Source organism: Balaenoptera ricei, chromosome 9 (assembly GCF_028023285.1).
Source record: "Balaenoptera ricei isolate mBalRic1 chromosome 9, mBalRic1.hap2, whole genome shotgun sequence".
In the NCBI taxonomy this organism is placed as follows: domain Eukaryota; kingdom Metazoa; phylum Chordata; class Mammalia; order Artiodactyla; family Balaenopteridae; genus Balaenoptera; species Balaenoptera ricei.
Window position 1 is genome coordinate 27,984,804 of NC_082647.1, and position 258,528 is coordinate 28,243,331.

The window sequence follows — 258,528 nt, forward strand, 5'->3', positions numbered from 1 at the left end:
AACATTCTTTATTTTAAAGTCTATTTTATCTGTTATGAGTATTGCTACTCCAGCTTTCTTTTGATTTCCATTTGCATGGAATATCGTTTTCCAACCCCTCATTTTCAGTCTTTATGTGTCCCTGGGTCTGAAGTGGGTCTCTTGTAGACAAAATATATACGGGTCTTGTTTTTGTATCCATTCAGTGAGCCTGTGTCTTTTGGTTGGAGCATTTAATCCATTCACATTTAAGGTAATTATCGATATATATGTTCCTATTACCATTTTCTTAATTGCTTTGGGTTTGTTTTTGTAGGTCCTTTTCTTCTCTTGTGTTTCCCACTTAGAGAAGTTCCTTTAGCATTTTTTGTAGAGCTGGTTTGGTGGTGCTGAATTCTCTTACTTTTTGCTTGTCTATAAAGCTTTTGATTTCTCTGTCATATTTGAATGAGATCCTTGCTGGGTAGAGTAATCTTGGTTGTAGGTTCTTCCCTTTCATCACTTTAAATATGTCATGCCACTCCCTTCTGGCTTGTAGAGTTTCTGCTGAGAAATCAGCTGTTAACCTTATGGGAGTTTCCTTGTATGTTATTTGTTGTTCTTCCATTGTTGCTTTTAACAAGTTTTCTTTGTCTTTAATTCTTGTCAATTTGGTTACTATGTGTCTTGGCATATTTCTCCTTGGGTTTATTTTGTCTGGGACTCTGCGCTTCCTGGACTTGGGTGGCTATTTCCTTTCCCATGTTAGGGAAGTTTTCGAGTAGAATCTCTTCAAATATTTTCTCAGGTCCTTTCTGTCTCTCTTCTCCTTCTGGTACTCTTATAATGCAAATGTTGGTGCATTTTATGTTGTTCCAGAGGTCTCTTAGGCTGTCTTCATTCTTTTCTCTTTATTCTGTTCCAGGGCAGTGATTTCCACCATTCTGTCTTCCAGGTCACTTATCTGTTCTCTGCCTCAGTTATTCTGCTATTGATTCCTTCTAGTATATTTTTCACTTCAGTTATTGTATTGCTCACCTCTGTTTGTTTGTTCTTTAATTCTTCTAGGTCTTTGTTAAACGTTTCTTGCATCTTCTCGATCTTTGCCTCCATTCTTTTTCTGAGGTCCTGGATCATCTTCACTATCATTATTCTGAATTCTTTTTCTGGAAGGTTGCCTATCTCCACTTCATTTAGTTGTTTTTCTGGGGTTTTATCTTGTTCCTTAATCTGGTACATAGCCATCTGCCTTTTCATTTCATCTTTCTTTCTGTGAATGTGGTTTTCTTTCTACAGGCTGCAGGATTGTAGTTCTTCTTGCTTCTGCTGTCTGCCCTTTGGTGGATGAGGCTATCTAAGAGGCTTGTGCAAGTTTCCTGATTGGAGGGACTGGTGGTGGGTAGAACTGGTGTTGTTCTGGTGGGCAGAGCTCAGTAAAACTTTAATCCTCTTGTCAGCTGATGGGTGGCGCTGAGTTCCCTCCCTGTTGGTTGTTTGGCCTGAGGCGACCCAGCATTGGAGATTACAGGCTCTTTGGTGGGGCTAATGGCGGACTATGGAAGTGGAGGGCTCATGCCAAGGAGTACTTCCCAGAGCTTCCACTGCCAGGGTCCCCATCCCTGCCATGAGCCACAGCCACCTCACGCCTCTGCTGGAGACCCTCCCAACACCAGTAGGTAGGTCTGGTTCAGTCTCCTTTGGGGTCACTGCTCCTTCCCCCTGGGTCCTGATGTGCACACTACTTTGTGTGTACCCTCCAAGAGTGGAGTCTCTGTTTCCCCCAGTCCTGTCGAAATCCTGCAATCAAATCCTGGTGGCCTTCAAAGTCTGATTCTCTGGGAATTCCTCCTCCCGTTGCTGGACGCCCCAGGTTGGGAAGCCTGACGTGGGGGCTCAGAACCTTCACTCCAGTGGGTGGACTTCTGTGGTATAAGTGTTCTCCAATTTGTAAGTCACCCACCCAGCAGTTATGGGATTTGATTTTATTGTGATTGCGCCCCTCCTACCATCTCATTGCGGCTTCTCCTTTGTCTTTGGATGTGGGGTATCTTTTTTGGTGAGTTCCAGTGTCTTCCTGTCAATATTTGCTCAGCAGTTAGTTGTGATTCTGGTGCTCTCGCAGGAGGGAGTGAGCGCACATCCTTCTATTCTACCATCTTGAACCAATCTCTGAAAATAGGTTCTTAATTGTATTACTTTATTGTATGCTTTAATTTTCCCAAGTTTAAATGATATTGCATTAAATTTGCATCTGCAGGTCTTATTTGTTGTAATTAGATTGATGTGGTACTTCTTATTCTTCTTTGGTTGTTTAGGGGTACTTTTTATTCCACCTAATCACTTATTCTGTGGATGAATACTGAGAAAAATGGAAAAACAATGCTCACACTTAAGTAAAAAAAAAAATCCATTTTCAGCCTTTATATTTTCTTTCATATTGTTGATTTGCTTTGCTTGCACCTTCTTTAGTAACTAATTCTTTGATAATGGTTTAAGGATGGAGGAGTTAAAGTTGTTAAAGGAAAATCATCACTCTGAGTGACCACGTTCTACAATATATTTGATTTTAGATCATCTTAACAAATACCCAGTTTCTTCTTACTTTCGTCAAATTGATATAAGACACAGGAAGACAGGAAGCTTTTATTAAGATAGGTTTGATCTACTTTGATTACTCATTACATGAGGTTCCCCAGGATAGTATTTGCAATGGTCCCTTAGTTTGTCACCTTGGAAGTTGTTACCCCTTGGAACAATGTACCATAGTGAGACTCCTAATGGCCAAGGGTATGACTTATGGTAGCAGATGGGATATTGTGAAAAGGGAGATGGAAAATAGAATTTACCTGATGTTAAGAAAGAGTGCAAATGAATGTTGAGAAATTAATTCCTTTAAAACTATGGGTGGCTTTACATCCCTTAAAAGCCTTCCTGTGCCCTCCTTGCCCCAGGGCCACTCACTCTTTAGGTTGAAAATTGCTAACTTTGCCTTCCTTTTTCACACTATTGCTGGCTTTTAGCTCCCCTGGTGCAAAAGTTCTGGGGGCATCACTGGCCTAACTTCTGTAGACATTCGAGCGTGTAAATCTATAGTATGGTCAGAGGAAGTAGGAGAAAAAGATAAAAGGAGAGAAAGGGATTAAAGAAGAGGAAACTAGAAAGAGGAAAGGTGCAAATATCAGTCTATCTATAGAGAGAAGGAGATTATACACACACACGCACACACACACACACACACACACACACACACTCACAAGGATGAAGAAGATGCATCAACTAAAAGAAAACAGATATAATGCTTAGTATTTTGAAAAGTACTTGGTCAAGATAACTGTTTTGCATTTTGATGTGAATGTTAGAGTGAGTTATATCTTCTCTTTGAAATATCTGTTAATCCAGTTGTTCCTAAGTAGAGAGTCCATTGAAATCACCAAGGGAGCTTTAAAAAACTCTGGAGCCCAATTCTTTTTTAGACTTAGTGAGTCAGAATTTCTGGGGTAAAATCCTGGAGTATCTGGAGGCACTTGAACAACCTATTGTTTACGTGTATTATTGCATCCTCACAAGACACCTTCAAGATCTAGGAAACTTGAAACACAATGCGAGGACATTGAGGGAGGATGACAGAGAAGGGAAGAAATAAAATCCGCAGGAGTTAGAAATTGCGAAAATAATGATAGAGCTTGCTTTTGTGGGCATATTTAAGGAAAAGAACAAGAAGAGATCCATATGAATGCAGACCTCCCTCAATTTCTGAGTTTTAGAGGATAGAGAAAAGAAAGGATTAAATGGGCATGCTAGGGTGCTAGAGGGACTGGCTGACCAGGGGACAGGGCACAAGGGTCTGGAAATGTTAGAATGAGAGAGGGACTGCGAGGTGAACTGTGCTAGCAAAACTTTGTCCATTTCATAAACATGTCTGGACCTACATGGCCCTAAAGATTCTTCCTCTCATCTTTCTAAGTCTCATCCTGGAGAGAAGTAGGGTGGTCATCTGTCTCCACCCCTCCCTCTGCCCCACCCAAGTCCCTGCTTCTAGTGTGTCTCTCTCTTCTGCCCACTGCTCACTCCCAGACACTACTTCTCATCTCACAGTTTTCCCCTTTCATTTCAGACGTCTTTCCAATAACACTCACCATCTATGTCTGCTTAGCTTTCTATTTCCATGGTGAGTCTTGTTCTTTCCATAATCAATGGAGGTGAACTCTTGTGACCTGTCCCTTAACTGGGGAATGAGTTAGTTACTGGGAAGAGCACTGGAAATAGGCTAGTGATCAAGTGCATTTTGCTATTACCCTCCCCTCCCCAAAAAGGAAGTAACAAATGTAAGCGTGAATATGGATTCCAAAATGCTTTCACTAATGAAACCCAGCACTTTCACTTGTTAACCATTCCACAGTCTGAAAGTCCGCCCTGCTGGGAAATTCCTATTACCTAACCAATCTTTTTCATGTCACAGACCAGGCCTATGTCCTCTGTTCCATTGCCAACAAAGATGGAGAACCATTTTTACCATTTTTAAAATAACAATCTCTCATTTGATACCTAGAAATATCGCAGTTAACTTCTTTACCCAATATTTCTTCATGTCCCCAGATATTATCATAAATTTTGAAATTCCTTATTTAGGGACACACTATAGAAATCTTTTTTCACCCCATTTCCTTTAACTCCAGCTTTACTGTCTAGGAGGTGCCACAAGGCAGTTTTTCTCAAGGCCATTCCTGATTTCAGGTGACAAAACACAGGCTACCCTCTGTAGGTGTATTGACTCATGCCTCCTATTTCTTCTTGAGTCCAAGTCTGTAATCGGTTCCTCTGTAAGTCTCCTTCTTTGAAACTAAATGTTCAGAAAGGATATCTAAACTGATATGCGGCTGAGTTTTTTCAGCACAAGTAATCTCTCAGACCTCTATTTTACTATTCTTCATTCCAGCTATTAAAATTCATAGCAGCAAACTCTGTGAAGACTGGATCTATGTGGGCTGGAGATAAATTTAGGCCTTCATGGAGCATGTCGCTCACAAGGCAAGAAAATTTCAGGATGGTCTCTTTGCATTTGAATTTTAAAGCACTACAGCAGGAAGAAAGGACTGTTGCCAGTGTAAATTTATGTATGGATATGGCTTTTGAAAAGTATCTTTAGAATCAGCATATGGATCACGAGATCCTATAATAAGCTTGGATAATGAAAGATCGCTTATTTTTATTTCACTTTATTTTTAAAGATGAATTTATACATTTTAATATCCACAAGAGCCAAAACTATATTTCTACAGGAGAAAGAAATGGATGGTAATACAAAAGCTTAAAGCCAATTATCTCCTACCAAACAAAGTTATATGATGATCTCGTTTGATCCTTGGGAAGACAATATGAAGTAGATGAAGTCTAAACAGTGGCCATGATCTGTAAAACTAGTCTTTTTATTCTAGTGGCATACTCTTTCCCAGATAAGATGGAAGTAATACTATAATGTTAATTTTGACACAGATAGGCATAGAAAAAACATTAATAAACAGCAAAGTGTTAAGATCATTTATCATGGTATTATATGACTATGTAAAAACTCACAGAAGTGTCCACCACGAAGAGAGAATTTTACTGTATGTAAATAAAAAGAAAAGTTTGACTATGATGTGGAAGGAACTAAAGATGGAAGATAGACTGTGACAAATTATTTTAACTGTAGTTTAAAGGAACGGCATAACTGCACTGAAGAGGGTGGGAATGAAAGGAACTGACTTAAGTAACTTTGAAAAGCAGAGTTTTGACTGGATAATGTAAGACTAAAGACAAAATTACTAAACATAGTCACTGAACACTGGTTGGTAAATGTGTTTCCTGCAGCAGTATGGGCTAACAATACTGAAACTATATATAAGCTAGAATTGAACAAACAAGTTAATGTGTTGTACATAATGTCAGAAAGGGTTTCTCACTGTTGGAAAAAGACATTACAAATAAGGGAAGGGGAGAAGGCTAGAACTGAACCCTGTGGCACTAAATTAGATTCAGAGGTATCAATGTAAACTCATGTTTTAAAATATGCAAAGAAATAGATACAGAAATAAATATGTATTTGTGCATATGTGTAGGTAAGTGTACATACACACATTTCTTAGTTCTGTCCACTGAGAGGTCCTACAAGCTTTGATACCCCAGTAGCAGTGAGCACACTCAGTGCCTAGATCTTTGTTTCTAAATATCTTTCTCCATAAAAACAACAACGTTCCTTGGAGAAGTGGTTGGTTCCAGGGCTGGGACAGGTAAAATACAAGATGAGCCTGAAATATGTCATAGTTCCAGAAAGTATAAAAGTACAAAAGGGTAGAAGCTTGTCAAGAGAACATAGGAGTCAACCTGAAGGAACTCCTAATGGGTAAAGTTGGAAAAATTTGAGAAAGAAAATAAATAATGGTCATTTGGATTATAACCTGAGATGGTTAATTTTATGTGTCAACTTGACTCCACCATGGTGCCCAGATATTTGGTCAAACATTATTCTGGACGTTTCTGTTAAGGTGTTTTTTAGATGAGATTAAGCAGATTACTTTCCATAATGTGGATGGACTTCATCCAATCAGCTGAAATCCTGAATATAGAACAAAAACTGACTTCCCCTGAGCAAGAAGGAATTATGCAAGCTGACTGCCTTTGGATTCAGACTACAACTTTTCCCTGGGTCTCCAGCCTGTTGGCCTCCCCTGTATATTTTAGAGTTGCACTTCCACATTAGTGTGAGTTCATTCTTAAAACCCCTCTCTTACTTTCTCTTCATGTATACACACACACACACACACACACACAACCTGTATATATGTATATACATGTCCTGTTCATTCTGTCTCTCTGGAGAACTCTTGACTAATAACCTAAAGAATCAGATAAATATCCATGAGTCCATGCTAATATAAATAACTAAATAAATAAATGGGGGAGAAGGGGTAAGTATTCATTACAAACGAATTCCAATTAATAAATGAAGAAGGGATAAGGGAAATAGAAAATCACTTTAGAACATCAGAGTAATTGTGGGCAAGACCTGTCCATGGATACTCAACAAGTGAAATAGGCTATTTAAGTAGTCTCAAAGTGTCTACCTCAAAGTATATATTTATTAATTACAATTTAAGTCTAGTAACTTTAAGCTGACAGCCGACAAATACCACCTTAACCAAATGATGAAGGGTAACATCACCAGTAATAAAGACACGTTGATATCATGTAGCCCCTCATGTGATGCAATGAGAAGGGCACATCATCTCTGTGGAATTCTCCCACAAATCCATGACCGCTGTCTTACCATGAGAAAACATCAGACCAACCCAAATTGAGGGACATTTTATTTTATTATTATTATTTTTAAAGATTTAATTTTATCTATTTTTGGCTGCGTTGGGTCTTTGTTGCTGTGCGCCGGCTTTCTCTAGTTGCGGTTAGCGGGGGCCACTCTTCATCGCGGTGCGCGGGCTTTTCATGTCGGTGGCTTCTCTTGTTGCAGAGCACGGGCTCTAGGCGCACGGGCTTCAGTAGTTGTGGCTCGTGGGCTCAGTAGTTGTGGCTCGTGGGCTCAGTAGTTGTGGCTCGCAGGCTCTAGAGAGCAGGCTCAGTAGTTGTGGCAGACGAGCTTAGTTGTTCCGTGGCATGTGGGATCTTCCTGGACCAGGGCTCGAACCTGTGTCCCCTGCATTGGCAGGCAGATTCTTAACCACTGTGCCACCAGGGAAGTCCCACGAAGGACATTTTATAAAATACCTGACCAGTACTCCCCAAAAGTGTCAAGATGCTGAAAGATAAGGAAAGACCAAGGAACTGTCACAGATTGGAGGAGCTAAGGGGACATGACAATTAAATACAATGTGGTACCCTGGATAGAACCCTAGAATAGAAAAGGGATATTAGTGGGAAAACTGGGGCAATCCAAATAAGTCTGTCATTATTAGTATTGGTTAATAGTTTTTTTAGCAATGTTAATTTTTTAGTTTTGATAATTATATCACACTTATGTAAGATATAAACATTAGGAGAAGTTGGGGGAAGGGCACAGAGAGCTCTCTGTACTATCTTTGAGTCTTTTCTTAAAGTCTAAAATTTCAGTATAAAATGCTGAATATATACAATCATATTTAGAGTCCATCAGGTGCCTTTAAAGGAATGATATGAGTTTTATTTAAAACTTAGTACTTACATTATGCTAGAAATTATATCATTTCAACTGTTAAACCATATGACAGAATTTTTTAGATTTCAACATAAAAATGTACAAGAGGTACAAAGGTTTCAGAGTTCCTTTAGGAGGTATTTGAGCAAAGACATTCGAAGTCTGTGGGTCTAGGTGATTTGTCTTAAGTCATTTTAGCTCACCAAGCTCACCAGTTCTTTACTTACATGTTTTGTTTAGTTGGGTAGCTTGGGGTTGCTGTTAGAGATTATTTTGGAGGTTTAGTGCAGCCACACCTGGACCCCCCTGCTGTGCCAGGCAGGTGACATGAATGAGTGAAGCTGACCAGGTCTAAGAATGAAAACAGTGCAAGTGCATTGAATCACGGCGACCGACACTAAGCCTCAAAGTCTGGTAGATGGTAGGGGCTGAACTGGAATGCGTATGCCCCATGTAATAAGGGCAACTGCTACTCAAGGCTTGGAGGGCCTGAAGTTCGAATTTGTGCAGAGGAGCCAGAACTGTGTATATTTATGTGAACTCTCCCAGTCTTTAAGTGTTGGAAAATAACTTAAAACATTTTAAGGTACCATGCAGTCCAAACCAAGCATATTGGCCTGACTTTGTCTTTCTTTCTTCCATCTTCCCCTATTCCTTTTCCTTTCCCATACCTCCCAGTTAGCCAATATAGAACTGAAATGTAGTTCTATAATATTTTTTTAATATTTATGTAATAATTTTATATACCCTTTGTTCTTACTTTCAAGAGCAATTCCTAAAGTTAAAAACACAATAAAACAAAATCAAAATATGGAAACTTGCTTGAATTTTTCTTGTAAATAATCCTCGGTAAATTAATTGCATCAATTGATTAAAAATTCACCATCCCTTAATAATAATAATGATAATAATAAAAGTTAATTAAGTATCTTCTATGTGTGAAACACCATTCTGTGTGGTATTACATGGACTGAATTATTTAATTCTCAAAACAATTCTATGAGGTACGTTCTATTATTAACTCATTCTGCATTTGAAGAAGCAAAGACTTAATGAGGTTAAACTGTTTACTAAGATAACAGAGCTGTAGGTCTCCAAGCCATGCTCTTAATCGTGACACAGAATAAGACAAGAGCCTTACAGGGCAGTGTTGCCAGGTAAAACACAGAATGCCCAGTTAAATTTGAATGTTTATTTGCTATATTTTTGTTGTGTTAAATCTGGCAAGTCTGCTATAGCAGTAATTCTCTGGCTTTCTGTGCCCCTATTCATTTGGCAAAAGGCAGAGAATTGAAGAGAACTTTCACTAAACCAGAAAAATTGTTAATTACGCATCTATTCTAGTAAATTTTCTTCATCCTTATCAACATGCTTTTTCCTTCTCAAAAGCTTTAAAGTGCAGCAAAACAAAACAGAACAGAACATGGTGAAATTCATTAATGGTGTTTTAATTTCACTTTTATCTGTGCTCATCTATATAAATAATTTACGTCATTATAATGATTATAGCAAGGTAAGCTGTTTGTATTGTGTTTCAGCCGACTTACAAAGCCCTACTGGGGCATCAGGAGGTATCCTGCTTCCCAGTCTAGATTCCCTGATGTCCTCTGTTCAGTGGTTCAGTGTCTTACATTTTGAATAAATTTAGAAAATCTCTGTGCTAGTGCTCCAGTTAACTAAGCAGGGAGGAAAACCAACTTCTTAGGTCAAGGAGGAGCTTCAGGGCCTTGCTTGACATTTATGTGGAATTTACATCTTTTTCTTGGCAAGGCACCAAGGAAAACAAGCCCTGGTTCCGAGGTCAGGGAGACAGTGGAAGAGAATGAGAGAGTGTCCGGCGAGGACTTGGGAGGAGCGATACATAAGGTGTCAAGTGGGAGAGGTTCTTTGCGAAAGAGAAAGGCAGAGCCCTCTCCAACCCTCTCAGTATAGCTGGGGAGCAGCTTTTTGAGTGGTGCTGTTTGTCAGGCTGACTTGGATTTCAAGCTCTTTTCCCTTTCTGGTGTTAATTTTACTTGCCATGTCATCATTCTAATTTTAATCTCCCGCCACCACCCACCCCTCACTCCCCACTCCATTTTTTTCTTTGGAACTGATCACTTCTCACTACATGTATCTCCAAGAGATTTCCCTGCAATTATTGTGGGAGACAGTGATTGGGAAGGGAGGCTGGGCAGGGGATTTATTACAAGTTAGTCATTCAACCAGAGTTCTGTGATATTTTTATCTTTCCGTAATTTATTCTGGCTACAGTGCTTAGAAGCAAATAACTCCCCCGTTTTGTTTTTTTTTTTTTTAGGCTAAAGTTTGAAGTGAGACTATGCAGAGTTTCCCCCTTGAAAGTCTCCTAAGTATAGCAAAAGCATTTCCTATTGAATCTAAAAGCCACAGTGATTTGCCAAAGGGCCAATGCTAGGCAAAATTCGGAACCTGAAAAAACTGATTGGGGCTCCCTTTCCCATGTATTCACCCATCTTGGTGGCACTTCTTTGACCTCAATCAAATACAAGGCCTGATTCCCTCATACTACGTTCTGTTTTCCCACCAGGGTGATCTGTCCAGGTCTTCACCCTTTTTCCTACTCGTCGATTCATTTGTTCATTCAGTTATGTATTAGTTCATTTTGCAAGTGATTGTTGATTATCTGCCACGTATGTACTTGGCTGTTCTAGGTGCTGACGTACAGCACAGCAGTGAATAAAGCAATGTCCTTGTCCCCATGTGTGTGGGGGGGAGGAGACAAATAATGTATAAGTGATATATAATGCCAATCCATATGTACATAATGTACAAGTATATAAGTATGTATAAGTACAGTCGTCCTTTAGCATCCATCAGGGAATTGTTCTAGGACCCCCATGGATACCAAAATCTGCAGATGCTTAAGTCTCTTACATAAAATAACTAGTATAGTTGGCCCTGACTGTATTTAATATAAAAGTATAAATATATAATGTCAGCTAGAGATAAATGCCATTAAGAAAAGTTAATCAAGGTTAGAAGAGAGAAGATTTATTAGTAACAGAGGTCAGGAAAGGCTCTTTGATGAGGTGTATTCGAGCAGCAAGCCAATTGAGGCAAAGGAGTAAGCCAGGCAGATACCTGGAGGTGGAGAATTCTGGGCAGAGGGAACAGCAAGAGCCAAGACCTTGAGGTTGGAACAGCAGGAAAGCCAATGTGGGAGGAACTGAAGTCCAAGTGGTAGCCAGGGGGCGGATCACACAGGGCCTTGTAAAGACTTTGGGATTCTTTTTGGTGTGAAGGAGGCCGCTGGAGGGTTTGAGATACAGAAAAGTAACAAGGTGAAATTGATATTGTGAAACTGTTCAATAGCACTTCCCAAACGCATCAAAATTTTTTCATGCATCTGTAGCTTTGCATATACTATTTCTTCTGCCCTCTAATGTTCTCTCTCACTCCATCACTATGCCTCCATTGTATTTTGTACATACATCTGTTACAGTATGCTGTAATTATTTATTGGCAGACTATCTCAATTGTGCAGGTGCAGATAAAGCCACGGGTGTTCTCGTGCACCATCCACAGAAGTTAGAACAATGCATGTAGTCCATCTCAGACTCTTGTGTGTCAGCTTCTTGTTTCACTACGAAGTAAAGTTTCACATTAGAAAATCTCTTTAACTTTGAAGATTGGCTTAATGGTATTCCACATGAACTTGGCTTTTATTTATTTTTCTAGTAAGCAGAGTTTAAAAGCTAGCTAGAGTTAATAGCCTGTTTTGTTATGTATTATTCTCTAAGAAAAAATTTTTTTCTTGAAACTATGTACAGTTCTTTTAATGGGCATTTTTTAAAACTGGTAAGAACTGTAAAGATAGAAGCCTGTTTTAATGGCATCATTTCTACCTCGTTATTTTCTTCTTAAAATCTCGAAGTGTACCAGGTACTGTCTGCCAGCACTCAATCACAGCCCCTCTTTTCCATACATTCTTCTGTTTCCAGAAAGACTGGAGCCATTTTCTTAGAATCCTTTGGGGGTTGGGTTTCAGATAGGTGTTGCCAATAGGAGGAATGCAAGCAAAATGAGAAGGCAGTAGGAAGGCGGGCACTCTTCTCCTCGGGTCTCTGGGAGTGGCAGGCAAGTTCACGTTCCTCAGCGGTGGCCTTGGGTCCAGCAGCCTCAGTGACAGCTGCTCCACAGACTTAGCATGGGGGACCCAGGTAAAGGTAGCAGGGACATGTCCTTCTCCACTGCAGTGGCTGAATCTCCAGCAGGGTCAGTGATGAGTCTAGGGTCCTGGCTCTGGCCCCTCAGCGGTAGCTGCTTCCTGGTCTTTGGGTAACACCCTATCTGTTTTGCTCAGCCAGACCTTCTAACACACCAGTTCCCTGAATTAAAGTGCTTTTTGTTGGAAATACCTAGAGCAGTTTCTGTTTTCTTCACTGGATACTGACTGATAAGGAAAGGAGTAGAACACATTTCTGCATTCTCAGATAGGTACCAAAACCTAGCCTGCAAGTCACATTTTTTCTCCTTAGTCTAGTTTCTAGATATATACTTCTATCCAGTATTATTCAAAATGATGCATTTTCAAGGTAAACAACATTCCTGCTTTCTTCAGGTTTTTTTTGTTTGTTTTTTTTTAACTTATAAAGGGACGCAATCTTCCATTACCCCACAGAACCCAGCATGGTTCTGAGTTAGAATCACGTGTCCAAAAATATACTTGTTGAAATGAAGCTAAATTAAAATACAAAAAAAGCTATGAGCCACAAAGCTAATAAAATATGGATAAATACTCTGAAGTGTGTCTTCATGATCAATACAGAAAGTCGGGGCCTAAAAAAGAGTGGTGGTAACTTTGACTTTTCCTGCTTTACTGTTATCTGTTGTCTATTAGAAGGGCACAAAATGTCATGCAGACTTTCCCTATATAGATGTTCTGCTTCTGGGTGAGTGACTACTCTACCAGCTCCATGTCCACGGAGTCTGAAGTGACCCACCACCTCTTTAATGAGTGCAATTCTGAAGATAAAACCACTGGCTGGGAGTGAGTGGGTTGGTATAGAACTCAAGGAGTATTTGGGTTCTTTGGGAAATACTCAATTACTTTGGCAACGTGCAAAAGCTAATTCCCTTATTGCTGTGGAAATAATAAAGCAGGACTTAGTGAAGCAGGCATACTTCCAGGCCAAGTGATTTTATATGTAATGGGATACAGGATTAAGAGAGAGAGAAGCGGTAAAAGCCTTGAGTGTAATGAAAAGGACTTTGGACTTGAACATAATGAAAGCAGTATTTAATGTGTGGCCTGAGTTGAGGGGGCTTTAAATGTGACCCGCTGACTCTGGGTTCTACCCGCTTGGGTTTTTTCTTTTCACTTTTTTATTCTTTTCTTTTTCTCTCTTCCTTTCTTTTAAAAGTAAATAATCCAAATAGGTAACATATACCCACTGGGAGGACATAGCCAGTAAGTAATTTGAGGAATTCGGTGTAAATATGAAAAGGTTGAATTCAGTGCCAAAAACAGGGACACTTTCAAAAAAGCCGGGGAGCCAGGATTGCCAACGTCAACCAAGATTTTCAAATTGAAAGAAAAAGTTGGCGTGCCCAGTTTCCTTTACGTCATTCTCTGGGGGGTGTGTACTGTGAACTTTGCAGATGAGTCAACATCTGATTTGATGGAAAAGGTGATCATCATTGTAACTTTTCTTCTTATCTTCAACCAGCTATAATTTATGGGATATCTGGGAGAAGAAGGAGAGTATCGGCTCAGAATGGGATTAGAGCAGTGCTAAACAGAAATGGAGGGATGGGTTTAGGAGACAGCGTGAGCCAGTAAGACCAGTTGATCTACCTGTTGTGGAGAGAGCAAGGGGAGGAGTCAAAGATGAGCTTAAACATTCAAACCTAAGAACCTGGATTTATTATTTTTTTTTTTTTTGCAAATTCATCACCTTTATTCACAAACTTACTCCTTTTCCTGGATCCTTTCATCCCGGAGAAGGTCGCTATTCATTTAATCTGTCACTGAATCTTGAAAAAACTTGATGACATACTTGCTTCCTTCCTTTTTCCCTTTTTTTTTTTTTTTTTTTTGAATTTTATTTTATTTATTTTTTTATACAGCAGGTTCTTATTAGTTAGAACCTGGATTTATTTAATGGAGTGGAATTTATAGACTTGTCAGGGTGCAGGAAGGAGGACTGGGACGTCCAAGTGCCTGAAATGCCTTGCGATTTTCAAGTTTCTGTGAATTCTAACAATTCTCTCTCCTGTAAGAGAGCAATCTGCTATTGGATTGGTTAGTCATGATCTTCCATGCTTATTCAAGCTCACTTCACTTACTGTCAGGAGTCTACTGCACACACTTGCAGGGAGATTTCCCACCTGCCAAAGCTCAAAGCAAGGATGATAGATTTTATGAAATTCAAAAAGAGGTAATAAGGAGGATTTACTTCAAAAGAGTAGAAAAGTCTGCTGAAATGCTGAGAGTTTCTCCTAGTGTCTGAATCGTCTATATCCTCTAAATTCAAGGTTAAGCAGTTCTAATGTTAACAAATTACAGTTCTAAGTAGGAAGACAACAGCAGGTTTATATTAGGCTGGAAAATTTATAAGTTCAAGGAGTTCAGCATGATGGCTTCATTTACATATATTGTGAAATGATTACCACAGTAGATTCAACTAACATCCATCTTCTCTTATAGAAACAATAAATAGAAAAGAAAGAAGAATAAAGGAAAAATATTCTCCTTGTGATGAGGACTCTTAGAATTTCTCTTAACAACTTTCCTATGTATCATACAGCAGTGTTAACTATAGTCATCATGTTGTACATTACATTCCTAGTATTTATTTATCTTATAACTGGAAGTTTGTACCTTTTGACCACTGTCACCCATTTCTCCCACGTTTTACCCCATGCCTCCAGTAACCAGGAATCTGTTCTCTCTATGAGTTCAAGGTTTGGGCTGTTGTTGTTTTTAGATTCCACATATAAGTGAAATCATATGGTATTTGTTTTCTCTGACTTATTTCACATAGCGTAGTGCCCTCAGGGTCTATCCATGTCACAAATGGCGAAATTTTCTTCTTTTTTATGGATGAATAATATTCCATTCTGTAGATATATACCACATCTTTATCCATTCATCTATCGATGGACATTAAGGTTGCTTCCATGTCTTGGCTGTTATAAAATAATGCGGCAATGAACATGGGGGTGCATGTATCTTTTTGAAATAGCGTTTTTGTTTCTTTCAGATAAATATCCAAAAGTGGAATTTCCGGGTCATATGGTAGTTCTATTTTTAGTTTTTTGAGGAACCTGCATAATGTTTTCTATAGTGATTGCACCAATTTATAGTCCCACCAACAGTGCATGAGGATTCCTTTTTCTCCACATTCTTGCCAACACTAGTTATTTCTTGTCTTTTTGATAATAGCTATTCTAACAGGTGTGAGGTGATATCTCATTGTGGTTTTAATTTGCATTTCTCTGATGATGAGTGATGTTGAGCATCTTTTCATGTACCTGTTGGCCATCTGTATGTCTTCTTTGGAAAAATGTCTATTCATATTCTCTATTTCTTTAATCAAATTGTTTGGTGTTTTTTGCTATTGAGTTGTATGAGTTGTTTATATATTTTTGATATTAACCCCTTATCAGATATATGATTTGCAAATATATTCTCCCATTCAGTAAGTTGTCTGTTTAATTGGGTTTTTAAAATGGAGTTTGAATTTTGTCAAATTTTCATTAAAAATCACGATTTTTCTCCTTACTTCTTTTAATGTGATGAATATATTACCAGATTCCCAACACTGAATCACCTTAGATTTCTGTAATAAACTCTAGTTGGTCATGATGCATTGTTTTTTAATGTGTTTTGCAAGTGTCCTCACTAATCATTTAAGATTGTTGTGCTGATTTTCTAAAAGGAGATGTCTACAATTTTTGTGCAATTTTTAATATATTTTGACATAAATGTTAATCTGCTTCATAAAAATAATTTATAAGTTCTTCTTTTATTCTAGGGTTTAGAATAGTTTAAATAGCTTTAGGATTACTTGATCTTTTTTTTTTTTTTTTTTTTTTTGGCTGTGTTGGGTCATTGTTTCTGTGCGAGGGCTTTCTCTAGTTGCGGCGAGCGGGGGCCACTCTTCATCGTGGTGCGCGGGCCTTTCACTGTCGCGGCCTCTCTTGTTGCGGAGCACAGGCTCCGTAGTTGTGGCTCACGGGCCCAATTGCTCCGCGGCATGTGGGATCTTCCCAGACCAGGGCTCGAACCCGTGTCCCCTGCATTGGCAGGCAGATTCTCAACCACTGCGCCACCAGGGAAGCCCGATTACTTGATCTTGAAAAATCCAATAAATTCCCTTGTGAAAACAGTTGGACCTGGTACATTTTAGCCCGAAAGTTATTTTACAATTTTCTTAATCCTTTTATGGTAAATGGTCTATTTGGACTTTTTAATCTCAACTGGGCCAATTCTGCTAAATTAATTGTCCTAGAAGGTCAACAATTTCTACTAGAATTTCAAATTTTGTTCCATAGAATTATATGAAGTTACCCAGTCAATCTGATAGCCTTTTGTTTCTTAATCATACTTTCAATATATCTTTACTTTAAAAATTCATTTTAAGCTAACATTTTATAGTCAGTATTCAAGTCTTGTGTGGTGTCTAAATGTTTTATTATTTTTTTCTGATTCTCTCTCACACTGGCTTATTTGCTTACATGTTTGATACTTTATTATTTTGAACTTATACTTTGATGAACTTAATCTAATAGGCATGAATCAGGAAAAATTCTTCCCAGAAAGTATTTTCTACTGCTAGGACCCAGAGGGCACCATCAATTTGAAACTATGTGGCAGACACAGAAATGCAGCATCTAGATCCCTCTTCAAGAAAGAACTTGCTGGCCTTCCCTGGTGGCGCAGTCGTTAAGAATCCTCCTGCCAATGCAGGGGACATGGGTTCGAGTCCTGGTCTGGGAAGATCCCACATGCCATGGAGCAACTAAGCTCATGCACCACAACTACTGAGCCAGCGCTCTAGAGCCCGAGAGCCACAACTACTGAGCCCGCATGCTGCAACTACTGAAGCCCGTGCACCTAGAGCCCATGGTCTGCAACAAGAGAAGCCACCACAATGAGAAGCCTGCACACCGTAATGAAGAGTAGCCCCCACTCGTCGCAACTAGAGAAAGCCTGCACGCAGCAACGAAGACCCAACGCAGCCAAAAATACATAAATAAAATAAATAAATTTATTTAAAAAAAAAAAGAAAGAACTTGCTGACCCACTGCAGAGAGTGTGCTAAACAGACAATCTCTAATTTTTAGCCACTTGGGTTCTGCTCAGCTGTAGGAAACCACAGCACCTGAGATCATGAAGCAGGTTTAACAGCCTGGCTATACCTGCCCCATTCAGGATACGCTGATGGGCAATACTCACTCCATATAACCTCACTGGGTTGGCTGAGGCTTTGTCATGCATCACTATTCATTTTCTCCCTCTGCCCCATCCTGCTCCCTCTTCCTTCCCTTCCCAGGCATTCATCCCTAATAAACAACTCCCTCAATCTCTTACCTCAGCCCTGATTCTGGAGAACCCAACCTGCAGTAGACCAGTTGAATTCAATTTATTGACATAGGCTTCTCATGACCTTGCAAATAACTTACACATGAATCTTGGGTCCAAAAGTCAGCAGTTCTATAGTTAGAAACTCCAAGAAGAGACTTTCAGATGACAGATTTATAGCTCAGAGAGGCTAGGTGGTTGGCATAAGATCGCAAAGGATTGTGGTGCTGTCTTGTGGCTGCTTTGCTATAATAAGCAAACCGAGGAACAATACAGGTTAAATCAAAGCAGGTTGCTTTTTTTTTTCCAGTGCATTTTTTAAGAGACAATAGGCCCAGCTGATTTCAGATAGAAATTATTAACATGTAAGATTTAACGGTAACCAAAGACATACAGATCATGCATGGTGCTTGGAGTGGAGCTGCCAGTGTGTGCAAACACTGAGCACCTTATTTTGTATATGTTGTCCTGATTTATATGATCTTCAAACACAGGTATGACAGCTTCTGGACAGAGTTTATTTCAAGAGATTTATGTTATAAAAACAACTAACATATCTTCTGTTTTGCAAACATTCTTGCCTCTCGGATTCCATTCTGGGTAAACTCTGGGTTAACAATGAGAACCAATCTTGGCTCTGCTCTTTTCTCACTTTTTCCAGTGCTAGCCTGCTCCTCACTCTTCTTCCCATATGTCTCAGCAAATGCTGTAATGGGGTCGATGGCGATGTGCATGTGATAGCTTGCCTAAAATGAAAGCCTAAAATATATTCTGAAAAAAGCTACAGTAACAACACTTTGGGCACAGCAAAGGTGACAGATGTTGCTAGGAGGAGGGCCATACTTTTCATGGCTCTGGAGCACCTATCCCTGGGGCCAACATTATGTTTCTTCCCAACACACCATGTGTCAGTGACTCCAAATGCTCCTTCTGTGACAGAATAACAGAAGCACTGATCCTTGAGGCTGTAATCTCTCTCGCTGTAATTGCTCTTGTTATGGTACACTCAGTACCATATACAGTGTTTTCCTTCCTGATGGGAAAGAGCTTTCCCCGGCATGTAGAGGTTTTGCTCTGTGTTGCTTCCAGAGTCTCATGTTTACATGGCAAGTCCCTAATCTCCCACTCCAAGATGCTAGGCTGAACAGTGAAGGGACTGGGGGATGCAGGTCCTGACTTGGCCCTGACACAAAACCTCTGAATTGGACCAATGTCCATTGTTGCTGCCTTTCTTTAAGGAGGAGAGAGCATTTCTGATTAATTCAGAATCATTTTTCCAATCTCACTGATTTTCTTGGAAGGATTTAATTTCCCTTCTATTTTTTTCTGCTTATTTCCCATATATTTTAATTTTTAAAGGAAACTTGATCTGTGAATTCAGACTCTGTCCATTTGGCCACACTCAACAGGGGTCCCTTTAAAATACACTCTGGAGAGATCCACCCTAGAGGACAAGGCTTGCTGCCCTCAGGGTCTGTTCCTTGAGGCTGAGACCAGTAGCTAGTCCACCAAGTAAGGAGAGTCCTCTGAGAATTCCAAACAACACAGTCCACTAGGAGTTTGAGGACTTATATAATAGACCCATTCTAGCAAGCCCACTCCTCTGAGCCTATGATCCTTTTTCATACTCTGCCAGGACAGTTCTGGTATTGCTACCCATTTAATGGGAGCTAACACTTTCCTAAGTGTGTAAGAGCCTTCCTCGCAGTGCTTTAGGACTGGGGCTCTTACCAGGACATTAAAATCCGTCTAATGTGGAGAGGCCCGCATATTGATAAACTCTGCTTTATCCAGTCTTACATTTTGCCAGCCTTGGTCCAGCACCCTTAGCATCCTCCCCAGGCATACTTTCCTGGTTCCAGCTGATAAAGCTCAGGGTTTGTAGCTGCTTCAGGGTAAAATCTGAGGGGTGGGAACAATATAGAGGAGAAGAAGCTGTGGAAGAATCCAATCCCTGGTAGTTTTAGGAAGAGTCATTATCATGATATAGTGGGGAATTCTGGAATGTAAATTGCACCATAAGGACTGTCCCACCTTGAGACAGGAAGAGAGGCTTTTAGACTCCTGTCTGGTCAATAATTGGCCATTGGCAATGGGGCAAATGGCGTCAAGATAGCTTCAGTCAAGACTGTGATTAAGAATCTCCCAACAAACAAAAACCCAGGACCAGATGGCTTCAGAGGCGAATTCTATCAAACATTTAGAGAAGAGCTAACACCTTTCTTTTTCAAACTCTTCCAAAATATAGCAGAGGGAGGAACACTCCCAAACTCATTCTACAAGGCCACCATCACCCTGATACCAAAACAAGACAAAGATGTCACAAAAAAGAAAACTGCAGGCCAATATCACTGATGAACATAGATGCATAAATCCTCAACAAAATACTAGCAAACAGAATCCAACAGCACATTAAAAGGATCATACACCATGATCAAGTGGGGTTTATCCCAGGAATGCAAGGATCCTTCAATATATGCAAATCAATCAATGTGATAAACCATATTAACAAATTGAAGGAGAAAAACCATATGATCATCTCAATAGATGCAGAAAAAGCTTTCGACAGAATTCAACACCCATTTATGATAAAAACCCTCCAGAAAGTAGGCATAGAGAGAACTTACCTCAACATAATAAAGACCATATATGACAAACCCACAGCCAACATCGTTCTCAATGGTGAAAAACTGAAACCATTTCCTCTAAGATCAAGAACAAGACAAGGTTGTCCACTCTCACCACTATTATTCAACATAGTTTTGGAAGTTTTAGCTACAGCAATCAGAGAAGAAAAGGAAATAAAAGGAATCCAAATCAGAAAAGAAGAAGTAAAGCTGTTACTGTTTGCAGATGACATGATACTATACATAGAGAATCCTAAAGATGCTACCAGAAAACTACTAGAGCTAATCAATGAATTTGGTAAAGTAGCAGGATACAAAATTAATGCACAGAAATCTCTTGCATTCCTATACACTAATGATGAAAAATCTGAAAGAGAAATTAAGGAAACATTCCCATTTACCATTGCAACAAAAAGAATAAAATACCTAGGAATAAACCTACCTAAGGAGACAAAAGACCTGTATGCAGAAAACTATAAGACACTGATGAAAGAAATTAAAGATGATACCAACAGATGGAGAGATATACCATGTTCTTGTATCAGAAAAATCAACATTGTGAAAATGACTATGCTACCCAAAGCAATCTACAGATTCAATGCAATCCCTATCAAACTACCAATGGCATTTTTCACAGAACTAGAACAAAAAATTTCACAATTTGTATGGAAACACAAAAGACCCTGAATAGCCAAAGCAATCTTGAGAAAGAAAAACAGAGCTGGAGGAATCAGGCTCCCAGACTTCAGACTATACTACAGAGCTACAGTAATCAGGACAGTATGGTACTGGCACAAAAACAGAAATATAGATCAATGGAACAGGATAGAAAGCCCAGAGATAAACCCACACACATATGGTCACCTTATTTTTGATAAAGGAGCCAAGAATATACAGTGGAGAAAAGACAGCCTCTTCAATAAATGGTGCTGGGAAAACTGGACAGCTCCATGTAAAAGAATGAAATTAGAACACTCCCTAACACCAAACACAAAAATAAACTCAAAATGGATTAAAGACCTAAATGTAAGGCCAGACACTATAAAACTCTTAGAGGAAAACATAGGCAGAACACTCTATAACATAAATCACAGCAAGATCCTTTTTGACCCACCTCCTAGAGAAATGGAAATAAAAACAAAAATAAACAAATGGGACCTAACGAAACTTAAAAGCTTTTGCACAGCAAAGGAAACCATAAACAAGATGAAAAGACAACCCTCAGAATGGGAGATAATATTTGCAAATGAAGCAACTGACAAAGGATTAATCTCCAAAATATACAAGCAGCTCATGCAGCTCAACATCAAAAGAACAAACAACACAATCCAAAAATGGGCAGAAGACCTAAGTAGACATTTCTCCAAAGAAGATATGCAGATTACCATCAAACACATGAGAAGATGCTCAACATCACTAATCATTAGAGAAATGCAAATCAAAACTACAATGAGGTATCACCTCACACTGGTCAGAATGGCCATCATCAAAAAATCTACAAACAGTAAATGCTGGAGAGGGTGTGGAGAAAAGGGAACCCTCTTTCACTGTTGGTGGGAATGTAAATTGATACAGCCACTATGGAGAACAGTATGGAGGTTCCTTAAAAAACTAAAACTGGAACTACCATACGACCCAGCAATCCCACTACTGGGCATATACCCTGAGAAAACCATAATTCAAAAAGAGTCATGTACCACAATGTTCATTGCAGCTCTATTTACAATACATGGAAGCAACCTAAGAGTCCATCTACAGATGAATGGATAAAGCAGATGCGGCACATATATACAATGGAATATTACTGAGCCATAAAAAGAAACAAAATTGAGTTATTTGTAGTGAGGTGGATGGACCTAGAGACTGTCATACAGAGTGAAGTAAGTCAGAGAAAAATAAATACTGTATGCTAACACATACATATGGAATCTAAAAAAAAAATGTGGTTCTGAAGAACCTAGGGGCAGGACAGGAATAATGACGCAGATGTAGAGAATGGACTTGAGGACATGGGGAGGGGGAAGAGTAAGCTCTGACGAAGTGAGAGAGTGGCATGGACATCTTTACACTATGAAATGTAAAATAGATAGCTAGTGGGAAGCAACCACATAGCACAGGGTGATCAGCTCTGGCTTTGTGGGATAGGGAGGGTGGGAGGGAGATGCAAGAGGGAGGAGATATGGGGATATGTGTATATGTATATGTGTAGTTGATTCACTTTGTTATACAGCAGAAACTAACACACCACTGTAAAGCAATTATACTCCAATAAAGATGTTAAAATAAAATAAAATAAAACAAACAAAAAAAGATAGCTTCAGTCATCCACAGGCAAGCCTCCACGGAGGACTGGCGGTGTGAACTGTTAGCTGAAGCACCCTACAGCGACTAGGGTTTGGGTACATTAACCAAGCCAGTAAAAGGGGTGGTAGGAGGCCACCAAGACAGTCTGTTGCACCAGTTTATCAAAATGTTTCTGATATGTTAATGCTTATGATATGATAATTACCAAATCTTCACTAATATTTCAATCAGAATGTATTATTCTCTTTTTTCCACATTTATAATATGTTGGTTGAACCCCTATTTCTAATTGATTTAAAGTTTTTGAGATACAGTTAGTTTTTTATGTAGCTCTACCCCACTCTAATTGTAAATTTCTTGGGGGCAGTCAGTCATTCTCCACTGCACCTAACAGAGTGGACTTACAGGTAGCATTTAATAATTTTTTAAAAATGTGTTTGATGATATGCATCAGCGTAGGCAGAACAAAGCCTATAGCAATTCCTTTTGTAAAGAAAAATATTCTCCATTTATCTTTTGGGTCAATCTGAGTTTCCATACGTTGTGTTTGCTTAGTGGTGTGTATGCCAGCAAAGGTCTCAGCGATCCTTGGAATGAAATGGTTATATAAGTGTGCAACCTGAGCAAACTCGAAAGGGTTTGCTTTGTAACTGACAGACAGTCAATGATGGTATCCTTGGGAAAAGCTGTGGTTGTGTTCTCAGAGAAAATCCTTGACTAGGGATTAATTAAAATAAATGTGGAGGTAAAGTTTACTTTAGTAACTTTTAGAGATACCTAGAGAAAAACTAAATGAATCTAGTGAATTTTTCTCTCTAGTTTGGTAGAAAAGAAATGTCTGCCATCCAGATAATAGCAGTAGGGCTGAAAAAAAAACATGCTTTGGCAAGAAAACGTCAAAAGTAGGAAGAAGCCTTTTGAACTGTTAAAAGGCAGATGCGGATGATGTGAATTAAATCAATTCTCTTCATAGCGTAAGTCTTCTTTAAGGCATGAGACGAACACATTCACTAGTTAATTTTTTCATAATTGGTTGCTTTTGCAATCTAGTTAAAATTATTTTTTGTACAAATTTTCTCTGATGCTTATTCTACCCATCTTTCAGACCAAGACTGACGTACAGAGTCAGTATGTAACTTACCAAAAAACCTAAAAAGTGGAAATGTTAGTTAGGGTCCAAGTCTCTAAAGGAGAGTCCATCCTTTGTTTGTTACACCAGACTGTCTCCTTGATGGGACTCCAAAACCTGCCACATTTCTCCAATCACCCTTTGATTGATTTACCATTTTTGAATTACAGTTGAATAAGTTGGTTTGCAATTGAATTTTTTTAGCATCAAGGAAAAACCAAAAGAAGGGCCTGCACGCTGTGTCTTTGGTGCCAAGATCAGTACACTTATTCGGCATGCGGTCAATGTTTAGTGAATGAATAAATATTTTTATTTTTATGACAAAGTTCATTTTATACATGGTTACCATATTGATTAACATTTTATCTCAGTATATTAGTGAAATTTCTAATTTAAATTATTTAAAATAGAGAAATATTAGTATATGGGGATTACCAAAGATTGGAATAGATTTGCTTAAACATATTTTGATATAGCTGAGTACATTTGAAAAGATGTTTATAGGCTCATGAATATTTTTTCAGTGGAGTCTAAGTTAGGGGTATCTGTTAATAAGGATTCAGAAAACAAAAATGAAATGTTTAGACAGAGTTCACATTTTGTCATATTTAGATTTTAAACTGATGCTAGGTATATTCTCAGATCTGCTATAACCTGAGGACTCAGGTTAACTCCTGGAGACATCTATTGAGGTCCACAGACACCAGCTTCCCACTTTCCCCACATTGCCCATGCGAGGCTGGCTCGTGTCTCTAGGATAGAACTAAAACTCCTAATGTTGTGAATAATTGGGGAAAGCAAACTATATCCAATTGAGGCAAGTTTCCTGTACTTCCTTTTCTTGGCATAGGTTTAAATCATGGCACAGTCATTTTCAGTCCATCTCTATCACTTTTCTCATTTATAATGAGACATCTTCTTCTAGCTTCCATTTATTACATGATTACCTTGTAAACACAAGGCGCTGTGATACATTTACACACACATTTCTAATCTTCATAATATCCTGGCAAGTTTGGTGTTAGTGCCCCATTTTATAGATGACAAAATGAGGTTTAAAGAAGCTTACAAGCAAATGGCGAAAGTAGAACTGGGATCTTTGTTTTACTCCAAAACTGTGTTCTTTTTAGTATTCCCTGCAAGCATACTAGATCCTAAATGATGAGTTTATGATTGTTTTGATAGCACACCCTCTACCACCTCAAAGAGGCATATATTCTAGAATAGGATCAGCTTGGGGTTTCAGATTCTCAGCAGCAATTCCCTTTCCCATCTTCCATGGGAATTTTAGGTTCGTAAGCCAAGTGAACTTCCAATTTTGAACCCAAGAATTAGGAAGCATGTTGTCCCTAGCAGCACTGGGCAGGAGCAGGCCTTTCTTCTTCCCCTCCCTCCCATGACAGAGGTAGCCCTGCATCCTTACAGTATGAGGGCACAGGAGAGCTGGTACTGTCTAGAAGGAGGTACTTCCAAAAGGAAAAAGGGTGGAGCTGAGTGAAGCATGGGTTGTTCCTCCAAATTTACATTCATATAAACCATTAACCTGCACAGGGGTCGAGTGAGTTGAGGCACAGAGAGGGGCAGTAGTTACTCTGAGCTTCCTTTTCTCACCAGGAGAGAAGAAGCTCTCCTACAATAAGGGAGCTAACATAAGAACTACAGTGAAACTGTCTATAATCTCAATTTCAAGCACTGCTTTTGAAGCCACCACCTCCTCTCCGCCCAGCTCATTCCCTTTGATAATCTGACTTCGCAGGAGAACTTACTGTCCCCATCTCCCCACTCTCCCATGTCCATCTCTCTCGGTGACGTCAGCTGGGCTGTGATTTTAAATACGAATCCTGCGGTGCGTTCTAGGTGGTTTGCCAAGGGTTCCCAATGAGGTTAAATCCCAGGTGCTCACAGCAATAACCAGCTGAACAATACCTACTTTACCAGGTTTTCCCTGCTCTGTCTTACTCTCCTTACTGCTTACTCTGGCTTCCTTCACCTCCCAAACAAAAATTACCCAAGTCTTTGTCTCAAACTCTACTTGTGGGGGGCACTCGAGTAATTAGCAACGATGCCGATGACACTGAGAACATGGTGATGTAGCACATTCATAAAGTAAGGTCATAGGTTAAAGAAGTGAAAAATCTGGGTGGCCTGATGGGGTTGGAGAAAACTTTGTAAAAACAAACAAAACAAAACCCCAAACCGAACAAAACCCTTGATGCAGGATTGAAACCCTGGAGCAGTTTAGATAGAAGAGTAAAGGTGGCGAATGTGCTATAGGTAAGATAACAGCATGAACAAAAGTAGGAAACCTGGAAATGGGTAATTCTTTCCTTAGGTTGTACCTAGATAGCCTATATTTACAAAACTATGCATACTATTGTGTAAGAAGAAACTACCACAAAAATCCAGGTCGTTTTAGCAGGCAAGAAGTGAAATGGATACATAAGTACCATTTGCATACAAATACTTTCTTAAAAAGTATGACCAAAACCTGAGCAAAAGGCACCTGGCTGGTGATCTTAGCCACCATCTAAAAATCCTTAAGTCCGCCTCTTTCAGGACAATGCAGAACACGGTGGAGCGTCATAGGAAGCAGCCTTGACTACCTCCTGGCTTCCCCTGGCTTCCGCCCAGCCACTCCCACTCATCTGGCCCTTCTCCCTAGTGTCCAGCCACACTGACCTAGCTCACTTCCCAAAATGGCCACTCTTACGAATTTTCCAGCTTTTTCTGCCAGGAATGTTCTCTTTTCACCTGTTTTTCCTGATTAATCCGTACTCATCTTTCTGGACTTACTTTTGAGATCGTCTGATATGTGAAGCTTTCCTTAACTTGTTCATCCCTTCACCCCCTCTGTGGGCTGAGCGCCATTTTCATGGTATTCTCATAGCATCCACGTTGCTTCTATCAGAGCTGTCCTCACACTGTATTGCATTATATTGTAATTGCGCCTTAACTGATCATCTTCCCAACCTTTTCAATGGCTGGGACTGCAGCTTATTTATTTTAAAAGTGTTTTTTTTTTTTAAATAAATTTATTTAGTTAGTTAGTTTTGGCTGTGTTGGGTCTTCGTTTCTGTGCGAGGGCTTTCTCTAGTTGTGGCAAGCGGGGGCCACTCTTCATCGCGGTGCGCGGGCCTCGCACTGTCGTGGCCTCTCTTGTTGCGGAGCACAGGCTCCAGACGCACAGGCTCAGTAGTTGTGGCTCACAGGCCCAGTTGCTCCACGGCATGTGCGATCTTCCCAGACCAGGGCTCGAACCCGTGTCCCCTGCATTGGCAGGCAGATTCGCAACCACTGCGCCACCAGGGAAGCCCCAAAAAAGTTTTTTTTTTTAACGTTTTATGTGCCTAAGTAAAACGCTTGGTGTTCAGAATGTGTCTAATTAATGTCCTTTGGATAGGTGAATTAATTAATAAATGAAAACATGAATTCCTTCTTTTGCTAAAAGTGTACTGCATCTGTTTTGGGATCAAGAAAGTAGAATTAAGAAGCTAAATGGGTATATCCTCTTCACTATATTTCTGTTGGTCATTTTAGTCTTTATCCTCTTCCCTTCATAAACCGATGTGGAAGGACAAATAAGTTAGCATTTTAAAGGACTTGAGGCTTCTAAGATCAAGGTTTAGCTTAAGTCTTTACTATTTATTAAAAATGAATCTGTTAAACCTGAGTTAGGGATGAAAGCAGACAGTTAAGAATGATTTTTAACCCTGAGGAACGGTTAACCAAGTTAGAGATCATAATCGTGGTATTTCGCAGAGCCTGAGAAGTTTAAAGGAAAGTGTTCACTCAACTTTGACTCTCAGGCACTGAGGCATGATCAAAAGAATACCAAGCAGTTGTGAAACCTTAATGGTTCTATAGCGAGATTGTTGAGAAGAATTGCAATTTCTAGATTCAAAGACATTGTCCATCAGACCACTTTGAGGTTGTCATTCCAAATGTATCTGTAAACCTTAAAGACGTTGAGCCGCCATGGTGACAGTCAAGCTAGTCTTCACTGCCTTCTTATAACCCTAGTCCAGTTGTCACCAACACTAATTCTATCTTTTGTTTGCTGTGCTGCTGATAATGGTGACATTTTGGCAACAAGAAAATCTGATGTCTTTGTTAAAGATGTTTATAGAGATTTTAGCTAGATGTGGACACATTGATTTCACTGCTAAATCTGTTCTCTTGTTTCTTTTCTACTATCATTTTGAAAAACTTGAAGGATATATGTCTCTGCAGATAGCCTTAATAAGTCTAACAATATGTCCCCAACTCACAAAAACAGTCAATGCAAACTAAATAAAACAGTGAGCCAGATGTAAAGAGCAACATTTTTACTCTCACTTATTTTGATTTTGATAGTGTTTGGTTAACAGAAATATTTTAAAAACTTGTTGATCTAGAGATAGCAACGTTTTTTCAAAAAAAACATACTTGAGGCTTAGATAACTGTCAAATGCAACTATTTATTCACTTTGCAGAAATTAAGATGAAATGAAGGAAGAAATCTTCCTTTTAAAAAATTAGTTTGGGGCTTCCCTGGTGGCGCGGTGGTTAAGAATCTGCCTGCCAATGCAGGGGACACGGGTTTGAGCCCTGGGTCCAGGAAGATCCCACATGTCGGGGAGCAACTAAGCCCGTGCGCCACAGCTACTGAGCCTGTGTTCTAGAGCCAGAGAGCCACAACTACTGAGCCCATGCACTGCAACTACTGAGCCTGCGCTCTAGAGCCCGCGAGCCACAACTACAGAGCCCACGCATCTCATCTACTGAAGCCCGCGCGCTCTAGAGCCTGTGCTCAGCAACGAGAGAAGCCTGCGCACCTCAACGAAGAGTAGCCCACGCTCACAACTAGAGAACGCCTGCACGCAGCAATGAAGACCCAACACAGCCAAAAATAATAAATAAATAAGAATAAACAAATAAAAAAATTTAGTTTGCACAGAATCTTCCTTTTAAAAATCTGTTTGAACTAATCAAACAGATTAGTTTGAACACATACTTTTCTAAAATATATGATATTATGAAAGTTTAATGTTTAGCCTCTTAGTAAATACTATTCATTTGAGAAATGTTTATTTTGAGCACAAAGGTAATTAAGACATAGCCAGTGCTTTTTAGAAAGTCATAGTAGAGCAAGAGAAATAGACGCTGCAAGATAATTATAACACAATATAATGAAGCTGTGTACAGAGAGCTATGGACGCACAGAAGAGTTTACTTTTCCTGCTGCATGGGAAAGTTATGGGAAGGCTTCAAAGAAATGGTGTCAGTTAAGAGACTAAGAAAAATTTCAAGCAGAGGTAGAGAAGGGCATTCCAGACTGAGGAAACATCATGAACAAAGGCTTGGAGGTGTCAGGGTATCTGGTTTGGGGGCAATAATGTGGCTAGGATGTATGATAGAAATAGTGCAGTAGAGAAATGGGATTGCAGGGAAAGGATGAGTTGGAACTAAGGTGTAAAGAGTTTTTGTAACCCTTGAATAGGAATTTGGATCTCATTCTATACTTAATAGGAAACTATGGAAGGTTTTATGGAGCGGAGTGGCATGAATAGTTCTGTTCTTTAGAAAAATTATTGTGCCCATGCAAGGTTCTGGTCACCCAATTTTCAGCACATGGTGGGGGGCGGATTTCCCATAGCACCAGGCAATGCTCCTACACCAGCCCCACAACTCAGCTCATACTGTCTACCAGGAGGTAGCATCAGGTAACACAGGTTAAAGGACCACTCCTAGAAGACTGCCCACAACGCACCCCCCAACTCCCCACCAACTTCAAACACCAGTCTCAAAAGCTCCGGTTTCTACCTGTGCTTCTGACTAACTGGCAACAGACTGGAGGTTCCAAAGACCCCTCTCTTTGGGCTTCAGATGCAAGTCCAGGTTGGTACCTGTGCTTCTGACTGACTGCCTATAAATCAGCTGTTCCCATGACCCCCTCCTTGGGTTCCATTAATTTGCTAGAATGGCTCACCAATTTCAGGAAACCCATTTACTCACTAGACTACCAGTTTACTACTAAGGATATTAAAGGATACAAATCAACAGCCAGATGAAGAGATACACAGGGCTAGGTAGGTGGGAAGGGGCATTGAGTCTCCATGCCCTCTTGGGGCACACCACTCTCCCAGCATTTCCATGTGTTCAACAACCCAGAAGCAGTCTAAATTCCTTCCTTTTGGGTTTTTATAAAGGCTTCCTTACACAGGCATGATTGATTAAAGAATTGGCCATTGCTAATCGAACTCATTCTCCAGCCCCTCTTCCCTGCCTGGAGGTGGAGTGGGAGATGGGGCGAGGAGGGGGCAATTGAAAGTTCCAGCCCTTTAATCACATGCTTGGTTCTACTGGCAACTGACCCCATCCTAAAACATTTTCCAAAAGTCATGTCATTAACATAAGAAAATACATTTTTATGCTCTCATCACATAGAAATTCCATGTGTTTTAGGAGCTCTGTGCCAGAAATGGGGAAAGATCAGATATACATTTTTTTAATATTGTCAGAAACCAAACTCTGCACACCAAGTAATACCAAAGCCAAAATATGAGTATATTACAAGGGTTTCAATCGGCAAGCTTAGAAACTCAAGGCTATGGGGGCAATGAGTTTTGAGTTGCTCACAGACCAAGGGTTTTTTATGGGGTAAATTGGAAGTTATTTGTCTTTTTCAGTTGGTTGGTTGCCTGTGGTCTTCTTCCTTATTTGGATCAGGGTAGCTGATTTAGACAAACAAGGAAGTCCAGAGATGGTGTGAACAGACTTGGCGTTTGGGGATTGGCTGGTGTCCTCTGCTGATTTCTAAGGTGAGCTATAAATCCCCTCAACTGATGTTAGTTAAGGTTAAGTTTCATTTTTTTTTAATGCACCTGCATTGGCCAACTCCACTTTGTCCCTGACATAAGTGACTCCATTTTAGTTGAGTTCTACATTATAAATCACAATATCACAGCCTACTATTTGGTGAATTAATTGGAGAGCAAGAGATTAGAAACCATTTAGGACTACTGCAATAGTCCTGAAAAGAAGTGTTAAGGGCTTGAACCAGAATAGGTATGAAGACATAGTGAATACAAGAAACACCTTAGAAGCAGAATGTGTTAGATTTAAATGATCAATTGTTTGTTGAATTGAAAATAGTTGGGTAGAGAAAAGATGACCCTGATGTTTTAAATTTGAGAGAGCTGATGGGTAAAGATGGCACTGATCAAGAGGAATTGATGATGGAGGAAGGAAGCAGGCTTAAAGAGAGATGGTAGATTTTGTTTGGACTTGCTTAGGATGTGGCACCTGTGATACATCAATGGAGATGTACAGGAAGCAACTGGGGGTTGGAGAATGGAACTCAGGAGAGGGGTGGGTGCAGCCTGAGTTATAAATTTAGGAATCATCAAAAATAGATGGAAACAAGGAAATAGGGACTGCAAGTAAGAAAAGAGGGCTAAGAACGGAATCCTGAGAAATATAATGGAGACTTGAAGGCAGGATAGAATTGGGAATAAAGAGGAAATCAACTCAGTTTTGATCTCTTTATGAATAAGGGCACAAATATCAAATATTCCTGTCTTCCTGGTGACAGCTTTTGCATTTTCATTACCACCTGGAAAAACATTAATTTTCCAGATCATGCTACATATCTGGAAATTTTATTCTTGACCTCCACTGTTTTCACATCTATGCATAGAATCCGCATATCAAAGTGCTCAGTTTTAGAGGCTGTGGTGCAGTGGATGAGGGCACTGGTTCCTAGTCAGAACTCTGGTTTCAAATCCCAGTTTTGCTACTTATCTAACTGGGTGCCAGGGAAAGTTACTTCAGTTTATTGCATGGAATTTTTTGCAACTTCAAAATAAAGATACAAAATGCTGCATGAAACACCAGGCATTATGTCTGGTGCTTTGTAAGCATTAAATATAATTCTTGATGTTATCCTCACTACAGGGAAACATAAAATTCAGAATAAACCTTTAATTCTTTCCCCTTCTTAAATAGAATTTCCATGAAGTTAAGTGAGTTTTAAATCTGGTCTCTATCATTTAGAGAATGATGGCCAATACAGTGTGAATTTCAGTTCATTTAATGACATTTAAAAATTATTCTGTCCATGAATACACTTCTACAAAAGTTTTAAAGGAAATGTTTTGTCTAAAATTTCTCTCTAAAAGTTCATAGTGTATTATAGAAAAAGGATGCATTAGATATAAATTGGAATATATTGTGAGATAATAAACACTTCAATATAGTGCTTTTTTTTACTGGATATTTTAAAAAAAGTGGTTTTGGCTAATTATTATGTATCTATAGATAAATTCTTTTCTGAGAGCCATAGTCACAGCATTAACTATAAGTGTTTTATTATCTGTCACAGTAAATCTTCAACTTTAGGAATAACTAAATGAGCATAATTTCTAGTTTATTTGCAGTTCATTAAGGAAACATTAGCCTTCATTTCACAAAGGCCATACAATAAGACATGAGTGGAACATGTCTCTCTGACCAGCTTTCACACAGGTTTCCAACAATAAATTCTTATTTTATTAACACACAGTAGGTTATTTTTGCTTGTTTGTTTTGTTTTTACAATTTTGTAGGTTGGGAAGACCATTCTCTTTAATAACCAGAGCTGTCCTTCTAAACTGGATGATTGTTTTGTCTTTTTAAAAAGATATTGACAGCTCATGCAGCAAAGGCAAGAAATTTCATAAGACATTTAACATTTTAATTAATTATTTCTCTTTAGTATGCTATATTCCAGTAGGTTTTTAAAATAATAATTTTTGGTTGAATTGTAAAAATTTTACTTAACTGACAAATGAAATCTCACTTATTAGTACACGCTTGTGACTGATGGAAAATAACGAGATTTGAATTTCATTTCAAAATAATTTTTCTTTGCAATTTTTATCCAAACTCATCTTCCAGCACTTTTCTTAGTATATATAGCACAAACTGTAAAAATGACCCACTCTTCCTAAGACACATAATTCCAAATATAAGCTCACTAAAATTTTTACTTGTTTCATTTCTATCAAAGCTAGGACTTAATCTTAAGGCTTGCCAAAATAATACCAGTCTTACTTCTGGGTGAATGAAGACAAAAACATTAATTCTGAAAGTTAAAAAATTTACTGTGACTTAATATAAGAAACTCTTTCATAGTTGATGCCTTCACATAGATCTAATGGAGCACATATTCAAAGGGCTCTTTGTTGAGGAAAACTGATGCTTGGCTCAACAGCTCCATTCGAAGATTGTTGACACACCAGCTGGCATTTAAGGGAGGTACCCAGAATCAGCTTGCTTCTTTTGTGTTGGTTCATGGGTAAAGAGATACATTTAATGTAGCTGCAATTCAGCACACATCTTTAGGCTTAGTGGTTGAGGGACCAGCAGACTGCCTGAGACTTTTCACTCTTTGGTCAAAAATCACCACTGTCTTGGCAGACAGGACACTCAAATGGTTACTAACTCCCCAAATGTTTATCTACTGGTGAGCATACATGAAGGGTCCAGCTTACGTGTGTCTTTAAATCACTCTCTCCTCACTCACGTTGGTCGCTTCTCCAGGCCACTGATAGAACATCAATGCAGAGGCTTGAATGCCTCTCAAGGCTTGTTGGAAATTGGAAGCTGAATCTCTATCAGCCTAAGTAGCTGAGGCAACAGCTGTCTTCTATCAAGGGCATATGTCACTTTCATAACTGGAGCTTTAGCTGTTTTTTTTTTTAATTTTTATTTTTAGCTGTTTAATTAAGTGTTGTGAGGACAAAATAGATGAGAATGTCAGGAAGTGGGGTGGGAACAAATATATGAACATACTTGTAGAGGAGATACCCAGAAGGGAGGTTTAACCTTTTCTCACTTTCCATCTCCTAAGCTTATATATATTAACAATACATAAGTGATTTGTTGAGCTCCTTCTTATAATGCCAGGTATTTGCATTATTTTATGCCCTTTGACAATCCTATGAAATAGGGAATATTATTATCTTGTTCAATAGATGAGGAATTTGAGGCTTAGGAGGTTAACTATTATAACTTGCCAAGGTACATGGTTAATAAGTAATGAAGCCACACGGGCTCCCACCTATTCCCTGGAGAGGTTAGCTCTGAACCGTAGATTATGTGATGGGAAGGGCACCCCTGGGGCTGTGCAAATGGCAGCCCTTCCACTCTGCTCTATCGCCCTGGGCAAAGGGAAGGGTGGACTTACACTTAAGGCTCATTCTGTTCTCTATTGCATGACCTTGGACTGTAAGTGGTCTCTGTTATTGATGCACTAAGGCCCTTGAAGGAAAGGCAGCACCGGGAAAGGGAAGATCGTTTCACTCTTGTGTTGCTTCTGTTTAGTGTAAGTCTGAGTTTTATAGGGCAGTGCCAGATTGATTTATATTCTTTCCTGCAATAAGAAAAAGGAAGAAAATTTTTATTTAAGAAGGAAAGATTCTTAAAGTCTGTGGGAAATGAATGGGATTTAAAAAAGGTTAAATTTTTTCTCTTCTGACATTTTCTGTTATGCTGACATTTTCTGTGGTGTTTGGTTGGGGGCACGACCTTTTCTGTCTTTCTTTGTTTATGTTTGTCTTAAACAAATCAAGTTCTTTGTTTTAAAACTATTTCTATTTTTCCTTTTCTGCTTCATAGGAGCATGTCTCTCCAAGAAAATACCAAATCACTTTTATTTGGTTCAAGTTTAAATTATAGTTGTTGAAAAGATTTATGCTATTTTTCTTTGTTTAAAAAATTTACACTGGAAATATATGTATCGCAGAAGACAAATGAAGGTTTCCCTGGTTTAAAGGATTTTAAGTATTTAAACTCTGAAAAAACACAATTATATGAACACTAAAGTCATGTGTATGCAACACGTGTGGTTTTGTTGATTTTGATAGGCAGGATGGATAATTTAGGCCAAAACTCTCCTTTGGTATAAAGAAACATCAATATAATATTTCACCAAGGAGCACAAGTAAAGCCATCCCAACTCAGACTGCGAGGCTAGCATGCCCCATTTCAGTGGGTTCCTGTGTTAGTAAGTTGATCTCGTGAGGACTAATTGAGTGGATAATTGCTCGACTACACAATTTTTCTGGTTTAAGAGTCAGAGAATTTCAAGAACTGAAGGGACTCTTAGCTGGTTTTGGTCTTCCCAATATAAATCAATCTTTCCTTTTCGTTGATTTTTTGTTCTCTCTTTTAAAAATGATATTCTGCATAGTACAATCGAGAAAACATCCTATGTGGTCGTCCCCTTGTATAAAGCCATTGGCACCTATTTTGGATTCCTGGTCCTGCCATAATAAAGTACTACAGGTAGGGTGGCTTCAAACAAAATGTATTCTATCATAGTTGAGGAAGCCAGAAGTCCAAAGTCAAAGTGTCACCTTCGTTGGTTTCTTCTGGAGGCTCTGAGAGAGTGTATGTTCCACACTCCTCTCTGCTTCTGGTGGTTGCCAGCAATCCTTGGTGTTCCTTGCCTTGTGGGTACATAACTCCCATCTCTGCCTCCATTTTGACATGACTTTCTCCTCTGTGTGTGTTCTTATCCAATTTTTCCTTTTCTAATAAGAATACTCGTCGTTGGATTAGGACCCATGTTAGTCCATTATTTCCACACTTTAACTTGATCACATCTGCAAAGACACCATTTCCAAATAAAGTCACATTCACAGATACTGGGATTGGGACATCAACATACCAGTTTTGGGGAAGGGGCACAATTCACCCTACACTAGCACCACGATGACACATGGGAAGTGGAAGTTCACCTTCACTTGTACTCCTTGGTGAAATGTTATGTTGATGTTTCTTTACACCAGAGGAGAGTTTTGGCCTAAATTATCCATCTTGCTCAGCTTCCCATTTATTTCCTCTAAAACACTTATCAAAATATGTACATAATTTATTCTTAATCTGTCTCCCAAAGGACAAGGATCTTGTCTATCTTATTTCCTTTCAAATTCCAAGTGCCAACCACAGTGCCCAGACATATAGGTGTTCAGAAAATATTTTTTGAACACAAAATACATGGAGAACACACTCAATGTTTGATTTTTTTAAAATTGAAGTATAGTTGATTTACAATATTAGTTTCAGGTGTACAGCATAGTGATTCAGTATTTTTGACTAGTTTGCATCTGCTAATCTCCAACTCCTAATCCTTCCCTCCCACACCCTCCCCCTTGGCAACCACAAGTCTGTTCTCTATGTCTGTGAGTCTGTTTCTGTTTTGTAGATATGTTCATTTGTGTCATATTTTAGATTCTACACATAAGTGATATCATATGGTATTTGTCTTTCTCTTTCTGACTTCGCTTAGTATGATCATCTCTAGGTCCATCCATATTGCTACAAACAGCATTATTTCATTCTTTTTTATGGCTGAGTAATACTCCAGGTTAAGAGTCCACCTGCCAGTGCAGGGGACACGGGTTCGAGCCCTGGTCCAGGAGGATCCCACATGCTGTGGAGCAACTAAGCCCGTGCGACACAACTACTGAGCCTGTGCTCTGGAGCCTGCGAGCCAGAACTGCTGTGCCTGCATGCCGCAACTGCTGAGGCCCTCATGCCTAGAACCCATGCTCCGCAACAGGAGAAGCCACCGCGATGAGGAGCCCGCTCACCGCAATGAAGAGTAGCCCCCGCTCGCCACAACTAGAGAAAGCCCATGCGCAGCAACGAAGACCCAACGCAGCCCCCCCCCCCAAAAAAAATTCCTTAGCAGTCCCTTTCAGGAGAGTGTTAACAGTGGAGGATTTCACTATTCATTCAGGGCAGTGCTTAAACTCAGGACAGTTGTCACTGATGTAATGGCATTTCTATTTAAGCAACAGAAAACTTGTTTTATACAGATTAGTGTTCCTTCATATAAAAATATATTGCAGTGCACATCAGAAAAGACTAAGTTAAAGCTTGTTTATCCAGGGTATATTTCACAAAAATGTTTTTCTCCAGTCTGTTGCTTTAAGAAATGTCCTAATTTTTCAGCCAAAGAGGCCTCAACAAATTGCAGAATTTGCTTAGGTTATAGCTAAGCAAAGTTATAAATATAAATATATAAATATAGTTATTTGCTTAGGTTATAGCTAAGCAAAGTTATAAATATAAATATATAAATATAGTTATTTGCTTAGGTTATAGTAGACCTCTAGGTTCAAAAAAATATTATTTTTTTAAAAGCAAGTTTTATGTTTATTTATTCATGACCTAATTTTCTATAGACAGTATAAGGAACTATATTTAAAGACTTAAAAATAATGTTCTTTTTCTAATGGAAAGCACCATACAATCATTGTAGAAAAATTTAAATATATGTATAAACAAAATCAAAAAAATAAAACCTGCCCTAATAAAACTGTGATGAACAGGTGAGATACTTTTATCCATTTTGAGTTAAATTCAGAATAAATTCTCAGTATGTACAGATTTTTAAGTATATTATACATGTTTAAAACTATTTATTGATGCTTGACTATTATGAATAAATCAAATGTAATTTTTTTTAATAAGCAGCCTAAATTGTTAAGATAAGGAATAAAGCCAAAGCATGAAAAAAATAACCAGGGTAACTTATTCCTAAAAATATCAGCCAGGAAAAAAAGAAAATAAGCCAACTCAATCCTCTAGGTCATGTTTACTTAATTACACTACGATTATCTATAAGCTCCATAAAGGCTAAGATTTTTGTTAGGTTTACTCACTGTTTAATTCCTGTGCCCAACAATACCTGCCATATATTAATACTAAAAAACAATTTGTTGAATGAGTTAATTAGGAAAATATAATAAAACTATGGTCTGTATGCAATTTATAGCCCCCTTTGGCAGTATAAGTCTAAATAATCAAAAAGTATTTATGCAGTAGCTTTTGTGTTTGGATCCCACAGATATTTGCCTCTAGTTTACACGTGAGGAAACCAGGGCTCATAAGTATTGGTCTCTGGTTTTTCTTGCTCTGATAGTCCAGCAAAATTAAGAACAGAACTGACCCACGCAAATGAGAAATGAGTCGCAACTGTGCTAGGATATTGATTAGCTACAGATATCTAAACTTGAGATCTATAATTTGAATATGACTTACTAGGAAGTGAATCTTGAAACAAGTTTAAAGAAACTCACTGAAGCTCTTCACGTGTAGTATTACACTTGGACCTGATTGTTGTGCACTCTGGGTTATTTTGCCAATTTAACTGCATTCTCATTTAGTTTCTCCATCTAGTAGCGTCTATGTTTATTTACATTTTCTGATGAGGCTGGATGAAGGTAATTTTTAATAATATCTCCCCTGTGCTCAACTTCAAGTGAATGTTAACCACTTGGAAAATGCCTTTTCAGAATTTGCTGAACCAAAAGTTAGCCCCAAACTTAGCAGACAATCTCTGCTACGTTTCCCGAAGTCTGATCTTGTGCGTATTCAGCCTAGCCCAATGACCCACCTTCAGTCTCTATGCAGGCTTCCGCCTGTCCTCCACCAGTACAGCTCTGGTAGCTTCCCGCTAAGTGCCAACCCCTTCAACAACTTGGAACTTCAATCTCTGCCTCCTCAATGCCCGTCACTCCTCTTAGAGGCCACCTCCTTGAGCCAAGGTAGAAAAGTAACCTCTAAGCAGAATCCAGGGCTATCATGAGGCTCACCATGTGTGTCTTCCTCCTCGGAGAATCACAGTCCTGTGCTGCCTGTTGTTCGATCCCTGACAACGGTTACCTCATATATTTTGTCCAGTTTAATAGTTGTTTACAGCGTGAGAGGGAACGATACTTGTACCAGTTGTTCTGTCAAGTCCAGAAGCAGAAGTCCTATTTAATTCCTACTATGCTGTCTTCATTATATTCTTCTTCTTGTTTTTTTTGCCCTGACTTTTGCTTGATTGAATAAAATTATTTTATTACTCTTTTTTTTGTGATTTGAAATCTACATTCTATTTCTATTACACTAATGGTCATTTTCAAAAAAACTATTTTATTTTTAAAAATTTATTTATTTATTTATTTATTTTTGGCTATGTTGGGTCTTTGTTGCCGTGCACGGGCTTTCTCTAGTTGTGGTGAGCTGGTGGGGGGCTACTCTTCGTTGTGGTGCGCGGGCTTCTCATCGTGGTGGCTTCTTTTGTTGTGGAACATGGGCTCTAGAGTGCAGGCTCAGTAGCTGTGGCCCACAGGCTTCAGTAGTTGTGGTTCACGGGCTCTAGAGCGCAGGCTCAGTAGTTGTGGCGCACGGGCTTAGTTGCTTCGTGGCATGTGGGATCTTCCCGGACTAGGGCTCAAACCTGTGTCCCCCTTCATTGGCAGGCGGATTCTTAACCACTGTGCCACCAGGGAAGGCCCCCCAAAAAATATTTTTGACTAATATTTGAACCTTTATTTTTTAACAACATTAGTAATTAAAGTGTACATATAAAATTGCTCCCTCTAAGAATGTGGTCATGAATAAATATTAGATAAGAAGCATCTGCATTATCATAATGTACAGTGCTATTATTTATACCTACAAAATCTAAAAAGAATTAACTGAAATTTATTACATCTAATAACAATAAGATAATGCTAATTTGGCCAGAAAATCAAGAATCTTCCTTTATACTAAGACTTCTGTTGGCTCCTGGAAGAGGAGCATGGGCAGCCCTAGGTATATTCCTTGGTTGCCCTCAACTCTGCTTAAGGCAGTAGGGATAAGTGAAGTTCTCTCCAAACGGAGTTAAAACCCTACCAGGATGAAAAGCCTGAGGTTAGGACTTTAATCCAGATATCTCAAATAGATGAACAAAAGGAAACTCATGCCACTGTGCATAGTAATATCAGGCTATTATCTTTGTAGCTAGGCACTTTGTACTTTTTTTTTTTTTTTAGGGAAATAGTTTCTTCGGTATTATATCGACTCTGAATTTCACTCCTCTCCTTTGGAGGGGTGTGTGTGTGTGTGTGTGTGTGTGTGTGTGTGTGTGTGTTTGTGTTTAAAGAATAGTTTCCTGTTGATTCTCTTGGAAGAATGAGAAAGATTATCCTCTCTTTTCTTAACACTGGTAGAGAAATCTTGGAAGATTCTAAGCCTTGGAGAGTTACCTCATTTAATCTTCAAAACCGACCTAGGAGGAAGACACTACTATTTTCTCCTTTTTACAGATGGGGAAATAGAGTTTGAAGAGATTAAGTAACTTGGTCATGTTCACATATCTAGTAAGTGAAGTATCCAGTGTTCAAATCCAGGTACCTGATTTTAGATCCTATGTTCTTAGATGCTCTGAAGAAGCCAAATATATATTGAGTATCAATATGTAGAATAAATAATACAGCCTATAGCACAGCCCCAGGGAAAAGACATCTCTAATTCCAGAAGTTACCTAGAGCACTGGAATTTTATATCCCCATGAAGTAAGTACAGAGAGTGTTTTCTAGAGGCAAGGGAAGCTGGACATTCTACTTCCTGTCTTCTAAAACAACAGGAAATTCCTTCTTTCCAGTTAAAAGTATTAAGCAAGTCAAGGCCATCTATGAGCATTACATCCTGGACATGTGAAGTCTAGAAAATAAATACCTGTTGTACCAGAACGAAGGCCATCTAATGGTTTTTGTCCTAGGCAACTCAAGGGAGGCTATCTCTTAAAAGATGTTTCCAAAGTACATAGTATTTTAGGAAAAAAAGTGAAGATAAGAAATGTTGCATATTAAAATGTTTGTGACAGGTGCATTTAAAGCCTTCTCTAACCTCCTGCCTCTCAGTGTGTTTACATGACAACTCCCTTGAATAAATACTTTGTCTGGAGGCTATTCTGAAAAGCAGGGGCCCCTGATATGCTTGGTAACTATAGTTACAGTTGTCTCTTCTTTTCCTGGAATGTAAAATAATTTATCATCATCTCAGAAGTCATTTTGAAAGCCTTAATGAGATAAAGACTCTTTTTTTCCAGGTGCTATTCCTACTGTTGAGTGCTAGTCATAATTTCCTTCTCTTAATGATAAAAGTGATGTCTAGCTGTAAAGCAGAGGCAAGATGTGAATGCTAATGTCTTACAACTTGGAGAACAAATCAATTAATTTAAAAAAATTCTTCCTTAGGAAAATGTTTTTTCTCTCTTCATTAAAATAAAATAACTATTTAATTGATGATTATCCCAAAAGCAGCTTCCAGATAATGATTATATTGAGTATTAATTGGGTAATCCATACAAACTTGGCAAAACATTAGCTGATTTTTTAAAAATGTTTACCAAAAATCAAAACGTTCCTCCCAGTTGGGAGATGCAAACTGTAACCGAAGAGATGGGAAATTAATCTCACAGTGAATCATACCCTTAAGACCCTGATGTCTCTTGTGGGAAGAGACAAGAGAGTAATCTCCTCTACTGGTGCAGAAGAAGTTAATGAAACTTTTCTTATCTCTCGAGTTATTTTTGAGAAGGCGTTTAGGAGGAGATTCAAAATTTTACTCCTTTTATTATACTAAAAGGCATAGCTTTAATACAATAGAAACACTTCAGTAAACATCCTTTAAAATAGGTTTGTCAATCTTTCCTATTATGGCCAAAGTATGCTATTTTCTCCCAAAGAAAGAGAGGACTTGATATGCCAGGAAGAACGCTTTTCCAACTTCTCATCCACGCCCATTGCTGGGGGCTGAGGCTCAAGCCCACCTTGGGCTGGGAAGCTGATTTGCGTGGGTTCTGGATGCCATCCTCTCTTTTCATTCTGGTGTGAACACAGTGAATTCTAAGAAAACACACTGACAAGGACACAGGAAATACTTTGAGTGCACATTTGACTTCTTAAGCAAAAGTTTCTTATTCTGTTGTTGTTCATCACCTTCAGAATTGACTTCTTAAGGAATTCTGAGCCTTGCCGTCCCTTTAGTGGTGCCCCCAACTCCAAGCCCTAGAGGGACTGCTTGAGTTTAGCAACACCTTTGAAAAAAATAAATTTTTTGATGATTTGGTCAATCATTTATTTCAGTTTCTTTCCCTGCTTAGAAAATATTCTTTGCCATCTTTGGCTTGACTATATTTAAATAAATTTGTTTGGTTTTATTTCCTTGGTAGAGGAATTGGTAGGGGAGATATAAGAAAGTGGGACTAACTTTGGAAATTTAAAATAGTATCAAATCAGTGGTTCTCAATTAAGCCAGGCCTAATACTCCTCTTTGAAAGAATATTTGGTTCCCCTGGCAACCAGCCCCCATCCTTATGTGCTATCCCAAAATCATCTCCCTAACATAAATCCAGTAGTGATAGAGGGCTTTTTATATATAACAAGACACCCATTTCACCTTCATGACTCTAAAGTGTTTCCAGAAGCTGAGGACAAGAGACCAAATATTATAACAAAAGATGCTGCCATTGTTCTTGTCACTCACTCAGGAAATTCCAAAGGTTTGGGGAGCTGTGAGCCAGGCACCATGGAGGAAGACAAGATACATATGAGAAATATATTTTGGTCATCTGAATGGCCAAATATATATGTGAAAAACCAAACTCTGCACACCAAGTAAAACAAAGCCAAAGATGAGTTTATGGCAAGGGTTTTGACCGGCAAGCTGGGAAACTCAAGGCTATGGGAGCAGTGAGTTCCCAGCTGTTTACAGGCTAAAGGGTTTTTATGGGGTAAATGCGGAAATTATTTGTCTTTTTCAGCTGACCGGTTACCTGATGTTCTTCTTTCTTTTTGAATCAGGGTAGCTGACTTAGGGGAACAAAAAAGTCCAGAGGTGGTGTGAACAGACTTTTGACCTTTGCAGATTGCTGGTGTCCTCTGCTGATTTCTGAGAAGAGCTGTAAATTCTCCCAACTGATATAAGGTAAGGTTAACCTTTGCTTTTCTTTAATGCACCTGTGTCGCCAACTCCTTTTTTGTCCCCAACATAAGTGACTCCACTTTAGTTTTGGTTCTACATGTATTTCTTATAGATCACAGTATCATTCTCAGCAAAGTGATATGTCATAATAACATCACCCTGCCCTCTTCAAGTCCTCAAATCTGATCATATTCATGGTTGTGGGCTTCTATATGTCTTGGGAATGGGAAAGTGGAAATTTGGTGGGTAGTGGTGGAGGTGTGGTGGTAGTTATGTGGGATTCTGCCAAAATAGTGTCTATCATCAAGTCTTTCGAGAAGCATTGATCCTGTTGGTTGTAAGTTCTCTATTCTTCAAATATGGGCCGCGTGTGCCCAGCATAAGCTTTAGTAGCCAATTCCTGGAAAACACGATCTTGGGTAGCATCTGACACCATCTTGTTCATATTTGTATGTCAAAGTAACACTTTGAGGGTGTAATGATTATTAGTGAGCTTTAAGTAACATTTCTTCAAGTTATTTAAATTGCATTAGTAGCTTTGTTTGTTTGTTTAAATCTCATTAGTAGCTAATTCATTTAATTAACTGCAATTTTCCAGGATGGTCTTTTGGTAGCTTATGTGTAAGGAAATATGAAATTTCCCTAAAGTATTATAAATAAATTCATCTCTTTCATCATTAACATATAACCTTTAATGTTAACTGGGTAGCTAATAAAAGTCTTAGAGTAGACTCATAAAAATAAGTAGAGATTAGAAAATGAGACCTGTAGGAAAAGATTAAAAGGTCATTCAGGGAAACCGAGAACTGTTTTGCTGGTAATTTTCATTTAGCTGATAATAAAAAGTAAGGAGAATATTGGTGAGTTATCGTTCTTCATAAAGAATGGAAGGGAGAGTGAATAAAGTTATTTGTAACACTTGAATGGGTTAGAAATTCCAGCCAGTTGGAAAATATTAAGGATTGCTTTGGAAATTAAAGCAATAGTTTGGAATTGTTCTCTGGATTAAGACAGGATTATTTCCTCATTTGTTTGCTGTGCTCTGAGACAGGTTCACTGAAGCACGTGGACAAATTTGCTAGCTTTAACAAAGTTCAGTCAACAGTTAAATGTTAGAAACCTTCCGTCATTCTTAGAACGGCCTCTGGAGGTCAGGGTTGAGGCATGGTGCATAGCTAAAATGCCTCAGTCACTGTCTTGCAGTCAAAATATGGCAAACACTGGTACTTTTGGTTCTCCTTCTGGTTTCATTCATAAGCTCTAACTTTGTTTACTCGCAAAATGTAATTTAACTAACAAGCTAATATGAAACATTCTCTGTTATTGGATATTTGAATATATATCAAGTTTATATATTTAAGTAAGAGTCTATGTTATTTCTGTTAAAATAAAGAAGTTAGGGCTCTAAGGACATTTAAAAAAATCTATTTAGACCTTGAAATATGCAAGGACTTGTAAAATAACATGTATTAAGAATGAAAGGTGCCTCGACTTTAATAGGATCACTTTAAGTTTTGTCACGTCCCTGAAATTTAGGATTGCAATCATTTTCTTAATTCAAAAGCATTTGAAAGCTCTCCAAAAAAGATTAAAATCATTTGGAAGAAGACAGAATAATTTACCATCATTATTGTACTTCAGTGTTTTTATCGTCCTCAGTTCAGAGGATGGCAGGCGGCCAAAAGACGTCTTCCCAGCAGTTCCTCCTGAGCAGCCTCAGTCAGAATCAATGACTAGGGAAGGCCAGCAACCAGGAAAGGGGAAATTAGAGGAAGGCCCTTCTAAGAGGCTCTTTACCAATTTCTGGAGCTACAGTCTTTCCTATTCTCCAGTTATTTACTGGTTTCTTACCTTATTTATTTATTTTAAAGCAATGCTCCCAGATGTCCTTGAGTATTTGGGGAAACTGTGAAAGGTAGTCTTTTTAACAACTAAATGAAATCGCTATATTTAATTATGTTTCATGTGGTATCAGTACTTGAGCTGCTTCCAAATATTATTCAGTAAAAAAGAGTATGCTCTGGTAGTTCCAGTAATGCCCAGACTTTTCCGACCCCTTCAGTCACTTCCCCCATTCCTCCCCTCACTCCCAAACTTCATTCTTTACGGCTCTCATATCATCTTCTCTGTGAAGCCTTCTCAAATGCCATCATGTGACTTTCACCACTCCTTGCTGGATTCTCCCATTGGGCCTTGTGTGCACCTCTGTTAAATCTCACTCAGTGGCATGTTTTTGAGTTCTTCCATGCTCCTAAAATTTACAGTTACAGACAGCAAGGTGGTAGAGAATATTCAAAACATGTAAACACCAGGAGAACATAGGTGTCAGTCAATCAGAATGGAAACCAGCTTTAAATAACACTGGTGTGTTGGGCTAAATAAGAACCCTGGAACCAGCCTATGAGCTCTTCAAGGGCAGGACTCCTGCTGCATTTGATTTGGTATTCTTAACACCTAGCACAGTACTTGGCTTACAGTTGATCGATAAATGTTTTGTGAGTGAATGAATATGAAGAAAAGTTATGCATTAATTCCAGGAAGAGCCCTGAAATCTTAGTAGTGACTTCAAGATGGCCTAGCATCATTTAACCTGAGACATTAGTTTAGCTTGAGGTAAAGGCGTTGTCCTTCATACTAGATGATCCTAATGACCCACTCTACAGGTCCTAGGCGTTGAGTTGTCCCCACAGGCAAACACTCCTGAGCCCTCTGATCTCTCTCATACTTCTGTGATGTATTTTTGAGGAACAGAACGGGTTAATTAAATTGGATCTGTGGAAGAAGAAACAGTAGACAAACCTATCTCCCAAATAAAACTAAATTTCCATGATGCCATTTAAAATATAACCTATAGCTAATTATTTAAAAGATATTAAAAGAAACGTTTGGAAAACTATTACACCTCCTAAGTTATTTTCACATATGGTGGGATACTATATACTCATATACTAGATAAGAGTTATTCTTCATTTAATGTTTATCTATTGTGGAAAAAGATTCTTTAGATACCATTTGGGACTGTTTAAAATGAAGAAATACATGTTCCATTTACCACAGTATAGCAATTCTTCAGAGACTTTTTTCTTTAACCATAAACATGATTGGATTTGATATTTCCTTAAGAAATAACCCTCCAAGGTAAAGATTTGTAAATAGGCTGCTCAGACAACTGTATTTCCTAAACCTTAACAAGCTATTTCTGGTGCCTTATGAAAGTAAAGCATTTTGAAATATAATTAACTTGAGAGAACTATGATCTTGGAAAATACTACCTCTTTTAAGAGAAAGTACAATACTATAAGGGCTAAAACTTGATTCTAAATATAAAAATTTAATAGTAAAAATTTACCAGTGTGTTTCCATCACTGTCTAAGGGACTGGATAATTTTCCTTTAAAACTGAAGTCTTATAATGGAGATAAGTGATAGTACTTCTCAGTTTTAATGATTATTTTAATTGTCCCAGGAGATTGTGTGACTCCCAACTTTATAACAGTATAGTTACTAAGAGGCCTTCTAGTATTGATTTTATTTTGTAAATAAATTTACCTATAGGAAACACAATTTACTGACCAGATCCATGGAATTCTAGTCTACTTCTCATTATTTTTGTTATAAATTAATAAACTGAAATTATTGTATATAAATAAAATCCTTCAGCATGACTCAATCTTCCAGATCTTACTTACCCATGACTAAAATGTGAAAATTGGGTTTCAGTATCTGCAAATTGCAGGATATGTGATCACCTCATCTCTAAGCAGACACTCTTTGAGACTCAGGCTCTGGAAAGCATCTCTCTCTTTCACTTGGCACTTGCCTCATGACCACAGCAAATGTTATGTTTTAAGATTAAGCATCATTACTTTCACCATTTTTGCATGCATGTTTAGGACTAATTTCTATTACCTTGTTCTCACTTTTGGAAAAATAAATCGCTCACAATATTTACACTGATGTCTTAAGAAAGCAAATTTGTAGTCCAGTAAATTTTAATAATATGTGCCAGGCATCATTGTAGAAGGGGATAGTGCCCTGAAATCAACCAGTAAATGAAAGAGACTAACTCCCAAAACATCATGGGGCTTCCGTTTCTGGACCGATAAGGACTGTCTGTGGGACAAAGAGGTAACTGTTGCAATACAAACATTTAGGGCATTTGGGGCGAAAAAGCTCAGGCTGAGGCTCTTGGGCAGGAAGAACATGCTTATTTCATAACCCACTTACTCACAACTACCAAAACCTATGGCCAGTTGCCTTTTTAAAAACTGTAGAGGGCTTCCCTGGTGGCGCAGTGGTTGAGAGTCTGCCTGCCAATGCAGGTGACACAGGTTCGAGCCCTGGTCTGGGAGGATCCCACATGCCGCGGAGCAACTGGGCCCGTGAGCCACAATTACTGAGCCTGCGCGTCTGGAGCCTGTGCTCCACAACAAGAGAGGCCACGATAGTACGAGGCCCGCGCACCGCAATGAGGAGTGGCCCCCGCTTGCCACAACTGGAGAAAGCCCTCCCACAGAAACGAAGACCCAACACAGCCAAAAATAAATAAATAAATAAAATTTAAAAAAAAAAAAAAAAAAAAAAACTGTAGAAAACTGGAGGCAGATGATACTTTAGTGGTGATTAAGACAAATGCTTAATATTTCTGAAGATAAAAAGGTTTGCGAGAAGTTTCGGGATTTGCCTGCCGTCACACTGTCTCCCGGGAGTAAACTGGGAGCCTCCCTGTCGATTTAGAGCTTCCTATGGCCCCATCCTTCTTTCCATTTTAACGTGCACTGACGTATACAACTTATGCCCTTTAATCCTCTGTGGTTTCATCACTTAGAAGCACTATATTGAGCAGAGGTAAATAATTATTTTATGTAGGTCTAATTAAGTTCAGACTGACTAGCGTTGGCCCCAGACTTTCTGCATTCCTCGGAGTCAGTCTAATATGAGCAGTTGAATCTACTCAGTTTGACACGTATTTGGGGGGTATATGCACCTGCTCGGGGTAGGAGAGAAGGAACTACCACTCTGCTGAGCAGAAAGTTTCAGCTGCTAAAAGAAAGTGGACCGGAACTAAGCCATCCCAGCTCGCAGGATAAAGGAAACACCCACAGCAAAGACAGTTGGAAATCAGGTTGACATGTACTCTGTCTTCACTTTTAGGGTTATAGTTAGCTTTTGTTTCTTACCAATATTCTTATTGGTACCTGATTTTGGATATGAAACCCTTACGCAGGTTTATAGAAGTAAACTGAGATTGGTTATACCAGGCAAATAGCTTAATGACTACATAGCGACTGAAGAATTTGTTGAAATTTTGATGGACGCAATTTAAGTGGCAACCTTAGTTTAGTCTTCCATTTTTTTCACTTTTTCTTCAAGATAGGATTTTTCTACAAGACTATTTGTCTGTTTTATATGTGTGCAGGTGTACTGGGACCTCAAATACATTGAGGTCTCAGTTTTCAATATTTATTAAGGGTCAGTAATTGTAAAATGCAGTGAAAATTTGAAGATACAGCCAAAGTAAATTTCTTTTTAATTAAGCAGATTGAGTCATACACAAAATATTGAAACATTTGAAGTGTCTAAAATGAATTGTTTTTAACTAATTTAAGCAAGGTAGCTCAGGTCTTTTTTTTTTTTTTTTAAATAAGAATGTGTTTTACTTTTTTTTTTTTTTTTTTAATAATGAAGCTGCTTTTCTTTCTTTCTTTCTTTCTTTTTTAATTTAGGGAAGGCTCTTTTTTATTTATTTATTTATTTTTTATATTTATTTTAGGCTGTGTTGGGTCTTCGTTTCTGTGCGAGGGCTTCCTCTAGTTGCGGCAAGCGGGGGCCACTCTTCATCGCGGTGCGCGGGCCTTTTCACCATCGCGGCCTCTCTTGTTGCGGAGCACAGGCTCCAGACGCGCAGGCTCAGTAATTGTGGCTCACGGGCCTAGCTGCTCCGTGGCATGTGGGATCCTCCCAGACCAGGGCTCGAACCCGTGTCCCCTGCATTAGCAGGCAGATTCTCAACCACTGCGCCACCAGGGAAGCCCTGTTTTCATTTTTTTAAGTGAAATAAAATTGATAAAGAAACTTCCTAAGATAGTTTGGTTTAGGAACCATTGTCCTTAGATATGGTCTGAGCAAGAATATAAAATAAGCACTCCTTTGGAAGTGATTTTTGTGATCTTTTAAAAAATATCTACGTAGCCTAACTTGATGGCTAATATTGCCAGCAAAAGCAACTCCCTGTAACTGTAAACGCATAATATTTGTCTGGGGGAGCCGACAGGTAAGTTTGAATTTTCCCAGGAGAGAGCAGAGTACTGAGAATGGGGAAATAGGACTGGTGAGTTTTGAAAGAAAGGAATGAAAGTAAAAGCTAAGCATAACTTATCTACACATAAACTTATCTTACAAGTTTAACTTATCTTAAACTTGAGCATAAACTTATCCTACACAGTCGAGGTAGGGCTTAGGCAGTTGGACACACCAGGTGAGCAATAGGACATGGGGACATGTGAACATGAAAACAAGAAAGGAGACACAGAAAAGGAATTATGTTTTCATACCTACATAGATCCAAATGTCCTTATGCATTTGGGAGTTTGCCTGCTACCCACGTGGTTTAATATTGTAGGACCTCTGAAAGTCCTGGGCCAAAAATGTCTCTTTCGACTCTCCTCCCTAGTTGCTTGAAATTCTCAATATGTTTATTCTGGGGGGATAAAAGCAAGGATGATCCTGCCTTGTCATCTCATCAGCCTGGAAGCAGCTTGTTAACAAGAATGGTACCCTATTTCTCTGAACCCTCGCACAGTGCCTAACAGTGATGACCTTGACGTGTGAGGGAAGATGGGGCACCTTCATTTCTAGCTGTTGAGACCTCCATTCACATTTGTGTATCCAAGAGGCACCAAGGAAAAAGCACAGCCTCCTCGGTAGAGGGGCACCGAAAAGAATAGGGGGTGGGGAACCTTGACCCACCCTGGCCTGCTCTCAGTCTTCCAGCTGGAGGAAGGCTAATCATAGAAGTGTTTTGTTGATCAACCACTTTAAGAGAATCTTGTGTTATCTCTCTGAAGATGGTGGAATAGGAAAAGTGGGGGCTTTAGGGGCAAAAATCCCTTAGAATTGATTCCCAGCTGTGGAATTTTGCACAAGTAACCTCTCAGCTTCAGTTTCTGATCTGTAAAATGGGATAAGACAGTTATTTCCCCGGCCTCGTGGAACCCAGTTTCCTCTCTAGCTACTAGTGATTATGTCTGGCCAAGCTGACACGTGTGTCCACCTCTTTTACTGCTCCTCACCTCCCTGCCATCCCCACCCGACCTGTTCATATGGGGCAGGGATTAGCCCAGTAGAGTTTATTGTTTAAAGCTGGAAAGCTGGAAAAGCGTCTATTTTTTCAAAAATCACCTCTACAGTCTTCGGCTCTACTAGCTGAGCTATCGAAGGGTGCTGTTATTTTTTTTTAAAATAAAAGAAAAGTTCTGTCTACATTCTGATTTTTCTTTCAAATAATGTGAAGGTAAACATCAACTCATGGACAAATTCCAAATTAATGCAGCCTAATTTAAAACCTTATTCTAGGTCCTTAGACTACATTTGCAAATCTCGTTCCTTATGCTGTTTTGCAATTGAGATCCGTTGGTACACATCTGAGTACAATTTTCAAGGTTCCAATTTGCAGCATTACAGTAGGGCAGAAATATTTCATTGCTGTTACTCCTTAGATTTTCTGATTATACAGGAGCTGGATTCTTGGTTGTACAATGAGGAGTGAAGTAAAGTGGTAGGTTTTTTTTTTTCATAATCCAATTTCTGCATTTTGCATATTATTGCTTTTTGTAGGGTTCTTCTTGCTTCTGGTACTTTAAACTATCTTTTAACATTTCAATTAATGTTATATATTGAGCAGATGTCTTAAATTATTTGAGCATGTTGTTCAGAGAAACCTAAAGGAATTAGTTTTAATAATCATTGTTTTTAGCTTTTCCAAAACTTGGTAAAGCACTTTCTCCACTTTTTTTTCTTTCCACAGTAACATTCTTGATTTCAACTTTTCAGGTCGATATGTTGCCTCATATTTATCTTAAATTCACTAGCGTAAGGCCCAGAGTACATTTGTTAAGTGTCCAATTTGGCGATAACCAAGTTAACGAGTAACATTTATTATTAATGACATCAATAAAAACATCATAATCTTACAGCTCTGGTTTCAGCCTAATAGAGTAGGAGGTTTGAGGGATGAATATTCACAAGCAATTAATGGATCGCTCTTTGGAAAGAATGCTAAAAATCATTTTAATAGCCTCTTTGCATCCTAACCAGACTTCAGTCAAATCAAACCATCTCTGGCTAGAAAAAATGTAATCGGTTTCTCAAAATTAGGTTCAATGAACTTGTCTCTGCAGAAGATCAAGTAATATACTCTCATGAAAGAAAACTGTTCCCCATTTAATGCATCAGTTATTAAAAGGTGTTCTATTTTTCTGTTTGGGTTCTGTCTGGGTTTTTGGTTTTTTTTTAATGACTGCATATTAAAGTAATCATCTTGCCAACATGCAAATGATATCCTAACTGAACATGGCTTGGATGAAAGTAATGATGAAAGGGCCAGAGAGACTTATCAACTACATTATTATGCATGAGAAATGGAAAATCACTGAGCCACCAGAATCTTCCTCTTTTTAGGTTTATACGACTCATAGAAACAAGTAAAAATTAAAATATGGTATTTTCTCCTTTTTTAAAAAAGAAGACCTTCAAAGAATCTCACAGAATCTTAGATTTTGATATCTCCTTTTTGGTGCAAGAGTCAGACAATCCAGAGTTTTAAAGGAATGTAAAAGAGAGGGAAAGGGTGGGAGGAAAGATGGGCTGGGGGAGGGAGGGAGAGAGAGAGAGAGAAGGTGAGAGAGAGCGGAAAAACAAACCAGAGAACTATACCCTCTTTGTCGTAACAGGGAATGGAGTAATGCTCATTGAAAACATCTTGCCAAATGCCACTAGACACTTTGCATGTTTTTCGTCATTTAAACTTTCGAGGTAGGTATTATCTTCAATTTAGAGTTAAAGAAACAGAGGCTTATGGTGTTCCAAACAACTTGTCCAAGACCACAAGCTACCAGTGGTGAGCCTCATATCTTATTGACTTTGAAGCCCATGATCTTTCACTGTGTCATGCTAGCCCAAGGCATGTGGTATTTAGTTTTTGGTAAGGAAACCCATTCCAATCTTACTAAAATGAAATTTTAATATACCATTATTACTTTCTAACCTAACTGAGAAGTTGATTAGGTTTTAAACAATGAAGATGAAGATTGCAGTTCCTTGATAGATATATGTTTGGTGTGTGTTTGTGTGTGCATTTATTTCTTTGACAAACTAAGTTTCGGTGTCCTACAGAAAATGGCCTCTTGTCAGCTAGAATCTGCAGACACTTTTTATCTGGGCTGGTTGGAATGATTGTCTTCTGTCCCTGTTCCCCCTATTTTTGTCCATGGATAATAGGCTACCCCTCTAAGGATAAGAGAAGCTGTGTATGACCACTATCTTTTTAAAAAATAATTAATTAATTAATTGACTGATTAATTTTAAATTGAAGTATAGTTGATTTACAAAGTTGTGTTAGTTTCTGGTGTATAGAAAAGTGATTCAGTTATATATCTATATATCTGTATCTATATCAACATATTCTTTTTCAGATTCTTTTCCATTATCGTTTATTACAAGACATTGAATATAGTTCCCTGTGCTATACAGTAGGATCTTGTTGTTTATCTATTTTATATATAGTAGTTTGTATCTGCTAGTTTCAAACTCCTAATTTATCCCTCCTCCCTTCCCTCTTTGGTAGCCATAAGTTCGTTTTCTATGTCTGTGAGTTAGTTTGTTTCTCTTTTGTAAATAAGTTCATTCATATACTTTAGATTCCACATATAAGTAAGTGATATCATATGATATTTGTCTTTCTCTGTCTGACTTACTTCACTTAGTATGATAATCTCTAGGTCCATCTATGTTGCTGCAAATGGCCTTATCCCATTCTTTTCTATGGCTGAGTAGTATTCCATTACACACACACACACACACACACACACACACACACACACACACACACATTTAGGTGCCTTTCCCGTCTTGGCTATTGTAAATAGTGCTGCTGTGAACATTAGGATGCATGTGTCTTTTTGAATTAGAGAGTTTTCTCCGGATATATGATTAAGACCACTATCTTACACAAAGTTTCTACTGGTGAAGACAGAAGGTCTCCAGTGAGATGAGCTGAGCCCAGCTCAGAGGATACTGTACTGGTCCAAAGGTTCTAGGACAAAGAGATGCCCCACATGGTCTAGTTGGTGGCATCTGGGCCCTGAGACTTAAATTAAGATATAACTGATGCACCATAAAATTAACTTTTTTAAAGTTTACAATTCAGTGGCATTTAATATATTCACAAGGTTGTGGAACCATCATCACTATTGAATTTCAGAACATTTTCATCTCCCACAAGAGAAACCCTATTATTCATTAGCAATCACTCCTCATTTCCCTCTCCCCCTCCCTCCCAGCCCCTTGCAACCAGGATTCTACTTTCAGTCTCTACAGATTTGCCTATTCAGCTGCATTTTATATGCGATTACAAGACCACACACGTGATGGCATTTGCTGTTACTCTCATATGGGACACTGAGCGGTCCAGTAGGTGGTTTCCCAGGATGTTCAGTGAATGATCCAGTGGTTTCCTCACACCCCTTCCAATACCTCCAGCCTCACTTCTGCTTTCTCCTCCACACCGACAACCCATTACCAGATTCTATAGATTTTAACCACCCACTGCAACATCCTCCCTACTCTCTGCTTCATCGCTGGATCCCCGGCCTCTGTTAGAGCCTCATCAGCGTGGATGGTGGTTATGATGACTGCATTGCAGTCGCCTCTCTCCTGGTCTCCCTGCCTCCCGTCTCGCCCCACTTCATCATCCTCTGTGGTGCTGCCAAGCGGTCTTCTAATAATCTAAATCTGTTTATATCCCACCCCTCATCCTAAAATTCTTGAAAATCTCTCCACAGTTTTCAGAATGAAGTTCAAACCACACTAGTTCCTCCAGTTGGCTCTTAGGCTCACCTTGCACAGTTTCCCACTTGTATGCTTGCCTGCACCCACACCGAATGGGTACCCCAGAATGTGTCACCCAGCTTCAGGTCTGCTGTCCCTGCACTTACCTTTACACTGTCTAGAGCATCGTCTCCTGCTGTGTGCTTCGATTAATCCTATATTCTACCCTTGCTTGTCTGGAATGTGGGCCCTTTGTGGACGGAAGCTGTGTTCATCTCTACACCAAGCACTCTCTCTGTTCCTCTGCTGCACACTTCACACACTTTCCTCACTTTTCCATAATGTCAGTGCTATTCTCAGTGTCTTCAACTCTATTGTAAATGTACTGAAAGCACAGATTTATAATCCATAGCTGCTAGTATAATACCCAAGTCCATAGTTAATAGCTGTCGAATGGAAGAAAGGGGAGAAAAAGAAATAAAGGAAGGAAATAAAGAGCAACAGAACTCAAATGCTGCTTGTCTCCATGTGTGGCATTAACTCATAATGGGATTCAGCCCTTTCCCCTTAAAGCCTACCCAAGCCAGAAATCATAAGCGAAAGAAAACAAGTTTTATATTGTTGTTTGGAAGATTTTTGGAGGACACGAAGGAGAGGTTTTATAACACAAAACACTCGGTAAACTTCATAAAAGTCCCTATTTGACCTTTTTGTTTTTCCCCTCTGCCCCCAGAAGACATGACAATCTATAATGTACATGGATAGAACAACACAACCTCAAAATACATGAGGTAAAAACTGATAGAACTGCAAGGAGAAGTAGATTAACCCACTGTTCTACTTGGAGACTTCAACACTCCATCAGAAATGGACAGATCCAGCAGGCAGAACATCAGTTGGGACATAGCTGCACTCAACAATACCATCAATAAACTGGATATAATGGACATCTATAGAGCACTTTGTCTAACAACAGCAGAATACGCATTCTTCTCGAGCTCACATGGAACGTTCACCAAGACAGACCACATTCTGTGCCGTAAAACATACCTTAACAAATTTAAAAGAATAGAAATCATACAGCTCATAATGGAATTAAACTAGACATTGAAAACAGAAAATAGCTGGAAACTCTCAAAATGCTTGGCGGTCAAACAACACGCTTCTGAACAACACATGGATCAAAGAAGAACTCTCAAGAGAAGTTTAAAAATATGTTGAACTAAATGAAAATGAACATACAGCTCATCAGAATTTGGGGATGCAGAGAAAGCAGTGCTTAGAGGGAAATTTATAGCATTGAATACATATACCAATAAGAGGCAGATTAGTTCATACCATGGAACTTGGCGAAAATTCAGAACTTAAAGGCACCTATTGCTGCAACAAGACTGGGATGAGACAAGGGGCTGAAAAAACAAGAATTGGTCAAAAATCTCTGAGAGCCAATCAGACCTAATGATCCTTTCTTCCATCCCCTGTATCCCAACCCCACCAAGAAATTGGAAATTTCCTTTTTTTAAAAAATAAATAAATTTATTTATTTATTTATTTATGGCTGCATTTGGTCTTCATTGCTGCGCGCAGGCTTTCTCTAGTTGTGGCGAACGAGGGCTACTCTTCATTGCAGTGCGCGGGCTTCTCATTGCAGTGGCTTCTCTTGTTGCAGAGCACGGGCTCCAGGCACGCGGTCTTCTGTAGTTGTGGCACACGGGCTCAGCAGTTGTGGTTCGCAGGCTCTAGAGCGCAGGCTCAGTAGTTGTGGCGCATGGGCTTAGATGCTCCGCGGCATGTGGGATCTTCCCGGACCAGGGCTCGAACCCATGTCCCCTACATTGGCAGGCGGATTCTTAACCACTGTGCCACCAGGGAAGTCCCAGAAACTTCCTTTGAAGGGGGTAAATCTCAAAAACACCAGGGATAACAGCAGACAAGGGAGCGCTACTGTAATAAAATGATAAATGATAAAGAGGCAATAAAGACAATATGGAAAATTGAATGCCTACCCCAATGCTCCTTACTGTATGAGCATTCAGAGTCGGGTATATGCTTCCCCTATCCGCTGGATAAATATTACAGATTCCTTCTCTGGAGGAACCGAAGTGTTCCAAAGAAAACACCTGTGGATACTGTCCTGGCAGGAAAGCAGATTCACTCTAGATGATTCAGATGAAGAGACATTAATGGAGGAACTACTTACAGTCTGTCAGTGAACAAATGAGGGATGGTGAGTCACCTAGCAACCAGCATCGGTAGGAAGCCATTATATCCCCAGGACTGAAAGGACAATGGAGGGAAATACAGGCCAGTGAGAAGTCTAACAGTGGAACAAAGCCCTCACAGCAGAAAGTGAAGTGTGGGGAGTTACATACACTGCTAGAGACTCTTGCTGAGTAGGGAGAGAATTTGGTGCGGGGACGATACCCTAACCTTTGCCTTCCACTCACCAACATCCTCCTAGCGCCTGCCCACCAGGCTGCAGTTGTTTTAGGGAGCCCAGGTATGTAGTTCCTGGGACCCAGAGTAAGACAGAGAAGAATGGAGAAAAGATACGATGGGGGAGGGTGGGCAGGGCATAAACAGGATATCAAGCAAAGATATTGACATTTGGAGGTCCTCTAATGAAACTTCTGTGCTCCAGTGTTAATGCCCTAGAAGTCTGCTGGAGTGAACTGCCAAGTAGCCCTTTCAGTGCCACATCCTCCCAGCAGCAGGGACGGGGACAGAGCAAGACGAGACCAAACCAGGGTGCTTTGAACAACTGGGAGGCAGAGGGAGGGAACAGAGAGGCTGAGATTGGGTCACTCAGATGAGGAAGATCAGAGGCATCAGAAATGTGCGACAGGATGCGCCTGAAGACAAACAAACCACTCATTCCTGTCATTATGTCTGGTGGGCCTTGCCATCTATCGTTCCAAATAGTGTGGGAATAGCCAGGCAAGACAATATTCTTGAAAGGAAGGACCACTGGAACGGGGAGGGTCTTTTTTTTGTAACCTGGTGTGTAAAACATGAATTTAGTTTATCCGTAGGGGAAAGGGAAAGTGGAGATCTGTAGATATGTTTTTAAAACAGGAGTGTCTGTGATTGAGCAGCGTGGGAGTGGATGCTTCTCTGAGAACATCCCAGACCTGGAAACTGAGCTCTCTCTATGGCAGCTCTGCCCAAGACCTGCTGTTGTCTTCACTTTTTGATGTCTTTGTTCAAACCATATGTTGTAGGAACAATACATATTTGTAAATAAATAGACTATGATTCTAGAGTCCTTCTGTGTAGGTAACTTGTTTTCATCTCAGATTTATCAGTTTCTTAGAGGAAAAGATGGACTTGAATTTAGAAAACTTTGGACCCTTAGAGAGCCCAGAAGATAATTATTCACTGCGTTTGCATATTTGATACAGTGCTAAACCTCAGCGTGGCGGAATATTGTACAATTCAGAGCTATTTTTGATTGTGCAATGTTTTATTTTTAATAGTTGAAGGGATTTCTAAAATGAGTGTAACCATTCATATCCTTTTTCAACTCCTCCTTTGAAAAGATTTTCAGTAATGTTGAATTTAATTGTATATTTTTGTTTGCTTATGGCTCTGGGTAGCTTTTGGAGATGTTGAAACAGGAGACTTCATGAAGGGCAAAGGGAGTAGTGGACAGTACAGGGGGAGGGCTGGGTTAGGCCTTCTGCCTTCTCAGACACTGCAAGCTCTTGGCCAATTCTTTCTTTCTTTCCTTCTTTCTTTCCTCCTTCCTTCCTTCCTTTCTTTCCTTCTTTTTTGTTGTTTTGTTTTCTTGAGTGCTGAGTGATTAAAGCTGACTTTGGCCCTGATGACTCGCGGTAGATTCTCCAGCATGTTAGAGCTGGAAGGAGTCATAGGAATCATTTAATCCTATTTTACAGATGAGGAAACCGAGACACAAAAAAATATAGCCACTTGCTCAATGTTACACCATTTGTAGAAAAGTCAGGTCTTCTACACCTAGTAAAGTATTTTATCCATTATGTGTATTACCAAAAAACATCTTTATAACCCACACTTACGAATACAAATAATGGCCAGGTGTCTCTTCAGGCTCCCCATCATCAGAGGCCTGCTTAGCCCTGCAGGCCGCCTCCCACCATTGGGCTCTTTGGTACCTGAAGGCCATTATTTGCGTGCCATTTACATTTCATCCTTCACTCACCCACTAACACTTTCCCAGTCTGTATGTTATTCCACAGGTGCCAGCTAACTAATCTGGTAAGCTAATAATCAGTTTGCACATGGAAGACGCTGAAAGGCCCCAACAGGAAAAGATTCTGCCTGTATGTTACCACTTGGCAGACATTTCTGAGCCAGCTGTTATTGTTCTTGTCTCCAAACAAACTGCTTGGAGTGTTGCCAGGTTAAGCCTGACTCTGAGAAAACTGTGCTTTCCTTCCATGTGCTTCAGGTTTTCCCCAAAGAGCTCAGAGTTCCTTGGTTTGGTCTAGGTCCTGGTTTGGGTACTGCCCCACTTTCCCTTTCTTAGGGGATCTTACTCATGAAATATTTGAGTGAATGAGAATCCAGAACTCAAGCATAATCACTGTGCTACCTCTGAAGTTTCCCACTACAGTTATCTTTTCCTCTGAGGTGAGGATTTTGTTTTGATATATTTATTCAACTCTAAACAGACCAGTGTGTTCAAGGGTCTGCTGGACCAGATTCAAAGGTGAGTAGCCCTCGGACCCTGCCTAGAAGAGTTCAAGAGTTCGCAGCATAGTAAGAAATATAACAACTGCATGCATGACCAAATACACAGGGCCTGAGGAAAACATTCTCTTATGAGACTTTATCAGGGACAAGTATTGCCAAATGGCTAGGAATATGGACTCTGGGGCAAGAGAATCCTGGGGTCAAATCCCAGGTGAACCCATTACTAGCTATGTGACTTTGGGAAAATTCATGAAACTCTCCTTGCCTCAGTCTTCCCATCTATAAAATGGGGGATAAAAATAGTACATATTTTATAGTTGTAAAAATTAACTAAATGCATATGTTATAATAATAATTATGTATTAAATATTATAATACCATATATAAAATTTCTCATTAGAGAAGCATTTACTATAATTATCTCACTTGATTTTCACTTTGTTTCAGTTCAGTCAACACAAATTGAGCAACTACTTAGGTTCTGTGCTGGACTCTGGCAATGCTAAGGTTAATAAGACAAGGTCTGTGGTGTTAAGGGGTTCGGGGTTCTACTGAGGAAAACAACACTTTCATGCCTCTCTTGATTGACTTTAACTCTCTCAATCATCACCAACTCTCTGTGCCTTGTAGACAATGAGTATGAAGAATCAACAGACCCTTTCCTTCAAGCGATCCATACATCATGTGAGCACAAGGGCCCTGTTTCTGTTAATACAACTTCACCTCCGAATAATTTCTATATTCTCTTCCCCCTCTGCAATAATTCTTAGAGGTAGGCATTTAGAAAATTGATTCCTCCAAGTCCTAATGTTTAACTAGTATGTCCAGAGCACATTTTTATAGAAAGAGATAATTAACTTGATTTCATTGTTACATGACTACCCCATGACAAGTTGAATTCCCAGAGTGAAAATGTGTGCCATTTTCCTTCCAAAGAGCAAGCTGTCTGGCACTCAGCTGTGCTTTTCCCTCAACAGCATTCTCCTCGCCATCAGAATTGCCACTCTGATGACTAAGGAAAAATCTCTCTATTTCCCTGCCCCTTGGATTAAACAGAACATGAGTTAGCAAAAACTTTGTGGCAGAACCCGGTACTAAGGTGATAAGTTTGGCTTTCCCTGAAATGTGTAAGCTTTGCAAAGAGAGAGAGTTTTAAGCAGCACAAAGGGAAAGTGTAGATTCCAGTCTTATGATTTAAGATCTCAGATCCAGAGCCATTTACTAGTAAGAATTATAGGAAAGAAATAAAAATATAGTAAAAGTCTGTTATAAAATGTTTGCCTATATAATAGATTTTATTCTTTCATAATAAAATCATGTCTCTCAAGTTAGTCTGATAGATCATTAAGTCATGGGGAGCAAATAAAATGGAATAGACGTTTGAGGCTGTGAGAGGCTGAGTAGGCCAGGAGAACTTGACAAGTGATGTAACTTCTCAGAGACTGAGTATGCTCATTGCTGGAACAGAGATGGCACAATGTGGAGCAAGGGTTGTGTGTGTCACAGGGTTGTGTGTGTGTTCAATAGCAAGTGCAAAGTTTCTGACACGTAATATAAGCCCTCGAAAAATAGCAGCTATTATTACCTTCTTTCCTTATGTCATAATGGGATTTTACCCTAGTTGACTGAGTTGCTGTTGTTGTTTTTTAATATGAAAGGGACTCATAGTGTATTTCACTGGCCAGGAATCTCTTTTCTCAACCAATGGTGAAATATTTATTAGAAGCCATAAAATAGCAAAGGCAGCCCTTCAACCCAAAACTTCTATGTTATGTTAGTCAAACCTTTTTCAATTTGTTTGGATAAAAATCTCGATATACATTCAGGCAAAAAGGGTAGAAATCTAAGCCTATTTGAAAAAAGAATATCAGTCATTGTTCTCATTCTAAACGAACAATACCATTTGATACATGCTATGACAACAGTCTGGAAAGATGGAGGACATGTCTGTGATTACGGTCATTGTCATCTACAGGGGCTTCTAAGGAAGCAGCATTAATAAGAGTGAAAGAGGGGAAATGAGGAGGGGAGAAAACTGAGGGCGTGAGGGTAGCTGAGCAAACCTTCCGGTGTCAGAATAAGGAAGATATTGTTGGAGAAGCAGCAAGGGAGAGAGGACGAGAAGAAGAGAAGGTACAAAAGGACTAATCTAAGCATCAAGAAAAGAGGAAGAATAATAATTGTCTGTGATTCAAGGGTATTATTTTATAGAATGCAGCGAACTCAGTAACAATAGTCGTCCTACAGATGCTTCATGTGGGTAGAAAGTAAAATATTATTTTGCGTGAACTCTGTAGTACTAGTCAGATTTCTTTGATGATTTATTCCTAACTTTGCTAACATAGCTTGGCATGTGAGAAACTGCTCTCTCAGCAGCCATACATCTTCTAAAAGTTTCATTTCATTTTAGGGAGAAAATTAAGTGTCCATTCCAATAGCAATCAGAAAGAATAAATCCCATTTTAAGCACATATTTCTTGCTGTGAGCTAATAAATACAATTTTCACTAGCCTATTTCTCTTTTTCTTGTGAATTAATCTTGAGTTGCTGCTTTAAGATATTCAGAGTAGGCACAGATCCACAGAAAAAAAAGCAAAAAGGATTATCAGAGACAGCTTCTTTTCTTAAAATAATCCATATTTGTATGTCACGGTCATTGATGCTTAGAAAATTGGTAGCCTGTGGCTGTATTGACAATTCCATTTTTAAACTAATGGTTTATAGGGCCTGTTAGCTTTGTCCTTAGGCTCCTGGCAGCCCAGGGCAAACTTTTATTTCCAAGCATCTGCTCACCACTTAATTCATAATTATCATTCTGGATACAGCCGGAGCTGGTAGCAGTAGTTCTAAATTACCGCTTCGGACAAGCATATCAATGATGAAAACTCATTTATGACTCACGTCTCTGCTGAAAGGATGATTTCTCGTGTTGTTTACATCTTTCAAAGTTACCAGTATAATTTTGCTGTAATAACTAAGATAATTAATTTTCCTATTGTTTTTCTTTTTCTTTCTTTCCTCTTCAATTTTGGGAACACTTCAGTCTATTTTTCTCTTTTCTTGTTATCAATGGCATGGGTAGCTGTACACATTACATTATGTATTAATGGATTATTTCTTGTTTTATTAGGAATTAAAATATTGCATAAAATGGGGGTATTTTGCAGATGTAAATGTTGAAATCCTGAGAATCGTGTTATATGGCAATAAAGTCTCCATCACATTTCAAAATTTAAAACTTCAATCCTAACAATGACAGCTTTCAAAAATCTCTTTGGATGGCACTTAAGGGTCAGTGCTCAGAAGTGTCCTGGTTGAATCTGTGGTTTAGACAGCTCTTCTTTTTTTTTTTTTTTTTAAATTTTTATTTATTTATTTATTTATTTATGGCTGTGTTGGGTCTTCGTTTCTGTGCGAGGGCTTTCTCTAGTTGCGGCGAGCGGGGGCCACTCTTCATCGCGGTGCGCGGGCCTCTCACTATCGCGGCCTCTCTTGTTGTGGAGCACGGCTCCAGACGCGCAGGCTCAGTAATTGTGGCTCACGGGCCCAGTTGCTCCGTGGCATGTGGGATCTTCTCAGACCAGGGCTCGAACCCGTGTCCCCTGCACTGGCAGGCAGACTCTCAACCACTGCGCCACCAGGGAAGCCCCTAGACAGCTCTTCTTATTTGAAGAGTTTGGAGGGTTTGCACAATGAACACCAAACATAACGATGCTGGCTGACGGCTTAAAGCGAGACGTAGTGACCAACTCCAGCACAGACACTGAGGGGAGGGAACTCTTACGAAGTGGTCCTCGTGGTGATCACTGCTGGTAAAGTCATGAGGTCTGATGATACTACCACAGCCAGGGCATCTGCTGGAGACAGAATCCAGTCCCAAGCCAGCCTCTCCCATCGGCAGGCATCGCTGTGGGACACGGAAAGATAGAGGCAGAGACTGGAGTGCTGCGTCCACAAACCAAGGAAATATCATGATATATAGGTGTGTCTGTGCGGGAGTAAACACATGTGACATGAAATTCACAGTGATGTCAAGTCTATGAATTAACAGGGTGACAAGGAAAATAGACTAGCTTTTCCTTTGAGACACAAAGAGAAACATCTAGTTATGGTAGAGGTTTGGCTTCCTCTTTTATGTAACACTTCTCTCTGCTTACGATTTTGGTTCTGAAAATTATTTTCCTCTCCATTCTGTATAGGAAATATACACAGGTATTGTTGGAACGCTTGTAACTTGCACCCAGGACTGTCAGATCCCAGTAGGACTGTTCTGTTGCTGGAGCTTGGGGGCAGGGAATGAATAGGTATAGATATTCAGCTCCAGAATAGATATTTTGCCCTCCAGGTGTTTGGGGAACAGAATGTATACTTCTGTACTTCCACTAATACCAAAGTTTAAACTCTCTTTATCCAATAACTTGTAGTTTTCCTTCTACTTAGTAGAAGGGATTTTTAGATACATTTTTCTTACCTAAAATTCCTTCCTCCTGTTTTCCCACTGGGTTTTTAGTTAAGAAGCCAACCACTCATTTCTATTTTGGTAGGTTTGTATCCAGAGCAAGTACACAGTGCTTTTATTTCAACTCTATTTTGAGGTATTTTTTCTAAAAGAAGCATTTTTTAAAGAATAATTTTGCCTACTGGAGTAAATGATTTACCAGCTAGGCAAAAGAGCAAGAAAACTGCTCACATTAAATCTCAGAACATTTAAAGTTCTATTGTGCCTGTGAAGTTTAGCTCTTAGAACTTTAGATAGTAGCCTTTTCTACTCAAATACCCAGAGCCTAAAAAGAAGCAGTACTATGTGACCACATGCATTTTTATTTTTAGGATTTAAACAGTAATAGGCTTTGAAAAATGATGTTAGAAATTTGTGTTTAGATGCTGTCTATAGATAAGTATTCAAATTTCTGAGGTATGCTCATTAAAATTTCTTATTTTACAGTATTTACATGAATAGGTATCTCCCAATACATATATCAGTTTACACACACACACACACACACACACACACACACACAGACTTTTCTTCCAGAATTTTAATTCCATCACTATACGTGATACACATGAAATATTTTAAATAAAATTAATCTAGTCAGATCAATGCTCAGATTAGCTTCTGTATAACCAGCTCACAAACTAATAAACCTCACATAAAAGAAGACTATAACTACAGCAGAAACTCATCTGTATCTCAACTGAGATACTTATTATGGATTTCATTTCAAAAATACAATTATGAAGGCCATTATGACTTAAAAATCTATCTTGGAGCATTTAGACTGGTTAATCAGAAAATGTTTTCCCATTTCTTCACCAAAAGTTATAAAAGCTTTGATTCAGGGTTTATCAAATATTTAGAACCAGAGGATCTTAATATGAGAAGAGCAATTATTGGAATCATCAGAGAACTGTTCAACAGAATATTGTACTACAAAAATGGCAGTAGTTACAAGGTATAATCTTATCGGTTTGTCCGTAATGATCCATGTTAGGAATGAATGAGGAAAGAATACATACTTAGTTTGAAAACAGAAGACAATAAGCTACTTCTTTGCTCTTGATATTGTTTCTTATTTCATTGATAGTGAAACATAGGTAGCAAATACTTTGCTTATAAGTGGCAACATTTTAACTTTTACTTCTTCCTGTGGTCCTTGTTTGTGCTTGGGAATAAGTAAAAGTCTTCAGCGCTAAGAAGAGAAAGGAACTGGAAGCATGTTAACATTCTCAAATAATAAGAGGTATAAGAGGATAGAAAAGGTTCAAGGACCCCACAGTGTAGGTCAGAGAAAGTTATCACTTGAGAGAACAGTAGAAGATAGGAGGCCAGCTAACAGCATTGGCATCAGGGAGAACTGTGAAATCCATGAAGTATGTCTTTATGTTCTTCTCATCTCCTGGCAATGTATACTCACGCTTTCTCCATCAAATGCCCACCACCCTCCCCGCCAGTCTTTTTGTAGTCCTTCCTTCCTAACTGAAAAGTACCCACTTGGCTCTATTATCTCCTCAGTGCTCTCCAATAGATAATTTGCCAAATTGCTCGGTGTTAACAACAACAAAAAATGTCTAAGCATCAAATACTAAGCAGGATACTAAGTGCATAAAAATTACCCCAATGCCTGGGCTTCCTTCCAAGTATCATGCTTAATGATGACAGCATTCCCATTAGTTCCTCCAATAGAGGGGACTTCTGGACAGATTAAAAGGCAAAACTTTGGGAGCTCATTCGGGGAAGGACATCTAAAATCAGGTATGGCTTTGAGATATTCCTAGAATCACACTATACATATATACCTGCTAATTTTATGTGGGTTCTTTTGTGACTTAGACTTTGAGAACCCAAGAAAATCAGATGGTTTTATAGTCCTCCAATCATCAAATTTTGTTTTTAAATTAGACTGGGTGTGAAAAATCAGGATTCTTAGGCTGGTTAAAGGAGTCACAGATTAATAAGAGATTTTCCCATTCTTCACATTGCTCCTTAATTTCTTATTTGATATTCTCACATAGAAATATTTTTTCTCCATTCTCTCTAAGAATGTAATGACCTCAAACACATAGCCTGTACAACTTGACTTCTAAGAATACCTGCGTGCGCGTGTGCACACATACACACACACACACACACACACACACACAGCTGAAGGTAATTTAAGGACTAAGAGGATATATTGTTTAGAATTTCAAGATGGCAGTAAAAACCTTTCAATTTGGCTGAAACTGAGAAAGTTGGAATTGTGTATAAATATATCATTATAAAAATTTTCTTTATTGATCCTTTAAATTATGTCTTAAAAAATTTGGAATTTGACAGTTTTAGAGATCATGTACTATATTCATGTTCTTAAACTAATTCAGTAAGGCTATTAACATGATAGCTCTTCTACTGAAGAACATTAATTCCTTTCATTAAATATATTAATGGATACTTGCAGTCATTGCTAAAGTCAAATACAATCATTCCTTTTTGACTATACAGTGACTGTTCTTATAAAATGAACATTTACTCAGCTCTTAACATAGTGATGTTTAGGACTGGAGGATGATGTCTGCTTTTTAGTTCCTTTGACTTCAATACAATTATTTTACTAAGCGTCTCAGTAAAACTTGCACAAGGAACATGAAAGCAGTGAAGGTACTCTTTAGAAAGCAATTACCTGAACTCTGATATCCTTCATTCAGACAGATGAATGTGAAGTTTACATGCCTCCTTAATGGCTTGTCTTTGATAACAAGTGTAAAATATTTATGAATAAAATCATTAGGTTATTTCACTTTCAGGCTATTGCTGTCTGCTATTTATTTCAAAGACAACTTAAGAGAGACAAATACAGATGCATTTTAGTTTGTTTGGATTTCATCTTGAATGACATCCTTTTAACTTTTACTTGTTCTAGATTTTGGTTTAATTAAGAACCCATAGTAGATGCTGTATTGTGTTTCCCAGGTTCCCCTTCCAGGAATGGGGCTTGAGAGATTTATCATTTAATGGCTCTCAGTTGAGTCCCTCTCTGGGAAATGTCCTTCACCAAAGAGAACCACCCTGCTCAAGGCCACACCCTTTCCCTGAGGTCACCCTGCATCATTTGACTGGTTGACGTATCCAGGTAGAAACATGAAGATGTCCCCCTTGCCTAAGTCAGGACGACTGTGAGGGCACCATCCCTGCTCCAGAGTACCCACATGATTGAGTGAGCCTTTGCTGTAGCTTTATCTAGTTTAAACCTTCCCTCTGCCCAATCCTTCTCTTAATACTTCCCTACAAGCTTACCTAATAAACTTCCAGCATGAAAATGGAGAACTGAACTTACACAGCAACCTGTAAGTTTGAAAATCACAGTCATCCTTGAACAGCCTAGACCAGAATCTTAAAGAGAAAGTTTAGGGTATGGGATGAGATTGATAGGCAACAATCACAAAAGATTTTTTCTCCGGAGAGGACATTAAGATGTAGAATCTAAGAGTTATCAGTCAACATAAATCTTCCCATGAAGTAACTGCTTTACTGCGAGCAATGGAGTGTTTTTGAAAGAGCACTGGACAGGAAGAAGACAATTACTGTTCCTTCCTCCAAACAGTGTGGGACCTCGGGCAAGTTGGCTTCTTTGTGAGAGACTAGACTGTGTTCTCTAAGTTCCCTGCTGATTCCATGGGTCTATGATTTTTTCCAAGCATGTGGAAGAACTACCACTTATCCTTTGTTATTAAAAATTATTGGATAAAATTTTTTAAAAAAATTATTGGGATGATACTTATTTCTCTGTAGTTTTCTTCAAAGAATGCCAGAGGCCACACAACAGGGATGAATGAAAGATTTTTAAAAATGGACCATAATTCACTATAGCCGAGAAGGTATCCAGGCAGCCATAATGTTTCTGAAGGATTGGTGCTTTGAGGGAGGACAGTGTGTGAGACTGTGAAGAGGACTCTGAGAAAATGCTGTGTCAAACAGTAGAAAAGCAACTCCCACAAGTGAAAAAGAACCCACAAAAATACGAAAGCTTATTCTGTCTTTCCTTTTCCATGGCCTCTCCCTTGATATGCTGTGTTAATTCCAGATACCCCTTAAGACTTCTGCTTTCAGCTATGGCAGACTAGCCTGTAGCAGACCAATCACCTTTCCAAGAAAAACTAGAAAAGAGAAAAGCTAGATTAAAATACACACACACACACACACATGCACACATACATCACACATGATCTGTTTGAAGACACTGGAGAAATTCTAAGGCAGCAAGGACTTGAGGGCCAGATTGCTGAAGAGAAGGGAAGGAAAGTGAATGAACACAACATTCCATGATGCTTTTCCCCTCAAGGCATTTGCCAATTTGTAACTGAAGGTTGACTGGCTGGAAATCTGACCAGACCTTGGGAGACAAAAATGGAATTCAGAGATTATTACAGAGGAGAGACTTAATTAACAATCTAGGATTTCAGCTGTGACTCCTAAAGAGTTACTCTGTTAATAGTAACGACGAACCAGAAATAGAGTGGCCTCCACACAGACTAAACTCAGCTTCAAACTAGCGCAGTTTCAATTTCTGACTGGATTAAGGTGAATTTTCCTTACCCTAACTGCCTACTAGAAGCAAAATGTCTCTGGAAGTTTTCATACCTTATGTCCAACATTCACTTACAAATTTACCAAGCTATAGAACACGAGAAGAAAAATGACTAATAAGAAAAAAAATACTAAAGGTCTTCAGAATTTCAGATATTGGAGATATCAAATACCCCCCTCGTGTTAACCTGTTAGTACCTTAGTTACTTCCATCTCCCTAAGACCTGTGATGTGTTCAAGGTGATACAGGCTAATTTTACATGATAATTCATGCTAATGTATGAAGAGAACTTCTCTGCCACCTCCTTGAACCATTTGATAAACTTCAGTAGTGCTTCTAAGAAAATAAATAACTAGTTGTATAACCCAGAAGAGCTGGTTGGAATTTCAGGTTATGTCGGAGAGAAGAATGTTGGTAAGATAGCAGTACATAAGGGCAATAATTTGGGGACAGGAAGAGCACTTTGGGGACCCTCTAATGGCTTTATGTCGGCTACCCAGCCTGACCACATGGACGCTAAATTGTTAGCAAGCACAATTAATCATTGACCCATATGATTTTGTTTCTGACTGATCTGCGTACTATAGCTGCTTTATACTTTGAGACCCTTTTGTGTATTTCATGCAGTTCTGTTGTCTTAAAACGCTGATGAGGTATTACAGTGAAGCAACTGGAAATCTATCAGATCTGCCGCAGCCAGTATCAAGTCCACCAGGGCATGATTGCTGGTGTAAGGAATGCAGATTTCTGTTGGCTGTGCTCCAATGCAGATAGACCTTGCCTAAGGAATCTAGGAATCTGAAAAGATGCAGAGCACAGGGCTCTTGGTTTGTTTTTTAGAGAAAGGAGACATGACACAACATTTCTAGGTCCTGTAAAGGAAGCCTTTATTTTTCACTTTATTGTTTTGTAAGTTGTAGTGTTGAAGGTATAAAAAAACAAGGGGAAAAACAAGAAATTCTGTTGGAAGATTGAATAGTTGAGCCCAGTAGAGCTACTGTTCTGTCAGTATTGACATTACAAATTTCCATCTTTGGGTGTTTATAAAATCCAGTTAGACCTGAAACAAAATACACTAGACTCTAGCAGCAAGCAATTTCAAAAAAAATTGAATAACATACCTTCAATTATTTTTAACTCTAGGCCTTGCAAATTGTTCTATCATCAAACTACTCTGAATGTGCCCAACCTCATTTGACCTGACATTGTAGTTGATTTCTTTCAGACACATTTTTGGTATATATAAGTGTGATAAAATGCTCTTCAAAGGTACTTTAATTTAGATAAATATAGACATTAAGCTTCATCACTACTTTTAGAGAATATTACCTTTAAAATAGATTCCCTACTGTATATTGCTTGAATTAAGCAGTTTTAGTAAATACTTTATAAGTACTGAACTTTATTTGAGTAATGTTCAGCATTTTAAAGATCTGAAATTATAGTCCTAAATTAAGATCTCGGGCTTCCCTGGTGGCGCAGTGGTTGAGAATCTGCCTGCCAATGCAGGGGACACGGGTTCGAGCCCTGGTCTGGGAAGATCCCACATGCCGCGGAGCGACTGGGCCCGTGAGCCACAACTACTGAGCCTGAGCGTCTGGAGCCTCTGCTCCGCAACAAGAGAGGCCACGATAGTGACAGGCCCGCGCACCGCGATGAAGAGTGGCCCCCACTCGCCGCAACTGGAGAAAGCCCTCACACAGAAACGAAGACCCAACACAGCCAAAAATAAACATAATAAATAAATAATAAATAAAAATTAAAAAAAAAAAAAGATCTCATTGGGCAATATTAACTAAGTATAATGGTCCCAATGCTAGCACAAAGGCCTGTACAATGAAGTACTATTTACTGGCTCAGTCAACCCTGCCTTTATTCAGCATTGCTACATCAATGTTGCAGTGTTTTATTGATTTTTGTCTGAGACATGGAGAATAGAAAAAGATGGGAGGAGTCAAGAGAATGGATATAGAAGAGATAGTAAAAGAAAGAACCGGAAAGATAAAGTGGGGGAACAGAAAAGATTAGAAGACACAGTTGACCAAGAAGCAGACTCGTATCAAGATTTGCAACTAATTCAATGGACATAATGCTGCTATAAGTATACTCAAGACCTCACATTTAACTGTTCATTATTCATTTATTTAATAAATAATCACTGAACACCTAATATAAGCCAGAAAATTTTCTAAGTGCTAGGGACATGAAAGTGAACAAAACAGATGAAAATTCTGGTCCTTTAGACAACTGGTAGATGAATGGATAAGCTAATTGTGGTATATACATACAAGGGAATATCATTCAGCCATAAATAAGAAGGAAATTGTGACATGTTACAACATGGATGAACCTTGAGAACCTTATGCTATGTGAAATAAACTAGTCACAAAAAGACAAATACTGTATGATTCCACCTCTATGAGGCACCTGGAGTAGTCAAGTTCATAGAGACGGACAGCAGGGTGATGATTGTCAGGGCTAGGGGAGGGAAGAATAGGGGAATTATTGCTTAATGGGTCTAGAGTGTCAGTTTTGCAAGATGGAAAGAGCCCTCTTGATGGATAGTGGTTGCACAACAATATGAATGTATTTAATACCACTGAACCGTACACTTAAAATGGTTTAAGAGGGTAAATTTTATATTATGTGTATTTTACCACAATAAAAAAAATAGGGGAAAAAACCTTCCTGCCCACGTAGAGTTTACTATTTGATAAACTTGGTTAACATCTTCTTAGGTTATATACAATCTGTAGGTCTCAAAACGATTTTGGTAATAGTTTTCTTTTTTTCCCATTCTTCAGGGAGAAATATAACCAAAAGAGTGTTGATTCTTAAAAGATTCTAAAGAAATGTAATACAAATTTTAGTATACACACATCAATGTAATCCTTCAGTACTTACTGTTAATAAGTTCCCTTAGGTTCTCTTAGGTCTGTCCTGATGAAAAAGGAGCAGTGGGCAGGGGAATCCCAATAGAAAGAATGTGTGTGGGGAGGACTGTTGGAAAAACCAAAGTTTAGGGGGATTCAAACTGCCAAGACTCACTCCCAGCCTAAGGGGCACAGCATCCTTCCTCCTGCTGCCTCTTACTGAGGCCTCTTGAGAACACTGTAAGAACCAAGAATCGGAAGAGAGAACCTTCTGGCTCCTGATTTGCTCATCTTGTAGGATGCTTCTGTAAGGGCCTTTTCAGTGCATTGGTCCCAGCTGCTCCTCCCTCAAACTGAATTATTTCTTACTTTTGACCTGTTCTCATAGGTTTTCCTCTTTGAAGATGGGTGGTGTTTCTGTGGACCACTCATATCAGATTCATCTGGGCATTAAAAGTGGTGGTTCTTGGACCTACTCAGGCAGAACCTTTAGGAATCTGCATTTTTACTACACTCCTCAGTTGACTGGGAAACATGTGAATGATTGAGAATCACCCCTAATGGGGTGTTTTTGAGTGTATTTGGGGAACAAAAGAAAACCTTTATTTTCTCTGTCAAATGAAACTGAGATTAGGGCTCATGGTCCTAAGTTTTACCTGAAGCTTGGATATTACTTTGCACCAGGTAGATGCACAAGGATCAATTCAACTCATGGGAATGATTGCAACAAGTCAAGATGTTACCTGGCAAACTATCAGTGACAGCTCTCGCCGTAAAAAAAACACTGTATATTGTTCACAGCAAAGAATTTAGGTGGTTTCAAACTCCCTCTGATATTTCTTCCCATGTAAGCAAGTAAAAACGTTTTGTTATTGTATGTTTACACCTTCAGTTATTTAATATATAGAGATATAATGACTCCAATATTGTGGAAGGCCATGTTTCTGGGACGCTTGTTGAAAAAAATGACAAAATTAATATACTTCAGGTCGAAATAACCCTTCAATTTAATGGATGAATGACCTCAAAAAATTCTATTAGTCTTCTAAATGTTCAACCACCTGCTTTCTCCTGATTTTCTTTAGCCTTTAATATCTGTGCAACTATTTGACATTTAAACGGTTATGTCCTTGCTATGTCTTGCTACCTTGTCAGATTATAAGTTTCTAGGGAGGAGATACCAGTATTATTTAGCTAGAATGAGAGCTCTAAAATGATATTGCCCACTTCCTAAGCTAATAAGGCTTGAAGGTTAGAAGGTAGGTGCATTTTATTCTATATCCTTGGTGTTTGGTACTCTGCCTGATATATAAGTAGGCATTCAGGAAATGCTTATTGAATTAATATGAAATATGAACATGGAAGGCTGGCCTGGAGGGCATGGACGTGATGGTTACCAACGACATAGCATCAGAGTCCTAAGAGATGGGTGGTTGCTCTCCAACTGCCTAATGAGAATATATTAGAAGACAGTCTGGTTCACAAGCTGATAAACCAGCTCCTTATGGATGAGAAGCTCTCCCTGATGGTCTAAAACCTCTTTCCAGAAAATTCTATTATTCAGACAGCCATTCATAACTAAAGAGTTAACTGGCATCAAAAAAAGGTGGCCAAGAGAACAAATGCAAGAAGTTACAATATTAGGTTGAAGTGGAATTAACTCAAATTCAGCAAGGGATCTCATGGCTTGATACTGGAGATTTCAGTTTTTCTATAAAACAGCATCTTCATACAGTATCCACCTCAATCTAAATTTATAGACTGTTTCCACTTGCTCAGAACCAATTACTCAGTTTGCTAAATGTTGGGTCTTTTAGAACAAGAGTAAAGGCCAATTGTGAAGAAGAACACAGGTGAAACAGACTTGGAAGCCACCTCCTACTTTTCTCAGTGTAAATACCAACCAAATTCCCTGCATTAGAGAGAGGAAAAAAAAAATTTTTTTTTCTTTACATTTAACAAAAGGTAATTTTGGAATTTTTGTTTGGAAACTAATTTTTAATGTGATATTATTATTTCCCTACCTGAAGAATAGATTGTAGGAGCTTCCCTTTCTATTTTCATTCCTGGTTTTCTTTCATACCTTTGTCCAATAGAGACACCTGTTATTTGTAGAGCATTTACTTGGTGGCAGGTACTGCCTTAAGTGAATTAAAAGTGTATCTCATTTAATACTCATGACTACCCTACGTACCTCGAGATACAAAGATTACTACATGCAGATAATAAAATTAAGAGAGACTATTCGCCTGAAAGGAGAACTCAGATGTTCAAACTCAGAGTTTACCTGAACATTATGCAGTTCTACTAGGACTTATATAAGGGTGTGGGCAAAAAATTGAGGGATTGGGCTTAAATAACTTTAGCCCTGATACCATTAGGGCGGGGGCAGTATAGGAAGATACTATAGAAATGGACCTCTACTTGGATGATACAGGGAGGGAGGATTCTTTTATATATAATTATCTCAATTATCCTCTGCCTTCATGAATACTCACTTATTACCTACTCAACCACATTATACAGCCTAGATTGGAAACTTCCTGTAGGCAAGCTTATGTATGATAATTTTGGTTACTCCTTGAGCATTCAGCAGAGGAAGATTCATATCGTAGGGACTCTACCAGTATTGACTGAGTAACAGGTGTCACAGGGAAAGGGTCCTGGTCCCATTCTTATTGCTAGTGAAGTGTTTCCTTTGGTGCTCTTCCAACAGAAAACATGGCTAAGAGACAGGATAAGCTTCAACCTGAGGTGAGTCATCTACCTAAAATCCTCATGGCTAAAATATAAGAAAGAGAAGGAACATTAGCAGCCTTGAACACAGGAAAGAGAAAAGGAACCTGTCCTATATCTCAGAGGCAGGTCCATCCTTCAGCCACAAGATCCAGATGGTAAAAGAGATCCTCTGGATTAGGCTGGGTGCCCCCTCTGTGGTAGGGCTGAAACTGAATCAAGAGGAGGAAACAGTCCCAAATAACCAAATTTCCATCTTCTGATTGAGCTACAGAACTTGCTCAGAACCAGATTTCATCACAGCCCTGATGGGTCTGCCCAAGCACCAATCCACATGTGAGACTCAGCAATTGTGTATCTAAAAGAGAACATGAAATCAGCCTTTACTCTAACCAACTCCCCAAGGTTTAACCAACTGCAAGGAAATACGGTCCAAAAGGGGGAAAATGTTAATAATGTTACCCAGTGAGAATATTCAATTAATATATATGGAGCAAAGGTCAAAACTCAGATGCCGAGTGTCCACATGTGTTATGGGTAATTTACCACAGTAAAAAATTTATCATAAATGAATAAAATAAATGGTTGAATTCATTTATATCATAAATAAGCATTATTCCCAGGAGAATAGACACCCAAGTGTTGTCAGGTTTTCTGAGACTTTGAGGGGAGCCAGAAATCCAGATTTTTAAGTTAATGGTTGGCAACTAATTTAATTTTTTAAAGCACCATGTAGGCCAAACAACTAAGGTGCTGGTGTGACTGGTGATCTACTACTTTGTGACCTTCATAAAGAAATAAAATATATTTTAAAAATTATGAAAAAGATTTTGGAGAGGACAACTGTAGTATTTTACTAGGACTGCCATAACAAAATACCACCAACTTAAACAAGAGAGATTTATTTCCTCACAGTTCTGGAGGATAGAAGTGCAAGATCAAGGTGTTAGCAGGGTTGGTTTCATTGTGACTCCTCTCTCCTTGTTTGTAGATGTCTGTCTTCTCCCTTTGTCTTCACAAGGTCTTACCACTGTGCTTGTCTGTGTTCTAATCTCCTTTTCTTCTAAGGACACCAGTCATATTAGATGAGCCCCGCCCCCATCGGGGGCGGTGTCATTCTACCTTCATTACCTCTTTAAAGGCTCGTCTCCTAATACAGTCACATTGTGAGATATTGAGGACTTCGACATGTGTTGGGGAAGGACACATTCAGCCCACAACATTAACCTTATCCATGAAATAGTTTCTCTCTGTTAAAAGATACACTGAGGCACATTAAAAATTTTAGGAGTTTATTTGATCAAAACTTGATTTGACTATGACAGTGTCAAACTGGAAATGGTTAGGGGCAGTCTGCTGACTGGGGGTAGAGTGTAGGCTTGTATACAGAAGACAGAGGCAAAGCAAGGAAATTATTTGATTGGCTGTAGCTTAAGCCTTTGCATTATTTGGGAAAGCCTAATTGGTTGTTTGAGATTGGTTGTTCTTACTCTTGAGGCATTGACAGGATTGACTCTGGCTTCAGTTTTGGTTTGCATAAGTAGGCTACCAAGGCATTAGAGCCTCCTCAGCCTTGGCCTCCTTGTTGGATTACTTTAACGCTTGGTAGGCAAGATGACTACATATTCTGGTTTGCCGACACAGTCCTTTTTTTTGCGTGATATCTTGGCATAAATATCAATAGACCTGATACTTACTCTCAAAAGTGTCCTTGTCTGGGTGACAAATTTATAGTCATTTTATTTATAAGAAACCCATGACTATTTTATAAAAGACCAATTAGCCATTTTTTCAGCAGATATGAACAGACTATATTCTACTATTAAAGAATTTTAATAATTACTGGAGACAGTAAGAATGCATGCTGCAAAATATCAGACTAGTAAAACTCAGTTCCATTCAGTATTTTAATAAATGCTAACAATAAATAACTGAGATAAATATTTTCATATTGATTGATTATCAGACATGCCCAGCTGCTGTGCAAGATGCTGGGGATGAAGTAATGAACAAAATAATTCTACTCCTTACCTTCATATGGAGTTTCTAGTATAGCTCACAAAAGACAGATTTGAGGAACACAATCAAAATATATTAAGAGAATGTGAGGGAAGATGACATACAAGAAGACATGTTAATAGAAATAATAGAAGTTCCTGAAGATAGAGTAAATGAAACAATCAATCATCAAGGGTATAATTGGGGGTGGGGGGGGTGTGCAGAATGAGACCAAAAATTGAAGGTACTCATTGTGATATCAAAAAAGTAATAAGCAGAAACAAATGATTAAATTTTAAGGAGGAAAGAAGAGTTTCTGGGTCTTTAATAAGGGTTACATTTTAGACAAAATTTTATGTGTATATGTGTAGATGCATTTTTCTGATGAAGGACCCAATGTTTTATCAGTTTTCTCAAAGAGATCTCTGACTCCAAAATGTTAAAAACCTTTATTGTAGTAGAGGATGTTTTCCACAATTTTTAGAGTTGCTTTTTAAAGGACAATTCTCAAACTGGAAATCTGTTAAGGACTTTGGTATGACCTAGGGGAAAAACTACCTATCTTAAATGTATCCATAGTTTTCCAATTTTTTCTATTCTCCATGGTCACAATGTCTGTTAACATCCAGCCCCCATAATGGGAGACTGTAGGAAATCCAGTCCCATGTCCTATAGTGTCTGTGAGGGTGTTGGTGTACACATGTGGAGCACATCCCTTCTGCCCTCTTGTCCCAGACGCTGCTTAGGGCTTCTCTGACATATCTGACCACCTCTGTACCACACTGTACAACTGCTGGTCAGGTCAGCTCCACGCCAAGATAGCCCTGCCATCCCCCAGGTCTCAGTAAATACTAGGCTAGCATAGGGAATCGCCAGGACTGAATCTTCTAAGGAATTTTAACAAAGTAAATATAACTTTAATTGGATATCAGGAATCACTGCTCCTAAGGGCTCTCATCCCTAACCTTTTCTTTCACAAAGATTTCTCAAACTCACCCCCAAGCTTTGGAAGCCCATGCACTTTCCTTTCTTTCATGAGCATTTCCTCTTTCTTGTCACCTCTCTCTCATTTCCCTCCCCAATCCCAGAGCCCTCAGTCCTATTTCCCCCAGCTCAAAATTATATCTTTGTGAAGTTGCCACCCAGCCCACAAATAAAATCACATTCCTATTATTTAGTAGAGCAATTCAATTAGTTTAAATTCCCACTCTCCTTCCAGAAGAGGCCTTGCTTTGGCATAAGTGTTTACCTAAGCAAAACAGCAGCCTCTATCTTTCCCTGTAATGCAAAAAGAGCCTCCTTTTCTTTAAGTACCATCTTTTTTTTCTGCAGAAATTTCAGCAAACAAAAAGAAAAATAGTGAGCTGAGAGAACAAGAAGAAATTATAAGACTAAGAAAAGAGAAGAATGTGGTTGATTATTTTAGTTAATTGTTGGACCAAAAGTTGGGCTCAATTCAATTCCCCCACCCCCCCACCCCACTAAATTGGATTAGACTGAGAAAGCAGAGGTCAGACAGAAGGAAAGCCAAAAATTGTTAAATACTTCCTCTGTTGTAAAAGGGATCAAAGTTGTTGAGTTTGTTTGTGAGACAAAATCAATGATTAACTTGGAAATAGTTTTGGTGAGTGATTTCATTTGTTTTTTTTTTGTTTTTTTTGGTTTTTTTTTTAATTTTATTTATTTATTTATTTATGGCTGTGTTGGGTCTTCGTTTCTGTGCGAGGGCTTTCTCCAGTTGTGGCAAGCGGGGGCCACTCTTCATCGCGGTGCGCGGGCCTCTCACTATCGCGGCCTCTCTTGTTGCGGAGCACAGGCTCCAGACGCGCAGGCTCAGTAAATGTGGATCACGGGCCTAGTTGCTCCGCGGCATGTGGGATCTTCCCAGACCAGGGCTCGAACCCGTGTCCCCTGCATTAGCAGGCAGACTCTCAACCACTGCGCCACCAGGGAAGCCCTTCATTTGTTTTTTAAACATGTTTTCACAAATAGCATAATAAAAGTTCTAATGTTACAAAACTAAAACAAGTCTACATAACAAATGGAATCATAGATAATAGACCCACCCCTAAAAACATATGACTTTAGAATAAGGCCAATGAAGAATGACATATGAAATAAAACCAGAAACTAAAAAAAAAAAGAATAAAAGAATGGCATATGATAGGACTAGCATAGCGATTACTTCTGTGAATGAGGATGTCTAAATCACTTACCAAAAATAGTGTATTGTATATAAATAAAGAATAAAATACAATAATTTGTATTACTATGACATAACACTGAAACAAAAACATTAAAAATAAAAGGTTGAATAAGGAAAACAAAAAAAATGAATGTAAGTTTCAAATGGAATTTAAAGTGAATATAGTAGTAATAGCTAACATTTCTATAGTACTGATTTTATGTACATGTTTTAAGTGTATCTCTTAAGTATTTAATCCTCCTATAAACTCTATGAGGTGTATACTGTTATTATATACAAATTTGTTATTATATACAAATATCAAAATTGCCTGTATAACAGAAAAAAAGAAAGTTTATATAAATTCAAAATGCAGAAATTTGAAGTATATGTTTTCAGATCACTGTTCAATACAACTAGAATAAAGTAAATTTAAGGAAAACTGACATATTCATAATTTTTAAAAAGTATTCTATGAAGTAACAACTGGGCCAAGAAATCAATAAAGATTAAAACAATACTAAATCAAGAAAGCAGCAATAGAATGCTTCTGAAGTGATAAAATATTAACCTTTGTATAAATTCAAACTCTATGGAATGAGGCCAAAGCATTAATAAAAATGAATTTAGTAGTTTTAAAAATATTTTTAATGTGATTAAAAATATAGAAGATAAATTAAGCAAGTACTCAACTTTTTATCCTAGGAAAATAATTATAATTACCTAAAAGGAAAATTTAGGACAAAGTTTATTGTAATAAAAACAAAGTAAAATTACATATTGAATAAAATTTTACAGGCAAGAGATACGCCTTTATCTATGTTCCTAACTTTATAATTCTGCACAGTTTTTATATAGGTTGAGATTATTGATGAGCATTTTATCTTCTGAAAGCACCTGTTTGAATAGTCTCCCATTCTTTCAAAATTCCTTATTAAAATCTTACTAATAACTTTGATATTTTAAGGAAACTAGATATGAATTTCCCAAATTTCAATTCCAATTCTTAAATATATTTCTTTTTCTGCTTTGCAGTTATTTTCCAATATGTCAAGTTTTCATTCTGCCATTTGAGAAAAAAATTTTTTTAATTGAAACCTTACAAGTTCCCTTTGAAGTGCTAAGAAATAAAAATAGTTTACTAAACCATAAAAGGTAAGAATTTACTGACAAACCAGTACTTATTTGCTAAGGGAAAATGATAAATTTACAGTGGAGAAACATGGCAAACACCGCCTTAATCAAGTAATCAAAGTTAACATAACCAGTATGGGACAGAGCAAAGCCATACGTCTGCTGATAGGATGCAGGGAGAACACAATGTCAATTCTGTATCGTTGCTGCCAAAGGTGATAACCTGAATCTAACTATGAGAAACCATTGGACAAACCCAAATTGAGAGTCATTCTTTAGGCTAACTGGCCTATTTTGTTCAAAAATGGCAAGCTTGTGAAAAACAATAAAAGACTCAAGAATAGTTCCAACTTAAAGGAGAGCAAGAGCACATAATGGACATTATTGGGATTAATGGCAAAGGTTGAGTAAGATCTACAGATGAGACAGTGGTCTCCTATCTGTGTTACTTTTTTGATTTTGATAACTGTACAAGAAAAAATTGTATAAGAAAATTATAACTGAGTAAAAGAATGTCCTCAAATAGTCCTTACTAAAGGAATTTTAAAAGTTGTACTTCAGACAAAGAGTAATCTCAGAAGAAAGATCTGACATGAACAAAGACATAAGGAACAAAGAATTTGCTTAACAAACATTGACTAGAAAATAACACCACCACCACTGTATTATGGGATAAAAGGAAAACCACAAAGAACTAAAATAACAACAATATCAAATAGTTCAGATGTGTTTGGAGTTCTAAGATCTTTGCATTGTTTGAGAGGATGATAAGGATATTCACTGATTTCAGACTTTAAGAAGCTAAGTGCTCATGATATAAAGTTCAAGGTGACTACTCTAAGAATAGGAATGTGGTATATATTTCCAAACTTATAGTGAAAAAGAGATGGAATAAAAAACGTAATAGTTTTTTTTAAAAGCAAGAGAGGAGAAAAAAGCAACATTTAAAGCAAAAACAAAACTGCAGAAGTGAATTTAAATATATCAATATCCATTATTGACATAAATGGAATAAATGCTCCAGTTGAAAAACTGGCATGTTGGGTCAGTTATTTTCTTTTTCTCAGAATGGTTTTAACAACACACACACACACACAAATACACAAGTCAGTTATATCTTGTTGATAAGACACACATCTAAAACACAATGATCCAGAAATTCTGAAAACCAAAGAATATTAAAAGATATTCCTAACCCCCCCCCCAAAAAAATCTGGTATACTTATATTAGTATCATATAAAGAAAATTTAAAAGTCAAAGAATGGAAAAAGATATTTCTAACTAAATGAAAATTGGTACACTTAGATTAGCATCATGCAAAGGAAACTTTAAGGAAAAAAATATTATTAAAAATAAACGAGGAGCTTCAAGATGGGGGAAGTGTAAGACGCGGAGGTCACCTTCCTCCCCACAAATACATCAGAAATACGTCTACATTTGTAACAACTCCTACAGAACACCTACTGAATGCTGGCAGAAGACCTCAGACCTCCCAAAAGGCAAGAAACTCCCCACGTACCTGGGTAGGGCAAAAGAAAAAACAGAGACAAAAGAATAGGGATGGGACCTGCACCAGTGGGAGGGAGCTGTGATGGAGGAAAAGCTTCCACACACTAGGAAGCAAGCCCCTTCACTGGCAGAGACTCAGAGCGGGGGTGGGGGGGCAGTGAGGAGCTTCAGAGCCACGGAGGAGAGCGCAGCCACAGGGGTGCGGAGGGCAAAGCGGAGAGATTCCCGCACAGAGGATCGGCACCGAGCAGCACTCACCAGCCCGAGAGGCTTGTCTGCTCCCCCGCCGGGGCGGGCGGGGGCTGGGAGCTGAGGCTCGGGCTTCGGAGGTCGGATCGCAGGGAGAAACCTGGGGTTGGCGGCAAGAACACAGCCTGAAGGGGCTAGTGCTCCACAGCTAGCCGGGAGGGAGTCCGGGAAAAAGTCTGGAGCCGCAGAGGTGGCAAGAGACTTTTTCTTGCCTCTTTGTTTCCTGGTGCGCGAGGAGAGGGGATTAAGAGCGCCGCTTAAAGGAGCTCCAGAGACGGGCGCAAGCCGCGGCTATCAGCGCGGACCCCAGAGACGGGCCTGGGACGCTAAGGCTGCTGCTGCCGCCACCAAGAAGCCTGTGGGTGAGCACAGGTCCCTCTCCACACCTCCCCTCCCGGGAGCCTGTGCATCCTGCCACTGCCAGTGTCCCGTGATCCAGGGACAACTTACCTGGAAGAACGCACAGCGCGCCTCAGGCTGCTGCAACGTCATGCTGGCCTCTGCCGCCGCAGGCTCGCCCCGCATCCATACCCTTCCCTCCCTGCGGCCTGAGTGAGCCAGAGCCCCCGAAGCAGCTGCTCCTTTAACCCCGTCCTGTCTGAGCGAAGAACAGATGCCCTCAGGCAACCTACAGGACGAGGCAGGGCCAAATCCAAAGCTGAACCCCGGGAGCTGTGCGAACAAAGAAGAGAAAGGGAAATCTCTCCCAGCAGCCTCAGGAGCAGCGGAGTAAATCTCCACCATCAAGTTGATGTACCTTCATCTGTGGAATAACTGAATAGACAAGGAATCATCCCAAAATTGAGGAGGTGGACTTTGGGAGCAATGATATATATTTTTTTTCCCATTTTCTTTTTTTTTTTAAAGTCTTTATTTATTTATTTATTTATTTATTTATTTATTTATGGTTGTGTTGGGTCTCCGTTTCTGTGCGAGGGCTTTCTCTAGTTGTGGCAAGTGGGGGCCACTCTTCATTGCGGTGCGCGGGCCTCTCACTATCGCGGCCTCTCTTGTTGCGGAGCACAGGCTCCAGACGCGCAGGCTCAGTAATTGTGGCTCACGGACTTAGTTGCTCCGTGGCATGTGGGATCTTCCAAGACCAGGGCTCGAACCCATGTCTCCTGCATTGGCAGGCAGATTCTCAACCACCGCACCACCAGGGAAGCCCTTGCCTTTTTCTTTTTTTGTGAGTGTGTATGCATATGCTTCTGTGTGTGATTTTGTCTGTATAGCTTCGCTTTTACCATTTGTCCTAGGGTTCTGTCTCTCCTTTTTTTTTTTTTTGAAGTATAGTTTTCAGTGCTTGTTATCATTGGTGGATTTGTTTTTTGGTTTGGTTGTTCTTTCTTTCTTTCTCTTTTAAATACTTAAAAAATTGTTTTAATAATTATTTTTTGTTTTTTTTAATAACTTTTTATTTTATTTTATTTTATCTTTTTCTTTCTTTCTTTCTTTTCTCCCTTTTACTCTGAGCCGTGTGGATGACAGGCTCTTGGTGCTCTGGCCGGGTGTCAGGCCTGTGCCACTGAGGTGGGAGAGCCAAGTTCAGGACATTGGTCCACCAGAGACCTCCCAGCTCCACGTAATATCAAATGGTGAAAATCTCCCAGAGATCTCCATCTCAGCGCCAAGACCCACCTCCACTTAACGACAAGCAAGCTACAGTGCTGGACACCCTATGCCAAACAACTAGCAAGACAGGAACACAACCCCACCCATTAGCAGAGAGGCTGCCTAAAATCATAATAAGGTCACAGACACCCCAAAACACACCACCAGATGTGGACCTGCCCACCAGAAAGACAAGATCCAGCCTCATCCACCAGAACACAGGCACCAGGCCCCTCCACCAGGAAGCCTACACAACCCACTGAACCAACATTAGCCACTGCAGGCAGACACCAAAAACAATGCAAACTACAAACCTGCAGCCTGTGAAAAGGAGACCCCAAACACCGTAAGTTAAGCAAAATGAGAAGACAGAGGAATACACAGCAGATGAAGGAGCAAGGTAAAAACCCACCAGACCAAAAAAATGAAGAGGAAAGAGGCAGTCTACCTGAAAAAGAATTCAGAATAATGATAGTAAAGATATCCAAAAGCTTGGAAATAGAATGGAGAAAATACAAGAAACGTTTAACAAGGACCTAGAAGAACTAAAGAGCAAACAAACAAACAATGATGAACAACACAATAAATGAAATTTAAAATTCTCTAGAAGGAATCAATAGCAGAATAACTGAGGCAGAAGGACAGATAAGTGACCTGGAAGATAAAACAGTGGAAATAACTACCGCAGAGCAGAATAAAGAAAAAAGAATGAAAAGAATTGAGGACAGTCTCAGAGACCTCTAGGACAACATTAAACGCATCAACATTCAAATTATAGGGGTCTCAGAAGAAGAAGAGAAAAAGAAAGGGACTGAGAAAATATTTCAAGAGATTATAGTTAATAACTTCCCTAACATGGGAAAGGAAATAGTTAATCAAGTCCAGGAAGCACAGACATTTCCATACGGGATAAATCCAAGGAGAAATACGCCAAGACACATATTAATCAAACTATCAAAAGTTAAATACAAAGAAAAACTATTAAAAGCAGCAAGGGAAAAGCAACAAATAACGTACAAGGGAATCCCCATAAGGTTAACATCTGATCTTTCATCAGAAACTCTGCAAGCCAGAAGGGAGTGGCAGGACATATTTAAAGTGATGAAAGGGAAAAACCTACAACCAAGATTACTCTACCTAGCAAGGATCTCAGTCAGGTTCGATGGAGAAATTAAAAACTTTACAGACAAGCAAAAGCTAAGAGAATTCAGCACTACCAAGCCAGCTTTACAACAAATGCTAAAGGAACTTCTCTAGGCAGGAAACACAAGAGAAGGAAAAGACCTACAATAACAAACCCAAAGCAATTCAGAAAATGGTAATAAGAACATACATATCGATAACTACCTTAAATGTAAGTGGATTAAATGCTCCAACCAAAAGGCCTAGACTGGCTGAATGGATACAAAAACAAGACCCATATATATGCTTTCTACAAGAGACCCACTTCAGACATAGGGACACATACAGACTGAAAGTGAGGGGATGGGAAAAGATATTCCATGCAAATGGAAATCAAAAGAAAGCTGGAGTAGCAATTCTCATATCAGACAAAATAGACTTTAAACTAAAGACTATTACAAGAGACAAAGAAGGACACTACATAATGATCAAGGGATCAATCCAAGAAGAAGATATAACAATTGTAAATATTTATGCACCCAACATAGGAGCACCTCAATACATAAGGTGAATGCTAACAGTCATAAAAGGGGAAATTGACAGTAACACAATCATAGTAGGGGACTTTAACACCCCACTTTCACCAAAGGACATATCACCCAAAATGAAAATAAAAAAGGAAACACAAGCTTTAAAAGACACATTAAACAAGACGGACTTAATTGATATGTATAGGACATTCCATACAAAAACAACAGAATACGCTTTCTTCTCAAGTGCCCATGGAACATTCTCCAGGATAGATCATATCTTGGGTCACAAGTCAAGCTTTGGTAAATTTAAGAAAATTGAAGTCGTATCAAGTACCTTTTCTGACCACAACACTATGAGACTAGATATCAGTTACAGGAAAAAAACTGTAAAAAATACAAACGCATGGGGGCTAAACAATACACTACTAAATAACCAAGAGATCACTGAAGAAATCAAAGAGGAAATCAAAAAATACCTAGAAACAAATGACAATGAAAACACGATGACCCAAAACCTATGGGATGCAGCAAAAGCAGTTCTAAGAGGGAAGTTTATACCAATACAACCCTACCTTAAGAAACAAGAAACATCTCAAATTAACAACCTAACCTTACACCTAAAGCAATTAGAGAAAGACGAATAAAAAAACCCCAAAGTTAGCAGAAGGAAAGAAATCATAAAGATCAGATCAGAAATAAATGAAAAAGAAATGAAGGAAGCGGTAGCAAAGATCAATAAAACTAAAAGCTGGTTCTTTGAGAAGATAAACAAAATTGATAAACCATTAGCCAGACTCATCAAGAAAAAAAGGGAGAAGACTCAAATCAATAGAATTAGAAATGAAAAAGGGGAAGTAACAACTGACACTGAAGAATTACAGAGGATCATGAGAGATTACTACAAGCAACTATATACCAATAAAATTGACAACCTGGAAGAAATGGACAAATTCTTAGAAATGCACAACCTTCCAAGACTGAACCAGGAAGAAATAGAAAATATGAACAGACCAATCACAAGCACTGAAATTGGAACTGTGATCAAAAATCTTCCAACAAACAAAAGCCCAGGACCAGATGGCTTCACAGGTGAATTCTATCAAACATTTAGAGAAGAGCTAACACCTATCCTTCTCAAGCTCTTCTGAAATATAGAAGAGGGAGGAACACTCCCAAACTCATTCTACAAGGCCACCATCAGCCTGATACCAAAACCAGACAAAGATGTCACAAAAAAGAAAACTACCGAACAACATCACCAATTAACAGAGATGCAAAAATCCTCAAAAAATACTAGCAAACAGAATTCAACAGCACATTAAAAGGATCATACACCATGATCAAGTGGGGTTTCTCCCAGGAATGCAAGGATTCTTCAATATATGCAAATCAATCAACGTGATACACCATATTAACAAATTGAAGGAGAAAAACCATATGATCATCTCAATAGATGCAGAGAAAACTTTCGACAAAATTCAACACCCATTTATAATAAAAACCCTCCAGAAAGTAGGCATAGAGGGAACTTACCTCAACATAATAAAGGCCATATATGAGAAACCCACAGCCAACATCGTCCTCAATGGTGAAAAACTGAAAGCATTTCCACTAAGATCAGGAACAAGACAGGGTTGCCCACTCTCACCACTATTATTCAACATAGTTTTGGAAGTGTTAGCCACAGCAATCAGAGAAGACAAAGAAATAAAAGGACTCCAAATCGGAAAAGAAGAAGTAAAGCTGTCACTGTTTGAGATGACATGATACTATACATAGAGAATCCTAAAGATGCTACCAGAAAACTACTAGAGCTAATCAATGAATTTGGTAAAGTAGCAGGATACAAAATTAATGCACAGAAATCTCTTGCATTCCTATACACTAATGATGAAAAATCTGAAAGAGAAATTAAGAAAACACTCCCATTTACCATTGCAACAAAAAGAATAAAATACCTAAGAATAAACCTACCTAAGGAGGCAAAAGACCTGTATGCAGAAAACTAAGACACTGATGAAAGAAATTAAAGATGATACCAACAGATGGAGAGATATACCATGTTCTTGGATTGGAAGAATCCACATTGTGAAAATGACTATACTACCCAAAGCAATCTACAGATTCAATGCAATCCCTATCAAACTACCAATGGCATTTTTCACAGAACTAGAACAAAAAATTTCACAATTTGTATGGAAACACAAAAGACCCAGAATAGCCAAAGCAACCTTGAGAAAGAAAAAGGGAGCTGGAGGAATCAGGCTCCCTGAGTTTAGACTATGCTACAAAGGTACAGTAATCAAGACAGTATGATACTGGCACAAAAACAGAAATATAGATCAATGGAACAGGATAGAAAGCCCAGACATAAACCCACGCACCTATGGTCAACTAATCTATGACAAAGGAGGCAAGGATATACAATGGAGAAAAGACAGTCTCTTCAATAAGTGGTGCTGGGAAAACTGGACAGCTACATGTGAAAGAATGAAATTAGAACACCATACACAAAAATAAACTCAAAATGGATTAAAGACCTAAATGTAAGGCCAGACACTGTAACACTCTTAGAGGAAAACATAGGCAGAACACTCTATGACATAAATCACAGCAAGATCCTTTTTGACCCACCTCCTAGAGAAATGGAAATAAAAACAAAAATAAACAAATGGGACCTAATGAAACTTCAAAGCTTTTGCACAGCAGAGGAAACCATAAACAAGACAAAAAGACAATCCTCAGAATGGGAGAAAATATTTGCAAATGAAGCAACTGACAAAGGATTAATCTCCAAAATTTACATGCAGCTCCATATCAAAAAAACAAACAACCCAATCCAAAAATGGGCAGAAGACCTAAATAGACATTTCTCCAAAGAAGATATGCAGATTGCCAACAAACACATGAAAGGATGCTCAACATCACTAATCATTAGAGAAATGCAAAACAGAACTACAATGAGGTATCACCACACCAGTCAGAATGGCCATCATCAAAAAATCTACAACCAATAAATGCTGGAGAGGGTGTGGAGAAAAGGGAACCCTCTTGCACTATTGGTGGGAATGTAAATTGATACAGCCACTATGGAGAACAGTATGGAGGTTCCTTAAAAAACTAAAAATAGAACTACCATACGACCCAGCAATCCCACTACTGGGCATATACCCTGAGAAAACCATAATTCAAAAAGAGTCATATACCACAATGTTCATTGTAGCTCTATTTACAATAGCCAGGACATGGAAGCAACCTAAGTGTCCATCGACAGATGAATGGATAAAGAAGATGTGGCACATATATGCAATGGAATATTACTCAGCCATAAAAAGAAATGAAATTGAGTTATTTGTAGTGAGGTGGACGGGGCTAGAGACTGTCATACAGGGTGAAGTAAGGTGGAAGGAGAAAAACAAATACCGTATGCTAACACATATATATGGAATCAAAAAAAAAAAAAAAAAAGGTCATGAAGAACCTAGGGGCAAGACGGGAGTAAAGACGCAGATGTACTGGAGAATGGACTTGAGGACATGGGGAGGGGGAAGGGTAAGCTGGGACAAAGTGAGAGAGTGGCATGGACATATATACACTACCAAATGTAAAATAGATAGCTAGTGGGAAGCAGTCGCATAGCACAGGGTGATCAGCTCGGTGCTTTGTGACCACCTAGAGGGGTGGGATGGGGAGAGTGGGAGGGACAGAGACTCTAGAGGGAAGAGATATGGGAACATATGTATATGTATAGCTGATTCACTTTGTTATAAAGCAGAAACTAACACACCATTGTAAAGCAATTATACTCCAATAAAAACATTTAAAAAAATAAAATAAAATAAAGTTATGACAAATAAATAAATTTTAAAATAAATAAATAATATCATAATATAAGTTTTAAAGTATTAGTTCATATTTTAAACTTGTATGTATATAATAACAAAATTTCAAAATACATTAGGAATTGATGGATCTACAAAAGAAATAGAGAAATCCAAAACATAATGGGATATTTAATCATATTTCCAAATATTTGATGAATTGAGCATACAAAATATTCACACATTTATTAAAAATGTAGACTAATGGGCCTGTGCTTAAATATCATTGTGGTTGTGTGCTTTCACAAACCATAACTAACTGTAAGAGACTCTCCACAGAAGTGCTCTGGACAGAAGTAAAATGGTAAACAGAAATGACTTACAAGACAGTGCCAATTTGACGTAATTCTCTTATAATGAATAGTTGTTGGAAAATGGAGTTTGGCCTGATTTACAATTATATCAACATTCATGGAGGCTGAATGTAACAGACGCAAGGCGCACTATGACCAGAAGGTTTTTTCACATTTGACAAATAGTTTTCTGTTTTAACTGTGACGGTCAAAGAGTCTCATTTGCAGATAGAAGTAGAAAGTGTTATCAGGTTCTTCATATCACGTATCCAAATAGAATGCCCAGTCTTTAGATGCTGTCCAATTTCTTTTGGATAAAGCAAGTGACTCCCAGCAGGACCGTGTAGAGGAGGACGTTCTGTAGGGAGGAGATCACATCCTCGAGCATCTTCCATTTCCTCTCCTTGTCCAGTGTCGTCTCCAGGCTCTCAATGCAGAACGCTGCAGCTCTGCCTCACTGGGCCTCAAGCCTGCATTCTGCTCTCTCTCCTCACTGCCTGAAGCTGGGACGGTTTTAACTTCTGCAAACCTCGGTTACTTCCTATGTAGAATAGAAACCATAGTATCTAACTGATTGCATTGTTGTGAATCTTAAATGACGTACATTCCGAAAGTTTTACCCAGAGATATTAATATGCTCCTCACCACCCCCCCCGCCTTGCTCCTTAACCTCCTAATACCCTAAACTGTCACTTATTACCCTTCCAACAGGAGATTAAAGGACTAAGACCAATCGATCCTCTCTATCTGATGTCATGCTGTGTCAGATGCTTGCCCTATCTCAGGCATCTGCTCTATTCCCTAAGTGTCCCTGCTCTGGGTCATAGTCTGGGTAATTTAGATGCCAAGTGTAGCAGCCAGGGAAGCTGTATCATGCTTTTCTTTCCGCAGCCAATGCTGTTGCTATTGCAGTGTTTTGTGTTCACTGAACACCAGATCACTACTATTTTCATCATCATTGCAACTGATGACAATAATAAAACAATCTCTTGGGCTTTTGTGGATAATGTCAACTCTCCTCAGGCTGTTTGGTTGTTTCTGTCCTATTCCCTCCGCCTGACCTAAAACAGATCCCTGAGCTATCTCTTAGCTGATAATCTCTTTCCTAACTCATTTGATTTTACTCATATTTCCCCTCCAGATTTTAAACGATGAACAAGTTCTGTACAGACTCTTCTCAAAACTGATTTAGTTTAGATTCAGTAGCAGTCTTGCGGGATCATGGAGAGACTGCTAAGTTTAATGCCACAATCATCTCAGCTCCTACAGAGTATTCATTTCATTGTCAGCTGGTGGGAACAGGCGATTGCTGTGGTATAAGGATGATTCCCTTCAGTAATGAAGCAAGGAAGGCACTGGGACATTTTCATTTCTGAATTCCAAGTGAGTACATATTGTCATTTCAGATGCTATTCCAAGAGCTATCATTTGCTGGAGTGCATCTGGTATCACATTTATTTACAGCATTCTAATTTTTCTTTAAAACTTAGGGAATGTGGGAAGAAACTGAGGTTATTGATATTGGATATGTAGAGCTCAGCTAGAAAGATAGGGCCAAGTAATATTCTCCAAGGGAAAAATGTTCAATTTCTCATCATTTCTCACACTGAAGACAGCACTGACAAAAATAATTGAAAATAGGTAATGGAGAATGAGCCAGAGGGTTGATTTGATAGCAAAGAGACGTCTGAGTCCCAGGGAGAGAAAATCAAGTTGTAAGGGAGGTGAAGTCCTACCATGTAGTAATAATGGAAAATTGTGCAACTTTTTACTTTGATACTGAATCATCTCTTATCCTGCTCTAAATGAGATGAGGAACACAATTTTCTTGTATAAAAATATAAAGAAGGGAAAGGAAAATGGAAGAGTTGTGTAAGATAATGATAATTGCCTTGCCCTGAGAAAAAGCCATAATACAAAGGAAAATTGTAACACAATACTGAAAAATGAACTCAATATAATTAAACAAGTAACTGAGGATGGAAAAGACAACCACAAACCAGAAAGTCAAAACTCAGACTGAAAATTGTCAACAATAGCATACAATGTTAGATAAAAGTAGGGTAATATTTTCAAGACATTCAGGAAGGAACGTGTGAGCCAAGGGTTTTATACGCAGTCCTTCAGTGTTTACAGCTATAGACAAACCCATTTTAACCATGTAAGAACTCGGAATATTGCACTCACAGGTTTTTCCTCAGGAATCTCCCCGAGAACAGTCTTCATTCAATCGAGAGATGATAACAAAGGCCTTCTAGTGAGCATCGTTGCATATATTTAATTATGTCTAAGAGTAAAATAAAGGTGAGAGTAAAGGTGGAAGATTAGAATGTAAATGTTAGATGTTCTGAGTAAATAGAGATAACATAACTAAAAAATGGGAGAGGAAAGTATAAAGTTAACAAATGTGAAAAAGTTATAGAGAAAGCCTTAAAATATTTATGAAACGTACATTACATTTGAACACATGGAAAGCTATTCCATATTCTTAGAAAAAAAGAATAAACACCATCAAGATGCTAATTCTATCCAAGATAATATACAACCCCAATAAAAATACCAATTTTTAAAAAGAGTTAGATAAACTGAATCTAAAGTTCATATGAAAAATATTAATGAAGCTCAAATTACTATGGAGGGAAAAAAACACAGGCGAAAAAGAGCAATGGAAAGTAAGGAGACTAGTAGTACTAGATATTAAAACATACTGTATAGCCTCTAATTAAAACAACGTGGACTGTGTATGAATGGACGGCCTGACATTCCAAGGGAACACATAGAAAACTAAAAATTAGACCCAAGTATGTAGGACAATGTATGTATATTAAATCACTGGGGGAAAGAGACATTTTTCAACAACTGGAGAAATATTGAAAAAAGATAAAATTTAGATTCTAGCCTCAAACTATACATAAGAATAAATTCCACTGATTGATCAGATATCTGAATATTTAAAAAATGAAAATTAAAAAAAAAACCCTATATATGTACCAGAGAAAAAGTGAATTCCTCTATCAACTAGAAATGGAAAAAGCTTTCTTAATTAAGACTAAAACATTTAAAGCTATTAAAGAAAAGACAAAAAATTTGACCTCAAAAATTTGTAAGGCAAAGAAAGAACAATTTAAAAGAAGAATAAGAGATTTAGAGAGGGAAGGGAAAGAAGACTTGCTTGCCACTATAGTCAGTCTTTCCCCTTCCCAATTTGATCTTAAATGGTTGTGAATAAAGAGGTTGGATAAAATGATTTCTAAAGTCCTTTTAATATTAATATTTTAGAATTCTAATATGCTTGAACTACCTAAATACAAGAAAAAGACAGTCATATGCTTGGTTGAATCTTGGTCTTTTTTTCCCTTCTCAATAATCTGAGCATATCCTTTTAATCTCTTTGCCTAATCATAAAATACAGGCCCTATTCCACTGTTTCTTCTCCTGATAGCCTTCACTCCTTATTCCTCCTCTCAATATGGTGATCCTGCCATTACCCCATGAGCAGTTATTCAAATCTCATGGATGAGCATTTCTGTTTCCTCAAGCCCTCCAGCATCCAGGAACTTTGGAACTTCAGAGTGAACAGACAACAGTTGATTAAGGCCCCTGGGTTTGTGGGGTGAGGGTGATGCAGTTAACTCAGAGCTTTCGCCTTGGGAAAGGTGGTAGGGAAGGAAAGAACCCAGTAGTAAGAAGTAAGTTCCGTGACCTTTGACTATGATGTTTATCAGTGGTAGTTTGTGAAAAGAAAGTGTAAGAGGGTGAAGAGGCAGATGTGGCAGAGAAGCAATATTGCTCTCAGAAATAGGAAGCTAACTATAATTTTATTCTAGATAAATATACAACTTTTAGCTATTTAGAATATATTTATTCCAAAAATTGTTTGAGGTTGCTTAAAATAGAAGATGCATTTCTTTTTCTTTTTTTCTATTGAAGTATAGTTGATTTACAATATTGTGTTAGTTTCAGGTATATAGCAAAGTGATTTAGTTTTATATATACATGTATATATATATGTGTTTTTTAGATTATTTTCCATTATAGGGTATTAGAAGATATTGAATATAATTCCCTGTGCTATACAGTAAATCTCTGTTGCTTTTCTATTTTATGTATAGTAGTTTGTATCTGTTAATCCCATACTCCTAATTTAATCTCTCCCCCCCTCCCTTTCCCCTTTGGTAACCATAAATTTGTTTTCTATGTCTGTGAATCTGTTTCTGTTTTGAATATAGTTTCATTTGTATTATTTTTAGATTCCACATATAAGTGATATCATACAGTATTTGTCTTTCTCTGCCTGACTCACTTAACTCAGTGTAATATTCTCTCGGTCTATCCATGTTGCTGAAAATGGCAATATTTCATTCTTTTTTATGGATGAGTAATATTCCATTATATATATATATACCTCACATCTTCTTAAGCCAGTTATCTGTTTATGGCTCATCAGCTATTGTAAATAGTGCTGCTGTGAACATTGGGGTGCATGTATCTTCTTGAATTAGAGTTTTGGTTTCCCAGATATATACCCAGGAATGAGATTGCTGTATCATATGGCAGTTCTATTTTTAGTTTTTTACGGAAACTCCATACTGTTTTCCATAGTGGATGCACCAATTTACGTTCCTACCAAAAGTGTAGGAGGTAGAAGATGCACTTCTATAGGAAAAAAATCATATGGTATATGAGATTGAAGGTAATTATATATAAAAGCTTGGATATAAATAGTTTCAAGATTATGTACTTATTTAAGGCATGATACTGTAGCAGCTAAAGCCAAAAAAGGAGAGCTATATTGAGTTATATAATTCCTATTGTCAATTAAAAGTAAGCACATCTTTTTTGAATTAATAGTTCTATTTTATTTATTGATATCTGTTTATTTATTTGACCTCTTTTTAAGAGAGGGAGCTATTTTTTCTATTGCTAAATTCTTTCAATAGTTTACCTGAAGGATCCTTATATAGGCGTAGGGAAGAAAAGATTTAACAGTGGGTCTGTAACTAGTTTCCTATCCTCAGGGGTGCTGGAGGGAAGACTGACCTGAACTTGTGCAAACATTGACTTATGGAACAGGAAACCTTTTAGAAGGGTGTACCTGGTTTATCTAGTTTGAGTCTTATAAATAAATCTGAAATTTATGGAATTATGTGCTCCTGCTGCTGTGTTGAAGAATAGGATTTAATTATGTAGCCAGAACAGGTCTGTATGATTAATGAGGCATATAAATTCAAGAGACCCCCAACTCAGTGATTTCCCTGTGCTTGACTGATACCTAATTAGATAGCATAATTCTGAAACCAAATGAACTCAGGTGCAGAAATGAGTATTCTAAGAGCTGCATCTGATGTATGGGGCCTCATAGATATTGGTGCTGCTTGCATTATTGTTTTGAATTCTCTGCTAATCATTAATAAAGCTTAAGGCTGAGGAAGACTCTTATTTCATTGATTGATAATTCAGACCTTTGTGATAGTACAGGGATAGTGAACGTATAAGCTACAGCATCTTCCAGTTTATTTTAGAAAGGATGCTGACACATTCTTCACATAACTATTCCTTACAAACAAACTTCATAGCAGCTGAGGGCCCACTGTTTCTATAGGGACTCAAATTTCTCTGGGACAAATATGTGGCTTCTTGGAGGTTCGGCTCAGTTCAAGGCTTGAATATCAATAACCCAGAGTGATGAATCACTAGCATGTTCTATAGACTTCCTTTCACATACTAGTGGTCTTTACAGGGCTTATGTCAAGAGCTCTGCAGGGATCCATTTCTACAGAATGCCTGAAGTGTAAGTATTTATTGGATGAAAAAAAGTTTTTAAGATTTAGAAACAAGATGTGAAGTGTTAAAGTTGACACTGTTATAAATTTTAAAAGATTCTTCTTTTTTTCTATGGTCTGGAGGCAAGACAATTACATATATGATCTATTAACCATTTATAGTGATCACTGAACAGCAAATACCAATTCTGGATGCATTCAAATAAAAGTCTGAATCATTCTTTTATGAGTATTACTTGCTTATAAGAGTACTCGGTATATATGCTTTGTATTTATAAGTTGTTAGGTTTATATTCATGTCTGTTTTCTAAAACTTAAAAACAGTTTTTCCTATTAAATTTTCCTGCTGGATAAAGAAGGTATGATCCAGTGAAAATAAATTTTGTTTTTGCTCCTGGAATACTCCTCATTGTAAATTAACAAATGGTCTTTTAGCTGATTGAGCTGAATCAGTCCCCTAGAGCTTATCACAGTAAATTTATATTTTTTACCTGTAAATATGAGTATCAGACCCTGGCCTCATGGGAACTCTACCAGGGCGGAGATACCTGGGGAGGCCCTACCTATAGCTATGAAACTTTCCATCTGTTCTAGGTACACCTAACAGTGAAAACACCTCCTTGTTAGGAAAGCAAAGTAAGGAGGGAGGGGACAAAATAGAATAACTTTAGAAATGGGGTTTGAAAAGAGGAGATTATGAAATCTCTTGAGCCATGGCTCCCTAAATCCCTGAATTATACTGGGACAGTGAATTTATTTTTACATTCTGAATGTACTGATATTTTACTGGACAGTATTGTCTACATCACACCCAAGGTGATACGTTTAATCAAATCCATTTAATTGGCAAATATTTTTAAATGCCTGTTTTTGCTTAGCACTGGAGCTCTGTGCTAGGGATACAAGGTAGTAACAAGATAGTTAGAGCTCCTTCCCTTGGGGAAACCACTATCTCAAGGGAGAAACAGACATTTACTTAAGCACCCAATTGATTATTTAATTATAATTGTGAGAAATACCTCAAAGGACCGGAGCTCTGTGCAATGGAAAGGTGTAAGCAGACGATCTGATGTGAAGCGAGCTTCACAGAAGTGCCTTTAGTTGCCCAAGATCATACAGCTGAGAAGTAGCAAAGCAGAAGTTTGCATCCGGGTGGAATCTTACTCTGATGCACTACATTTGCTGCCTCCAACTATGCAGCTATAATAGTGGTAAAAAGTGCCATGTGAGCAAAAAGAATGGTGCGTTGGTCTTCCACGACTGCTGCAACAAACCACTACAAATTTAGTAGCTTATCTTAATTTCTCTAGGTTAGAAGTCCAACAGTTCTCATGGGCTAAAATCAATGTGTCAGCAAGTCTGTGTCCCCTCCTGAAGGGTCCAGGGGAAAATCTGTTTTCTCGCAGAATTTTCCATCTTCAAGAGGTTGCCTGCATTCTTTGGCTCATGGTCTCCTTTCTCCCTCTTCAAAACCAGCAATGATGAGTTGGATCCTTCTCACATCACATCACTCTGACATACTCTTCTGCTTCCTTCTTCTACTTTTAAGGACTCGTGATTACATTGAACCCATGCAGATAATCCAATATAATCTCTCTATTTTAAAATCAGCTGATCAGCAAACTTAATTCCATCTGTAACCTTAATTCCACCTTGCCATGTAAAGCAACCTATTCACTGGTTCCAGGGATTAGGATGTAGATATCTTTGGGGGCCATCCTTCTACCCACCACAGAAGGGGTATTAATTGTGGCTCAAGAGTGGAGAAGTCAGAGATGGTGTTTGGTAGAAAAGTCCATAAATAGGAAACTGGAACAGCATGAACAGACATGGAAAAGAGTTTCAAGTATGATCAGAGAAGAGTAGTAAATTTGATTGTTTTTCTTCTAGACCATAGGCACTCTAGTAGGGAGGCTGTGAAAGAAATATAGTGGATGCTAGTTAGAATAGTTAGGGTAGACCAGGTAATAGTGGCCTTGATTAGCAAGTTATACAGGTGGGGTTTATCCCAAGAGCAGTGGCAAGGCACTGAAGAAGCTCAGCAAACCGCAGCATGGTCAGCCTCTACTTTAGCTTCATCCCCTCTCAGATATAGATGGAAAAATGTTCTCCTCTCTGACCCACTAGAACCATATGCAGCCATGAGCCTGGCCGCATGCCAAACAAGAGGATTCTGAGTAGCATGCTCTTTTCAAGACACCTCCAGCGTATCAGGAAGGAAGAAGGGGCCCCTGGAATCAGCACTGGCCACCCAGAGACTTCCTTACTTTGACGATGGAATCTCTTCACTTTTTATCTTCAAGGTAAACATGTAAGGGAAGAGTGGCCAAGATGGCAGAGTAAGAAGACCCTGAGCTCACCTCCTCCCATGGGCACACCAAAATTACAACTATTTACAGAGTGATTATTGATGAGAAAGACCAGAAGACTAGCAAAGAAGATCTTCTACAACTAAAGATATAAAGAAAGAACCACAGCGAGATGGGTGGGAGGATGGAGAGGTGGTACACTTAGTACCCCTGGGTAGGTGACCCACAATGGGGAGGAAAACTACATTTGCAGAAGTCCTTCTCAAGGAACAAGGGATCCAAGCCCCACATCAGGCTCCCCAGCCTGGGGATCCTGCACTGGGAAGATAAGCCCCCAGAACACTTGGCTTTGAAAGCCAGCAGGGCTTACTTTCCAGAGAGTCAAAGCGCTGTGGGAAATAGAGACTCCACTCTTAAAGGGTACATACAGATGCTTACATACTCCGGGACCCAGGGCAGAAGCAATAATTTGAAAGGAGCCTGGGTTAGACCCACCTCCTGATCTTGGAGAGCTACATGCAAAAGAATTAAGGTGTACTACTCCGTCACAGCATGCATAAACATAAATTCAAAATGGATTAAAGACTTAACTGTAAGACCTGAAACCATAAAACTTATGGAAGAAAACATAGGCAGTAAGCTCTTTAACATAGGTCTTAGCAATATTTTTTTGGATATATCTCCTCAGGCAAGGGAAACTGAAGCAAAAATAAACCAATGGGACTACATCAAACTAAAAAGCTTCTGCACAGCAAAGGGAACTATCAACAAAACGAAAAGGCAACCTATTGAATAGAAGATAGTTGCAAATGATATATCTGATAAGGGATCAATACCAAAATCTTCAAAGAACTCATACAATTCAACATTAAAAAACAAAAACACAAATAACCCAATTGAAAAATGGGCAGAGCATCTGTACAGACATTTTTTCAAAGAAGACATACAGATGGCCAACAGGCGCACGAAAAGATGCTCAAGAGCGTTAATCATCAGGGAAATGTAAATCAAATCCACAATGAGATATCACCTCTTGCCTGTCAGAATGGCTGTTATCAAAAAGACAACAAATAACAAGTGTTGGTGGGGATGTGGAGAGAAGGGGACCTTTGTGCACTCTTGGTGGGGATGTTAAATTGATGCAGCTACTGTGGAAAACGGTATGGAGAGTCTTCAAAATCTTAAAAATAGAACTACCATATGATCCAGCAATTCCAATCCTGGGTATTTCTCCAAAGAAAACAAAACCACTAATTAGAAAAGATATGCACCCCTATGTTCACTGCAGCGTTATTTACAATAGTCAAGATATGAAGCAACCCAAGTGCCTATCAATAGATGAATGAAGACATGGTATATATATATACAATGGATGATTACTCAGCCGTTAAAAAAGAATGAAATCTTGCTATTTACAACAACATGGATGGACCTAGAGGGTATTATGCTAAGTGAAATGTCAGACAGAGAAAGACAAATACTGTATGATATCACTTATATGTGGAATCTAAAAAACAAAACAAATGAACAAACGTAACAAAACAGAAACAGAGTTATAGATAACAAACAGGTGGTTGCCAGAGGGGAAGGGGTGGGTGGAGGAAAGAAATATGACAGCGAGATTAAGAGGCACCAACTTCCAGTTGCAGAATGATGAGACATGGGTATGAAATGCACAGTGTGGGGAATATAGTGTGGTGGCAGATCATAACTAGATTATCATGGTGATCATTTTGAAATGTATAGAAATATTGAATCAATTTGTTATGTAACAGGAACTAACATAGTGTGGTAGGTCGATGATACTTCAAAAACAAGCAAGCAAACAAACACACTCATAGAAAAGGAGATCAGAATTGTGGTTACTAGAGACGGAGGGGAGGAGGAGTTGAAGGAAGGCAGTCAGAAGGCACAAACTCCCAGTTATAAGATAAATAAGTACTAGGGAGGCAATGTACAATGTGATAAATATAATGAACACCTCTGTATGTTATTTATGAGAGTTAAGAGAGTAAGTCCTAAGAGTTCTCATCACAAGGAAAATAATTTTTTTCTATTTTTAAAATTTTGTATCTATATGAGAAGTTGGATGTTCACTAAACTTATTGTCATAATCATTTGATGATGTGTGTAAGTCAAATCATTATGCTGTACACCTTAAACTTACACAGTGCTGTATGTCAACTATATCTCAATAAAACTGGAAGAAAAAAAAATAAACAGGTAGAAAAAATCATAATTCCTGTCATGGGTAGATGAGTAGTCTCCTGCCTTTTCAACATTTAAGCCTCCAGAAAGATGCCTTTAGTTTTATTGCAGGTTCAGCCCCTTAGACTTTACCAATCTTTAGTAGTGAAAAGTTCTACCTGTCACACCTGGCGCATCTCTATATTTTCTCTTTGGTTGTCTTTTATTAATTTGAAACGCATTTACTTAGGAGGACTAAAGTGTACACTGTACAAAGTGACAACTTCATACATTGGCTTTCTAAAAAAAAGTCCCAACTTTTTACCATACAGGTGCTCACCAGTATAAAATCCTTTAAAATAAGTTTTAATACTTAAAAAACAAAGACCCTTAACTTGTGATAATTAAGGTAAGCTGGTAAATAAACTAATCAGTAAAGGAAGAAATAAATTCTTTATCCTGTCTTTCTTATCAAATTTGTAGCATTGTTTAGCCAAGTATTAATAGAGGAGATACTCTTTTTCTAAAGGAATTCCAGCTAAAAAAATGAAGAAATGATAGAAGTAAAAAATCATCATTATGCAAATTCTAATAGGTTATTCGAGCTAGGTAATAATCATCAATGACTGTACTATCACAAAAATAGATGATATTGGACACTTTGTGCCCTGATGGAAGAATATTACCACATCTATGAAGTAGTCTAGAAAAAAAATTGACCCTGATTCTGCTCAAGCTTTTAGAGCCAACTACCAATTTTAGTACTATGGAATTTAGAGGAACATGTTAAATGCCACCAGTGGATACAATGACAACATCCAGACATCAGGACAAATACCATAGTTTCTTCAACAATTAAGTTTCAAAGAGGAAGAAGAAAGATAGAGGGGGAACCAATAAACTAACAGAGACTTGAGAGATAAAGCAATCAATTGCAAGGTGGATCTTATTGGATTCCTATTCAAAGAAACAACTGTAGAACATTTTTTTATATTTGTAAGGAATTGGAAATGTGAAACTTCCAAGATATTTAATGATATTGAAAGATTGTTACCTCATATTTTAGATATTATAATGGTATTATGGTAATGTATATAAAACAGTCCTTACTTTTTAGGGATACATATGATATATTAGTGGATGAAATCATATGACACCTGAGGTTTGCTTCTGGTACAGGAGAAGGGGAGAGATGAAACAGAGTTGGCTATGAATTGATGATTTTTGAATCGGAGTCCCAGAAGCATGGGGATTCATCATGCTCTGTGGTTTGAAGTTTTTCATAATAAGAAGTTAAAGTTAAAAATAGAGATATGTCTTTTTTAAGGCTGAATGATATTCCATTGTATGTATGTAGCACATTTTCTTTATCTGTTTATCTGTCAGTGGACTTCTAGGTTGCTTCCATTTCTTGACTATTCTGAAAAATGCTGCAATAAATACAGGAGTGCAAATATCTCAAACCTTGGGGACATTATGCTAAGTGAAGGAAGCCAGTCACAGAAGGACAAATACTGCATTTCCTCTTATATAAGGCATCTAAACAGTCAAACTCATAGATGCAGAAAGTCAAATGGTGGTTGCCGGGGCCGGGAGGTGGGGGGATTGGGGAGCTGCTGTTCAACAGATACGTTTACAGCTATGCAAGATGTAAAATCTCTAGGAATCCATACAACATTGTGCTTATAGTTAACAATATGGTATTGTGCACTTAAAAACTTGAGGCTAGATCTTATGTGTTTTTAAAATAAAAAAGATATGTCACCATTTTGCATATTTTGATGACAAATGAATAATTGAAGTGATGATCGTCAAATATTGCATTCCTTTTCTTTCCCATTTGTTATAATCTTGTCAGACACTTTACTTAATCTGGACAGCTAGTGTATTATCCAAACAATTCCAACGAAAACATTTACATTTTTACTTTGTAGGTAATGATCTTATTCCGCCATGACACTATGTGACATAAATTGAGTTTATTGGCAGAGAACTAGAGTTTAATTATCAACACACCAGTCATTTACCTCTCATTCCATCTGGTAAAATCATGCTATGGTTGACATATCTAAGGGAAGATATATGACCTTTAATCTTAGAACCTATAAAAATACTGACTAGATAAGACTTAGAACCATGGTCTATGAATCTTTAATCTTAGAACCTATAAAAATACTGACTAGATAAGACTTAGAACCATGGTCTATGAATCATTACGTCTGCATTGTAGCCTTAGCTCTACCTATCAAACTACATTCTTTTATGGCCATTCAGATGATTTGGTTTTGGAACAGGGCTAATCATACTCACTTGAAGGAGAATGATGGGGATTAGTGTATTTGAGAATGTTTTAGCCCTTAACATGAATTTTTGACTGATGATTTCAAAGTGTAATTAATTTATGAAAATAATTGCAACCGTAAGCATATTTGATAAAATATTTGTGATATCTACTACTGACATGCTTGGCAATTAAAATACAGCCTTTGGGAGTTTCCTGTGTTGTAGGCAATGAGAACAATTTAATTAGTGCTTCTATAAAGACAATGTTAATTCTTTAATACAGCTCCTTGCAAAAGTTTCACCCAACTTAAATTAGTTTCTCCTATGTTTTCTCTTGTAATAACTCATGGGAATAAGTGAGAACCATAAAGTCTGACGTAGATAACAAGCAGGAATGAGCACAAAGACATTGAGTGGCTGCCACTTCAGTTACTTATTGAGGATCTTAGTCTGGTCTTTTACCCGACTTTTCAAATTTTACGTACCATCTTAATATTCTAGGACTTTTAAGATGGGATGGACATCAAAGCATTAAGCTCACAGAGTTATTTTGCCCCTTAGATATCAGATGATATAGGTTGCTGGGTCACATGAGCTTCCCCATAGCTCCAAGCCAGGAGGTTTACTTAAAAGACATCTTAAAATGATTTATCTGTACTTTAGTCCCACTTTAGAAATCCTAGTATTTCTCTTTAAAGCTGTTATTGCCCTGTTGTCACAGGAGCAAACTTAAGCTACTTTGGAAAGGGTAGTTAAAGATTTTTGTTGCTTTAGCCACACGCTCATTCCCAGGTTCCTCTGTTTGTGAACCTTGTGTCTGCAGAAGACCTGGCTGACTATACTGGCACAGTCTGTGGCTGCAAAAAAGTTGCTCCTTATGTAAAACCATTTGGTATAAGGAGTGTTCTTGAGACCATGACCTCATTACTATGGTGCTCTAATCAAGCAAGGAAACCTTTTAAATACAACCGTCATACTCCGTTGCCTACTAGAGTAAACTCTGAGGACCTGAGGGCTGAGAAATTGTTTGAACTGAGACCTTGGCAGTGGCTGATGGACTATTTTGATTCTTTTTAATACTGAAATTCTCTCTTTTTAGTTCACCTCCTGTGGCCTTAAGACTATAGGGCTACTGAGGTATGACCAGAAACAATCTTTACTTACAGTCTCCACCATAGTGGCTGGGGTTTTTTGGCCTTAAATATTATCTATAAGCCAAAGATTTTAACAATTGCAGACTGAAGGTCCCAAATAAAGTGGGGAAAACAACCTGGATAGTGATCTGTAAATCTACAGATCTGTAAATCTACATGAGAGTGACCATTTGACATTTGACCTAAGTTTTGTAATGTTCAATAATGTCTTCACAAAAAAATTCTCTAAGGATGTAGGAATATTTGTTTTGCAAAATAGAAGTAACTTAATTTTCCTCCATTATAAAAGGAATATATGTATATTCATTGCAAATAATTCAGAAAATACAAAAATATATAAAGAAGAAAATTAAAATCACCATAATTTCATCACTGAAAGATGAATTCTGCTTACAATTGACTATATATTTTTCCAGACCTTTAAAATATATCTATTTATTCTTATGAAGATATGATCATACTTTATATACTGTTTTATGACCTGATCCCCCATCCCAGAAACACACAAACACATACACACACACACACACACACACACAAACACACATGCACGCACACCCCACTGGAATTTTTCCATTTAAAAAATGTGCTTATATACAACCAAAACATAAAGATGTGGAATAACATCTAATCAGAGGGTTTTCTATTTAGGTGCAGGAAAGGTAAAGGATTATTACTTAAATATTAGAAATACCAGAAGTTTCTATGTTTCATAAGGATCACATACCCAGGTTAACATGGCAGAGGCACCAAGGCAGAATTTTGAGAAATATGTCTTTCAGGTATGATACAGAAATATAGTGGTACTCTCCCATATGGTTGGGAACAACAATCCAATTTTCATCTTACAATTTCAAGTCTACATTTGTATTTTGCTTTAAGACACTTTATTGCTGGGCTGGTTACCAATAGTCATGCATAAATTTATTGGTTACCAGCTATATGGTGAGCTCTCCACATCCTTGTTGCTATACGAAAGCTGAATAAGAGGAAGGTAAAAAGTAGTTGCTGTTTATTTTATTATTATTTTTAATTTATTTATTTATTTTTGGCTGTGTTAGGTCTTCGTTTCTGTGCGAGGGCTTTCTCTAGTTGCGGCGAGCGGGGTCCACTCTTCATCGCGATGCGCGGGCCTCTCACTATCACGGCCTCTCTTGTTGCGGAGCACAGGCTCCAGACGCGCAGGCTCAGTAGTTGTGGCTCACGGGCCCAGTTGCTCCGCGGCATGTGGGATCTTCCCAGACCAGGGCTCGAACCCGTGTCCCCTGCATTGGCAGGCAGATTCTCAACCACTGCGCCACCAGGGAAGCCCAGTTGCTGTTTATTTACGTCAGCAATCAGTAAAAATGAGAGAGCGCTTCTGAAGGAGGTCCTGGAACTGGCAGTGCTTACAAATTCCAGCAGCCAAATTCAGTGTGGTTAGAAGAAGCCTTGAGGCATAAGCAGGCATTCTGGCTTTTAAGTTGCAGTTTTTTAGACTGCATGTGGCAGTAACAACTTGTCTACTTTAGAGATTGCCTAAAAAAACAGGTGTACTCAAACCTAATTTTCCTATATCAGACTGAATTTACCAAATTCTTGTCCTGAATAAGAGTTATCTTGTTGAATATAATAAGGCATCTCCTTTTGTCATGTGATCATAACTCAAAGAATGCTAAATATGTACCTAATATATTTAAGATTTATCTAGTCAAATAATGTTTAATTCACTAGTGGAAGAATGAAAGGCTAGAGAAGTGACCTGTTACACAGATCATTGCTGACAGAACTGTGATAGGAAACCCACGACTTGACACCTAGGGAGCCTATTAGACTATTAGTCTATTGTAATGGATTAACAATGTCTTTTATTTTTTGTATTCTGATGCTTTGAAATCTGGGGCCTTTCTGACCTGGAGGGGCTACCCCTCCAGAATTAGCCAGCTCTTAGAGATAATAAACAACCTGCTCATCAGAACACTTTCTGATGGCAAATCAATCAATCCAGAGCCCACATCCCTTGGCCTCTCACACTCCCAGTCACTACCCATCTGCCCTTTTCACTTCAGGACCAGGGACCAGGTACCAGACAACTAGGGACAGTCCCTATGCCCTGGAACCCATTGAAATTATTCAGACTGGCTAATTCTAAGCCTGCTTACCCTGTCTTGCCTGTTCCTTCCTGTGGAAATCACGGTAAAGGTGTGTCCCCATATTTCCCCCTCTCCCTCTGCCTCCTGTCTGACCCTGATGCTTCCCTGTGTGCCCCCCACCCCCTTAACATGGTAATGTCTTCATTTCTTGTGACCTGTGAGTATAACAAGCTAGTTTTTCAATAGCAGTGATCTCTGGATCTGTTGGCCTTGCCATACCTGGATAAAAATAAATCTATGTATTAAAACACATAGACTGGGCTTCCCTGGTGGCGCAGTGGTTGAGAATCTGCCTGCCAATGCAGGGGACACGGGTTCGAGCCCTGGTCTGGGAAGATCCCACATGCCGCGGAGCAACTAAGCCCGTGAGCCACAATTGCTGAGCCTGCGCGTCTGGAGCCTGTGCTCCGCAACAAGAGGGGCCGCGACAGTGAGAGGCCCGCGCACCGCGATGAAGAGTGGCCCCCACTTGCCACAACTAGAGAAAGCCCTCGCACAGAAACGAAGACCCAACACAGCCAAAAATAAATATAAATAAATAAATTAAAAAAAAAAAACAACACATAGACCCTTCTTAACATGATAAACTTCAGCTATGTTACTACCACCAAATGAGCATTATATGTACAGAGATTACAATCATTGCTTCTGTTTCTGCTTTATACCAATGCTGTGTCATCTCTAATCATTCAAGTCCATCTGAGAGAGGTCAGTACTACAGCCCTGCAATAATATTATGTGTATATTTTAATATGTACATAATATTACAAATACTGTATATATTTCAAACTTTCTTCCCTTTCAATTTTTCCTTTTCCTCCTCCAGATTCAGAGTCTCTGGCAAACTGCTCCATTCAGTTCAAAGCACACAAGGCATATGGCCTTTTGGTTTTGTTTCGGTAGTCCTGGGCTACTTATGACAGACAATGTTCTTGCAACATGCTAGAAAAGAAAGATGTGCCTAAAATCCACACCATTCACAAATGATACCCCAGTGACCACTAAGAGGGCCCACCACCAGATGGGAAAGTAGGAAGAAGACTTCAGGGATTTCAGGTTTTGGCAAAGCATTTGGGAGTTCTCGGAGAGAGGGAAAGTTTTCATATCAGAATTTAGAAAAGTCTGTCTTTTTAAACTAAAGATATGTGGAAAAAATTGCTTTCACCTATTGGGTTGCACTCTAGGAAATTTCTAATTTTGTAGGTGAAAAATGGTTGAATGTTGACAGTTTCCTATGGCTCAACTTATTAGTAGAGTAGGGTTTTTCTCTGCTGAGCACTGCTTTTTATCAATGTGAGAATTAGAGAAAGGAGGCCTTACTGAAAACAAAGATAAGCTCTTACTCATATTTTAATTATCCTCCAAATCTATAGATAGAAGATTATAGCATAATTCTCACTGACAAAATCTTACAGGCACAGTGACTCTTGCCTGTAAATCAAAGAAAGGAAGACAGAGCAACCTTTCAGGATTGAGAAGACAGAAGCTCCCCTTCTGGTTTTCAGAGGAGAGCTTGTTTTCTGCTCTGGTATTATTACTTTCTTGTCATTTCTAATATGACAATTACCAAGCTTCCTAGTAGCACTGACTGATGGTTTGATAACTTTATTTTTATATCTTTCTCTAGCACTTACAGATGGTGAATTTCATACTGGCTTCAAGAAAACACTGACTATTAACTGATTATAGACGTTTCCTCAGTATTTTTCTCCCTGGTATTATATCTCAACAGGGTTGAATTTGCAAAATGGATGGAGCAGCTGGTAAATAAAGATTATATTAGTAAAGATCTGTGCTTCCTCAGAGGAAAAGGAATTGACTGAAGTGAAAAAGACTTTCTGTAGTGTTTATTTTTAAAAGTTCCATTAGCAGAGCAAACCTCCCAGGAATCTTTCTGTGCCTCCACGACCTCTTCTGTTTGTAGATTCCAGGCTTTGGTGTCAAAAACACCTTGCATTCATATGCATTGACTCTCTTTCCTCTCTCCTGATGTCTAAATATCTGGAGAACATTAATAAATTCACTTTGGAGCCTGAAGTATACGAGCCACATGATCTTATATCTCATAGCGAACAGTAGAATAGGTGACCCAGGAGACCGACCTTGGACAGTTCCTCAGAAAATATAATCTTGTCTGACTTACCTTTGTGCACAGTTTCTTAGTATTGTGTTGAGAATGAATGTATGCTTTTTTTGTTTGATGTTGGAGACCAAAGATGTATTTTTTAATTGCTTATGAGCTTAAAGTCCTCGAAAGTCAGACATAGAAAACTGTGTGATCTTGGCCATAGTGTAGCTCTACAATGATCACCTCTCGGTCATGACAATGACAATCTGGCCAGCTGTTACCTAAGAGTTAACCCCAGGCTGAGATAAAGGCCTGAAATAAGTCAATGGTTTTTCTTAATCCAGTTAGTTATTAAAATGCCCAGTTGCATCAGCCCACAGATTTATTTCTATTATCAGAGGTACTAATGCCTTTGAGTGTTTCTATTTCATAGAAAATAAGATCTTTGCTAACAAACAATATGCTGGAACATGTTCAACTCCTGGTTAATTTTTAAAAATGTAACCTCAAAGCGACGGTGATGGAAATTTATAAAGATTTGTGATATTTAAAACTGGAAGCATCAGAATGCAGCAAGCAAAATACAAAAAGTGAGAAGGAGAAAACACTCATGTTTGAGAGGTACAGAAAAGGAAAAACTTAGACAGGAGGTTAAGGAAAGGCTGAGCTGTGACAACAATGGAGACTACAGTGTCCAGGCGATCTGTCCCCATGCAGGCAGGACACTGGCCTTGTGAGGTCACTGGGGCAGGCCCTAAACCAATACTCTCGGCCATTACTTCACTATCTGAGTTTACTTCTGCAATTCTCTTGGTTTGTCTAGTCTTTTCTTGTGTGCTATAATTTCAACCAAGTGATTATTCAAAATCCTAAGCCTTGGTACCCAGAATTAAGGTCTTCTTTTCAACAAAGACGTATCCCATGATCCAACATCTGGGAATAAATTAGCTTCTATTGTGACTACATGTATTATGTAATCTAGTAAAGACTCCTCGTTTTTATTAAAGTTGAATGTCTGCTTAGGAAACCTGTAACATATTCTTTTTCTTATTTTTATTTTTAAAAATTAAATCTTACTTTTGACTTAATAGAATTAAAAATGTTAGTTTTTATCTTTTTATAAAATTGTGAAAATGTGACTATATTCTCATCCATGTTTGCAAAGTAGTTAAAGGTGTGTTAAAGACTCACTATAAACTGGTAGTACTGTTATACCTGTAAGCCATCTCATAACTATGAATTTAGTGCTGTATGGACACAGCTGGGCATGTTCTGGAGGTCTGATGTTGAGGTGCCCCAGAGAAGGAGGTAGAATCAAAGATTCAGACATGAGCAACTAGAAAAAAGAATAAAAGAAGCAGAAGCAAACAGCAGAAGCAGAAGGTAGGATGGTACTTCAGGTTCTTCTAAAATATGGAGAAGACTTTAATAGACCAAACTGAGTTGACCTTGGATGATATTTGGGACATCCAGGACTCAGAGAGCTGCTCAATTCTGCTTTAGGTAGAATTAGGCTGATGCTCTGGAATTTACCTAGTGGTTCAGAGTCCCAGTTCTGGTGGTCAGAGTGTAAAACTAGTATGTGGAGGGGCTTCAGATTTATTTGTCCTTCTCAAACTTAGACACCACATAAAGTTTGGCTTATAAATCTCTCTCCTTTGCTGATGAAGGGATGAACTCAGGTATCAGCCTGAGTACGAAGAATATTTCATTGAATGTTGTTTACGATTAACTTACTTTTAGAAGATATAAAAACTACAGTGTTTAGGTGTACAACATATTGTTTTGAGTGAGTGAATCAAAGATAATTTTAAACTGGCCGTTATGGCATGACCATAAAGATGTTTAAACCTCAAGTATCAGTTTGACTTGTTCTCCCTAAATAATATATGGAAGTTTAAGCTAATATAAATTTGCAATAAAGAAGTATAGAGAAGAGGAGTAGATGACAGAGCAAAGAGAGAAGAAAAAAATGTTTGCTTAGCATCTTCTAGCCCTAAACTGTAATTATTGGAACAGACATATTATGCTTTTTGCCAGCTGCTTAATAAAGAAGATAGATTGTTTGAGCTCCCTCCACTTCCTTGGCCAAAGACATCAAGTTACACCCAAGCAACACCTTTGTAAGAAAGTTCTCCAGGGCTAAAAACCTGTGGCCATACAACAGTGAATTGAAGTGGCCCACGGAGAAATTCGCCTTGAGGTGCTCTCAGATAAATAGCTACTTCCAGCCAAGAACTATTCCAGATACTCTTAGACACCATGGTTAAAAGACAGCTTAATCCATGCTTTGTTTCAGGTATCTTCCTGACTTTGAATCAAAACTCTATTTAAGTTGATCCTAGTACGTTCGTGTCTTAAAAAACAGTTTAATAAGCAAGAGTGAAGTAGGTTTGGTTTGTTCTGGCCTTAATTTGATTGACTCAGTGGCAGTCCCATTTAGTCAGTGATTAATAAAGCTACGGTTCCTGAATTAACCATGTTGTAGCACACGGTTTATCATTATCTTAGCTGGAAGGCATAATGCCATGGCTAGTTTCCTTTCTTCCTCATATAATTCTGGCTTTTTCAACTTTTCCTTTCCACTATACTGACTCTCTATTTTTACTTAAGTGATATCGGTATTTAAGTGAGGAGTTGGGTTTTCTTTTTTTCCCTGTTCTTAATTCGGTAAAGACCTTTAATGCTTTTTCGGATGCCTTCCAGGTGGTTATTATCTTTTTCTCTGAGTTAATGGAATGTTCTTTTCTAGCTGTGATTTCACTAGAAAAAACCTTTTCATGCTCTGTTTGTGGAGGCCACCATCTAAGAATTATGATTATTGTGGTAATATGATATCCCATTTCTACCAGGGATGATGAAACCTTTAATACTTAAGTAGGCACGGAGAAAAAGAACCGAGAATTATCTTTCCTGAATAGGCACAAGGAGGAAGGGAGATGCAGTATCTTTTGGTTCAGGAAAAATCCTTCTACTGTACTTTGCAATAATTGATAGCTACAATTTATAAAGCACCTTCTATGTGCTAGGCAATATAACGCAATATATATATTTCTCACTTAATTCTCACAGTAGCCCTTTCTGTAGGTGTTAAGTTTCATTTTATAGGTGAGGAAGTAGGGACAAAAGGATTTTGAGTGAATGATGGAATGATGAAATTGACCAATAATTTTGTATGCTTTCAGTTGGGGCACAGAAATTTTAAATAAGTTCATAATGATGGGTGGTCCAGGGTTTAAATCATAGACTATTTAGTTCCAAAGCCTAGGAAGTGATCAAACAGAACTGATGAAATTGACCCACACAAATGCATGGGTGCTTCTGCAAAATATTTTATCAAAGTAAATAAGGTGAGTGTGTATAGTTGAAAATTTATCATGTATGATGTTTCTCTTGCCTCTAGTAGATGCCCTGGAATGATAATTATTTCATTCCTTGTGTATTTGGCTGTATCAAAGTCTCAGAGCTTACAAAAAATATATGGCAAATATGCCCATGTGCTATTTTACTTTTATTTGTTCATTCAAAAAAAAAATTTATTTAACACCAACTCTGACCACATGCCATGCCAAGTAATAGAGATACAGAGATGAGTAAAGTATCTTCTTTGGCTTCAAGTTGCTCATAGTTGAATAGGTGAGATGATAAACAAATAATGACAAATGAATATGTAGGGTAAGATTCTCGTTGGGGGGCTTTTGGAGTTGTTAGGGAAGTAATGCCAGGCAGAAAGTATTGTCTGAGCAGAGTTTTGAAGGATGAATTGAATTGTTCCAGGCAGGATGGGTGCCGAAGCCGATTTCAACCATGGGAGAAAAGGATGAGATTTTATGATATCACTATGTAAAGAGAAAATAGAAAAACAAAGTTCCCTTGTCTGAAAACTGATCACTCCTCTAAAACAAGTGACTTTTTATTTTTGTATTAGCATTATTAATTTAAAAGCGTGCTTCTGATTTCTCAAGAGGATATAGACTTGCAAGACCTCTTGTGGTAACATAGATCCATCGAGAGAATTGTGCATGATTTTTCACTGTTGTCTACTTGTCACTCTTAAAGACATTTATCTAATAAACCTGTTTGTCCCTAAGCATATTTCAGGATTGTTTGTAAGTCTCTTCATTGAGAAGGATCCATTAAAGTGTAATGGTTGAGTTGCAAATTGACCATTTATTATTATAAACTTCCCACCTAGACTTCCTACACATTTCAATTTATCCTTTTAAGACTCTGCTTAGACACTACTTCCTTCTGATCTTCCTTTCCTAATAATTGAAGGGTCTTTAGAAATCTCATCTTTCCTTCCCCAATTAGTGAAAGTATGTGAAATACAGTTATTTCTTTCAGCATGAAAAACATCATCTTCTAAGTGAGGGATGTAAAAACACACTCAACTTTTTCTATTGATGTCTTTGACACCACCACGTGCAATCCTAATTTGTCTTATTTCCTGTGCACTCCAATCTCTCCCTTTGTCCCCAAAACTCTTCCACTTATTGCTTCCCTCTTACTATGTAGGTTTCATTCTAAATCACCTGTTTCATTGACAATCCTTTGTTTACTCGTAAATATGGAGATTTTTTTCCTCTCCTACCCAGTGCTTATGAAGAGTGGGTTGGTTGGTAAACTCTTTTCAGGGAGCTTTCCCAAATTGCTATTTTAACTGCTGATAAATTTCCTAATCCAATCACTAATTCAATGCCCCTGGGTGTTTTCATTTGTTTGAAATCACAAAGAGCCCCAATCAATGACACCATGTAAAAGCCGATTCCTTGCGGGCTTGTGCTTGTGGATGTGAGTGGGCTGGAAGCAAATAAATTTTAAGCATCACAGAATCTTTACATTTTTGAGCCAAAAAAACCCCTAGAGATCCTTTAGTTCAGTCCCTTCATTTTAATAAAGAGCAAACTGAAGCACAGAATCCCACAGCAAGTAAGGGAGACCAGATAAGAAGGTAGGACCGCAGGCTCCAACCTGTGCCACCGTGCGCAGGGCTCTCAGTGCCCATCTTTTGAAATCAAGTGGGCTCGGCCTTTTGTAAAATGTAGATTTTTTTGGAGTCTTTTAAAGAAATGGCCTGGAAAACACCATCCAGTCTGGTGTTTGACAGCATCTTTCATTTTAGTCTGATTCTTTTCCCTGGAGTGCAAAGAAGTAGTGGAGATTACATTTCAAATTGTGTTTACTGATGCCCTCAGCTCTGAAGCACTTCGCAGGTCAGAGAAAAAAAGACATACATAGAAATTAGGTTCTTAAAAGTAATTAACAAGCTATTTAAAATGCATGATTTAATACTCTGTAGGGAAAGGGTGAGACTCAAAAGAAATTGACTTTTACTCCTTCTCAAAGGAAAAGCCCGTTTTGGCCTCTTAGGTACCAGGGCTTAGACAGTGATATTCTGGATGATAGGATTTACCCAGCCATGTCTTCAAAGTGAATCCCTGTCATTTCCTTAAATATTTATTTCTTTTCTCCTCTCAAGTCCTGTCATTTCTACCAAAAATTTGAAGGTTTTTTTTTTGTTGTTCTTTCTGTAATAAGTAGATAATTTTTTTCCTATCCTATAAAGAACAAGTTAACCCCTCTGAGTGCCACATACTCATATGAGAACATTATGTAGGATTCCCAAATGTTCTTCCTTTGAGACTCACAGTAAAGTCACGGCCTCGTGCTGGGTCACTTTGGATCCTCCCTCATGCCCAGGGTACTCTCCTTCCCCTTGCTGTCTCTGAGATGTGAAAGTTGCATTTTTTTCCTTCCTCTGTCATCCCTTCTGAAACTTCAAGTCTTCTTCTGAGTGGCTTGAGAACATAGAAATAGACTTGCTCTCCTCGATAATTTCCGTTAGGTATAGAATTTCATTCCTGGTATTTGAGCAGTGATGAGGGATTTGGATTACTCCTTGAGAATCCATAGTACAATATTTCACAGGAGGGTGCAGAAAAAATGAATCTCATACCAAATTCTATGTAACAGTTGCAGGGAGAGCAAAAATGTAGAAGTTAGAGTCTAGGGGAGAAACTCAATTTTAAGTTTGGTAGGTTGCCTGCTGCTAGGGTAAACAGGGCATGAGTCTGAATGTAACCTTACTTTTTGGATGTGCCCCCAGAAATATATCTGAGGATATGAAAGCACCCCCTGGAACTCATGAAATCGGCTGCAATGCGTTCATTTAGCCACCTTGAAGGAGGTGGGGCTAAGCAAGTCGTGTCTGTTAAATGTGTTTTCTTATTTTTCCAGTGTTCACTAGGTGTATAAATATATATGTATGAACATAAATGCATACATACATCTGCCCCCAAGTGATCATTATGATCGGTTTGTAATTTGCTGCCTTTATGCAGAAAGAAACTTTTAGAGTGAAAGTGTTAGCTATTTTACATCTTAAGACAAGTCACTAGGTGAGGGCTGATCCTGCATTCCTTAATAGCAAACTACTCAGCAGGAGCTTGGAGGCAGAAATGTATATAGAAGTAATATACCTTCAGTATACGCTTGAATCTCATTTGGAGTTGTTCTTTTATGGTGATTATGAAATCTGGACCTTAAAGGCAAGATTTTCAAAGTAACTTGTCCTCAAAAACAGTGATTAAAAAAAGGCTTCATTAACTGTTGAATAAGTAACTTGTCATTTCTGTTCTTTATGTTCTGTTCTTTATGTCAGTGAAAGACTAAAACTGTAGGGAAAAGGACCTAAGGAACAGAGTGTACTTGAGGTGGTGATGGAGAAGACTGTCACGATATGGCAGGGCTTACCCAAAGACAGTTCATCTCTGGCTTGCTCACATGACTGAAATACCAGCATCACTAATTGCTTCAGGATCCAAAGACAGTAGTTGCAAGTCTTCTTTGGGGTTGATGAAAATCCACTGAATCATTATCAAAGTGACCTCCTTGGTACAAGATTTTTTTTTTTAACATCTTTATTGGAGTATAATTGCTTTACAATGGTGTGTTAGTTTCTGCTGTATAACAAAGTGAATCAGCTGTACGTATACATATATCCCCATATCTCCTCCCTCTTGCATCTCCCTCCCACCCTCCCTATCCCACCCCTCTAGGTCACAAAGCAACGAGCTGATCTCCCTGTGCTATGCAGCTGCTTCCCACTAGCTATCTGTTTTACATTTGGTAGTGTATATATGTCCATGCCACTCTCTCACTTTGTCCCAGCTTACCCTTCCCCCTCCCCGTGTCCTCAAGTCCATTCTCTAAGTCTGTGTCTTTATTCCTGTCCTGCCCCTAGGTTCTTCATGACCTTTTTTTTTTAGATTCCATATATATGTGTTAACATGCGGTATTTGTTTTTCTCTTTCTGACTTACTTCACTCTGTATGACAGACTCTAGGTCCATCTACCTCACTACAGATAACTCAATTTCGATTCTTTTTATGGCTGAGTAATGTTTGCAGATGACGTGATACTATACATAGAGAATCCTAAAGATGCTACCAGAAAACTACTAGAGCTAATCAATGAATTTGGTAAAGTAGCAGGATACAAAATTAATGCACAGAAGTTTCTTGCATTTATACACTAATGATGAAAAATCTGAAAGAGAAATTAAGGAAACACTCCCATTTACCACTGCAACAAAAAGAATAAAATAACCTAGGAATAAACCTACATAAGGAGACAAAAGACCTGTATGCAGAAAACTATAAGACACTGATGAAAGAAATTAAAGATGACACAAACAGTTGGAGAGATAGACCATGTTCTTGAACTGGAAGAATCAACATTGTGAACATGACTATACTACCCAAAACAATCTACAGATTCAATGCAATCCCTATCAAACTACCAATGGCATTTTTCACAGAGCTAGAACAAAAAATTTCACAATTTGTATGGAAACACAAAAGACCCTGAATAGCCAAAGCAATCTTGAGAAAGAAAAATGGAGCTGGAGGAATCAGGCTCCCGGACTTCAGAGTATACTACAAAGATATTTTTTTTATGTTTCCTAGTAGAACGCTTGACATAAGAGAATACAGTACATATAATAGTACTGAAGAAAAGAAAGGAGGAACAGGGTAAGAGCAAAGTTCCCATCAGAAACTGCTGGAGTGCTACAGAGGGCCCTGGGCAGTCGCTAAGGTTGCTGGCATGGGGGGGGTGGTGAGGGGGACCATCAACACAGTATCTGACCTTGCGATATTATCTAGCTTGTTTTCTTCTGTATCATAGTCCACACAGAAATCGATCATATATGGAGAGCACACTGAGATTGAAAACATCGATATTTCAGTACCTTTGTAGTGCACGCACTGCTGCATACTGGCTGGGAACCTGGGCTCTCAGCATGAACTACAGTCTTACTTTGGACAGCAGACCCTTGGCTTCTAACGTGTAGACTTTGCATATTATGTTGGACATCCTGCTGCTGAGCCAGCTGGGGACTAGGAGGGCATCGGGTGTGAGCTCACTCATCTGGGACACCTTCTGCAGGGAAAGCCCTGGGTGATCCCACCTTGCTACTAGCGTCTACCTCCTCCTCCCAAGGGAGTGGGACTGTAGGGGCACAGTCTGAACAGGTGCTAAAAACAACAATTATACAGCTGCAAAACCTTTTACCATGGAATCCTACTACAGGTGCAGGCATCTTGGCAAGTCTAAAATATTGGCCAGTATGAATTCCAGAGCTTTCTGGAGGTGAGGACTGGAGGCCCTGAGATGGTTGCAAGTTGTTGTTGCTTTTTTTTTGTTTTTTGTTTTTGTTTTTTGGCTGCACAGCGAGGCTTGCAGGATCTTAGTTCCCCAACCTGGGATTGAACCTGCACCCTCAGCGGTGAGAGTGCAGAGTCCTAACCACTGGACTGCTAGGGAATTCCCGGTTGCAAGTTTGAGACACTGAAAAGCCTTCGAGGTGAAAGAGGAGAGTACAGGTCAGGCTGGAGAGGAAGGCAAGGCTGTGATAAATAGTTTGGGTTTTATTCTAAGAAGAGAGAGCTAAGGAAAGAAGCAACATGATCAGAGCAAAGATCACTTGACTGCAGTGTGGAGAATAGATTAGGGCTGGGGCTGGGAAGGCTGAAGGAGTGCATGAAGAAGACCATCCATAAGGAAGCTATGTCAGGAGTCCAGGCAACAGAGTGGTGGCTTTGACTAAGGTGGTAGCAGTGGAACAGGATAGAGGGGGCTGGAGTCAGGATATACTTCAGAGGCAGAGCATATCACTCAGATCTTAAAGGAAGGGTTATGACATTATGTTGGGGCAAATATTCAGGTTATTTGATGTAATAGGGGACCTATACTCCGATATTAATCACATTAACACAAGACAAGAGGCCCTAACGGTCATAGCAGAGGTATACACAGTATGGAGATCCTGGCAACATTTAAATCAAGATTGATTACCTTTCCTCAGTGTTAGAAGCTTAGAATTGGACCCCCCCAACAAAGCGGGGGGAAACCCATCCCCTTTGCCCCATCCCTCAGAATGTCCCTTCTCCTGTTGTTCCCAGTACTGGAGCTCTGATTCTTGAATGACCACTCAAGCAGGCCAGATTCCTGCCTGCTCTAGGCTCCACAGTGGATACCTATAACCCATGAACCCTTCTAGAAAAACTTGGAAACCCAATAGGAGTGTTTACTTATGAATCTCGACTTGTAGAAAATACAGTTTTTGATGGAAATTATCCTGGGCTCAGATATCTAAATGACGCCATCTCAAGCCTAAGAAAATCTGGAAAACCAATATATCATTCAGTTAAGCAAAATATACATCACGTGTTGAATTTCAGCTTATTTGAATTTCTGTTTGAATCAAGAAAGGATCCAGATATTGAGGTAATGAAACAGGATTCTTTGACATAGGCTGTAAACACCAGAGGCAAGGTTTTCCCCCCAAATTGGCATTTTTCTGGCAAATAATATTTATTTTTCAAATATATTTTTTATTTTATTCTTTATAGAAATACTTCAGAGGAAGCTTGTGGTTGTTGTTGTTTAGTGTTTTTAAAAACATTTTTTTAATTGAAGTATAGTTGATTTACATGTCCACTGTTTTATTTATATATTTTTTGCCCATACTGTGCGGCATGCAGGATCTTAGTTCCCCAACCACAGATCGAACCTGTGCCCCCTGCATTGGGAGCACAGAGTCCTAACCACTGGACCACCAGGGAAGTCCCAAGCCTGGTTTTTTAAAAAGCCATAAACTTTTTACATCTAGGCAGAAATTCCTTGAGTTCTATACAAGGTCCTGACTCCCTGTTTATCTTTTTATTCCCTTGAACATCTGGGTTTGAGGCCCCCTCACTGTATTAGAAGTAAGAAGAATACTAACTAACCAATTGGTAAAATTTGTCATTTTTCTACAGTAAAAATATTCTATCTACCTTATAGCCAGAAAATAAAGAACTGCTGTTTTTTTTTTAACCTCTGAAAATGATAAAAACAAAATGATCACAAGAAAGAAAACTTGAACGTCCTTTATAAATCTCTTTCAAATAAGCTTAGACTGCTTTTTTTAACCTAAGCAAAAATCAAGTCTTGTCCCCTACAACAGTACTCTTCAACAAATTGACATTCACAGAGAGTGCTTTGCTGTGTTCTGAGAATTTTAAGTAAGTAATTAAGTCAGTGAAGTAGCCTGTATACATGTGGAAAATAACAACCAATGGCCAGAAGATGATCCAAACAGTGCGCTCTTGTTGACTGAATGACCTTTCAGTCTCTTGACTGGAGGAGCTCAGCCTTGGCTGCACATGAGAATCACCTGGGAAGCTTTGAAACATGCTGAATCTCAGGCCATACTTCAGACCAACTGAGCAGAACCTCTGGAGGAGGGCCCCAGGTATGATGGTCTTTGAGGGTCCCCAAGTGATCCCCATATGCAGCTATGATGAAACCACTGATGTATGACAGTGGTGCTTTACCATCAGGGTTACTTAGGTGTTTTCTCCAAACTTACATGAATCTTAGGGAACTGGAATTTAGAACTCTCAGGATGAGAAGTTCATTGGGTAAAGGGCACAAAATTTGGCACAATTTGCTGCTTCCTGTCAGTACGCAAGTGTGCACTATGTGATTGCTTTGAAGAACTGCGTGAAAACAATTCACCACACCTAAATGAAGCCGTTTTCTCGATAGGTCAAACTCGCTCAGTTATTATGTTGTGTTTCCAAACTAAAAAGAAGGTAGGACCTTGGGATGAAAATGAAAGAGGAAGCTTAGTAATTACTTACCTGTTCTGCCAGGTGCCAAGACACCTATGAATTACAGTAAGTGGGTGAACAAACACTGGCCTCTCCGAAACTTGGCTTCCATACAAAACCCAGGGCTTCTGTAAACCAGTAATCATGGGACAATAGGAGGAAGCAGAAATTGTTTCTAATTAGAGAGAAAAATCCACTCCCAACAGAAAGACACTCCCACCCCAACACACACACGCACACACACACACACACACACACGCTCAAGACTGTTTACATTTGAAGAAATTGACATGCATGCACAGGAGGTGAAAGTATCCTTTATAAAAGAATAATTAAAAACTATTTGAAGATGAAGGTCACAACTGAATTCGATTTTCTTAGTCTTTCTGAAGTAATCCAAATTATGATGTGTTAACTGAGTAAATACAGATTGATTTTAATAAATGGATAAAGGAATATTATTCTCCCTAACACCAGCAATGATTATGTGTTTTGATCTCTGCTCTGTAACTACCCAACACCTTTCAAAGTTATTATTCAAAGAGCACAGGTTAGCAGAGGATTTGTACTGATGAAACTGGTAAACATCTGGGAATCCAGGTGCTCGACATTTAAAATCTCTGTGGCAGAAGTGTTCCTTCATCATATGAAACTGTCACATTATTATTTTGCCTAATGATACCATCATTATCATATTCACTTGAATGATAAAATGCCAGATTCATGCTCATCAATTTTCTGCTCTGTCTTTCCAAATCAAAGAGCTTTTTCTTTTTAAATCTATCAAATTAGCATGGTGGGCTCAGGCAACAGAAAGTGGAGTTTCAGTAGTGATATTCAAAAACTATATGCCATCTTAGTCCGTCACCGTAATTCATGCATTAAATTTAGTACTGCAAAGATTTAGCCATTTAAGCTTGAATTGCTCTGAATTTAATTATGTGTATCAAGACAAATATTTAAGTGTGAAAATTTCAATCACAAGAAATAAGAAAACAATTTAGAGAGGAAGGATAAGAAATATTCTTCTTATACCAATCTGCTAGCCTACCTATATAATTCCAATTTTTTGACTGAATTAAAAGAATAAATTTGCTTTTCAGGTACTTTAAAATGGTGCTTTGTCTACACGCACATTAAAGCAAGCATGGTTAGTAGAAGTTACATGAAGACAGTTGTAGGAGTTGAAAGGTCTCTAGTATAACAAATGATTTGGGGAGATCAAGTACAAAAAGAAAAGCGAGATACCTTAGTTGTTAAGGGCTTTGGCTCTGGAATCAAATAACATGAGTTTAAACCTTGGCTTAGGCATTTATATGTGAACTGGACAAGTTGTCGAACTCTTCAAAGCCTTATTTCAGTGCTACCTAACTCATATGTTTGTTGTTTGGATAGAAGTCGACAACATGTCTGGCACATAGTAAGTGCTCAACACTGATTAGCTATTATATTAATAATGAAGATTATTACATTGTATTGTATTATATTACACTAAATTAGACTAAATGATATTATATTATATTGTTACACTATAAAGTAATTTTATTCCCAGTTATAGACTGGTACCTAAGAGGGATGAGTAGACAGAAGGTATCTAGATTTCAGCTAACGTTTGAAAGATACTTTCATAATATTCATGTGAATTAAACCAAAGCTTGCAGGATAGTAGTTCAGGGTGATGAACTTATAATTAGATGATTAACTCTTAGAAAACTAGTTGACATCAATGAATTTGAACTCACTAGACAAGATCTGCTTCAGGTCAACTGATGGCACCATCCAGACACCCACCAATTGTAAAATCCTCTTGGCCTCTGAGAGACCCTGCAGTCCTTCACTGCTCCTCACCCCCAGCCATTGTCACAGATTTCACCAGTTACAACTCTGGGAAACCTCTCCAAACTCTTCCTTCTTCCCCATTCCTCTCTCCTGCCAAAGTGCCACATTCGCCTCTCTTGCCTTGGGTCTCTGCCCTCCTGTTCTCCCGCCCACATAATCTCTCAGATTTCTGGTTTAAGAGCTCTCTTACTTTCCTGACATAATTGCTTTCACTGTCTTCTCCTCAGTCCATAGAAAGCCCTTATCTTTCCTTCCATTACAGGATGGCTGACAAATACAATCCTAGTAGGAGAATTAGCTAGTAAAAACCATATTTTGAGCACAGTTTTACTAAACTTCCTAATCATTAATTTTTTGTTACCTGGTTAAATGTGGTATACACAGTTAAAACCTCTGGCTTCACACAGATCTAGAAGAACAAGCCACATATATGCAGACACCCTAATTGCTAATGATCCTTGAACTCTGTGTAAGTCAACACAGTGACACGTATTACACCAGCATAAAACAAATGCAGTGGACTCTTGCTGTGTATCCAAGAAGAGATCTCAAGCATAATAAAGACTAAGGTAGGTGGCATGGCAGTTAAAAACGTGGGTTGTGGGTTCAGACTGCCTCGTTCAAATCTGTTCCAGGTGGAACCTTGGGGAAGTTATTCACTCTTTACTAGAGATGCTATGCGAGCATCCATGTAAATTGTTTAGCACAGTACCTACTGAATTTTCAGCATCCTATGACTGGTAGATCAAAGTGATAATCCTGTTCTGTATCTCTGGGAGTGTTTCTATGTGTGAGTGTGTATGTGTGCTTTAATTTTCCCTTCAAGGGTGATCTCCAGCAAAATTCCAAAGAAAGGATGAAACAGAAGTGGGGAACAGGCCCTTTTAAAGGGTAGGATGTCTACATATAAGGATTTATAAAAATCTAATTGCTAATATGTTGGCTTCCTGAAAATTTTCATTCATAAATAATATTTATTCATTTACTTAAAATATTTTAACATATGTTTATTGAGTATCTACTATGTCTACTGTTCCAGGCACGGGGGATAGAGCAGTGAACAAAACACGAAGTTCCTTTCTGGCTTACATCCTAGGGGAGGCAGGTAGATAGTAAATAAACCAGTAAATATACAGTGTATCAGATTGTGATGAGTGGAATAGAGAAAAATAAGGCAGGATGAGGTATATGGAATTTCTTCCTCTCCTTCTTCTCTTTCTTCGTAATTAATTAACCAATTAATTAATTAATTTGAAGCCTGCTCTTCTGCCTGACTGACCTCTATTAGTTCCATAAGAGGAGCAGATCAGCCTGCAGATAACGGGATATCTCAGTGCAATCAGCTGGGATGGGTCTAGGATAGTCCAGGGCTGTCAGGTGGGACACACAGCAGAAACAACTGTCCTTTGCATGAGGAAATTCTGAGAATATAGCAGTGTATTCATGTAATATGGAAGAGACACTAAAGGGTAGTATCAAAAGAACAGAGCTAGAAAGGAATTTAGAGAGGTGAATTGTGGACTCCAGCGCTTCCTAACACAAAGTTGCTTTTCCAGATATGAAGATCTGAAGAGACAGAAGGAAAGAAAAACAACTTTAAGTTAGCGGTTACAATGGACACTTAAGAATTGATTGCATTGAATCATTCTGTAAAAGAAATCCTGGATTTTATATAGAGTAGTCTATCTGATGAAGCCTCACTGTAAGGTGTCCAGTGAAGAAAGGACAGAGGGAGACAGCAGTGAAGGCACCTGTGGGAAGAGAATTCAGGAAGAGGGAACAGCAAGGTCAAAGTCCCACAGGCAGGAACATGTTAGGATTGTTTTATGAGCAGTAAGAAGACCCATGAAGGAGATGAGGTCACACAAGTGGGGAGCGTGGGAGGTGGGCAAAACACATAGGGTCGTAAGACCAATGTAAAGACTTTGGCTTTTATTCTGAGTGAAGATGGGAAGCCAGTGCAGGGTTTTGGAGTGGAGGAGCAGCGTGATCTGACTGATGTATTGAGGGTCCCTCCAGCTACTCTGTGGAGAGCAGACTGAAGGGAGTGGGCAGTGGAGGCGAGAGTGAAGCAGGGAGACTTATTAGGAAGTAATCACAACAATCCAGCCAGAGCTGAAGGTGAAGCCTACGGAAGTGATAAAACATGATCAGAACCTGTGTGGTTTGAAGGCAGAGCTGACAGGATTTACTGCTGGATCACCTTGTCACAAATTACAAAACGTCGTTCTGTGCATTAGTACGTTGTCTCATTTAACACCCTGGACAAAGATGAGTAGTTGTCGAACTCACATCATCAGAGGGCGAATTGATGATCTGAGGCCTTAACGTGGGTAGAGGTCTAACGGCCTCAGCAGGGCTGGGGCGTGGTTTTGAACGTGGTGTTATTATTCCCGGCTACCTCCTCCTGTATAGAAGCCTCTCTCCCCAAGAGTTCTCTGAAGGCCCTTTTAGGCCGTACAACATCTACTTAAGGTCAGAACAAACATCTTATTTGAATTCATAGTGCCTTCCTATTACATATCCTTTACTTTATGCCAGGAGGAATTTCCCAGCTTTCTTACACAGCAGCTTCACAGTGTCCTGGGGAGAAGACTTTAACTCCTGCGCGAAGCTCACCAACTTCTTCCTGATTTGGTGATAGGTAATTTCTGTAGCTTCCTGGCTCCATCTCTGGCTGGACTCCTCACCTCTACTCCACACTCTACTCCACACCCCACACCTGTACCACACACACACACACACACACACACACACACACGCATTAATCAATTACATTAATAAAACTACCTTAACCTCATTAGGTGTAGTTCCCAGGTTAACATAACAACTCAAGTGTGTATTTTCTGATCCGGAAGGATAAAGAGAGCAAAATCTGGCAATAGACCGAAACACAAAGTATCCGTTAGTCCTCTCAGAAAATAGTTATTAAAACCTCAGATATCAAAAGGACGTCCTTTTTTATGTCTGTTTTGTACCTTTGTCTTCTCAGTATAAAAGAACTTCTGTATTTTAAAGACATTTCTGGACCGGGGCTGGTGGGGAAAGGGTGTGAGATAGGGTCATGGAGCCACGGAGATTTTTAAGCAGGCAAGTTATTTCCTCGCACATAATTAGAATTTAAACAGCATGATGCTGATTTTTCTCCTCACTCTAATGGTTCAGGAATAAGTGAAAATTAACAGCATCTTTACTGAGATCAACTATAAAGTGATTCCAGCTTAGTACCTTATAAAATCAAGTTAATTTCCATCCCTGGGATAAACAGTCCCTCAAAGGCCTGTGAATGAAAACTCAAATACGATCTTTGGCAATTTTGTTCACTTTAGGTCCCATTTGCTTTTTTGTAAAAGCAAGTGCAGTATGGGAGGCGTAATTGTTTAGTCTCTGAACAACCTTTCAGCTCCCTCTGTGATTCTGAGGCTCTGGTGTGTCTGTGAAGAGAGCCACAGAAAACTGCCCTCACGCTGGATTTTGGCGTGCAGAATGCCTTTCTCCCTGAGCCGTCATGGCACCAATAGAAGGCGATTTGGCTGGATTGACTTCATCAAGGAATTGGGCTCTAATGTATTTTAGTATCTTCACTCCCCCCCCATGGAGAGTGGGCGAATGTCCCAGTTCCTAATGGTTATTACTTATGTGTACAGCTCTCCATTTTTCCATTTCCTCCTCTGAAAAATGAGTCTGAGTGGCTGGCTTGAAGTTACAGAGAGGAAAGATTATGCACAGCCTTCCTAATCATTCAGCTCTCTACTTGGTTTCTAAAGACAATTAAATTGATTCTGTTACTCCAGTACTTTGTTTCTATTGGCCTATGCATAATAAGTCACTTCTGAAAAATAGCAAGCCCTACATTAGGATCAATCAGTGAAATGATTTTCAACCTCAGTGGTTCTATAATAACGATTTTTAGAAGAAAATACATTTCTTGTAGAAATGCAATAAAGTACTAATTTCCAAATGTACAAATCAAATAGATTAGGGGTGTGGTGGGTCAGTTATTGAATAAGAAGAAACTTTTCCTTACTCTGAAGCAAGTATTTGCTGTAGATTCCATTCATTCATTTTTCTGTGTTCATAATAGTCTTATGAAAACAGTGGCACTCCTGAGTAAGGTAACATATTAGGTTTTTATCCGCCCCAGTAATTGTGGCGGATTAGATTATTATTTAAAACATTTACATACTGGGCTTAGGACTCAAAGCCCAGTAATTTCCTGCTTTTTAATTTTGGGCTCAGATTATGCCTTGCTTTGTCCAAAGGGTTATCAGCAGACTTGAAATGTGATTGCATTATTGGCCTTGATCTCTTACCTTTCTGCCATTGCCGTACTACCCCCAGGAAGCTGCTGTCCCTTTAGCCTGGGCCCCAGAATGACATGTGTGGAGACCAGAGCTCACCAACAGTGAAGTCTAGCCTTAGGCCAGCCAACCTTCAGCTGACTTGTTACACATGTCTCTTGTAAGTTTGTATGTTCCTGGGTTGTTTGCTATGCAATAATAGCTGACTAATACAATAATAACAACTATTAATTGGACATTTACTGGTTAAATGTGCTATAGACACACATTGTCTCATTTAATTCTTACCTCAAGCCTCTGAGCGAGACAGCATTCAAATTTTGAAACAAGATATAGTTAGTGTCAGAGCCAATATTTGAACCCAACTTTTTATGACTCCAAAGCCAAATGCTCTTAAATGCTTTCAGAATTAAGTTATTCAGTAAAATTAATAGACCAGAATGAGACCCTAAATCTGACCTCCTGACCAAGACCCAGAGGCCATGTATGATCTGCCCCCCTCCCTTCTCTCATTCCATTTTTTTCCCAGTGTGGCTCTGGCCACTCTGACATTCCTCCAAACTCTCAAACTTGCTTGGATTTACCCATCTCAAGCCTGTGTATGTGTTTTATTTTCTCTGTTCTTTTATGGCTGGCCATTTCCCATCCTTGGGATTTCAGGAAGATCTACCAGACCACCTTAAGGTAGCCTTCTCTTCGTTACTTTCTCTCTCACCACTGTTTGTTTCCTTCATAGCATCACCACAGTTTGTAATTATTTTATATACTTGCGTTCATTACGTCTCTTTCCCCAAATGCAAGTCCACTAGGCAAAGGCATGCTTGTCTTGCATACTGTGGTATCCAGAGCATCTAGGGCAGTGTGTAGGTGCTCAGTAAATATTTGGAGAATGAACAGATGAGGAATAGGATGGGGACATGGAGAGTAGGTTGGTGAGTGGGGAACTCCAAACCTATGCTGGACATTGTGGAGGGAAACCCTGGGTAGCTAGAGATAGAGTTAGGGTTGAGGGGGGCACAGGACACGAGGGAGGACTGCAGAGATAAGGGGGAAAGTGTCAGAAGCAAATGTTGCCCACTTCACAATTCCATGCGCTGGGGCGCGCGCACACACACATATACATACACACACAGAGAACTTGCACTGGGCTCTCGAGAGACTGTTCCTTGAGATAATTTAAACCAGAATGTATACTATTGAAAACACATAGTAGCATGTGTATGATGTCTTTTTGATTTGAACTGTATCTTTTATTTCCTTAGGGTTAGAGAAAGAGGTTAACATAAGAAACAAAAAGGAGAAATCTCACAGTAATCAATGCAAGGGGAGTTAAGGGTGCCACACCAACCGGGACCTTGGGTGAGCGGTTTCTTCTCCCTGCTGCCCTCACACAGGATCCGGAGAGACTCAAGAGGCCACAACATTGATGAGTCTCACTGGTGATTTTCCATGGGGTGGAAAAGATAACTGTATTGCACAGGCAAGAAAGCCAAGTAAGGTCTTGACAAGATGAAGTGTGACTAGGTTCTGAAAGTGTCGGTTTCATGCTGGAGAAGCACAGCAGGCTGAGGCCTGACTTCTAAATGTGACTGTGGGGTGATGTACAAATGGATCCTCAAGTATTATATTTTAAATTGAACCTCGCTTCTATTACCTAGCTGTATAAGCCATGAATTGTTTATTCCAATATGTTGCAAATTATAATTGATGAGGGTACTAGCTAAGAACAATAGTTTGTTCCTGTTTTTCTCCTCAGAACACAAACTTATTGAATCTATTGAATCTTATTGAATACTTATTGAATGTATTCACTTATTGATCTAACAAAGATTACTGAGCTCCTACCATCTTAGGCACTGAAATATGATGGTCCAAGGAGTGGAAGATTTACGAAGGAGCATTGGAGAGTCCGTGGGGGGAGCATCTCTTTCTTGCCTTCCTAAAAGAGGGGAAACCTACAGTATTCCACTTTATTTTCCCCTAGAGTGACTTAACAACTGTGGTAACATGATGCAATATAAGAATGGAGTATGTCTGTTTAAACAGAAATAAAGAAGAATGAAAAAGAATATTTTAGGATCTGCTTGTATTTTTGAGTATCAGAAATACATAGTATGAAATACTCATGTGCCAGTTTGTTACCTTGATTTACTCATTTTATTCTCTTAGAACTTAGGAAGTTGGCAAGTCCTAAAGACTTGTACTTGTCAGAAAGTTCTAGCATCCTCAAGTGCACAAGGAGCTCTCATCCTTTGACCCCTCACACATGTGAATCCCACTGCATGAGATGCCTTGCTCTCTTTGCCCGGCATTTTCCTACAGATACATCCCAGGAGGCACCAGGAAGCCTCCTTGGTCTCCCCCAGTCTGGATTAGATGTCCTTCTTCTGTGTTCTATCGTTTCTTGTGCTTATGCCATTCACCTTCAACACAATATTGTATAGTTTATTTGTCTGTGTTGCTTCCTCAGAATATGAACATCTTGAGGGCAGGAATTATGTCTTTGTGCTAGTTACCTAGAATGTTCTTTATAAAGGTCAGGTGTGAGGATTATATGAGACAGTACACTTAAAGGTACAAGAGGTGGTTGGTATTTAGAAAGATTTCCTATTATTATCTCTCCAACTTGATTTTATAACACTCTGCATCATCTAAAAAGCTTCTCTCAAACTGGTCTTTCAGTCCGGGAGCCCCCAGAGCTCTGATCCACCTCCAGGCCTTTCACATGGCTGCCTCCCTGCCAGGAGTGCTCCCCAGCCCCCCGCTTTCCATAGCTGTGTCTTCACCTCTCCCAGCCTCCAGCTAGACTTTGTCTGACTTCTTATATTATAGGTTCCACCTTGTTATTTTCAGTGCAACCCCATGTGTTTCTTGAATTTTGTATCTGGAATCATCTATTGAGATATTAATTTGCATTTTCTTTTTGCTTATATACAAGAAGCAAAATAATAAGACCTATTGTTTTGCTTTTTAAAATTTTTCTCTCCCAGGTTTTTTGCCTAATTTCCAAGAGGAGATTATGCTAGGTACACCAGAGGGGAGAGAAGAGAGGCTTATGCCTCTGGCAGTGTGTCCTGCTCCAATTTGTCGGCAGTATTTCAGGGACGCTTCAGGGTTCCCGTGTGTCTCTAGGAATGTTGGTCCCTTGGAACCAGACTCATTGCCTCAGCTAAGAGTTCTGAGTTCAGGAGTGGCATGGGAGCGACAGGCTGCCTGCCCATCCAGGACCACATGGGCTCAGTGACCACAGTGACCTCAGCAATCCAATCCCAGCCACGCTGGCTTGAAGATTAAGGTTCCTCCCCATATTCTGGGCCACTGAAAAGCTTCATTGGGGGTTTCTTTGCCCGTAGGGTGGAGGGAGGAAGGGGTGGCCCCTCAAAATGACTGTGATTGAATTTCTACCAGGCTGATAGGTTGGGAGTTCAAAGGTAGGTTTAATTTTGTTTGAAGAAAACAAATGAATCTGACCCTGCAGGCGCACCTGAATATAATTCAGACCTGCTATAATAGCACTTACCATGATTTACAATTATATATTAGGAGTTCTTTTTCACTTGTTTATTGTTTGTCTTACAGACTGTATGTTCTGTGAGAGCAGGAAGGTACTCAAGTAATTCTCTCAAATAAATGTTGAATTAATGAATTTTGCACATAATATGGTAATTGTTCACTTAACTCATCAGCGAAGTATACTTGCTAGAGTGCGAGGTGGAAAGGAGTATCAGGAAAAAATATTCAGAGACAGGGCAATAAGCTTCCTCCAGTTTTTATTCCTATTTATTAGAAGCAGAAATTTAGCTAAGGAAAATGCCACCAAATAACCTCTTCCAAAATGTTTCTCAGTGCCTAATATGTAACAGTCATTGTGGCACGTGGTCTGTTGTAAAAGAACAAAGGAATGGTGGGGAAGTTGGAAGGATAAATAGGACGTGTGCCAGGAGTGACAGAGCAAAAGGGAGAGGGGTGAAAGGGCAAACTGAGGGAAGGATACTCAATAGAGGCCTGAGAAATTGCCCAAGAACATTCTAGAAGAACTGAATGAGTGGACTTAAGGAATAATCACCATAAAAAGCATACTCAAGAGTCCAGGAGCCTTGTAGAGGCTGAGTCCGTGTCCACCTTTACTCAGGAGAAAATGGCCCATCATCTGCACTAAGACCTATGCCAGCTAGTTCCCTGGCTGAAGCTGTTGCACCAGCACCTCCCCATAGTCTGGCCAGTGGGAGCCATGCCCACCCTTGCCAGAGACGGGGCTGGGCCTCCATCCAACTCCCCTGTGTGCACACCCACCTGAAGGCCAGATAAAGATCTTGAGAGACCCCCCAAAATAACAAGATTTTAATGCATCCCTTTTATATAATTCTAATCAAAATACTTTAATGACTCAAACTTATACATATGCTGAATCAAAATATCAGATGTTTTGACTGCAAAATTCTAGATAATTGAACTGAAGCTGAACTTCTCTCTCTTCTTCTACCTTTGCCATGTGACCTTCCTTTGCTTATGCCTTTAGTAGATCCTTAGTCTTCTTATTAGATAATCAGATCACCCAAATACAAATTATACACCAAGGCCCCCAGGAGTCTGAAGAAGAGAACCTGAAAACCAAGCGGGTAGTGAGTGAGGAAGAGCCATACTTGTATTTTTAGGGTTCCTGATCTGAACACTTCTTAGATGCCTGAGCTATAATAGCCCTGGTTCCACAAGTAATTACAAAGAAGGGAAGTAGGCAGTATGTTGAAGCACATATGGAGGGCCTAATCTTTTGGTTGGGCTTAGGGAAGACTTCCCAGAAGAGGCAACATTTTATCTCAAGCAGGCAAGATGAACTGGAAGTGGTCAGGAGTAGGATGAGAATGTGGATGGAATCTTGTTTAGGGGATGTCCTGGGGGTGTGAGGACATCTAGACCTTGCTGTATACCATAATCTATGTGAAGAGTTGATTGTACAAAGATGCAGAATAAGGGTTTCCACTCTCATCAAGAAATCATGCACAAGATAGGGACTTTACAATGCTCAAAACAGAGAGTTAGGGGATATAGGTGACTCCCTGTATTGTTTTTGTTTCTCCTGGATTTGTCAATTGTTCTCAGTTTCACTTGCCTGGATGTTCTCTTCTTTACAAATTATTACAGCACTGAGGCATTCGACTGCTGAAGTTCTGCCATGATACAGTGAGTTATGAGCTGTATCTCTAATGGCAAGATGCCTTTGTGCAGAGTGGTCTCAAAACCAGCCATTATCCTTGGATGATCTGCATTGGGCCACAAAAGAACCCTGAAGAGAGGCTGTTGGTGAAGGACCGTAATTTCAACTCAAAGTAAAAACAACTCCAGGAGTAAGGCTTTCCATCAGTTGGATTAGTAGTTTGATCAACAGACAGGGAAAAAATATTTTGTTATTAATTTTAAAAAATCTGAAAACCTACATTTTAATTTTTGATGACAGTCCTAAATACTGGTAGCAGAAGCTACATCTATTAACGCAAGAAGCTACTAAGAAAGCACAAGTCATCCATCTCTGATTTCCCTGTAATGAGCCTGCAACTCCCTCTCTTGGCCCAAAGAAAGCTTTAATTAGGCCCTAGGGCAGCACTGGTTATGGGGAGGAAAACTGCATTTTCCGCCATATGTTAGCAGTAAAAGTAAGGACAAAAATTGGGGATTGAGACAAAGGCTGACACTCACCAGCTCTTTTTGTTGTTTTGATGATGGTAAGGTTGGAGTTGGGACAGGATGGAGATGTGGGGAGAGAAAGGCATTTTTCAAAATTCACAAATTACTAGTGATAATGAAATGGCCTCTTGGCACTCTCTGAAGTGGGCCATTGTATGAGAAAAAAAAAATCATTCGTTTTCCTTTCACTTTTGGCATTGTACGTGAATATCCCTTTAGGTAGATTGTACATGGAGACTCACAGAATTCGTTGCTCTATTCATTCAGTGTGACAGGAATGAAAATGATTCTATAGAAGACAAGGCAGTATGAGTTGGATTATATTTTTTATTGCTCACAACCTAAATTTTTTATGATGACAGGATGACGGTGTCTGTTAACAAATAAGTCCTCATTGTGTGTCGTGTTTAAAGTAACTGGATGGGGATGGAAAGGAAGGGTACTGGAATAAAGATGTAGAACTAGTAAGACTATATGATATCAACCTATCAATGTTTTTACTCTAACTGGAGAGCACTTGTCAATGTCTTTTTTCAACATCTGGCCTTTACCATCAAGGAGACTTTCAATCTAAAAAGAAAATCCAGAAAGACCAAAAAAAACAAAGTACAGGAGGAATGTAAAAATAAGATGTATATACATGGATGTTTCCAGACAATGATGCATAGAAACCATTATCATGAATAATGGCAGAAATCTGGACCTCCTAATACTGGTTAGGGAATTCACCTTTTGATTCTTCAGATACTTTGGGCAAGGCTTTCAGTTATAAATAAACATGCATGAACAGCTAACCATGACAAGAACACCAAGGAGTAAATAACAATTAACAATCACTGATTTTAGAGTTAATAATTTGGCATTCTAATTTATATTGGATAATAAAATTAAAGGCAATGTTAAGTTCTGGCCAGCTGTTAAGTGGTTATGTCTTTAAAACCAATGTGGAAAAGGAGGGCACAGAGTTATTAAGTAGACTATGGAAAACCATTTCCTAAAGATATTACTTCCCATGGCCACACATTCTGGTTTGCAGGGAACAGATTCAGTTTATGACTGCTGTCCCAACATAAATATTAATGGATCCCCTTTAACTTCCAAAAGTATACCAATTTGGATAAAAAATTATATCTAAAAATGGGTCATCATGACTATTGTGAAGTGGCCTCAATTTGAGGAAGATGAATAATTTTGCATTCAAGCCGAGTTGTATTTATTGAGCAATGACGATAGACTCAGCAATGACGGTGATAATAGTAATGATGATAATAATAACAGCAGTAATTTTAGCAGGTAGTATTTATTTTGTGATTACTATGTTCTGAGTAATATACTGGGCACTTTACATACATTAGCTCATTTAATTTTCGCAACAACCTTACAAATACTCTTATTGCCATTATATAGATTAAAAAAAAAAAAAGAAATGGAAGCACAGAGTGATAAGTAACTTGCCCAACCAAGGTCACACAGATAGTATGTGTTGAACCAGAATGTTCAACAGAAGCATTTTGATTCCAGAGCCTATTTTCCTAACCATTTCTGTTATTAAGACGCTTACTAATACAATAATTCGTTTAGGAAGTATTATGCAAGAATATGAAACAGAAAACATGGGATAATTAATGAGACAAAATGAATAGTATTGTTTATTTTCCAGTGGTTTTTCCATCTGGAACTCAGAGTTATTGTAAGAAGTTTTAAAAAGTTATATAAAATATGTTGTCTATAAGCTAAATAATGTGCTTATATATATTCCTGCTGTATTTTTGTGATTAATAAGTTGTATCTTAAAAGCAGTACAGAATTCAAAGTAGTTTGTTTTCTCAATTCAAAGATATTTTTCTTAAAAACTCTAATTTCAAGTTTATGTGTGGCCGGGAGCAAGGAGGATACCAGTAAATCAATTAAAGTTGGATAAATGAATTTTCCAAACAGCTTCAGATCCCCAGTTGAGGTTGGTGAGAGCTGAGCAAATGTATATATTATTCTATTTTGGGGTTTAATCCTGTCCAGCTGATATATGATTTTACAATAGCACCAGGCGTGGAATGCCGGAATATCAAGTGTGGTGTGCATGTGATACAGCAGTGAGAACAGCATTGGAAGATTCAGCCGTGGAGTAATGTGTCATCCAAATTGAGCCAGTGGAATTGATAAAGAGGAAAAGAATGAAGGATAAGAGGGTTGAAAGGCAAACTCAGAGAGTACCAGTATTAAGAAAAGCTAGGTTAAGGAGTTAACTTGAGGCAACTCAAGTTGGGGAAGCATCAAATTCAGGATGCTGGGTGCTATGAACTGAATGTTTGTGTCCCCCCAAAATTCATATGTTGAAGCCCTGACCTATAATGTGATGGTATTTGGAGGTGGGGCATTTGGGAGGTAATTAAGTCATGAGGGTGGAGCCCTCATGAATGGAATTAGTGCCCTTATAAGAAGAGACATGACAGAGCTGATCCCTCTCTCCACCATGTGAGAATGCAACAAGAAGGTGGCCATCTGCCTGCTAGGAAAGGAGCTCTCACCAGAACTCACCACACTGGCACCCCGATCTCAGCCTTCCCAAGCTTCAGAACTATGAGAAATAAATGACTGTTTTTTAAGTCACCCAGTCTATGGTATTTTGTTATAGCAGGCCAAGCTGACTTAGATGCAGTGTTTAGCTGGGGTGTCAAATGGCTGATGTGGCATGGAGATGAAGAACTTCATCTGCATAAAAGAAGTAAGAATGATTACTTCATAAATGTAGTGAGGATTAAGTGAGGTTATGTATGTAAGTGTTCAAAACAGTATCAGCACATAGTAAATGTTTACTGAGTGGTTGTTCAACAAATGCTACTGAGGAATGTGACTCATGTTGATATTAGGGTGTTAAATCATCATGGAATTTGGGGATGTGAAGGTACGTTTGGAAAGGTAAAGAAGAAAAACATAAATGAGTAGCTGAAGACATCTAGAAAAGAAAAGTGAGTCTAGCAGAACAAGCACGAGACAGTAGATGGTGGTGGTAGTAGTGATTGTGAAAGGAGAATTTAAAGGTTGCTTGAAAAGGAGAGTAAAGTCCTCCAAAGCACTCACAAAATCCTTGGGAAGTTTGCTTCCTTCTTTTATACTATTGCTGCAATTCACTTTTCCAGAACTGCTTTAGGTAATACATTCATCCTTTTAAAGCCAAGTTTTATGCATGTTGAATTATATATACTAAAAGGTAAACAGTGGGAGCATTTATAATAAGTTCAAAGAATGAATAAATGAAGGTATTTTTGTGCATTTATATTCCTCATCGTTTTGTGAATGTTTTGTGATCATTCTCTACTCTGTTTGCCATAGGATGTGGTGAACGTTCTTAATTTTTATCGTCAGAATGATGAAAGAGTTTCATATCACAGGTGTTGACAGCAAACAAATCTGTGGCTTCAGAAAAGGAAGTTCCGGTCTGAAGACAAATGAATGTTTACAGAAGCAGAATAGATATTTCAAGGATATTACTCTCAAATTTATAGGGAGAACAGTACATGTCATGTTCTGCAGCCCAGGTTTAGGACATTTGAGATGAGAAACGTTTTCCATTTTGATTTCAACAAGAGCATTAATTGTTCTCCTCTTGCATTGTGTCTGGTGCAACAGTACAATCCTTGTTCCCTTAATTAGATTTCGGAGGATTCAAAAAGAGCTCACTCCTGATCTGAATTGTTTCCCTTGGTGACATTATTGAGTTTTAGTTCAGCATGGAGGCGAAAACCATCAACTAAGCAGCAAGTTTATAGAGCATCCCTACTATGCAGTCGGCTTTGTGTTAGGTGCTCTCTAAGAGCCTACAATTGAATTGAGGAGGCAAAACCTACACATACGAAATAATAAGGGAACAACAAAGGCCAAACTGGGTGGAGCTCACTCTCAGTGCAATAGAAACTCAGAGAAAGGAGAGATCAGTGTGGGCTAAATAGCCAAAGGTTTTCAAATTATTATTATCAATGACTATCATTATAGCAACAATGGTCAGCATTTATTGATCATTAAGTGCTCACCATATGTCAGGTACTATGCAAAGTACTCTGTGTGCCTTCTCTGATTTAATCCTCACAACAACCCTTTTTATTATTCCCACTTAAATGAAAAAACAACATACTCTTATTATTCACATTCTATACATGCGGATACTGAATCTTAAGATGGTTGTATAAATTCAACCATAGTCACAGAGTTAGCAATGCCAGAATTCATACTAGAATGCAAATTTGTCTCACCGCAAACCAGTATGCACATTGCCATTTTTTGTAGCAGGATGAAGTCCATGAAATCAGTCTTAAAAAACATATGAAGATTCCAAAATTCAGAAGAGAATAAGGGAGGGCATTTCAATAGGAAGAATAGCATACACACACACCTAGAGACAAGAAGAAGCATGAGGTCTGTAAGGAGCAGTGGGAAAGAGCATGTCCAGAGTAGAAAGTTAGTGGCATAAAGGATTGTAAAAGCTGAGCGGCTCTGCTTTGCATAACATTGTGCTGGGAATCTACACAAACCAAGGTGTGGAACTTGAAGTGGGTCAGACAGGAGACAGGTGGTATTATTCAAGAAATTAGAATAATATTAGATAGCAAAGGCTTTACATCAAATTAGATGACCAAAAGGCTCAGGTCCACAAGAATCAGAATAACAAAACAAGAATAGATCGGGTAGGTCATGCATTCATTCATACTTTCCTTTCATCCATGTTGTACCTGAGCATCCACTGCATTCAAAACATTACAGACACTGTGGAAATTAAGGAGATGATAAAGACAGGCTTTCTTCCCGTAAGCAGTTTGCAGTCTAGACAGGGGTGTCTTGAGCTGGAGTTGTTAAAGTATATAAGAATCAGGAGAAAATGGAGTGGGAGCAGATCTTTGAAGGAAGACTGACACATTCTGATTGGACTGAAGGCTCAGTCAGAGGAATAATTTATTCATTTATTGATTTAGTAACTATTTTTTGAGCACATACCTCATGCTAGGTGTTGGGGAAAATGGAGAGTCCTCGTTAAATTTAGACGTGGATAAAAGATAGACTTTAATAAGATGACCTCCCAGACAAGTGTAAAGCCAGGGAACGCCTCCCTGAGGAAATGAATTGAGATTGAGGTTCTCCTGGCAACTAGCCCCCCTCCTCAGGGCCAAACTGGGTAGAGCTCACTCTCAGTGCAATAGAAACTCAGAGAAAGTCAGGGGATTTCCAAAAGTCACCTCATGAGCATAACAAAAGACATTTGTCACTGTCCTCACTTAGGAGATCCCAAGGGTTTTAGGAGCTCAGTGCCAGAAACCAGGAGGGAGACCAAGTATATATTTCTTATCATAAATCACAACATCATAGGACTTTTTGCTCACCACCTCAACACACCATAGTAACTCTGTGCCCCCGTGGCACCCTCTACCTCTGCACCATGGGTTATACAGCTGTGAATACCTACTGTGTGCAGGAGCCAAACTTGGAAACAATGATATTGGAAAACAGGGAAGGAATTCCATGGGGCAAAGGCAGTGAGACTTGGCTCCGGAGTCTGGGAAGCAGCAGGCAGTGAGGTAGAGGAGGCCTCTTTCTCCTCATGGCAAGTGGGGAGCCATGTGAAGGCGAGTAAGTAGTGAGAACAAAGACCAGATTGGGGGTGAGGGGGGAATAAATAAATAGAAATGCAGAAAAGAGAGACAGCAAAAATTACTCTCTTGAGAACTTTAGAGATAAAAGGGTTGGGAGCAATGGAATGTTGATTTTAAAGGTTAGCTTAATGTTTGGGAGACATGGGGGTGAATTAAACACGTATGTAACTAGATAGAGATTGAAAATACTGGAAAAGGGGGGATTAACCCCTGAGACCAAGACCAGTGGTGAAGGTGTTTGCTCTAGAAAGGAGAACAGATGTGTCTCCCACTAACATTAAAGGGGAAGAGCGTAAAGATGGAGATAGACATTTTTGAAGTGAAGGATCAGGAATCTTTATCTTCTCGATATAACTCTAATATTGATTTCCTGAAACTGTGCTTTATGGATACAGTGTCTCACTACATATCACTCTACTCAGAACAATAAACAACTCATCTGCAAAGAGATTATACAATGAAATACAAACAAAACACCAAAAATGGACTTTCTTCTCATGTTGAGATATTGTTCCATCAAGTATCCCCTCTTGCCTCTAAATATTCTCCTTTGCATCCTTTCCTCCCTGTAAAGGCCTTCTATACAAATAAATAAGTCAACTAAAGCCCTGTAGTCCCCTTCTTTCCTACTTTTCAGAGATAACCATCTCATTGGCTCCATTGGCTCATCTTCCACTTACCCTTCAACCTACCTCAGTCTGATTTCCATGCCCACATCCCCAGGAAAGTGCTCTCACATGAGATCCATCATGACCTCCATCCAAGGACACATTCAAGAACTAATCCTTTTGTAGCTCACTCTATCCTTGACCCCATTCTCTCTCTATGTTTCTTCTCCAATCTCTGATGTATCTATCACCGTCTCTTTCACATGTTCTTACCCCATCTGACTGTCTGACAAAAGCCAGTGCTCCCTGGAGTCCTGTTGTATGATGCAATCTGAAACATTCTGCATATATTATGAACATAATCTAAAAGAAACAAGCTTGAAGAAGAGACTGAAATGGTCAGGAAATAAATGCTGATGAAGAGAGGGTAGTGTTGGAATGATGGCAATTCTGAGACCTTTAAGGCGAATAAGGTAGATTTAAACTGAATGGAAACTAAAGGTAAAAGTGTTAAATAAGACATAGGGAAGCAGGCTAATCCTCACGGTCACTGTTTGGCTGAACAGGAGACTGCGGACAAGGCTGTAGAATCTCAGCTCTGCTCAGGTTGGATCAGAAGACCTGATCAGGTTTCCTGGCCCACTCAGGCTCTTGCCACAGTGGTCAGTAGGGGCCCCAAACTCGCCCTAGTAGTGAGGTTTTTTTGGATGATGGACTCCTGCGAGAATCTGATGAAAGTTATGTTCTGTCTTCCTAGGGAAACTCATACATGTGCTCTAGATGTGAATTCAAGAAGTTCATGGGTCCCTACTCTAAATTATGGAAAGCTCCAAGTTTTGCAAGCAGGTAGAACACCCCACCCATTAACCTATTTGTTTGTCCTTTGACCAGAAGCCTTCACTAAGTAAATCAGTATTGTTCTCGGCAATCAAGTTTTAGAAAAACTGAACGTTATTCTTTTTTATTTTTTCCAAATACTATCCTGTTCAGCTGCTCTACACTTACTGCTAAAAAGAAAACACAATGGTTGTTCTACTGGCATATGTTTGCCTTTTTTGTCTGAAATTTTTACATGTGACGGCATCAATTCACAGTAGTTCAATCCAGTTTCTCTCTTGCAACCAAGTACTTTTGGAATGCTCTCCATATGACTGAGATACTGTTATAAATCCAAGAGGGAAAAAAGCATCTTGAGTTTTGTCAACAAAAGGTTTCTATAGATTTTTCTCACTCAGTGGAGAATCCCTTGGTGTAATACTTAAAAGTCGTTGTCTTTATTAAAGCATTCCCTCAACACCCATATCTGACATAAAAGTGGTCTGGTGTTGACATGTGCTTACTTCTAACCCCATGGTCTACATTCATCTAACCCATTCATTCAAAGATCTTTTTTTGAGGACTCAGTGAAATACTCAGTTCTATGCTAGATCCAGAGAATAGTACAATGAATAAGACAAAGTCTTAGTTCAAAGTCTTATTTCAAAGGCCTGAGCCTCTTGGCAGAGATAGACATATCAACAGATGATAAAGATATGTTGTAATAATCAGTGGTCCTCAACCCTGACTTCGTAATAGGATCACCAGAGAGAACTTTCAGGAAATGATGATGCTTGTCTCTGACCAAGAGGTACTGGTTTAATCGTTCTGAGATAATGCCTGAACATCAGTATTTTTTAACAACACCCATGTAAACCTAGTAGCATCTAGATGAGGAAAATATAAGGTACTGTGGAAACATTTAGGAGTTACCTAGGACCTAGAATGAATGTCTGAATTGATTCACTCAGTGAAGAAGGAATATCTAATTGAAGCAGGGAGAAGGCTCTCCCAACCAGATGCATCAGTATCTGCAAAAACATGAAAGTGGGAGGGCACGTGATGGGTTTAGTTATTCCTTTGCTCACCAAATACTTACTGAGTGCCTTCTTTAGAGCAGGCACTATCCAAAGGCCCAAGAGCTAGGTCACAGTAACTAGACAAATCACTCCTGCTCTTATAAAAATTATAGTAGGATAGTAAATATTGACAGCATACCATTAACTGTAGAAATGATTGTTAAATTGCTGTTCTGAGAAATACCACAAAGCAGAAGCACAGGAACTATGAGGGTAGTTGGAATAGATCCACTCACTTTGGGGAAGCTAGGAAGGCTTACCTGAAGAATTGTTATTTAGGCTGAAATTTGGAGAAGTAGTCAGCAGAAGCAAGAATGCAATGCAGAGAATTGCTGGCAGAATAGCTGTGAAAAGCCCTGATGTGGATGCGTGCTCAGTGGGTGGTCAAAGCACAGTGAGTTCGGGGAGAGTGATGGCGGGTGAAGAAGGAGAACGTTCCCTCAGTGTGGCCAGACAACCCAGGACCTTGTGGACCACGCTGGGTCCTGAGTGCATCACATCCCTTCTGTTCCTGTACTGCATCAGCAACACATCGGTTTGTGCATGTCTTGGAGATTATCAAAACCTTTGCCAATGTCCTCAAGACAGTCCTGTCTCTTCGTTAATGTCCAGAGACGCTAATTGACTTGCCCAAGTTTGCATAGTTTAAAATTAATCCTAAGAACCAAGGTTAGAACTCAAGGCTGGTGACTCTAAACCTGAGCCCCTTTCCATCACATCACAGAAAACATTTTATTAGATGATATATTGTATGCAGCTAAGTAAAGTTCTGATAAATCTAGAATCACTTGTCTAAGTTTTATGACAGTACAAAGATGTCAGGAGCACTTTGTGGTTTGTTGTTTGTTTTTGTAAGAATAATAGAATCAAAAGATGGAAAGGCAGAGTTTTCAGGCCATATAGTGGTAGCTAGGGAGAACTGTCTAGATGAAAGGAAGCTATGAAGATAGATCTTTGTTCAGAGCCGGAGGGACCTTATTTACTCAGTAACTGCTTCTAAGAGGAAATGAACACCTACACTCCCTAGGACTAAATGTAAAGAAAAGAGAGGCTTCTCACTACCCAAATTCCACTGAAGTAAAGAAAAGAGCTTTGGTTTGTCAAACAAAGGTTCCAAGGAACCTGTGGGAGCTCTGAGAAAGCAGCCAACATAACGGGAAGGTCTTTGCCCTGCTCTAAGACCTCACTCTCCGTGTATCCAGCCGAGAGGAAAGCTGTGTCTGCCAAAGTTGCCTCCACGTGGCTCACCCAGGAGCATGTTCACTGGCCGCCATTTTGCTGGTGGGCCCAGATCAGAGCCGCCACTTCCCCACAGTGACACCCCCACGGAATCTACAGAGTGCCTGCCCGAGTAGGAAAGATTCGTGGTAGACATGAGACAGATAGCAGTTTATCCTTCTTGTCACTTTTCCTAGTAGTCCAGACTGGATAGATTGTAGCAGCTATCACCACAAAATGATTCAGAGAGAAATATTCCCTATAGATATGAAATTGGGACACATACTATGTATTTAAATAAGTAAACCACTAACTAGATAGAACTAAATGCCAGGAAAAGGAGCATCTGATGACCTGCTGAAAATGTAAGTTCTTTCATATTTTTCTTCCTCTGTATCCTGAATTTACAATAATATAGTACATACATATTTCAGAGAATAGAAGCCAAATTGTTTTGAATTTGGGCAAGCATCTCAATTCCTTGAACACAATCGAGGGTTTTATAAATTCATGATTATCTCATTTGGTCAGTATTATTAAAAAACAAAATATCAAAAAGTGAATTTCTATATCACTAAAAGCAAAAACTTTAAATGTCAAAATGTATATTCCCCTATTTTCACATTTCCCACCCTTTAGTATATATTTTCCCTGTCCCTCAAGGCAGGCTCCCCATGGCCCTTTATTTCTCAGATCCCTTATCCAATCTATCTTCTGGTTGAATAGATTCCACCTTCTAAAAGTTCACAGGTTTAGTTTTGATTCCTCTTTTCCCTTCCCACTGTTGGCATCAGAGTTTATTACATATCACCTGAATTACTGCAAAATGTTTTGAACACTTCTCAGGGTTGCCTGCTTCCAACTCATCGTTAACTCTATTGCCAGATGAGGTGCCATCTGTCATGACAACCCAGCACCTTGGGGCCAGGCTTACTATGCTTGGTGAATTTCCAACATTATGGAATCCACTTCCTAAGGTAGAAGTCAGAAATCAACCTTTCTGGCTGCTTGGTAGCCAAGGCACAGGCGTGAGCCCCGGGCTCTGTGAATTAGGCTCACCCATGCCACACATTTGGATTCCAAAGTAGCTAAATGGAGCAAGAGGCTCCGTGTGAATCCCATTTCACTGGCAAATGTTGTGGCCGGAAGTCTGCAGCATCCCGTGGCAGCAGCGTCTCAGGTGGCCATCTCGTGGGGAGCCAGTCCTGAGTGCGATGCAGGGTGTCATTCTTCAAAGTACCTTTGAGCCTAGTTTTCTTCAGCTCTCCCAGGGGTTCCATGCATCATCCAGTACTGTCAGTAAAGTCAGCTGATTCTTCTTGCCTCTAATGACCCCAGAGTAATCTTTCTGAAAAAATAAACCTGATCATTTCACCCCTCTACTTAAACTTCTTCTGGGCTCCCTACAGCCTGCAGAATAGAGTCCAGACTCTTTAACCTGGCATTCAAGGTCCATCACCATTTAGGTTCCATCCACTTCTCCATCCTCTTGCCCTTCAATTCTTCCTGCACAGACACTATAATCCAGGCACCCCAAACAACATGCAGGACCCTCTATGTGCCATCGTTTTTAGTACTATCCCCTTTGCTTGGGATGCCCCAACTCTACCTCTGTCTGTCCAGGGAACACCACTGTACACACTGCAGAAATGATTTGTGTGGACAGTCCTCATCCATCCAGACTGCATGTCTCTCCACGACAAAAACTATATGCTATTCATCCTCATATCCCCACTCCTAGCTCAATCCCTGTACTTGATATGAACTTTATACAGGGTAAATGAATAGATGAATGAATGAGTGAATTTACCTAGTCTTTTTAATTCACCAGTGTCACCTCTTTCAGTACCCCACTCACACCCTGACTACTCCAGCCAAGTGCTTCCTTAAGCCTCTCTAATACCAAGGGGACCTGACATCACTATTCCTTGGAGTCAGCAAACTCCTTCCTCCAGATGTTCTTTGGAAACATTTACATAGTTAACAAGGCTGCTTCAGTTATCTCCTTCTTACGAAGCATTTCTGTCCTCCCTCCTTATCCCCCAGTATGTTTGATCACTCCCTCTTTTGATCAGTCTCTAAAATAGTTTCTTGCCTTTGTTCACACAGTCTGTTTTTCTTTACTATGCAGCATGTGACCATGTCCTCTTTATCCTTCTATCTCCAGCACTGACCAAAACACCTGGTAAATGAAAGAAGCTTAATAAAAGTATGATAAATTCCTTGAATTTTGCTACCACATTTTCAAATGAAAAGTAGTATTTTGGCCTTCCTTTTCTTTTTTTTTTTTTTTTTGGTCTTCTGACATCTCTTTATTTCCTCTTGCCCCTTCTCTACTTATTCTTTCACTAAAAGGAAATGTTTCCAAAGAAAATGAGATTTAATATTTAGTTTTAGGGATGGATTTAGTTTATGGATGGATGGATAGATAGATAAGATAGGTAGACAGACTGACAGGATAACATAATAGAAAAAATATCAAGCTACTTTAAAAATTACAAGGGGCTAAAAGGAGAAATTAAAACAAGCAGTTGAGAAATGAGATGTAATGAGAGAATTCAACCAGTTAAAATGTTTTAAAAATGGAAGCCCCTCTTATAATTGATCCTGAATGTTGTAGCCAGAATTGATATTCTTAAATGCTTATCTTAAGATATTTTTATGCTTCAAATCTTCCAGAGCCCCAAATCTTAGCATAACCTCTAGAGTCTAAGTGTAACCTGACTCTGCCTTTCTTCGAGCCTGGAGAGCTGATAAGGGGAGGAGCCTTATAAGGCAAGGGTAACAAGCACATAGAGGCTGTTTTTATTGCTGACTATGCCCTATAAGCAAGATATTTGGGATTTGACTAAAGGACCATGAAATTGCAATAATGGAAAAGGAAGGGGAGCTGTTGGTAGAGATGGAAACAAACAATCCTATTAGCCACACACGGAAAGTGAGAGAAGGTATGGGTGAAATGTAGCCACCAAAGAGCTGGATGGGAAGGAACCCAAACTGAAATATGAGTTCAGTATTTTGCAGAACTTTGTGGTGAATGGCCATCTACTTGGTCATTGGTGAAAGGGAAAGAAGTAAAGGCTCGCAGCCACTTGAAGACTTTCAACAGACCTCAGAGGAGGTCACCCTGGAAGGCAGTGGACAGAGAGCTGAGAGAGAGCAGAGAGTCATCTGTTGTTAGGAGGCAGTTACAGTCCTAACAGCAGATAAGATGAACTAAGGAATGCCACCAGGGGAAAGGAGAAAGCTGTAAAGTGCGTGAGAAATGACAGGAAATAACACAAATAAGATAAAGTTAAAGCAACAGAAATGCACACAACAGATACAGGGTTTCTTTGCTTTTTTGTTTTTGCCTGTCTACTAACTGCTTCTGATTTTGTTTGATTGTTTTTTCCAATAACTATTTTTTTTAACATCTTTATTGGAGTATAATTGCTTTACAATGGTGTGTTAGTGTCTGCTGTATAACACAGTGAATCAGCTATATGTATACATATACCCCCATATACCCTCCCTCTTGCATCTCCCTCCCACACTCCCTATCCCACCCCTCTAGGTGGTCACAAAGCACCGAGCTGATCACCCTGTGCTCTGCGGCTGCTTCCCACTAGCTATCTATCTTACATTTGGTAGTGTATATATGTCCATGTCGCTCGTGCACTTCGTCCCAGCTTACCTTTCCCCCTCCCCGTGTCCTCGAGTCCATTCTCTACGTCTGCGTCTTTATTCCTGTCCTGCCCCTAGTTTCTTCAGAACCTTTTTTTTTTTTTTTTTTAGATTCCACATATGTGTTAGCATACAGTATTTGTTTTTCTCTTTCTGACTTACTTCACTCTGTATGACAGACTCTAGGTCCATCCACCGCACTACAAATAACTCAATTTCGTTTCTTTTTATGGCTGAGTCATATTCCATTGTATATATGTGCCACATCTTCTTTATTCATTCATCTGTCGATGGACACTTAGGTTGTTTCCATGTCCTGGCTATTGTAAATAGAGCTGCAATGAACATTGTGGTACATGACTCTTTTTGAATTATGGTTTTCTCAGGGTATATGCCCAGTAGTGGGATTGCTGGGTCATATGGTAGCTCTATTTTTAGTTTTCTAAGGAACCTCCATACTGTTTTCCATAGTGGCTGTATCAATTTACATTCCCCAAAACAGTGCAAGAGGGTTCCCTTTTCTCCACACCCTCTCCAGCATTTATTGTTTGTAGATCTTTTGATGATGGCCATTCTGACTGGTGTGAGGTGATACCTCATTGTAGTTTTGATTTGCATTTCTCTAATGATTAGTGATGTTGAGCATCCTTTCATGTGTTTGTTGGCAATCTGCATATCTTCTTTGGAGAAATGTCTATTTAGGTCGTCTGCCCATTTTTGGATTGGGTTGTTTGTTTTTCTGATATGGAGCTGCATGAGCTGCTTGTAAATTTTGTAGATTAATCCTTTGTAAGTTGCTTCATTTGCAAATATTTTCTCCCATTCCGAGGGTTGTCTTTTCGTCTTGTTTATGGCTTCCTTTGCTGTGCAAAAGCTTTTAAGTTTCATTAGGTCCTATTTGTTTATTTTTGTTTTTATTTCCATTTCTCTAGGAGGTGGGTCAAAAAGGATCTTGCTGTGATTTATGTCATAGAGTGTTCTGCCTATGTTTTCCTCTAAGAGTTTGATAGTGTCTGGCCTTACATTTAGGTCTTTAATCCATTTTGAGTTTATTTTTGTGTATGGTGTTAGGGAGTGTTCTAATTTCATTCTTTTACATGTAGCTGTCCAGTTTTCAAAGCACCACTTATTGAGGAGGCTGTCTTTTCTCCATTGTATATTCTTGCCTCCTTTATCAAAGATAAGGTGACCATATGTGCGTGGGTTTATGTCTGGGCTTTCTATCCTGTTCCATTGATCTATCTTTCTGTTTTCTGCAGTACCATACTGTCTTGCTGACTGTAGCTTTGTAGTATAGTCTGAAGTCAGGGAGCCTGAGTCCTCCAATTCCGTTTTTCTTTCTCAAGATTGCTTTGGCTATTCAGGGTCTTTTGTGTTTCCATACAAATTGTGAAATTTTTTGTTCTTGTTCTGTGAAAAATGCCATTGGTAGTTTGATAGGGATTGCATTGACTCTGTAGATTGCTTTGGGGAGTACAGTCAAATTCACAAAGTTGATTCTTCCAATCCAAGAACAATCTCCATCTATTTGAATCGTCTTTGATTTCTTTCATCAGTGTCTTATAGTTTTCTGCATAGAGGTCTATTGTCTCCTTAGCAGGTTTATTCCTAGGTATTTTAGTCTTTTTGTTGCAATGGTAAGTGGGAGTGTTTCCTTAATTTCTCTCTCAGATTTTTCATCATTAGTGTATAGGAATGCAAGAGATTTCTGTGCATTAATTTTGTATCCTGCTACTTTACCAAATTCATTGATTAGCTCTAGTAGTTTTCTGGTAGCATCTTTAGGATTCTCTATGTATTGATTTGAGTCTTCTCCCTTTTTTTCTTGATGTGTCTGGCTAATGGTTTATCAATTTTGTTTATCTTCTCAAAGAACCAGCTTTTAGTTTTATTGATCTTTGCTATTGTTTCCTTCATTTCTTTTTCATTTATTTCTGACCTGATCTTTATGAATTGTTTCCTTCTGCTAACTTTGGGGGTTTTTTGTTCTTCTTTCTCTAATTGCTTTAGGTGTAAGGTTAGGTTGTTTATTTGAGATGTTTCTTGTTTCTTGAGGTAGGAATGTATTGCTATAAACTTCCCTCTTAGTACTGCTTTTGCTGCATCCCATAGGTTTTGGGCCAGCATGTTTTCATTGTCATTTGTTTCTAGATATTTTTTGATTTCCTCTTTGATTTCTTCAGTGATCTCTTGGTTATTTAGTAGTGTATTGTTTAGCCTCCATGTGTTTGTATTTTTCACAGATTTTTTTCTGTAATTGATATCTAGTCTCATAGCGTTGTGGTTGGAAAAGATACTTGATACGATTTCAGTTTTCTTAAATTAACCAAGGCTTGATTTGTGACCCAAGATAATGGTGTATCCTGGAGAATGTTCCATGAGCACGTGAGAAGCAAGTGTATTCTGTTGTTTTTGGATGGAATGTCCTATACATATCAATTAAGTCCATCTTGTTTAATGTGTCATTTAAAGCTTGTGTTTCCTTTTTTATTTTCATTTTGGGTGATATGTCCTTTGGTGAAAGTGGGGTGTTAAAGTCCCCTACTATGATTGTGTTACTGTCAATTTCCCCTTTTATGGCTGTTAGCATTCACCTTATGTATTGAGGTGCTCCTATGTTGGGTGCATAAATATTTATAATTGTTATATCTTCTTCTTGGATTGATCCTTTGATCATTATGTAGTGTCCTTCTTTGTCTCTTGTAATAGTCTTTAGTTTAAAGTCTATTTTGTCTGATATGAGAATTGCTACTCCAGCTTTCTTTTGATTTCCATTTGCATGGAATATCTTTTTCCATCCCCTGACTTTCAGTCTGTATGTGTCCCTATGTCTGAAGTGGGTCTCTTGTAGAAAGCATATATATGGGTCTTGTTTTTGTATCCATTCAGCCAGTCTAGGCCTTTTGGTTGGAGCATTTAATCCACTTACATTTAAGGTAGTTATCGATATGTATGTTCTTATTACCATTTTCTTAATTGTTTTGGGTTTGTTATTGTAGGTCTTTTCCTTCTCTTGTGTTTCCTGCCTGGAGAAGTTCCTTTAGCATTTGTTGTAAAGCTGGCTTGGTAGTGCTGAATTCTCTTAGCTTTTGCTTGTCTGTAAAGTTTTTAATTTCTCCATCGAACCTGATTGAGATCCTTGCTAGGTAGAGTAATCTTGGTTGTAGGTTTTTCCCTTTCATCACTTTAAATATTTCCTGCCACTCCCTTCTGGCTTGCAGAGTTTCTGCTGAAAGATCAGATGTTAACCTTATGGGGATTCCCTTGTACGTTATTTGTTGCTTTTCCCTTGCTGTTTTTAATAGTTTTTCTTTGTATTTAACTTTTGATAGTTTGATTAATATGTGTCTTGGCGTATTTCTCCTTGGATTTATCCCGTATGGAAATGTCTGTGCTTCCTGGACTTGATTAACTATTTCCTTTCCCATGTTAGGGAAGTTATTAACTATAATCTCTTCAAATATTTTCTCAGTCCCTTTCTTTTTCTCTTCTTCTTCTGGGACCCCTATAATTTGAATGTTGATGCATTTAATGTTGTCCTAGAGGTCTCTGAGACTGTCCTCAATTCTTTTCATTCTTTTTTCTTTATTCTGCTCTGTGGTAGTTATTTCCACTGTTTTATCTTCCAGGTCATTTATCTGTCCTTCTGCCTCAGTTATTCTGCTATTGATTCCTTCTAGAGAATTTTAAATTTCATTTATTGTGTTGTTCATCATTGTTTGTTTGCTCTTTAGTTCTTCTAGGTCCTTGTTAAACGTTTCTTGTATTTTCTCCATTCTATTTCCAAGATTTTGGATATCTTTACTATCATTATTCTGAATTCTTTTTCAGGTAGACTGCCTCTTTCCTCTTCATTTTTTTGGTCTGGTGGGTTTTTACCTTGCTCCTTCATCTGCTGTGTATTTCTCTGTCTTCTCATTTTGCTTAACTTACGGTGTTTGGGGTCTCCTTTTCGCAGTCTGCAGGTTTGTAGTTCGCATAGTTTTTGGTGTCTGCCCGCAGTGGCTAATGTTGGTTCAGTGGGTTGTGTAGGCTTCCTGGTGGAGGGGCCTGGTGCCTGTGTTCTGGTGGATGAGGCTGGATCTTGTCTTTCTGGTGGGCAGGACCACGTCCGGTGGTGTGTTTTGGGGTGTCTGTGAACCTATTATGATTTTAGGCAGTCTCTCTGCTAATGAATGGGGTTGTGTTCCTGTCTTGTTAGTTGTTTGGCATGGGGTGTCCAGCACTGGAGCTTGCTGGTCGTTGAGTGGAATTGAGTCTCAGCGTTGAGATGGAGATCTCTGACAGAGTTTTGGCCGTTTGATATTACGTGCGGCTGGGAGGTTTCTGGTGGACCAATATCCTGAACTCGGCTCTCCCACCTTGGAGGTTCAGGCCTGACCCCTGGCTGAAGCACCAAGACCCTGCCAGCCACACAGCTTCCGTCCTGAAGGAATAAGTTCAAGGAGGCAGGGGAGTACTTGGCCCACAGTTTTCTCTTGCTGTTGCCTGACTCCTTATAAACACATCTGGTTCTACAAGAATGAAGTCACTGACCTTCAACACACTCTTCCTTCAGCATATAAAAGAAGGGTCGATCCACAGCTAGGGTGTTCTTCAAGACTCTTCCCCAGCACTGGCATTGGACTGGACTTGTTTTGCCCACTGTGCAGCAAGCCAAAACACCGAGAGGCCGAGGTTTGCAGCAAAAAGAGGGCTTATTCACAAAGCAGCCAAGACAGGGCAGGAGCCAAAAAGAAAGAAGAACAAATCTCAAATTCATATTCTGGAAGGTAAGGGGCTATGGGTATTTATGGGCTAAAGAAGCAGGGTCTTCTGAGGCATGAGGAACATGGGGAACGAGGGGGAAGGTGACTGGAAGTAAGGAAAAGCCACTTTTAAAAAACTGAAAGTGTATAGTTAATTTACAATGCTGTGTTAGCTTCATGTGTACAGCAAAGTGATTCAGTTATCCATATATATATATATATATATATATATATATATATATATATATATACACATATATATATATATATATATATATCTCCTTTTTCAGATTCTTTTCCATTATAAGTTATTGTAAGACATTGAATATAGTTCCCTGGGCTATATAGTAGGTCTTTGTTGTTTATCTATCTTCTGCGTAGTAGTGTGTATAGGTTAATCCCATATTCCTAATTTATCTCCTACCCCATCCCCTCTGGTAACCATAAGTTTGTATGTCTATGAGTCTATTTCTGCTTTGTAAATAAGTTCAATCTTATCACTTTTTTAGATTCCACATATAAGTGATATCATATGCTATTTGTCTTTTTCTGTCTGACTTACTTCACTTTATATGATAATCTCTAGGTCCATCCATGTTGCTTCAAATGGTGTTATTTCATTATTTTTTATGGCTGAGTAATATTGCATTGTATATTATACCACATTTTCTTTATCCATTCATCCATTTATCCATTGGTAGCTTCCATGTTTTGGCTATTGTAAATAGTGCTGCAATGAACATTGGGGTGCATGCAGATATAGGGGTTTTTTTTTTAGCACTTTTTAAAAACTATTAAATCTAGCTGATCATTTACTGGTCTTTCATGCCTCTATCTTTCCATTGGAGGCACCACCCATCACATGCCAAAGTAGTTGGTGCCCATAGCACCCATTTCCTTGGGATGCTGAGTTGTCTGCCACTGGTCCTTCTAGCAGAAGCCTCACTTACATGTGCCAGGGCTCACTGCCAGGTGCCCTCAACCTGGTTTCACATTGGCATGCAGATCAGAGGGCCTTGCAGCAAACCATCCAATGCAGGGCTTACTGGATTTTCAATTTCTACCCTGGTATTTTTGCAGAATTCTAAAGAAATCTCCCAAAGAGTTCATTTGGGCATCTGCAGAGATTTCAGTCTGAAATTATTTGAGTTGACTGATTCTACAGCTGGGATTTCAGTCTGTTTTCTCCCTTTCTCTCCCTGTTCCCTTTTTTCTTTCTTTTAAGTTGAGTGACTTGGGCACTGCTGTTTCCTCTCTCTAAAGCTGCTGGTGGCATGGGGATTTCATAGATCACCTCACTCAGATTCTCTGGTAGGGACTAGTTTCAAAGCACTGACCCTCATCTATAATCACATTCACTGGCTGTCTGAATCTAACTCCTTGAAGTGGCAGAATCCTACTGATGCTGTGATAAATACTGACCTTCTGGAAAGGAACACTGTATTTCAAGTCTTGGATCATCAAGAAGAAATGGTCAGAATGGCAAGCTTTGGACAAAGTCATCATTGCAATCTTTTTCCCTATAAAAAGTAGATTATTTTGTTTAATTTTAATGTACATAATTTATAAGTAAGGAGTGGGCATAGGATATACTATCAGACTGCTTGTGTGTTATGTTATAATGGGATGTTAAATTACAGTGGAATGCAGAGGTGAGACAAGCATTGTCTTAGGGTGACCATGGCTTAAGTCGGCTTTCATCCATGAAAGTTCAGTTGCTCATCTCTGATATAAGGATTTGAATTATAAGATTCGAACGTCCAACTTCAGTTTGGCTTCTATAGCATATAGTTAATTCACCTTAATGTTGCAATAATAAATGCATCTATAAGTGCATCCCCAAGCATAACTCATGGGAGATTCATTTTATATTCCAGAGATTGCTTAGCTACAATGTACAATAAACAGTGCTCCTTTTGGGATACGAGGATGCTTTGACCCTCAATTAGACATGGCTTTGATGGGTTTTTTTCTTAATTAATGGTGCGGATTTGTGCTATGAGGCATCCATGTTTCCTGTGATGTGTAGCTGGCTAGGTTTAGATTGATCCTATGCCATGGGTTACAGGACAGAATTTTGGTTGGAAGAATCACAGACAGGATCACACTCATGCCTTTAATTCTATTAGAGTCATATTCAATCAGTTGCAAACATTTATATATCAGGACATTTCACATAAAAGAGTATGTTTCTGACTTTTGAAACATCAAAAAAAAAAAAATCAGATAATTTGGGACCTGTCGTGTCTCATGCCATCTGGCTCTGAGGATGGCTGCCTCTTTCAATGGGCCATCTACTTTCACTTTTACCGAGGTCCCCAGCCTGCTCTTCCCTTTCATATCTGACAGTCTGGTGTCTGAAAGCATTGGGTTTGCAATCCCTGCTTTATTTGTTATCCATGGAAGGACAGTGGCCTTAATTAAATTACTTCCCTCCAGTGGTCCTCTCTGATGGAGGAGGCATGAATTTCCCCGTTACTTTCACCAAAAATGCATTTTATTCTCTTAATGGGATTAAGCCCTGTGGCCTGTGAATTAGCAAGTCTATCAGGACCATAGAGAAGATCCGTCTCTAACAGGCATTCTTGTAACTCAACTAATTTTTGACACTCAGAAAATATATTTCTTTAAATGTTTAAAATTTTTAGTAAAATTATCTGTAAGCTCTCAGGATTTATAAAAGTCCTCTATACCATGAGCCAGTCTGCTCATGTCAACCTCCATTCCTTTTGCCATGTCATTCCCTCTAAGCAGGACATTCTCCCCAGGCCCTCTAAATATTCAAAATCTTTCCTTTTAGACCCAGTTTTATTCTCAGTTTCTGCCCTGGCTAAGGGGACCACATGATGCAATTTGTCTGTGATAGCCCCAGAGGAATTATTAACAGCATTTTTTTTATTCTCAAAACTCTCCAGGTTTGAGTCCTACCCTTGGCTACCTCAATGATACCTGTGTTTGCAATTACCATAACACAGAAGTGTCCATGTTCTAGAGTTTAGCAATTACAATTTTCTTTTTGAATAGCAGACTTCTTTGAGTAAAAGATTTCTTTTTATCAACATCAAATTTAATGGACACCTCTGACTACCTCCCTCATAAGACAAACTTCTTTTGAATAACAATAGATTATCTCTTATTTGTTTAGTATAGCACTTCCCAAAATGTGGTTCAGGGACCCCTGTGGGTCTCTAGGACCCTTTCAGAGGGTCTGCCAGGTCAAACTATTTTAATAATAAGACAAAGACATTATTTGCCTAATTCTCTCATTCTTGCACAAGTACACAGTGGAGTTTTACCTTTTCTTAAATTGAGATACAATTCACATGCTATAATGTTCACTCTTAATGAACATTATATTATATACCATTCAGTGGTTTTTAGTATATTCACAAAGTTGTGCAAACATCACCATTGTCTAATTCCAGAATATTTTCATAACCAAAAAGAAACCCCATAGCCATTAGCAGTTAATCCCCATTGTGCCCCTTTCCCCAACCCCTGGCAACTACTAATCTACCTTCTGTTTCTATGGATTTACCTATCCTGAGCATTTTATACATATGTTATTATGCCACATGTGTACTTTTGTGTTTGGCTTCTTTTATCTGGTATAATGTTTTCAAGGTTCATCCATGTTGTAGCATGTATCAGAATTTCACTCCTTTTTATGGCTGAATAATATTCCGTTGTATGGATATACCACATTTTGTTTATCCATTCATCATTAAAGGACAGTTGGGTTGTTTCCATTTTTCAAAGATATTATGAAAAATGCTGCTGTAAACATTCATGTATAAGTTTTTGTGTGCAGACATGTTTTCATTTTTTCTTGGGTATATACCTAAATGTGGAATTGCTGAGTCATATAGTAACCTGGTGTTTAACTTTTTGAGGAACTTCTAGACTGTTTTTCAAAGTGACTGTACAATTCAACATTCCCACCAACCTTGTATAGGGTTCAATTTCTCTACATCCATGTCAACACTTGTTATTGTCATCAGTCCTTTTTAATTCTAGCCATCCTAGTGGGTATAAAGCAGTCTTCCACTGCGATTTTGATTTGCATTTCTTTGGTGACCAGTGATCTTGAGTATCTTTTCATGTGCACATTTGCCATGTGTGTACCTTCTGTACAGAAGTGCCTATTCAAATCCTTTGCTCAGTTTTTTAAAATTGTTATTTATGTTATTTGTGTTATTATATCTTTTTATTATTGAGTTGTAATCATTTTTATATATTCTGGTTACTCGACCCTTATCAGATATATGATTTGCAAATATTTTCTCCCATTCTGTGGGTTGTCTTTTCACTTTCTTGGAGCACAAGAGTTTTTAATTTTGATGAAGTTCAATTATTCTAGTTTTACTCTGGTTACTTGTGTTTTTGGTATCATATCTAAAATAACCAATGCCAGGGGTGTGGGGGCTGGGTGAAATGGGGAAAGGTGGTCAAAAGGTACAAACTGCCAGTAAAAAATAAATGTCATGGGGAAGTAATGTACAGCACAGTAACTATAGTTAATTGCGTATTTGAAAGTTTCTAAGAGAGTAAATCTTAAAAGTTCTCACCACACACACACAAATTTGCAACCATTCGTGGTGATGAATGTTAACTAGACTTATCGTGGTGATCATTTTTCAACATGTACAAATATTAAATGATTAAGTTATACACATGAAACTAAATAAGTCAATTATATATAAAAACTAGATTAAAGCCAACAACAACAAAAACAAACAAACAAATAACCAATGGCAAATCCAAGGTAACAGATATTTAAACCTATGTTTCTTCTAAGAGTTTTATAGTTTTGATTCTTACACTTAGTTCTTTGATCCATTTTGAGTTAATTTTTGTATATAGTGTGAGGCACTATTTCATTTTTTTGCATGTAGATATTCAGTTGTCCCAGCACTATTTATTGAAAAGACTCTTCTTTCCCCATTGGAGTGTCTTGGTACCTCATCATAGTAGTTTTACTTTTTCTTTTATTTTTTTACTTTTTTAAATATAATTTTTAAAGGTTACACTCCATTTACAGTTATTACAAAATATATTCCCTGTGTTGTACAATACATCCTTGTAACCCATCTTACACCCAATAGTTTGTACCTCCTACTCCCCCATCCCTATGTTGCCCCCCCGCCCCACTGGCAATCACTAGTTTGTTCTCTGTATCTGCTAGTTGGCTTCTTGCTTGTTATATTCACTAGTGTGTCATATTTTTTAGATTCCACATATAAGTGATATCATACAGTATTTGTCTTTCTCTGTCTGACTTATTTCACTAAGCATAGTGCCCTCCAAGTCCATCCATGTTGCTGCAAATGGCAAAATGTTGTTCTTTTTTATGGCTGAGTAGTATTGCACTGTTTATATATGCCACATCTTCTTTACCCATCCTCTGTTGATGGACACTTAGGTTGTTTTCATATCTTGACAATTGAAAATAATGCTGCTATGAGCATTGGGGTGCCTGTGTCTTTTTGAATTAGTGTTTTTGTTTTTTCATATATATACCCAGGAGTAGAATTGCTGGGTCATATGGTAGTTCTATTTTTAGAGCGTAGTTTTACTTGTGCCTGATTTTTTCTTGCTTCTAAGTTAGTCTTGACCAGTTGCTCCTTTCACCCAAGTTCAAAGTGCACATTCCCAGACCAAGCACTGGCTGCTAGATAATTAGTGAAAACATACGACAAAGCAGTCAGTCCTGAGGAACAGTTCCCTCCATGTCTATGAAAACATCTTCCAAGATGCGTGATCATAGCAAGTCCTTGGGTCTATGAGAAGATTAATGATTCTGTGTAAAATTATCTTAAAGTTTCCTTTATATTATGTAGAGAGGATTTCTTGAGGTTATATAATAATAGGTTGTGCTAAAACCTATTTTAGGTAGCAAATCTCTTGACTACTTATTTGGATTGACTTTGGATAGTTTCTTTTATTTTTTAATAGTATTTTTCATTTTTAGGAGAAACATAGCCTCAAAAGTTAGAAATCTCTAGACTTTTCTAGAAATTTTTGAGACTTCTACATTTTTGGAAAGGAAAATTTTACTGTGTGTTCTGAAAAGAAGTTCTTCGACTATAACTCAGGCCTGGAGATATAGAATTTAATACCTGGAAGAGATGTGAGATCATATAATAGAAATCCTTGATTTTTAAAGGGTGAATAATGAAGCCTACAAAGATAAATTTATTTATCTGGAGGTTGCCCACAGAGAAGCTGTTAGGCAATGAGGAAAGATGGTCGGAGGCTATAGCCACTGTCACAGAAGAGTTGAAAAATGGAAGGAACTTTCAAACTTGTAGTAACCATGCAGGTACAATATTTAGTAAACAACTGGAGTGCTTCTCTCAATATGAAAGAGTTGATCTATCAGCTGTCATAATGATACATTAACTAAGCCAACAGGACCTAGAGAACAAGGTTAAGACGACAAGAGTTACCATGAAGCTGTCAGATCGAGAGAGTGTTACAAGAGATGAAAATCAAGCACTAGTCTTTTATGAAAGTATGGATAGGGGAATAGCAGACAGCTGCCTTGAATCTTTTAGATATGGAAAGAATCTTGAAGTTGAGAGAGATTAAACTGACCATTGAACAACAAATTTTCTATACAGCCAAACCTTAGAATAATGCTCCAAGTTGCATAAAAATCAGATGCAGAGGCTTGAACATGTAAGAGAATATGGGTTTTAGGGGAGAAGAGACTGCAGATAATTTGTTGGGAAACTGCTTTACAGAAAAACATCAAAGGTGAAACAGGGCAGTGCAAAAGGATGAAGATGAAAACACAGACTGGCATTATACTCTGTAGGGCCTTTCAAATTATGTATGAATACTAGGCATTTTTTTTTCCCATAGTGGAGAGGCATTGATATGTCCAAACAGGAAAGTAATGTGGTCAGATCCATTTGGGAAGATCTTTTTGGTGGCACTGTGGAGGATGTATCATTGGCAAAGTTTTTAGGAATGGAGACATAGACCAGTTAGGAGGCCAGTAATCGCAGGGGATGGCGAGAGCCTGAACAAAGAGCAGTGGTCTTGGAGATGAGGGAGATGAGAAATTTGAGAGCATTGCAGTGGTAAAGTAAAGAGACCTCAATAATGGATGCAGTGGGGAGGTGGGGATGAGAAGACAGAGACAACATAATGTTCAGATCGCTGGTTGATGGGGGCGGGGAGCCTTCTTGATGCCATGACAGAGTGATGTAATCCTCCACATTCTAGTTTGCCTGGGACCCTCCTAATTTTAGTACCGAAAGTCTCATGTCCCAGAAAACTCTCAGTCCTGGGAAAACTGGTACAATTTGTCGCCCTAGTCATGAGCCTGATATGTTAGCTTCTCAGGTCACCACACCAGGCACCTTCATGGCCACTAAGCTGCCACCCCCGCCCCCCAATCTCTGCCAAGTTTTATAAATTAATGTATTTGCATCCCGCTTTCAGTTCCTGATCCAAGAACAAATTACTCATCTGGGCAGGACAGCTGGCTCAACATAAGAGCAATTGACCAGGGTGCTCTGTAGACCCCTCCTTTCAGTGGCTGCACTCCGTTTCCCACATTCCCAATAGCAAACAAGACAGGCTACTCAGAAATGACTCTAGCTCCTGTGTCTTTAGATAGGCTCACTTTTGGAGCCCTGTCCTCTGTGCCTTCCTCACTAGTTGGCATCCAAGTATGCTGTCCCATATGAAGTCAGAGCTAGTGGTGAGTTGGGTGAAAAGAGCACAAGCTTTGGAATCAAACAAATCTGGATCTGGACTTGGTTTGAGTAACCTTAAGTAAGTTACTTAACCTCCTGAAGCCTCATCAGTAAAAATGAGATTGCCATTGGAAATCAAGGGTATGACAAAATACTAGCCATCAGTAATTTGATTTTTCTTTCCTTGGGTCTTTATAATTTCAGGGGATGCCTCCTTCCCCTGAGGGGAGCGTTTGAGGTCCTTCCACTCTTTCAGCCTTGCTGCTTCCCAGTCCAGGTTTTCTATTTCCCCAGCAGACTGCCAAGATCGCTGAGTGGCTGGTGCTGAATCTGCCCGGGAGGTAACATCCCTACTGGAGAAAAGAAAGGAAAGAATGGCCTGGAGGAAATATGCTAGTGGTTTCCAGTACTAATAGGTTCACACTAACTCCACAGGTGATTTCCTGGTTGACTGTTTATAGAGTCACACATAGGCATTCATACATATTTAATACTGACAGCATTTCCTTTCTAGAAGAAATGAACATTTCTAATTTTTAAATAATGATTGATGGATAATCCTTCTTTGTCTGAAGAAATCAATGCCACAATAAGTATACTAACTAACATTTCTTACCTAGACAAATGCGTATTTTGAAGTATAGAAGAAGAATTGGTTTGTGAAGTTGAAAGTAACTTATGCCTTAGAAAAAACTGTTTATGTCCTTGTTGGCATTTTTGCCAGCCAAGGAGTGGAAAGGTGGACATAATCATATGTGTAATCTAAGTTTCTGGGAAGGTATATTTCAAAAATTTTATAGGAAATGTGAATTTGTGCTCAAAGACAGGAAAATACCATCCTGATTGTCAACAGGGCAAAAGTCATTGCTATTAACTGTATGTGTATCAGAGAGTGAGGTATCTGCCTAGAAAGGGAGATGATTCAGTAGGCCTGAGTGAATGATAGTATCCAAAAGCTACTTTCTAATGCGAGAGTGTCAACTTGAAGGGAGGTACTTGGAGAAGGGAGCTTGCTGAATACATTATCAATGATTTTGAATAAAAATGGGGTGGACACTCATTAAATATGTGTATAGCATGCATGTGATGAATTACAGAAGTCATGGCAATTTAAAGCATGAGTAAAAAATCTAACAAGATGAAAATTAATAGGGAAAATTTGCCGTATTTATTAAGATGACAAGACAGAGATTACTTAGCTATAGCACATAGAAAAATATTTTCAAAGTTTATGGGATAGCAAGCTCAAAATATTTCAGCAATGTCATGGGGCAAATGCAGCCGGCATTGCTATAGGAACCACATCCAGAACCAGGGAGATGATAGTCCAGTTCTGCTCCTGTCTGCCAAACAGCATCTGCAATAGAGCATTGAACTCAGGCACCAGCCAGGGATATAGAAAAAAACGAGTCCCTGTTCTTAATTTAAGATGAGCTCCCAAGACTGTGAAGAAACTTAAAATCTGAGACGTGAGAAATAGTTGAAGCAAACGGGTAAGGGAAGACTTCAAATATATAAAGGCTGTCATGTGGAAGAGCAGCTTGATTTCCCCCCCAATGATCCCAAAAAGCAGAATTAAAACAGTAGATGGAAGCTACAGGAAGACAAATTTTGGCTCAACTTCCAGGGAAAAAAAATCTAACAGAGAAGAGAGGGGATATTTAAATATGGAATGAGGGATGAGTCATTCAAGAATGGGCTGGGAAAGAATGGGCTTTTGGGCACCGATATTTCCGCGGGGTGTGGGGGGGAGCTAGAACAATTTTCCAAACCAGAGATGCTACGATTCTCTAAAAGTAGAGAAAACCATATTAGATCAAGACTCTTGCCGTGAAATTTTATAATTAGTTATTTTAGTGACTATGAAAGATAACAGAGTGCTTAGAATTAATTGCCCTCCCATAGCGCTTGTCTTATGCTCTACGAAGCCACCAGGAGTTCTTGGCTGTATACATGCTGTCTTCCCCATTCGATGGCAAGGTCCCTTGTGAAGAAGGCACAGTATCTTATTCACATCAATGCAATCACTACAAGAGTCTATTTTATTAGCCCTGTTTCGTTTAAAACCTCCCAGAATTCAAACTATTCCTCACCCCTATCATTTTATGTCATGTTTATCCAGGCCAAAAGCATAAACTAAGCTGACCCCTCATGGTCTGTCCATTAATGTGGTTTAACTGTACAGTCCTACAAATGAAGAAGAAAATATTGTTCTCAAAATGTACCTCTGTGAGTCTATGGTAAAGAAAATGGACAAAAATGAAAGCATAAATAACTTGTCAGAATAAATGTTGGTATTTTTCTTCATAAGGTTGTGTAAGTAGTCACGAGGCACACAATTCCTTCCCTTAAACGATGAGTTGCCTCCATAAGCAACCATTTTGAACCGAAAGCCACCAAACCCAAATAGTAACAAAGAAGTCAAGTGGTGAAGAGTAGTGAATGCTGTAGCTATGCCAGCAGAAAATTACTGCAAGAGGGCCCCCGGCTGACTTTATGTATTCATGTTAATGACATATGGTGAAATATTCCACATTTAGGTAAAAATTAATTTCCAAGGAAGATGGGTCAGCTTGACAGTAAGCTGGATTGTGTCAATGCCACTTGCTACACGTAAAATGAAATCACCATTAGAAACTTTTTCTTTTCATTGTCATCAAGGACAAGAGATGTACCGAGCTCAAATGGACAATATTTTTGGTAGCAAAAATGGTGGGAGAAATACCAATTTTTTTCTGAGGGAGAAAAATGGACCCATTTGGCTATGAGCAACAAAACAGTGAATTCATAGCAGCACTAAGATTTCCAGGGGAAAACTTTTACCTTTCTAGTTTCTTTAAACTGGTCTCTTGAGCTATACCCAAAACAGTTTCTGATTGCCTAATTGGACCCTGTGAAATCCTTTTGACCCTAGAAAAGAAGTGACCACTTTGATCAGCTGGGATCACAGGGTTGTTCTATGTGATCTGTTTCTGTGGGTCCTCAGCTTCTATTTTTTGGAGTCCTAGAGTCAGAGCAATCCTCTCAGAGCACCTTAAACTCTGGTCTGCTTTCCCATGCAGGTGCTGACAATAAATGCTACATTTGGGAGTCCTGGGTCACCTCTGCATACCCTGAAAGTTCTCATGAGGAGCCCCAAACTGTCTCCTGTGTGAACGCTGCTGGAATAGGACTGTTTCATAAGGCAACTGGGCAGGCGGGTGAGAGACAAGCAGGGAGCGGGAGTAAACAGAGTTCTAGACATTTTTGAGTAGCTTTATTCAGTTTCCTTTTCTAACAATGTGCTAAGTGCTCCAGAATGTCCTTTCTCTTCCGTTCTCCCCAACATCCCCCTCTTCCTTCCTCCATCCCTGAATTTTCCCCTCTCATCCCCAGAGAGCCCAAGATAAAGACAAGGTCAGGCTTGGCCAAGAGAAAACCATCCCGTGCACCCCGGTGGAGGGTGTGACCAGTTGTGTCTGGGCAGGAGTGCTAAGGTGTCCAGGAAGCTGCTGTTCTTGCCAAAAATAGATCCGCCTCTTGTGGAATTTGCTTTGCTTCTCGGTTCATGGGAGTTCAGGTCACCACCTCATAGGACACAGTTCAGTCTTTCTCTGTTCAGTCAGTCATTTACTTCATGGAATTGGAGGAATGATTATTGAAGTTGAGGTTAATAATGAATGATACCAATTTAGGTGTCTAGGGAGTTGCACATGAACCTGGAGTCTCTAGGGTAGATTATCCTACCCTAGGTAATGCCTTTATCCTTTATTTTAGGAAATGAAAATAAAAACTGATACAGTTCATTGATATGGGCCTGGAAATTGCACTACATGCATTATCTGTACATTTCACTTTCGTCAAGAGAATTCATCACCTTAAAGAAAAGAACAGTGAGCATGAAGAAATCGAAAATATTAAAAAGTGCCGAAGTAAATGACTACTGGATGCTAATTATGAGGGAAAAAAAATTATCTTAGTTTTCATAGTATCTGAAAAGATTTTAGGGCACAGCTCACATACGGAACTCAGGGAGTAAACACTTTACAGTGCAGTGTCTGGATATGATAGAATTTATGCTGATAACTGTAATATATAAATGGGGATACACGATGAGTGAGTTTCAGAATTAGGGACTAGTCAAGGCCTAGACACAAATGACTGTGAAGAGAAAATCTGTCTTACATTCCTGCCTCGATAGTCTCAGCAATAGCAATCAAGGTCAAACTGGCATGCACTTTGGCATCCACAAATTCCAAGAATGAAGCCAATGTGGTCTTTTTATATACAAATGTGCCTCGCTGCTTTCACCAACAGTAAAAGCATTTTGACTTTTTTTCCCTTGGTCAAAGCATACACTCAGCATATACACTTTCTCATCTAAGTATTTATGGGTACATTTGGAATGGAGCAAATATTCCCCCATTGAATAAGCCATACGTCTTTGAAAACCTAAATACTTAATTGAAGAACTGCTCCTGTAACCCATACTATATAAGCAATGGGGTTAATTTGTTCCCATTTATCTATATTTATAGGCAAATTTAGAGAAATTTTTCACTGAGTAGTCACTTGTTGCTTTGCTAGGGTTTATTGAGAATTTAAGACTTACTTACATGCATTTTTAAAACAGTAATTAATGTCAGTGTGTCTACTCACAGGCCAAAATGCATCTTACAGATACTATGTCAATGATTCTCAAATTTTAGTGTGCATAAAAACTATGTAGGGAGCCAACTAAACATGAAGCCACATTTTGACCCAGTAGGGCAGGGACTCTGCACTTTTGTCAAGCACTCCAGGTTATTTGAACACAGTTGGCCAAAGAAGCTTCCCAGTTGGGTCCATGGAAAGTCAGGAATTGTCAGGATGGATTTATAGAAAGCAGCAGATTTGAGGTGAGTCTACTGGGTCAAACTTCAAGGATGGGTGGGATTTAAAGACAGAGAAGGGAAGCATTTCCTTGGAAGAGGGAAAGGCCTGAAGAAGAGCACAAATTTGAGAGTAAATATGGCATAAGAAAGAGAAAACCAGAAAACAAGCCTGAGAGAAGCCTGGGATCTCTCAGGGATGGCACATAAAATCTGGTTTCCTTTCCCCTCATGTTGATTGTCTACACAACTTAAGTATCTAAAGTCTTTATGAAAATAAGCAGAATATATAAAGAAGGAATCTATTTGTGGCTGAACCTGCTTTTCACATAAGTTATGTCCAATCATAAGTCTCAATGGACATTAAGAAAGCAAGCCCTAGAGCTACAGTCCCTAACCCAACCAAACCATGTACATATATACAAATGCTAGGCTTGAGGATTTAGTGTGTAGTGTCAAACTAATAGTCATTATGGTAGACACGTGACATAGTACCAAAAAAAACCCACATTGCCTTAGGTCCCAGAAATAACTGGATTTAAATCATTGTCATACCACTTAGTACCTGGGAATTTTACTTGGCCTCTTTGAATTTTAGTTTCCAAATCTGTAAACAGAAACAATTCTAAAAATACACACAGTACCAATCCCTTGTATTGGGGTTTTTTTTTATACATCTTTATTGGAGTATAATTGCTTTACAGTGTTGTGCTCTTTTATGCTGTACAACAAAATGAATCAGCTATATGCATACATATATCTCCACATCCCCTCCTTCTTGAGCCTCCCTCCCATCCACCCTCCCTATCCCACCCTTCTAGGTCATCACAAAGCACCAAGCTGATCTCCCTGTGCTATGCAGCAGCTTCCCACTAGCTATCTATTTTACATTTGGTAGTGTATATATGTCAATGCTATTCTCTCACAATGTCCCAGCCTCCCCTTCACCTCCATGACCTCAAGTCTGTTCTCAACGTCTGCATCTTTATTCCTGCCCTACCACTAGGTTCATCAGTACCATTTTTCTAGATTCCATATATACAAGTTAGCATATGGTATTTGTTTTTCTCTTTCTGACTTACTTCACTCTGTGTGACAGATTCTAGGTCCATCCACCTCACTACAAATAAGTCAATTTCGTTCCTTTTTATGGCTGAGTAATATTCCATTGTATATATGTGCCACATCTTCTTTATCCATTCGTTTATCAATGGACATTTACGTTGGTTCCATGTCCTGCTATTGCAAATAGTGCTGCAATGAATATTGTGGTACACGTATCTTTTTGAATTATGGTTTTCTCAGGGTATATACCCAGTAGTGGGATTGCTGGATCATATGGTAGTTCTATTTTTAGTTTTTTAAGACATCTCCATACTGTTCTCCATAGTGACTGTATCAATTTACATTCTCACCAACAGTGCAGGAGGGTTCCCTTTTCTCCACACCCTCTCCAGCATTTATTTTTTTCTAGATTTTTTGATGATGGCCATTCTGACCGATGTGAGGTGATAACCTCATTGTGTTTTGTTTTTTTTTTAACATCTTTATTGGAGTATAATTGCTTTACAATGTTGTGTTAGTTTCTGCTGTATAACAAAGTGAATCAGCTATACATATACATATATCCCCATATCCCCTCCATTTTGTGTCTCCTTCCCACCCTCCCTACCCCACCCCTCTAGGTGGACATAAAGTACTGAGCTGATCTCCCTGTGCTATGCAGCTGCTTCCCACTAGCTATCTATTTTACATTTGGTAGTGTATATATGTCCATGCCACTCTCTCACTTTGTCCCAGCTTACCCTTCCCCCTCCCTGTGTCCTCAAGTCCATTCTCTACGTCTGCATCTTTATTCCTGTCCTGCCCCTAGGTTCTTCAGAATCTTTTTTTTTTTTTTATTCCATATATATGTGTTAGCATATGGTATTTGTTTTTCTCTTTCTGACTTACTTCACTCTGCGTGACAGACTCTAGGTCCATCCACCTCACTACAAATAACTCAATTTCGTTTCTTTTTATGGCTGAGTCATATTCCATTGTATATATGTGCCACATCTTCTTTATTCATTCATCTGTCGATGGACACTTAGGTTGTTTCCATGTCCTGGTTATTGTAAATAGAGCTGCAATGAACATTGTGGTACATGAATCTTTTTGAATTATGGTTTTCTCAGGGTATATGTCCAGTAGTGGGATTGCTGGGTCATATGGTAGTTCTATTTTTAGTTTTTTAAGGAACCTCCATACTGTTCTCCATAGTGGCTGTATCAATTTACATTCCCACCAACAGTGAAAGAGGGTTCCCTTTTCTCCACACCTTCTCCAGCATTTATTGTTTGTAGATTTTTTGATGATGGCCATTCTGACTGGTGTGGTGATACCTCACTGTAGTTTTGTTTTGCATTTCTCTGATGATTAGTGATGTTGAGTATCCTTTCATGTGTTTGTTGGCGATCTGCACATCTTCCTTGGAGAAATGTCTGTTTAGGTCTTCTGCCCATTTTTGGATTGGGTTGTTTGTTTTTTTGTTATTGAGCTGCATGAGCTGCTTGTAAATTTTGGAGATTAATCTTTTGTCAGTTGCTTCATTTGCAAATACTTTCTCCCATTCTGAGGTTTGTCATTTTATCTTGTTTATGTTTTCCTTTGCTGTGTAAAAGCTTTTAAGTTTCATTAGGTCCCATTTGTTTATTTTTGTTTTTATTTCCATTTCTCTAGGAGGTGGGTCAAAAAGGATCTTGCTGTGATTTATGTCATAGAGTGTTCTGCCTATGTTTTTCTCTAAGAGCTTTATAGTATCTGGCCTTACATTTAGGTCTTTAATCCATTTTGAGTTTATTTTTGTGTATGGTGTTAGGGAGTGTTCTAATTTCATTCTTTTACATGTAGCTGTCCAATTTTCCCAGCACCACTTATTGAAGAGGCTGTCTTTTCTGCATTGTATATTCTTGCCTCCTTTGTCAAAGATAAGGTGACCATATGTGCGTGGGTTTATGTCTGGGCTTTCTATCCTGTTCCATTGATCTATATTTCTGTTTTTGTGCCAGTACCGTACAGTCTTGAATACTGTAGCTTTGTAGTGTAGTCTGAAGTCAGCGAGCCTGATTCCTCCAGCTCAGTTTTTTTCTTTCTCAAGATTGCTTTGGCTATTCAGGGTTTTGTGTTTCCATACAGATTGTAAAATTTTTTGTTCTAGTTCTGTGAAAAATGCCATTGGTAACTTGATAGGGATTGCATTAAATCTGTAGATTGCTTTGGGGAGTACAGTCATATTCACAATGTTGATTCTTCCAATCCAAGAACATGGTATATCTCTCCATCTGTTTGTATTGTCTTTGATCTCTTTCATCAGTGTCTTATAGTTTTCTGCATACAGGTCTTTTGTCTCCTTAGGTAGGTTTATTCCTAGGTATTTTATTCTTTTTGTTGCAATGGTAAATGGGAGTGTTTCCTTAATTTCTCTTTCTGATTTTTCATTGTTAGTGTATAGGAATGAATTGTATTGGGTTTTGAAGACTAAATGAGGTGGTAACCTTCCTGACACAAAGTAGATGATTGATTGTAAATGGATGAACAATATTTGTAATATTTTTATATTCATAGAGAAGATGTTTTAAATGGACTAATGCATGGTTACACAATGGTGTGATTCATTTTAGGTCAGATAGATAAAACAGCACAATTGTGATGTAGTAAGAGAGATTTATGTTTTTCTATACAAATAAGAGATGAAAATTGACAACTGTGGTACCGGTTAGCACCGTGATGTGATTTGAAAGATACCTTAAGATGTGTTTCCAAGGGGCCCAAAGTCTCCCATTAGAGTTTCATTCCCTGCTGGCTCTTGCAGAGGTGTGCCGCTCATATTAGTCTTTTGTGTTTAGTGTGAATTGTTTTCTCAGATCTTTTATCTCAACAACAATGGAGAGAAAACCCCTGAGGAAAAGGAGATTGGCTGGACGTAAAGAAAAGGTAGAACCATTTTGTGATAAAGGGCAGCCACAGAAGATGGAGCTGGCTAGAACCTCAGGCCGTAATAGGAGGGACCTGTAAGACTTGATCTGGTGAGAAATGGGAGCCAGAATAGAGAAAACAGTGCACTGAAAGGAGGCCCTGACAAAATGTCAATTGTTTTACCTTTAGCCTTTGTCTGGCTTGAGTGCCACTGTTCCCTGCATGCATAGGCCTTCATTTCCATTAAATATCACACAAATACCTTTTCATTTTTGGTTATCGTCTCACAGAGTAAGATCTTCTAAGATGAGAAAGTGAGGCTCAGATGGTCTCACCAGGTGGCTGAAGGAAATCTGAGAACAGACATGGTTTCTTCAAAAAATATATATAAAAAAAGCATGCAATGAACTGTACTGTTATATAGAAAAAAAAGTATCAAAACTGCTTTAAATAACTCTCCTCCTTTAATGTGTTTTTTAACGCTATTTATTATTACTGCTCATTTATTACTGCTCACTATTTACTACTATTATTTATAATTACCCTCCCATTTTTTCACCTGAGAAATTCAAGATGTAATGTGCCTTTCTGGTTTGGAGACTTTTTTTCTGTTTACTGATTTTCCTGAATCACTATATATGATATATCTTTAGAAATGTAGACTTTTAGAGGGGAAAAAATGTTTTCTCATCCACATTAACAGTACAGCGAGGTGAGTGTTGGTGAAAGAATTATCTTTCTTGATGGGAAAAGAAGGCAGAGTTACATTAATGGGGAATTAGAAATAAGGTCTAAATGCTAACCACAGATTATATAAAACTAAGGTTATTTGTGGCTAGGGAAATTGGCTATAGACTATAGAAGGAAATGTGTTTTGTTTATACCTAGGGCTAGGTGCATAGTAGTTGTTTAGTTGAGGTTTGTTGGATGATTAATTTACGACACAATGAGAAACTAACCAGTGAGTCCCTAGCCCTGAGGTGTTTCAAAACAGATCCTCAATGTCACTGTCAGAACAGTTCCCGTTTACACACACACACGCACGCGCGCGCACACGTACACACACTCCTCTTGAATGGCCGTAATGACTTATCTCTGTACAAATTCCCTGATAATTACCTAGTCAATATAGTCAGTATCAGCACAATAGTATCAACTCAGTTCTGAAAAAGTCTTACAGGTGAGGGCTTATGGAAGACTTTATGGTAACTTTTGGTTTCCTATCCAAAGAGGCCATAGGGTTCAAGAAACATGGAACTTTGCTTTTGAACAGTGAAGAAATTATTGTGCAATTGAGTGTGCTACTGTGGAGAAAAATACTATTCACTCTCAGAAGCAGTGGTATTTATCTTTTGAATGAGAACAGAAAAGTCCTAAATGAGAGCGGTCAGGAGGTCTCCTCTGAGCCAAACTCCACAAAGGCAGTGCATTTAGCTGCCTCAATACCTTATCTGAGAAGTCCCAGAAAAACCCATCTGTAGCAAAAACTTGCCTTTTCACACTGGAATTCCTACTACTGGGGTTGCTATTTCGATTCACAAACTGAAAATGAGCTTCACTGGAAAGGGTACTGGAGGCACCCAGTAAAGACCTGCCCAAGGCACCACGCAAGTGTGGCGCCTCAAATTCAGGGAACATCAGAAGGTAGGGAGGGGCCTCATTGTGGGCAGACTCAACCAGCCTCATGGTTTGCCTTCTCCTAGACTTGGCCAGTTCATATTCCAGTTAATGTGCACAGACTAAATAAGGACAGTTTTGCCCTTCAAAAACATAACAGAAAATGGTCTTTGATTTCTCGCAAACGCTCTTGGGCTTATCTCTCCATGTGAATTGTGACAGTAAAACAATAAAAATTGAGATTTAATTTTAACTCGTGTTGGTGAGTCTGGGGCAGTAAATGAAGATGATGGGCTAGAGAAATATTAATCCAGGTTGGCTATTTAACGTCTGCCTTTTTTTTGAGGAGAACACTATTGAAGGCACCTGTTCAGGACAATGAAATTCTTCAGTTATATTTTAGTTTATCGCCGGTTTCTCCTTGTAGTGTTCACTCTGTTGATTTTATTGCCCCTGCCACTCATCCTCCGCACCAAGGTAAGTGAACCCGGAGAATGGGCTGGTAGGTTTTCTTATTTATCTAATTGTCCTTTATTGTTGCTATGTAATTTTCTGGCTCAGAGCTGAATGGGTGGTGACACCTTGGGCTTGAAATCAGGATGGTTATACATTGTGTTTTGTTCATTTTTTCTCCTTTTTAATGATTAATGTTGTTGATTCTCGGTATGATTAACTGCAATAATTAAATAGTATATTCAGTCAGAATTGTTCTCTGCCTGGCAACCAGATGAGAGGAAGAACAAAAGAATCACAGCCCTTGAGATCCTGTCATTCTAGTTATCAATCTCCAGAGAGCATCCTGGGTTAACACAGTCCCTTCCCCTGAGACTAGGCAGCAATGTGACACTGGGGGAAAGAGCTAGAAGAAAACTTGGGAGTCCTAGGGAGGGTCTAGCGCAAACTAATTTACTTGACAGCTCCGTGGCTTGGTGTGGGCCACGGAACCTTCTGGAAATTTAGTTTCCTTATGCTTCATTGAAAGCATGAAGTAGTTTTCCTTGGTTAATCAGAAAAGTCTAATAAATAATTGTACATGTTCTGATCATTTGAGATTTTATATCATTTTGGTGTACTTGTAGGGATTTTTCTGTTTCCTTCTAAGTGTGGTCAGTCTATTAAGTCCAGAATAATAAACGCAATGCATTTTTAATACCTTGGGGAAATGATTGTATCAGCAAACATTTAGTGAGCACCTTCTCTACGCCAGGCACAATGAGTGTCTCTTGGTGGTAAGAAGAGAGTCACCAGAGTCAGGCTCTCTGCTTTAGGTCCCAGGTTTCCACTTAGAAGCTGTGTGACCTGGACAAATTAATTGACCTCTCTGTGCTTCCACTGTCTCATATGTAAGACTGAGAGAGTAACGGGCTTGTTGTGAGGATTAAATAAATAAGCACTCATTTAGCACTTATTTGGAGCTGTGGCTGGCACACAGTAAGTGGGCTAGTGAGAATCTCCCCAAATCTGCTGATCCCACAGCTGTGCAATTCCCGCCACCCCATGATGCCTTTTCTCTGAGTAGAAGAGAACCTTTCTGATGTTCTTCTCTCACAAGCATTAACCAAGGTTATACTAGTCTGGGTAAAAATAGAATTGCAGTAATTATAATACTCCAGCCTCCCTCAGAAGTCTGCCACTGTCTGAAGGAAAGTCGTGTCAGCTACTGAAAAGTCTTTTTTGACTCTGTCTAGGCCTCCTCTACCTGCAAAGCCGGCAAGGGATCTGGCCTCTGCCGCCCACAGCTGTGAGGTGTCTCCCTCAGGAGCAGGAGGGGCAACGGAGGTCTCACAGTGCCCCGAGGAGGGAGGGAAGAACTCTCTCCCACTTTTCATCAAATATTGTTCTGAACCCCCAAAGTTTTAGAGAATGTCTAGTGAAAACAGCAGGCACACTCCATGGTCTTTGGTTTGGTTGGTTTTGTTTTGCAAATTCTTTGTGACTAATCCTCCCCTGTTCGCCCTGCCCCTCCCACCCCAGCTAGTTCTGAGGACTCTTCTATGAGTCTCTGGCAGCCACTAGAGGACCAATGTGAATCACAGACATAGGGATTTCATCAGAATGCCCACCGCCACCTGCTTCGAAGACTCGTCACTCCATCTAGTGTGCAGGACGGCCTTCTTCCAGTTCCCCTGGTCCTACCTGTGCCCCAGACCTGGCTGACTCCTACCATGAGTACATCCTGATTCATACCTGGACCCCTGCTCTACTTTAATTTTTCTGGGTTAGTCTCAGCATAAGTCCTTACTTATGGCAGAGAAAATAAGTTAAACTAGTCAAGACAAACGCTGGCCATGACTGCGTATCATCTGTGCTGCTCCTTTGACATATACGCATATGACACTTTGAGTATCTTCCATAATTTTCAGAGGAAGTGAATATAAACTCTTTGAAAAGGAAGAACAGTTAAATTAATAAAAAGCAACGTTCTCTGTGCATGAGTCATTAACCAGAAAGTGTACATTAGGTCTGTGGGGAAACCTGGCAACAAGTTGCATTTGACAAACTGTGTTCCTCTTTCCTTTCCCTCTAATCAACTCATTTGTTAAAACTCAATTAATGTTAATGGGAGGATTTTTTTCTAGTACAGTAACATGATTTCATTTTTTGTTTACTCTAAATGGATACTTAACCATTCAATCAACCGCTAATCAAACCCAAAGAATATTATTTTAACTTTTGCTTACAAGGAGAGCAAAACTTTGTTTCAGAGGATGTGGGTCTTTGGAGTGTTTAAAAGTTAGGTAGAGGCTTACTTTGACATGAATGCAAATCAATTTATTGTAACTTTCATGTTACCAAACTGGAGAACCCTATGCTTGCTTCCAAACCCACAGTAATAGTCAAGCAAAACAAAGTCAATTTTGCTTTATAAAAACACAGTGAATCTACATGATGTAGAACCAACAAACAATAAGTTATTGGCTGATTTTTTTTCATTTTCCTTCTGATTACTGAGTTGTTTCTATAGACCAGCCTTAACCCTTACCTTAATTTTACCTTAATTCAAAAATGTAGCATCAATGATGAGAGCCCCTAAGTGGCTTTACAATGTAATGTTCAAAAGGGAGGGGAAGGGCTTCGCTTTGCAGACATGTGACCCAACAAAGGCCACACAGATGCTATTGAAACTGGATTTGAACTCAGGTTCTGTCAGAACTCAGAATTCATGATTTAACAGTGGTTTTGTTTTACTCTTTTCTATATTTTGTACTTTTGAAGATTTACCCTCTATTTTGAAGAGTCACATAAAGTGTGGCTTGATAATCATTTATCAACAACTCAGGCATAACTCTTTACAATAATGCTTTAGACAGGTCAGACCAGAGAAGAGGTGCATCTTTGCCATTTCCTCAATTGACCTCATGCAACTCGATGTCTTTAAGGTAGAAAATTGCAGTGATTCTGACCACTGGGGGCGGACCTATGAGAACTGGAGCAGCGGTCTCGTGTGTCATTTGCTGAATGTCCCAGAGTCCCAGCTATACAAGCTTGTATTATCAGCTTGTCAAGATATGGTGCCCCTTCCCTTCACACCTGTGCCCAAATGTTTACCATGAGTCATGGCATTTAGTGGGCATCTTAAAATCTTCTAGTTGGAAGAGACCTTGGAACTGTGTATTTCAGTGTTTTCATGGAAATAATATTTTATAGCGAAAGAAAATATGTACTGATATCACCCCAGAAGCCTATGAGCATAAGTCAAACAGAAGCTCAAATTGAATCCTTATGCATTAGGTATTGTAATTGGTCAAATTTTGCAGATTAGAAATGGAGATAGAAACATGCAAATAGCTTACCAAAATGTGGCTCTACAGATGTTTCCAATCAACATCTGTCTGACTTTAGAGCCAGTGATCTCAACCACAACTGAATATCTGTGTCTTTATAGCTTCCGAGGGTAATAAGTATACTCCTAACACATTGGTGTAAATGTCACTTTACTAAAGGAATTGTATTTTCTTATTGCTTTACACTGAAACATCAAAAATACTGTCTTTTTAATCATCACATAAGTATAAGGGTAGTCCTAGCCCTTTCCCAATTAGTAGTTAGTGGTCAGTAAAACAAGCCTGTAGTGCAATTGATATTTATGTAAATATTTGAGTAAAATTAATAATTGCACTGTATTTTTCTTTTTGGAGAGGGAATATCTTAAATATTCCCAGATAAAAACCTGTTAAAATTGGCCTAGGCTACATGCCGTAGTCCCAGTGATATCCACAGTGCAACTTTGTTCTTTTATGACTATCTCTAGCAGCTTGTTAATTTTACTTCTCAGAACTCCGTACTATTTCTTTACTTATTTTTCTAGTTTCTTGGCTTTTCTTTGTATTTCTTTTGATGGAACAAAATGATAAAAAGAAGGCCAGGTTTGTTTGAGGAGTTTTAAGAGGAGAAAACTGAACAATAATATTTTCTGTTTGTAGAGAGCATCCTTCCAGGTGTGTCACTCCATCTAATTTACCCATTCATTACGGACCTTTTTTTTTTTTTTTTTTTTCAGTTAAGGAGACAGGAAAACAGCCACACGGATACTGAGCAGCATTCCCTAGTTGACTGGTTGTAAATCCGAGACCAGATTTCAGGTTTCTGTCAGATACTTCAGGATTTCTCTGGAAAATATTTTACACCAGGAGAAACTTGAAGAGAGGAGAGGGGAAGAGTCAGCCGAGCAGAGAGCCTTAGGGCGCTGGACCGGCCCCAGGTTAGGGATGGAGGAAACACAGCTGGGAGGGCCACCTGTCGTGGGCTGCTTCTGTTTCCTTCCCAATCTATGCATCTGATGCATCGTAAACTTCAAAGTTATAATAGAAATTATAATAAGTAAAAGAAATGATACATAATGAGAGTCTTACGGTGCTCCATCTAGAAAAACTAAACAGATGGCAGAAAGAGAGCTCTTGTAAAGAAATGTAAACCTTAAAGGGATAAAGGCTCTGATGGAAGGGGGAAAGTGGTAGGTTGAGAAGTCTGACAAAGGAAAGGAAAATGAGTGGGAGAAAATTTAAAAAGACCACAAGTGAGAGAAGAGGGAGGGCAGAATTCTGAGAAAACATAAGGAACTTTTAAAGGGGCAAATCAAGTAATGAAACAGTTGATATTGTTTTTAATGTTGGTCTAAACTGCTGTAGAGATTTAAGATAAAGGGGGGAAATGCTATAAACTCCAAGAAAGTGAACATTTTAGATACAAAAGAGCATCAGAATGATGGAGGGCAAGAAAAAGAAAGCATGGAATCATGCTAATTAATGTGGTAGGAGATGAACAAAACCAGAAAATCCAAATGTGATATATATTTATTTCATGAATATTTGATGAGAACTTGCTAGGCCCAAAGTACTGTGCTCAGTGAACAGTGGCATATTACGCAGTTTAATGTTTCTGCTTTCAAGTAGCTTGCACAATTGCTGAAAAGTCAATATATACCACAGCCAACATTCATCACAAAATAAGGTTGTATATAAATCCATGCCAAATGATGGAAACAAATGATTTGTGTTATAGACGTGTAATTAAAAGGTGAACATACCTCTAGGGATTCATCATTCTTCAGCCCCTCCATCCCCCCAACCACACACATCGCACTTGCCCACAACCTGCTACTCCTTCTATTTTCCCTGTCTCAGAGAATCTGCTACCCCGTTTCCAGGTCTGAAATCTGTGTGTCATGTCAGATCCCTCAGATATTCCTAAGCCCTCATCCCTCAGTCTATGTTGCTTTACCTCCTGAATCCACCCGCTTCCCATTTGTGTCTTCATCTCCATTCCTGCTGGCACTGCTCTCCTCAAGCCTGTCTTTTCCTCTCTCTTTCATAGACCATTTTCACACTCTTCCCCCCAGAGTCTCCTGCCGGAGAACTATTTTTAAAATGTCAACCTTGTCCTATTGTACCACTGGTCAGACATCTTCCATGGCTCCCTTTTGCAGACAGGGGGAAAATATCTAAACCAAACATGTATATACTGATGGATCTTTGGGATTTTGCCATTTATTCCTCCTAACAGCCCTCCCCAAAGCCCCCAATACCTATCTCCCGCACTGCATTCACATTTCCCATGGGAGCAAATATTTCACTATCTGCCGCCCTAGGAGACCCATGATTGTTCTTCCCTCTCTTTCTCTGCACGTGCTGCATGGAACATGCAGGAACGCCCACTCCTCTCGCCCTGTCCTTCTCGGGAAAGGCAGCTTGGGCTGTGATACAAACAGAATCCTCCTCCATGCTCTCATTGCACAGTCATGGACACATCGGCCTCCATCGTAGTCTGTATTCCATTTTGCCTTTATCTTTGCCTCCCCCTCTAAACTGCAGATACCTCAAGAACACAGAACATGTTTAACTTGTTTCCTCCGGCCCAAGCACAGTGCCTGTCACACAGTTAGATAGTTATAACTGTGCTGAACGGATGGATTTAAGGACCTCTTGCGGCAGAAGGATATGGTACCTAAGCTAGATCTTGTAGGAGGGATAGGATACAGGAAAAAGGAAACGATGAAAGGAAAGAACTTCAAATAGAGTGTAGAGAGCGACTAAGGGACAGAACAAGAATGTAGGTGTAACAGGAGTGTGTCTCTTCCATGAAGCTCTTCTTTTCCTTTCATGATACATATTTATACCTTGGTTGGTAACAATAGTATATGTGAATGTCTACTGTCAGCCTCCTAACAACCATTAGAATAGTCAATATTATCCCCATTTTACAGATGAGCAAACAGACGCTCAAAGAGGTTAAGCAATTTGCCCAAGGTCACACAGCCTCTCAGGGGAGTGGGAGGATTTAAAGACAAGCTGTCTGGCTCCCAAGCCCATCGATGCTATTGCTTCCTTAATGGCATTTATATCAGATTTTGAAAACCTCGTGCACCATTGTTCCTGCATTTGTAATTACAAAACACACTGTTGAGATGAGGTTTCCCACTGCCTGGATTACAGAGCAACCACGACCCCTGATGACCAAATAATGTGAGCAAGATATAAACTTTGGTTGTTTTATGCTGCTGAGATTTAGGGGGGTTTGCCACAGCATAACCTAGGCTGTCCCAATTTATCTAGCATATTCTGAAAAACTCCCCAAGTGATTCTGTCATGCTACCCTCTGGCCCATGTCCTCATCTGTAAAATGAACAAGACTCTTAAAAGAGTTTTCAATGTTATCTGTGGATTGGCTGCCCCAGATTCACCTGAGGTACTTACGGATGTGAAGTCCAGGATGCTGCACATTTAAAAGACTCATCATGATTCGGAAGCAGTTAATCCATGGCCTGAATTTTTATCACACCCTGGTGCATTGTCAGACTGGAGAACAAGATGATCTCTATGGCTATGTTCAGTTCCACTGTGTGCATGGGTGTGAATACAGCATGTCTCCATTGCTAATTGTTTTCAGAAGTTAGATGAAAAGGAGTTAAAAATTCCTTTGTAACTGACAGTGGAGCCACCAATTGCCTTTCCCTGCTACCCATTTTGGGCTGAAAACTAACTAGAAATGCTAATTATTTTTCCTTGACTTTGTAGTTGAGCTTCTTACTCTCCATCTTCCAAGATGGAGTCACTTTAAGCTTTGCAGTTAATATGGATTGAGTCTTGAGAATTTCCTGCAGCAGTAGGGGTAGGTGTGTCACGAACCATACAAAGCCCTTTAAGGGTTCTGGCAAATAATAATAGTGTTTTTCTTGTAGCACACAGATTTAGAATGCATTACTTTTCTCCTGTCTTAATTGCTTTGCGTTCTTTTTCGAAAATCAATTGCAGTGAGTGAGGCCTGTGATTGGTCCTGCTTTTCTCAAGCTGTGCTGAGAGATCGTACCCACATATGTACTAATTCATCAGTGAAATTATTCCATAATATCAGTCAGTGTGTCATTAAAAAGGGGGAGAAGAGGTGAAAAAAACTATATTTTAAAGCCTAATTTATATTTCAATTCCATCCGGAACTATAATTTCAAAGAGAACCAAGGTGATTTTTAAATATAATCAGCCACATTTCCCAAGATAATTTGTCACTCAGAACTTCAGTGGGGGGGGGAGTCATTATCCACATTGCCTAGTCATAGGGTCATTTGCCTTTATTGCCTCGGTAGCAAGTTCCTGGCTGCACTTACTTGGGGCGGTTAAGACAACATATGACTAATATTGTAAAATGGGGAAGTGGGAGAGTGGCAGCTACTGGGAAGTGACCTATGCAAGTAAAAGTTTTAGTTCCAATTCCAGCTTATTAGCAAGAGAGGCGAGACCCTCAGGAGAACTAGAGAGACAATTCATCCACCGGGATGAGTGTCAAAACATCCAGTGCCAGGCAAGTAGAAGAGAAAACAGAAAAGAGAACAAGGCAAAGAAAAGAGATTCCTAGGCTAAAGAATTTATGCCTAGTAGAGTGATTGTTTTATATAGGGCTCAAGATATATGAATAAAAACAGCTGTAGAAAAGACACCGAGGGAAAAAAGCTTCATTCATTTAATAAATATTACTGGGCACTTACTATATGCCAGGCATTGGTTTAAGTGCTGGGAATAAGGCAGTAAATGAAATAAGATGTGCTCTCATGGATATACTTGGATTGAACTCTACTACATACTAGCAATATGATTATTGATCCTAAGTTCAACATGGAATTACCATACCTACTTTACAGAATTTTGGTAAGGACTACATAAAACAAGTATTATATCTGGCATGGCATGTCGCAGGCATTCACAAATGTTATTCTCCCCTCCTCTTACTTAGTCATAAGTCAGAAAAACAGATTTGCCTATTTATTTGGCAAATATCTTCACCTTTTAAATAAGATTTCCTATCTTTAAAGCCTGTGATTAGCAGTCTAGATGAAGTTTGTACAATTAAGACCTCCCTCATCCCTTTCTCCACCATAAACACAAAGCTAATAAACATCTCTGTAGACCAGAATGGGTCAGAAAAGCACACAAGCAGAGCAAATGTGAGAACCTGTGGTCTAAAGTGCTCCCACATCATTCTAGGGTCAGAGTTAATTTTAGTGCCACAAACTAAGGGCTGGAGAGTGGTTTTCTTGGCAACTATGACAGGCCCAAAAAAAAGCTAGACTGACCACTGTCTGTGGTGGCATTCAGAGGAAGCAGATTCTGCCCAGCCTCCCAGGCAGGGCTGATCCAAGCTTCCTGATCCAGCTAGATGGCAGGATTTGCATTGTCCTGGGAGGACAGGACCTCAGGCTGACAAGATAAGGCACATTCTGGACTATGAGCTAGGGACTGGCTGGAGGCAACTGTAAAACTTCTAGATGGTGAATAATGAGTACAGAAAGAAAAACACAAAAACAAAACAACTACCATACAGGGTAAATCTGGAAATACAATTTCAAAAGGCAATAAGACAACCAAGAAAGTCTGACAATGAAATCAACACAGAGACGAAAACACTCCACATAAAATGAAAATAACAGGGAAATCAATAGATGAGGAAAGGGGGAAAATCCACAATAGATGACAAATTATTTTTAATATAGAAATATACAATATTACAATATTGTATTGCAATATGCAATTACACACCAACATATTAAATAACCTAAAAGTGGATAAGTTCCTAGAAACATACAACCTATGAAGACTGAATCATAAAGAAACAGAAAACCTGAACAGACCAATAATGAGTGTGAGGTGCTTGAATCAGTAATCAAAAACTTCCTAACAAAGACAGGCCAGGACCAGGGCTTCACTGGTAAATTCTACCAAATATATTTTAAAAGAATTAATGCCAATCCTTTTAAAACTGTTCCAAAAAATTGAAGAGGAGCGAACACTTCCAAACTGATTTTATGAGGCCAACATTATCCTCATACCAAAGTCAGGCAAAGAGACAATACCATGAAAGGAAATCACAGGCTCCTCAACAAAATACTAGCCAACCAAACTCATTAGCACGTTAAAAGGATCATACAACATGACCAAATGGGATTTATCCCTGGGATACAAGGATGATTCAATATACACAAAACAGTTAATGTGATGTATCACATTAACAGAATGAAGGATTTTTTTAAATCACATAATCATCTCAATAGATGCAGACAAATCACTGACAAAATTCAACATCCTTTTATGATGAAAAACTCTCAACAAATTAAGTATAGAAGGAATGAACCTCAACATAATAAAGGATGTATATGACAAGCCCTGAGTATTTAACATCATACTCAATGGTGAAAAACTGAAAGCTTTTCCTCTAGGATTAGAAATAAGACAAGGATGCCCACTCTCACCACTTCTATTTAATACAGCATTAGAAGTCCTAACCAGAGCAATTAGGCAAGAAAAAGAAATAAAAGGCATTAAATTGGAAAGGGAGAAGTAAAATGATCTTATGTGTAGAAAACTGTAAATACTCTACAAAAAACTGTTATAATAAACAAATTCAGTAAAGTTGAAGGATACAAAATCAATGCAAGAAATCAGTTGTTTTCTACACACTAACAACTATGAGAAAAGAAAAATTTTTAAATAATCCCATTTACAATAGCATCTAAAAGAAAAAAATACTTAGGAATAAACTTAACCAGGAGTTTCACCTTCTGAAAACTATAAAACTATAAAACATTGATGAAAGAAATTAAAGGAAACACACATAAATAGAAAGACATCTCATGTTCATGGATTGGAAGACTGAATATTGCTAAAATGTCCATCTACCCAAAGCAATCTACAAATTCAGTGCTATCCCCATCAAAATTCCTATGACATTTTTTACAGAAATAGATAAAACAATCTTAAAATTCATATGGAACCACAAAGACCTTGAATAACCAAAGGTATCTGAGCAAACAGAATGAAGCTTGAGGCATCACACTTCCTGACTTCAAAATACATTACAAAACTACAGTAATTAAACAGTATCATACTGGCATAAAGACAGACATATAGACCAATGAAACAGAATAGAGAAATCAGAAATAAACCCATGTGTATGTAGTCAACTGATCTTTGACCAGGGTACCAAAAATACACAATAGGCAAAGGACTTGAATGGACATTTTTCGAAAGATGATATACAAATGACCAACAGACATATGAAAAGGTACTCAATATCACTAATCATCAGGGAAATGCAAATCAAAGCCACAGTGAATTATCACCTCACACCTATTAGGATGGCTTTTATTTTTTTTTAAAAAGATAAGTGTTGGTGATGATGTGGAGAAATTGGTACCATGGTATACTGTTGGTGGGAATAATGAAATGATGCAGTCACTATGGAAAACAGTATGGAGGTTTCTCAAAAATTTAAAAATGGAACTACCATAAGTATGATGCAGCAGTCTCACTTATAGGTATATAGCCAGAAGAATTGAAATCAGGATCTTGAAGAAGTATTTGTACTCCCATGTTTACTGCAGCATTATTCACAATAGCCAAAATATGGAAACAACCTAAATGTCCATCAATGAATGAATCGATAAAGAAAAGTGTGGTATCTATAGACAACAGAATATTATTCGGCCTTAAAGAAAAAGAAGGAAATCATGTCATCTGCGACAACATGGAGGACATTATGCTGAGAAATAAGCCAGTGATAGAAGGAAAAATACTGCATGATTCCACTTTTATGAAGTATCTAAAATAGTCACACTCATAAAAGTAGAGAGTAGAATGGTGGTTGCCAAAAGTTGGGTGGAGGGAGAAATGGGGAGTTGTTCAACAGGTAAAAGTTTCAGTTATGTAAGATGAGTAAGTCCTAGAAATCTGCTGCACATCAGAGTAACCATAGTTAACAATATTGTATTGTGCACTTAAAATTTTTAAGAGGGTAGATCTCAAGTTAAGTGTTTTTCACACACACACACACACACACACACACACAAAACAAAAACAAACAAAACCCAGAATGGGGCCTGAGGAAACTTTTGGACATGATGGATATGTTTGTTACCTTAATCGTGGTGATAGTTACACAGGTATACGCATATGTCCAAAACTCAGCAAATTGTATACAATATATATGTGCAGTTTTTTGTGTATCTATTAATCCTCATTTTTTTTTAAAGAAATATAAAGCAAGAGCAGGTGAATATTTTAAAAAAAGACTAGTTAGAAGTCTTGGAAATGAAAAATAAAGTCTCTGAAATTTAAAAAAAATCAAATTTTAAAAACTCAAGATATAATAAACTGTGAACTTTAAACTGAGTACACAAACAACTGAACAGAAAGATGGAAAGAGACTATAAATAAGGTAATTTGCAGGAGAGAAACAATTATGTTCAATAACCATGAAAAAAACACTTCAGTGGTATTCAAGCAAATGCAAATTAAGAAGAACTTTCCATACTATCAGATTGTCAAATAAATAAATTAGTCCAATATGCCAATGGTTGGTGAAACGGAGCTTTCTCACATTGTTGGTGCTAATACTGTATAAACTGATACAACCATCTTGCATACTTTCCACTCAGAAATTTTGATAACTACTTTTATACACTAGCTTAGAAAATCTCTTTCCTATATTCACTTTGGAACTAAGTACAAAGATGTTCGTAGCCCATAAACAGCCATCAGTAGAAAAACGGACAAATGAATTCTAATGTATTTGTAAAAAGAAATGCTATATCCATTTAAAACAAATTAACAGTAGGCCTTCATGTATCAACATGAATGCATTTGAAATAGATAAAACATTGAGTGAAAAAGCAAGCTGAAAAATCACATATACAGGAAATCTTATTTAATCTCAAAACCACATGATGTTTATTAATGCATTAATGGCTACATGTAGTAAAATCACAAAAGCATGGATAGAAAGGATACACATCCTAGATAGTGGTTGACTTTCAGGATTTCAGAGGAGAAGGAAGTGGAGTGGTGTATATAAATCTTGAATGTTTTATTTAATTTTAAAAAATTCAAGCAAATGTGGCAAAATATCAGCATTTTAAAATATGTGTACGAATGTGTTTATTATATAATTTTCCATATGTTCTTAATATTTCATAATTTAAAAAATGCTTTTAAAACATATACTGCTAGAAGGCTTCTTATGCTTCATTTTTTCAAAAATATCAGGGATCAGTAATTTCTTTTTTTTAATTTTTATTAGAGTATAATTGATTACAATGTTGTGTTAGTTTCTGCTGTATAGCAAAGTGAATCAGTTATACATACACATATATCCACTCTTCTGTAGATTCTTTTCCCATATAGGTCATTAGAGAGTACTGATCAGAGTTCCCTGTGCTCTACAGTAGGAAGTCCTTATTAGTTATCTATTTTATATATAGTAATGTGTATATGTCAATCAGGAACAGGAATTTATTGCCCATATTGGTTGGTAATCATCTGCACGTAATCTCTCTGGTAGTTTGAGAGAATCTGCTTTTAATAGGAAAGGTGGAGATGGCCCTAAATGAGCCAGAAAGGCACAGCGTACACACACAAGGCAGGAAAACACAGTCAAGTGACATTACACCTCACACTATCGAATGGAATTTACAACATCTGTATTCTGCACAGCTGCCTCTGCCTGGTGGATGTGGTTTGTTTGCTGAACTTCTCGGTGTAAATTTTGGAAGTGGTAGGGGGTATATAGGTTTTTTTAACAGAAAATCGGTGTTTTTATTTTTGAGGAAGTCCTCTGGACTTTTCCGCCTTTATTTCATATAGTATTTTGAGAAGGGATCATGACTTAAAAAATATTTCTGTAAGATCAGTCTTACTCATAATTTTGAATCTTTTTTTCCTTCCTATATTTTCCTTCACAGTAAACAAAATGAAAGTAGACGTTACTTGTGTTGCTCTCACTCAGTTCAAGAATTTATAATACTAAAATGTTTTGCTATCTGTGGAACAGAATTTGATTCAAGTTTTTACTTGTTATGGTTGCAAGGTTAATTTTAATAAAGACATCAGATGTACTCACGATTTTCACTAGACTTGAGAGGGACTGAGAGGGGAAATGATTCACCCACAGTCTAACTTACTTGACAGTTGGCCTTCTTTTACTGTCATATCAGTGTTTGCTGGTGGTGGTAGTAGTGGTGATTGTGGTGTATAATGGTGGTTACAGTGGTGTCCTTCTGTTTTAGGAGTAGGGGGCTTGATAAGAAGGTGGAGAAAGGGAAGAGAAAAAAATTAAAGAGACAAAGATGGTAGAGCTAGAGATAATGGGTCACTCTAAGAATTCCCAGTGATATAATGAAGCAATTTTTTCCTCTATCTCAGAGATGGTTCTACAAACATTCAGAATGGTTCAAACATTCAGAATGACTTTTGAGTTGTGAGCACTGAGATAACTTCTGAGTTTTCTTCTTCATCAGAAGAACCTGTTCACCAAAAATCATTCACCCTCATTTTAGTTTTGTTGAATATAATGTAAATAACAAATGAAATGTTTTTCTCTATCTTTAGTTTCTTTCTTTTTCTTAACAAAAACATCCACAGATCTTTGATTTAAAAAAAATAATCCTATATATATATATTTAATATAAGATTCTTAAAATACTTGACTTTGTGCCTGGATTAACCTTGTGTTGTTGAAGGCCTAAAGTGCTAATGGGAAAGAACATTTTCCTGTCCAGGACTCCAAGCCTGACCAAGAAAGATCACATAATGGAAAACAGGAATTGGAGGAAGGAGGTAGTCCTAGGATAGATCCATCAATAGGATGACTGCATAATTTGTCAGCCAAAGAGGGACACTTCTGAGAATGAAAGTGATTTCTAATCAAAAGGGATACCTGCCCAACAGGTGTAAACCAGCGCTATCCCATGAACACTGGGAAAGATGGCCATCCTACCCATTCGGAGGGGGATACATCTGTTTTCCTCCTTTTCTAGACTTTGAGCTTCCTTAAGATATGGGAAAAAGTGGCATTTCCAACACACTGTGGGAATGTAGCGATCAGGGACAACAGATATAGTGCCTTAGCCAGATGCAACTATAACCTCCTGGGACACATATGCAGAAATATGAAATGTATGTAAGTGTTTGTGGGAAGCTCCATAGACAAGATGTAAATGTGAACCTCACATTGAAGAATGGCCAAGTTTTCACAATAGATTATGAGTCTAGGGATTCAGCTTGAGCAAAAAGACACTTACTGGAAGCACGTTTCTGGTTTGCAAGTTGGACCCAGGGATAATGATAAAAGGGAAGGTCCGAAAGGTTACCTCCTCAAACGAGGTAGTAACCCAGGGCTTCTCAAACTGTAACTTACGTAAGAATCACCTGGGGATCCTTAAAATGGTGATCCTGATTCAGAACGCCTGGGGAAGAGCTTGAGATGCTTGCATTTCTCACAAGCTCCCAGATCATGTTGATGCTGCTGGTCCATGGACCACACAGCTGGTAGGCAGAGAAATCCAAATGAGCCATCCAAGTGTTGATTCTCACTTGGTGATATGCAAGGAAGAGCAGGTAGGCAGGTAGGCAGCATTTTTATTACCAGAGATTTTACTCAAATGCTGTCTAAGGCCAAGCAGGTAAGAGAGTGCGTGAGATGGTGCAGAGGTACCGTGCAGAACTGAAAAGCACAAGTCAGTCTCTAAAGGCGAATTTCGGAGTCCTCAAGTCTGGAGAATTACTGACCTGGAAGAATATGATTCCAATGTTACCAAATTCCTTCGTTTTTCAAGAGAAGCCAGAAATCTGGATTTTAAATCTAATATGAAATCTGCTGGTTTGTAAATCTTGACTCAAATTAAATGCACACACACACACATACCATTGTAAGTCAAGTAAACTGCATTTTTTGCTAGATTTGGCCATCAGTTCGCAACTGCTTCATCTACATAGTTAAACTAGGTCAAAGGGTCCAAGAGGCCACGGTATGGTCACACGCAGGTAGAAGCTGTCACTTAAGAGTATCTGGGGGCTCACTGGTATGACTGCCTGATTGAACATTATGGATTAGAGTTCAGAAGGGTGCATGATGAGGAGCAGGGATCAGAACCCAAATATGAAGAAGGAATATAGATAAGACGCTTTAGAAATATTTCAGGAAGTACTGGGGTGAGTTTTTTTTGGTTTTTGGTTTTTGGTTTTTTTGGCTATATTGGGTCTTTGTTGCTGCGTGCAGGCTTTCTCTAGTTGCGGCGAGCAGGGGCTACTCTTCGTGGCGGTGTGCAGGCTTCTCATTGCGGTGGCTTCTCTTGTTGCGGAGCACGGGCTCTAGGCACGCGGGCTTCAGTAGTTGTGGCACGCGGGCTCTAGAGCATAGGCTCAGTAGTTGTGGCGCACGGGCTTAGTTGCTCTGCGGCATGTGGGATCTTCCCGGACCAGGGCTCGAAGCCGTGTCCCCTGCATTGGTAGGTGGATTCCTAACCATTGCACCACCAGGGAAGCCCTGGAGTGAGTCTTATAGTTAGAATGAAGGTGGCCTTGAATGCAAGATGAGGATTTTGGATTCTTTTCAATAAACAACTGAAAAATCACTGACTTGATCATTTTAAATCAGGGCTGGGCCAGTTAAAACATGAAAGTCGTCTACACAAGCAAATAATTTAATACTTGAAATTTTGCTTTTTATTCTGTCCCCAAAGTTGCCCCATCTGAGCAGACGATGAGTTCCTAGCTGAAGTAGACCCATGTGGAAATGAAATTTCAGCACTATGGCAGGGGTTGTGTGTGGTGAACAGAATTCACTGGTACCATACTCTGTTTATTTTTCTGATGTTTTTGCAGTCCCTTAGAGATTGGTGCTCCAGGCACTTGTCAGGGTAGCTAGTCCCTTAATCCAGCCTCATGAAAGGGAATGACAAAAACGAAGCAGATTTTTGGAAGATCACCTCATTCTGGAACAGCCTTGCCTGCAGTGGAAGAAGTAGAATGGAGGCAGAAGGTCAGGTTTTAGAGGTAAAATGACAGGGGGATGGATAGGACCAAGAGACTGGTTGGTTGTGATTAAAAAGCAAGATAATAAAAAGGTCCATTTTATCTTTGAAATCTAGTTTCTTGAAAGTATGATAGAAAACATAGGGTCATAATGAAGAGCTTTGGGGTTATCCACGTGTTCTAACTAAGAGAAAAAGCAGGCTGGTCATTCTCTACACTGGCATTTTATTTTATTTTTTAATAATTAATTAATTAATATTTTTGGCTGCGTTGGGTCTTTGTTGCTGCACACGGGCTCTCTCTAGTTGCCGGGAGCGGGGGCTACTCTTTGTTGCAGAGCACGGGCTCTAGGCGCACAGGCTTCAGTAGTTGTAGCACGTGTGCTCAGCAGTTGTGGCTCGCGTGCTCTAGAGTGCAGGCTCAGTAGTTGTGGCACATGGGCTTAGTTGCTCTGTGGCATGTGGGATCTTCCTGGACCAGGGCTCGAACCCGTGTCCCCTGCATTAGCAGGAGGATTCTTAACCACTGCGCCACCAGGGAAGCCCTACACTGGCATTTTAAATTAAGCTCATATTCACAGATTCTCTCCAGAGCAAGCCAGGAGGATTTAGTCAAAGCTCAGCTTTGTTTCACTGTTTTTTATTGTTTGTCAAGATTATAGAGGCAGACTTTGTGTAATATTGTCAACATCAAAACACCTTTAGTCTTTCTCCTTGAAAAAGCACAACAAAGACATGACACAATCATGGCTTATTAAGAATTTCTTAGAAACCCACTGAAAGTACAGGGTTGCTGGATGAGTAAATACCAGGCCCAGAGGACTCACCCTGAGGTAGGTGAATCAGAGGGCAGCAGAGCTAGAAATGTTATTGTCCTGGGAAAGCCTTAAATAAAAGACCTCATTAAACTCAGACAGCAGTTTTTGTAAATTTGTAAATTTTTCAAACGCAGCTCAGGATTTGCAGAGATTAAGCAGTGTGAGAGCAAAACAAAGCCTATAAGAGATGCTAACCTTTACTGATCACTTAGTACATCCTGGGTGATTTCATATGAAAATTATTTATATAAGCCAAACATAATGACAAATTCCAACCATTCCTTAACAATGCCCTAAAATAGAAACCCACAGTTTTATACCTAGCAAAGCAGAAGATTCTACTAAGAGTCTCCATCCTGTTGAGTCCCCCTGTGTCTTCCCAGGAGCTCAGCTATCTTTCTAAAAAGCAAAGCAGAGGCTCTTCACCTCCAGGTCTGTGTCACTTAGGAGCAAATTCAGTCTTACCCATGCATGTAACAGGGCACTGTCCTTCTTTCCCTGTAAAAAAGTACACCAATAATTTTCTTCTAGGTTGATTTCCCTTTTTAGTAGAGGGAGAGGAAGGTCAGTGTGCATGGTTCCCACCCAACCAAGAAATGCAGTGAAAAGGCAGGGAGTACATTTTACAGGCCAAATGAAGGTGACTGCAAACAACTATATATGCTGACATGAGCACAGAAAATTGACTACATGCTGTTGTCTGTTTTGAAGAAAATGTGAAGGAAACATAACAAATAAGGATGTTTTTATGTCATTGGTTTTTCGTGTGTATTAAATTTTGACTCTTGGAACCCCTCAGAAATAACCATTTGCTGCCCAGCTCAAAGGGGCAGGGACCTTCAGAGTTTCTTCTTAACTTTCTCTGTGACTCGACTCTATTCAGCAAATGTGATTGTGATTTGAACGATAATTTCCTAGCCTTGTTATTTCACCTGGCATTTTGCCTTTGTTCTGTCCAGGAAGCAGAATGTGCCTACATCCTCTTTGTCGTTGCCATGTTTTGGCTGACAGAAGCTTTGCCTCTGTCGGTAACAGCTTTGCTGCCTGGCTTAATGTTTCCTATGTTTGGGATCATACCTTCCAAGAAGGTAAGTTCTCCTGTGAATGTTTGACATAATTAGATTCCCTACTTTGTGCTGCTACTTCCAATGAGAAAGCTGTATTTAAAAGGAGCAATAATCCTGTAGATAAAACTTCCACATAAGTCCTCCAAACTTCCAGCTGTTTCTTGCCTCTAGAATTGTGCATGTGTGTCCACCTTCAGGTGGACAAAAACAAAACACAGACGGTGGCTTCTTGAGTCACGTGTGTCAGTAGGAGAAATGTGTGTCCAATCTTCCCAGGCTGACATCCACGCCCGGTGCCTACCTCCCAAGAACAGGGCCAATTCTTTCACGTCCTGCATCAGCTTTTTCTAGTCAACAGAATTCGGTCTCACACAGTGTTGGAAAAGCAATTCTTGTTTCTAATGAAGAAAAAGCTTCCCTGTTTTCTTTTCTAGACACCTGCCATTTCAGAAGATAAGGCCCAATTAACTTTCACATGTATTTCCATTTTGTTCTTGCTGAGAGTTTATTCATGCTGAGAGGTGTTTCTTACCTTTATACAATCTAAGGGTACCCATCTGAAGAAAGTGGACTCAGTTTCCCATTAAAAGCATGAAATGCATTGAAACCAGAATATCTGTCTCCATGCAGCTTTCAGCCACCCAGCACACAACTGCCTAAAACCACAGCTGAAACATTCTCAGGCAAGATGTCATGTTCAAGATGCCAGGCCATGCAATTTATCACCTTTGGATTTCTATCTTCTGCCTGGGCCCAGTACTGCTTTCATGAGGCTCATCTGTCCTGTAGAGTGGGTGGAGACTTCTGTTTATTAACTAACCCATAATACCCATGATACAGTTTTCTTCCCCTTTCCGTGGGAGAAGATTTTACCACAGCCTTGTGATTCAATTTAAGCCAAGCATTTCGTAAAGTCAGGTCTCTTGAATATCAGTACCATGAGGTATTTTTAAATAAGGTTTCTATGATTAGATAAGTTTGAAAAATATGTATAGGGTATCCCACACTTCGAGAGTGATAGTATACACTAGTGTTTTGAGAAGGCCTACAAGAAAGAAAATTCTAGAATCTTAGAAAACTGTTTTTTAAACTTATTTGACCACAGAAACTTTTTTTTAAAATTTTATTTATGTATTTATTTTTGGCTGTGTTGGGTCTTCGTTTCTGTGCGAGGGCTTTCTCTAGTTGTGGCAAGTGGGGGCCACTCTTCATCGCGGTGCGCGGGCCTCTCACTGTCGCAGCCTCTCTTGTTGCGGAGCACAGGCTCCAGACGCGCAGGCTCAGTAATTGTGGCTCACGGGCCCAGTTGCTCCGCGGCATGTGGGATCTTCCCAGACCAGGGCTCGAACCCGTGTCCCCTGCATTGGCAGGCAGATTCTCAACCACTGCGCCACCAGGGAAGCCTGAAACTTTTTTTTTAAAGAAAAATATTATGTACCTTTCAGAGCATTCTTCGGTAAATCCTGCTCCAAGTGGTTGCCCAAGTATCTGTATATTCTCCTAGTCTCCATTCAAAATACAAAAGAGTGACTGCAGTTTTGGCATAATGGTGGTGATAAAGATATTGGCAAGCCAAAGCTTGACTTGAGACTTTCCCAGATCATGGTCATGGCCATTCTGCCATAGGAGCACAAACTAATTCACCCCAGTTTACAGATGGAGAAATTAAGGCACAGAAGGCACTTGCCTGATGTTGCTCAGCTCTTTAAAAACTCAGGATATGGGTACCCTTTTTTTTTCTATATACTTTTTTCATAGCACTACTGTTTCTGGGTAAGGATGTGGAACTTACTTAAATTTGTATTCAAACACATCTACATTTCTTTCAACAAAATAGAAAGATTATGTAGTTGAAGGTCAAAGTTAAGAGCAGTGAAACAATGTCTTTCTGGTGCAATGTTGTTTTCCCCCCACCAATGTAAATAATGGGTTTAACTGTAATTTCAGGTGGCATCTGCTTATTTCAAAGATTTTCACCTACTGCTAATTGGAGTCATCTGTTTAGCAACATCAACAGAAAAATGGAATCTGCACAAAAGGATTGCTCTGAGAATGGTGACGATGGTGGGTGTGAACCCAGCATGGTAAGTGCTGTGTTTACCGTTCCAGGTTTACATTCCGAACAGACCATTTTTGTGTGGAGCAAATAAACAGATAAGTAAGTAATGCATATCCAGGCCATCATTTGTATGGCAGTGTAATTCATGACTTTTTTTTTCTCTGCAAATATAAAGTGATATAAAAGGTACTTGAGTTGGAGGAGGAAAAGAAAGAAAACTTTCCTTTCACTGCAGGTCTAATTACAGGGAGATTGGAATAAGTGCACACAACTCGTTCACCTTTTATGCACCGTAGGAGTCAAAGCTGAGAGAAGCCTTGAACGTCAACAGACAAGACTGACAGACTTCAGAGTAGATTTCAGTGCTATCTTGTTTATTTGGCTGATTACACATTCAAGACTTGTTCAAGAGTATCCTTGATCATCAGGGAGGATGTTAAGAACCAAAGACATTGCTGACAAAATACAAATATGTGCAGAAAAATTCCAAGGTGAACATTTCTCTTTTTAAATGAACTGTTCCAAAGTGAAGCAATTAAGAAGGTTCATTTATAGAATGTGAAATCACTCGTTAGACTGATTTTCCCCAGTAAAATAAATGCTTTTTTCCATTAAATTGATTGGCTGTTTTGGTTTTAATTCTAGCTCTTGTTAAGAACATAGATGGGAGCTAAAAAAAAAAAAAAATTCCAGTGTCATAATCATTTACCTAATGGCATTATGCTTTAAAGCCTTAGGTGGTTCTTCCCGTCTCATCTTTCTTTAAAAATAGGAAAATTGTATTGAATTATGTTGCATAATTCGTTCCAGGGTGTAACCACATCTGTGTTTATCATTTATGGAGCAAACTGTTTTGTTAAATAGAAAAAAAATTCAATAACTCAGATCAGACACATTTTAAAAAATATCTGTTACTTAAAAATTTTACGACATGTATGTATTAAGGGTATTTCACTCTTACAATGAAATGGTGTTCCATGCCTCTTAAAGTGCTGTAGAAATGTGTCTCTTTTCCTTGGCCACCTACTTACTGGCCCCAGGGGGTGAGGTCATGCACTGCACAGTGAGGCAAGGGTCCTGTCCATTATACCACTAAGCGGTTTTTCAATTTAAGGCATTTTTACCACGCAGAAGTTTTATCAGTTCCCACCCTTTGTGTATTGAAAGATTTCTTGTTTTGCCAGTGCCTTAAGTTAAAATTGTTTCTTTTTTTTTTTTTTATTAAGAATCATTTCTTGTTTAAACAGTTTTCTTAAAAGTTTTCTTTTGTTTTGTTTTACACATAGAAAATATCCACCTTATCTGTAGTTGGAATTTATAGTGCGGAATTTTTCTTATAGATCTATTTCAAAAGAGAGTCAGAGAATTTCATAAATGGCTCTATATGGAAAGATGTGCTTCTGAATGATTTTCTTGGACCTCCTACTCAAAAGAGATCGTGTTTTTTTCCCAGTTGTGATTTTGAAAGCTTATAGACATGGTTTAAAATCCTATAATCTTAGGTATGTTATTTTTTAAGGGAGAAGAATTACTCTATTTGTAAGAGGAGACAATGTAATACATCCAGTCTTGACAACAGGCAGGGATGTCAGATTCAGGAGAGCATGAATAATTGAATCTACAGAAAATTCTGAAACCTCATTTTAGCTAGTGACTTTACCCATTTCTTCCACCTACCATATATTGAACCAGAGTAGTTAACAAGTAAAAAGCAGATTTATAAATATTAACCTCCCTCCTTGCCCTTGTGCCTCCTTGGCACATATACTAATAATCAGAGATACGACCCAAACATAAAAGAAAGGATAAGGGATCTTAAATGCAAATGCTGACCGCACCTTATCTTACTAGTATTTGAAGATGTGTCATCTGTAAAGGGCATTCAAATATTGGTGTAATATTATAAGCTGTTACACCATCTACCAACTTGCAGTTTGATTATAAGTTTTATCATTTTTCTGGTTTCGGAGAGAAGATCCTTATGGTTTTCAGGGAGACAAACCTCATAAGAAATCTGCCCTTACATGTGCCATTTTGATTTCTACCTGGCTATAGCTGTCCTCAGAGTTCCTCATCTGGGAGGAATCTTAACCTTCTATGTTTTGAAAAAATTAATTCACAACTCATAAACAACATCCTTTACAGTTAAGTGATACAGAGCTAGTGAAGCTAGAGAGTACAGTTCATAATAAAGGCCCTCTCATTTCAGGCTGACCTTGGGATTCATGAGCAGTACTGCCTTCTTATCTATGTGGCTTAGCAACACCTCTACTGCTGCCATGGTGATGCCCATCGTGGAGGCTGTGGCCCAGCAGATCATCAGTGCTGAAGCAGAGGTTGAGGCTACTCAGATGACTTATATCAGTGGATCAACCAATTATGGACTGGAAACAGATGGTATCACATTTTGATTTGGCCACAGTGGGGTCTAGTCATTTGGGCAATAGAATAAACTCAAGAATTCTGGGTTATATTTTGAACTAATTGTCCATACATGCATGATGGGAATTTAACCTTCTTCTTTCTCTATGTTCCAGTATTTATACAAGGGAATTACATTTACCCAAATATTTTACTTTCAATTAATGGTTGAATTTACATTCTCTGCCAAAAGGGAAAGAATAAGTATGACTTTTCTATCCTCCAGCCAGTCTGTTAGAACTCTGTCTTTCATGCCTTTATCAGTAGACCTCCAGGTTACTCTTTTATACTGAAATGACTTTTCCTGCATAATATTGGGAACCTTTAATTCTCATATTCTATTTGGAAACAGCATCACATTTTACCTTGGTTATTTCTGGTCTGATAAACTGCTCTGATGCAGTGAAAAAAAATGTTGGGAGGATATTGGTGTTTGTAAAATACTTTATTATGATGACTGTTACGTCAGTACAAGGTGAATTTGTTTATTTTCAGTTTCTAATAATGCTTCCATCTTCACACACACACATACACACACTGATAGCCCTTCATTTAAATTATTATTTTTTTCTGTTTAATGTTTTGCAGAAAATGTTAATGGACATGAAACAAGTGAGAGGAAAGAGAAAACAAAACCAGTTCCAGGGTAAAGAATATTATTTTGATTAGGATTTTCTGAATTACATTTTAATAAAATTATAAACTGGGTCAATTTGTTTTTCAGATACAGTAATGATGCAGGGAAAACTTCAAGCAAGATGGAGATAGAAAAGGTACATTAAATTTGATTCTCTCTGAATAATTATATGTAAAATTATATTAGATCTGCAGTTAGATATGTACGCATTTTAAAACCTGTTACTTGCTTCCTTGTCTATAAACTACTTTACTTGCTTACATCAAAGCATGTTGTAATGGTTTGATAAGCTTCATGGATGGACTGAAATCAAAATCCTGATAGGAAACATTTTAGGCTCTGAAAATCAGCCTCATTTTCTCCTTTTACCAGGTTCATGATGATGGCAGTTAGCGTTTGTAGTTTAAGGAAATATAATGCTAGTCTCAGATTGTTGTTTCATTTTCTTATTAAAATCTTGCTGCCTTTTTATTAGGCTCATCCTATTTCTTCCAGGTTATGAACTTAGAGCAACTCCTATTCATGTGGTTACAATCCAGTTATCCTTAGTGTCTTCCTTACCACTAAATTCAATGCAGAATTCATGAGCCACTACTGTCAAACACAGATGGAGGGGTTGTAGCTATTCTGCCTATTCAAGGAAGGAAAGAGACTTTTGTAAACTACCCCGTAGAATTCATTTCCCCAGAATAAATCAATTTTAAAATACTATACTAGGTTGTATTGGGAGCAATATATCTCGAGACCATTGAAAAATAATCCTGCATAGAAATAGTCCGACGGTAACCATGGCGTTAGAAATATGAGAGTGGGGCATATGTTCCTTCCTCAGGCTATAATGCATTAGCATGCAACTCAATAGGAAAAAGAAAACTTTCTTGTTATTTACAGAAATCTTCAAGGAAAGAGCGATTTTTATGTAAAGAGAAAACTTATACAAAGATAAGTTTTAAACCACTAGCTACAGGGTATATTAAGGGTTTTTAAGATGAGAATTGAATACATATTTATGAAAACATTATCATCTTTAGGGAGAGAAGTAATTCTTTTAAAACATAGAAAATCAACAGTATGCCAGCTGCATCACAGAAGAATGCATTAGAAATAAGCTTTAAAAACTGCTGGATAAAAAAAACAAAAAACAAAAAAACTGCTGGATATACTTGCACTCGGTAACTTTCTTGTGGTCATCTTTACAAACCCAGTTTTCTGGCGTGATGCCTAAATTTTGGCTTCCAATGGATTTGACATCCAACACTGTACTAGGCATTGTAGGAAGGTCTGTTGATGAAAAGACCTGCTCCTTAACCATAAGCAGCTCAGAGTCTAATGGGGAAGATGGACTTAAAAAAATGCGTGACATAAATACCACAGCAAAGGTGCACACAGAGGCCAGATCTCCCAGAAGCTGGAGCAACTAGCTCAATCTAGGAATATTGCCAGAGGGAATGTGAGGTAAAGGAATTTGAATCTGGAGCAAGATGTCGTGTGCAATCAGGGAAGTGCAAACTCCATGAGCGCAGGGACTGTGTCCACTTGGTCCAGCATATAATCCCCTAGCACATTCCATTGTTTGACAGAGAGTAGGTATTCAATAGATATTTATCTTGACTAATTAACGAAGGAGAGAAAAAGGAAGAGGTAACATAATCAGAGAATATGATGAATTCAAAGACCCCGAAATGTCGAGAGCAGGGCTTTTTTGGGGAAACATCTCCAGTGCAGGTGCCAGGAATGAGCTGTGGAAAGTGAAATGTTTGGATAGGTTGGGCCAGGTTAAAAATTGCTGTTCATGCCATGCAAAGGAGTTTAGTTCATCTTAAGGGAAATAGAGAGCTTTGAAGCCAGGAGGCAGCATGTTAAATTCTGCCCTTTGAGAAGCTTACTGTGGCAACAATGTGAAAGGCAGAGGGTATGGACCTAACTGAATTTTTTGATTAATCTGACTTTGTGGATGAGAGAGAGAAAAGTATAGAAGATGCCCCTGCTACAGTAAGCTAAGTAAAGGCAGATGGTGATGCCACGGACTGAGATGGGAAACACTGAGGGGAAATAAGTTTTCAACGGGGAGAAGTAAGGTAATTTGGGTATATTTTAGGCAGTAAAGATTAAGATCTGAGTTTGGGAGAGAAGAGCAAGACCTTTGAACAATGATTCTGTGGTCTTTCTAGAACTATATATATAAAAATTTAGCTTGGTGTAAAAGAAAAATTAAGGGATCACTTTTTGCTCTGTAATAGTGCTATTTATAAGAGATCACATGAAAGTATTTTTTACATACTGTACATTTAAGATATGTTTTGATTTTTAGCAGTTAAAAATCTCTTCTCAGATATAAACATATTGTATAGTTTGTGTTATAATTATAATAAATTGCACCTGTTCTTTGCTAGATTTAAACTAGATAATTTAAGATTAACTGATCATGTGGAAGAATCTATATCTACTTAATCTAGCTATAAAATGGAAGAAATATTTATATTCATAATGTTTTAGTCTTCTGCTTTTTTCAGGAAGTTGGTGGGACATTTTATTGAATTAAAATAAATCCTGTGTGGTTTGGCTTTGAATGTGAACTACAAGTCAAAAAAGATCCAAATATTACTCCTTTTGAGAGGGGATGATTTAAAATAAATTTCAAAGAAGAGAAAAAAAATGAAAGGCATAGATTTTTTAGTAATTTGCACCATTTTACCATATTTTTACACATCTGAATCACCAACGTGTTGATTTGATATACTTACATATTGCAAAATGATCTCCACCATAGCTTTATTTAACACCTCCATCACATTACATAATTACCATTCCTTTATTGCAGTGTTAACATTTAAGATCTACTCTCTTAGCAACTTCCAGCTATGTATATAGTATTAATTATAATACTCATGCTGTACATTAGATCCCCAGAACTTATTCATCCTAAAACTAGCAGCTTGCACCCTTCGACCATCATCTCTCCATTTCCCCCACCCCCAGCCCCGGGTAACCACCACTCTACTCTCTGTTTTATGAGTTTGGCTTTTATGGATTCCACATATAAATGATACCATGCAGTATTTGTCTTTCTCTGTCTGACTTATTTCACTTAGCATAATGCTATTATAATGAGAGCCATTCTAACAGGTGTGAGATAACTCATTATACTTTTGATCTGCATTTCCCTGATGATTAGTGGTGTTGAGCACCTTTTCATGTACCTGTTGACCATTTGGATGTCTTCTTTGTGAAAATGTCTATTCAGTTCCTCTGCCCATTTTTCAATTGGCTTGTCTGGGGATTTTTGTTTGTTTGGTTGGTTGGATGTTTTTGCTAGTGAGTTGTATGAGTTCTTTATATACTTTATCAGTCCTAAAATTATTGTTAATAGAACTGCAAAGTTTTGGTAAAGATGATAACGATGATAATTTGATGATAATTTTCCCATTGCTGCTGCTGCAGCAGCTGATGGTGATGATTATATGCTGGTTTTGAAGCTGATGGATATTCAGCGGTTCCTCAGATTCCAGGAACTGATTAAGGAGCACTCCTATCTAAGAGTCATATTCCTAAGCTGCATACTTAAAAAAGAGATGTCTTCCATGACTCACCAAGTTCCTTTTTCACTATAGGCAATGGCCCACCCATTAGCAGAACTCCCTACTCATGCCCAGAATAAAAATGGTGGGTAGGTACTTAGCCCATAAATTCTATATTACTCCAAAAGTAACTGAAATATTTTTAGAGAAGAAAAGGAACAAGAAGAAAGGAAGACCCCAAAATGACACTGACATACATGAGGGAATAGATTTGTCAGGTTCCAATGGAGCAATTGGGAGACCAATCATCACTCATATTATTTCCATAAGAAATGAGTTCCAGGTTTCCAAAAATCTATTTTTACATACCAAGAGAAGAATCAAGTTGCTATATTTTTTCCTTCTTTCAAGCACTAGTATTAATCAAAGAGATACCCCAGATTTTTACACTAGCTCAATTTCTAAACCTCCAGACATGTTTGAATGAAAGGAATTGAAAAATCAGTACACTTTTAATGAAAGGCCTAAAATAATTGTTTTCCATTCATCTTATATAATTTCTTGTTCCCCAAAGGGAAAAGTTCAAAGGAAAATTTCCTTGAACAAATTGAATTTTGCTTTTAATTACGTGTTGTTTAGTTTGGGGGTGAAATTCTTATTATTCAAAATCAAATTCTGTAAGAGGGCACTCTTTAATATTCTCCAAAAATTCTAAGAACCGTATAACAGTAATTAGCATGGGTCATAATGTCAGGGACTAGGGGCATTAGTTCTGCTGAGTAAGGAGGTATCAGTTCTAGAATATCTGGTCCCTAGATCAAATGTGGAAAAGGAATTTTAGATTAGATCAAGTAGGTGCTACAAACAAAAGTTCTTCTTGATTACTCTTGCCTTCTCTTAGACCGCGTGAAATTCGGCAGCAAAGCCAATTGTTAATGCCTCTCAGACCTCACTTGAGACAACTCACGGGTCTCCTTTACTCATCCTGCCAAACCCTGCGGTTTATAGAGAGGTGAGCAGAAAGAGAGAGAGAGGGAGAATGATTGAGAGAGAGAGAGCCTATTACACACCCTTTAGGAATCACAGCAGCATCAAAAAGACAAGAGATAACAAGTGTTGTTGAAAATGTTGAGAAAAGGGAGCCCCCTGTTCATTGTTGGTGGGAATGTAAACTGGTGCAACCACTATGGAAAGCAGTATGAAGGTTCCTCAAAATATTAAAAATAGAACCACCATAGGACCCAGCAATCCCACTACAGGGTATATATTCAAAGGAAATCTGCACTCCCATGTTCACTGCAGTAGCCAAGATATGGAAAAAAACCTAAGTGAATGAATGGATCAAGAAGATGTGGTATGTATATACCATGGAATATTATTTAGCCATGGCAAAAAAGGAAATTCTGCCATTTGCAATGACATGGATGAAACTTGAGTGCACTATGCTAAGTAAAATAAGCCACACAGAGAAAGACAAATACTGCATGGCTTCATTTATATATGGAAATCTTTTTTTTTTAAAAAAGTAAAACTCATAGAAACAAAGAGTAGAAAAATGGTTGCCAGGGGCTGGGGCAGGGTGGTGGGTAGGTAAATAGGGAGAGGTTGGTAATAGAGTATAAGCATTTGGCTATAAGATAAATAAAGTCAGAGGACCTAATGTAAAACATGGGGACTAGAGTTGATAATACTGTTGTATGGTTGAGATTGGCTAGGGGACTGATACTTGAATGCCTCACCAAAAAAAGAAAAAAAGAAGAAAAAAAGAAAAAAAGAAGAAAAAAAAAGGAAAGAAAGAAAGAAAGAAAGAAAGGTGAGGTGATGGATGTGTTGATGGGCTGGATGGGGTTAATCTTTTCATAATGTATATGTGGATCAGATCACTATGACGTACACTTAAAATATCTTACAATTTTATTTGTTAATTATACCTCAATAAAGTTGAAAAAGATCATGGGATATTTAAAGTGTACATCGTGGTGATTTGATGAAGTATTCACGGTGAAATGGTTTCCCCCATCTGGTTGATTGGCACATTGATCACCTTACATATTTATCTTTTTTTCTTTTCTTTTCTTTTTTATTTTTTGGTGAGAACATTTGGGTTTTACTCTCTTGGCAAATTTCAGTTGTCAAGTGCAGTGTTATCAACTCTAGTCACCATGTTTTGCGATGGCTCTTAAGTCCTTACTCATCTTATAGCTGAAAGTTTGTACCCTTTACTTGGTCTTTTTTTAACTTGGCAGTTTTCTGTGCCTCTGGGAATACAAGATGAAGTTGAACTTTCAAAAGAAATTGTAACTATTCTACTCACTAATCCAATTTATGAGAACTCATTCCATTCAACTGAGAATTTGGAAGCCTCATTATCAATGGTATTAAATCAGAACAAAGGATGATATTCCTGACATATACTGGGGATCCAATATGCCCCACAAAGAGGCTTCACTAAAGTGAAGGTAAATGCCTGGGTATCAGCAAACAGGTCAAACCCGATCCACATGAAATTCTGCCAGATGTATCTTCCGAAAGAAGAGAGAAGCGGGTGGCAACAGGTGGTGGGGTAAATTCACTTCTGAGTAAATAATTTATTTTAATATTCATTAAAAAAAGAGGAATCATAGCAGCAACCTGTGAACACGACCTCACTCGAGATTTTAATATTTATTGTAGTCAAAGCCCTAGCTGGGCTCCATTGGTTTACTTAGCTAGGTTTCCACAAAACATTTTGTTATTAAAGAAATGATTGACTATTGATACCTTTTCTTCCATATATCTTTCATTTTTGAATCACAAAAATGTGGTTCTTCACATTTTATATTGTTAAAATATTATCTAGCAAATAACATGAGCTTAGCCATGTTGGAAGCATCTGTACTTTCCTCTAACTGTACAATAAACCACCCATACCATAACATTTATTCTAATACTGTATTTTGTTTCCTAAAATCTTCAACAATATTTTTCTTTTCATATTCCAATGATATTTCCTAACAAAGGAATACATTTATTTTGTCCCCAAATTGTTTTTCATATATCTTGATTATGAAATATTTTAATATACATATTTAAAGAATGTAACAAAAATTTAAAAGAATAATAAGATGAATAAAATGGTATTTACCAACACCCCAGCTTAAGAAATAAAACATAACAATTTCTAGAATTCTCCATGAGCTCTTCTCTGATTCCATCTCCTTTCTTCACACCATCACATCCATCCCCTTATCAACGTAGCCACAGTCCAGAATTTCATGTCAATCATTTTCTTATTTTCTTTTCAGTATTACCACTTATATTAGTTACTTCTTCATCTCAACAAAGACCAAAAATAGCAATAGTTTTAATAAGATAGAAATAGGCTGGTATGGTGGCTCCACAATCATGATGACCTTGACTCTGTCCTTGCTCTGCCATCATCAGCACTTGATGGCTACCTCATGGTTCAAGATGGCTGCCTCATCTCCCTCTATCCATTCTCTGTTCCAGCTAGCAGGAAACAGAAGGGAGAAAGCAGAAGGCATATACATATACTTAGCAATTATTCTATTACTTTCCTGGATTCAGAATTATTCATATTTTCTATTTCTCCTTGAGTTTTAGTTATATTTTTCTAGGAATTTATGCATTCCATTTCAAATTTAGTAGCATGTTGTTTATAATATTCACTTATGACCTATTTAATTTATACAGTATTTTTAGTTATGTATCTTTTAATTCCTAATATTTTTACTTAGGCTTTTAAACATTTTTGGAATAATTCTTCCAAAAGTATGTCGATTTTATGTCTTATAAGTCTTGTCAAAGAACCAGCTTTTGGCTCTTTTGATCCTATTTCATGTTCTACTTTATTAGTTTCTTCTCTTTATTACTTCGTTCTATTTTATCCTTGCATTTAGTTTCTGTTCATTTACTTTTAAAAGTATACATTTCCATTACTTTTTTTGAGCTTTTCTTCTCTTCCAAAGTAAGAATTTGAGGAGACAAATTTTCTTCCATTTCTTCCACTTTAGCTGTATTCCATATTTTTTAGTTCTTTGTGTTTTCTGATTTCCATTATGCTAGAGTCTTTGATCCATGAGCTGCTTAGACATGTGTTTTAAATTTTGAAATAAATAAGTCTTCTGTAGCTACTTTTTGTTTTTTTATTTCTAACATAAATTTACTGTGGTCAGAAACTGGTCTGTATGACATCAGTTCCTCTAAACTTGTTGAGGCAGATTTGTGGACTAGCATGTGGCCAATTGTGATGAATATTTCCTTGCGCTAAAAAAGGATTGCATATTTTCAACTTACTGGGGTGCAGTATTTTCCAAGTCTATTAGATCAAGTTTGCCAGTTGTGATTTTCAAATTGTCTGTGACCTAACAATTTTTTGTCTGCTTAACCCAGCAATTAATGCAACTGTTTTGTTAAAATCTCCCTCCATGATGTGGCTATATCTATTTCTCCTGATAGTTCTGTCAATTTTGGTTTCTATATATTTTCAGATTATGTTATTATCCCTATCGCATAATAATGTTTAGAATGTTTATATGTTCCTGGTTAATTAACACTTTTACCATTTTGCAGTGTCCCTCTCAATCTATGGTAATGTTTTGGGGTCTTCGAGTTTGTCTGCTGATAATGTAATACCAATACCAGCTTTCTTTAGGTTAGTGTTTACCTGACATTACTTCTATCCTTTCACTTTCAATAGTTCTATGTCCTTATACTTTAGATGTTTCTTTTATAAAAAGCATATTGTTGGCTTTTTCATTTTTATCCAGGTTAGAAACTTTTGCCTGACAAGTTTGATCCCCTTGAACTTTCTGTGACTTTATAAATTTAGAATAATTTTTAGTGCCAGATTTCTATTTTTTCTAAATATTTATTCTTTCCATCTCTCTTTCCTGTATTCTTTTTTATTTTCTTTTTGTTCTTTATTTTTTATATCATCCTACACACACACACACACACACACTTATACTGACGTTCTATGCTGCTATATTATTTATATATCATTTCAGTCATTTTTACCACTATAAAAAGAACGGGATTTTTTTCTAATAGCATGTATGTTTTGATTTTTTGCTCTTCACTAAGAAATTACAAAGGAAGCTTCTACATACTTAACATTTAGGATATAACATTTTGTAAAATAAATCCTGGATTCAATTGATTTTTGACATTGCTAGAAACAGAATTTTTATGAAAAGTCCTGTCTTGAGTGCTAAATTTTGAATATCTATTTGTTATACTATTACTATATAAACGAATATCCCAATTCACAATATGCATCATAATTCTTTATTAACTACAGTGGATAAAAATCCTATTTCAAGGAGTCTTATTGATAACTTCAAATTTGTTACCAGCTCTTCTGAGTTGTTCAGGTTATTGCTAATTAGATCTTCTCCAGATCTTCATGAAGAATTCATATCACAAGTAGGAGAAGGATATCCTCTTATATTTTCTTGTATTATCTTCACTCTAGGTTTTTTGGTTTTTTTTTACATAAGTCATTTCCTGTAGAAATCATTTACAGCCGTAAGCACATTATGGGAGGGCTAGTTTAATTAAAACTAGAAAGGATAATTTGTTATCCACTTACCAAGCCCATATAAACTCAATATGCCGAGAGTGAACAAAGTGGGCAGGGCCCTATTGTCAGTCCCTCTGTGCACATGGAGCTTTCCTCTCCTCTCCCTTTACCTCCATCATCCACCAATGTATGGGCCATGAAGGCACTAAAGTCAATCTGTGCAATAATTATTAGTCAAGAATCATTTATTTCTTGGGGTTTTTTTAATGTAAAAAGAGAAATATTGCATCTTCCAACAAGATAGCAGATTGAATAGGTCCATTTACCTTCACTCTATCCCAAATCTCCATTAAAACAAGAATAGACTTTTAAGTCATAAGTCACAATTATAAAATTATCAAGAGAGGAGATGACAGCAAAATCATTTTCGAAGCTGGAAAGTTAAAGAATGGGTGGAAAATGCCTCAGTTATCCCATGAAAGTGCAATTCTTAAGTCAACAGTAAATTACAAAAATAAGCAATCTCATGTCCATTCTCTAGTAGGTCTGCATCTTTATTCCTGTTCTGCCCCTAGCTTCTTCATGACCATTTTTTTTTTTTAGATTCCATATATATGTGTTAGCATATGGTATTTGTTTTTCTCTTTCTGACTTACTTCACTCTGTATGACAGACTCTAGGTCCATCCACCTCACTACAAATAACTCAATTTCATTTCTTTTTATGGCTGAGTAATATTCCATTGTATATATGTACCAGATCTTCTTTATCGAGCTGGGGGAAGGGTAAGCTGGGACAAAGTGAGAGAGTGGCATGGACTTATATATACTACCAAATGTAAAATAGCTAGTGGGAAGCAGCCCCATAGCACAGGGAGATCAGCTCGGTGCTTTGTGACCACCTAGAGGGGTGGGATAGGGAGGGTGGGAGGGAGGGAGATGCAAGAGGGAAGAGATATGGGGATATATGTATATGTATAGCTGATTCACTTTGTTATAAAGCAGAAACTAACACACCACTGTAAAGCAATTATACTCCAATAAAGATGTTTAAAAAAAAAGAAAGCAATCTAATTTACCTAGCAGCAGCCCTCAAAGTTTTTTAAAATGTTGAAAAGTGAGGGTAAGTAAAAAAATTGCTTATGAAACAGTTAAATCCACAAATTTCTTCCCAACCTCTACATGGACACAGCTGCTCCTCCTCCACCAAACAGAAGTGTAGTCTTTTGACACGGTAAAGCAGACGGGAAGGAGTTCAGGGTCAGGAACAGATTTCACAATGAAAACAGGGACACTGAGTGACAGTTAATATGTTGAATGGTGAGAACCCCACCTTCCACCCCACTGTCCCTAATAGCCAGGCCTATTCCCTCCAGGTGACAGTAGGCAAGGGACCAGGAGGTTTTTCTTTGGGGAATGCAATCAGCACAAGAGAAAAGATGAAAATATACAGCACTGGGTTTTCTCAAAAAAAGCTCCAGTCAGATGATACTATATATGTGCCCACAGTCAACAACAAATCCCAAAGCACATGTACAGGACTTCCAACCAGCTTTTCACTGCCTTAAATATGAGCAAACCACCAAAGTTCCTGGATATCTGAAGACAGCCTCAGGCATGAAAGAGAGAGACCCAAACAAACAAAAGGGAAACAGAAACTTGCAGGAAACAGACTGTGCAAGAAGTTGAAAACACAAGACAAGAAACTATCATTAATATATTCAGAGAGGTGAACAAAGAAATTGCGTTCATGAAATATGAATGACATTCTATAAAAGAGGAATGAGAAGCAAAAAATAAATATATAAATAAAATAGAAAATATATAAAATACAAAATATCAATATGATGTAAAGATATAAAACATAAGTGGAAATTTTAATATAAAAGGAAGAAACAAGATAAGAAAATAATAGGAGTTTCAGAAAAAGAATAGAGAAGACTGAGATTACATCAAAACTCAAGAAAACTTCCATAAAAGAATATAATTTTTATGACATAAAGTCCCACCGGGTGCCAGCAAAATTGACAAAACAGATGCACATAGGGAAGGACAATGAGAGTTCAGAACATGGTGAATGAAGAGAGACCCTAAAAGTTTCCAGAAAGGGGGACAAACAGATTCCTTAAGATAAAAAAATGAATGGCAGAAGACTTCTTTATAGCAACATTGGGAACTCCCAGGCAGTAAGGAGGAAATGGCTTCAAAATTCTGAGAAACATTGTTTCCAATCTAGAAATCAATACCCAAACTACCAATGAAGGGAGAGGTTAGACTTAAGTCTAGATAGATCTTTGCAGGTCTTAGAGGAAGAAAATGACTAGATGTAGGACAAGCAGAAAAGCCCTGGAAGAGATGTCTCTAAGACAATGGAATTGGTAGAATATTTGATGTAGATTAGGCGTCCTGTCACCTGATTGTTCGAAGGTAAGATTTAAACAACCAGGGAATATTTGGGGCTGATTTAGTGGTATCCACTTAGAAAGCTAAGCAAGTAAGCAGGGGACACAAAACAGGAAAGGTAATATAAATCCCATTGCTCAGCTGTTAATAGATATCTAGACAACATTCTGAACACTGAACTCTGCTCTAAGCAGAATTACGATACAGCCATAATGGGAGAACGATGGAGACATGAAAAGTATAAGTGTGTTCAGTGGAGGATGCTGTGAAAGATAGCTAAATTCTCATCATCTAACATAGTGGAATTTTAACTGTAATGCCTTCAACTGAGAAATCAAGAGATGGTATCATATGAATACTGTTAAAGTAAGTGCAAATAAATGTCCAAAAAGAGCTGGAAGATTTTAAACTGGCTGTCTTTGGCAAGCAGAAAATGGTTAGCAGGAACTAATATTTTGTGCAATTTGCCTTGCATAAATATCGAAATATAAATAGAACCCCTAATGCTTTTTATACCACACTCACCCAAATGAATTATTTTGTACAGTGCAGTGGAGACCACTGGTTTAGTTCGTGGTGATTCATGTATGCATTATTAGCACCCGGGGTTGGTGCTAATCACTGGAGTCTGCAATCACTGCCACCAGGTGGCAATAGTGAGTTATATCTGGACCTGCAGGATTTCTGTTCAGAAATGTCCCTTGAGCACCACCCGCTTATCTTAGGATTTTGAATTTGGTCACGTCCTGGACAAAATGTTTTCAGTCACCTGAAAGAAGTTGTGAGACATACTCACAAGGTCTTAGATGTCATACATTTGTGGGAAATACGAATGTATGATGACAATTGGGATTGAATAAAAACACGCTAAGCAATATGAAATGTAATTAAATGTAAAGTTTTAGATGTAGGTTAAAAAACTCACATAAATAAAAAGTGTTCTGGAAGGCAAGATGACACAAGGGAAATTATTGAGAGGGAACTCAGATACACAGAAATCTGCTTCAATTCTGCTGTGACCATTATGTCACACTGAGATTTTGCTCTTCTGAAAATTTAGGTCTTTGTACCAGATTATCTCTAAATACCTATCTGTTCTAATAGTCTATGATTCTTTTATATATTAAAAAACTTTTTTATGATTGTGGAAGATACAAAAAGTATCAAGAAGGTAGCAGGTACTCTCATATCTTGACATATTTCATTTCAGTCTTATTTCTAGGCACATATATGTATGTAGATATATTTTTTATTTTTTAAAAAATTACATCATTCTATACATTTAATTTCACATAAGTCTCTCATCATGAAACATAAAACAAGCACTTTCCCATTCACAGTATAGTCACGGCAGTGTCCTTTGGTCATCAGCACAAGAGGTTTTCTCTGGCCACTTGATCCCTGACTGTCTCCAGCCTCACCCCTCTAGACACTTTGCTTCTCCCTTCTTTACTTTGGATTTTTTTTTTCTCTCCCGAACTCCTAGGAGAAAATACAACCCCCCCCCCAATTCTTCCTCCACTCATGGAAAAATCATAGTAATGATTAGTCTGATAATCTGCAAACATGTGCTCTTAGGGTCTGAATCTTACTTTCTACCCTGAGTGACTTATTCCAACACCCTCTTAGATTAGAGTCAAACACTTGGTCTCAGGTTGAAACTACTGTCTTGAGCAGAAGATTAATTTGCTAAGGACTCCCCCCACTCCTTTTTATAGTTTCTGTACCAATCGTTGGCTTAATTAGTGGCTCATCTCAGACTTAAGAGCTGTATTTTCCTGCCCATTGCCCTCTACTACTATCCCTCTGGTCCTCAACTTTTACCCCTTACTGCAGTATCATCTCTTCAAACTAGTCCAGTCCAGCAATCACATGACTAAGTAAAAATAACAGTAGAGCTGACTGCATGGGATTCATGTTTACTGGCTAGATAACACAAGTGGTGCACCCCATGCCACCTCCCAAAGACCTCCAGTTAACCCTTGATGTGTTTTATGATATATTGCCATTACCATTTACTGCAGGACTTGAATTTAACTTGAATTTGTAATGCTTTTCTAAATTGTCCACGATATTTGCAGAAACATCACCTTTTGTGCTGTAGCATTCATGTATGCTTTAAAGTCTTTATATAGGAAAAAAGTACGAGAAGTCCATAAGGCCTAAAGCATGCAAATATGTCAATATTTTTCTATTTTTTTAATTTTATATCTGCCAGTACAGTTTTATCATTATTTTATATATATGACTGCATATATACATATATGAAGTCCAATTTTTTATGAAATCCAATTTTTTCTTTGTATTTTTGAAAGTTTTAATGTGATGATGAGAAATTACATGCACATTACATCTTTAAGTTTCCATTTCTTATTATCAATTTAATAATATCCAAATTATATATCACTTTCTGATTTGTTTGAAGTCTTTCCTTTAATAAAAGAGCTAATAGTTAAGCCCTAAATTTCATTTGTCATTTTGTATCACTCATAAGAATTTTTAAACTTATTTTACTTTTATTTACATATCCTGTATTTTTCAAATTTTCAATGGAAAGTTTTATCATGTGGAAAATACAAATCATTCCCATGTAAGAAATATAAGGCAAAAGGAGACATTTGTAAATTAATTTATTTGGGGTGAAGGGTAGATACCTTTGGGGGCTAACCTTTAAGTTAATTAGAAAGTAAAAGGCAAATTACAATCCAATGTCCTGACCCTGCCATGCTAAATGCCATTCCCACATCCATGATGGCTTTTAGTGAGCAGACATTTTTTCCTATCATGGTTTCTCAAAAGGATCTTTCAGTGCCAATGTCACACACAGCATGCTTATATGTATGAAATGGGGAAATTCTTCTGTTTGCATATTTCTTAAATACATCCAGTTCTTTTTTTTAAAAGGCTCAGTGTGCAAGACAGGTCTGAAATAGGCAAGAATTGGAGACCTATAAAGAGGTGATTACAGTAACTCAAATCAGAGATAATGATGACTTAGACCAAACGTGATAGTGGAGATGGAAAAAACCCAACAGACTCCAGATGTATTTAAGAAGATACAATTGACAGGATTTGGTGGGATGAGGAAAAGAATGATTTCAAGGAGGATGAGAAATATTGTGTAGTGGCTGAGGGTATGAGCCCTCCATGGTCTCAAAATTCAAGTCTACCATTTCCAGGCTCTATAACCTTGGGAAGCCATTTAACCTCTCTGTGCTTCATGTCTTCATGTATAAAGTGGGATACTAGCAGTACTACCCTCACTGTGTTGTAAGAAAAATGTGAATTAAATCATTTATTTGATTTTAACTTGAAGCAGTGTTTTTGCATACTAGGCACACTCTAAGTGTTTGTAATTGTGGTGATGGTATTGCTATTATCTTATATAGATGATCCTGAAGAAGAACAGGGTTTGAGGAAGGAAATAATGAGTTTGGTTTTGAACATTTGGGGATTGGAGTTTTATTTAAGACATTCAAATTATGTCGAACAGACAATTGGATTGATAGGTCTAAAAGGAGAAGTCTAGCTGAAAACAAGTTTGGTGGTCTGGTTTTCTCTTTCATTAAAACAATGAAAACATATGAGATTTCCTAAGAAGAAATATTACTATGAGAAGAGACAAGTACTTATGACAGAGTTTCAAGAAATTCCAGTTTTAAGGAAGGATCAAGGAAAATGAACTGGCAAGGGAGACAGAGGAACAGGCAGAAATGTAGAAGAAACCCAGAGGACTGAGATATCACAGAGCCCAAAGAAGAGTTCTCCAGCAGGAAGGAGTGATCAACTCTCTTAGGTGCTGCTGAGAGGTCTACAAACCTGACACTGAACAATATCTATTGGGTTTAGTAACATGGAGGTTATCAGTAATCATAGCAAGTACGTATTGGTGGATTGAAGAGACAGAAGCCAGATTGGAGAGGTTAAAGCAATGGAGTCAGTGAATGCAGACAACTCTTTTGAGTAGTTTGGCTGTGAAAATGGATGTGCTGTGGGCAGTAGTTTCATTGAGAGGGGGGTTAAAAGGCCTTATGTTCTTCTTTTGGAAAGATGACTTGAAAATGATTAAACTTTGGTGGGAAAATACTAGTGAAGTCTATTGTATAAGGTTTCTGAGAAGGCCTGAGAGATTAGGGTTCAGAAACAAGTTGGAGGAGATTTACTCTCTTTGTATGTAGAATACGGAAGGAAGGGCAGATGCAAGTATGTTTCTGCCTTTGACAGTGAGACTTCTACCAGCTCCTATTTTCTGTGTGGAATAGGAGGCAGAGCTACCTGTGAAGAGTGAGAGGAGGGAGCATTATGAGGGAGGTGTAACGAGAAGTGGGAAGGTTTTAAGTTTTCTTGTGGAGACAGGTAGAATCATTTGGTGAGAGAAACACAGCAGGGTAGAGGTGCAGCAGTAACAAAGCAGTTGAAGGTTGTGACCATGAATGTTGGGAGCCTATTCTCCTCTACTGTGTGTAATTTTCTTTTATAAATTTATTTATTTTATTTATTTATTTTTGGCTGTGTGGGGTCTTCGTTGCTGCACGCAGGCTTTCTCTAGTTTCGGCGAGCGGGGTCCACTCTTCGTTGTGGTGTGCAGGTTTCTCATGCGGTGGTTTCTCTTGTTGCAGAGCACGGGCTCTAGAGCGCAGGCTCAGTAGTTGTGGCCCACAGGCTTCAGTAGTTGTGGCTCACGGGCTCTAGAGCACAGGCTCAGTAGTTGTGGCGCACGGGCTTAGTTGCTCTGCGGCATGTGGGATCTTCCCGGACCAGGGCTCGAACCCGTGTCCCCTGCATTGGCAGGCAGATTCTTAACCACTGCGCCACCAGGGACGCCCTACTCTGTGTAATTTTCACCAACAGAACTTGGCTGCTCAGGGGCAGACGTGACACAGAGAAAGTAAATTGTTGGGTTCATCCAAAGTTAAAATTTTGGTAAAGAACTATCATTCTAAAGAGAGACAAGAGGGCTTCCCTGGTGGTGCAGTGGTTGAGAATCTGCCTGCCAATGCAGGGGACACAGGTTCGTGCCCTGGTCTGGGAAGATCCCACATGCCGCGGAGCAACTAGGCCCGTGAGCCACAACTACTGAGCCTGCGCGTCTGGAGCCTGTGCTCCGCAACAAGAGAGGCCGCGATGGTGAGCGGCCCGCGCACTGCAATGAGGAGTGGGCCCCGCTTGCCACAGCTAGAGAAAGCCCTCGCACAGAAACGAAGACCCAACACAGCCATAAATAAATAAATAAATACAAATTTTAAAAAAAAAAAAAAAAAGAGAGACAAGAGAGTTTAGGGTTTTGTTGAGAAAGTTATTGATGGTGGCGATGGCTTCATGGGTGTATAATTATCCTCAAACTCATCAAGTTGTATATATTAAATACGTACAACATTTTACATGTCAATCATACCTCAGTAAAGTGGCTTTAAAAATAAATGCCTTTGACCACCCAGAGGGGTGGGATAGGGAGGGTGGGAGGGAGGGAGCCGCAAGAGGGAAGAGCTATGGGGATATATGTATATGTATAACTGATTCACCTTGTTATAAAGCAGAAACTAACACACCATTGTAAAGCAATTATACCCCAATAAAGGTGTTTTAAAAAGTGCCTTAAAAAAGAAAGTTACTGAATTGGTTTACCAAGGAATCTAAACAGGATAAGAAAGGAAATGTAGAAAGGAGAGGACCAAACTATTGGGAATAATAACTAGATGCTTTAGTGACCAAGACTTGTCAATAGAGTGAAAGGACAACAGGGACAGAAGTAATTCAACAGCAAAGTTGGAAAAGAAGCTGTGAGTGCAGAATTCTTGGTTAATGAGGTGGTAAAACGAGGCTCTTTCTATCCCTGAAGAACTATCATATCAAGCACATACCATAAGTATTCCTGTGTTTTACTTACACAGGATTTGTAAAGCAAGTGACCAAAAAACAGTTTTAGACTCTTAAATTTAGTGTTGAAAATGAGAAGGTTGAGAGACAGTCTACCTTTGGAGAAAGTTAGAATATCTTCCTAAACTCCAACTTGTATGATCAATTTTTTGGCAGGGGAGCTTTCCATTTACCTCGAGACAGTGCAATAGATATTGAGAAATCACCACTTGGAAAACTTGAGACTCTGTTTCCTACAGATCAGTGGACTAGTATTTGACATACTCTTGAAACATTTAAAAGTGAAAGTCACTGCTGAGTCTCCTTATCTAATGGAGAGTCAGCTGCACTTTCACTGCCAATGGAGCAGAGGTGCCTGTTTCCCATGAGCCACATGTATGAGAGGAGTGGTATTTGGGGTCATTTTATTAATTAATTTATTTATTTTTGGCTGTGTTGGGTCTTCGTTTCTGTGCAAGGGCTTTCTCTAGTTGCGGCAAGTGGGGGCCACTCTTCATCGCGGTGCGCGGGCCTCTCACCGTCGCGGCCTCTCTTGTTGCGGAGCACAGGCTCCAGACGCGCAGGCTCAGTAGTTGTGGCTCACGGGCCCAGTCCGCTCCGCGGCATGTGGGATCCTCCCAGACCAGGGCTCGAACCCGTGTCCCCTGCATTGGCAGGCAGATTCTCAACCACTGCGCCACCAGGGAAGCCCTGGGGTCATTTTAAAAGCAACTTTCCCCAAGACAGCTTCTTGACAGGGCAAGGCGACCTCTGCATCAAGAGATAGGGTGACCATCACATGCAGAAACCACAGGGTGTCATAAGTGGAAGAGGTGCCTTACTCCACAGAAGGAGCAGCAACCTGACGTTCTCATTTGGGTGACAGGAATCTCTAAAAGCGCTATGACGCATAAATCCATAATACCGCCCACCACATGAGGCCATCTGGAACATCCATCCAACATAAAGAGTAATCTGTATATCTTCTTTGGAGAAATGTCTATTTAGGTCTTCCGCCCATTTTTGGATTGGGTTTTATTTTTTTTGGTATTGAGCTGCATGAGCTGCTTGTATATTTTGGAGGTTAATCCTTTGTCAGTTGCTTCGTTTGCAAATATTTTCTCCCATTCTGAGCGTTGTCTTTTCATCTTGTTTATGGTTTCCTTTGCTATGCAAATGGATATATATACAGTACCAAATGTAAAATAGATAGCTAGTGGGAAGCAACCGCATAGCACAGGGAGATCAGCTCGGTGCTTTGTGTCCCCCTAGAGGGGTGGGATAGGGAGGGTGGGAGGAGACGCAAGAGGGAGAGGATATGGGGACATATGTGTACGTATAGCGGATTCACTTTGCTATACAGCAGAAACTAACATGCCATTGTAAAGCAATTATACTCCAATAAAGATATTTAAAAATAAAACATAAAGAGTACTAACATCGTATCTTATCCTCTCCTAATCCTTACTGCTCCTCTCCCGAATACTGTCCATCCCTTGCCACTCCAAATATGGAGGATTTAGAAACTAGAACTAGCAAATGGTGGGAGAAATTGGAGCTAGAAGAGAGAGAACAATACGAACCCACAAACCTACTTCCAACTATGGGCTTTTCAGCAAGCCTGATCTAGGGGACAAGCAAAACTTTAACTTTACTAAAGTTTGGACTTTTGCTAGTAGATAGAGGACTCTTTATTTCAGCTACTGAAATGAGGTTGCTTTTTTTTTTAAAACTAAACATGACTGAAAGACTCTTTATTAAATGAAGTGACCAAAAATGTTATAGATTCTACCCCAGATTTCACCCCAGGGATAGCAAGAATCAGACCAACAGAGTGTGTTAAATGGGTCACAGGTGAGAGAAGGAATGAAGTTGCTTTTGTATTGCACCTTAGGGAGTTCTATTCTTAAACAGAAACATTAGAAATAGTGATTTTTTTTTCAGATGGAGCCATTTGAGGATGTGCTATTGTCCAGGAATTAGAGGAGAGGGTGACAGGAAGAGCAGAGTTGAAGGTCTCTGGAAATGAGATTTAAAAAATGTGTAAAGCCAGGATATTTAAGGAGTTACTCATGAAGATGGTATAGTTATCCAGATGCTGACAGGATTTGCAGGATGAGGAATGTTGTGTGCCAGATGGGCATGTCATCTTAAGTGATGGCAGTGGGTGATTGGGAGATCAGAACATCCTGTTCAAAAGAATAGGCAGAGAAAGAGCCAAATTATATGAGCCTTAAAGAAAAATGGATTTATTTCCATGTCAGTAGAGGATTAATGTCCTGGAAGAGGGTGGGCAACAAGTACACTGACTCTCTCTCAACAGTGAAGTATAAGGGGTTGAAAAGTTCCATTTCAGAAGTAGTGGTATCCTCTGGGGAGGATCAGTGAAAGTGCCAAAATAAAGAAACGCTCCAAAAAGAGGTTTCGGAATTCACTGACCATGTACCACCAGTTCAGAGGGAAAACCCTGGAAAGATTTGGGAGTGTTTGGTGAGAAGGGAAGAAAGGAAGTAAGAGTTGGCTCAGGAATAAGAAAGAAGGATGAATGAATGAAACTGTGTAAAGTATTTCAGTGGTTATGTATTTTTATTGTTAACATTTCTATTGATGGAAAGATAAATGTTGCATTATTGGGCTGCCATAACAAAATACCATAGACTGGGTGACTTAAAAAGCAGGAATTTTATTTCTCGCAGTTCTAGAACCTGAAAATCCAAGATCAAGGTACCAGCAGGATTAGTGTCTGATGAGAGCTCTCTCCTTAGGTTGCAGATGGCTGCTTTCTCTCTGTGATCTCACATGGCAGAGAGAGAGAGAGATCAAGCTCTCTGGTGCCTCCTCTTACAAGAGCACTAATCCCATCATGCAAGGCCCGGACCATCATGACCTCATCTAACCCTATTACCTCCCAGAGTCTCCATCTCCAAATACCATCCAACTGGGGGTTAGGGCTTCAACATATGAAATTTGCGGTGGGGTGGACACAAACATTCAGCCCATAACAAATGCTATTACTGTTTGTTATGACCACAAATAGAGCTGTTCTCATAGTACATTTTATTGTTGAACAGAATTCAGGCACAAGAAACAAATATCGAACAAAGAAGGACCACATGATGTGTAAACTTATGTGCTTGTGCATTGCTTACTCTTCTACCATTGGTGGATTGACAACGATCACTGGTACCTCCACCAACTTGATCTTCACTGAGTATTTCAATACGTAAGTAAAATTGTTGGACTGGTGATTTAATAAATGGACAGCACACAAATTATAAGAATTATTCTTACCTGTTTCAGAGAATCCAAAGACAGAGATGCTATATTGAGTTAACTCTCCTTTGTTCCCCATCAGGAATTCTATATGTCTAGAAACATGCCCTTCTACTCGTTCCCATAGAGTTAAATATGTAGGACATAGTGAATTAACAGGTGTTTGCAGATTGCAAGGTCACCTTAAAAGAAACAACTCCTGGATGACCATGCTCACCAAACACAGAAGACACTTTTCATTATAAATAATACTGCAAATGGTAGTTACCTAAAAAGAAAGGGGATTGTTTACATGGGACAATTTATGTAGGGTTTTGCAACTGACATTTGAACTTAAATGATGAGCAGGAAACAGAATTGCTCATTACAGAAAATTTGGTGTTGAGATTGAAAAAGATTTGAAGGATTGTGCAATTACCAAAAATAGCAGTAATAAAGTATTCTAAGGACAGATGTATGAATCTGCATATAAGTTAATGCTGTGATGTTACTCCAGTGCAGAAAATGGGGAACCTTGGATACAGTCAGAGCACTTGAGTTAAAAATTCCACAATTTTCAGTCACTTACTTTGTGAATTTGAACAATAAAAAGTAAATAACTCTTCCAAGACTTAATTTTTTCATACCTAAAATAGTCACAGTTCATATGATTATTGGGAGAATTAAATGAAGTAGACTATGTAAAAATACTTGGTAACATGTAAGAACTATTGAAGCAATAGTCTGAAAGTCCACGCTTTTTTGTGAGAGCTCAATCTGATCCTGCACCCAAGGTATATTTTCAAGGACTAATAGGACAGATAATTGTCAGAGTGCCTGGAAGGTGGGCAGTGTTGAGGATGCCCCGGAACATGATTTAGGTCCTTTTCACAGAAAAATTTAGGAAAACCACACTCTAGGAAACAGATTCACAAACTCTATGAACTTTCTGAAATTATTTGCAAGATGTTCCAAGAAATCCAAGATTCAAAAAATGTCACCCTCCGTTCTGGAAAGAATGAGAACTTATGTACAAAAAAGAACACTAACAGAACAGTTTAGGGAATTTATAACACAGACCTCCATGTGCGCTTATTGCTTCTATTAGTACACAACCATCATGTGTACTCCAACGGCCTACTTAGAAAGGAACCTTAGAAAGACATTTGGTTTATAAGTGGGAGACTTCTGAAATTCCTAGTGCAGAGAGGATTTATCCCATATATCTCCTAATTCAAGATAGGAAATGTACTTGATCCCTTTCTGAAAGCTAGACTTCTGTCCTTTCACACGAATCCCCCAAAGAAAGAGATTCCACGTTTCAGTCCTCTCTGCAAATCTCTTTTTCTAAAATTTAGACCAATTTTTTATTTTTTATCTTTGTTGGTGTTAGAGAACTGCTGGTTTCCACCATTCCCATGAAATTACTTGGTATTGTCAAAATGACCATATTGAGTTTGCCCTTGGTCTTTGTGTTCTTGCCCGATGTATCGACAAAATTTTCTTTTATTTAACTGTTCCTTTGACTCTATGAATGAATTCATCCATTTGCAATGACAGATTGAGAGCATTGTAGCACTTTGAGCAAAATGTTTCAGTAACTATTTTCCCCAATTGTCTGATCTTCTAATTCTCCTAATCATGGGAATTTGGCCAAAATGTTCTTTAAATTTAGAAAATACTTAAAATGTACTTTGAAATTTAGTGATTTTTTTCTTCAAGTTTTCTTTAACATTAAGAGTTATATGAAAACTGGAAAAAACTCAAAGAATCCCTTCTTGATAGAAAATATTAAAATAGAAGGGGGAAAACAACCTTATGTAACAAAATATAATTGATACTATTAAACAAACTAGATATTTAATAAATGTTTTCTTAAATATTGACCCTAAAAAATACAACAGCAACCCAAAGCAACAATGGAATGAAATGCCTTCAGTTTCACTGGAAAAAGTTTCAGAAACTTAAAACTGCAGAAAATAAAAAAGATTTATTTTCTATGTTCAGATGTTTGGAGCCAGAGAGAAATCGCCCTTTATTTCCAAAACAACTACAATAATCTCACCTTTTCTCTTGACACTGCTTGCCATCTTTTTGAGCAATACCAACGATCATTTTGTACAAATTCATTTTGGGTCTTGCCAAGTTCCAAAGGGTACATAAGCATGAGAGTCAATGATTTCCTGCCTTTGACATTTAGAAAAAGGTGCTATCTTACAAATAAACTATGGGAGGAAGAGACTGGGTAACACATTTAAAAGCCTTATCTATCTATCTGTCTATCTATCTATTTACTTATACATAAAATATATTTACATATTATACATGTGATGTCTTTTGTTCTCTTTTTTACACAAAGGAAATAAGAACAATGAATTCTGAGAAAGCTAAATTTTATTCTGTGCAAATAAAAAACAGATCTTCACTTATTCACTCAGTCAATCAACAAACATTTGTTGAGGACTGACAATGTACAAGGCATGGTTTTGAATTCTTTCGGGAAATGCAAAAAAATAAAACTTACTGGAAAGAAGATTCTATCTCATTGTCTAGACAAAACATACATATATGGAAACCATGAAAAAATTTAAAACATAATAACATTTGCTTTTTGACATATAGGGAAGAAGGTAAAGTGACATGTATTGAGCCCTTGCCAGATGAATTACATATATTATAGTGCACACGAATCCTATATATCCTTGCTGTGGAAGTGGTATACAGTGGTAATTAAAGGTATAGGCTCTGAGATTAAAATGTCTGTGTTCAAATACCAGCTCTTGGACAAATTACTTAATGTCTTTAAGCCTGTTATTTTGCCAGAAAAAAAAATGAAGATAATAATAAGATCTCTCTCTCTCTCAGAGAGTTGTTTTGAGTTTTACATAAAATAAATAGCACTTAGAACAGTGCCTAACACAAAGCATGTGCTCCATTAATGTTGGCTATTATTAGTAGAGTTGAGAAAGTTGACGTTCAGCTTAGCAATTTGAAGACCAAACCAAGATCAGTCAGACCCCAAAGTCTGTCTCCCTAAAACATTACCTTCCTAGAGACAGTTGAACGTGCATCCTTAAAGAGGACTCTAGCTTTGTGCAGCACCCCTTGATCAGTAGAGATTTGTCTGTGTAACCTGGCCCAATCTTAAAAGAGGTAAACACCATGTTTATGGAGAAAATGAATGCAAATAATCCATAAAATCAAAGCACAAAAATCGTGTAATCAGTTTTTCAGGGAGGCAGTGGAATAGTCTGTGTGTGTCTTTGCACAGTTGAGAATAGCAGTGTGCACACTGGCGTTCTAAGAGTCTGGAGACGGGAGACCAGTTAGGAGTTTATTACCAATGTATTGACAAATGATGAGAGGCAGAAGTAGATCAGTTGTGAAGTGATGGGGGGATTTAAACATAGGGCACTGTACAGTCAGAAGGTAGTGAGTAACTAGGTGTGAGGATGTAAGGGTCAGGAGGGGTTAAGGCAACTCTGGGAAATTTTGACAATATGGCTGTATAGATAGTGATGTCATGAACTTCTAGAGAAGTCATGGCAGGTTCATTAGAGAAATAAATAAATTTTATTTTGAGTATATTGAAGTGGCCTGCTCAGAATCTATCCACAAGGAGATTTTCAGCAGGCATTTGCAAATACATTGTTCAAATTAGTTATAAATTTGGAACTCTATATATATAAACACAGATATTAAAATCTTGACTATAGAAATGGTCATATAGGGAGAAAAAAAGTTCAAGGAATTGAGACCTGGATAGATTCATAGGAAATATTAACAAGAAGATGAGAAAAGTTAATCAAGGTAGGTGAAGAACCAGGAGCACATGGGATTTTGAAAGACAGAGGAGACCATTTTCCAAAGGGAGGATGAGTCAGGAGCATGCAATGTTGTGTAAGGGTCAAGTAGGGTGATGGCTGAGAAGAGGCTTTTGGTTCTCATCAGGGTCCTCCAAGAGGGCAGGTGCAGTGGAACAGTGGGGTTTGGGGCAGAACTCGGACTGAAGAGAGTTAAGGAGTGAGGACATTGTGGGAGGGCAAGGCAGCTGGTTTAAATGATTGTTTCAAGTTTGACAAAGAAAAGGAAAAAAGAACAAGCATGGTATAACCAGAGGTAGAGCGTTCCTTTAGAACAAGGGTAGTGTCAGTCTGGTTTTACACTCAGGGGAAGGAGACAGTAAAAACAGAGCTATGTGAAGTTTGGGGAAAAAAGAGCGAGCGAGAGAAGGAGCGAGAATATATTGATTGGCTAAGAGTCAGGTAGAAGTGGAATGGAATAGAAACAAGAGGAGAAATGTCAGTCTTGGGAAAGAAGGATGTGTTCTGCTGAGTGATAATGAAAAGGGCCAAGTGAAGACAGAGATCTCTCAAATCACGTGTATACATGCCCTCATTTCACAGATGAGGAAACCGAGGCTCCAAGAGTTTAAATCATGATCACTAGTCAGTGGAGGCACTTGGCCTGAGTCCCAGTGCCCTTTTCACTCTGCAGCCTCATTGCCTCTCTGACCATCTGTGAGGGGGCCATGTTGGCAAAAGTCTTTAAAAAGCAAGTTTGCTGACAGTGACAAGTAAAGACTGCATGGGTATTTGCATTCATGCGTTGCATTTTCTTTTTATAAAATATAAACCTGCACACATAACAAGTATTATTTGAAAGAGCTGCAAAGCTGGGAATGTGGCTAGTTTGACTGAACCACTCCCTTACTGTCATAAGCTGATGTATAGCTTAGAAAGTGATTTTCAGAACAATACTAAGAAGACTAAGCCAATTCTCTAACTCAGCCATAAGGTATGAAATTTCTTGTGTTCTTAATCTTTGAATCTAGTACCTGTGACACCTGAATTCTGACTGCCTTGTGATTAATTCACCATTAGTTATGACTAATCCTTGGAATAGGGCATTCTGGAAATAGTCTTTGTTTCCTCTTCTCATTAGGGAAATCCTGCTTGCTCAATGCTCTCTACCTGACCCTTCTGCTCCACTGATAGACCCTTCTAGTCATCACCCAATCTCCTCCTTTCCTAACACTATTGTTAATAAATCTCACCCTGTAAGTAACCCATTTCTTTCTACTCTGGTTCTTGAAAGACCCACCAATTCTGCCAATTTCTTTCTCTCCTTGTGTGGATGCTGTATCACTTGAAACTCTGTTCAGTTACTCCAGAACTTCCATTCCCATCTCCTCTTATCATAAACTATACTCACATTTCTATAAATTTGTCTTATCCACACAAGTTGTCTTATGCACAACTACCACCCCTGACTGCAAACTTCTAAAGGCTTCATGAATTATTGTCTTCTTCATCTTTTAGCCCACAAGGGGCACAGGTAGGTGATCAATAAACGTTGGTTGCGATGAACTGTACCAAGACATAAATGAAGTGCTGACTGTTCCTGGGAATCATCTAAGTAACTGAATAATCTTTTGATATTAAAATAAAGCTATTAAGGGAAATATTATTAGGGACAATTACTGCTTTCATAATAGAGGAGTTTTGATGCATCAATATCACTTAACAAATGCAACAGCTATTAATAACATAAAAGGCAAATCTATCAGATTAAGAATGGAAGATATCACAAGTAAAATTTTGTAGTTTGCTGATTATCAAAGTATATTATTCAGCTTGTATGTGTCAGCAGTGAAATATGTGGGTATACAAAACAGCTTGGAAGGAAGCTGAATTATCAATGATTAGCACAGTCACTGTTACTAATTATATGTTAAATAATAACTATTATAGCTTCACAAACCTAGAAATGGTAAAAGAAATGTGTATATAGGCACCCTAAATTCAAAGCCCACTTCCCTAACCTCCCTTCTTGATTAATCACAGAGGAAGAAGGCAAACCAGTTACTTAGCAATAGCCACTTTCAAAACTTACCATGATTCCCCCCTGCAGAAAAGAGCAATGTGTGTTTCTAAGAAAGAATTTCTCTGGCAAATACTAGAGAAGAAATTTGTATATTGCAGAGTTTGGACTTAGACATTGGTTCAGATTTCAGTCTTGCCATGTATTAGCTTAACTTCTGCAAACATCAGTTTCTGCATCTGTAAAATGGAGGCAAGACTAGAACTTATAACATTATTATGAGGATTAAATGGCATAGTGCATCCGTAGCCCTTAGCAGAGGGCCTGGCAGGGAGGAAATTGTCAATAACCCTAACCATTTGTTGTTGCTGCTGCTTCTACTTTTGCCATTGCTGTTAGAAACCTAAGCCTGGCTCATGAGTAACGAGTAATTAATATTTCAAAAGAAACCTCTGGAAGTACATAAATACAAAACTGAAAAGTGACTTTGACTCAGAAATCATCAAAACAGTCATTAATCAAAAGGACTATAATCAGCGTGGATACCAGCTGATCACACTCTTAATGGCCAAAATCTGTTTCAAGGCTGTAAACGTCCACAACTGTACCCATTCTTTTGAGACCAGTACTGTGTATTTCGTTAGTATGATTTGTGATTTTGTACATGGGCATAAGAACTGCATCGACAACACCATCTTCCTAAATATCAACAGTGACGCACATATATGCTTTAGGTCAAGGCATGTCTCTCCTATGGTGCCATCACGCCTATATGGTGTTCTAAAATGTCCTTAAAACATCAAGTTTGTACTCTAGCTTATGGATGTTTTGCAATATATACGGAATTTTCTCTTTTCACCTGGGAGCTGGTGTTGAGGACACTAGGCTTTAATGAAGAGAGGTTGTGTTTTCAACATTCATCCTGGGTGTAAATATCCAGCTTGACTGCATTCTGTGACCTTGAGCGATCCACTTAACCTTCTGAGACTCAGTGTTTTCGGTGTAAAATGAAAATATAATGCTTTGCCCACAGGATTTTTGTTAGAATTAAATGCGCTTAGCTCATTCCTCTAAGACATAGGGGGTCCCAGGTGCATTTCCTCTTCCGCTCACCTCCATTTACTTCCGAAATTATCACACCCATTTCCATGGTTTATAAATCCACCTGGATGTGGGTAACCACCAATTTTACATCTCTAACCTGCCCTCTCAATTCCAGACTCATTTGTCTAACTGCCTATCCACCATGGCCACTTGGGAAACTAAGGGACACCTCACATTAACATGCCCACAGAAGCTTCCTAATCCATCATTCCTTCTGCCAACCTGTTCTTCCCTCAGACTTCATTTCAATGAATAGCACCTTTTCCCAGTTTCGTACATTTCATGCCAAACATTTGTAAAATTTATTGCCTTCTCTTCATCTTCACTGCGACTCATGTAAATTAAGCTAAAATCTACTCAACTCCACTGTTTTTTAAATGTTTTTAAAAGCTGAAAAATAAAAATTTAAAAATAAATAAATAAGAAAAAAAACCCAGCATGAATTTATTACCTCGTAATTTCTGTGAGTCAGGCATCTAGGCACAGTTTAGCCAGGTCCTCTGCTGAGCTGAAATCAAGGTGTCAGCTGGACCTGCAATCTCCACAGAAGCTCAGGGTCTTCATTCAGGCTGTTGAGAGAATTCAGTTCGTTGTGTTTGAATTACTGAGGTGCCCATTTTATAGCTGACTATTGGCATAAGGTCACTCTCATCATCTAGAGGCTACCCCTAGATCCTTGCCGTATGGCCCCTTCCTTCGGCAACATGGAAGCTCACTTCTTTAGGCCAGCAGGAAAATCTCTCTTTTAAGGGCTCCCTTGAGTAAGTCAGGCCCACCCAAGATAACCTCCCTTTTGATTAACTCAGAGTCCATTTGTGGGAACCTCTGTAAAATCCTTTCACTTTAGCCATAAAAGAACCTAATCCCAGGAATAACATCTCGCCCTGTTTACAAGTTCTGTCCACACAGAAGGAGAAAGGAATATACTAAGCATATATACCAGGGGCAGGATTCTTGGGGTTCATCTTGGAACTCTGCCTACCACACTTGACTTCCACTCTTGTTACGGTCAATCTTGACAATCCACCTAGATAACATGTTTTATGAAGTTCATAATTTTACATAGATTTTAAATTAGATCACGTCACTAGCTTACTTACTATGTTCCAATTACTCCTAATTGCATTAGTATTAAAATCCAAATTCCTTCTGATGGCCTACAAGGTTATATATGATCTGACCCCTGTTGGCTACTTCTTGGACTTTATTTCATGTGACTGTAAACTTAGCTCACTACCCACAGCCACACTGGTCTTCCAAACTCATTGCTACCCCAGGGCCTTTGTACTTGCTACTTCCTCTGTCTGGAATGCTATTTCCCAGTTATTTACATGACTGGCTCCTTCTTGCCATTTAGATCTCATCTCAACTATCTCTTTTGTTGGTCACACTATGTAAAATTTCTCCCTCCACCTAATAACTTTTTATCATATTATTCTATTTTATTTTCTGATTCATTATATGCTTACCTGTTTGTTTATTGCCTGTGTTCTTCATTTAATGTAAACTCTGAGAGCCTGGACTATGTCCATCTAATTCACTACTACATCCCCAAAACTAGGAGACTATCCGGCACATGGTAGACACCCAAAACACAGTGTTGGGTGAAAGAAAAGGATTCTATTAGAATTAAATGTACTTAACATAGTTTATGATAGAAGAAATCTATATCTGCTTTAGGCAGATACTTGCAGTCCCTTCACTTATAGGATATGAGGAAGTGGGAAAAGAACTACCACAGTGAAACTAATCCTGAGTATGCCACTCATTCCACTTTCATTCAAAATATTTACACCTGCGTGGTGTTTACTTTCTGACTACTGAGTTAAAAAACAAAGACAAAACAAACAAAACAACCCCCAGAGTTCAGCTTTTTTAAGCTTTCATTTTTCTAAATGACCTATCTCTCCAGGCAAAAATTTTGAAAAGCCCCTCTTCAGTCAAATCTCACAGGACTCTCTGCAGTGGGTGGGGAGAACAATGCAGCCTGATTTCAAGGTATGAGCTACAGATGGTGAAAAATGAAATTGGGTTTGGGGCATTGTTTTGAACCTAATCCAAGCAGCATTTCTCAATGTCTTCAGGCTGAACAAAATAACATAGGCCACTGACCTGTAATCCAAGTCTAATAAATTGATGGGAGAAAAGCTTAAGCCTTTTCCCACTTAATTTATTTTCCAACTGAAAACAACATTTTTTTTTTAAGCAGGCAATTCTCAGTAGAACCTCATGGACATGGTAAAGCATTTTTTTCCATTCATCAATTCTCTGTATTCTGTAGCATTTTTTACTTATCATTTGTCACTTTCTAATGGCATAAATATATAAGCTAATCCTAGGATCTCTTCAAAGTAGATAGAATCATACTCAAGTTGCCAATGATAACTCTAGGACCCAGGGAGATCAGCTCAAAGAAACTGTAGACAACATTAGAAATCTGCAGTTTTGAAAGCTTAATTTTGTTTTTTTAAAAACAGCCTTTGCATTTTTTAGGAACCATTCTAAAATAGAAGGAGTGCTCTAAAATAAATAAATTTGGCTTATGTTGAGGCATGTAGCATGAATCTTCTCATTTATTTACATGATCTTTTTTAAGTGGCAAAATACAAGGTACGATTTAAATAGAAAAAAAATATTGAAAATCTGTCATTTCTATAAAGTTCTCTATATTTTGTGATTTCAAAAATAATTTTTAAAAATGTTAACAGTGTTTTTATTACTTCTGTATTATATTCTGTACTTTTCCAATTTCTGACTCTGTGTTACTGCTTCAAGAAGAAAATTTAAAGACAACTGTTTCTCAAATTTTCATTTTTTTTCCCACACAGTCATAAAATAGATAACTATATGAAATTTAGACTACATTTTGAAACAATGAATGTGAGGTTACCAAAGAAACCGTGCTTATACCTGACCTTTTTTTGTTGCTATTGTCTTCTTATTATGTGAGCTAAAAAGCTGAAAATAAGTAGGAGAGAGAAAGGAAAAAATTGATGTTTTCCACAGGTCTTTTAATTATTTTTATCTGATTTATTCTGTTTGACTGAGCCCCAAAGCACTGTTTAATTCTAGGAAGAAAGGGCTAGAATATGTCTGGTAAGATGGTTGCAGTTGCTCTGGGGCAGAAGAAACAGAGAGGGAAACAGCTTTGAGAGACAACGCGGGTGGGGTCTGAGTCCCTTCCGAGTCTGGGATGTCAGCTCCCAAGACGAAATGGTAATGGACACGTTCAGTTTTGTTAAGTTAATTCTCATCTGTTCCCAAGTCTGCTTATTTGTCTTTCCTCACTCATATACTGATGATTTGAGTACGAACAACAAAACGCACACACCCATGCATACCCATTTCTTGTGCATTTCCATGAGTAGCAGGTACCGTGGTAGGTTCCTTCACAAACACTTCCTTACAGATTGAATAAAGGGAGCAAAAGTCATAACATGCCCACTCTTGTTTTTGTGGGAAGCAGCAATAACTATGCAGTTACAGACTCAAGAGATGAGGAGTAAAACTAACTTCTATATTTAATGGTGAATACCTCCCACATCTTCCTTCTTGGCTGGTGGCACAGGAAAGATGGGAAGTGCTGCTTCCCACTGACCATCAGAAAGGATTCCACTTGTACTCCTTCTGTGAACATGTTTCCATATTTTCACACAGGCGCTACCCTGATTGTCACTGCATCAACTTTGGATCATGGTTTCTGATGTCCTTCCCGGCTGCTATTATTATTCTCCTCTTGTCATGGATCTGGCTTCAGTGGCTTTTCTTAGGATTCAAGTGAGTACATATTCCATGTTAATCAGATAAATAAAGGTGTCTGGGTTCCATGTTCTCAGCCCCTCATCCAAGGCTTTTACACCTATTTCATGAGTGCTGCATTTCTGCATTTCTCTTGTCCACAAAACTGACACGTATGAACACGTACATTAAGGACCCTCTAGAATATCACCTAACCAGTGTTGACTGTGGAAGAGAGTTTGCAGACAGAAAATCCATCTTGGTCTCCTTTGATCCCAACCCATTAAGACATTAATAGCCCAGAAGGGCATATGAAGCTCATTATGGTGAGGACCCAGTCCAACCTGTTAAAGTGTTATTTTAAGAAGTTTTGTCTCTCCTCTTGGTTTAATGTGGGGATTTCCTCAGGTTATCGACTTACTTTAAACTGTAATACGCAGGGCTTCCTGCTTCATCCTAGTACCAACATTGATTTGTCCTTGAAAAACGAAAGAATATTGGATTGGGAATCGGGAGATCAGGGACAAAGCTGTGGCTGCTCACAAGCCAGATGAGTGATCTTTGCAAGTCCTGATCCATTCTCAGTCTCAGTATCTTCAACTAAATACCATAGAATTTAACTGGAAGATCAGCAAGATCACTTCCAATGCTGTAATTCTAACACGGATGGGCCCTAGTTGAATACAGAGAAGTCAAGGTAGGAAACACTGATCAATCAAGAGCTGGAAAATGTCAAATACATGCATTCAAGGAGAAGTTGCAAGTGTTTCTTCGGCTGGGACTGAAGTTGGTGGTTCATAAGTACCAATGAGTTATATGACTTAAATGACAGCCAGCATTTAAAATTATACAGGGCTCCACAGCAAAATCTAAAATGCTGCATCACAGATTCAACATATATAACAATACTCCAAAAAGAAAGGGGAAAGTGCTGTATATCAAACCTTGAGTATTCTTTTTTCTAAAAAAATTCAACTTCATTTTCATAGGGTTTTATTTAAATAATTTCAAGGACCTATGAATGAAAAAACGTGTTATCCACCAAGCAGGGGAGACTGCAGTCAGCTTTTTGTACTTCCTTTGAACAGCAAAATACTGCAATCAGGTCGTATTCCATGCCTGTGCCCAAATTTTCCAAGCTTAGTCATGTAAGGACTGATACTCTTCTCTCTCCGTTCCTCTTCCTGGTTTTTCTCCAGAACTGCCACAATTCTGTTAGTAGTGGGGAGATGGTACTGATGATTTTTTGAAAAATCTATTTGTCCAGATTGTGGGAGCAGTGTGAGGTCGCCCTCCTGATGAAGCAAATGTGTGAAATGTCACCGCCTTCCGCAGGTGGGCATTAGTGGGGAGAGGCTAGCTGCATACTAAATGCCCCTTCCTGGAAATCCAAGCCTTTGGGGGCCTATTCAATCGTACAGGTAGCAAAGCAGAATGCAGGGGACAGGAATCCCAAACCAAGAGAGAAAGCATCCGGTCTCAGACCCACAGCTGTTTCGTTCTTTTTTTGCTGCATATAATGACTTTATAAAATATGTATGCAACCCTTGTCATTATTCTGAAGTCGTCCACCACTTAAAAAGGAGAAATCAAGAAGATAAAGGGCAGATGTACTGAAATGTGTTTCCCTATGAGGAAAAACATCCTGTGAAGTGCATATATTAGGCCAAGTCCATAAATCATGATCAAGAGCATGTTGAAACCGTCCCCTGGCAGTCCACTGTTGGTTAGACATGGCACAGTTTCATGCTCCAGCTAATTCTTCAGTGTCCTTTTCAGTCTGCCAGGCTGTTCACCTCCAGAGGTTTTAGATTGACAAACAGAAACTATCAGCCCCTCCCCTGGCAGGCCACCATACATTCTGATTAGCGTGTTGGCTGTTAACACAGTTAACTCACCCATCATAAATGACCCCAACCTACTCGGGAAGTGAAGTTCATCTATCAGTGCCACGGAATTTATTTAAAAGGAGAGGTTGATGCATTGTCATATGCTTCATCTGTTCCTTTGTGAAGGCATTAACCTTCATTTGTAGCAAAGCCAGTATGGCTTTTGACTTAACTATTGATTATCCCCAACCAAAGTGACAAAATACATAGCAGTCTACTGGGTAGAAAACAGTTTCTAAGGAGACTCATCTTTTTTTTTAACTCTACTTTTTAATTCTACAGATGGTTCTCAAGGCGGTCCATGGATCAGTTTCTTTTTTAATGGTAGGATTTATATTGTGACAAAGGGAAAAACTTCAAGACTGGCACTAGTCATAATTGAATTGAGGCTATAAAAATTAAGTATTACCTCATTGATCTTAAACACAACAACCAATCATGTTCACTGGGGGTTGTGTGTGCATGAGGGTGATTATGAATATGTAGGATGGATGACTTACGAATTGAGGAAACTCTGATCCTTCACAGGGAGTAACAGTCCAAACAAATCTGAGTAGCAGAGTTACAGAAAAATAAATAAATGAAATGTGTCTTTGTGTGATAGCTGCCTTCCCCAAAATATCAATGTTTACCCCAGCAATTTTACAGAAGAAAATGTCCCTGATTTCTTTTTTTAAAAAACTGCTTTATTGAGGTATGACTGACATACAAAGAGCTGTAGATATTAAATGTACACAAAACTTACTGTATTTGGAGATAAACATACACCCATGAAACCATCAATATCAATGCCATAAACTTATCCATCACTTCCAAAAGTTTCCTCCCACCTCCTTTGCTTTTTGGGTTTTTTTCATTTTTCCTTTTGTAGTAAAAGCCCTTCATATAACATCTACCCTCTTAGCAAATTTTTAAGTATATAATACAGTATTATTCTTCATAGGCTTTATTTTGTACAGAGATCTCCAGAACTTACTTATTTTGCATAACTGAAACTTTGTACCCTTTGGCCAACACCTGCCCATTTTCCCCTTACCCCAGCCCCTGGCAATCACCATTTTACTCTTTACTTCTATGTGTTTAACTGTTTTAGATTCCACATATAAGTGAGATCATGCAGTATTTGTTTTTCTGTGTCTGACTTATTTCATTCAGCATCATGTCTTCCAGGTCCATCCATATTGTGGCATGTATCAGTGCTTTATTGCTTTTTATAAGTAAATAATATTCCATTATATGTATATACCACCACTTTTTCTTTATCCGTTTGTCCATCCATGGACATTTGAGTTGTTTCCATATTTTGGCTGTTGTGAATGATGCTGCAATGGATATTTGAATGCAGATATCTCTTCAAGATCTAGATGTCAATGTCTTTAGATATATACCCGGAAGTCCTTTCTATACCAACATATAATCTAACTGAGCTACTCATATACATTCCAAGAGATAATCTGTAAGAATCTGGCCATTTTCCCATTTGTTTCTTCCACTGGAGGGATTTTTTTTTTTTTTTTAAATCAAGGTTTAGAGCAGCACTTCACAAAAAACTGTTCAAGGTTTTGAAGACCCTGGACTTCAGGATAGGAAAATTAGTCACAGGAGAAAGAGGTCACTAAATTAAGCAGCTAAAAGAAATAGAGACTGACAGTTACTATTAGAAGTAAATTGGAAAATTATCTGGTTGATGCTATTAGGACATAAGGAGTAAAGAAACTCAAAAAATAAAAATCTAATAGAATCGGTTTTAGTTCTGAGAATAGACCTAGTTTGAACTCTGTTCATCTTCAGTGTATGTGACTTCTGTGCCCTAGTGTATAACTGGAGTTTAGCATATTTTGTGAAAACTGATGGATCTAACAACCAACTATCTCATAAATTTGACAGAGGTACTGAGTTAATGAATCAACTATTTACTGTGTATGTCAGTGTTTAGAGATACTGGGCCAAAAAAAAAATCCATGATACTGCCCCTGCCCCCTAATAATTTGTTTCCTCACTAGTGAGATAAAACTTATACATGTGTGAAAATTAACAATCAAGATACTTAAGAAATATATTAAAATATATAACAATCAGGTATATAATGAAGTATTAACTTAGAGATGAGTGGTACATAGCAAAATTCCAGTGGTGCAAAAGGACTTGGAAGAGATCAGTGGATGATGTCATGGAAGATATGGAATGAAAGTTAAGCATTGAAAATTAAGCAAACCAGGAAAAAACAGAAAAAAAGGGGAGAAGAAATTCAAAGGAGACAGGGGTATAGGCAAAAAGCACAGCTTTTTGTTATCAGCAGGGAGATGTGTATTTTCTGACGCTTTGACACAAGTATCTTCTATAAAGGGAGAATTCTTTGCTTAACAGGCTTAATTATTCTTTTCAGCTTTAAGGAGATGGCACGGTGTGGCAAAACCGCAACAGCCAAACAAAAAGCTTGTGCTGAGGTTATTAAACAACAATACCAAAAACTTGGACCAATAAGGTAAGTTACATACACACACACACCACACACACACACACACACACACACACACACACGCAAGCAAACAAACACACAGAGAGATGCTGCTTATACTGCAAGTATTTGTTTAAAGGCAAATATGTGCATAATTGTCTTAGTGTATTTATTACACTTGATAAGGGCCCTGAATGTTCTAACCTTTGTGAATATAACTCAACATGATAAAATACATACCTTGTCTAACTAAAACTTACCAGGTGTTAGGACAAGAAGCTGAAAGGCCCACAGAGGAGTAAAGCCCCTTTCTAACTGCAAATTCCCTTAAATACTTGATACATCAGGTTTTTACAGTGCTTAGTGTTCTGCTAAGACTACTTCTGACAATAGTTCAGGGAGTTTCTACAAATGTCCTGACTGAGAAAAATAAATGAAAGGATTGGAATTTTCCCACAGGTATCAAGAAATTGTGACCTTAGTCCTCTTCATTGTAATGGCCCTGCTATGGTTCAGCCGAGATCCTGGGTTTATGCCTGGTTGGTCCGTGCTTTTTTCAGAGTAAGCATTACATGTTATGTTTGTCAACCCTTCCTGTTTTATATTATGCTTTTCTCCTAAGTGGTTCCTATAACTCTGAAAAACTGTATAAGATTTTTTTTTCCTCCTTTCCATCAAAAAGATTTTTTTAATTCTTATCTTTTCAGGAAAAAAAAAAAAGATAAGGAATGAAATCTAGGGTAAGGCAGCAAACAAGGTAACCAAACTACCCTGTAACTAAAGATAAGTCTCCTTCAGACAAGGCTATTTTCATCTTTACAAAATTAGAAATATGATTTGCAGGAAAGCTATGTTTTAAAATGGTCAGGAGTATAGACCTTGGAGCCACACTGCTTGGGTTCCATTCCTGGCTCTTCCACTTACTTTGGGCAAGTCACTTACCTCTCAGTTTCTCCATCTGTAAAATGGCGCTAATTAGAATAGTGCTGTGCTTCTCCCCACAGGAAGTGCAATATAAATGTTTATTATGTGAACTCAATGCCACTCAATGCTTCTTAGTAACCTGATATGAATTCATATTCTGTGATTTTTGCTGGCTTAATTTTTTTATTTCTATGGAGGGTTATTTATTTGGTTCATATTTTGTCTTTTCCTCTATTGATGTCCATTTTTGTATTAATTCACTATAAATCCATCCCTGCCCCTATTTTATAAATAAGGAATTCCTGAGTAAGCAATAAGACTGAGTTTACAAACTAATGTTAGAAGCTGGGTCAGAGTTAATTTTATCTCTCAGTGTCTAATATCCCAGCAGACATTGCTGAGTCATGTGAAGTGAGGGGGAAGATTGTAGCATAATTTTCTAAATTAAGGACCATCCTACATGTCAATATAAATACTTCGGTTTTGAGATTTACATTCCCAAATCTGTCTTTCACTGAAGTCCTCTGGATCCTAAATTCAGCAGATCTCTGATTTGAACTTCCTGTCTCACATCCCCCAGCAAAAATCCATGTAGTGGGGGTAGAAACCAAAAACATTTGAGTCAGATCTATTCTGCCCACATGGAATGAAGAAATTCTTGCATCAGAGCCTTCTGCTTATGTAGGCATTGCCAACATTTTTTTAAAGCTGCCAAGTCGGCGTCCCAATTCCTAGTGAGCACACAAGTGCAGCAATGCAGTGTGGTACATGTTTCAAAGGATCAGCTGCAGCTTTATAAACTTTTTATTTCCATTAGGACAAAAACGTTTCATCTCAAGAAGTCCAAACAAAAGGCAGTATCCAATCATTCAAAGCAAGCTATTCAAAGCAAACTATTGTTTAATAGTTTGATTCGAACTTTACAGTTTTGGAATTGGACCTAGACCAACAGAAAAAATAATTCTTCCTCCTTTTAAAAATCCCACTCCTATCATTCTAGAGAGGCAGAGTCTTCTCTAAACACCAGTATGTAAAAACCAAATGAAATCAGACAATGGGTAATAAAAACCAGGCAGAAATCCCAATAGGAAATTTAATATAATCAGCTTCTAATTTCTACTCCTTATGGGAGGAAAATGTAATTCAGGAGACGTTTTTTTTGTAGCAGGAAAACAAGGCGTACTTGCTTTGGGGAGGTGCTCATGTTATCTAGAATTCTGAGAGAAAACAATAAGAAAAGAAACAAAGCTTTGAAAGAGGAAGGGATTTGAAGATATACAGATGTATAAATTGCCAAAGCAAATAAAATTTGCATAAGCTTAATATTTTGTAATACTGAGACAACCTTAGTTCATTATAAACCAAAATAAAATAAACTAATAATAAATAAAATGATAGTAGTTTTAAAAGTCTTTTAAAAAGCAGTTATTTCTGTATTTATGGCTTGATTTTATTTAAAGTATATATTCTGTAGAATACATTTGTAATGTAGAGGTTTTAGGCATTTAGAGTTTCCAAAGCTAGAATGATAAATCTAGATTTATAGCTACCACCTCATGTTTTCATTCCATCTGTTTGAACCTGGAAGGAATTCAATATGTCTTTTCATATAAAGCAAAATCAGATTACATGATGCCTGACCTAATTTGGCAAAAATTCAACCAAAATTATAACTGAAATAAGGAACAATAAAATAATAAGTATGGGTTAAGTCTGCTGAATAAATTACACCAAGGCAGCTTTTTACTCCACGATGAAATAAAGAAAATCTGTATTTGGGGAAAACAGACTGCTTTATAAAATTGTCAGACTGAATAAAATAATGCATTTCCTTGATTATGTAAATTGTTCAAATAAATTACAGGAATAAAGAGTCTCTATACTATGTATGCATTGCTGAGTTACAAGGTAGCAAAATAATTTTTAGGGTGTACGTACTTCTTTTCAGACTACAAAGATTCACTAGTTAATATGCTAACTTTTAAACTGATTTCTAATTATTTATGCCTGTTTCATTCATATTTGGTCTCCAGGTACTTCTTAACTGTTGGGGCTTCTGGGAACCTGTTTAACTTGCTGGAATGGCCTGGTGATTCTGAGACCCCATCTGTTCCTGAATAACTCTTAATTTGTTCAGTGATCATTTATGAGTACCTCAAAGCCATTCTAATAATTAATATCCTTGATTGAGTTTCACAGGGTGCAAAGCATTAAATGGGTGATTTCATTTGTAAGATATGGCCAGGGCTTATAAACACAGAAGCAGATGTTATATCTTAGAAAAACAGATCAATTCCTTTTCACAATTTACAGAAGAGTTTTAAAGGACACTCAAAATATCCATGCCGTGCCACAATTCAATAGTAGTCTTTTATAAATCAGTTATACAGGATTTGGCCTATTGTTTCAACCTCAATGCTTTACCAATAAAATTAAAGAAATAATTCAAAGAAGTTATTTACCAGATCTGTCAGCTTTACCTAAAAGTGAACTCTTGGCCTAGTATATCAACATATGTATACATGGTTTTAAAAATAAGGAGATATATATGAAAACAATGGGAATGTGATCTGAGATTTTCAGTCCCACTAAGTTACATACTTATTTAGGAATTATAGATTTTAGAGCAGATTATCCAGAATAAATTAGCAATACCACCACTTCTACTTGTATGCTATCAGCGTAATCAGTTGGTGCTTAGTTCATACAAATTCTTGATGGCATTTTTTAATGCACACACGTGTCTTTTTTCAGGTATCCCGGTTTTGCTACAGATTCAACTGTTGCCTTACTTGTAGGACTCCTGTTCTTTCTTATCCCAGCTAAGAGATTGACCAAAACTATACCTACAGGAGAAACTGGTTGAGTATTATTTATAATTCTGAATGAATTTGACAGAAGGGCAAAAATACAAAATTCCCTTGGTTTCAGTTAACACGTAGAACAGAAGGAATGGACATGGACACAGCCCCCTGGCTTACATCTCCTGTTTATACACTGCAACCCCTACAGACGGCACACATCCTCTCCTTATACGAAGGATTATCTTACTTTGCAGAAGCTAGAAGTAGATTTCCTTATGCACCATGGTTATTTAGGATTCTGCTATGGGTGATACTATTTGGTCTGCCATGTACCCACTTCCCCGGTCATAATCGGAATTAATCTTACTATTGGCAAACGTAGGAAAAAGAACTTGGAAGGCATACTTCAAGATGGGCCCTTGGTAATAAATACTGAGGATCTAAAAAGGTGAGGAGTTTCAAGGGAAAGAGTATTTACAGCCTCATAAGTAGCCTTGGAGAAAATGCAAATCAAGCCCACACTTAGCCATAACCTAGTGTCACAGTTGAAACAAACCACATTCAGTGGGAGCATTCATTGTCTTTATAACACATGGACAACAAAGTGTGTGTGTTTATGTGCGTATACCCATCCTGTCCCCAACACACACACACTTCTTAAACACAGGATCCATCCATGCCTGTGCTTTATACTAGCACAGCATATTTTGGGTAGTCAGATTCATATGTTGTCAATATGGGAAAATGGTTTAAGATTGTTTGGAAATGGCCTAGCAGAGTTGTAGGTTTTTGTTGGTTTTTCATTCATCCTTTATTTATTTATTTATTTATTTTTTATTTATCTGCTGGGATGGAACTGGGAGTCATGCAGTTGGGTTGGGCCACCTGCCTCCTTGAGTCAGAATAGATAAATGACTAATGGGTCACATTTCCAGGACATGATATATGTAAACAGTATAGTGTAGAAATACATGCCTTTTGTTCTTCACTTGAGACTAGAATATCTCAAATGTGTTATAAGGAGGTGTTGTAACATAGAGCAATGATTCCTGTGAGACTCTGAGGACTCTGACCATTGCAATCAAAGCCCTAAGGCCTTGCAGTGGCAAGTGCTATGCTTGGCTTAACTCCTCTGGCTCCCACATCTGGGTGCCCTTCTCAGAAAGAGCCTTGCCCTACCCACCATCCTCTCCCTTCTCATTCTTCAGCTCCTCTTCTCCCTGATAAACTCATTCACACTAGGTTTTTAAATGCCAAATAAGACATAAAATGTTCAGTTTTAGATGAGAGGTACATTCAGAGATGTTTGCATTTTGACAGGATATATGGCTTTAATTCGAGCAGGAAATAGCAAAATTTCCATCAACAGTGAGGGTAGGTTTGGTTTAGGTTTGGGATAAGGAGACAGGAAGGGGACTTATTAGTAACCTTAAAACCTCACCATGTAGAAGCTTGCCTGTTACACACAAATGTTAAATAGGCATAATGTGTTCGTGGATGATGTTATTTCTAAGCAAATCAATGGAGCTATCAGGACCCAAATATCAAGAGAAATCCTTATGATTATTGCTTTATGAGCATTTTAAGGGTCTCATGAATAATACATAAATTTTAAAATCTGAACTTCGAATTATTTTAAACAGAAATTCTGGTGAATCTATCATGACCCTCCTCATGATTTGAAAAAACAATAAAATATTCAAATAGATATGAGTGAATAATAATTATAATGTTCCACTGATGCTGTTGAACCAATGGCGTATTACAGACATCTCACATAGCAAAGGACAGTACAGCCCAATGCACTTGTGACTCACAGTAGGCAAAGATGTTAGTGGAATGAATGAACAAATGAATGAATGAATAGTATTATATATGACAATGTTATTTATCTAAATTTATTCTATAATAAAATAGAAAGGATTTTTACAAGTTATGGATATTTTTCTTTTTTTATAATATAATGTTATACCTAGGCCAGATGGAAATTACTCAAAGTCCAGATCAAGTTTCCTATCTAAGAACAATACAAGAATATTAAACACTTCTTGTGAGATGGCTATTTAGGATAATAAGCAATGTCATATTGCCATATTTTAAGCAATGTGTAACTGTAGGACTTTTGTTTTTCAGTTGCTTCTGATTACTCTCCACTGATTACTTGGAAAGAATTCCAGTCATTCATGCCCTGGGATATAGCCATTCTTGTTGGTGGAGGGTTTGCCTTGGCAGATGGCTGTGAGGTAATACTCTGTGTCTAAGATAGTTAGCAATTAACTAGACTGTTCGAAAGAAGAACGCAAAGACAGTCAAGCTTTTGGTATGCTCGACTTCATCCTTTCATTGTAATGATGCAGATTTCAGTAGCCATGCAGTAACTGTACCACACAGATGAGGTAAGTTCAGAATTCAAGAATTTTTATAAGCATAAAACATCATTGTTTATGATGTCCCAGCATATCAAAAGAAAAAAAGAAAATTAGAATTCTTAATCCATGAAATAATATTAGAAGACCAGCTTAGTAAGAAAAATATCTTATATAAAAATCATATGTACATATTTTTTTTGTTTATACCTTCACCTTATTTCATGATGAATTTAAGTAGCTCTCAGATGTCTCTGCAGTATATCATGGTCCTAATGTTGCCAAAGAAGAATGAGAAACAATAGTACTTTATTACATTATTTATTACATATTAAATACATTAAAGGTACTTCATACATGCTTATTGAATGAAGTCCAGAAAGAATTTCACATAACCATGTTTAATATTGTATTATGTCTAATTGTAGGAAGAAACAAAATCACCATGAGAAATAAAGTTGGCTATTTCTTTGGCCTGTCATCTATGCAGTTGATATAAAGTAGAAGTCTGGGGAAGCCTTTGTCCCTTGAAATTGCCCTGGTCATTATAGGGTTGCTAGAAGAAAATTATCTTCTCCAAAAAGTCCATGGAAATCCTCTCCTCTTTAACTAATTATTTGGGACTTAGTAGCCTTCTGTGAAACACTCAAAACTCATGGACATTCCATTTCCTTATTCAGTCATCAAAGTAAAAACGATGGTGAGAGAGATATCATGTCAAGCCCTTCAGTTTCTGAAAAGTTATATTTTTATACTTTTCAAGACAAATAACTATCTGTTCTGTTCTATTCTTGACAATCTAAGGGAAGACTGGGTTTTACTTCTGACTTCATTGTCAATTCTTCTGTATGATATTTGGATACTGAGTTTTCAGCAATTTAGTAATAGGTGAAAGTCTTAGAAATTGTCTCAGTTCTGAGTGCCCCTTACAATGTCATTTTAGGTCTAGATTTGGCTTGCCTCATAGACTGTTCAAATGTAAATGATAGAAATAGAAGACAAATACACTTTTCTACTAGCTCAGTAGTAATGAGATCAGGTTTCTCAGAATAAATAACTTCTATTCCTATGTCTGCTAATTTGAATTGTGAGGAAATCAGAATCAGCAATTCTAGCATTGACGTGAATTTGTTCATCTCTCCTTCCCAGAATATCTGTCACTCAAAGTGGTTTTAAAAGCATTGGCCAGGGCTTCCCTGGTGGCGCAGTGGTTGAGAATCTGCCTGCCAATGCAGGGGACACGGGTTCGTGCCCTGGTCTGGGAAGATCCCACATGCCGCGGAGCGACTAGGCCCATGAGCCACAACTACTGAGCCTGCGCGTCTGGAGCGTGTGCTCCGCAACAAGAGAGCCACGACAGTGAGAGGCCCGCGCACCGCAATGAAGAGTGGCCACCACTTGCCGCAACTAGAGAAAGCCCTCGCACAGAAACAAAGACCCAACACAGCCAAAAATTAATTAATTAATTAATTAATTTAAAAAAAAAAAAAAAAAGCATTGGCCAGACCCTAGAATAGCAAAATCGAAGGAAATGAAAAGGTGTGGACTTAGTCTGATGCACTAGGCTCTCTCACTGGAAGAATGAGGGAAACCATGGAGGGACTCTGCTGTGAAAATCCTAGTACAAAGAATCAGGTTTCTGTGGGATACCCCAAATCACCCTATTTCTGAGTGGTCAGCTCGAAGCCATGAGATTCAAAAATATAGCTGTGGACAATTATTCCACTAGAAACTGGTTTTACAAAGATTTGGAGACAGTTACTTTTTAAAAATTTTGTTCCCAACTGTAATTAGTTTGGCAAATGCCTAGAACTAGATAACCCTTCTAGTCGGGAACTGTGAGATTGCAGCTCCTAAAGCATTCACCTCATTGCTATTTCCTCTCTCTTAAATGCCCCTTGATTTTGGTTCAACATGATTGAACTCTCACGAACTGATAGTCACCTTCAAAATCTTATCAGTGGACAACTCCTCCTCTCCCATTTTCACACATTCCTCAAAATTTTTCTATTAAGTTAAATATGGAGGACTTAACACTTTGACTCAGGTCTCCACTAAAATGGAAATAGCATAACAAAAAAGTATAAATCTCTAATGACAAAGAATAAATGACAGGAACAATAACATAACAAGAGATACTGATAAAATTTAGAAGATGGAAAGAAGATACATGAGGGGTCAATGACTTTGTACAGTAAAGAAGTAGAAAAAGATTCAATCTACGGCCTGCAAAAAAAAAAAAAAAAGAGCCAAAAAGAAACTAACATGCATCCACAAGATTCTGGAAGAGTTTAGGAATTGGAAGCAGCAGATTAACTGAAAGCTAGAGGAAAAACCAGCACTAAAAATGGAAGATTGTTTAAAAAGTGTGTAGGGAGGTGTAAGCCCTCCAGACACTCCCTCCAGTCCTGAACAGAGAGACAACTGCCCTCTCTCCTCCCTGGTAGAAAATTTAGATTTACTCTGTAAAAAATCGAATCATTGAGACACTGGCTTACAGTTCAGTCACCTATAGTAACGTCTTCCTCTCAACAATCTTCACTGAGACACAAAGAGCTTCCAATCGTGATTTTATCGCCTCCCTTTTAAACATAAATAGGTAGTCCAGGATCACCAGACAGTTGGGAAAGCCTCTGATACAACAACCAGTAACACAAAATAAGCAAAAAGAAAAAGAATACCAAAAGGACAAGGAAAATGTATAAAGTAAAAGAAAACTTTCAGAATTTTTCATTGATGCTTCAAAGAGATATCAGAAACATTAAAGTCACGAAAGTAAAACAATGTAATTTTTTTTTTTTTTGGAAAAATTCTGTGAACATAGGCTATTTTATTTCCACAGGGGATGCATTGGAAACTTTTTTTTAATTTAATTTAATTTAATTTTTTTATACAGAGGGTTCTTATTAGTTATCTATTTTATGCATATTGGTGTATATATGTCAATCCCAATCTCCCAATTCATCCCACCACCACCACCCCCCCACCAGAATGTAATTTTTTTTTTTAATGGACTAGACAGAAAATAAGAAAGAGCCACTGAAAATAAGAAATAGAATAACAGGAATTTTTAAATTCAGTAGCAGGGTTAGAAATTGAAGTTTGAACTTATCCCAGAAAATAGAACAGAAAGATGAAGAGAAAATAATATTATTAAAAAACAATAAGAAAATTAGAGTATCAGTCCAACACCTGATCAATAATAGCTTCAGAAAGAGAAGGGGAAAAAAAGAAGAAAGAAAATAGAAATAGAAGGCCATTTCCCAAAAATAACATAAGAAATTTCATAGAACCGAGGACTTAGAGATTCTGGACAGAGAGAACTACTGAGAACCCAGTACCAAACCACCTCATGTAGGATTTTGATATGATCCCAGTGGCTTCCAGAGACGAGGGACAATATGTGGTGTAATCTTTTCCAGCTGTATCTAATCAGATGTAGATAAAATCCATTCTTAAAATATATTTAAAGATGAATTTGATTTAAATGGTAAATAGCCTTTTTCCATCTAAAAAACAAAACCCAGGGAATTCCCTGGTGGTCCAGTGGTTGGGACTCTGCGCTTCCACTGCAGGGGGCATGCGTTCCATCCCTGGTCAGGGAACTAAGATCCCACATGCCTCGCGGTGTGGCCAAAAAAATAAATAAATAAAAATAAAATAATAAAAAATAAAAACCCAAAACAAACAAAAACGTAAGTCAGAACTGCAAATAATATACATAATATCTGGCTATCACATCTGGCAATGTTTTTGTCAACTTCTGATCTGAGGGTAGTCTGCTTGTAATTAGAGCATTTCTGATGTCCATCCTACTTTGTCATGAGCATACAGATTCACACATGCAGCAGCTCACTGAAATCTCACAAATGGAGGATTTTCCCTTCCATTTGTGGGAGAAAAATAGAATAATATACCTATTAATTTGACTGTGGCTGATTTTTCTGTATTATGTACAATGAATCCAAGATCTGAACATTATCCGGCTTCTAAAGAACCCAACTGGAATCCACAGGAAGTGGAGCAATAATTATCTGGAGTGGTAATTTTTTCAAGTCTAGAATTCTACAAAAGCTAAACTATCAAAGCAATGTGAAAAGAAAAGAAAGAGGTTTTCAGACATGCAGAGACTAAAAAAGTTTACTTCCCATGCACCAATTAACAGGAAGCTACAGAAGATGTGGTCCTGTGGCCCACCAACACAAAGAAGTTAAGAAGAAAGGATTCCCACATCAGAGAGAGGTGAAGAGAATCCATAGTATGCTAGTGAAGAGAAGTCTCTTTCTAACAGTAAAGTAGATCTAAAGAGCAACTAGTCCCAATGGAGCAGGAGAAGGGAATACTACAAAATTGACACCTCCATTAGGGAAAATGAAAAAGAACAATTAACTGAAATTTTTATCTACTTGTGAGGAGTTTTCCATTTTTACTGGAGAGTGTACTGGAGAATTAGTGATAGATACTTAGAAAACTAAGCAAACAAAAGAATAGGGAAATTATTTCCTGGAAAAACGAATAAACAAAAAGTAAAACAAAAAAGTGAAAGCAATCACAGTACACTAAGTGGCTCAGTTGTGAACGATATCCATATAATCATAATGGCAAACTTCAAATATTGATTTAACCAAAAATGTTGATATATGAGTGTAAGGGAATGGGGGGTGGGGACAGGGAATATATGTATGGTGGAAGGTGTTAGAAAGCTGAATTCTCATGCACGTATTAGGAAATCAGTAAATAATGTCTACATTTGAAAATTTAGAAAGACGAAAAAGTAGAATTTTGTAAAATAGCTATCAACACAAAAACATGGTTATAAATAGCTAATATAGATGAAAGTTGTTGCCTCTGGGGAACACAAATGTGGACAGAGGTAGACCAGAAAGGCTGCTCTTTTCTTAAAGCCCTCTAGTACTACATGGCTTGTTATACCCACATATATTAATTAGATATAATTAAAATTTAATTGAAAAGATGTAGGAAGACAATTCAAACTTCCTAAAGCATGTTGGTATATTAAAATGAGAATAATTGAGAACTTTTCCATGTCAAACCCACCTAGATCTAACAAACCACAGAAAAACATGAAAGATTAAAATTATACTTTAGAAACTAAGTTCTTAGATCAAATAATGCTTTTTAATATATTTAAATGTCTGATTAAATGACTTATTAATGAATACTAAATATCGCAAATTTGTTCTTTTAGGAGTCAGGACTATCTAAATGGATAGGAAATAAATTATCTCCTCTAGGTTCATTACCAGTCTGGCTAATAATTCTGATATCTTCTTTGCTCGTCACATCTTTAACAGAGGTAGCCAGCAATCCAGCTACCATTACCCTCCTTCTTCCAATACTGTCTCCATTGGTGAGTATCTCATTTATCCTATTTACACTATTCATTGAAAGAATAGCGTTCTACTTTGTGTGTTCTCATATTGCAGTGTGGAATCATTTGGGTCCTAAATGGTCCCCCTGTACGTAACTTACAGAGTGGTCCTTATTTGCATTCATGCTTTCTTAGGCGACCTCAACTCAGGAGAACTATTTTCTTCCATGTTCAAGCAGCATGATCTTAAGTGAACCCTCTACCTTCTTTCTGCCCATATTTTTCATTTGCAGATAAACGGGAGGGTCAGCCCAGATCCTTTCCAGCTCTAGAAGACTTTGGGATTCAGTGCTTCCTGGCAACTTTAGTATTTAGATCTCTAACACTGATACTTCTCCCTCCAGAAGATGTCTTGAATTTTTGAGAAGTGCTTCATATAAGTAATTTTCAAGGGAATAAAAAGCTATGTTTACACTTCAGGCTTCAAGCTTAAATGTCTTAGATGCAGTTCTCTACAGCCCAGGGAAGAATTTAAAAAGATAAGTAAGAAGCAGATTTGCAAGGAGAGAGAGGGAAAGACTGTCTCTCTTCCTCTCCACCACTAGCTGGCAATTACAAGAAACAGCTTCAAGTAAAATGTTTTTCTTATTGGGACAGATGAGTTTGGTGAAAGGAAAGCACTTTGGATGAAGAAGGATTGCCCTTCTGGAATTGTTCTGCTACCAGCTCAAGGGGCAGATGTTGGCATTCTTGAGCTGCTTCAAATTAGAAAAGAAATGCAGGCAGGTTATGTTGGTAAAATACAATTTTGGGTTTTTTCTGGTTTTTATTTCTCAACATGGAGCAGTTAAAAAATCATGTGATAAATTAAGAATAGTAGTAACTCTTCTGTGATGATCCCTAAGAAAATTTTAAATTATATATGTCACAGAGGTAGTAAAGTTAATGGAATGATGAGAAGCTTTGGAGCCAGAGGGATCTGAGACCTATGTAAGCTCTACTGCTTGCCAGCTATGTGTTTGGATCAGTTACTTTAACCTTTATGGACCTCAGTTTCTTCATCTGCTATTTGGGGCTACAGTTATGATCTTTTAAGGTTGTAGTGAAATTTAAATTATATATATAAATATACAAAGTTATTATGTTATAAATTATATATATGTTAAATTTTACATATATATTATATATATTATATATATAACATATATAACATATATATATACACACTTAGCACAGTACTTAGCACTAGATCAGTAATAAGCAGCTGCTGTTTTAATTTTGTTTCTGGAATAAATGATACTTTATTTTCTAAATGAACTGAGCTATAATGCTTAAATGGACGCCAATCACCATATAAACAATGATAAGAGGAAGATACGTTTTCTAAAAAGTATTCTTCCAGTTATAACTGCATTTATGTATATATAATTTTATGTCTTTATATTTCAATCTGCTTCTGGGAAAGTTTATTATAATAATTTTGCTCATTTTGATGCCTATCTCAAAATTTTACTTAGACTCCTTTTTATCTTTTCCAACAGGCTGAAGCCATTCAAGTCAACCCTCTTTATATTTTGTTACCTTCTACTCTGTGTACTTCATTTGCATTCCTCCTACCAGTAGCAAATCCACCCAATGCTATTGTTTTTTCATATGGCCATCTAAAAGTTACTGACATGGTAAGTGAGCTGAAAGAATGCTATCAGGACCAATAGACATTATTTTGTGATATCTTGGGTTGTCTATCCTTTTATACACTAGTCAACTGCTAGGAAATGCATAGCCTGAGTACTACTTCTGAAGGTGAGCGCATGACTGGCCATAGAATTGTTTTTAAGAGTGATACTGGCCATAGAATTGTTTTTAAGCATGATAACCAGAAGCAAACATGCCATTAATATTTACAGTCACAAATACAGAGATACTGAATGCATCAGTAACATGCTGGCAGAGGAAGAGAGCAAAGAATATGCTCAACACAATGGCTTAAGCTTACACGTCAACATCAGGACCCAACCTGACCTAGGCAAAAGGAGGAAAGAGGGTTAATGAAATTCAGCAATCAAGCACTGTGGTTTACTATCATGAATATTTACAGAACCGACATTTGCTCTGAATAAGATGTTGGGCTCAGTGCTTGACTGATGAAAAGTCATCTTTCTTGTTCTGATTCTAACAGTGGCACCTGAAATAAAACGAAATGAAATGAAGTGAAATGAAATGAAATTAGCACAAGCAAGTAATAATAGAAAATTTAAGTGACAAAACGTGCACATTTTGCCAATTACAAAAGGAGTGGTAGAGAAGGACTAGCTTGAGAATATCCTGCTCTTCTCTCAATCTTGATCACCAGCTTCCGAAACAAACCAAGCAAGACTATAACTAAAGGCAATTCAGTGAGTTTGCTGTGCAAATGTAGTTCCAAGTTAAGCCCCAGGTTCTTTTCTTCCAGACAGATTGCTGTCCCTAAACCCCTGTAATGTAAAAATTCTATAAATGCCTCCATGCAGAAGTCGTATAATCTCCTTTGGGTAAAGAAAATGAGCATAATATACAATATAAACAGTGTGCTAGGTATGTGAATGTTAAAAAAAAAACAGGATTCTAAAATAAATGAGAGGCTTGCATGGACAGAACAGGAGGCCTCTATAATGTTTATTTTGCCTTGGGGCTCCATGTTTTAATACAGATAATGCAGAGATAAGCAAGCTTTCTCTGTAAAGAGCCAGAGAGTAAATATTTGAGACTCTGTGGGCTATATGGTCTCTGTCACAACTACTGAATCATGAAAGCAGCCAACAACAACATGTAAACAAATGGGCAGAATTGTGGTCCCGCAAAACTTTCTTTACAAAAACAGTTTATGAGCAGTAGTTTGCCAACCTCTGTCTTAATAGCTAGAAAGCAATTTGAGATTGTTTAATGCCACCAGAATAATGACATCAGAACTAGAAAAATGGGAGGTCTAAGAAAGATGAATAGAAGAGGTATTAAGTCTCAATAAGAGAATACTGAAGGCTAAACTAGAAATAATATGGAGTGAATATGAAGGATTCAGTTTTCATATAGTGACCTGAACCTTATTTTCACTGAAATACAAAACCGCAAAACTCAAATCCTGATTTGACATGAAATGGCAGATTTTTAAAGGGATTTTTCTCTAATCAGAATGACTTCAGTATATTCTAAGAGGAACCTCTCTGAGACTCTCCACCTAAATGGCATTTAGTTGGGAATAGATTCTTTTTTGACATGAATGGAAGGACCCCTTGTCTTATGAAACCAATCATTGATACTAATCATTTAGGATGCATGTAAATCTGACATGTCTTCTTCAACAGTATTCCAATTCTCCCATAGGTTGTTTTTGGGTTTTTTTGTTTGTTTGTTTGTTTTTGAGACTGACATTCATGCTCTTTCGTATTCAAGGTTAAAGCTGGACTTGGCGTTAATATTGTGGGTGTTGCTGTGGTGATGCTTGGCATGTTTACCTGGATTGTACCCATGTTTGACCTCCACACTTACCCTTCCTGGGCTCCTGCAGTTAGTAATGAGACCATACCATGACAAGCATGAATGCTCCGACTATCCTGTGGTGGGTTTTGGGAACCACTAAGAACTCACTACAAAATTTGGCTCCAGAAAACTGATGACACTTAAATTAGTCCTGGAGTAGCTGCTGTAAAACACCCCAAACCTGCTTTGAGATGCAACCAAGACCATCTATGTGCCTTCATGAAGAAGCCCTCAGCTGAGATTTTGCTCATGGACCATATGCATCCTGCTTCATCATAAGAATAATTTATAACTTGACCTTCAAGAGATTAGGTCATTTGCTTCATCTTAACACTTTGGGTTCAGTGTAACATTTCAAATGTCAATTTGTTATTTCAGAAACTTTCCATGAAGGTAGAAATAGAAAATAAAATATACAAGTTAATTAGCTACTTGTATAAATCATTTGTGTAGTGTTGTCCAAGGGAATTTTCTGAAAAATCAAAGCTGTGGTCATCTGGTGGTGCAAAAGAAAAGTTTAATCTAAATAAAATATACATTCCCTCATTTAAAAAATATTCCAATCAGATTACTCTTGAAATATCCATATAGTATAAAAATTGAAAGTAGTAGTTGCAAAATTATAGCTGAATCCACTAAACAACAGAAAATAGATAAGGATTAATTTCTATTTGACCCTATGGTTAAAGTATTGATAATATAATTCATACTTTTATGATCTCGGTGCACTAAGAAATGCACTTTGTAGAGCTATGGATAAGGCTTGCTATGACTTGCACTATTAGCACAGTATAGTTAGGAAAGAAAGCTAAACAGTATAAAATTATTAACACATTTGTGGATTTTTATAACAGTTTTGCTTAAATGTTTATTTTATTTCAGAACTACATAATATATAAAAACAAGAAATTCCAAAACTTAAATGAATTATCACTGTGTATGCAGATACAGAAAAAAGTCATGTAACTCCACTGCATCAACACTGAAATGGAATACCAGAGGGAAAATAAAGAATAAAAAATTGAAACTGTTGATATATATGCAAAAGAAAAAAATAAATTATTTATGTGCAAACCAAAAAGAAAAAAGAACTGAACATTCAAACAAAAGTAGGAAGAAAATAGTCTCCTAGCATTCAGCATGTTAAACTGTAAGGTCTACTGGCATTCCAAAATTAGACTAAAGGGAAAAAATTGACAAAGACAAAAAAATGTGTACAGTTAGGAAAATATGGAGAAGTTAGAGCAATTCTCATGCTAAAAATAAAATGGAAGACAAGGTTAAAAAACCCCTTTAATAGCTTTAATTTTCATAGAGCTCATCAGACCTGGTTTGGTTTTTTTGTGCAAATGACATTATTTATAAAGTTATTCTTGAAAATTAAATATGGTAAAGAGGGTTTTTTAAAGTTATACATTTCTTTAAAAAATTATATATAATAGATAGCCCATGTTTATTATTTGTCTGTTTATTAATTACTCAATGCAAAATTAACCACTTTTTCATGAAAAAAAATGTGTCTATTTAAGCCTGACAATATAATATTGCTGCTTTGTGTATATCATCTATGTTCACCCTATTCACTTGTTCCCTTCCCTATCATGTTACACATTTATTTATGATCCATAGTATTTATTACATTTCTGCTTTTTTCTAGTCATTCAATTTATCAGTGCTGAATTATATGATGAATATATTTTCATTATGAAAAAATGAAATGACTTTTCAAATTATAATGAGTAAGTTTTGCTCTCAAGAAAATAATATAAACATTTCAGCTTGAATCATTTTAACAGAATTACTTCCAACAGCTGCCAGCTGAGTGCAGGAAAAATGATACTTTGTTAAAATTTGTTTAAGTGAGCCATATGGTTCTCTTGTTACATCTTGATGTTTAGTTGATGTATCAAAAATGACTTAACTCATCCATTTCACATTTGTCCCATTTACATCAAAGTTCTCAAGCTCTTTTAGTTTGAGGGGTGCACTGCTGTCTTTGAAAGTTTCCAAAAGACAGCCTAAACAGATGATCAGACAAATCTTTGTCTTCCCACTCTAGGGTAGACAGTGTTTTTGTTCTTATATTGAGCCTTACTTAGAAGTTAACTAGAAGGCTTTGTCACTTTAAATCCCTGTATCTTGCTTAGGGTTGGATCTTGTCTAGATAATAGGAGCAATTTCACTAAGTGCCTATTTACTGTCTGTTCCTTGCAAGTGCTTAGAGGGCTCCGCAGCATATGTGTATCCTTCACTCACCACAACTGCCACTGAACACGTCAGCACCTCTAGAATTCAGATTTCCTTCCTTGCAAATGTGTGCACTGTTTTCACCCTACCTGGTCTCCAAGGCTTTGCTCTCTCCTTTTTCAGCCTGGGAGGTGGGAAGGTACACTTTTAGCCAGTATTACTAACTAAATTTATTAGCAAAATTTGATAAAACAATATCGTGACACATTAATTGTGTCTGGACATGTGTACTACATATTATTATATGTCAAAGTTTATTATTAGATATTTTATTATATCTTTGCCATGGCTAAATGTTTGATAAGAATCTTTGTGATGATACTTTTGTTCCAAAGTTTTCTTGGTTTAGTTATTGAATGATTATTATCTTTACTTGTGTGTGGATTTTTCCCAATTAAATATTTTTATTTTCAGGAGGGAGAGGACTGTACTAGCAATGAAACAGTAAACCCAAACAAACGTTCAGTTTTATTACTGTAATGTAATATAAAAATAAAAATAGTTTAAATTGTTACCCCAGGGCAGCATCAGCCATGTTATTCCCAAACGAAGTATTTTAGTCAAAATAACAATATACTAGGTAAGTTTTGGGAATGCACTGGGAATGTCCCAAGTGCAGAGTAAGATCAGATTAGTCCAGGAGTAAATAGTAAAAACAGCACATAAATAAAGTAAAAATTAAAAGGTTTTCCAAATATGAGGACCCTCATTTGTTTAGGAACAAAAAGATGTGGGGTTTGAAAAAAGAAATAAAAGGGCTTTTCTTAATGACAGTATGGTGGTATAGACATTGGAGATGTCTAGAGGTGGGGGAGATCTTCTTAAGGCCAAATAATAATAAATATTGTATAACATACATTACCATGTAGGCAAAAAAAAAAAAAAAAAAAAAATGGAAGTCCTTAAGAAGAGAAATATATAGAAGGACCAGCAAATGTCCAGAGACTTAAGCAAGGACTGAAGATAGAAACTGCTAGTCCCCAGAGATACTGAAATTTTCTTTTAATAAGTACACAGGGTATGAAGGATGGGAGACCAAGCTAGGACCCAAGCAAGTTAGAGGTTGAATGGAAAATTACATAGAGTTAGGATCTCCAAGGGCTATACTCTCAGTGAAAATGAGGAAAAAAAAAAAAAAACCCACCTTGTGGAGGGAAACATTGAGGGAATTTTCATGTTTTGGCCTATGCACTTGGTGGAGGGATAAAATCTCCTTTGAAAATTCATAACCATGCAGGTTAGGGGCCAAAAGTCTCAATATCAATGTGTGTAGGGACCTAAATCTGAAACGTAATTTTAAAACAGTCCTAGGCTGAGAATATCCCCAACTACCTGGCCAAAAAAAAGGAACACTTTCTTCAAGTTGGGGCTCAAAGAATTTCTAAGATTATAATCAAAACCCATAAATTCTGCCAAGACATAAAGCATTTTGTGCAAGAGACAACATAAACAGAAGAAATAGAATCCAAAGTGCAAAGACAACAGATACTCTAATTATTAAATAAAGAATATAAAGTGAAGACTCATAATGTTAGAAAATATAAAAGAGGGTCTTGGAAATACATAATAAGTATGGCAGGCAGAATTCTAAAAATGTCCTCCTAAGATTTCTGTCTCCTAATTATTCAAACACTAATCTAGATACTACTATGAAGGGATTTTGCAGATGTAGTTAAGATTATTAATCAGATGACCTTAAAATAGGGAGATTATCCTGGATTATTCAGGTGGAACCAATGTGATTATATGAGCTCTTAAAAGCAGAAGAGAAAGGCAGAAGAGTCAGGTGGGTGAGATCAGACAGAATGGGAAGTCAGAGAGATTTGAAACATGAGAACTGGACCCCCCAGTGTTGCTGGGTTTGATGATGAAAAGGGTCACAAGCCAGAGAATGCAGGCAGCCTTTAGAAACTGAGAATGACCCTGGTTGAAACCCAGCAAGGAAACAGAGGCCTCAGTCCTACAGCTGCATGGAACTGAATTCAGCCAACAACATGATAAGCCTAGAAACAGACTGTCCTCAACGCAACTCTGCAGACACCTTGATTTTAGTCCACTGAGACTTGTATTGGACAAATCTGCTAATCTACAGAGCTTTGAGATAATAATAAGTATTGTGGTAGTTTGTTATGGCAACAATAGAAAACAAATACAGTGAGGAACTAGACACCCTGAAAAGTGACTAGAAAGATATGAAAAGGATAGGGAGGGTGGGAGGGAGATGCAAGAGGGAGGAGATATGGGGATATATGTATATGTATAGCTGATTCACTTTGTTATAAAGCAGAAACTAACACACCATTGTAAAGCAATTATACTCTAATAAAGATGTTTAAAAAAAGTATGAAAAGGTGTCAAATAGAAATTTTAAGTAGAAAAAGTATAATGATTTAAATTAAAAACTTAATGAATAGGTTAAATAGTACTATACAAACTGGAAAAGAAAGTGTGTGAACTTGAAGACACATTTAAAAAATTATTTAGAATACAACACAGAGATAGACAGAACTCTGAAGGGGAAGTTAAGAAAAATGCAAGCTAGAATGAGAAATGTGTCATATATTTAATCAGAATTCCAAGAGTATATAGTAAAAAGAATGAGGGAGACACAATCATTGAAGATACAATGGGTAACAATTTTCCAGTATTAGTGAAAAAAAACAATCAAGATTTTCAGGAAGCATAATGAATCCAAAGCAGGATTTTTAAAAGGGAAATTTGCCCTCACCTACATGAGAGTGAAATAGTAGAACATTCAAAAGAAAGAAAAGGTAATAAAGAGAGAGAGAGAAGAAAGACTACATACAAGGAACTATAATTAGACTAAGGCTACCTTCTCAAGAACAATTGGAAACAGTGAAGAATCTCCAAGTGCTAAAACAAAGAGCTATCAACCTAAAATTGTACATCTAGAAAGTCTATGTTTCAAGAATGAAAGAAAACTAAGGAGTTTTCAAACCAATAAAAACTAAGAGAGTTTACCAATAACCGAAGCTCATAAAGGTACGTCTAACGTATGTAACAAAGGAAAAGAGAAAAACAATTCAAGACAGGAGTTCCGTGACATGACAAGAAATGGTGAGTAACCAAATTGGTAAACATATGGGTTAAGAAAAACTAGAATTAATACTGAAAAAGCATAAAATAAGTTCAAAGAAAAGTATTCTAATTTAGCTCTCAAGCTTCCACTTTTCTCAACAGCGGAACACTTTAAATCAAAGTCAATTTAGTCATTTCAGTGTTTTTTCTGATTTCAGAGTTTAACTTAGTCAACTTAGGTTTTTGCTTTTTAGATCCCCTCTCTTGTTCCTTTCTTCTTGAGATTTTTATCTAAGTTCTGTGAACCTTACATATGAAACTTGCACTGGATGAGTGAGATGCATCTGGTCTTTGTGATCAGCAATTGTCCGTGTTGGCTTCCACTGAGATGTACAATCCTCTGAAATGTATGATTCCTATCGGTTTTATCTTTTACTTCTGATTCCAAGATCTATTCATGCTCCCTGGCTCATGTACCTCTCATGTCATGCCTAAAATCAACATCTCTTCAACGGAGCCACAAGCCCCACTGATCCACCACTTCAAGGGTGTAGGGAAATTTGGATGCCCTCTGAACCTCTCTGGGATCCTCTGGGAGGAAAGTATATCTCAGGCCCACATGTATTAGACACTCCTTGCCAATAACCAACTCTACTGCAGAGCTTCGTGTTAACTGCAAGAGAGACGGAGCCTGAAGCTCACATCTTTCACCTAGAAGAGTCAGTATATTAATAAATTCATGGCAAAAATAACTGATGTAACCCATAGCCACAGAACAGAGCAAATCAGCCTAGATCAAATGAAGACCAAAACCATTGTGTCTAGAGCAGTGCTTATGAGCATAGAATCTGGAGGCTGACTTCCAGGATTGAATGCTTGCTCCACAACTCACCATACCATCCTCAGATGTGTAATTTGACCTGTATATGCTGCAGTTTCCTCATCTGAAAATGGACCACTGATGACACAAGAATATCTTCATTTGGTTATGAGAATTAAATGAATTAATACACATAAAACACTTAGGGCGGGCTTCCCTGGTGGCGCAGTGGTTGAGAATCTGCCTGCCAATGCAGGGGACACGGGTTCGAGCCCTGGTCTGGGAGGATCCCACATGCTGCGGAGCAACTAGGCCCGTGAGCCACAACTACTGAGCCTGCGCATCTGGAGCCTGTGCTCCGCAACAAGAGAGGCCGCGATAGTGAGAGGCCCGCGCACCACGATGAAGAGTGGCCCCCGCTCGCCGCAACTAGAGAAAGCCCTCGCACAGAAACAAAGACCCAACACAGCCAAAAATAAATAAATAAATAAATAAATAATAAATAAATAAATAAATAAATAATAAATAAATAAATTGGATTGTTTAAAAAAAAAAAAACTGTTGAAAAAAACACTTAGGGCAGTGACTGGCCATAATAAAAGCTCAATATTAGGTTGTATTCTTATTACTGTTATTTTCTTATCATTCCTTAGCACATCACCAGAAGTAATTGCTCACACACAGTCACCAGGCTTGGTCAAACTCCTTCTTCAGAAGACTCTTAGCCAGAATCTCATTGAAACCTTAGGTAAGCTAATTTTGTTTAAATGTAAAAGGTTTCCCTTAGTAATAACACCTAAACAGATATTTCCAAAGAATCATTTAACTTTTACCCAATTACTCTTTGGTTGAGAGAGCACACTGAAGGTAAAACAGTGAACAAAGTGTGCATTTTTAAAAATGCATTTTCACTTTACAGAATTCAGCACACAATGAAAATATAGGACAATTTAGACACTGTATACAATACTAAAAAACAAGTTCAATACCTTATTGGAATAAAGTGGTATGTTGGTATCAAATGAGCCTCTAACTCAATTAAACTATTCTCATTATTAGTTTTCACTTCAGGGATTTTTAGATAGTTCAATCCCCTCCCACCCCAGATTGTCAGGGCTCCCTGGAGCATTGTTTGCAGGGTTGTGGATGAATCTGGACAACTGTAGTTCTGCACACCTGCTGAGCTGAGCCTACCCTTTGACCTCTCCTCAGTGGCAAGTCTATGGCTGGGCCACTGAATCAGACTCCATGCCTTTGTGGTTATTATTCTGTAAAAAGTATGTACTGAAGATCACCAAAATGCCAGAAAAGTCAGATAGCCTCTCCATTCAAAGAAAAGTGGTGTGCTCTTGCATCCATGTTATAGCTGACATTTCCATTATTTTCCTTATTTATTCTAATGCTTAATTCTATCTTTTTTTATTTAGTGCAACTTTTTTTCTTGACACAATATCTTTTTTTAAGAGACGCAGATATGCTTGGACTCTTCAGAAGAGTCAGAGACTGTGTTTGTTAGAGCCTCTAAGAATAGTGGCCTCTTATAGTACTCCTACATAAAGAAATGACATAGCTTTCTCCATTTACTTCCTCTTCTATGGCCTTGGAATACATTTTCAAATAAAGCTTGAAAATGACATGCCTTCTATTTTATGCAATGGTTTTCAAACTCCAAGTGATCCTGAAAGAGAGTGGGAGAGAGTTTTGGTGGAAAAGCTTAGGGCAGAAGAGATGTTCTAAAGACAGCATGTTTGATCCATCTAAACCTGACTGCCACAAAATCCGTTTCTAGTGTGAAGACTCCCCTTCTTCAAACAATATTATATATTTTAGACGTTGGATTTCCAGACTAGCTTCCAGGATCCTTCCTTCCTTCACACTTCTTGAGGGAGTTTATGGATTTTATCACCTTAGACAATTTAAAGTGTATACCAAAAGTGAAAAAATTTGAGATTACAACAGGGACTCAATAAACTCTAGTCATAAACAATAAATCAACTTGGGAAGAGTTGACACCTTAAAAATCTTGATTCTCTTGACCCATGAACACTGTATCTCTCTACTTAGTATTCTTTACTTTCTCTGAGCAATGCTCTATAGTTTTCAGTATACAGTCCTGCTCATCTTTAAACAGATTTATTCCTAAGTATTTCATATTTTTGATGCTATTGTATATCTTTTTTTGTATTTCATTTTTTGATGCTATTGTAAATTGTATTATTTTTTAGCTTCAGATTCTTTTTTTTTTAAAGATTTTTTTGATGTGGACCGTTTTTAAAGTCTTTATTGAATTTATTACCATATTGCTTCTGTGTTATGTTTTTGGTTTTTTGGCCACGAGGCATGCGGGTTCTTAGCTCCCGACCAGGGATCAAACCCACATCCCTTGCATTGGAAGGCAAAGTCTTAAACCACTGGACCGCCAGGGAAGTCTCTATTTTTCAGCTTCAATTTCTGATTGATAGTTGCTAGCATATAGTAATACATTGATTTTTTAAATTCTGTACCCTTGCTAAGCTTACTTATTAGTTCTAGCTGCTTTTTTGTGGACTTCATAGGATTTTCTAACATAAACAATAATGTCTTATGTGAATAAAGTCACTTATATTTCTTGCTTTTCAATCTGGATACTTTTATTTCTTATTCTGCCTTAAGATATCCTTATCTTTTTTCTTCTGTTAGCAGTAAAACCTCTTTTTTCTTACCATTAGTTATCAGTGTTTGTTAGCTGTAGAATTTTCAGATTGAGGAAACTCTTCTATTGCTAGTTTGCTGATAGTTTTTATCAGGAATAGATGTTGGAATTTGTTAAATGTTTTTGCTGTGTCTTTCAAGATGATCTTATGGTTTTCTTTTTTAGTCTGTTAACTTGCTAAATTACATTGAATTAAACTAACTTTGAGCATGATATATTATACTTTTTATATATTGTTAAATTTTATTTACTAAAATTTTAAAATTTTCACAGTGATCAGGAGGGACATTGGTCTTTAGCTTTCCTATAGGTCTTTTGTTTGTTTGTTTGTTTGTTGTCAGGTTTTGGTACTAGAGTAATGCTGGCCTCAGAGAATGAGTTAGCAGTCTCTTCTCTTCAATTATCTGGGAGAGTCTGTAGAATTTGATTCCTTTTAAATTTACTGAGATTTGTTTATGAAAGAATATCTTGGTATATATTACACGTGCCCTTGAAAAGAATATATATTCTGCTGTTGTTGTGTGGTGTGTTCTAGAGTGTCACTCAATCTTGGTTGATAGAATTTTCAATTATTCTATATCTTTATTGGCTTTCTACTTGTTCTATCAACTACTGAGAGAGGAATGTTGAAATCTTTGCCTGTAGTTGTGGATTTGTCAATTCTCCTTGCATTTTTATCTGGTTTTGCTTTATGTTTTTTGAAGCTCTGGTATTTGATTAGTTTGTAAACATTTAAGGTTGCTATATATTCATTGTGAGTATATGCCTTTATCACAATACAGTGCTCTTTTCATCAGTGTTGATATTCTTCATTCTGAAATACACTGATATTAATGTAACTATTACAACTTTTTAAAATTTTATCATGGTGTATCTTTTTCCATCCTTTTATTTTTAAACTACTTGTGTCTTTATATTATATTTAAAGTGGGTTTCTTGTAGGTAAAATATAATTGATTTTTTAAAAATTTTATTCATTTATTTATTTATTTTTGGCTGCATTGCATCTTCATTGCTGTGTGCGGGCTTTCTCTAGTTGCAGCGAGCGGGGGCTACTCTTCGTTACAGTATGAGGGCTTCTCATGGCAGTGGCTTCTCTTGTTGCAGAGCATGGGCTCTAGGCACGCAGGCTTCAGTAGTTGTGGCACGTGGGCTCGGTAGTTGTGGCTCGCGGGCTCTAGAGTGCAGGCTCAGTTGCTTCGCGGCCTGTGGGATCTTCTCGGACCAGGGCTCGAACGTGTGTCCCCTGCATTGGCAGGTGGATTCTTAACCACTGCGCCACCAGGGAAGTCCAATATAATTGAATTTTGTTTTCTTAGGTTTTAGTCAAATATGACAGATTCTGTCTTTTGATTTATGTGTTTAAGCCATTTATATTTAATGTGATTTTGGTATGACTGAACTTAATTCTACCATCTTTCTATTTCTTTTATTTGTTCTCTTTTTTGTTTTCCTCTTGTACTACCTTCTTCTGGATTAATTTACCATTTTTGTGATTTAATTTTATTTCGTTTGTTGACTTATTTACCATAATTTTTTGTGGTTGTCTAAGAATTTACAGTATACATTTTAACTTATCACAGTTACTTTAAGTAATATTATATCACTTCATGTGTATTATAAGACTCGCAAGAGTTCATACCTATAGCTCCCTTCACATCTTTGTGTTCTTCTGTCATGTGTTTTATTTCTACATATGTCATAAACCTCAAAATGCATTGCTATTGTTTTTTGTTTAAACAGTACATTATCTTTTAAAAGATTAAAAAATATAAAAGATCAAAAAGTGTCTTATATCTTCCCATATTCGTCTTTCCTTTCATATAGGCTTGTTATTTCAATTAATACCTGTTATAACTTTTATTCTTTTAGCTTTGTAAGTTTGAAAATATATCTATTTTGCCTTCATTTTTGAAAGATATTTCCACTGGGAATACAATTCTAGATTGACAGTGTTTTTTTAACTCAGGAATTTAAAGATGTTGCAAGACTTCTGGCTTATATTCTTTTTGTTCAAAAAATGTGCTTTTATTCTTAACTTTGTTCTTCTGTATGTAATGTGTATCTTTTCCCCTCTGGCTGCTTTTAAGATTTTCCTTACATGATTTTATGCAATTTAATTGTGAGGTAACTTGAAGTCATTTTCTTTATGCGTCTCTGTGTTTGACATTCATTAAGTTTCCGTGTATTTGTAGATTTTTTAAGCCAATTTGGAAAACCTTCATCCATTATTCCTTAAAATACTCTCTCTCACCTCCTTTTCTTCAGGGACTACAACTACACACATATTTGGTTACTTGAAATTGTCCCAGAGTACACTGAACCTCTGGGGATTTTTACCCATTTCTTTGTCTGTATTTCATTTTGGATAGTTTCTATTGCTAAATGTTTAAGTTCACTAATTCCCTCTTTTGCAGTATCTATATTAACTTAATTCTGTTAATTCTATCAAGCATATTTTTTCATCTCAAACATTGTAATTTTCAGCTCTAGAAATTTGATTTGGGTCTTATATATTTTTCCTGTTGCTACTCAGCATACTCATTTTTTCCTCTCCCTTCTTGAACATATGTAGTATAGGTTTCATAACTTTTGCTGTTCTTGTCTACTAATTTTATCATCTCTGTCATTTCTGCCTCCATTCCTATTGCTTGATTTTCCTCTCTTTTAGGAGCCGTATTTTTGTTCTTTTTCTGCCCGGTAATTTTTTTCAATTGAGGGCCAGGTATTGCTGATTTTACTTTGTTTAATACTATCTATATTTTTATTTCTATAAATATCATTGAGTGTTATTCTGGGGCACAGTTATTTGGAAACAGTTTGCTCTTAAGATTTATTGGGTAAGACTAAAACAACCTTTAATTTAGGACTGCATTTGCCTCACTGCTGCAATATTTTTCTGAGTATTGTACTTGATGTTCCATTAATATTGAGGTTTTCCACTCTGATTGGAACATGAATTATTCTCAACCCTGTGTGAGCCCTTGTGATCATCTCATCTAATAATTTTGAGTGATTATTTCCTTACCCTGAGGTAGTTTTCTGACAGATATGTGTTGATCAGTATTCAGGAGAACAGGGGACAGAATTTCTGGAGCTCTCTCTGTCTGTGCATGTCTCTCCTCTCTGGTACTCTGCCCTGCAAACTCTAGCCACCTGTCTTCCCCAGACTTCCAACTCCATCTGTTCAACTTAGGTTATCACCAGACTCTGCCTGGATTCCCCCTTTTTTGAGCTGCTGCCTGGAAACTCTCCCCATGCTATGAGTTGGAGCAATCATAAGCCTCAACTATTTCCTCCCTTTCAGAGACCACTGTCCTGTTTTGCCTGATATCCAATATCTGAAAACTGTTATTTCATAAGATTTTTCCTTTTTTAAAAATTGTTTCAGACAGAAGAGTAAATCCTTTTCCTAATGCTGCATCTTGCCAAGAGTGGAGGTCTCTAGAAGAGAGATCATAATCCTTTTCTCCCCCTAGTAAACTTAGAATCAGGACAAGCTGAGTTAATTGGATGGTTCTGAAGTCTCCAATTTTAATCACTGGTGTGTAGTGCAGATCTTAAATAAGAGAGTAAAGAGTGGATAAGGAGCCTTTCTGGTGGTATTGGGAAGTAGAAAAGGTTCTTCTGTGAATGCAATTTTGAATTTGTTGACCTTGAGATTTACTCAGCACTTATGAGAGAGTCAAGAAGAACTGACTAAACTCACTTGAATAATCCAAATGTGAAGCTGAGGACAGTGGTCAGACCTTCATTTTTAGCTTAAAATATAATATTTCTATAAGTTGAAGTGAGTCCAGAACATACAAAAAAATGTGTAAGAAACTGTTTTTTCAACTTCAACACTATGATAGCTACATAATATTCATATCCTAAATTGTTTGATATTTATTTTATTTGAAGTATAGTTGATTTACAAAGTGTTAGTTTCAGGTGTACAGCAAAGTGATTCAGTTATATATACATATATATTTTTTTCAGATTCTTTTCCCTTATAGGTTATTACAAAATATTGAGTATAGTTCCCTGTGCAACACTATTACCAAACCCAGGTCCAGTTGCTCACCGCTCAAAAGCCAATACTCGAGAGACAAGTATTGGTAGGAAAGGAAAGTTTGCATTGCTGTGGAAGCCAGCAACCAGGGGATAAGGTAGTCTCATGTCCAAGAACCAACTCCCAATTGACACTCAGGCGGCAAGGGGATTTTCAGGGGTGTATTGGCAGAGGGAGGGGGCAGAGGAGCACAGCCAGCTCTGAGGGTAATCTCAAAATCAGTAATGTGGTGGTCTGATCAGCATCATCTTGGTTGTTTTAAGTACAGTTAATCTTCAGTTCCAGGGTTTGTTCCCATTTCTCTGAGGCCAGTTCTAGGAATTCTATGAAATGGAGTTGCTTCTATCATGGCTACAATTATGGTCATCTTCCTCCACCTGGTAGGAGCTTCATTATCTGCAAAACAGCTCACAGGATATGGCTCAGAATATTATCTATAGCCCTTGAGGAGTAACTAAAGGTCCTTGACTTTGTTTAATGACTATTATTATTTTGTCTTGTGTAAAGGCTTAGATTTTAAAGTAAAACTAAGTTCTAAGGCCAAGGAGGTGCTTACAGTACAGTAGGTCCTTGCTGTTTATCTATTTTATATATAGTAGTGTGTATATGGTAATCCCAAACTCAAATCCCAAATTTATCCCTCCTCCACCTCTCTCCTCTGGTAACCATAAGTTTGTCTTCTATGTCTGTGAATCTATTTCTGTTTTGTATATAAGTTCATTTGTATCATTTTTTTAGATTCCACATATAAGCAATATCATATGATATTTGTCTTTCTCTGCCTGGCTTACTTCACTTAGTATGATTGTCTCTAGGTCCATCCATGCTGCTGCAAAAGGCATTATTTCATTCTTTTTTATGGCTGAGTAATATTCCATTGTATAAATATACCACATCTTTATATATTCAGAGAAAACCATAATTTGAAAAGATACACACACCCCAATGTTCATTGCAGCACTATTTATAACAGTCAATACATTCAAGCAACCTAAATGTCCATTGACAGATGAATGAAAGATATAATTTTAAATTATTATTTTAATTCAGAACTCAAGATTTCATGGCCATATTTGAAAGTATGTTGGGACAGATATAACTTATACTTTCTTGTTTTATCTAAAAAGAATTAGGGGATGTAGAGGTTTAAATCTTGGAAAAATTGTTTAGAAAATAATTCAACCTCAAAGTCAGTTCAACCTGAGGAGGCAGGTCTCTGATAGAAGCTACAGTCTGACAGGAATATTTTATTTTCACAGTCACAGGGCTTTTTGTGGTTCATCTAACAAATGTTAAATGAATAATAACTAATGGCAGGTTATTCTTCAGGATCTGGGAAGTCATTTTTACTACAGTCCTTGACTTTCCTCTCCATAAACTTTTAATCTCCATCTCAGCTGGGAAAGTAATTACTTCTGGTCAGAACTGGGGGTCTACCAACTGTTTTCCAGTCAGAGTTGGGGGTCTACTGGGTGTGAACAGTCCTGTCCTCAGGGAATCTGGTAGGTTGCTTTGGGATGCCCTGATCTTCCTCCATATAGAACCTACTCATGGGTCCTCCTTAGAATTTGAAAAGGGCCAGAATCCATCCTCAGAACTGGAAGTTGACATTCTCTATTATTGCAACTGTAGTTGAGACTATATGTGAGATTTAATGTGCTAGATAATTTATACTTTGAGTTAAGGCCAGCTTTATAGTTAATATACTTCTGAAGGCTAGTGTCACTTATATTTACTTCCCTATTTTTTTTGAAAGCCAGAACTGTGAGGTCATAAAGAACCTCAGTCTTCCCATGGGGAAGGAAGTCTCATTGGCCACTATTTACATTCCATCTCCTACATCTGTTTTCTTTATTTTCATATATTCACTTGACTAAATAATGTAAGCAAAGAAACAAAACTCTATACAATTTCCTAAAGCACTTTTGAGCATTTCTAGTAGCTTACCTTTTAAAATCTGGTAATAGTCAAGTACTCTACAAAATGTAAAGCAAATTTTCAAGAAAGAGTATTTTAAACTAGTAATCCTTGGTATTTCTCCTGGAAGAACTTATATGGAAAGCAGACATGATAACTAAACACTGAAGTACTAGTTGCTATAATGTGCTATTGCATCTTGTGCAACCTCCTCTGAATCTATTCACCAAACATTATGGATATTGAATCAGTACTTAGGTGGTTCTGTGGATACAATAAGAGCATTCAAAGACATTTAAAGTAGGCTTTAATTTTTTTTTTTTTTCAGTGACAAGACAGAGCCAGACTAGTGTACCCAACTTTGAGACTTATAATATAGATACAGTAATCAAGACTGTACAGTATTGGCAAAGGAATAGACACATATAATTGACACAGGATAGAGAACCCAGAAGTAGTACCACATAAATATACCTAACTGAACTTTGACTAGGGTAAAAAAGCAATTCATGGAGGAAAGTTGGATTTTTAATGAATGATGCAAGAGAGGTGGACATCCACAGATAAAAACAAGAAAACAAAACAAAACAAAACTTTGACCTTTAAGTTTCATACCTTATACAAAAATTAACTCAATATAGATCATGGACTTAAATACTTTAATGTAAAACATAATATTATAAAACTTTTAGAAAAAAATATAGAAGAAAATCTTCAGTATCTAAGCCTTGGCAAAGAGTTAATAGACTTGACATGAAAAGCATAGTCCACAAAAGCAAAAACGAATAAATTGGACATCAAAATTTTAAACTTTTTCTCAGCAAAAGACCCCATTAAGTGAATGAAAAAACAAACAACAGAATGAGAGAACATTTTTGCGAACCACAGAGACTAATATTGATAATACACAAAGAACTCTTAAAACAATAAATAAACAATCCAATTAGAAAATGGGCAAAAGATATGAAGATACACTTCACAGAGGAGCATATACAGATGTTAAATAAATACATGAAAAGATGCTCAACATTACTATCCATTAGGTAAATACAAATTAAAACCACAATGAGATATTACTACACAACTGTCAGAATGGCCCAAATAAAGAATAATGACAACACCAAACGCTGGTGAGGGTGTGAAGAAACAATCACTCAGACAGTGCTGGTGGGAATGTAAGTGGTACAAACTAGTCTGGAAAACAGACTGGAAATTTCTTGACAAAAAAACTGGACATGAAACTACCATCTGACCCACCAACTGCAATCCTGGGCATTTATCCCGAGAAATGAAAATGTAAAATGCTATTCATACAAAAACCTACATACAAATGTTTATAGCAGCTTATTAGTAAAGTCAAAAATTGGAAACAACCCACATGTCCTTCAAAGTGTGAATCATTAAGGAAACTGTGATACATTCATAACATAGAATATTACTCAGTATTAAAAAAGAACAAACTTTTGATACATTACAAACTAAAATAAACCTCCAGAGAATTATGATGAGTGAAAAAAATCCAATCTCACAAGGTTACAACCTGTATGATTCCATTTACAGAACATTCTAGAAACTAGAAAATTATAGAAATGGAAAACAGACTAGTGGTTGCCAGAGATTAAGGAGGAGGTGTGGACAGCATGGAAGTTAGTGTGGTTATAACAGGGCAACAAGAGCAATCTTCATGGGGATGGAACTGTTCTGTATCTTGACTGTATCAATGTCAATATCTTGGTTGTGATGTGTTCTACAGTTTTACAAGATGGGGAAAACTGGGTAAAAAGTACAGGAGACTTCTTTGTATTAAGCATGTGAATCTGTAATTATGTCAAAGTAAAAAAGCTTAACTTAAAAAATACATTTTTAAAGTGTACAATGTGATGATTTGATTTTTATATACTTCGTGGAATGATTACCAAGATCAAGATAATTAACACATTTATCACCTCACATAGTTAACTTTGCCTGTGCATGTGCGCACATGTGTGTGTGTGTGTGTCTGTGTGTGGTGAGAATGCTTTTTAAAAAGTAATAAAAATATACATTTTTGAGTGTCAAGACAGGAAAAACTCATACCTATTTAGAGTACTTAAAATGTTACTTCCAGTTATTCCTGAGGCAATAGGATGTCTAATGTCTTTAAAATATCTTCAACTCAGGCTGCATATTTTGTGTACCCTTGTACTTTGTCTGCATCAATGGAGAAAACATAAAGAAGACTGTAGAAAGCTTGAAGGTTTGCAGAAATTTTCCTGGACATTCAACCTTATTTATTAATTGCTAATTAGAAATTATAGCCTTCCATCTTTGCTTTTCACTGAGTTGGGTCCTTTTAAGATCTCTGTTCCAGACAGATTGGCTCTTTGAGGTACAGATATAACTTTCCAGCTACACCTGAGCTTTGGTAAACTGAAGAGATGGAAGCAATACTCTGCACATGCAGGAGAGATATTGAGCCTCATTTTTCTCTTCCAATTTTTATTCTTCACAATCCATCTACTTTTAATTTCTACTATCTGAATGGCTGATGGAGTACCTTTTTAAAGCACTCAGAATGTCAGTGAGTGAATTGAAAGATGCATCACACCATAATTGCATGTTCTCAAGGAATTTTCAGATTGTTCACTTTTATTAGAGTCTGATTAAGTGCTCCCTCAAAGGCAAAGCAACAATATCAGAGTTATCAAAGCAGTCATCTCCAGTATATCTTCTAACTCTTCTCCATGAAGAAATATCAGCTTGTGAATTAGGAGATTTTCCAAAAATTTCTTGTTGACATTTTCTAATCCCTTTAAAAAATTCTCTTTAAAAAATATAACAAATGATGATTTAATAGTGCCCTCTGTCTCTCAAGTATTGTTCTGAATTCCTACAAAAGTACAAGAATTATCAGAAGAGTTGGAAAACCAGCTATTTCCCCTTATTCAGAGGTTAGAATTAGCTGTGGGCTGATTCAGCCCATTGTATCAATACAAAGCTTAATTCCAAAGCAAGACCTTGTGAGGGGTTCTAGGATTTCTTCATGAAAATGCGTCACTGTAATATATATTCCTATCCCTCTTAGGAAGAAATATTAAAATCAACCATGCTATTCTGAAAAAGACCATTTAGTCCACATTTTCACTTTTTGGATAAATATGAGCTCATAAAGATCTGATATGAAAAGCTCATTCATTAATCAGTTGATTTTAAGGAAGATATACCAGGCTGATGTTTTGATTGTATGAGTAGAGTTGTGGAAGCCTGGGGGTGGGGAAGTAAGGTGAAGAGAGACTTATTTAAAGAGTGCAGTTGGAAGATTTTTGTACAATCTTATCAAAATATTATTAAAATGCCTTTGTATTTAGGTTAATTGTCAGAGTAGCATTGTCTAATTTAAGATTAGAAAAGTAAAGAATAAGAGTTAAACTATTTCAAAAAGATATATGCACCCCTATGTTCATTGCAGCATTATTTACAATAGGGACAATATGGAAGCAACCTAAATACCCATCGACAAATGAATGTATACACATATGTACATATGTATGATGAAATTCTACTCAGCCATTAAAAAAGAATGAAATCTTGCCATCTGTGACAACATGGATGGAACTTGAGGGTATCATGTGAAGTGAAATAAGTCAGACGGAGAAAACCAAATATACTGTATGATCTTACTCATATTTGGAATATAAAAACCGAACAACACAAAATGAATTGAAAAAACAAAAACCAAACCAAAAAAACACAAAAAAACACAGAGAATACAGTAGTGATTACCAGATGGGAAGAGGCAGGGGCAAAATGAGCAAAGGAAGTCAACTGTATGGTGATGGATGGAAACTAAATTTTTGGTGGTGAGCACGCTGTAGTGTATACAGAAGTCAAAATACAGTGTTGTACACATGAAACTTATGTAATGATATAATGTTATAAACCAATGTCACCTCAATTTAAATCTTTTTTTTCAGTAAGGTAATATAATAAAGAAAAACCAGTTAAGAGCCTGGTTTTGGAGTAAGAAATATCAGAGCTTGAATATTACCATTTTCTAGTTGCATTATTTTGGCCCAGTTATTTAACTCTTTAAGTTTTCCTGCCTGTAAAATGTCATAATAATAGTACTTAACTATTAGGATTACAAGATATAATGCATATATTTAGTTTTTAGGAAGCACTTTTAAATAAAGAGTCCTTACAATTTTAGTATTGTTCATAAAATGAGTTTTTGCCTGTATGAATAATTGCTTTTACTCAAGAGAAGGATTAGAGATTCAAATTCTTTTTTGAACCCTCTTGATAATTTCTGTTAATCTGTTTATTCCTAAACTTTTGTCGGGACTTATCTCAAGAAGGATTTCAATTGGATTATAGCTATTAAAATAAAGAGAAAAATTTTAAAAGAAAACAGAGGAAGAAACAGCATAGAGAAATGTGGGAAAATCAGTCTAAGCTAAATATATTACAGTACATTTATGATACTCTCCATATTGTCATGTGCCTTTCTACCTTGGTGATATAGAAGATCCCATCCTTAATGATATTAATATAATAATTAAGCTCCTGAACTTAGAATGTCCTATAATAAAAGCCCATAGAATAAGGGCTTTTATTTTAAAGCCCATAGAGGGTGACTCACAGACTGGAGAACACCTACACCACAGAAGTCCACCCAATGGAGTGAGGGTTCTGAGCCCCACGTCAGGCTCCCAAACCTGGTCCGGCAATGGGAGGAGGAATTCCTAGAGAATCAGAATTGAAGGCTAGCAGGATTTGATTGCAGGACTTCAACAGGACTGGGGGAAACAGAGACTCCATTCTTGGAGGGCACACACAAAGTAGTGTGCGCATTAGGACCCAGGGGAAGGAGCAGTGACCCCATGGGAGACTGAACCAGACCTACCTGTTAGTGTTGGAGGGTCTCCTGCAGAGGCAGGGGGTGGCTGTGGCTCACCATGAGGACAAGGACACTGGCAGCAGGGGTTCTGGGGGGTGCTCCTTGGGGTGGGCCCTCCCCGAGTCCACCATTGGCCCCACCAGGGAGCCTAGGTGGGCTCCAGTGTTGGGTTGCCTCAAGCCAAACAACCAACAGGGAGGGAACCCAGCCCCACCCATCAGCAGTCAAGCAGATTAAAGTTTTACTGAGCTCTGCCCACCAGAGCAACAGCCAACTCTACCCACCACCAGTCCCTCCCATCAGGAAACTTGCACAAGCCTCTTAGATAGCCTCATCCACCAGAGGGCAGACAGCA

At 38.1% G+C, this 258,528-nt stretch overlaps 1 protein-coding gene across 3 annotated transcripts; it reads left to right on the top strand.

Moving 5' to 3' along the window:
- The first annotated feature begins 30,457 nt into the window (after positions 1 to 30,457).
- On the top strand, positions 30,458 to 238,865 carry SLC13A1 (solute carrier family 13 member 1). 3 transcript variants are annotated; one of them, XM_059933493.1, is made up of 16 exons: positions 30,458 to 30,532; positions 42,386 to 42,509; positions 182,795 to 182,923; positions 184,850 to 184,986; positions 187,171 to 187,358; positions 187,971 to 188,028; positions 188,107 to 188,155; positions 208,391 to 208,542; positions 219,156 to 219,275; positions 223,512 to 223,610; positions 224,043 to 224,144; positions 227,262 to 227,368; positions 229,445 to 229,554; positions 234,887 to 235,048; positions 236,551 to 236,688; positions 238,439 to 238,865. In XM_059933493.1, the coding sequence occupies exons 3-16, from the start codon at positions 182,831 to 182,833 to the stop codon at positions 238,574 to 238,576; spliced, it is 1,653 nt and encodes a 550-aa protein (XP_059789476.1). In that variant the 5' UTR covers positions 30,458 to 30,532; positions 42,386 to 42,509; positions 182,795 to 182,830; the 3' UTR covers positions 238,577 to 238,865. The 3 variants fall into 3 exon arrangements, with proteins under 3 accessions (XP_059789476.1, XP_059789475.1, XP_059789477.1); XM_059933492.1 differs by lacking the exons at positions 30,458 to 30,532; positions 42,386 to 42,509 and adding an exon at positions 164,604 to 164,702; XM_059933494.1 differs by lacking the exons at positions 30,458 to 30,532; positions 42,386 to 42,509; positions 182,795 to 182,923; positions 184,850 to 184,986 and adding an exon at positions 185,313 to 185,452.
- Positions 238,866 to 258,528: the final 19,663 nt, after the last annotated feature.

What these genes read in the sequence shown, in the direction of transcription:
- SLC13A1 (XM_059933492.1), top strand. Translation starts at nt 164,604, where the DNA reads ATGAAATTCTTCAGTTATATTTTAGTTTATCGCCGGTTTCTCCTTGTA. An exon ending in GGATCATACCTTCCAAGAAG is followed by an intron (nt 182,924 to 184,849) that starts GTAAGTTCTCCT and finishes CTGTAATTTCAG; the next exon opens with GTGGCATCTGCTTATTTCAA. An exon ending in CAAAAACTTGGACCAATAAG is followed by an intron (nt 223,611 to 224,042) that starts GTAAGTTACATA and finishes ATTTTCCCACAG; the next exon opens with GTATCAAGAAATTGTGACCT.